Source organism: Mustela erminea, chromosome 2 (genome assembly GCF_009829155.1).
Source record: "Mustela erminea isolate mMusErm1 chromosome 2, mMusErm1.Pri, whole genome shotgun sequence".
NCBI classification, from domain to species: domain Eukaryota; kingdom Metazoa; phylum Chordata; class Mammalia; order Carnivora; family Mustelidae; genus Mustela; species Mustela erminea.
Window position 1 is genome coordinate 870,194 of NC_045615.1, and position 288,358 is coordinate 1,158,551.

Genomic DNA, 288,358 nt, shown 5'->3' on the forward strand with positions numbered 1-288,358 from the left:
TTGCTATTCATCCTTGTTGTTGCTAGTTTCAGTGGTTTATTCTTTTTTACCCTCATTATAAGGATTGTATTGTGTGGATGTACCACAATTTGTTCAATCTTCCATCTCTCCATAAACATTTCAGTACTGGATAAGTTGGGGTTGTTAGTAGCAAATCGGCTATAAACGTGTGTGCAATTCCTTTTTTAGTGAGCATATATTTTCTTTTATCTTGCATAAATATCTAGAGGTAGAATTGCTGGATCCGTAGTGTATGGAAAGTGTAGGTTTAACTTTAAAGAAACTGTCAGCCAGTTTTCCATAGTGGTTGTGCTTTTGTACAACAAAAGCAAGGATGAGAGAGCTCTATTCAAGCCATACTAGGGTGTGTGTGTAACAGTATCTTGTTGAAGTTTTAGTTTGCATTAATCTAATGGCTAACAAAATTGAATCTTTTTATGTGCTCTGGGGCCATTACATATCTTCATTTGTGGAGTGGGATTATTTGAATGTATATCTATAGATATTATGGATATCTATAGATATATACATATCTATACATATCTGTATACACACATACACATATCTTCATTTCTGGGTGGGATTATTTGAATATATATACTCAAATCTTTTAATTTGGGCATATGGTGTGATTTGAGGGTTAATATTTAATTTTTTTGCATGGCAGATATGGAGTTTTTCCAGCATAATTTGTGAAAGACTATCCATTCTTCATTGAATACATTGGCACCTTTATTGAAAATCAGTTTACTGGGCGCCTGGGTGGCTCTGTGGCTTAAACTGCTGCCTTCGGCTCCGGTCATGATCTCAGGGTCCTGGGATCGAGTCCGCATTGGGCTCTCTGCTCAGCAGAGAGCCTACTCCCTCCTCTCTCTCTCTCTGTCTGCCTCTCTGCCTACTTGTGATCTCTTTCTGTCAAATAAATAAATAAAATATTTAAAAAAAAATCAGTTTACCACAAGTGTGCAACTATTTCTGGACCCTGTTCTATTCTATTCACCTAGAAGTCAATTTTACACCAAAACCACATTGTCTTGATTACTACCATTTATTGTAAATCTTGAAATAAGTTTAAACCTTCCAATGTATTTCTCTTTTTCAAATTATTTTACTGTTCCAAGTTCTTTGGAACTTGTTAATTTCTACCAAAAAAACTTCTCAGCTTTTAACTGAGGTTGCATTGATATATGGCTTAGTTTAAGGGAGAAATAACATCTTCACAATACTGAGTCTCCCAAATCATGAATATAGTATACTTAAGTCATCTTTAATTTCTCTCAGCAATGGTCTTTAGTTCTCAGTGTATGTATTTTGTTCAACTTATGCCTGTGTATGCCATAGTCTTGAAGCTATTATTAAAACTTTTTCTCTAATTGTTCATTGCTTACATACAGAAAAATGGTTGATTTTTGAACACTGATCTTATATATGGCATCCTTCCTGAATTCATTTAGCAGTTCAAGTAACAGTATTTTGCAGAGTCCTCTATGTCATAGTATATGACTTTAACTCTGAATTGGGTGAAGTTAGAGCCAGCAGAGTCTGCTGATGAATCATATGTGAAAGCAGATGTTAGGACTTTAATTTTTGAACATGTTAAAGCTAGATATTTAAGGCTGTTAGATAAAAAAAATCTGAAGATCAGAGAGAGGTCTGAGAAACATATCCATTTGGAATTACTAGCTAATCAGTGATAGAGAAACTGTGGAATTGATTCAGATTATCAACATTTTGAGCCGACGAAGAATCAGCACACCAGTCTGAACAGAAGCAGTCACAGAGGTATGAGGAAAACCAAGAGGATGGTATCATGGAAGCCAAGAGAAGAAAGTGTTCTAATTAGAGTGGTCTACTGTGTCAAATAGTGCTTGAAGATCAAATGGATTAAGACCGAGATTGACCCTTGTAGTAAGAGGTCCCTGGTTACCCTGACAAGCAGTTTTGGTGGAACGCAGGGAGCAAGATACTGATTAGAGCGTGTTGAGAGGAGAAATTGGAGGCAATGCCCATAAAGAACTCTTCCACAGAATTCTGCTCAAAAGAAGGAAATGAAGTGAAATTTGGAGGTAAGTGCAGTCAGAGAGGGAGAGAGAGAGAGAGAGAGAGAGAGAGAATGTGTTTGTGCTTTTTGCTTGTTTTGTTTTTCAATGGGAGAAAAAGTGGCATATCTAGGTGCTACTTCAAATGATCTAGTAATGTCCAGTATGACGAAGGGGAGAGGGGAGAGCTTCTGGAGCAACAGTTTTTAGTTTAGAGGGGCTGGGCTCTGGTACACAGGGAAGGAAAGGCCTCAGCTAGAAGCACAGATGGCTCCTCTGCAGTGACAGGAAAGAAAGCAGAGTGGGTATATGCAGGTGAGTGTATAGTTGTATGGTAGGAACTCATGGAAATTCTTTTCTTACTGCTTTAATTTTCTCACTGAATTAAGTTAGGTTGGTTAATTGAGTTAATTGTTGTAAAACATTTAGAATAGTGTCTGGCATGTAGTCAGTGCTATGTAATTCTTTGTTAAATAGATGTCTTTTCCTGGTTTCCCAGAATCCAATCATAGAATTAATGATGATTGAATACAGACTTTCATCTTCTTTGTTTGAGTTCACAGGCATTGAGCTAGAACCAGCATCTAAGGTTGGGTTATTGCTTTGTGCTACTTAGGAGGAGCTGTGATCTTTTTAGGTAACTGCTACATGTGGGTCCCTGTAGCTTCAACCCTGTTTATTCAAAGAATGATGAGAGTCCTTTCTTTTTTCTAGATAATGAATGTTTCTTGAAGCATTAACCTATTGATTTTGGCTAAATAAATGAACAGAATTATTAGTATTATAAATAAATAATAAAAGCTTATATATATAGCATATATATACACATACACAATGTCCTATAGTCTATATCCTATATATATATATATATATATGCTCTCTCTATATGTGCATATGTGTGTGTGTGTGTGTGTGTATTCTACATTTACTATGTAAAGAGTATTGTGTTAAGTGCTCAATATTTGTTACTTTATGTTGTATATGCAATAAACTTATGTGCAAGATTGTATCATATACATTTTGCATATGTGGAAACTAAGCTCAGTGAGCACCAAATCACTCAATAAGATTCCATTTCAGGTTTTCTTACTTGAGTTGTCATGATCTTCTGTGACACCTGCTCCTACTTCTTCTGTTGTAAGTACGTTATCATTGAGAAACGGACAAGAGCATGGGGCTGTATATCACACAACACCGGCTCTTGTTCCAGCTCAACCAATAACTGGCTGATTGAACTTGGAAAGTTACTCACCTCTTTGGGGATTTTTCATCTGTATTCTATGAACCCAGATGATCTCTACCATTCTTTCCAACTCTAACATTCTGAGATTATTTCTATAATTGTCATCTTTCATTACCCATATCTTTTGAGAATCTAGGTCAGGGCTTCCCTAGGTGAGAAGGTGATTACAGATTTAATCAGTGCAGAGCTGGAGGCAGCTGTGGATGAGATGAAGCTACCTCCTATTGCTTTCCTCTCTGAGGCTTTCCAGTGAGTTACCAGCAGGATTAAACAGCTGAAGCTGCTCCAGTCTCAGCTCCAGGAAGAGACATGAGAAAACCCTGCTAGGTCCAAGCTGTAGGCTCCCCTGACTCCCAGAACACTTGTCCCAGGGCCTGATGGGCTAGTTTTAGTGCCTGGTATTTATTTTATTTGCAGAAACTTGGCCAGGAGCCTGGGCATGTGGGGTGAGTGATTAGACATGGGGCCCTCATGCATCTAACTTTAAAAAATCTCAATTACATCAGAAAGAGGGTTCAGAGTAACAGATGGGGTCCTGGGGACGATAGTATAAATAACAAACAAGTGCGCTTGCCATGATGCATCACTGGTCCCAGGGAGCTCAAGGAACTAGCAGCTGGCATACTCTCCAGCTGGAGTGCCCAGAGACAGAAGATCCAGGAGGTGGCAGCACTTGCAAACGGTACAACCAGAGAACCTGTGTGTGCCTTTGGGCCCCTCAGAGAGCTGGCTGGCTTGTGAGCTGAGCTGAGCTGGCGGGTGGTGCAAGGGAGGGGTTTTCTGGCATCTCATAGAGGCTGGCCAGAGAACTGTTTTGTGAAGGTTGGTAGAGTCAAAAAATAAGTGTACATCCAGATTCTTGGAGATGTGGGGACTGTGTGGAGGAGGTGTTGAACAGAGTAGTGAGTCTGATTTGGTACTGTCCCCTGGTGGGAGGGCACTGAGCCAAGGCAAGCATAACTCAGTAACAGAGGATGTATTTTAGTTAGTTAAAAGAGTGTCTGAGAGATCTTTAATTCAACCACCCTATTTGCAGATTAAGAAACTGAGGCCCTGGAGGACAAGGTAACTTTCCTAAGGTCACCTAGCTGGTTGGTGGCAGGCCCAGGAGTGGATATCTTAATGTCCTGTTTCCCAGACCCATTATTGAATTCTGCTACACTTGACTAAGGACAGCTTCCTGTAGTGACCTGCTGTGTTTGTAAACAAGAATATGGCCCCTTGCCTTTGCTGCTTCCACTGTGATTTCATAACTTGACAAGTAGTGTCCGGCAAGTCCCATGTATTCGACAGCTTTATTCACAGTGGACAATGACAGAAAAGCAGAAAGAAGGGGCCACCAGCAAGGAGAGGGAAGCAATCTGTATATGTGCCTGTATGTGTGTGCATGTGAAACATGGAAAGAATAGTTCTCCAGCCAGGGCTATAGGCCAAGGAAGTCCTAAGGACCTATGTGCCCAGGATGCCCAGTGTCATGAGGGGCCGTGGTAAAAAGATATGACTCCTGGCCAAGGCTGGAGTCTCAGCTCTGCCTCTTTTTGATGAGTGACCTAGAGCAAGACATTCAACTTCTCCTAGCCTCTTTCATAAAATGGAGTTAGAATCTAGAAACAACCTAATGGAATATTTACTATGTGAGGAGGTTTTATGTAAGCTGTAAAGAGCAATGCAAATGAAAACATTCTGATTTTAATCTAAAGTGAAGACAAGTTGTGATTGGCTGAACTTAGGGATGGAAAAGCTTGCAAAATTGTTTTCTGCTGGGCCTTAGAGGGAGGGTCTTGGTGGGAAGAGGAGATAAAGAGTAAGAAATAAAAAAGAATAGGTTCTCCTCTCAACGTGGTCTGAGGAGGGGCAAGGAGACCAGCCTGCTGGGAGTGGTAGCAGTCAGAGTTGGATGGGGAGAAAGAAGTTTGCCACAGTTGACACCCAGGCAATGGGTATGAAGGGTATAAGCTTTATTTGCCAAATAGGGAGTCACTTGAATACTTCTGAGTGGACTAATATGACAAGCATAGCATTTTGGAGGATCCATTTGCTGGTAGCTAAAAGGATGGATTTGTTTATTCATTCAAAGTCATTTGCTGGGTGCCTGGCACTATGCTAGATGCTGAGGACACAATAGATAGTAAAACAAGATGAGGTCCCTGATTCATGGTACTTTGAGGCTAGTCAGAGACTGAAGAGACAGGGCCTAGAGGCTGCTGGTGACTGGGAAGGTTTCCAGGGCCCTGAAGAATTGAAAAATGAAGCCTCATTCATACTCGGGAAAAAAAGAGGGTGGCATCTTGTAATGTTCATTTTCCAAAAAGATGGAAATCCTAGCCAAGATTGTTAAAGACACCATGTTTGTTATTAGATCAGACCCACATCTAATTGTGAAGCCTGGAATCTCCATGAAAAAAACCTGTGACAACAGAAAACGGGACAAGGCATACCTCAAATCAGAGTTTGCAGTTGGTTTCATCTGAGTGCTTACCTCTTGATACCCCAAAATACTGGACTTAGATTTTACACCTAGAAGTCACACTTTTGGTGGTCATTCCTTAGCCCTCAATTTCTCTTAATTATTTATTTTGGTTCCTACCAACGCACAGTTTCTGAGCATCTCCTCCATACCAGGTAAGAGCTATTTCTCTCAGCCCCTAGTTAACTGGGTATGGCCAGGTCTGCTATTTATTTAGCAAATATTCAATTTCTTCCTCATTCCCAAATAGCAGGACTCTAGTTTTTAGCTGGACTAGAAAACACAAAGACTGCAGCTCTCCGCTTCCTGGCAGCTAGGCATGTTTATGTGACTAAGTTCTAGCCATAGAGATGGGAATTGAAAAGTTGTGCAGAAAAAAAAAAAAAAAGAAAGAAAAGTTGTGCGGAACTTCTCAAAGGGTTCTTTCCTGCTCTTTCCATCCTGGTGTTCATAACATGGCCCTCCCAAAGCAGCCCAGCCACTAAGGTGAGGCCATAGGTAGGGATGATGAGCAAACAGCTGGAAGAACCTGAGTCCGATGATCACAGAGTATCCATATGAGGCCAGACTACCTACCTCAGCAGTTCTTTTCCTGGAGAAAGACATAAATTTCTGTCCCATTTATAGTGTCATTCTCCAGATCTCTTGTTGCTTTTGAACTTAAACTTATATGGCGGGATACAAGGGATTTTTCCCCTTGTGGCTCAAAATTCATCCTCTGATTCCAGATCAAACATCTCTGGACCTTATCTCGACAGGTTCCTTGGTTCATAACTATTCTTTTTCCTCTTCTGGGTACAAAAAAGCCCGTGAAGTATCTGAGGTATTTTTGCTCTGAATGTCTTTTTGTTGAGTTTAGTGAGGAAGAAACTTAAGCACAAAGAATATGTGACAGTGATTAGCACAGGGCTTGTCGTGTAATAGCTCCTGAATAAATGTTACTTGAGATGTATTTGAAGAATTCTTCCCACATGAATGTGTGCTGATATGTTTCATCTCTTCCCATTGTAACTGTCCCTTTTCTTTTGAATCAATGACTTCTCAGAAAGTTGCACATTTCTTCACAATTTCATCTGGATAGCTTTATGTCTGGGTAAACTTTTAGATATACAACTTCATACACACACACACACACACACACACACAGGTTGTGCGAAGCCTCAACATCCCATCCTAGGATAGCTCTCTTCTAAAACACAGCTCCTCTGTTTTCTCAGTACAAACATGGACCATACATAACAATAATTTGAAAATTATTTCAATTGCTTTGTGTTTAGCCAGATGGATGATCCTTCTGTCACTCACATATGATTTTGTAGAAAGCTTTGCTACCCAAACTGCTGTCTCCTTTCCCAGTAATATGACATGGGGATGCATGCTGGTTCATGGGAGTTCATAGCATTTTAGCTTCATTTTAGTCTTATTTTAGCGTCCTGGTGCCAGGTACATTTTCAGGAAGCCCAGAGGGGAATAGTGGTTTCATAGAATAGAGGGCATTTGGGACACACCTGAAGGCTGGTGGAAGAGCTGTTTGCTAACTACGGGCCACTTAGCACTTATAAATCACACAGCCCAGGGAGCGGTACATTCAGCCCAGGATGAGGCTCCCCACAATTCCAGTGAGTGAGTGAGAATCGGTACTTTCTGTGTGGTATTGACTTTCCACAAAAATATCTCATTTCAGAAATGATATTGAAAAGGAAAATGAGCTCAAGAATTCACTTTAGCCAGAAAAGTCATAGAACTGGAAGGCCTTTAGTCCTCTACATTTTTTAAATCATATAACATATAAAATCTTTTTTTTGTTTGTTTGGTTGGTTGATTTTTTTTGTGTGTGTGAAACTTCAGACTCTAGTGCGAAAATAAAAGCCTTACTTCATTAGCACTCCCTACACCCCTTCCAGAGGAAATTATGATTTGAAAGTTAGTGTATAGGGGGGAGGAGTCAAGATGGCGGAGAAGTAGCATGCTGAGACTACTTCAGCTAGCAGGAGATCAGCTACATAGCTTATCTAAAGATTGCAAACACCTGCAAATCCATCAGCAGATCGAAGAGAAGAACAGCAATTCTGGAAACAGAAAAACAACCACTTTCTGAAAGGTAGGACTGGCGGAGAAGTGAATCCAAAGCGACGGGAAGATAGACCCCAGGGGGAGGGGCCAGCTCCCGGCAAGCAGCAGAGCAACGGAGCACAAAATCAGGACTTTTAAAAGTCTGTTCCACTGAGGGACATTGCTCCAGAGGCTAAACCAGGGCGAAGCCCACACGGGGTCCGCGTGGCCTCAGGTCCCGCAGGGTCACAGAAGGATTGGGGGTGTCTGAGTGTCGCAGAGCTTGCGGGTGTTGGAACGGGAAGACTGGCTGCAGAGACAGGGCTGACAGTAAGATCACAGCTCAGTGTTACCTTGAACCGGTCGCAGGCTCGGTGAGCTCGGAGCACGGCCGGAGGTCAGGCAGGCGGGAGTAACTGGGCGCTGTTCTCTGAGGGCACACAGAGGAGTGGGGCCCCAGGCTCTCAGCTCCTCCAGGCTGGAGAATAGGAGGCTGCCATTTGTATTCCCGTCCTCCAGAACTCTACGGAAAGTGCTCAGGGAACAAAGGCTCCTGAATGCAAATCCGAACGGATTACTCAGCCTGGCCCCTGGTAAGGCGGTGCAATTCCGCCTGGGGCAAAGACACTTGAGAATCACTACACTAGGCCCCTCCCCCAGAAGATCAACAAGAAATCCAGCCAAGACCAAGTTCACCTACCAAGGAGTGTGGTTTCAATACCAAGGAGAGCAGCAGAATTCCAGAGGAGGAGAAGGCAAAGCACAGAACTCATGGCTTTCTCCCCTGTGATTTTTTAGTCTTGCAGTTAATATAATTTTTTTCTTTTTCATTTTTTTTTCACCTTCTGCTAATTTTTTTTAACTTTTACCCTTTCCTTTTTTAACGTTTTTTAACTAGTTTATCTAATATATATATTTTTTCTTTTATATATTTTTCTTTATTCGTTTTCTTTTTTTAAATTCTTTTCTTTTCTTTTTCTTTTCTCTTTTTTTTTCTTTCTTCCCTTTTGAACCTTTTTTTATCCTTTTTCTCCCCCCTGACGATTTGGGATCTCTTCTGATTTGGTTAAAGCATATTTCCCTGGGGTTGTTGCCACCCTTTTAGTATTTTACTTGTCCTTTATATACTCTTATTTGGACAAAATGACAAGACTAAAAAATTCACCACAAAAAAAAGAACAAGAGGCAGTACCAAAGGCTAGGGACCTAATCAATACAGACACTGGTAATATGTCAGATCTAGAGTTCAGAATGACAATTCTCAAGATTCTAGCCGGGCTCGGAAAAGGCATGGAAGATATTAGAGAAACCCTCTCGGGAGATATAAAAGCCCTTTCTGGGGAAATAAAAGAACTAAAATCTAACCAAGTTGAAATCAAAAAAGCTATTAATGAGGTGCAATCAAAAATTAAGGCTCTCACTGCTAGGATAAATGAGGCAGAAGAAAGAATTAGTGATATAGAAGACCAAATGACAGCGAATAAAGAAGCTGAGCAAAAGAGGGACAAACAGCTACTGGACCACAAGGGGAGAATTTGAGAGATAAGTGACACCATAAGACGAAACAACATTAGAATAATTGGGATTCCAGAAGAAGAAGAAAGAGAGAGGGGAGCAGAAGGTATACTGGAGAGAATTACTGGGGAGAATTTCCCCAATATGGCAAAGGGAACAAGCATCAAAATTCAGGAGGTTCAGAGAACACCCCTCAAAATCAATAAGAATAGGCCCACACCCCGTCACCTAATAGTAAAATTTACAAGTCTCAGTGACAAAGAGAAAATCCTGAAAGCAGCCGGGAAAAGAAGTCTGTAACATACAATGGTAAAAATATTAGATTGGCAGCTGACTTATCCACAGAGACCTGGCAGGCCAGAAAGAGCTGGCATGATATTTTCAGAGCACTAAACGAGAAAAACATGCAGCCAAGAATGCTATATCCAGCTAGGCTATCATTGAAAATAAAAGGAGAGATTAAAACCTTCCAGGACAAACAAAAACGGAAAGAATTTGCAAACACCAAACCAGCTCTACAGGAAATATTTAAAGGGGTCCTCTAAGCAAAGAGAGAGCTTACAAGTAGTAGATCAGAAAGGAACAGAGACCATATACAGTAACAGTCACCTTACAGGCAATACAATGGCACTAAATTCATATCTCTCAATACTTACCCTGAATGTTAATGGGCTAAATGCCCCAATCAAAAGACACAGGGTATCAGAATGGATAAAAACACAAAACCCATCTATATGTTGCCTCCAAGAAACTCATTTTAAGCCCGAAGACACCTCCAGATTTAAAGTGAGGGGGTGGAAAAGAATTTACCATGCTAATGGACATCAGAAGAAAGCAGGAGTGGCAATCCTTATATCAGATCAATTAGATTTTAAGCCAAAGACTATTATAAGAGATGAAGAAGGACACTATATCATACTCAAAGGGTCTGTCCAACAAGAAGATCTAACAATTTTAAATATCTATGCCCCCAACGTGGGAGCAGCCAAATATATAAACCAATTAATAACAAAATCAAAGAAACACATCAACAATAAAACAATAATAGTAGGGGACTTTAACACTCCCCTCACTGAAATGGACAGATCATCCAAGCAAAAGATCAGCAAGGAAATAAAGGCCTTAAATGACACACTGGACTAGATGGACATCACAGATATATTCAGAACATTTCATCTTCTCTAGTGCACATGGAACATTCTCCAGAATAGATCACATCCTCGGTTCTAAATCAGGACTCAACCGGTATCAAAAGATTGGAATCATTCCTTGCATATTTTCAGTCCACAATGCTCTAAAGCTAGAACTCAACCACAAGAGGAAGTTTGGAAAGAACCCAAATACATGGAGACTAAACAGCATCCTTCTAAAGAATGAATGTGTCAACCGGGAAATTAAAGAAGAATTGAAAAAAATCATGGAAATAAATGATAATGAAAATACAACGGTTCAAAATTTGTGGGACACAACAAAGGCAGTCCTGAGAGGAAAATATATAGCGGTACAAGCCTTTCTCAAGAAACAAGAAAGGTCTCAGGTACACAACCTAACCCTACACCTAAAGGAGCTGGAGAAAGAACGAGAAAGAAACCCTAAGCCAAGCAGGAGAAGAGAAATCATAAAGATCAAAGCAGAAATCAATGAAATAGAAACCAAAAAAAACAATAGAACAAATCAACAAAACTAGGAGCTGGTTCCTTGAAAGAATTAATAAAATTGATAACCCCCTGGCCAGACTTATCAAAAAGAAAAGAGAAAGGACCCAAATAAATAAAATCATGAATGAAAGAGGAGAGATCACAACTAACACCAAAGAAATACAAACTATTATAAGAACATACTATGAGCAACTCTACGTCAACAAATTTGACAATCTGGAAGAAATGGATGCATTCCTAGAAACATATAAACTACCACAACTGAACCAGGAAGAAATAGAAAGCCTGAACAGACCCATAACCAGTAAGGAGATTGAAACAGTCATTAAAAATCTCCAAACAAACAAAAGCCCAGGGCCAGACGGCTTCCCGGGGGAATTCTACCAAACATTTAAAGAACTAATTCCTATTCTCCTGAAACTGTTCCAAAAAATAGAAATGGAAGGAAAACTTCCAAACTCATTTTATGAGGCCAGTATCACCTTGATCCCAAAACCAGACAAGGATCCCATCAAAAAAGAGAGCTATAGACCAATATCCTTGATGAACACAGATGCAAAAATTCTCAACAAAATACTAGCCAATAGGATTCAACAGTACATTAAAAGGATTATTCACCACGACCAAGTGGGATTTATTCCAGGGCTGCAAGGTTGGTTCAACATCCGCCAATCAGTCAATGTGATACAACACATCAATAAAAGAAAGAACAAGAACCATATGATACTCTCAATAGATGCTGAAAAAGCACTTGACAAAGTACAGCATCTCTTCCTGATCAAAACTCTTCAAAGTGTAGGGATAGAGGGCACATACCTCAATATCATCAAAGCCATCTATGAAAAACCCACCGCAAATATCATTCTCAATGGAGAAAAACTGAAAGCTTTTCTGCTAAGGTCAGGAACATGGCAGGGATGTCTATTATTACCACTGCTATTCAACATAGTACTAGAAGTCCTAGCCTCAGCAATCAGACAACAAAAGGAAATTAAAGGCATCCAAATCAGCAAAGAAGAAGTCTAACTATCACTCTTCGCAGATGATAAGATACTATATGTTGAAAACCCAAAAGACTCCACTCCAAAACTGCTAGAACTTGTTCAGGAATTCAGTAAAGTGTCAGGATATAAAATCAATGCACAGAAATCAGTTGCATTTCTCTACACCAACAACAAGACAGAAGAAAGAGAAATTAAGGAGTCAATCCCATTTACAATTGCACCCAAAACCATAAGATACCTAGGAATAAACCTAACCAAAGAGGCACAGAATCTATACTCAGAAAACTATAATGTACTCATGAAAGAAATTGAGGAAGACACAAAGAAATGGAAAAATGTTCCATGCTCCTGGATTGGAAGAATAAATATTGTGAAAATGTCTATGCTACCTAAAGCAATCTACACATTTAATGCAATTCCTATCAAAGTACCATCCATCTTTTTCAAAGAAATGAAAGAAACAATTCTAAAATTTATATGGAACCAGAAAAGACCTCGAATAGCCAAAGGGATATTGAAAAAGAAAGCCAACGTTGGTGGCAGCACAATTCCGGACTTCAAGCTCTATTACAAAGCTGTCATCATCAAGACAGCATGGTACTGGCACAAAAACAAACACATAGATCAATGGAACAGAATAGAGAGCCCAGAAATAGACCCTCAACTCTACGGTCAACTAATCTTCGACAAAGCAGGAAAGAATGTCCAATGGAAAAAAGACAGCCTCTTCAATAAATGGTGTTGGGAAAATTCTACAGCCTCATGCAGAAAAATGAAATTGGACCATTTCCTTATACCACACACAAAAATAGACTCAAAATGGATGAAGGACCTCAATGTGCGAAAGGAATCCATCAGAATCCTTGAGGAGAACACAGGCAGCAACCTCTTCGACCTCAGCCGCAGCAACATCTTCCTAGGAACATCGCCAAAGGCAAGGGAAGCAAGGGAAAAAATGAACTATTGGGATTTCATCAAGATCAAAAGCTTTTGCACAGCAAAGGAAACAGTTAACAAATTCAAAAGACAACTGACAGAATGGGAGAAGATATTTGCAAATGACATATCAGATAAAGGACTAGTGTCCAAAATCTATAAAGAACTTAGCAAACTCAACACCCAAAGAACAAATAATCCAATCAAGAAATGGGCAGAGGACATGAACAGACATTTCTGCAAAGAAGACATCCAGATGGCCAACAGACACATGAAAAAGTGCTCCATATCACTCGGCATCAGGGAAATACAAATCAAAACCACAATGAGCTATCACCTCACACCAGTCAGAATGGCTAAAATAAACAAGTCAGGAAATGACAGATGCTGGCGAGGATGCGGAGAAAGGGGAACCCTCCTACACTGTTGGTGGGAATGCAAGCTGGTGCAGCCACTCTGGAAAACAGCATGGAGGTTCCTCAAAACGTTGAAAATAGAACTACCCTATGACCCAGCAATTGCACTACTGGGTATTTACCCTAAAGATAGAAACATAGTGATCCAAAGGTCACGTGCACCCAAATGTTTATAGCAGCAATGTCCATAATAGCCCGACTATGGAAAGAACCTAGATGTCCATCAACAGATGAATGGATCAAGAAGATGTGGTATATATACACAATGGAATACTATGCAGCCACCCAAAGAAATGAAATCTTGCCGTTTGCGACAACATGGATGGAACTAGAGCGTATCATGCTTAGTGAAATAAGTCAAGCTGAGAAAGACAACTATCATATGATCTCCCTGATATGAGGAAGTGGTGATGCAACATGGGGGCTTAAGTGGGTAGGAGAAGAATCAATGAAACAAGATGGGATTGGGAGGGAGACAAACCATAAGTGACTCTTAATCTCACAAAACAAACTGAGGGTTGCTGGGGCAGGGGGGTTGGGAGAAGGGGGGTGGGGTTATGGACATTGGGGAGGGTATGTGCTTTGGTGAGTGCTGTGAAGTGTGTAAACCTGGTGATTCAGACCTGTACCCCTGGGGATAAAAATATATGTTTATGAAAGTTAGTGTATATACTGCAGAGATTGTTCTGTGTGTATATATGCATGTTTATGTCCAGGCACCCCAAATGGGGTCCCCCCACTGCATGTGTTGTTCCACACCTTGTTTGTCTCACCTAGTGACATGCCTTTCTGTGGTGCTATAGTCACATTTGCCTTAGTCTTATTAACTGCTGAGTAGTCTCTCATTGTGCAGATACACTGAGGCTCATTGAACAATTCCCATAGTAATGGGAATTTGGATTCTTTCTAGACCAGTGGTTTATGAAATGTGCTTGGAGGGGATTCATCAGAGGAGTTTTGGAGGTCTCCGATGGAAGGGCAGGGAAAGAAACAGCATGTGGGGCCTCCAGTCCCTCCAAAGGGTATTAACCAGAGTAAACTTACAGTTCCACTGCTTGGTTTATTGGGTTTCCCAATATTTTGTTTGATAATAATTCTAGGAATAACTATCCTCTTTAAGTCAATGATGTGGTTGAATGTTCTCATATTATAGTTGTTAAAATGCAGGCTCAGAAAGTTGAAGTGACTTCCCCAGGATCATATAGCCAGGCTATAACCCAGGTCTTTGGGCTGAATTATAGTACCTTTATTGATCTAGCCTGAGACTCATCTTCTTTACCTCCAAGATCTGGACACATCAAATACCCATCAGAAGGAATTATTCAGTTCTGACACTGAACGAGTAGAGGTTTTATTGTGATCAACCCACAATCAGCTAACATACTTATGCCCTGTGTAAAGTCACATGCTTTCGTTAGAGGTGAAGAGTGAACTCCTCATAGAGTGTGGTGTGGCTAAAGACCAAACCTGGCACTTCCATCCAGTTGGAATGGGGGCCCAGCTTGTTTGTAGTGTCTTAATTTCATTTCATTTACCAAGCACTTACTTTATTACAGATGCTGTATTTTCATACATGTCATTTTATTAAAAATCATATATTTCTTATGAGATATGGATTATTCCCACTTTAGAGATTCAGAAACCAAAGTATAGGGAAGCAGGGTGACAAGTCAGAGGTTCAGTGAAAGTTTGTGCCCACAAGCCTCTCCAAGGCCAGTGGAGCAAAGAGCTTCTTCCTTGGCTTGGTCAAAACAGTGCCCAGCAGTGAATGCACAGCTGCATTCTGCTCCAGAGGCTGCTGCCCTGCGGGAAAAGCATCCCTGGCATTGGCACGCAAAAGGAATCCTGTGATACAATGTTGGCACCGACACTGTGTTTTATCACCCTCTACTACTGGCCTCCAGGTCATACCAGCAGCTGTGCCGGGACTGCCAAGAGTTGCCTTTTCCTTCTCTGGCTTCTCTCTTATTTTTTCTTAGAGCCCACTGGGCAGGACTAATATGCAGTAAAACTGATTTGTGCACTTTTCAGCCCTAGCTGAGAACAACAGCCGTGTGCATTAGTTGGGAGGTATTTAATGGATGATTTATAAGATGTTGAAGATAAAACTTGAAAGATACATGGGCAGCACCGAGGTGCAACATTCTTGAGGAACAGAGAACATTAAGTGCTTGATTGGCTGAGATGATTTAGAGGGTAGCCCTAGGCAGCTGTCCAGCCATCCCAACACTGTTCTGGCAGCTTCTCTCCTGACAGCTGCAGCCTGTGATGTGGGTCTGGGGCAGAGATGGTCCGGGCAGCAAATATCAAAGGAAACTTCGGCTTCATCTGAGGACCTTCCTTCCCACAGCCCTCCTGGGGGTGCAGCTCACCTCTTCAGAACAAAGCACAGCATGCTGAAGGCACACTTCTTCCCAGGGAAATGCCTCTAGTAGGTAAACCCCCATCTTGTTCTTTCCTAGTGAAGTTCAGTTCAACAGTTCAGCACAGTTCAAAGACACCCGACTGGGTGCTGCCATCCACTAGGCACAGAGTGAGGTCTGGGAGCATAGAGGTGAACTGCAGAGAATGTACAGCTTTCCCTCTGTTCATATTTTCCCAACAACAATGACAACAAGCCAATGTGGTCTAATAGAACCTATGAATTCAAAGCTATCCAGAAAAATCTGGCTGATTAGACTGGACCCCAAACACAACAAAGAGATCCAGAGTTCATTGGTCTGAACAGTTCTGTTCTCAAATTTACCAGGAATGCACAGTCACTCTTGTTCTCACTTGCTCAAGATCCCATGGGGCCCAGCCGCCTAGTTCCCGCTAGATGAAGCTATCAAATAGGTAAGTGGCCCCATGCCTCTTCCTTCTCAGAAGACCTTTCTGTCTTTCCTGCTGCAGCATCACCCTCCTCTTCCAAACACACACAGTTCGCCAGCCCTCTCTGCGCAGGGTGTTGCCTCAAGGTCCTGGAGCCGCACCATTTCCAGGGCTCTGTGGCTTGCACTCAGACTCTCAAGGACAAAATAGTGCTGAGACCAAAGGAGCAGCTTCCCTGGTGGTAGAATTCCAGTCAGTGATAGCAAGAGGCACTTGGCGGGAAGTGAGAGAGTCTTTCCTGTCTCGTCAAATTTACAAATTTCCTGGGTGTACGGACACCAGTTAGCATCCCAAGCCCCAGCTGTACCTTCTTATTTTCCACAGCTGCCCCTTCCGCACCACTGGGGTGGGCCTGGCTCAGGAGCCATGAGCATTTGCTTTCCGGGTATGCACTCATAGCCTTTGGGGTCTGTGATCCTGGACGCATCCCAAACCTTGATTTTGGAAATCCACTCCGAAAGGGAACACTACTAAACTCACTTCAAGAAGCCTGGCTACTGCACATGGAAATTGGAACGTACCCACAAGACAAAATGGGGAAACAGTTGTTTACTATGGAAAAGTGACGTGACACACTTGTGGGAATGCAGGGGAGAAGGAGAGTAGTGACTCTAGGGCGGTGAGCATGTGCCAAGCCCACAAGGGCACCTCGACCTTCTCACAGCCTCTTTATAGGTGAGGATTTTGAGTCCCAGAGAGCTTAAGGGACTGGATAAGTTCTCCTGGCTAGTTAATGGCAGAGTTCAGACTTATACCCAAGATGTTTGTCATTCAAGCCTCAGCTGGTCAACCAGGCTTTTCTCAATTGCTGGTGTAAGACCCCCTCCTTGCAGAGGAGGGTGCTGACTGTCCCACCTCCTGGGACCACTTTGTGGCCTTCTGGCTTCCTGCACCCACTTCCCACTGTGGTGGCTACTTGTCCATTCCACACAGCTCTGGTTAATGAAAGAAAGATGCAGGTTAATTAACCACAGTCCTGTTTTATGAATGGAAAGAGAGATCCAGTAATAACCTCTTCTTTTTGAATAATGGCCACACTGTGGCCTCTCTGCACCCACTAGCTCAAAGGTCAGAATGCATTACAGACATCATCAGTATCTCTAGCAAACAGTAACTGACCACAGCCAAGGCACTGTGATAGGCTGCAGAAAGAGTAGAAAATCAACCTCTTGAGAGGTTAATTTAATTTGATGTAACTGTAGTATGCTGAGGTCTATGTGTGTAAGGTATTATGAAAGATAAAAAGATTAAGATACAAGCTAAATTGAAATGTTTTCTTGTTTAGAAAAATAAGAAAAATAAGATATACTAATAGAAATATTAAAATAAAGATAATAAATAAGAAGGGATTGAAACACAAAAAAGTCAAACACTGGACCTGTTCTCAGAAAACCTGGATTGAACTCTCAGCACTGCTACTAGCTGTACATTCTTAAGCAAATCACTCAATCTCTCTGAGTGTCACATTTCTGTACTATAGAGATGATAATTCAAAACTCACAGGGTTATTCTGGGAAATAAATGAAAGATAGGATGGGTGTAAAATTAAATATTATATCTAATATGTAGATATAGATAAAAATCTAGATATATAGCTGGAATCAGGGACTGACTATGCGGCTTAATTTGTTTTTTTTTTTTTTTAATAATCTAAAACAACCACCTATTAATTCACAATTCTGTGGATTGGTTATTCAGGCCAGACTCAGGTGTACAGTCTTCTGCTGGTCTTGGCTGATCTCTGCCAGGATCTCGATTTAAGTCTGAACACAGTTAGTTATATTATATTGCTATATTATATTGGCTCAATGTAATTAACTCAACTATTCATTGTATTCAGATGTCAGCAGTTTCTCCACTAATGTTCTTTTTCTATTTCAGGATCCAATTCAGAATACTACATTGCATTTAGCCCTCATGTCTCCTCCTTCTTCTCACCTGATCTGTGACAGTTTCTCATTCTTTCCTTGTTTTCAGAAATGTCAAGGTCATGAAAGAGTTGGTATTTTGTAGAATGACCTTCAAATTTGACAGCGTCTGATGTTTTCTCATGATTAAACTGGGATTATGGATTTGAGGGAAGAATGCCATTGAGGTGAAGTACGCTCCTTATCACCCACAACAGGGGGTACCTGATCAACATGACTTTCACTGGTAACGCAACCTTGATCACCTGCTTAAGGTGGTGACTGCCAAATGTCTTCACTGTAAAGTTACTGTTTGTTTGTTTTTTTTTCTTTTCCATACTTTATTTTTTTTTGGAAGAAAGCCACTAAAGCCAACCCAGAGTAAAGAAGAAAGGAATTAAGCTAGGGCTGATAGAGGATTTTTTTAACTTTTCATTTTGAGATACTTGTAGCTATGCATGCAGTTCTAAGAAATAATACAGAGAGATTCTGTATACTGCTCACATATCTTGCATCCCAACAGGAAAGCTTCGTAACTAGAGATTGACATTGCCTTAATCCACCCATTTTACTCTGATGTCCCCATTTTACATAAACTCATTTGTGTGTCTATGTGTGTGTGTGTGTGTGTTAAGTTAGATGCAGTTTTATGATGTCATTGCATATGTAGATTTGTGTGACTAGCCCCACAGTTGAGACAAAAGGTTTGTCGTGTCAGGGATCCTTCATGTTGCCTTCTTACAGCCCCGGCAGCTTCCTTCCCCACCCTTAGCCTTTGGCAATCACTAATTCATCTCAATTTCTATAATTTTGTCATCTCAAAAATGTTCCCAAAATGGAATCACACAGTGTCTAACATTTTGGAATTGGCTTTTGTGTCATTCAGCATAACTCCCTTGAGAGCCAGCAAAGTTGTTGCCTGTATCGATACTTCATCCCTGCTTATTGCCGAAAAATATTCCGTGGCATGGATGTACCATAGTTTCTTTAACAACTCACACGGTAAAGGGCATTTGGGTTGTTTCTAGTTTTGACTATTATAAGTAAAGCTGCTGTGAACTTTCATGTACATGTTTTTGTGTGAACAAAAATAGTTATTTCTCTGGGATAAATGCCTATGGCAGAGTCTAGGGTATTAGTGGTTTTGCTCCTTTTCTCTTGATGCCTAGTTTGATCTGGATGCCTAGTTTGGGTTGAAGTCTACTCCAACATCCCTAATGTAGAGGCACTGCCCCTCACTGAGGATGGTGAATGAGCATATGAGGCAGCGCTGTGGCCTTTCAAATTGGTCTTCTTCTTATGGTCTCCAATGCTGACTGGGTTTGGCTGCCCAGAAAGGAAGCAGGCACAGTGATTATTCAGGGAAACAAAATCAGGGCTTTCAACAAGCAAGGGTGCCCTCCTGGACTCCTTCTGCTTCTTGACTTGTTTGAAGTGATACCAGGGAAAATCTGTCATCTGGCAAGGTTCAGGGAGGTTGTGGGAACTAGAAGTCAGGCCAGTCGAAGGTGAGTTTTGTGACCTTGGATAACTCACATGACCTCAATGTTCACTAATTTCTCATTTGTATGTGAGGCAGTAAACTGAGAAATTCCCATTCCTCTTCCATTACAGTAGAGATTTAAATGTCAGAGATATCCTAACAGAGATTTTTAGTGCCTATCACCACTGAATGGCTACAATAGAACATTCATAGCTGTTGTAGTGACCCTTAAAATGGGAAGAATGGGAACTCCTCCATAACACAATAATACTTGGATTATGGTTTCACAAGGAGCAAGTCAAAACCCCATTAATTGGAACAATACATATCCCTTATGTGAAACTGGACTATGTTATTGCCATAAAAAAATAGTACTTGCTTTGATGAGGTGATCACTTCTTTGGTAATTAGTGAGAAAATTAGGCATAGCTCTTGCTGATGGGGGGCCTGAGCAGAACTGAGGCACCCAATGCCTTCTTCATGCTTAAGACAAAAGTTCTCCTTTGAGAGCAGAATGAGTCTCCTTAGCCCAAGGCACTAAAAAATTGTTAGAGTCAGGGATGGAGCAAGCAAACATTCCTCATTCTCCTCCAGCTGCAATGGAAGGATCTGAAGCATGGACTGGAGGATGTAGCAGGAATCCAGGAGACTGATGAAACAGCAAAAGAGGTAGGGGACCAAGGAAGTGGAATAATGGGGGGGCAGCCTTGGATCCTTCCACCTGGTGCAATTCTTGGCATCAGTCTGCTCATCATCACTGGCTTTGGTGGGTTTGTGGTATGGGAAAGATGAAGCCATTGCAGGAGGCTTCCTGATGGTCTTACAGGGTCTCTGTGAGAGATTGTGTGCAAGGGGCACTGCCCTTCTTCTCTGACCCAGACAGAGTCCATTTTAGGAGTGAACCCTCTACTTCTCAGCCCCTGCACATGCCCCGTAGCTTAGCCAGGGATACACTGTGAGAGACAGAGGCCCTGCCTTGACAGATTACGTTTAAAAGGAGGGATTACCTCAGTACGGTCCCTGAACCCATCTGGTCACCAGGACAATAATAGCCATTGAAAAATGTCAGATTCTGGTCTCCACCCTGGATGTTCTGAATGAAAATTTTCAGAAAGGACACAGGAATCTATATTTTACTAACTCCCCAAATAATTTTGATGAGCAGCCAGATTTGAGAGTGCTATCTTAGATGACTTTTAATACTGTCCCTAGTGGATAGAGGACAAGGAGAAGCAAAGGCAGAAATGGTCCTTTATTTTTATACCCAGGATCTCCATTCCATGACTTCTAAAGCTTCCTGCACACTCTCGTTCCCATTCTCTCCTTGTCAAGGCAGAGTAGTAAGAAAAATGTCACACAATTTGCAATTCTTTTGAGAGAAGGTGAAACACAACTGGAATATTTCTTCTCAATCTCTTCCATTTCAGACATATTTAGAAATTATTCACCTGACAAAAAGATCAGTTGGAAAAAGCATTGCATGAACACTTTGGATTCCCCGGGAGAGGCAAACAATGACCATTCTCATTCTTTCCCAGCTACATTTTTGGAAGAGCTTTGTCTCTACACCACTTCTACTAACCACCTATCTTCCCCTTCATCTGCTAGAGCCTAATGTCTTCTCCCACCAGCGCCTAGAAACAGCTCAGATAAGGTAGCATTTTGGGGGGCCTATCATGTGCCAGGCATTTAAAGTACATGTTTAGTCCTCACATCAAACCTATGGAATAGGAAATGTGGTATAATTATCTGTATTTGGTAGAGGATGATACTGAGGCACAAAAAGGTTAAGTTAATTTGCCCTAAGTGTCCTAGTTTATAAATGTTAAGAGTCAGGTTTGAGATTCCAATAGTGTGAGTCCATTCCCTGCTTTTCTATCCTATAGCTCAAAGTATACACTTTCCTAAGCAAGATTTGATGGGTGGGGAGAATCTTGGGCCTGTAGGTGAGGGGCAGATGTCAGGAGAGGAGGCTAGGGCTCAGAGGAAAAGGATCTCCCCCTTGTTAATGGATTGGAATGGGTCCAGCATCTCAAGTTCATATCCCTTATCTCAGTCTGGGGAATGGAAGCAAGAGAGAAAGAGCTTGTCCTGACAAGCCATGACTGATTTGGTAGCTCCAGTCTCCACCATTACCTTGGTTAAATCTCTCAGTTAGGGAAAGGGAGGGAGGAAGAAGAAAATCATTCTAGATTTGAGGGATATTTTTGTTAAAGCATGTAGTCAAACGGACCCACCACCAGACAGGCAGATCACATACAGATGATTTAGCTGCAATATTGTCGAGTTCATGGAGTGAGGAATTCTCATTCTCATCTCTGAGATGACTGGAATGAAATAAAGTTGAACAGACTTTGGACAGTGCAGTGCTAGGGAATCTATTTGAGTTCCTATTTAAAGGCACATAACCTTATTTTAAATTAGTTTCCCAGGGTTTGACTAAGATACTCCAAATTATCAAAATATGATTTTCCTTTACTGTAAAAGCCTACTTTGCCTAGAAAGTTTCCAAATATCTCTGTACCACAGACTTCTTTATCTATTAAGAATAGCAAGGCTTTTTGCACAAGCTAAATCTGGAAGTAACAACAATGATGACAACAACAATAATAACAATAATAATATATATATATATATATATATATATATATATATATATATATTTCCTGCCAAGTACTTTTCCATGTTATCTCATTGAAATCTTCACAAAAACTTTGTGGGGCAGGTGTTATGATTATTCCCAGCTAGCATATGAGGTATTGACACTCAGATAGGCTAGGCCACTTGCTTAAAGTCACATAGCTAGTGAGTGGAGATAAATGAGTATGCTTGCAATCTGGCCTATTTATAAATGATGTGGCTATAAGCTTTTCTGCTTCATGGTTGGGTAACCCAAGATACCTTAGCTACAGACTTGAACACTTAAGGGACCTAATCCTCTACTCATTGGTTCTCTTGGGCCAGGTTCCAATGTGGGCTAGAAGGCTTAGTTTCAAAGTGAAGTCATTGGGTGGAGAATGTCTCTGCATAGTGTGTGATCTTGGAGTAGTTCCTATCCAGCTCAAGCATCAGTTTTTCTGTCTGTGATAAGGTGAAGTCTCATATACCAGATGCTGCTATATCTGGGAGGCCCACATCCTAAGCTTGTTTGAGGAATCACATTTGGGTGAAGAACGCGTGGACCAGTGAGGGCATTGGCTAGCACAGTACTTGGGGAAAAGGTGATTGGTGTATTGGGGTTTTGACTCCAAAGCCTGGCCCTGGGCACTCTGGGTCTCCAGAGTGGTTCAGACTCCACATCCCAGCCTCAACATCCACTGTGGGGAGGCAGGGTAAATTCCAGTTCTGTGCTTACCCCCTTTACACTCCTGGTCTGCCTAGAATTCCTTGCCAACCTGGAGTCTTAATCACAGGGAGCAATTACATGAGAGCAGAACAACAAATCGGGATCAATAAGGAGACTCAACTGTCTACTGGAAGAAACAAAATTTATGACTTGGCTGGATTATACTTGCCAGCCAAGAATAGCGGTAATTCCAAACAACCCCACTGACCAGGATCAATCATGGCATTTTATTACTTTGCTAAACCCTGCTTTCTCCCCACCCCCAACCTCCATCTTATTAGAACCCAATCTCCAAGGAAAATATTGCACTTGTTATCAAATTTTAGAAAGAGAATTTATGGCAAAGGCAGATTGATTTAAAGTCCGTCTCTAAAAGGGGAACGGAAGGTGGTGGTAAGGTAAATTTTGCTGCGTCTTTTAGATTGGTTCTTTTGCTTATCTCTCCATTTTATGACATAATCTGTTGTAACATTACCCAGGGTCCTCTGGGCTGAAGCTTCTTGCCTGGCATTAGATAAGGGGGAGATATTGTCTGGGTGTAAAGTTTAAAGCCCATGGCAAGGGCTCATTTTTCTCATTTCAGGCAAGGGAGAAAGGATATAAAATGAAAAGCAAGCAATCAATAAAGAAGAAAGATAGAGATCTTCCCAAAAAGGAAAAAAAGAAATCCTCCCTTCACTGACTGCTCTTCTAACTAAGACTTTAACAGTTGGATAATGAGCTCACCCATCCTCTGGTCAGGGCAGGGACTGGAGAGCAATCCCCCACTGCCAGTATAATCCACTCCCCTTCCACTTGTGTCCTGCATAATAGGAGGCAGCTCCCATTAGGAGCCTTTGGATTTTTTTTTTTTTTTTTTTAATACAACTCAGCCTCCCTCACTCCTGTCAGTCAATCTTTAAAATAAGACCAGGATGGTTAATTAGTTATCCGGCAATAAAGGTGGGGAATTGTCGTGGTTTGTTCAAATCAAGTAATAAATGCTATGATCCTGTCTTGCTTAAGTAGATGTATCTACTCTTGATTGCTCACAAAACTAAAAGAAAAGGTGAAAGTATTCTTTGGTTAATCCTGGAGTTTATGAGAGTCTGGCCTGATTTAATGGTTCTACAGTCATTCTGCTATTAGAAAATCAATATTTTCCTAAAAAAGAGTATGGATCACATAAATACACTCCAGTTATATGAACCTTGGCCACAGAACTTACATACTGCAGAGACCATAATGAGTGGCAAGGAAACAGCCTTCACTAGCAGTGAGGGAGTAGGGCATCCCATAAAGAAGCCCACAGCCCTGTCATTGGAGGAGTACCTCAGAGACTCAGAGAAGCTCTTTTCTGACTGTCCGGGAGCTGGGTGTACTCTGTCATTGGTTTTTAGTTGAGCAGTTTCTCTCTGCCACCCGTTCTGGAACAAGGAAGAAGGGGGCTAGATAGGGACTATGTCTCAGGGCCAGGTGTGATGCTCACAAGAGGGATAAAGGGGAACAAACCCCAAAGGAAAATGCAATACTGTTTCATGGGACGAACACAGGACTCGCAATCAGAAGTCCGAGTTTGAATCCTGTACTACACTTTTGTGTAAGCTCCAGCCAGCCAGTCATACCCATTTAACAGAGGAGGGAAGTGAGGCTCTGAGGGATCTGTCACACTGAGTTGCTTTGGCTTTAAAAGAACATATGTGTTGGAGATTTGCCATTTATTTTGGCTGTTCAGCATCCAATACCCCTTCCTGTGTTTGAGGAATTCCACATTTTTTTCAGTCTTGGTGGAAATCAGAGCCCTCTTTCTGAACTTCATCAGATGTGGTCAAACACACATGCCACGGGTTTGCATCGGGAGAAGTGAGGTAAGAAGCAGGGACAGCAGAGGCTGTGGGGATGCCCTGATTCCAGGCGCAGCATGGTCACAGTGCAACCACTGTCAGTGCCAACAGAGCAGTGGCACGGCCAATGCCAGCTGAGGTGCCTGCAGTTCCATCATGGCAGCCAAGTCCTTACTGGACCATCCTGAGGAGAGAATCTGAATGTCATTTCTGGCTGTGTAGGCTTAGAGCCTATTTCCTCAGGAGTCCTGTGCACACTGTTGTACCACCTTCATCATAAAGTGGGCCTACAGCAATGATAAAGGGCTTCTTACGAAACATTGATACTCCCTGAGGTCTCAGATGTTGGAATTGGCAAAGGCACTGTGGGTGGAAATGCAATGCAACACCCAAAATAAGGATGAACTGTGTTTATCTGCAATCCCTGCCCCCCCTAAGCAAAAGGAATCCACTGAGGTGAACGTATTACCAAGCGGATGTTTGGTCTCCTTGAGGGATAGTGTCATACCTGGGGCTTAGCATCAATCTCTGTTGCTAACAGATCAGATATCCCCAAACCCAGAATCTATCAGGTTTGGTGAGAAGGAGCCCATGCTATTGGGCCCTGTTTATCCTCCGTTGGTGGGCCCATTGTGCAAGCAATGGGGTGGCTGGGGCTCGTGGACTACTGCTGGATGAGTCTTCCTGTCCATCTGCTTATTGAGTGCTTCTCCCAAGGTGAGTGTCCTCTTCTCTACACAACCTGAGCCCCTGCTTATGGGTCCACACACACACTTCTTTCCTAGGCTTCTGTCTCCGACCTTTCACAATGGCTCCTTCCAAACCCCCAAGCAAACATTTCATTTGTTCACCACTGCCTAGAAGCATATGTATGTTCTTAACTCAGCCGCTTTACCCTCCATACAAATATTTACTGTTCAAAGTTTTGCCCACTAGACGGATTTCCACGTACCCTATCTTTCAGGACTATTCCCGAAGGGGGTGTTTTATGGTAACAGTCCCTTTTATGCTGATAGCAAACCAGTGAGCTGACCCTTCCATGAACCTAGCCGGCACATTGTTCTCTCAGTCAGCTGGAGAGGCCACAGGTGTGAGCTGAGACAGAGGTTTGCTGCCTCCATTGTATAATGATTGCTGCTGTGCCCATTCAACCTTACAACTTAGTGGGTCTAAAAATACCCGGCTCATCTTTGGCACTTACAGTAACATAGCCATTGATATTCCATAGTTAAGTGGCTTTAGCAACATACCAAGCACTGCTTTTAAAATGGTGTCACGATTTGCTGTAGATAATCTGGTCTTGCTCCAGAGTGCTAGGGATCTGCACCTCCACTCTGCAGTTTTGGTTGAGGAGTGCCATAAAGCATCCCTGTCTATCATGGATATCTCAAAAAGACATGAGAGCTGATGAATCACACGGACCAAGCATTAGGGCCACTTGTACCACAAGTGTTACAGAGCCTTTTTCGCTCTCAGCACTACTCAGAACTGACAACCTTCTAAGTCGTTGGATAAATGGGTCCCCAGCATTCGCAAGAGTGGTATGTGCTGTCGTCAAAAATCCAAAGGAAACTGCCAAGTCCTGGGTCTTTTTCTACATGGTAGAGAAGCAAGGTATGGTAACAGTACTTTGGAGAGGATAGTTTGACATGTTACAGACCACTATTCCCTAAAATCTTTAGGGTCTCACTGACGTCTTCTATTCTCTCTCTTTTTTTTTTTTTTTTTAAAGCCCAATGAGTATCCTTATGATTTTGCTTTAAATTCTCCATCAGGCAAATTGCTTCTATCTGTTTCATTTAGATCTTTGGCCATAGCCTTATCTTGTTCTTTCATTTAGGATAAATTCCGTGTTCACATTTTGTCTAAGTCTCTGCCTTCTTCTGCTGCTTCTTCATTTCCTGCTCCCTCTATGTAGCCTTTTCTCTTGTTTCAGTTGTGGAATTCATTCTGTCAGTCTTCAGGTCAATTTCTGGGGTATTTAGGATGATTTGATAGTTATCTAGTTGAGTGGTGGGGACAAGACCAACCTAGGGTCCACATACTCTACCTCCGTCTTCCTCCTCACTCTGACCCCTAAAATCAATGGTGATGTAGTAGGTCCCTTACTCTTTGCAGGGTTATCTCCCAATAACTGGCGCACACATATCTTTTCAGGGCATCCAGAGTTCTTGCCACTTCTTGCTCATTAGTTCTGACTAAGAAGATATTCAAGCGCATCTACCTAGATGTCCCTATTCCAGGTCTCAGAATCCTGCTCCTTCTCTGACTTGAGCATAGGAAACTCACCAACCTTGTGATTTCAGCCCTATTTATAATTCCGAGGCATTTGAAAATCAGACTATGGGCCCGATTTTCAGCAGTCTTCCTTCCATCTGTGGAAGATAAGGACTTCCATAGGGTTTTGAATTTTATACAACCATAATGTGTTTTATTTCACCTCATTTATTACCAGGAATAGGATCCTGGTCCTCTGGCCAGCAAGGGATCTAACTTCAGAATCCCTTTCTGAGCACACCCTTCCTAGTACTATTGCTGGTACCAACTGATGTAATATGGGTTTCTCAAGAAGAAAACACTAAGACAAAGACACAAGAGCAAGTATTTTCTTTGAAGGAGAGGCCAGCAACACTGGTAAGTAAATGGGAAGTATACAGTGAAAGGAAGAACACCGGTAAAGATTGTGTTTTCAAGCAAGTTTCCACTGTTTGTGACTGGGACACAATTCTTCTGGGCAATTCTAGAAGCCAGTGTGGAATACGCATCTCAAAGTCATCCTGCCTTAGAGGCGAGGGAGGAGGAATGTGTATCCACCAACTTCTGTGAGTCATTGGTTCGGGCTTGCCCCAATAGCACCAGTACCCTAAAACTTCCAGGTACGTGAGATGCAGCAGTCATAGAGTTTCAGGTGCCAATGTTTGGGATTTGCCCCCAAATGTATGGAAATGATGGGGCTCAGTAAGAATTGCTCCCCTACTGGTTAGCTCTGTCTGTGCAGGGCCGGACTATAGAGGTGAAGGGATGTGGGGATGGGAGTGCCGGGTGGAGAACCTATAGCCAGTAACACTGTGCCCTACTTTGAAGGGCAAATACGTCAAATAGACTATCTGGGGTGGTCATGCACATAGTAGGTGTTCAGTAATGAATACTGATTGTGTGACTTCTGAAGGACATAGGGGATCAGGGGCTGGAGGCATGTAGTAAGACAGACATCACTGGACAACAGGCTTCTGCTGTCCCAGAGCTGGGGCAAAGGAGGGTGCACGTGTAGTAGATTAAGGTAGATTAAGGTAGGTATCTCTGTGGCCAGTTTGTTGCCTCTTCCTTTTCTAGAAGGAAAGGAGCCCATTCTGTCTTTTCTGTCCTATAGCTAGAGGCAAGTAGTAGGTCCAGAGTGGCTTCCCGGTTGGCAAAGTCTGGTTGAATTGTGTGGCCCAGAGGGCCTCATTATCTTCTTCAGTCATTTGCCCAGAGAGCTTGTGGAGTCACTTCCTGGGAAACAAACTTAGGGAATAGGAAGAGAGAAATTGGATGGAGAAAGAATGATCAATTACAAATGGCAAGCCCCAGCCCCAAACATGCAATTACTTTTCAAACAGGCTGTTTACAACCTGTCAAGCACAGCCTTCAGGGAGTAGGAAGTGTGCAGCCTGGGACTGGTCAGGGCTCTAAGAGGTAGGAAAGGGAACATCAGGGCTGGCTCTGAGCTGGGTGAGGTTGAGAGGTAGAGGTACAGGGTAGTGGGCAATTCGGGGAGGATGACAGAATGCAGCCAAGAGCCCCTCTCTGATCCTCCTTCCTTCCCTGATGCCTCCTCTAGATGTCCAGCTTCTTGCTGGTCAGGCCCGGCATGCACCACACCTTGTGAGCCCCACTCCATTCTTACCTTTCTCCTGGTCCCCAGCTCAATTTTCACCACCCCAGGCAAAGCTTCTCTGACTACCTAGTCCACTCTGATTAGATCCCTTTTTGCTACTCACTGTCACAGATTTTTTTTTTTAAGATTTTATTTTTAAGTAATCTCTACACCCAACATGGGGCTGGAACCCACGACCCTGAGGTCAAGAGTTGCAGGGTCTACTGACTGAACCAGCCAGGAGCCCCTTGACAGGGGTTTTTTAATGACTGTTTTCTCACCCCAGTTAAAGTTCACTGACTTCTTATTTTTCATTTATGCCTTTTCTCTTGATCTTAGCCCAGAGAGCAGCACATAGTTAATATCTCTGACTTAATCACCATAAGCCTCAATTTCCTGTTCACATAGTGGGACTCAAAGAAGTCCTTTCTTCTTAGTGTTGCAGGGAGGGCTGTGGCCGCCAATGCTAGTGAAGCACCGTACCTAGTACCCAGTGAGAACCTGACAAAGGTGAGCAGCAGTTGCCTGCACTGACCTATTCATAGTTCTGGAGCTCAGAGAAAACCAGAGTGGTGAGGCTGATTGTTTATTTCTTCCATATTCACCTCAGTGAAGTTAGAGCAGGAAACATGTATATGATTATAAGATGTATTTTAGAATAATTTCTTGCAATCTTTTTGACATGGAACTAGGTAAATTAGCTCTGTATAGTCAAGCTTAGAATTCTTCTCTTACGCACCTCAGAATGGAAGTTGAGAGCTGCTCTCTGTGCCTGATACAGGTATTTTGGTCAGCCTTGTTTTCTAGAGATTGTTCACCAGAGCTGTTTGTGGTCAGTAGAGGGAGCAGAACCTTCAAAGGCCTGTCTGTGTTAGGAGAAGCAGCCAGAGCATTGTAGCCAAGCTGGATTGACCATGCTGGAGATGAGAACATTTGAGGATGCCTGTTAGTGATGGCCTTGACAGATATTGCACCTGCTCCTATTTCAGGTTTGGCTTTGGTTAGTTGGATATAGGACTAGGGCAGCTGTCCCTTCTGATCCCCTCTAGAAAAAAACACTGCAGCACTAAAATCAAATTGGATCTTAGCTGGGACCTGATGCTGCATCTTTTCCGTTTGTCCTCCAGGCTCCTCCACCCTTCTTCTTGCTATGTGTCCAGGGACACTGATCTCTAGGGACAACATTTGAACTCTTCTTTGGCCCTCTGGATTCCACTTGGCTCCCAGCTGGTGGGAGATACCAGCAAGAGACCAGAGAGAAGTTGGGATATTTATTCCTTTGATTCTCTCCTTCCTGGCCTTCAGATTGGGAAAGTGATTTCTCATGTCTCCTAGAGGTTTCTCCAGTTTCCAGTAACTTAGGACCGAGGGATAGGAATGGCTGTTGACCCTGGATATTTCACTGTCCTCTGCTGAATTTCCTTAACCTTGCCCATAAATTTGCAAATAGTCTCTGCATTCAACTTTCCTAAAGCATTCAGCGGTCTCTCTGACATCTAGGTGGTTGAGACCCTAGGGTCTGCTTTGGATTATATGGGTTTACAATGTTAAGACAAAAAACAAAACAAAAAATGCATGCCCAAGGTGGGGTCACTTATGCCAGGCCAAACCACCAAACTGGGATTTAATACCAAACTAATGGCAATTTTAACCTCCCCCGGAAATGTAGTCTTAACTGGTCTGTCAGGAATTTTTTGGTCAGCCCACCAATGAGGTAATCTATCACATGGACTCTCTCCATCCCCCTAAGGAAAATGAGGTAATCCACCTAATGAGATCCCCAGTCTGTTCCCCCTAAAGGAAAGTGATCTTGCCTGGAACAATTCCTTCTTTTCTTTTGCTAATAACATCCCTGCCCCACCCTCCTTCCAATGAAAGCATTCAATTTCCTACAACTCCTAGAGCTCACTTCTACTTCCTAGATGGGATGCCCCTCAGTTCAGGAATCCTTTAACAAAGCCAACTAGATCATGAACTTTACTTAGTTGAATTTCTGTTTCATAACAATGTTCTGATTTAGTATTTAACTAGCTGTAGAATCTTGGAAAAGTTGCTTAACCTCTTGGTGACTTGGTTTTCTATAATATGAAACTAATCAGAGTACTTCCCTAACTGGCTTGTGATGAGGATTAACTAAAACAAGACACATAAATCCCTTCCAAATTTAGTTCTGTACAGTGAGAGAGAAGAGAAGGAAGAAGAGGGAACTCTGTGAAGAAGCAATAACACAAGAAGTGGGAGGAGGGTGTTTGTAGAGGAGAGAGAACACATGGATGTGGCAGGAGGTTGACCCATCTAAGGAAAGGTTTTCAGAGAACAAGAGCAAACAAGAGCTACGAATACAAGAGGATGATGGAGAGTGGGGAGAGTAGAGTAAGCACTCATTTTTGAGGGTGATTATTTGAAGAATGTAGGTAGGACCTTTGGTTAACATAATTCCCCAACATGCTAGAAGGCTGAGATTCAGTCAAAATTCTGGATTTTCTATTCTAGATTGAAAGTTCTTGTCCTCCATTACTCAGTTTTTCTTAAATTTTGGTCTTGTTGGAGTTCTTGGTGAAGGTTCTATCATTATAATACATAATTCCAATATTATAATATCTTTTATGTTGTTATTGGATGTCTTTGATGAGCCATCTCACCCCCCTGACTAATCTTTTTTTGTCATTTTTTAAAAATTAATAAACTTTATTAAGTTTCAAGTTCACAGCAAAATTGAGTGTGAAGCACAGAGAATTTTCCCTATATCCCCTGTCCCCTGACACACACACACACAACCTCCCTCACTACGGAAATTCTGCACCACAGTGCTACATTTATAACAATCAATGAACCTACACTGTCACATCATTATCACCCAAAGTCCATACTTTATATTGGGGTTCACTTTTGATGTTGTACATTCCATGGGTTTGGAAAAATTCACACTGACATATATATATCCCCCATGACAGTAGCGCATCTAAAAGTTTCACTGATCAAAAAGTCATCTGTGCCTGATCAAAACTCTTCAAAGTGTAGGGATAGAGGGCACATACCTCAATATCATCAAAGCCATCTATGAAAAATCCACCGCAAATATCATTCTCAATGGAGAAAAACTGAAAGCTTTTCCGCTAAGGTCAGGAACACGGCAGGGATGTCCATTATCACCACTGCTATTCAACATAGTACTAGAGGTCCTAGCCTCAGCAATCAGAAAACAAAAGGATATTAACGGCATCCAAATCGGCAAAGAAGAAGTCAAATTATCACTCTTCGCAGATGATATGATACTATATGTGGAAAACCCAAAAGACTCCACTCCAAAACTGCTAGAACTTATACAGGAATTCAGTAAAGTGTCAGGATATAAAATCAATGCACAGAAATCAGTTGCATTTCTCTACACCAACAGCAAGACAGAAGAAAGAGAAATTAAGGAGTCAATCCCATTTACAATTGCACCCAAAACCATAAGATACCTAGGAATAAACCTAACCAAAGAGGCACAGAATCTATACTCAGAAAACTATAAAGTACTCATGAAAGAAATTGAGGAAGACACAAAGAAATGGAAAAATGTTCCATGCTCCTGGATTGGAAGAATAAATATTGTGAAAATGTCTATGCTACCTAAAGCAATCTACACATTTAATGCAATTCCTATCAAAGTACCATCCATCTTTTTCAAAGAAATGGAACAAATAATGCTAAAATTTATATGGAACCAGAAAAGACCTCGAATAGCCAAAGGGATATTGAAAAAGAAAGCCAACGTTGGTGGCAGCACAATTCCGGACTTCAAGCTCTATTACAAAGCTGTCATCATCAAGACAGCATGGTACTGGCACAAAAACAGACACATAGATCAATGGAACAGAATAGAGAGCCCAGCAATAGACCCTCAACTCTACAGTCAACTAATCTTCAACAAAGCAGGAAAGAATGTCCAATGGAAAAAAGACAGCCTCTTCAATAAATGGTGTTGGGAAAATTCTACAGCCTCATGCAGAAAAATGAAATTGGACCATTTCCTTACACCACACACAAAAATAGACTCAAAATGGATGAAGGACCTCAATGTGCGAAAGGAATCCATCAAAATCCTTGAGGAGAACACAGGCAGCAACCTCTTCGACCTCAGCCGCAGCAACATCTTCCTAGGAACAACGCAAAAGGCAAGGGAAGCAAGGGAAAAAATGAACTATTGGGATTTCATCAAGATCAAAAGCTTTTGCGCAGCAAAGGAAACAGTTAACAAAATCAAAAGACAACTGACAGAATGGGAGAAGATATTTGCAAACGGCATATCAGATAAAGGACTAGTGTCCAGAATCTATAAAGAACTTAGCAAACTCAACACCCAAAGCACAGATAATCCAATCAAGAAATGGGCAGAGGACATGAACAGACATTTCTGCAAAGAAGACATCCAGATGGCCAACAGACACATGAAAAAGTGCTCCATATCACTCGGCATCAGGGAAATACAAATCAAAACCACAATGAGATATCACCTCACACCAGTCAGAATGTCTAAAATCAACAAGTCAGGAAATGACAGATGCTGGCGAGGATGCGGAGAAAGGGGAACCCTCCTACACTGTTGGTGGGAATGCAAGCTGGTGCAGCCACTCTGGAAAACAGGATGGAGGTTCCTCAAAATGTTGAAAATAGAACTGCCCTATGACCCAGCAATTGCACTATTGGGTATTTACCCTAAGGATACAAACGTAGTGATCCAAAGGGGCACATGCACCCGAATGTTTATAGCAGCAATGTCCACAATAGCCAAACTATGGAAAGAACCCAGATGTCCATCAACAGATGAATGGATCAAGAAGATGTGGTATATATACACAATGGAATACTATGCAGCCATCAAAAGAAATGAAATCTTGCCATTTGCGACAACATGGATGGAACTAGAGCGTATCATGCTTAGCGAAATAAGTCAAGCGGAGAAAGACAACTATCATATGATCTCCCTGATATGAGGAAGTGGTGATGCAACATGGGGGCTTAAGTGGGTAGGAGAAGAATAAATGAAACAAGATGGGATTGGGAGGGAGACAAACCATAAGTGACTCTTAATCTCACAAAACAAACTGAGGGTTGCTGGGGGGAGGGGGTTTGGGAGAAGAGGGTGGGATTATGGACATTGGGGAGGGTATGTGCTTTGGTGAGTGCTGTGAAGTGTGTAAACCTGGTGATTCACAGACCTGTACCCCTGGGGATAAAAATATATGTTTATAAAAAATAAAAAATTAATTAAAAAAAAAATAAATAACAAAATTAAAAAAAAAAAAAGATCAGTGCTCTCCTTTTGATTTCCCCCACCCTCCCAAGCTCCTGGTAACCATTGATCTTTTTACTGTCTCCATAGTTCGGCCTTTTCCAGAATGTTGTATTATGGGAATTATACAGTATATAGAATTTTCAGATTGACTTGTTTCAGTTAATAATACATTTTTTTATTTTTCTCTAATCCTTTTTATGGTTTGATAGTTTGTTTCTTCTTATTGCTGAATAATACTTCATTGCCTGGATGTACCACAGTTTATTTATGTGTTCACCTCCTGAAGGACAACTTGATTGCTTCCAGGTTTTGACAATTATGAATAAAGCTGCTACGAACATTTGTTTGTGCAGGTTTTTTGTGTAAACATTAGTTTTCAACTCACTTGGGTAAATACTAAGGAGCTTGATTGCTGGATTGTATGGTAAGAGCATGTTTTGTTTTGTAAGAAACCACCACACCGACTTCCAAAGTAGCTGCACCAGCAATAATGAGAATCCTTGTTACTCGACATTCTTGCCAGTATTTGGTGTCCGTGTTCTGGATTTTAGCCATTCTGAGAGGTATGTTGTGGTTTCTCATTGTTGTTTTAATTTGCAACTCCCTAAGGACATATGATGTTGAGCACCTTTTCATCTGTTTATATGCCATCTGAATGTCTTTAGTGAGATGTTTGTTCAACTTTTTGCTCATTTTTAAATTGGGTTTATCATTTCCTTACTGTTGAGTTTTAAGAGTTCTTTGTATGTTTTGAGTAATTGTCCTTTTTCAGATTTGTGTTTTGCAGTCTCCCAGTGTATGGCTTATCTTCTCATTTTATTGGCATTGTCTTTCACAGCACAGAAGTTATTAGGTTTAATGAAGTCCTTTGGCTCATCTTTTGGTTTTGCCAATTGTTGTGTCAAAAGGTTGCATGGATAGGTGGGCTGACAAGAGCCCGTCTGAGCTGCAGGGCTTACCTCTTACTTTCTGTTCTTGGGCTTCTCTGTCTACACCTTGGAGGATGCAGTGGGATCCTGTTCAGCTGTACTGATTCATGTGTAATCTGGAAGAGCAAAGGAGTCACACAAGCTCAGGGACAATCCTTTACCAATGGGGTCAGGAGCCAGGGCTTGAATATTTCCCTCTCCATCTCTTTGGCATACAATTCTGAAGCACAGTGTACCCGAGTCTTCAGAGATCCCAGTGCATCGAGTCCCAGTTGTTCACAATTATTGAGTCTGCTCAATAGTGCACAATGGAATTGATCTTTTTTCTCCTTTCCCTTTTTAATCTACCCATTCCTTCCATCATATTCCCTAAGATCACTTCTAAAAATAAACTACTTGCTGGCAGGCTTTTGTCACAAGCTCTGTTTTTCAAGGAGAATCTAAGCTAAGACATTATTTTATTTAATTTTATGTTATTAAGTTCCTTTTCTGGTTGCACTGTGTGCTGCTTTAATGAACATGGTTTATGTCCTCTTAATAATACACAAATAGCTAGAAGTGAGTCCTTCATAAATAAGACCACAATTTCAACAATGAATCTCATTAGCTATCTTCTTCAGTGAGTTATGCCTTCTAGCAAGTTGGGCATATATTGAAGCAGGATAGCCTAGTGGAAAGAGCAATAATGTGAGGGTCAGGGGTGTTGGATCCTTATCTAACCCTCCCACCATCTAATTACATGATTAAACATACTTGTTTTAATAGTCTCGTTGAGAAATAACTTATTTGCCATAAAGTTCATCTATTTAAAGTATACAATTCAGTATTTTTAAATATATTTATAGAGTTGTACAGTCATCACCATAATCCAATTTCAGAATATCATCGTCAGCCCCCAAATAAACCTTGTGCCCTTTAGCAGTCACTCCTTATCATTTCCCCTCTCTTCCAGCCTTAGGCAGCCACTAATCCACTATTTCTATAGATTTGCCTATTATGGACATTTCATATAAATGGGATCATGCAATCCGTGGTCTTTTGTGACTAAAATCTTTCACTTAGCAGTATGTTTTTGATGTTCATCTATGTTGTGGTATTAGTGTGTGATTTAAAAAACAAAACAAAACAAAACAAAATAAACAAACATGAAAACCACAGGGACCTCTTCTGTCCTGCTTCCTCCTCTGTGTGTCAGAAGAGAAGGTCTCCAAGGTCCTCTCCAGCCCTCAGAATCCCGAGGGAAGTAGTGCAAGTCACCGAAAACCTAGAGAAAAGATGGCTCCAATGTTTATCTTACGATTTCAGCTTGGAGTTGAAAGAAGCCGCTAGAGGAGCAGCATTTTCTATTGCTGAGCTCCTATTCGACAGTTGGTGCCCTTCTGTGTGCAGAAACCAATTACCTATGAGGAGTAATTGAAATCATTAATAGCCACAAACAAATGTGTCTATTCTGCAAGTAATTTGCAGTAACATTTAGTAATTGATAGTAATTTTTAGTAATTAAACACTGAGTAATTCATTTGCCAAGACATGCAGCCATTTTATGGGGTTCCTCAGTGTTCCCACAGCAAATCTTAATTACTTAACCCAAGCACCAGGAATACTTCTGTCATTTCTAGAAAATATAGAGAGTGTGCTATTTTCGGTAAGCCCCAGTAGAGAGAATGCCAAAGAGAGCAGTATTTTCCTGGGCAGTAGTAATGAAAAGACTGGAGCTACCTTTTGGGCCGATAACAAGGCTGCTGAGTCAAGTCCTTTAGACATGATTTTTGTCTATGCTGCACAGAAAATCAAAGTGAAATCTGGTTTATAACAACTTATTTCTGACTCCTCCTGTTCATATCTTGGCTCAGCCTCTCCCAGGTTTGTTCAGGCTATGACAAACCCATGCATGGGTCAGTGATGGCAGAAAGCAATCACAAGGAGCCATTTTTATTTTCAAGATACCATCTGAAGTTTTGAGCTTGATAGCCACTGTTACCTGCAACCGGGCTTCAGTATGCCTCTCCTAGTGATTTATGATTTGAGGAGGGCAGTGTTAGTCGCTTACTCAGCATCTAGTCCTCCTTCCTCCTTTCTTGGCAACACTGCAGTTTTACTCAGGTATCTACCCCTTCTCCATGCAGCCTATGTGACTAGGGGATGCTGGGCTTTGGGGCTTATCCAAGCCACTCATAGTAATCCTACTACCTGCTCTTGCTAGACTGGCAAAGGAGACCAGGTTATTTGTCTAGCAACGATCATGTAACCCCAGGTGGTCCAATGAGAGTATGGGAAAGGGCTTTCATTCAAGGGGTAGGGGAGATTTTTTTTTTTTCCTCATCTGTATGTTTTGTTAGATGTGAACAAGGTAGCATATTGTCTCAGATGTTGCTGGCAGCTGTCCTGACACCACATGGGAAACTAGCCTGAGAACGAAGTCTGCATGGAGATGGGCAGAGCCAAGAGAAATGACAGAAACTGAACCCGAGTCCTACTGTGTCTGGAGTCCTGCTTCTGGACTTCCAGTTACTTGAGAGGGTACATTTTTCTTTAGCTTAATCCAGTTCAAGCTTGTTTTTTGTTGCTTGAAGCCACAAACTTCCTAATTCATTTGCTACCAGTCCCCATCTTCCATAGCAATCTGATTGTCCCACTCCCAAAACAAGTCTCCACACCTTGGCTTACACATAATTGTCACAGTTTAGAATGTCCCGTGGCACTTCTCTCAAATTCTGCACAAACAAAATGAATGCTCATGGTCAGCTCCCGATCCACTTCCTCACTGAAGCCTTCACTGGCCACCCCAGCCCTGTATGAAATGCTACCTCATGTTGCCTGAGCACCATTACTGGTGTTTCTCACGAAGTGGTTCATGTGCACATCTTCTAAACTAGTTCCTACACAACAGAGTGTGAGTGAGCATGCCACTAAGCTGACAATCTGAAGAAGAAAATGAGCTAGATGCTTATAAAAACTAACATCAAGAGTCTTATAGAGGTTTAAAGGAGATGTTTGGTAAATACTGTAGACATTCAGAAGTGGGGAAGATGATTTGAGGCAAGGTTGGCTGGGGAAGTTATGGAACTTTCCTGAAGAAATAGAGCCAAAATGGGTCCTTTAAATATGTGCAGGCTTCTGATAAAAGTTATATGTAAAATTATTCCTTTATTCATTCTGTTGTCTTTTCTTCAGCTTTACTGAGATATAATTGACATATAACGTTGTATAACTTCAAGGTACCCAAAGCATTGATTTGATACATATGCACTGCTACATGATAATTAACCATTTCTTTGTTTGTGGTGAGAACATTTAAGGTCTACTATTTTAGCAATTTTTGAGTATATTGTACAGTATTATCATCTATAATTGCAGGGCTGTGCAGTAGATCCCCAGAGCTTACTCATCTTCTAACTGGAATTTTGTACTCTTTGACTACCATCTTCCCATTTCTCCTCCAGCCCCTGGTACTGCTCTACTCTATTTCTATGAGTTTGGCTTTGTTAGATTCCACGTATAAGTGATATCACACAGTATTTGACTTGCTCTGTCTGACTTATTCCACCCAATACAATGTCCTCAAGAACCACTCATGTGTTACATATGGTTTTGTTCCTTTGCATGACCAAATATTATTCCATTGTGTATACACACATCTTTTTCCACTTTTCCATTGATGGACACTCAGGTTGTTTCTACATTTTGACTACTGGTAATAATGCTGCCTGTTATTATTTATTGATAATCTATTCTATATCAAGGATTGTGCCAGTTTTGTTTTGTTTTTTCCCCCACTCATGTATCTCATCTTATTTAACATCCACAGACCATGCATTGTTTATTTCCTTTTTACAGCTGGGGATACCTGTGCTCAGGGACATATGTGATTTTTTCCAAGAGTGAAGATAGGCTTCAAATCCAGATCTAACCCCAGGTCTGAAGCCCTTTCTATACCTCACAGCTACCACCCAACTCACCCTAGTTGTTCCCCCTTTACGTTAAAGAAGGTATAATCACATGTTTGCTATAAAGGGCCAGATAGTAAATACAATTGATCCTTTAACAACACAGGTTTGAAGTGTCTGGGTCGACTTATATGTTGGTTTTTTTTTTTTTTTGACAAATACAGTATAGGACTATAAATGTATTTTCCTTATGATTTTCTTTTTTTTTTTTTTTAAGATTTTATGTATTTATTTAACAGCCAGAGATCACAAGTAGGCAGAGAGAGAGGAGGACGCAGGCTTCCCGCTGAGCAGAGAGCCCGATGTAGGGCTCAATCCCAGGACACTGGGATCGTGACCTGAGCCGAAGGCAGAGGTTTTAACCCAGTGAGCCACCCAGGCACCCCTTCCTTAAGATTTTCTTAATAACATTTCCTTTTCTCTAGCTTACTTGATTGTAAGACTACAGTGCGTAATACATACAACATACAAAGTGTTAGTCCACTATGTAAATGGTAAGGCTTCTGGTCAAAAGTAAGCTCTTAATAGTTAAATTTTAGGGAAATAAAAAGTTATACACATTTAAAAAAAAAAAGATTTTACTTGTTTATTTGACTGAGAGAGACATAGGAAGACAGGGAACACACGCACGAGGAGTGGGAGGAGAAGCAAGCTTCCTGCAGAGCAGGGGGCCCGATGTGGGGCTAGATCTCAGGACCCCGGGATCATGACCTGAGCTTAATTACTGACTGAGCCACCCAGGAGCCCCAACTTTTTTTTTTTTTAAAGATAGAACTGGGCAGGGGCAGAATGAGAAGGAGAGAAAGAATCTTAAACTCCACGTAGAGCTCAATGGGGGACTCAATTTTAAACCCTGATTATGATCTGAGCCGGTATCAAGAGTCAGATGCTTGACTGACTGACCAACCCAGATGCTCCAAAAGTTATACACATTGACTTCCCTGGGGGTAGCTCTAACCTCATGTTGTTCAAGGGTCTACTTTGTTTTAGGCTTCTTGGTCTACACAGTCTCTGTTGCAACTATCCCACTCCGCTGCCATAGCACAGAGGCAGCTGTAAATAATGTCTTAGTAATATGGGCTTCAATAAACACTCGTTTGTGGCACTGAAATTTAAATTTTGTGTAACTTTCACATCATGAAATATCATTTCTTCTTTTTATTCCATGACCCTCTCTTCCCAATTATTGTAATATGTAAAAACAAGCTGTAGGCTGGTTTTGGTCTATGGGCTGTAATTGGCTGTTTTTTTTTTTTTTTTTTTTTTTTTTCTGTCCATGATTTTAAAACTATGTGGAAGGGGGCAGGGAAGTTGAAGAACAATCTACTCCTCACAAGCCCCCTCTCCTCCATGCCTCTACCTCCTCACCTCCTAGAGCCTACAGTAACAGTGAACACTGCCTCCTCCCTACCTAGCAGCCCTGGCCATGACCTCCCAATAGCTGTGCTCCACTGCCTGGCTCCAGCCTGTTTATCAGCGTAAGACATTCTTTTAATTTAGCAATCTACAGAGGTCTCAGATGAAAAGGCTTCCCCTGCCCTCTTTCTCAAGCCTGACATAATTAGCTACATCTCAGCCCCACCTTCTATTCTCTCCTTTAATGAGCAGTGCCATTCTTGAATCATTTTAAAGGAGCAAGCAGCCCCTTGGTATCAATTAAAAGAGATACACTTTCCAATGCATAAACTGTAACAAGCTGTGAACAGGTACAAAGAAAAATCTAGAGCACTGCTAACAGAGCAGAGCACTTTGTGAGGATTGTCTCTCACTCCTTTGGAGGAAAAAAGAAAACAGGGCCAGCATGCAAGGTAGTATGTTACACCTGGTGAAAGAGGCTGCAGTCTAGAATCTTCAAGCCAGAGACTCAGGAATGGGCCAGTGAGCAAAGCGCGCCAAACTGTTTGAGCCCAGTCTTCTCGTGCTATTGGATGGAGAAGCTGTGTGCAGCCCCAGTGAACTGAGTCTGGAGGAGATGATTTAAGACAAGTGTTTCAGCTCCGTGTGAAGTTACATCTCTCATTTTCCTCCTCTGAAGTGAACAATCAAACAAGCCTTTTTCAGGCAGGGGGTGATAGGGAGGTGGTGGGTGGAGTCGTGAATCTCTGGGTTCTCCAGGAAAGCCCATCTGATCATCGCACATTATCAAGCGCTCTGGGAGCACTATTGCTTGTTAGCTTCCATGCGTGCCTTGCAGAGACTTCGTGCTGGGGAGACTGGTGCGTGTGCCAGGACCAAAATGGGGAGAAGGGGTTAGAAGTGGAAGGAATGTGCTCTTGATCTACTCAAACGACACACGCAGCAGAGCCAGGCATGGATCAGGATCATACCCGTTCAGAGTTTCCCTGGCAAAACTAAGGTGCTGGCAACATTAACTTTTGAGTCCTCCAGCCGCACCCTGGAAGTCTTATGTCCTCGTGTTGTCATCATCATTTTCTGAGGCAGTGGGTACAGTCACTTACGTGTTAGTGTCGATGCCTTTTAGTACCAGGAGTCTGTGTTTCTTTTACTCCTGGAAATAAGTTCCCTATCAGAAAGTACTTGGCAAAATTACTGTGAAGGCTCGAAGTGCCCTTTTCCTATCACCTAAATTCTTATGTGGGCAATAGCCTCATCCAGGGATTGGACTGGTCCTGATGCTTAAATATCGCAATTCAAAGTTGCCCTCCCAGAAGGGATTGCAAGGAATGCAGAGACGGTTTTCTTTCCCCTCTAAAGTACAGGACAGAGAAGGAGAAGCTGCCCTGAGCCCAAGCTCTCAAGTGATGCGCCTCCCCCTCTAGATCAGGAAGGACTGTTCATCTACAGTGGCTAAAGTGATTTTCAATTAGTAAAAGGCTTTCTTACATGTTATTTTATTGTTGATCCCCTGCCCAGCCAGCAACCCTGAGAGGTTGGAAGAATCAGGATAATAATAGTTTCCATTTATTGTATATATCATTTCTTATGATTATTACGATGAAACTTCACCTTCACAAAAAAAACGGGCTGATAAAACTTGGTTAAAAATAAATAATAATAATGGTTGCTGTGTGCCTGCCCCTGTTCTGGATGCTATGTTTCCTGATGCCTTTGTCTCACATGAGGAAATAGAGGGGTTGAATAACCTAGACCAGGTATCCCACAGGCAGGAGGTGACAGCATTGGACATGGTGGAACAGGGTAGGTGACATTAAAATTGTTCCCAGATGTCACATGTGTAAACAGGTAATCCCAAAGTTCACCAGGGGACAGATACCTCAGTGGTAGAGTCACCTTGTGGTGGCTAGATCACTTGAACCATCTCAGAACCATCTTAGAACTCTTCCTCCTGGACCAGATTCTTGGTATAGCTCATAACTGGTTTCTCCAGAAAACCTACTATCACCATAATTTTTGTACGGGCCCATTCCTCAGACAGGGTATGGTGGAAGCCAGGAGGTAGCTACATATTGATCTTATCACTGGTAATTAATGACAAGCACAAATTAACAACCACATGCACAAACTGATTTCTAGAAGTACAATAATGTACCTGTCATGCCATGTATTTATGTGTTTAATTATCAGTTTCATTATGAATTTTAATGAACTTCCAATGGTTCAAGATATTCATATCCCACTAGGTATGTCTTCTTTCTCATTCATGGATGGATTTTATTCTCTAGAGTCCTAGACTTGACTTTCATACATAAAGAATGCTAGAGTTTCTAAATTCTATTATTATTTCTTATTTATTCTCACATAGACAGGTAAGGTCCATTGGGAAAGAGATGAATTCTTCCTTCAAGATCTTTGTCTACATCCACCAGAGAGAAAGAGGCAGAGAAGTGGTATCCACAGTCCCAAGTCTCTGCCCCATTGCTACGTTAAGTCAGTGGGATACCTGAGGGGAGTCACTTGACTCCTCTGGGCCTCGGTGTTCCCATCTGTAAAGTGATGGGCAGAGAGGGAATGGAGAAAAGGAGTTTTAATGTCTGAAACAGACTCCCCTGACTCAGATTCCTGAGGGCTCTTTCTAGAAGCAAGAACGTGAGAAGAGGGATTGGGGCCCCATTTCCTCACCTGTCCCTGCCTTAAACGCAGACTCTGCCTGGGCTGGGTGTGCCAGGGCTCATTCTGTTGTGGGTTCGGCTCTTAATAGACAACAGTGCTAGGGCTCCCGCCGGGATTACTGCGGCACTATTCACTGGCAATTTGGAGCCTGGGCCACCGGGAAATTGCAGACAATTTGGATGAAAATGGTTGGAAAATTGCAGTGCTTAGGCCTCTCCCACCAGCCCCTTCATTTTTTTTTTTTTTCTTACTTTCTTTTTTATTTCTTCCATCCTACTACCTCCCCTCCCCTGCCCACCACAAAATTACTCTAGAAGAAGAGAAACAACAGGCTAGACTGGCTAGATTTTTCCTTAGTCTATGATGTATTTTATAAACAAGCATGTAAATTGATAGAGAATTTAACCACCCTCTGACAAAATGGCTAAAAGACTAGAAAGGGAAAAGAGGCTCTACATGAAAACCGGGATTAACTACAGTGCTGGGGAGTGTTTGTCTTGGTTAATTGGATTTCTGATCAGATGTAGCTAGGCCAGGAAGCCTCTCTCCTGTTTCAAATTGTGCCAGAATAAGTCCACTCACCTATCTTAGCAGTTAATTACTCGAAAAATGTCAGACTCTGCCTCATTCAAAAAGAATTGGAAGAAGCCACCTTGTTAAATAGAAAATAAATGATATCTTTTTATTGATAACTAAGATTCATGGTCATGGTGCTGAAAATATTTATCATCTCTCAGTACAATAGATGGAAATGTATAAAGTGTGGGGGATAAATTGTGCAGACTGTCAGGGTTGCGACAAGCATCAAATGTTCTAATCAAGCTGCCCACTTAACATTTGTCTGTCTTCTATATGTCCACTTGATTTCTAGCCCTTTCTTAAGTTCCTCCACCTAAGGCAGCCCATTCCCTTTTTAGGCACATCTAGTTATCCTAATTCCCCCCATTATATTGAGTCAAAATTTGTTTCCCTATATTCACTCAATCACTGTTTCTAATTCTATCCCTTAGATCAATACAGAACAAGCTGCTTTTCGTTTCCACATGTCAGCACTTCACGTATTTGAAGAAAGTTTCCTTCTCTCTCCTACAGAGATGACGTAGTGGAGTTGGTAAGAACTCAGCCTCAGGGACCAGAGTCCCAAACCACCCCCTACATTAACTCTATGTGTGTGACCTTGAGGGAACTTAGAAAAGAACTTCACCTCAACTTTCCCATATGAGAGATGGGAATTGTAATGATAGGTCCCAGTGAAAGTTTTCTAGGAGGATTAATGAGGACAATATAAATGAAGTTCTTAGTAGGCACCTCACTCCAAAGTAAGTATTGTGGAAATATCTTCTGTGACCATGGCATTGTTTAAGACCTTTTTGCCCTGTGGTCTCACTCTTCTGAACAGACACCAGTTCATTTCCATTATTTTGGAATGTAATGTTCATTCATCAAGTTTTTAATGAGCAGTTACTATACAATAGACCGTGGATATGTAGGTGAAACAAGCACCTACTGTCATAGAGATTATAGTCTCTTAAGAGTGGTACCTATAAGCAAATAATTCTTTAGCATGGTTACTATATGTGCAACAAAGCGGGATTATGGGATGCCATAAGAGCAAATTGTGAGGGTACTTAATTGAGGATAGAAAAGCCAGACATGAAGTTGAGACTGGAAGAATAGGTCAAAATGAATCACCTGAAGTGAAGATGATTAGAGCCAGAGGAAGACTCTCTGAGTTTAGAAGCTGGAAAGTCTGAGGAAATGAAAAAAGCAGCGTTCCCAGAAAATAATGACTTGGGGAGAGGGCTGTGGGATGAGATTGGAGCTGCAGTCAAGGGGTCTAGATCATGTAGGAGTTTGTAGATTGTAGTAAGGATGTTGTTTTTGAAAGGTTTTAAGTAAAAAGAGCAAGGGTTATATATATATACACACATATTATGTATATTATACCTATCTATCTTATGAGAGAGTGAGAGATTATGATTTTGGGGGGGGGTGGGTAGATATAGAAGACAAGAAAGGGGACTTCACTACAAGTCCAGGTGAAAAATCCTAATAAAGATGGAGTATAATTATGGCAGCAGAGATGGAGAAATTCAGTACTTTTAAAAGAAATTTAGAAAGAAGAAACATTGGATTTGGTCATAGACTAGATGTGAAACATGAGGGTCTCATCTGAAGGATGCCGTGATGTCATCATGACAAAGGAAGGATTGGAAAGTGAAGCTTCATTGAGATGGGACCCACCAGAGCAGGATCCGGAGTTTGAGGTGCTCAGGTTAGGCAGTGTTTGGGTAGAGCATTCCAAGTTAGTTTTGGATGTATGGTTCTCAGGCTCTGGAGTTTGGAGATACAAAGCTAGTATATAGGGGGCAATGGGTCACAGGGGGTATGGACTTGCCTAGGGAGAAAGTGTAGAAAGAGGAGGAAATGGGATGTGGAGAGCCCACGGATGCCAAAAGGTAAATGTTGGGTTAAAGGATTAGGAGGCTGGAATGGGGTTAAGAGGAAGAAAAGAAAGAGAAAGAAAATCAGGAGTACTTTCCGTAATGCCAGAGAAGCCAGGAGATAAGAGTGTTTCAAGATGCAGGGAAGGAATGGTCAACAGGGCTGTTCAAAGACTCCAAGAGGACAAATGACAGGAAAACTGAAAGATGTCCAGTGGGTTTAGTGGTATGGAGGTTGCCGATGACTTTACTGAGAGCCTTTTTGGTGATGGGCTGAGAGCAGAAGCTAGACTGGAGTGAACTGAAACACCTTTGGAAAGTGAGGAAGTGGAGGCACAATCATAAACAAAATTTTTGGAGGTATTTGGCTGTGAAAAGAAATAGAACTATACACCCAGCTAGAAGATGGTATAAGATCTAGAGTTTAGGGGGGCGCCTGGGGGGCTCAGTGGGTTAAAGCCTCTGCCTTCAGCTGAGGTCATGATCTCAGGGTCCAGGGATCGAGTCCCGCATCGGGCTCTCTGCTCAGCGGGGAGCCTGCTTCCCTCTCTCTCTCTCTTCCCACCTCTCTGTCTACTTATGATCTCTGTCAAATAAATAAATAAAATCTTTTAAAAAAAGATCTAGAGTTTAAAGAAATTGTTATTACTACTATTAACGGGAAAGATTAGAGCATGTTGAAAGCCGAAAGCCGATAAGATTGATCTGAGAGGGTGGAGAGGTTAAAGACCTGGGGAGAGGCAGAGTAACTGATGACATGGACACTGCTTAAGGAGCTGGTGGCCAGGATCCTGAACACTGGGCCTCTCCTAGGAGCGAGGGACCACAAAACGACTGTCAGTTTGGGAGTGGGAAATGGAGGGGGGGGTCCCACTTGGATGTCCTGGGTGGTCCAGTGAAGTTGGAATCTAGATTCTCTGTGCAGGTGAGGGGTGGACAGAGGGTGGAGGGTGGCATGGCGTGGAGTGGGGCTGTCCCTCCTCTGTCCTACTTCCCGATATGGTATTGGTCACAGAGGCAGGATTTCACCACTGTGTCCTGACTATGCTCAATTTATACACCCCCTGCCAAGCCAAACTTCATCATCTTGAACATAGAATTGGAATCTCTGATTCAAAGTGTGTGTGTGTGTGTATTTCTTTGAACTGAATCTTCTCCTGAAGGAAGCGTTTTGCTCTGGCAGCAGGAGGTGGGGGTGGGGGAGACAACAGAACAGTACACTAGCAGGCCTGTGACAGATTTAATGCAACTACTCACAGTACCCTCTTTCATTCCTGGAAGTACCCTGGTTTGTGTTGTAAGTAATAAGGTCACTCAGCCTTTTAGAGATATTGTCAGAGGGTAGCATTTTGTTCCCTGAGCCCTCAGGTTAATTGGGTCTCAGGGAATCACACTTTGATGATATTCTAAGAGCCTTGACCTTCTTCACCCTCCACCCCCAAAGGCTGAGCCCTTGGTCAGAGCAGATAGGCAGCTACAGCTCTACTGTTCCCCTACCCTAACTCTGACTACCAAAGCACACAGACAGGACATACCCACAAAGGAGTGAAAGTGCAAACATTTGAGTTTGCCACAAACTGATTAATGTGGTGGGGGAGGTAGTGAGGAAAGCAGGCCATTCGCTCTCTCCCAGAGTTAGCTCCTGGGGCTGTAGTGGCCCCAGCAACTCTTTGGAAAGCGTTTTCCAATGATAATTAATGTGCTCTTGGTATCCTTACCTTATTGATCTCTCTCCCTCCTCCCTCCCTCCCTCTCTCTCTCTCTCTCTCTTTTTTTTTTTTTTTTTTTTTGGATACCACATATCCGAGAGCACTTTGGTACAATAAAACAGCCACGAGCACAGTCTATCGATCTATAAAAGCTTCTTGAAACAGAGAGGGGGTTTTTTGGCCGGGTTCAGAGAAACCTCAGCAGCCAGAGTTATTTCATCCTGCCTGAGATACACCCAGGGGTTTTACTCGAGGGGAGGAGCAGATGCCTCTCTTGATCTTTCATTTCAGGGCCCGTTTCAGAAGATGATGTCCCTGGCTGTGTGAGTACCTGGGGTGGAGTAGGGAGGGGAGGGTTGTGTTGGGAACAGAAATTATGTGAAATTGGAAAATGGTTTTTTTTCCTACCTGGATTAAAAAAGAGAAGAAAGAAAGGCAGGCAAAATGTACAAAAATCAAGTAACAAAGCATGAATGAGTTAAATCTGAAAAGAGGCAGTGAGCCCTGAACCCCGGGAGCCATCAGGCCCCAGTGAAAGGCTGAGCTAGGTAACCCAGGAGAACAGAACGCTACTCAGCTGTGGTGCTACATCTAAATGAGGCTCTGGGTGGATTTCAGTTGAGCAAACATCTCTTGTGTGTGAGTAACAAAGCCTCAGAAATAGCTTGAGGCCATATTTTACCTCCTGCAAAGCAATAGCCAGGCATTGGAAGCCCCTTTCAAGTACAACATTTCTTCTCTTCAGGTAAGGGGTGGTGGTGAAGGGTGGTGAAGGTGGTGAGAGGGGGGTCTTCTCAGAGGGCCTTTCAAAGCCCTGGAGGTTTCCTCACCGTTTGTGGGCTTCCGAAGAACAAAGAGCCAGAGTATGTAGTCAACAGAGCGCTCAGGGGCAACAGCCTAAGGCCCTCTGAAGCCACAGTTAGTAATGCAGGACAGAACAGGAGGCTTTCTTGTGACAGCTGGGAAGGGCCTGTGGACAGAGAGGGAGGCCACCTCCTTCCTGAAAGGTCTGCTGCAGCCCAGCTTTCTCCAAAAGCCACATTTTGAGAAAAACAGGGTTGAGGTGAGGAAAATGTCCAGGTGACAGAACAGAAGTCACCCAAATCGGATATAAGCTACACTCAAGGACCAACTGAAGGGAACCTCTGTGAAGAACTGGGGTGGCTGCGAGGTGCCTCGGTCTTGGAGGGATTTCCTAGCAGCGGAGTGGCTGGCACAGGCAGGCTCGAGTCCAGCGCCAGCCTTCCTGCTGGGCACATTGAAAAGTCTCTTTCAACCTCTCTGATCCTCTAAGTCTCATCTGCCCACTGGGACTTGCCATCCCTGCTTTCCCTGCTTGACAGAAATGCTAAAACAGAGCTAAGAGGGCTGAATGGGTGGGAAGTACTGTTCATGAAAGGGAAGTGGTCTGAACCCTAGACTGCTGGTGTGGAGGGGCCTCAAGGAGCCTTTGCTGATCTCTTGCCCCAGGTTCCCCAGCTAGAGGCAGAACTGGGATTCCAGATCAGGTTTTCCTCCACTCAGCTAGAGCTTATCTTTTTAATGTGGTCACGAACCTCTTCACAGGAGGGCTGTGATCACAGGCTTGTTGTTTTTTTTGTGGTTTTAATTCTCATTTCGAATCTTTCAGAGCACACCGACCTCGACCTCACTGCTCCGCATGCAGTCAGGACTTGAAAACTTGTGGCTTTGGTCAGCATTAGAGCTCAGAAGGGCTAGTATGTTTGTATAGCAATTTTTCCGCTTTGGAATTTAAAGAATCCCTCCTAGCCATACCCTGGTCCCTGGTTTTATAGTTAGAGATCCTCATCCCTGGTGAGACAGCCTGGTGAGACAGGCTACCTGCTTTCCTTCCATCTGAAACAAAGGCTCTATTAGGGTTCTGGGGGAGGACAAAAGGAATTCAAGGAAGTAGGCAGCTACTGGTGGTTTGTTAATGAGCAGCTCTGTCTAACGGCTGGTTCTCCAGGCCACAGGGGATGTTGGCTAGGGATGCTGACCAGATCGGCTTGGGGAGGTACGTGGACTTAACCTCCAGTGGCACCTGGCTGCAGTAGCTCCTGCTCTGCCTTCTTCTGTAAACAAAATGATGATAATGTGAATCAGGGAAAGAGGAAACACCTGAACGGACTCAGAGTGGCGCTTTCCAGTACCTGGAATGGAGCAACGGACTTCGTTTAACACCAGCCATTAGTTCATATTCTGTGACTGTCTACCTCTGAAAACGGGGTCTGCAACCCCCTAAGTTAGAGGTCTGACTAGAAGCATGCCCGTGCCTGGACAGAGGCCTCCGGAGAGGAGCAACTCCCTGCCTAGGGACTGAGGAGGAGGGCTTTCCTGTCCCTGGGAGCCCCAGGCTGCCCTATAGGACTCCTGCAGTTTCTATGGGGATAGAGGTTTCCTGTGCTTTCCTTGCTCCCATCCTGGACTCGGCTAAAAACAGCAACATCCCAGGGTTCCTTCAGGGAGATGCACACTGGATGGATGTATTAATAAAGCGTGGGTTGGAGCAGGGCCAGAGGGGGCGGTCAGCTGTGGGCTGAGCCAGGCTCCTGTGTTCCAAAGAGCAGAGTGTGAGGAAGGGGGTCACAAGGGTGTTGCCGGCATGTGTGCCTGTCCCTGAATGTGCACGAGCATGCTTGGCTATGTGCGTGCGTGTGTGTGTGTGCATGTGTGTGTGTGTTTCGACACAGGAAGGGCAAAGGACTTCAAAAAAGAGCGGGGCAGTGAAGCAAGTAAGGGGTCAGACAGCAGCACCAACAGAGAGCTGCAGTCTACCCAGAGCCTGGAGCAAATGGGTGTTTCCAGGTGGGAACAGCAGAGCTGTGACCCAGTCATCCAGGAAACACCTCTGTGGCATTCACAAACCTGCAGTTTCTGTGCTCCAGTATCACAGAATAAAAACCCAGCAGACCTGTCCCTCTGTGCCATACTGACAGCTGCGCTGTGCTGGCCTCCCTCCCCTCCTGTCCAGACCCTGCATTCTCTTCCTGCGGCTACTTCCCAATGGAGGCGAAGAGCATCCTGTCCAGGCTGGATGGCAGGGATGACAGCAGCCCCTCAAGGGGTACGACCCTGCCTCAGGCATTTCCATCCCCAACCAGTTTGCTTCTCCCAGCTTTAATGTTGATGTTCTTAACCTCTCTATCAGCAAAGCTGGGAAAAGGTGAGGAACACGGACTCTCCTGGGCTTGGAATCCAGCTCAGCCATTTCAAGCCAGGCTTCCCTGAACCATGGCTTCCACATCTGTAAAATGGGATGATGCTAATAATAGAGTTATTATGAGGATGAAATCAGATCATGCTCCAGGGGTGTGTCTTGTTAGGCCTTTGTGAAGACTAAATAAGCCTACTGTATATGGAACGTTCTAGAACATTCAAAGTGATCGACGTGGGATCTGAACAAACGTTTACTGCACCTTAATCCCAGCTCAGCCTTGACCGCCTCTACTCAGGCACTCCAGCTCCAGGATCCTAAGGTCCCTCAGACCTCAGGCTCTTGCGTCCATTGCTTGACCCCTTCTCTCATCTGCCAGTGTGGTTCCTGCCTCAAGGGCCAGGCCCTGCCACTCACACTGAATCCAGACCAAGGGGCCACATTAAAAACCTTTGAGGGGGAAAGTCAGCTGTTTATCAAATTAGCGGAATTCTCTGAGCCTGGCTAACACAGGAGGCATCAGATGCTAATTAATGAACAGCCAACACAGCCCCACTGCCGATTTGCATAAATATGCATTGTCAAACTGTTAGGTAAACAAAAGCAGGATAAAGTGCTAGGGAACCAGATTCATTACGCCTGCACTCCAAGTGAGCCTTTGCAATAGGGATTACAGCCTCTGCAATTTTTCATTTTTGAGGATTTTCTTTTCCCCCACACCCTCCCCACCCCATTCTCTAGTTAGAGTTCAGCTTTCTTACCATAATCAGCTGCCAAACCCAACACAATGCAAACCAAGGCAGGGCTGGTTCTCACAGGAGCTAGAAGTGTCTTCTCTACCACTAACACCATCTGGGTCCCTGGGCTCTGTTTAAAGAGAAAGGAAGAGAGATTGGGAGGGAGAAACTAACACGAGGTTGTCCCCCCCCACCCCAGCCAACCCCATCTCAAATGAAGATATAAGCATTGGGTCTATCTATAAAACTCGCCTGATGGATGGTTTTAATCCTTTCTAATTACAGCTAATTGGAGCTGTCAATCGTTTAAAACCCTGAAACTGATGCAGGGAGGCCAGGCGATTCAAACTTACCCAACTGTACAGAGGATAATTAGATGCACTGAAGTTAATAAGCTTCAGGAGGGAAGCTCTCACGTTTCCTGCACATAAGGGAACCTCAGAAGATGGAGAGGAGCCACTGCCGGCCTTTTCCGGGGAGGAAGAGAGATCTGGCAGCCTGGATGCTTCACACTGAAAGCCTGCTCCTTGGTCCCGGAGACTCAGCAGTGACAGCACCTCCAGTGTCTATCAATTCATTTCAGCAAATATTTATCGAGTGTCTCCACTGTGCTGGGCACTGTGGGAGGCTCCAGGGAGGTACAGAGACAAAGTTCTGGCCCTGGAGGGATTCAGTCTATGTTGGGCAGACCAACAAAACTGAAGATCCACCTGAGGCTCAGAGGAGCATAACAACTCAGGGAACTCACTTTTTGCAATCCCTGGAGTCTCTCTCGGTTAATTTTCTGGTCAGAGGGTACAGCTGAATTGGCTCTAGCTTCTGGCCAGATTCTTCATCACTTCAGAAGCTGTTTTCTGGTTTATTCTGTCTCCTGGCTCCAACAAGAAGTCTCACAGGTCTGTGCCCACATCCTTCCGGCATTGACTCATCTGGCCTCTATAAAGGACTATACTACCCTCCTCACCAAATCTCAGTGGAGGAGGACTGCGAGAGAAGTCTCCGCAGGGTTTCGGGGGAGAAAGTGTGGGTCCTTGGAGAGGTGGGCAGCTTCCACATGGACCAGTTGGCAGACTCCGGGTTGCCCGAGTAATGTGTCTTAAGCTCTCTTTTGGGGGTTCTTACACCTACAAATATTGACTAGCCTATCAAGCTGCAGGCAGATGGAAGCTCCACTCCATAGCAGGTCAGAGGGGCGAATGTCTACTAGGTAATTTACATCTGTTTTTACCCTTCCTTCTCAGAAACCCATGTGAGTTTGTTAGGGATGTGCCTGCTTTCCGGAAGAGTACTATTGTAAATGTCTGAATCAGGATTCACATTCAGTTTGGCCTAAATCCAGAGGCTACCATCTTGCTTTGTTTAAGATGAAACCCCCTACCCTGACTGCAATAATAGTAATAGTAACATGGACTGCAACTGGCATTGATTGAGATCTTACTCTTCTCCACTTAACTTCAGAGAGACTGTAGGGAGCTTTCTGCTCAGTGGTGTCCCTTGGGGGAAGGCCTGGGTATCCTCTGTGGAAATGACATGGATATGAAGTCCTCTTTCCACAGGACCCAGAAGCAGTGACCACGCGGTTCCACCAGCCAGACAGGAAATCTGCAGACATGAGGCCAAACTCCACAGAAATGCCCACAACCTACCTGTGCACTCACCTAGTCGGTGGTAAGAAGCCCACTGTCTGGCATCAGGGTGAAGTTCAGGCTGGCACAGGATTTGGCTTTGAAGAGTTTAAAGTATATGGTACCTTACGAAAAGTGGCTGAAATATGGGTATCTCTGGGACTCTCCAAAGCCACAATGGCCAGCTCATGTACAGCAGCTTCAGGAGGTCCAAGCACACCCTCTTCCCCAGGGAGCACTCTACACTGGAAGAGAAATGGTTCTCTAGGACAATTCAGGTTGGCCCCCAGTTGGGCAGTTTTGCCCCCCACCAAAGTGACTTTTAGAAGGAAAAAGCGGTGTAATGAAAGAGGAGGGGGAGAACATTAAGGAATTTTTCAGAATTTATCTGGTGCCTGGCCCACTAGTCAGTCACCTGTGCAAAAACACCCAGGAAGCCACAAAAAAGGATGTGGATAAAAGTAAGAAAAAAACGAGAACTTTGAGTAAGAGAGAATAAATTTTCTAATGTATGTGCATGCACACAAGAAACTAGTATCTACACTTGAGCATTGAAGAAATGGAGTCCTAGAGAAGAGGGAAATTGCAGCACAGTCTTGCTGAGGACTGACAAGCAGAGGTGGGACAGGCACATTTAAAGTATTTAAGACTAGGAAAAATACAGAGAAGGAATACTGAGTCACCATAGCCCTTTGGAAATGTAGGACTAACTAACAAGGGACATGGTACTCAAAATTGGAAAGTGGAGTAAGTGAACCTATTCACACCGAGTTCAGTCTCTTTGGAGAGGGCAAAACAGAGAAAGAACAAAAACGATCAGGTGTCAACAGGAAGGCATGCTGGACAGAGAGGCTGCATGGGTCTAGGAGTCTGTTTTCCTCCCAACACCAGCGCTGTGGCTTTAGAGTAATATCACCTGTCAGAGCCATAGTTATCTCATTTGGATGGCATTATGTGGGGTGTCTGCCTTGTCCATTCACATTTTTCCCCTTTTGGAAACTGGCTGTGAGCACCTCCAAGTATGGGCATGGATATCCCTATATGAGAAGAACCTCAAGGTGGCAGACCCCAAGTTGGTTCAAGATCTGAACTCACACACGGAGGGGCACTCCTGGAGGTGTCCAGCCTCTCCAGTCTACATGCAGAGTCTGGTGGGACCTAACAAACCTTTAGGGAAGAGGACCTTTGGGCTAAACTTTGGTTTCCCTGTTGTTCCCCAGACCAGAGCCACAGGGTCTCTAGTCTTCCCCCAGATCCCTCTCTGGAGAGCTTGAACTGACAGCAGCAACAGAGCTCTCCCTAAAGCTGGCCCCCAAGAGCTGAGCTCCTCCAGTCTGGAAAGATGATATAGCCACTGGAAGTTGTCACTCAGAAGCAGATACCAGAGATCAAAGAGAAGACCCAAGGAGAGGCTCGGGGACCTGTTAGATTCCACTTGTTTCAAAGACAGTGAGGCTGAGGGCTAGGCAGTATGGAGGCCTGAAGTCTTCAAAGGCTGCTGTGATGTTAAGAGCATTGGCCACAGCACACTTCACCTGTGGTTGCTGAATACTGTGACACAGTGGTAGCACTTGTGGGGTTAAGGCAGCAGGGCTAGGTCTCCCCTAACCCAACGAAGGTGGTTGAGAAAGTGTCATCCTGAAACAGAAACAGGAGTGTGTGTGAGCATGTTAAGAATGTTAATTCCCAGAGTTCCTGTGGAGCTGCAAATCCATCCTGTCTCTTCAATGGCAAAGAAGTCTGCTTTCCCCAGTGACTCGTACTCCTCCCTCTCTTTTCCTCCTTCCTGCAGTGTTTATAGTCGGAACTTCAAGGCCCAGACTTGATCACATGCTCTCTTGTTTTTCTCACTTTTTTTTTTTCTCATGCCAGCAAGGTCTCCCTCTGCCAACCAGACAATTAGTTCCCAGAGGGTAGATTCCATGACTGGTGATAACATAGCACTTGACTAGATAGCTGTTTGCATTTTTCAAGTCTCTTTCCTATCCATTTGAATCACTTTCCAGTAATTCAACCATGCAGGATAAGGGTGTCTGTACCCATACAACAGACGTGGACACTGACACAGGGAGAAGGGGAATAACTTGATGGGACTCACCCTACTATTCGGAACCAGTAACAAGATCCCGTGTTGGACTTCTGCTACACACTGCCTCCCATTAGGTTGCATGTAGATGTCCTTGCACCATGCCCTAAAAACAGGATAGGCTCAAGAAAAACTTGATAATTTACCTTTTAAAATAGTTCTTTATATCTTAAAACTTCCAAACCTCAGCGTGGCTGATTAAAGGTAGCTACATTTTTTTTTAATTTTTTTTCCCCCCATCAATAGATTGGATCTAATTCCCATCCCCTTGAAGCTGGACTAGACTTAGTGGTTTGCTGTAACCAACAGAACATGCTGGACTTGAGACATTGCAAAGGTCATGCAGTTTCCACCTTGTTTGCCAGGAAACTTATTCTTGGAGTCCAGAGCCACCCTGAAAAAAGTGATTACTTCAAGGCTATCTTGCCAGAGAGGCCAAGGTGGGCACTCCACTTAGGTGGGTAGTCCCAGCTGAACCAAGCTCCCAGCCATCCCTGCAAAGATCTAAGACATGTAAGAGAAGCCCTGTTGAGCCTTGCAGATTAGCCCATCACCAACTGAATGCCAATAAGTGGCCTTCATCTCTGGGCACAGGACACAAGGATAACCCAAATGAACCAGACTTGAGCTCCCAAACTGCTAAGTTTTGGGTAGTTTGTTGCACAGAAGTAGAAAAGAGGAGCATCCAGAGAATTCCCTGGTCTCCCCTGGGGCCCCTTCAAGAACACACATCAACATGTAAAGAGTAGCTAGGCTTATGAAGGCTCACATCCTGCTCAGCTCCATATGAGGTCTTCCAGCATCCATATATTAGGTCCTCCAGCATGATTTTAGCCTCCTTACCTCTTACTGATATTGGGTGAAATTGTGTGGATTTTCTGAGTTTCCCAGAAAACTGATTTCTAGTTAGGAACATGCTCAAAACATGAATTGTATGATTGGCTGTGGGAGCGTTCCCCTAAAATCATACATTTTTGAACTCCTCCTTGTTCTCAACAATGGGTCCAGTCCTACGTATCATTCAAAAGCCAACGTAGATGCTTTCTTTGTGATAGAATATTTCTGTTGCTCCCACTCCAAAGACAGTTCTCCTTTTCTAGGCTCCCAGAGCAGTATGTCTGTATTTTTATGATGCTGATTACATTCTGCCTTTTCTATGGTTCTATTTAAGCCTAAGTGTCCTATGCTGCTCAAGGTCCTTAAGTTAGTTGACCTTTACTTATTGATCTTAATTGCTTACAGACCCTTGCTTACTGCCTGTTGTGGAAGAAATACTACACGCTTACATACATTTATCTTTCTGGCATACAGGGAGATTCTGTGCTGTGTGATTAGAAGAGGTCCACAAGATTGAGTTTTTGCCAATGGGATGTGAACAGTAGTGATGTATGCCACATGTATGCTGAGGTCAGCACTCAGAGCCTCTCCGTGATCTCTGTCTCTGCCACAGGGAGTTCGGAGGCTGTGTGTCCCCAAAGGCTTAACTACACAACTATCATGTATACATGAGATACATCTGGGGAGAAATTGTGATGTTTGGGAGTTCCATCTGAATCTAAATCTAGTCTTTGCTTGTGTCATACATTTGCTGGAAACCTCCCTTTTCATGAATGATTTGGGTTCAGAGACAAGAGCATGACAACTGCTTTCAAGATGAAATAAAAAGTACGATTCAGAGTTCAGAATGCCCTACCAAGAGGCTTTCATCTGGAGGCTGTCCTGCTGACTGCCCCTTGTGAGAAGGGTGCATGTGAGCTGTGCCAGTAGCCAGAGCTAAGTGTGTCTAGCAAGGGCTATAGCACATAGTTTATAGTAGCAATTACTCAGCCAGATTTTTAAGTAGCCATGATACCTTCAGTTACAGGCAAAGTTGGGGAGGTCAACATAATAAGTGTTTGCATTTTCAGGGCCCTGGGAATCCATAAAAATCACTGGAGTATATTATTTCACTCCTACTCCACCTTCTTAGCCTCTTATCTGATTTAAAACATTCTCAGCACAGGGTGTAAAATTAAACACACATCACCAGCTCATACTAGCACAACAGAGTAAAAGGGGAAAAGAAACCTTTTAAGATATCATTGTGAAAGGCAGAGCCCACCACTCTTTCCCATGGATAGAATTCACAGTTCTAGCTATAGACTTTTTTTTTAAGTATATAATTTTTTTTAAATGCTAAAATAATCTCAAATGTACAGAATGTTTGCAAATATAATTAAAATAAATTATTTGAATGAACTATGTAGGAGTAAGTTGCTGACTTTGAACCCCATTACCTAAAATCCTTATTAAGGACATTATTCTAAATAATTATCAAAATCAGGAAACTGACATTGGTACATGGTTACCATTTCTCCTAGATTTATTGACATATTATTAACATATAAAACTGTGTAACTTTTGGGGCACCTGGGTGGCTCAGTCGTTACACATCTGCCTTTGTCTCAGGTCATGGTCCCAGGGTCCTGGGATGGAGCCCTGCATCAGCTCCCTACTCTGCAGGAAGCTTTCTTCTCTTTCTCCCACTCCCCCTGCTTGTGTTTCCTCTCTCACTGTCTCTTTCTCTGTCAAAAAACTAAACAAAATTTTTTTTAAAAACCTGCATAACTTTAAGGTGTACAATGTAATGTTTTAATACACATATACATATTGTGAAATGATTAACACAATGTCAGCTAACACCTCAATCACCTCACACAATTATCATTTGTTGTTGTTGGTGGTGAGAACATTTAAGATCTACTCTCTTAGTAAGTGTCAAGCATGCAATAGAGCATTGTTAACTGTAGTCACCATGCTGTTCATTAGGCCCCCCAGAACTCATTCTTCTTGTCAGTGGAGCATGATTACCATTTAATCCTCAGATGCCATCAAGTTTCTGACTCGGCCCAGTTACAGCCTTCCCAGCAAGAGGATCCAGTCTAGAATCATGTGTATTGCACGTACACATGTCCCTTTAGTCTCTTCTTATCTAGAACAGTTCTTGATCTTTCCTTGACTTTCCTGCCCTTTACTCTTTCTACGTTTATAGTCCAGTTGTCTTGTAGAATGTCCTTCGATTTGGGTTTGTCTTATGTTTCCTCAAGATTAGATTCAAGAGTATCATGGAAATGAAGCTACCATCTTCTTATCAGATCCTATCACGTGGCATGTGATTTCTATTCATCCCGTTTTTGGTAAAGTTCCTTTGACCACTTGATTCAGACTGTGTCTGCCAGACAACTTCGCTGTAAATTTACACTTTCTCTCTTTAAAGTTAGTAAATATACTGTGAGTAGTTACTTTAAAAATCTGCAAATGTTCTATTTCTCATCAAACATTCACTTTATTCATGTATTCCATGTATGTATGTATGTATCTATCTATCTATCTATCTATCTTCTGTTTCATTCAGTGGGTTATAATCGCTGCTTTCATTAATCATTCTGATGTTCAGATTGTCCCAGTTTGGGCTGGTGAGAACTCCTTCAAACTGGTTTGTGTGTGCTTGTGACATGTCATCATTGTCCTTTGAGTATCCCCTTGCTTTATTTTTCAGTATTCCAACTCATCTTGTATATTCTCACTCTAATCCTGGAATCAGCTATTTTTTCTGGAGAATTTTGGTTCCTTTTAGTGAAAAATGGTATCTGGAAGTCAAGAAATGGGTATTAGAGGTGCGCACTGATTTGGGGGTGTCATTGCTTCTAGGGTTTCTTTGTGGGCAGGGCTAGGAATACACGTACAAACTCAGTATCTAAAAACTGCATGTTCACATTGATATTTCTAATTCCAAACCAACATCACGGGGTTCATTCTAATGGTTTTTTCCATACTGTAACTCCCATCTTTCTCCAGCAAGGAAACTGGATTCTATCATCCATAATATATCTCCTACTTGTTTATTTGCCTATATATGACCAGTCTCTCGTTATTGCTATCATCTTCTTCCTCACCATGAGTGCCCATCTCACCCAGTGTTGGCTCCAATATCTTGTGCTGGGTCATGCCCCTTTTGGCCTACTCGGGTTCAGATTGCCTTGTCTCAACATAAACACCCTCCTTAATCTACCTGGAGTTCAAAATCCCATACCGGCTGCCCCTCATGTGGACTCCTCCTCACTCTGCTTGGGCTCTGACCATATGCTGAGCTGTACCGTGCTGGAACACCATCCTTACCTATACAGGCTGAGTCCTCACTCCAGCCACCGGACACAGAGCTCCACATCACTCTGCTTGAATCTAACACCTCCACAGAGTCATCCCGTGTTTGGCCATTCTCCCCATCTTGCTTATGCTCAGAAACTTCACACTGGGGAGCCTTTCCCACCTTCTTTGGTCTTGCTTTAGGACAAGTGTTTGAGATGGACAAGAGTAACTGAAGCTGCAGTCTGAGGACGAGGGTGAACTCATGCACTTCTGCTCTCCCTCTCTTGACGGATGTGGTGATAAGGAAGTTGAAACACTGTCACCATCAGAATGCTCTGGATGGAACACATGTGTTCCCCAATGAGTAGACCTTATTTTTATTGCTTTTCAGGTGACAAAATGTGCCCGAGAAGATTTATCTGGCTTTTTAAAATTAATTAATTAATTTATTTATTTATTTATTTATTTATTTATTTTCAGCATGGCAGTATTCATTGTTTCTGCACCACACCCAGTGCTCCATGCAATCCGTGCCCTCTATAATACCCACCACCTGGTTCCCCCAACCTCCCACCCCCCAGCCCTTCAAACCACTCAGATTGTTTTTCAGAGTCCATAGTCTCTCATGGTTCACCTCCCCTTCCAAATTCCCCCAACTCCCTTCTCCTCTCTAACTCCCCTTGTCTTCTGTGCTATTTGTTATGCTTCACAAATAAGTGAAACCATATGATAATTGAATCTCTCTGCTTGACTTATTTCACTCAGCATAATCTTTTCCAGTCCCGTCCATGTTGCTACAAAAGTTGGATATTCATCCTTTCTGGTGGAAGCATAACACTCCATAGTGTATATGGACCACATCTTCCTTATCCATTCGTCCGTTGAAGGGCATCTTGGTTCTTTCCACAGTTTGGCGACCGTGGCCATTGCTGCTATAAACATTGGGGTACAGATGGCCCTTCTTTTCACTCCATCTGTATCTTTGGGGTAAATACCCAGTTATCTGGCTTTCCCACACTCACCAAGGGGGTAGACCCAGGATTCGGACAAGTCTACCTCCTTGTCTCTGGTGATGAAAGGGACTATAACACATCTCATGGACCAGTCAGCCAGAAGTGCTTTAATAAATGTCTGTTAAGGGAATGCTCCGGTAGTATTGAGGTCTCTGTGAAGAAAACATGAAGTGTAAAGTTGGAGTTGGGTGCTTTTATGAGTTCAGAAAACTTTTAACTCAAGCCCCCCTTAGGGAATTTTCCCTACTTTTCTTCCTGGGATGTAAAGACAGGCATTTATTTTAGAAGAAGCTGTTCATACTGCAAAGAGGAGAATTATTTCTTGAACACCTTCGTGAGAATAATGTTTTATCCAGAATAAGGAAGTAATATTTATTGGACTTTTACTATGTAACTGATCCATTCTAGTGCTTTGCTCCTATCAAGTTAAGTTGGGAGCTGTTATTCTCTATCTAGGGATCTAGGACACAGAGAGTTTAGGTAGTGTCTGAGGTTATAGAACTGGGGAGAATCAGAAGTAGTATTTTTTTTTAAGATTTTATTTATTTATTTGACAGAGAGAGATCACAAGTAGAGAGAGAGGCAGGCAGAGAGAGAGAGGGAAGCAGGCTCCCTGCTGAGCAGAGAGCCCGATGCGGGCCTCGATCCCAGGACCCTGAGATCATGACCTGAGCCGAAGGCAGCGGCTTAACCCACTGAGCCACCCAGGCGCCCTCAGAAGTAGTATTTTAATCCGTGCTGATTGGTTCTTGGGCCCAGTCCTTGATCATTAAGTTCCGTTAACTTACAGATTTTGCAGCAACTGGTTCTACTATTTAGCAAAATGTATTTTTTCATAAAGCTGTTAGGACAATTAAGTCTGTAGCTATAAAACACTTTTTGAAACAGAAAAGTTATACAATTTTATGTTCATATTATTATTTATTGAGTTTTTATATTAAGAGCTCCCCCACTTTAGGTGTTTTTGATAAAGACATTAGAGCATGAATTTCAAATTTTAAGCCAGAAATAAATGGATCTAGATATTCATGAGTACTATGTACCAAGCATAATAATCAGAAACATGTCTTTTAAAAGCTAATAATCCAAAAAAGGGAGATGAACAAATGAAGTAGCCATTCAAATGCCCAGTAATAATTACTGAGTTTAAGAGGGTGCTGCAAGGAGGCAAAAGGAAGGGAACATAAAGATGCTCAAGTGGGGGCACCTGCGTGGCTCAGTGGGTTAAAGCCTCTGCCTTCGGCTCAGGTCATGAACCCAGGGTTCATTCAGCCCCGCATTGGGCTCTCTGCTCAGTGGGGAGACTGCTTCCTCCTCTCTCTCTGCCTACCTCTCTGTCTACTTGTGATCGCTCTGTCAAATAAATAAATAAAAAATCTTAAAAAAAAAAAGATGCTTAAGTGGAAGACTATGAAGTCAGCGTCTTGGCAGCATATCAATTTCACCTTACGTGGTTCAACTGAGTGAACTTTCTGGAAGGGACTTTTTAGTCTCTTTAGAGTTTAGTCCCTTTAGAATTGTGGGCAGGGTATTTCCTGATGTTGAGATGTTGAGGGACCCAGACTCCACCAAATCATGGGAACCACTTGAAACTCTAAGCCAAAAAGATCAAGAAAGTACACATGAGCCCATGGAGCTGGAAATATAGCAAGGAGTGCAACCCTCCAAAGCTGTAGGTATCAGGGATTAGATGCTAAAGCAGGTGTTGGAGAGTAAGGAAGAAATACTCAGATCTCTTACTTCTACTTTCTAATCTCCTATTGGTATCTCTCATCAGCAAAACCCAAAAGTCAGCAAAACCATGAAAGTCAACTGTCAAAGGAACCTATGTAATGTGCTCTCCAGGGGTCCGCTAACCAGGCACAGAGCAGGGTAGAGGTCAGGAAATGGATCTGGGATGCAAACAAGTGGAGATAGCTATCTATCTATCTATCATCTATCTATCTATCTATCTATCTATCTATCTATCTATCTCATGGAGGGCTTCCTGGAAGAAGTGATTCTTTAATTAGATTTGAAGTATAAAGAAGAGTTTTCTAGGCAAAGATGGAAGGGGAAGGAAGAGAAGACATGCCCTGTAGAGAGTTTCCTCTGTTTAAGAGCATGACTCAGTAAGTAAACTGCAATATCTTCAAAATGAATGGAATGTGAAGGAAGTGTGAGAAAAACAAAGTGCTAGATGACAAAGGGGAATTCTTAGATTAGTAACATCTATAGCTTTCACTCCAGTCATGTCATATCTGCTCCTCACTATCCTTATTTCTCTGCTTTTAAACTATATCAGATTGTATTTCTAAGAGAAAATAAAATGATCTTGTTCCTTGAAAGGATCTCAAAAGTATCAACTCCTGGATCAGGCTGGCAACTTCACTAAGCCATCCAGAGCAAGTGGCATCTATTTCATAAATGAAAGAGCCTTCCCTGAGTCACTTGGCAGAGGCTGACTAATGGGCACAGTTGTGGAATCTGTGTAGTCACTGACCTTTAAGCTCTCTGCCTGTATGAGACTTATGCAAAGCCTGGAGGATCAGTGGTGCCACAGTATGGAGCCTGGACTGTCATGGGCTCTAGGTGTGGCTCAGAAGAAATGACCCCGTTGTTTAACCTGTGCCAAGGGCACATGTGGTTTTTTGGCTTGGCAGCTCTTTGTGGATCCCAGCACAAGAATCCCAGGCTTCCCTCTTCCACTTGGGGGCTCACACTGTGGCCTGTCTATCTGTGTAGGATGAAGCCCTGGGGAGCGGGGCCAGAAAACAGAACCAGGAAGGTCCTGTAGGCTTAAATGTCATAAAATGCATTCCTGGTCCAGTTTGCTGACCTTTCCCCCAGTGGCTACTAAAAAGTTAATCCTTGAAATTGAATTGCCTGAAAGGACAATGAATAAAAACTAGGAGCGACACATCATTAAGTCCCTGGGGAGAAAATAAAACAGCAGCCCTGCCTCAAAAGTAATCTTAAAGGTCAGATATTCTGAATATGTTAACTTTGTCCCTGATGATTAGAATTACAAAATTTTCCCCTAAGGGACCAAAAAAAAAAAAAAAAAAAATTCTTAAGGGGTAAAAAAAGAATAGGATTTTTTTTTTTTTAAATAAAGACACAAAGAATATTATCCAAGGCTTAGAGAGGGAAAAAAAAAAAAAAGGATGGAAGAAAAGATGAAAAATGGAAAATTGGTATAAGGTAACCTAAAGGAGAGAGAACTAGGACCAGAGCATTTAGACAAGCAGGCAAGTAGGCAGAGGAAGTACAGAAAGACAAGAGTCATGCTTATCAGTGGAGGGAGGGCCCAGAACTAACCACGTGTAGGGCAGGCATAGTGGCTTGGCCAGAGTAGGATGCAAGGGGCCTTTGCTGGCCCAGGTCATTGTCCAAAAGTTTCTAAAACAACTGGAGTACTTCCCTGCTTCAGCTATGATATCAAAAATCTCTGTTAAAATGGAAATTCCATTGACAGTTATAAATAGTTTAATATGAAGTAATGTATCAAAGGCCTTTTAGTTCCCTTTTTGTAACCTGAAGGACATTTTGTAAAGAGGAGACCAGGTGTCAGAAGGGATGCAGGGATGGGACGTTATTTGAACATGATTGAAGACTGGAAACCATAGTGGAGTGGGGCCTTGGACCTCTAGATACAGAAATTCCAAGAATAGATTTTACCTACTTCCTCATTTATCTAAGATCAGAATAGGCTATCACTCATTATATATTTAGTTCATTTATTTATTATAGGTCCACCATGAACTGCATAGTAGACTTGCACGTGCTGTGGTGGTCAAGGCAGGGTATAATCCCTACATGGGCCACAGAGAAAGCTCAGAAAATTCTAAGAAGGGCAGAGAACAAATTAGAGCCCGTGCATTAACTATCACTCATTGGTGCACCCAAGAAGAAACTGGGCAGTGTCCTGGCCACAGGTGCAACGTCCATTGGCACAGTCCTTACTGGCCATAAACAGTGAGTCTAATAGTGGTTTAGGACAAGACCAAGTATGTTGGGTGGAATAGTGTCTCCCCAAAATCCATGTCCACTGGGAACCATAGAATATGACATTAACTGAAAAGAGGGTTTTTTGCAGACATAATTAGTTAGAATGAGATAGTGTTCCATTAGGATGAGCTCTGAATTTGATGATTGATATCTGTAAGAGAAAGGAAGGAGAGAGGCTCAGATACAGAGACACAGGGGAGACCCAAGGAAGAAGGCCATGTGATGATGGAGGCAGTGATGAGAAGGAAACAGCTAGAAACCAAGGAATGCTGAGGATTACTTGCAACCACCAGAAGCCAAGAGAGAGGCAAGGGACTGTTTCTCCCAGAGTTTCTGAAAAGAACCAACCAACACTGCTGACATTGTGATCTTGGACTTCCAGCCTTCAGAACTATGACAGAATAAATGTCTGTTGTTCTTAAAACTGCCAGTCCTCTGTTATGCAAATAAGTCATCAGGGCTGCCCTTCTTTCCCCAAGATCCTTCTACGCCAGCCAGGAGACACAGAGAGAGTGCCGGACCCCACATAAGAGCTCAAGGCCCACAGACCATCTGAGATCTCAGAGGGTTCATGGCAAGTGTGGGGTAGATGCACTGGCTGCCACAGCATTCTTCAGCAATGGAGCAGCTGCTTGGGATGGTCCTGCCTGTCTGTGGCTTGCTTCAGCCACTCTCAAGGGTATCAGGCTCTCAAAATCAATTGATTTCACTAGATATCCATTATTCTCCTTCTTTGCAAAAGTCCCTCTCCCCCTCTTTAAAAAAAGTCTCTCTTTCCACCGTCAGATATTTTGTGTGTTGGTGAGAAACATGGCTATAAATTAGCTAATGGCCTAGAACTTTCCCTAGACTGGGGTTAGTTTCAGATTTCTTTAGAGGACAGATTTGAGAGAGCAAGTAGTTGAGTTTCATTTCATCAGCCACAAAGAAAAAATCATGCGAATATGCATCTATCATTTGCCTAAGGTAATGTAAACTACGTAATAGGTGCCCCTCCCCCTTAACAAACAAACAAAAATCTCAGAACTCCTAAGTATACGCTGCTATAGAGGTAGAGATGGCCACTGAGATGCCAGATCTGGTCACCAGGTGGAGGACGGAAGTTGAACACCTGGTGGAGGCTGCGTTACATTTTCTTTAGAAGATTCTAAGAACATGAGCTTCTCTGCATGCGAGTCTGTCAACCAATGCTGTGGCAGTGAGCTCTCTGAAAGGCACCGGCATAGCAGATATGAAACATTTAAGCACCCAAAGGGCACTGGAAAACCTTATTCAAACTTAAGTGACTTTGAATGTGATACCCTGATTATCTACTAGAGGGAATTATAAGAAGTAAATGGTAAGGCATATAGAGGAGTTTGGAATAAGGAATTATTCGAAAGCTCCATTAAGCCTGAGAGGGCTTATTAGAGATGCTTCCCAATGCTTGGATTCAAAGATACATTTAACTAGGCTTCTTTGGCTCTTCTTTCTGAGCCTTTACTTGAGCCCTAGAGGTGGGGTGTATTTCACAGCAGGATAGAGTTGTATTTGCTAATTCTTGAGGATTAGTACAAAGAGTATTAATGAGATCTCAATCAGGGCCTGCTGTGGTTATGCGGGCCCGATTTGGATTTTATTGCTTTTTACAATATTTCCTAAGAATCAGGATTCTATCCAGCTTGAAAAAAATATATATGTTCAGTGTCTACTCTAGGGCTGGCAACAGGCTTAATATGTTACCATGAAGACAAGGCTTGGAGAGGTAGAAGTTAAATGCAGAAATTTCTACTCAAACGGCACTGCCCTCAGACCTGGGTAAGAAGGGCTATTGCCTGACACCTGTACCCCAGGGACCTCACACTTTGGAAGACATTCCTTGAATTTTCTAAGCCCCTCTCTGATGCCTGGGATGAATAGGATCCATTAGTACAGTTGAAGCAGAGAATCCAGAGCCCAGAGAGGGGTCTCACAAGGTTCTGGATTTCTGTTTCTATGCTTTGTAGCACTCTCAAATCCTTCACACCCTCCCCCAACATTAGCACATGTGTGCACACGCACATGCACAGAGAGACACATATATAAGGTCCCTTTTTTTTGTTTAATTGAATTTAAAATTTATTTTATTTTTTCAGTGTTCCAAGATTCATTGTTTATGCACCACACCCAGTGCTCCATGCAATATGTGCCCTGCCCTCCTTAATACCCATGACCAGGCTGATGTAACTCCCCCTCCAAAACCCTCAGTTTGTTTCTGAGTCCACAGTCTCTTGTGATTTGTCTTCCCCTCTGATTTCCCCCAATTCACTTTTCCTTTCCTTCTCCTAATGTCCTCCATGTTATTCCTTATGCTCCACAGGTAAGTGAAACCCTTTGATAATTGACTCTCTCTGCTTGACTTATCTCACTCAGCATAATCTCCGCCAGTTCCATTCATGTTGATAGAAAAGTTGGGTATTCATCCTGATAAGGCCCCTTTTACTATGTGTGTGTGTGTGTGTGTGTGTGTGTGTGTGTGTGCATGCGCACACACACACACACACACACACTCACACACACACACATATATATACTGGGTCTCAGTTTCAAGAGGAAAGTCTACTGTGCACATTGCTCCTACCAGTTGGTGTGGTACTTCTTTCACAGAACCAGAATAGAGTGGGATGCCAGATGGTGCTGATCTTGGGTGGCCCTCATTTATTTATTTTCAAATGCAAGATGAGTTCAGTGCTATGGGCTACCAAGAGTCCACCGCCAACTCTTCATTGAGCCATGTGTATGAGTCCATTCATGTTCTGCCCAAGGTACACCTCCAGTCTATAAGACCAAAGTGTAGTGGGATATGACGGCAATGAAGAATTGCCTACATTTCTCTTCAGCCTGAGTTAGAAGCACGACTAGAGATACTCTTATATTTTCGTATCTTATGACAATGTGTCCAGACCTACAGGAAAGTAAGAGAACGGCTGCTTGGCTGCTTGATCTGACATGTGATACATAGAAGCATAAGGTAACTCAGCTTTGGGCCAGTCGGGAAATTTAACCTTGGGGAGCCCTGAGGGCAAGGACCAAGGCCACCAGAATAGTGTCAAGTGCCAAGGAAAGCAGTGTGGTCTTTGGGAAAGCAAGGTTTTTGGAAAGCAGGATAGTACCCTCGGCTTGGGAGAGCTTAAGTCCTTTGTAGATCTCACAAGCAGAAATTGAAAAAAATGTGTACTAAATGTGGGGCAAAGAAATACTGGGACTGGGGTAACTGGGTCATTTTCTAGGCTTAATCTCTTTGACAAAATCATGGCTGGATTAGACATAAGGATGACTTTGGCTAAAGTGCAGTCTTGGGGAGGTTCTCCTGGAGTAGAGTGTGGAAAAGTTTGGAGGCTATTTCAGTTATCAGAATAGAGAATTGTGGCTGGAAGGAGCACTGTCTGTGGTTCTTTTTTAGCACAAGTTGTAGCCAAGAAGGGAAGGCTTTAGACACATGGTACAGTAAGCAAAACACCTTACTTGGTTGTAATTATGGAATGAACTGATGTATAAAGAAATGGTTTGTGATCTGTAAGTATCTATAAGTATTGTGATCTATTGTGAACTGATGTATAAAGAAATGGTTTGTGATCTATAAGTATTTCCTCCACATGCAAGCTGTTGTCCTTAGTACTTCTCTACAACTCTCTTCCTCCTTTTAAGCACTTGTTTCAGGGGCGTCTGGGTGGCTCAGTCATTTAAGCATTTAGCCAAAGGCTAGATAATGATCTCTGGGTCCTGGGATTGAGCCCTACATCAGGCTTTCTGCTCAGCAGGGAGTCTGCTTCTCTCTCCCTCTCCTTCTGCCTCTCCCCACTGTTCATTCTCTTTCACTGTCTCAAATAAATAAATAAATAAATCTTAAAAAAAATAAATAAAAGCACTTGTTTCAGCTGTGGGATCTCTGGAGCCTCTCCCCAGAGCTCGCTCTATCTTCAGCACGGGTGTGTACCTGTCCCGTTTCAGTTAGACAGATCAGTGGAGTTGTTGGCCCTGAGCAATAGCTCAGATGTGAGTCCTTTGATTTCTTCTTTCCTTTAATGTTTTCAAAGATCAGGAAGATTTCCTTCCCCTTGTGAATGCAGCTTAGCTGCTAGCAAAGAACACAGAAGCAAGTAGAAACCAGAGCCAATTAGAGCCCAGGCTGACCTGAAGACCAGAGTCCACACGGTGAACTGGGGAATCTCCATGTTGGAGATCATGGAGTACTTAGAGGGCTGCTCAGGACATTTCTGGGAAATATAAACTGAGGTGAGTGGCCTCTTGGGAGAAGTCAGAAGCTACCCATCAGTATCTGATGCCTCTGGACCACCATTCCCAGGTTCCCCGACCTTGTGTCAGCCCTTGGACACCATTTACTAACAAACCCCCAAACCTTCCCTGAGTGCCAGCAGAGAAGACTTCTCACCAGAGCTTACGGAGCACTTCGGGCTGGGTGAAATGTCAGCCTTGGCACCCTGGAGTGAGAAAGATATTAATTAGCTAGTAGCTTGGAGGAAAGTCCTCCTGCTCTTTGAAAGGCTGTTTGTTATTCCCTCCCACATGTGAGACATATGTGATTCTATAGACCAAAGGTTTAGTATCAAGTCTAGATTCTGGACTCCTTTCAGTGCATGTTTTCTAAAGAGCTAGGATCTCCACAAGCTTCCTTTAGTCTTTGGCACCTGACAAAACTTTGCTGTGTTGAACCTGAACTTGGACTTGAGATAAGAGTTCTTTAACTTATGCATCCATAGATAAAATTTATTATTATTTTTCCAAATAATAATATATTGTTGGAGTTGTATAATAATAATAATAATAATATAAATTATTCTGCACTTCCTACATTTCATATCCTTTGAAAACACCTGTGTCTTCTACCAACTCTTAACTGAAAATTTCATATAATAAAGAAAAAAACTCGCATGCCACATATAAGCTGAATCAAGGTATTATATCTACACAAAACATACAATAGAGACAGGGGCCAGTTAGATACATGTACATTGATGGCATGACTTGAATAAATATTTATTCTCCTTCATTTTCAATCCATGTGCAAAGTAGAAGCACTCCTTTGCCCTCTCCCCTCTCAGCAGGTATATACAGTTGGGCCAAGTCCCATCTGGAGGACCTAGTGTAGAGTCTGACACTCATGTCCTTCCTGTCCTCTTGCATGGACTCCAGTATAGGCTTCTGGGGCGGTCTGTGTCAGTAACAGCAGTCAGGAGAGCTGTGGAGGTCAAGGAGAGTGCAGTGCTGTGGGGAAGGAAGAGCAGCACAGGTGTTGGAGAGAGGAAGCCTGTGGCAGGCTTACTGATGTATCCACTCATCTCCTGCCAAGCTTTCCTAATGCAAAGTAGGCCAGGGGAAAAGGAGCAGGGGCCATAAAAGTTGCTGCTTGTTGGTCAGTACAAATTATTGGAAACACGTGATTTCTCCATCCCTTCAAATTGCATTCCGTCTGAAAAATTGCTATTGCTTTCTCCACTGCTGTTTTATCTAAGTGTCTCTTCAATTCATTTCTTTTTGACTGAAAAGAAGAAAAAGTCTTTAAGAAAGTTCAATAACGTCATACATTTCTATCTATAGCAAAAACAATATATGAAAAGTCTTTCAAATTGTGCTTATAAAATATTTTCTGCTTTGTTACTTATACATTCCACTTTGCGGTCCCAGAAATATGTCATCAACAATTGTTTCCTGAGGTTGGGTATTTTCTACTCTATTAGAGAAAATTCTATGCATGTTTTCATTACATACATAAGGTCCATTGTCCTATATTAGGACAAAATGCATATGCTTTTTTTTTTTTTTTTTTTGAAAACAGAGAACATCACTCTAATACACTGTAGGTGGTGGTGGAAACGGTACAAACCCTCTTGTAAAACAATTTAACTGAAGGTTATCCAGAGCCTTAAAATGTTAATTGGTACTGTTTAAACTAACAATTTCACTTATTATCATTTATGCCAAAGAAATTTTTTTAAAGATTTATTTATTTGAGGGGCGCCTGGGTGGCTCAGTGGGTTAAAGCCTCTGCCTTCAGCTCAGGTCATGATCCCAGGTTACTGGGATCGAGCCCCACATTGGGCTCTCTGCTCAGCGGGGAGCCTGCTTCCTCCTCTGTCTCTGCCTGCCTCTCTGCCTGCTTGGGATCTCTGTCTGTCAAATAAATAAATAAAAATCTTTAAAAAAAAAAGATTTATTTATTTGAAAATGAGTAAGAGAGAGAGCATGAGCAGGGGGAAGAGAAGAAGCAGACTCCTTACAGAGCAGCAAGCCTGGCGTGGGGCTCGATCTCAGGACCCTGGGATTGTGACCTGAGTCAAAGGCAGTCACTTAACTGACTGAGCCACCCAGGTGTCCCCAAAGAAATATTTTAAAACATCAAAGATATATTCAAAGATGTTCAATAAGTGTTACTTACATGCATTTTAAAACTGTAAACGACCTATATGCTCAACAAGTGAAGAATGTTTCTATACACTGGTAAGTCATTTAACAGACTGTTATGTAGAAACTAAAATGGTATTTATAAAGAGTTAGTAAAGTAAAATGTGAAAAACTGATGACATAGTTTAAATAAGAACAACAAGATGTACAATACATATCTAGTATTCATACGACTATGTACAAATTTGTATATTTTAAAAAAGAAGTGAAGGGACCCTCCAACTTGTTTAATGGTTACTAGGTTTGAATGCTCATACAATGGATGGTTTCTACATTTTTTATTCTATTTTTTATGTTTTCTTTTCCCAAGGTTTTTCAGTGAACATGGCTACTTTCTCTTGGAAATAGACGAACAACAACAAAAAAATGCATAGTATCCATGTAACATGGTGATAAATTCCTATAAGCGCATAGTAAGCACAGAGTTTTGGTCACACATTCATATAGGGAAAGGGTGTGGAAGGACGGAAAGAGCATTGGCTTCCAACTAAGGAAATGGGTTCAAATCCTGGCTCTATAACCAATGCTGTGACATTGGACAAGTCATTTGTCACTTCTTGTCTGCCATGTTCTATCTATAAAATGAAGGGGTTTCTCTAGGAGTTTCTATGGTTACCAGGAATACTCTAACTTTTTGTGATATGGGATCTAAACATGTAGAGGTTTGAGACCATAGCTACAGTAGAATTTAATTGGATGAATCTTTTGCAAATTCAGTAATTTGGGTACTACTACTAGATGTTAAGAATGCCATGCTTAAATAAAAAAATAAAGAAGAAGAAGAAGAAGAAGACAGAATGCCATGCTTTACATCTTAATCTTACATTGTTATCTGGTGACAAATTTCTCATAGCAATTAGAATATCACTGTTGTAACATCCAAAGAGGAAGAAAAGAAAGCTGCAAAGATTTCAGTCTGAGACATGCCGACAATTGAACTTAGCTCTCAAACTGGATATTAGATACCAAACACACATTAGATACCAGTATTTTACAGATAAGGAAATAAACCCAGAGAGGCAAAGTCACATAGATAGGGAGGAACCAAGACAGGTCCCCAAACTTGGTCCCATGTCTCTCAGCCCAGTGTGTTCTCTCCTGTGGTTATGGTTGTTGACAACAAATCAGATTAAATTCAATTAATGACTATTGAAAATATAAACAATTAGAAATAACCATGCTACTTTACATGTGCATAGAGCTTTAAAGTTTCCAAAGTGCCCAGAACAAAACTAGTTATCTTGGGTATGAATTTTTTTTTAATACAACAATACTTGTATCACATTTTTCGTTCTGCAAAGACTATTAAATATTCCCCAATTCTGTTATTTAAATGATATTTTCCACACTCAACCTTGAAATTTATTCATTTAACAAATATTTCTTGGGCACAGCTCTTAGGGCTGGTGTACCAGCCTGGCCCACATACTCATGGAGCTTATGTCCCTTAGTTCCCTGCCAACTGAAGGTGCTCCTGGACTTTATTTATTTGGGGAGATCAAAGCTATATGCATGGAGTAACAGGAGTATAATAAGAAAGGATCCAATATCATAGGCTGAGTGCCATTTATAACTTCAAATTCTGTATGATTTCAAATTGGGCTAAGTCAGAATAGGCTAAAACAATCCAGACTGAAGTTAAACTTGGGATGAGAGAAGCAGAGAACCTATGCGAACACATGGGAACCAGGGCTGAAATTCTAATGAGGGCAGGAGAAAGGGAAAGGGACATTAGTATGTATTAAACACCGACTATTCTCATGAATCTTATTGTGCACTTGTTTTCTAGAATTAGGTACAATTATCCTCATTTTACAGACAAGGAAGCCAAAACTTGGCAGGAGTATATGGATGTTAGAAAAATAAAAAAAGAAAGAAAGTGTAAAAAACAAAAACAAAAAACAACCTTGGCACATCTTCTCCTTCTCTAATAGGCCAGTTTGGATTTCATCATTAGACCACCGGGTAAATGTTGAGTCTCTCTAAGCAATGGGCCGTGTGAACCATGGCCTCGAGGGAGGGTAGGGGCGAGATCCCAAAAAAGGACCTGCTTTCAGTGTCATTATGCTAGACTCCATCAGTCTCTCAATCCTACAAGCACCACACTCTCACTCTTCCACCCTACTTCAAAAATATATGTTTTATGTTGTCTTTAATAGAGGACTCATGTCTTATTGATCCCAGTCCGCATGCTGGCCCTGAAGCATGCAGACTCAAATGAGAGAGAGAAAAAATCAATTTGGATCCCAGGGAGCAGAGCTGTTTCCAAGTTTACTGGATTATCTTTTTTTTTTTTCTCCTCCCTCTTTTAAACTGTGGAAGGACTGCCCTGTGTCCTAAATTTGGACAAGGACCATGGAGCCAAAGCAGCACTTCCTGTGGTCAGCAGCTATGTTATTCAACAAGGAGATCAAGTGTGACTCCTGTCCTGGATCAGATGGCCTAGGGAGTTCACAGTTAGCTGTATTGAATGCAGGCATGTCACAGCCAGAAGACAGTCACTGATGCTGATGAGCCATCTTGTGTGTAAACTATCTTGCTTTGACAAACACCACAGTTCACATCCATGTATTTTCTGCTATAATCAATTCAAGAAGAATCCCTTGAGCCTTTAGTGTTTAGCACTGCACACAATACATACCTGTGAATTAAAAGATAAAGACCCTAGCTTTCAAGGAGTGTCGTATGAAATAATTAGAACTTTCTGTAAGACTGCAGTACATTTTCCTGTGTAACAGAAGGAGCTATCATTGTGAAATATTTTATTTTATACATAGTGCAGGCTATTCTATTCTAATCTATTCTATTCTGAAAAATAATGGTGTATAATATACTAAATTGATTTTTTAAACCACTGATTGTTTATGAACTGCAGCTTTAAAAACATTTAAAATGGTAACTTATAAGTGCATTGGTCTTTTCTCCCTAGTTGTCCGTGTAGAAAATGTAACATGTGTTTTGAGTCCTGCTTTAGAAATTAGCACATTTTACTTCCTTTTTCTTTATACTATTTCCCCATTTTTATTGTACTTTTATATGTTATTCTTACTACTGTTAAATATATATTTCTGCATTTTATATATTCTGTTAAATTACCTTTGATCGATAAATATAATTTTAACAAACCCAATTTTGTAATATGTATGTATGTATACACACACACACACATATCACATATATATGTATGTGTGTATGCATGCAGAAGACCAGAAAGCTATATGTTAAAAAATTTATATTCTTTCATAGTATTTGTATTTTAGGAGGTTTTAACTCCTCTTTGTGCTTTTCTATAGTTATTATTATTATTTTTTTTTTTTGCTCTGGGAAGTGCTCACATGTGTTTATTTCACAAGGGAGGAACGGGCAGGGTGCAATCACCAAGAAGATGCCACCAAAGGAGACACAGTGAACCCCAACTGGGCGACTACAGGATTTGGTTCTGGGCTGGGCTTGGCCTCTGGGGACAGGATGAGGGACAGAGGGGGAACTGGCAAAAGGGACAGCCTTCCATCTGGGGCTCCACATGGGGCAAGGCTGGGGGTGTCCTCCAGGCCAGAGAGGTGTGGCTGACCCCCGCCCCAACCTGGATTCCAGCAGCCTCGTCCCGATCCAGGTGAGCCCCGAAGCGACACGCCCACGGCCAGGCACGGACACCCGCTCTGCATACACTGCATATTTTTTTAAACAAAGCATCAGTGATCATTCTAATCAGTAATAAAGTCATAAAGTAAAAAAGAACTTAACATTAGGAAAATTCACTGATATTATTGTTGATTTATACAATCTTTACTATTTTTGCAATCACAACTGTGTTTTGCTTAGTGATATATTCCATATCTTTAATGGAGAAAGTTCTTTCATCCTTTCATCCTCTTTTCATCCTCTCCACACAGCGCTCATTCCTGTGAACAGAAGGCTGTGTCCTTTCTCATCTCCATTCAAAAAGGGACCAAATATCATCCGAAGTTTGAGCAGTGTACACTCAGGCAATCAGGTACTACTGCTGTTCCTGATCTTGAATCTTTGGAATCACCCACCAGCAACAGAAACTATGATCATTAGATTTAGGACATCTAGGACACCCTTGTATCAAGTAGACGGTTTCTGGGGCAAACAAGTAACATTTGAAAATCAAGCAGTCTCATGCTTTTGTTTGTTTCCTTGGGAAAAATACCATGGAAATCAAATCCTATTAAGACACATATTTCTCCCAGGGCTGATGCTCCAAAATAAAACTTAAACCATAAAAAAAATTCTTTCATATTCAGAAATCAGATTGTATCCTCATTTTTCTTGGTTTTAATGATTTAAACTTTAAGTTTTTATATTTCTTTTTTTTTGTTGTTCATATGAACTATATTTTTGTCTATGTTGTGTACATCCAATCTCCAACAGCAGAGTCAGGGGTTTCCTAGGAAAGCCTATGACAATGACCAAAGCAGTATTCCCTAAGGGCGAGCCCTTAGGCTATCTCCGTAGCCATGGTGCTTAGTCTAGACCTATGGACTCATAGTTTCTGGGTGTGTGGCCCAGGAATCTGTATCTTTTACAAGTCTTTCCTTTCCATTAGCACCTCCTATGACTAATATGTATCTTAGACATCAAAACCCAGCCTCCTAAAGGGAAAAGAAACAAAAACAAATCATTGATTTATACATGATAAAACTCCCACTGAGGGTTGCTGGGGGGAGGGGGGTTGGGAGAAGGGGGGTGGGGTTATGGACATTGGGGAGGGTATGTGCTTTGGTGAGTGCTGTGAAGTGTGTAAACCTGGCGATTCACAGACCTGTACCCCTGGGGATAAAAATATATGTTTATTAAAAAGAAAAAACAAACAAAAAAACCCTGAGCTACTCAAGCTTCCCTATATTAATTGATTTTCAAATGTGAAACCAATCTTTGCATTCCTGGGATAAAACCCAGTTGGTCATAATGTATTATTCCTTTTATATATTGTTGGATTTGATTTGTTAAATTCTATTTAGAATTTTTCATCTATGTTAATGAGTGATTTTGGTTTATAGTCTCTTCTAATGCCTTTTCCTAGTTTTGCTATAAGGGAATGACTGGGCTTCAAAAATGAGTTGGGAAATACTCCTATTCTCTTTTCAATTTTCTGGAAGAGTTTATGTAGAATTGGTATTATTTTTTTCTTAAATCTTTGACAGAATTCTCCAATAAAGCCATCTAGGCCTGGAATTTTCTTTCTGAAAAAAAAAAAAAAAACCCAAAAAAACAAAAAACAAAAAAAACTACCACTGAAACCCCAGTATGGCCAGTGGCTAATTCTATACCTTTGAAGTAAACTTCATCATCACTTTATTTTTTATTTTTTTTTTAAAGATTTTATTTATTTATTGACAGAGAGAAATCACAAGTAGATGGAGAGGCAGGCAGAGAGAGAGAGAGAGAGGGAAGCAGGCTCCCTGCTGAGCAGAGAGCCCGATGCGGGACTCGATCCCAGGACCCCCAGATCATGACCTGAGCCGAAGGCAGCGGCTTAACCCACTGAGCCACCCAGGCGCCCCTCATCATCACTTTAAATGATAATTTTCTCAGGGCTTCTGTGTGGCTCCATCGGTTTAAGTGTCTGCCTTCAGCTCAAGTCATGATCCTGTGGTTCTGGGATTGAGTCCTGAATTGGGTCTCTGCTCTGTGGGGAGCTTGGTTCTCCCTCTCCCTCTGCCTCTCTCTCTCTGTCTCTTTCTGTCTCTCATGAAAAAAAAAAAAATCTTTAAAAACATGATAATTTTCTTAAGTATGAAATGATGGATTTAGGTTAAACAATATGTTAGATTCTTTCAGTCTAATCTTTCAGTTAGATTCTTCGGTTCTATTTGGCTCTCAGTTTACTGTTTTCTAAAATAAAATAATGTACTTGTACTACGTATGTAATAAGCATATGAGTTTATGAAGGTCAAATGAGTTAATGGTTTGTTAAAGCACTATATTATTATTACTGTTGCTCTTGCTATGGTTGCATTATTTGAAAAATCCATTTGCTCTTTATCCCTTAGAGTGAATAAAACAAACTGCGTATTCATTGCAATTTTGGCCTAGTCATTTCTCCCCTCAGCAATCTAGATGCTCTCTCAAAGTATAAAGCAGGGGTTCCTGGGTGGCTCAGTCATTAAGCATCTGCCTTTGGCTTAGGTCATGATCCTAAGGTCCTAGGATCGAGCCCCACATGGGGCTTCCTGCTCAGCAGGGAAACCTGCTTCTCCCCCTCCCACTCCCACTGCTTATGCTCTCTCTCTCGCTGTGTCTCTCTCTGTCAAAGTATAAAGTAATTTTTCCTCCTGCCTTACTGGGGCAGAGACTAGGCAGGTGTCCAATTAAGTGTTCGTTAGGCACACATCTAAACCATCTCTCCTTTGCTATCAGGTATGATTATGTTACTGAATCCCAGTTAATGGAATGTGAAAAAATATGCTTGGCCTTTAAAATATTTTCCTTGTGATCCTCCATGCTTTCTCTTATCCTTTGCCACATGAATGTCCCAAATGCCCTTAGACTACCCTGACCCCAGTTGCTTCTAGCCTTGGATTTCATTTTCAGTGCACAAGCAAGAAATGTCTATTGTCTCAAATAACTGAAATCTTAGGATTTATCTATACATAAGCCAGATTTTACCTTAATAAACATATTTTCCTCATCAGGCACAGGGAATATTTGTTTTTATTTGTATAATAAAAGAACTTTTTCCTTGCCTAGAAGGTGACAAGATGACAATGTTTCTCAGGAATATGGATAAAATATGTCTGCTTTTTAATTTCTAAGGGTTGTCATTGGTATGAAGCTATCTGTTTCAGCTCAAATGTCACCTCCTTAGGGTTCCTTGGCCTTTCTACTGAAAATATTCTATACACACACCCCCCAGCCCGGTAACTTAATTTCATTATTTCAGGTAATCTTTTTTAATGAAAGTGATTAGTTTTGAGAATCTATTGTCTTTTCTACTGGTTTGTTTATTATCTGCCTCTTCCATGAAAATGAAGGTTCCACAATGGCAGGATTCTTCTGTCTTGTCTCAGACATATTCTCAGAGCCTAGGACACATGTTGATACAGAGTCAGCATTCAGTTGTTTTAACAAGTCTTTCCGTCTAGGTCAATAAATGTCTGCCATGTTGAGCTCCACAGATGACTTCTTAGTTATTCCATATCAGTAATGTTGTCCTGGAGTTGTAATCTAAGTCCATATGTTTTCAGCTCATTTCATAATTTTTCCTGTGCATTTGAGAAGTCCTTTGAGTTAGGAAGCTGAACTGGGACTAACGTAGGATGGAAAAGATAAAAGGAAAAGGAGGATACAGAGGACCCCTGAGAGACACTAGTAAAAGGATCCTGAGGTGAGAGTGTGACTTCACGGAGAGTGAGAAGGCATGTTTGTGCATGCATGTACATACACGCATGTGTCTAAGAGATATGAACATAATATTCAGGGCTTACTCCCTAACTGGATGTTTCTCAATTAATTGTTATAAAGCATTGCAAATGCCTTTCCCCCATGACTAAATGCTTTTAGTCATATATTTATACTCCCTTTATTATAACAGAAAACTAGCATCTAACTGAGGTTCTAAGTTTGGTGCTAAAATCCTCATTTTCCTCCCAATTTCCGGAAGAGCACTTGCCTTTACAGTTGGATAAAACCGAATCTTTAGACTTTCTTCACCTGTTTTCCTCAGTTAGTGTTTTTTTGTAGCCTATTCAATGGGGAAAATGTGGTGTGTTGGGACACTTGGTTCTAAATTCTCTAGGATTTTATATGTGACTAAGCAAATTCCTTAACTCCTGTGGATCTGCTTCCTACGTATGCTAAGAGCTGTGGTTTCTGCCACTTCTCATCATTTTTGTAGAGGTTTCTCATTGCATAGGTGCTGCTATGCAAACTTATGTTTAAAGCTCCAGTCCCCCCACCCACCCACCTACCTCTGGAATGGATGAGCTGTCCATGGTGCTGAAGGTTGATGGGGTGATTCTCCTTCTTTGGATGTTTTCTGTAGCAATGTAGGCTTTGGAAGGAGGCCTGCTGGGGCAGGTTGTTCTCCTGCCAGCAGCACAGTTGTGGTTCTGTACTCCTACCTGTGATGTAGAAAACTCACTGCTTGTCCTGTTTACCAGCAGATAGATGAGCTAGTTTGAAATAAGAGGGTTAAGATCCAGACTTGTTGGAAACATTGTTAAATTCTGTTTCTGTTCCGGGATACCTTAGTACCAGAGTCCCTAAAACTAGGCTTTTGAGCTCTAATAAAACAATATAAAAGCTGACTTATTTTCAAAAAAAAGAAAAAAAATAGCTCCACAGCATGTTCACATAACTTTACCCTCAGTCCCAACCAGATGAACTACTAAGAATTCTAACCCTAAGATCAGGCTCCATTTACATAGTAAGATCAATCTGTGACTTGTAGTTGAAGAAAATTTCAGGAATGTTCTAATCTTTTGCACATATGGGAGTTCAAGATCTCATCAAAAGACTTTTCCTTGTTGGCCTGACACTGACCTATGGAGGAGGAAGTAACATAGTGGAAGAGAGTGAGGCAGAATAGAGGTCAGCACAAGGTTTAGAATTTGTTTATAGTCTTCCTTTAATCAAAAACTCTAATAATAATGAGCTACATATGTGAACTTTATAACATCCATCTGGCCATTTTGCAGGTTGAAGCCTTGGAGTGTGTGTGTGTGCACGTGTGTGTGTGTGTGTGCATACCCAAGATTTCGAAGTATGAAAGAAATAGCTAGGTTAATAGTATAAATTGGGAAATGATGTTTTCAGTATCTGTGATATACTTAACCCAGACCTAAATCAAAATTAAAGTGTGAATTTTTAGATATGCTAATTTTTATGCTGAAAGGAATGAATTTAACTGGCCTTCTGTGAATAGGGTAAGTTTGGGGGCAGGGGCAATTGTGTCCTAGAAGCATTGATTGAATGAAATAGGAATCAAGTAAATGAAGCAGTCTAAGTAATCAAACCAGACATTAGGATGATTTTCTGTAGCCTAGAGTGTTCCTCGATCTGTTAAGAATGCATTAACTGCCCAGCAGTATCAAATGGAAGAGAATTGCAAGTAGGAAGCCTCTTTTGTGGACTATGGATGAAGAAGATAATGTCTTACTTTATTCCGCATTTTTTCAGAAGACACAACAACAGAAGACTGGGAAGTGCTTCCTTAGCCAGATTAGGACTACAGTAAAAGGCACCATTATCAAGTATAGTTTCATCCATTCTTATATATTTTACAGTTTACATATAGCTGATCCACATGGCAATCCTGGGAGACTGCAGCCTTTATTGTACACATAAGAAAACAGGCTTATGAAGGTTCAGTGACCTGCCCAAAGTCATAAAGTTAGTAGATATGAATCTAGAACGGAGACAAAGATTATTTTACTTCAAAATTAGTGCTCCTTTCATTACATTTTAGTCATACTATTAACTAATGTAAAAATTTACTTTATCTATCTAAATTTTCCTTTGAACTTCCTTTAATGGCAAGGACAAATATTTAGCAAATTTGTGAATTATTAACTCCACACTGATGGAGAAAGAGTAATTTCAGAGGTTTTAGATTCCTTCTGTACCTCTCATTTCAACCCCAACATTTAATCCAGTTATAATAGTTAATGCCTTTTTGAGTATTGACTATATGCCAAACACTGTGGAAAGTGCTCAGTAAGCATTATACTATTTAATCCTTAACAATAATTCAGTGTAGTGGGTATAACTAGTATCCCCTTTTGGGAACAAGGAAACTGACTTAGATAAGTTCAGTGACTTGACAAGAAGTCACTAGTAAAAATAATAGCAATGTGTGCTGAATAACTCCAACATGGCAGGCATGGCTCAAAGTGTATTGCAAGTCCAAGGTCACTTAATACAGTTTACTCCCAAAATAGAGTATTTAGGTTTGGGCAGAGTGTCCTGGTTTCCTCCTGTTGTTTCAGCATAATTATAAACAGAGCCTCTTTTTACTCTAACAAATGACCTTGTTTGAAGGATAAAAGTGTTTGATCACCCTGCCTAGAAGGCAGGTGCTCTTACTATTTCCCTCTTACAGATGAATGAAATGAGGTAGAGAGAAGCTAAGTAACTTACCCTAAGCCATCTAACTGAAAAGTTGCCAAGCCAGGACTCAAACCCAGGAGGCTTAATTGATCTTCTTTGTAGCCCTCATGTTCTTAGCAATCTTTTTTACTTGCCTTCCATTTACCACCACTTTTGTAGAGCAGCCAAGACCTATCCTAAAATGTTTTTAGATTCTTCTCCCAGAGAGTAGTCCCTATCCTGATGTCAGACTACCTTTATCTTCCAAGCAAATAGACACTTTAAACCTCATTCCTTCAGAACCCTCCTAGGGAACCAGAGATAATTCAAGGAGAAAAAAGAAACACTCATTGGGGCACCTGGGTGGCTCAGTGGGTTAAGCCTCTGCCTCTGGCTCAGGTCGTGATCTCAGGGTCCTGGGATCGAGCCCTGCATTGGGCTCTCCGCTCAGTGGAAAGCCTGCTTCCCCCTCTCTCTCTGCCTTTCTCTCTGCCTGCTTGTGATCTCTCTCTCTGTTAAATGAATACATAAAAAATATATATAAAAGAAGCACTCATAAAATATATTTTAATATATTACTTCCCTTAATCTAAGATCCTTAAAACTTCTCTGTGAGTTATATATCATAATTTCTATTACCCCAATGAGAAAACAGAGGTTTAGAGAGGTTAAATAACTAGCCCAAGCTTCCATAGTCAGGGAACCAGAACTTGACTCATTTCTGCCTCATTCCAAACTCCAAGCAGTTTCATTGGGAACCCTGTCTTTAACCATAAAGCAATTTCCAAAGTACTTCCACAGCTCCTAGACTGTATTTTTTCTACCTTAATAGTAAAATTCTATCCAATTTGATGTTCATGTCGTCTTTGTCAGGTTTAGAGTTTCACATACATGCTTTTAAGCTGGGGAACCCCAGTGGCTTTACCCTGTTATAATTTCAGGCATCATGACAGCCTCAATAGGGTTGAAAGTCCTTCTGGGGTGCCTGGGTAGCTCAGTCATTAAGTGTCTGCCTTCAGCTTGGTTCATGGTCCTGGAGTTCTGGGATCGAGTCCCACATCAGGCTCCCTGCTCCACTGGAAGCCTGCTTCTCCCTCTCCCACTCCCCCTGCTTGTGTTCCCTCTCTCACTGTCTCTCACTGTCAAAAACAAACAAACAAACAAACAAATAAATAAAATATTAAAAGAAAAAAAAGAAAGCCCTTCTGAATGTGATGGGATGCACTCCCTGAGATAATTGTGAAGAGCCTGAAAATAGTCTTATACACAGGTACTGTGCCAGGGAGGGGTTCCCTCACCTCCATCATCTCCCCAAGTTTCAATTCAGACCATCTCTGCTGCTCACAGTGACCTGAGATGCAGGCCCTCGGCACTGGGTATGATGCCACACAGACCAAGGGCTGTCCTGATTAACAGGGGATGGTGTGTCTCCCATTTCATACTTCATTAAGGAAAGATGAAGCAGGCCAAGCTTGCAAATGATGACAATAATGAGGTTCCGGTTATCTACCCTGACTTTCTCTCCCCTGCTCCCCACCTGCTGTTTCTCTGAGGGCCTTGCCATGTTGGACATGCTTCAGCCACTATGAGAGGGCTGCTCTGTGGAGGCAGGGCTGGGGTAAAGCCATTTTCCTTGCAAACCCAGGGGACTGGCTGTGTGACTATTCTGATTCTTCCTAGGGGAGGTAAGGCTCAAAGTCCCTCTCTCTGTGTTTCTTAATGAGGAAGCCATGCTGAGGGAGTGATCTGTATGTGGATTGCTGAAGCATAAAAGATACGAAGTGGGTGGTTTGAGAGGAAAATGAAAGGGTTTTTTTGTGCTCTGGCAGCTAATGAAATCAGAAAGAGAAATGGAACTCACCCAATGTTGAGAGAATGGGAAAAAAATACTCAGATTAATTTTTTTATAAAATGAGAGCAGCTCACTGAAATGTCAAAATATCTTTTCATTTAGGTTAAACAAAGGGAAGGGATAATGTGGTTTCAGTCACATTTGTTGGCCAAAAATCTTGAAGCTGTGTTCATCCTATCTATAATTTTTACAGCAATTTTGCTGTTCAAATTGACTATGAAAACTCACATCTGTGTAAGATGTTAACATGGATTACAACTGGATGTAGAAATATGCTTATGGAGTAGAGCATGAACCTGGTATGTACAGAGCTATGTCCATGATACATATGTTCTATAGTCATAACAGTACGGCATGCCAGTAATCGAACACAGCTTGCTTCTCATGGCAAGGATAAACACTTAGCAAATGTGTGAATTATCTCTGTGTCTCAACTCCATGCAGGCTGAGAAAGAGAAATTTCAGAAATTGGGCCACAGATTCCACACCTGGAAAGTTCATGAGCTTCCAGCAATGAAACAATTTATGACAGATTTTCATCTGAAGGTGTGAATTGAAGCTGTTTCTATTTATCCCCTCATCCTGGCCTTGTTTGGCTTTGACCAAGATAAAATTTCCTTAGTTCACTCATTTGCTGTATTCCTCTTTGGCTTGCTTCTTCTTGAACTTTTGACCTCTATCAGTTCTTCTTGCTGTTCCCTGTGGAACTTTGTTTCATAATAAAATTAAAATATAAAAAAAATATATTTATAATCTCCCCTAAAATAAAATTAGACATTGTCCCTGATAATACCACTGTGCTTGCAGGCTTTCAGGTAGAACCTGTTCCCCCTTTGGAGACCTTGGTCCCAAAGTCCCCACCACTGGGAAGGTTTACTGCTTACACTTGCTTCCCTTCTTCAGGGATGCATGTTTTCAGCCACAATTTGCCCCACTTCTTCTCACCATTCCATCAAACTTCAGGCTTAATTCTTCACATTATTCAAGGGAGATGATAGTTGTCCAAGACTAGTACTCTCCACACTATTTGCTTTCAGTTTTGAATGATGACAGTACTTGTGTTGGTAATTTCCTGGCCTCAATTCAGTGAGTGACCTCCCAACTGCCCTGCCACAATGCCCTCCCGTGACCACAGGTTGATGATAAGTCCTACCTTTGCAATGTGAAAATATCCCACTCTCCACCCATAGCTTGCTTTCTTTTGCTTCATTCCAGGTTTCAGTTTGGTTGGTTTCATCTCATTATGTGGACCCCGCTTCTGTGAGCCCCTAACTTTCTCTGAAGGTTCTCTAAAAATTCAGACACCTGAAGCCAGTCCATCAAAGATCTCTGACCTCTTCCCTAATTTCCAAATCCTCCTCTTTTTCATCTCATTTGATCTCTTATTTGTACCTCTAGCTGGCACTTTCTATAATGAAACCATCTTCTCGTTTGGCTTTTGTGTTGTATCTACATATTCATCTTCTCCCTCTTCCTGTCAGCTGGCTTAAGTATCTCCTCTTCTCACTGTGTGCAAAGGGCTTCTTTCTGAGTCATTTGCTGGTTTCCCTTGCTTCTTAATCTGTATATTTCCTGAGGATTTTCATCACAACTTTCTTCTGAAGGAGTTTTCTCTTGAGCACTCCCAATAACCTATTGCCTGGACCAAAAAACCCACATAAAAAATGTTTAATACTGAACTACTTCTGTTCCAGTGTACACATTTTCTGATGAAAGGTCATAGTTATTCAAGCCCAGCCTCTGAGCATGATCCTTGTTTTCACATTTCATCCCTTCCAACCAAAGAATGAGTCATTAAGTTGTATCAACTCCAGCTCTTCAAGTTTTCTCACATTTTTCCTGTCCATTCATCTGCACTGATACTACTATAGCTTCAACCTTAACCATCATTTTCCTGGATATTGTAGCAGACTTCCAACTGGTTTGAAACTGCCCTTTCTACTACCACCAGTGTCAGTTTCTTGAAGCAAAGATTCATTTATAAATTTTCTCTGACCTAAGTCTTTCAATTCCTTTCTTTCCCAGCACTGCAAAGTCAAACTTCAGAACGTTTATTCATTGCACTAAACATTCCAGGGATGCCAAACCACCTGTTCTTACCAAAACATGTAATGGACACACATCTTTGTACATGAAGCTCTCTTTCATCCTGGAATATTTTTCCTCCTTTTCTATATATATATATATATATGTCATTCAAGACCTAATTCAAGTATTACCTCAATCTTCAGCTCATCTCTTTAACATCATCTAAAACTTCTCCTCTTGATATCCATCCCTACTCATAGTAGAATTCTGTATCTCCCTTCAAGTATGTCATGTTCTTTACTTTTGTTACTCCCTTCACTCTTACTATCTTTTTCACCTGCCTAATATCCTACCCAAGATTCACATCTCAGCTTTAGATGGCATTTCCTTTAAGAAATAGGTGGCTCTGATCCCCAAAGTAAGTTAAATCTCCTTGTTTTACAGCTCCATTGTAGCCATGTTTGTATTTTCTGCCCTCGGTAGACATCTGTAAAACTATGTGTATAGTACTTTTCTCATCAAAAAGCTGATTGTTTGCAGCTTTATACACTTCATGTCTTGATTAGAAATGTTTGTGTTAGAATGTGCTGAACTTGACATATTGTTTCGAAATGCAAGCTTTGTGAAATTCGATTTATGAAATCCAAACACAATTTCAGTCTATTACGGGCTTGTAACCAAGAAATAACTTGCTAGTTAAATAAACCATTAGCTTTGGAAATCAAAGCATAAACAGATGAATTTTCTATGTGTGCTTTCCTGCTGTGGCTATTAGCCCAGGAATTAGCCAGGAAATTATGCACTGTAATGAATGAATTGATAGAACTTCAAGTGGAAGAAACTCCTAAGGCCAGTGAAGCACTCTGTCATTGAAAGGGTATGAGGTGTAACTAAGCTGCTTTGCATGGTGAAAGCTGGCTGCTGGTGCTAACTCACTCCTCTCTGCACCCATCTAGTTGATTTTCTTTTGAGTTTATACCAAGGGATTGTTGGACAGTGTCAGTGTTATGTCTTGGATATAGGCAATTAGTGTGTGTGTGTGTGTGTGTGTGTGTGTGTGTGTATTTTGTAGAGATTTAGAAAATAATAACATTGACAAAAGTTGGCCAACATTTTCTTATCACCATGTACTGGCAATTTTAATCAATGTCAGTGATAAAATCCTCCTCCCTCCAATGATTCTTTTGTTGGCCTACATTTTAAATAATTATTGCAATTACTATTGAGCTATAATAATACATATATAAACTTAAAATTAGCATATTTTTATTACTTTCCTTTAAACAAACATTGCATCTTATGTGGAAGTTAATTTGTAGAACTCCCACTTGTACAGTTGGCCCTGATACATGTGGACTGAGTATAGCTGTTTATTTCCAGAATGAATATATAACAGTTCCAAATCATTCAAACTTATTCCCAGGACACAGTCGATGGTAGTACATAGTTATGTCTTTGAACAGTTGATAAGAAATAAACATTAATAGTATTGTGCTTACAAAGATGAAGAAACATAACTTGAGCCACTTTAATCCTATCATTCCATATGACCCCTTTGAATTTTTGTGGTTATAACTTAAAATAGTAAAAAGAATGAGATCTGAAGAGATTCAATATATTTTTTTTTTGGTGGGTCCAAATTTTAATTCATACATGAAATATATTTATTTCGTTGCATTATAATTACTGAAAATAGCTTTTTTATGTAGAGGAACAAGGTGTTAAAACAATCTGCTTTAGGTGGCAAGTGTATCATATTTGCCACTCTCTCCTAAACCATCCCCTCCTTCTTCTTTCCCAGGAATTATGATAGGCCTTGCATGCATGTGATCTCACCTTTCCTTGAGGCCTTCATTACTTAGAGTGGGTGGGGCCAAGCCAAGGAGCCTGGTTGAATAACTGTGACCTTAAGACTGCCTATACTGGGTGCCTAGGTGGCTCAGTGGGTTAAAGCCTCTGCTCAGTCATGATCTCATGGTCTTGGGATCAAGTACTGCTTGATCGGGCTCTCTGCTCAGCAGGGAGTCTGCTTCCTCCTCTCTCTCTCTCTGCCTGCCTCTCTTCCTACTTGTGATCTGTCAAATAAATAAATAAATAAATATCTTAAAAAAAAAAAAAGTAAACTTACTTAAAACAAACAGAAAAAAAGACTGCCTATACTATGATTCTACATTCCATCCTGTCTATTTTCTCATTATTTCCCAACCTTACACCTCTGTTTATATATTTGGGCTGGTCCCTTCTATTTTTCTCCTCTGTGCCTTGTTCCTTCTCGTATATCCCCTTGCTCATACTCTTCTGTCTTCCTGGAATATCCTCTAACCTCCTTATACTGTTCCCAAATCACAAATCCTTCATGAAGCCCTTTCTGACTATTTCATACCCCCCAAATATTTCTCAACTCTCCAAACTCCCATAGTATTTGTGGTGTTTACATTGCTTTTGCTTTTGCTGACTGACAGGGATTTATATTTTATTTTTACTATATTTTTATTATTAATTGTTATATTATATAAATATATATTTATTATATATTATATAATATATTAATATATATTAAATATAAACATGTATTATATAATACATATATAGTATATAATATATTATATATGTATATCATATAAATATATAAAATATTAATTATTATTTTTATTAAATGCATACAATATAAAAGGTAGTGTTCTGGCCACTTTGAAGTGTACATTAACTATGCTTAATGACTTTAAGTGTCATTGTGACATTAAGTGTTCAAATTTTTCTGCAACCATCATCAGGGTTCTTCTCCAGAACCCTTTTCATCTTGCAAAACTATGACCCTGTACCTATTAAATAATAATTCCCCTTTGCTCCTAGTCCATGACAACCATCATTTTGTTTTCTGTAACTATGAATTGGACTACTACCTTCTTCATATAAGTGGTATCATACAATATTTTTCTTTCTTTCTTTCTTTTTTTTTTTTTGATTGGCTTATTTCACTTAATGTAAAGTCCTCAAGTTTCAACCATGTTGCATGTAGCATATGACAGGGCTTTCTTCCTTGTTAACACCAAATAATATTCCATTGTATGTATACACCATGATTTGTTGAGTGTGTACTTGGGTTGCTTCCACCTTTTATCAACTGTGAATTGTGCTGCTATGAATATAAATGTGCAAATATCTTTAAGATATATATATATATATATCTTTGCACATTTATGTTCATAGCAGCACAATTATATATATATATATAGCATAGCAGCACAATTTTATTTATATATATATATATATATATATATATATATATATATATATATATATTCTCCTATTCTGTGGGTTGCCTTTACTATGTTTATAGCATTCTTTAATACACAGCTTTTAATTTTGATATAGTCCATTTTTTTAATTTGCCACCTATCTTTCAGTGACATAGCCAAGAACTCTTGCCAGAGCCAATGTCATGAAGTTTTTTTCCTATGTTTTTTTTCTAAGAGTTTTATAGTTTTAGCTCTTATTCTTTGGTCCATTCTGAGTTGATTTTTGTATGTGATATGAGGCAAGGGTGTAATTTCATTCTTTCACAGGTAGAGACCCAGTTTTTCCTGCTTCATGTGTTGAGAAGATCATCCTTTACCCATTGAATGGTTTGGGCAGCCTTTTGGAGTGTCATTTGACCATATATGTGAGGGTTTATTCTGGGCTCTTTATTTTATTCTGTGAGTTCAGATATGTGTTTTTATGCCAGCACCACACTGTTTTTATTACTGTAGCTTCATAGTACATTTTAAAATCAGGAACTGAGAGGCCTCCAACTTTGTTCTTTTTCAAGATTATTTTACCTATTTGGGGGTCTCTTAAGACTCTACATGAATTTTTGCATGAGTTTTTCTATTTCTGCTAAAAACATCATTAGGATTGTGACAGGAATTACATTGAGTCTACAGATTGCTTTGGGTAGTATTAAAATCTTAACAATATTAAGTATTTCAATCCATAAGCATGGAATATCTTTTCACCTGTTGGTATCTTCTTAATTTCTTTCAGCAATTCTTTGTAGTTTTCAGTGTGCAAATCTTTTGCCTCCTTTGTAAAACATATATTAAGTATATTATTCTCTTTAATGCTATAGTAAATGAAATTGTTTTTCTTAATTTCCTTTTAATAATTCATTGTTAGTGTAAAGAAATGCAAAATTGACTTTTTGTGCTAGCTTTCTATACTGCAAATTTACTGAATGTATTGATCAATTCTAGGTTTTTTTGTTGCTGTTTTATTTTATTTTTTGTCTATATTTTATGTGAATTTTAGGATTTTCTGCATCTAAGCTCATATCTGTGAACAGAGGTAATTTTACTTCTTTCCAATTTTAATTCATTTTCTTGTTAATTTATCTTGCTAGAACTTCTAGTACTATGTTGAATGCACGTAGTGTAAGTAGGCATCCTCACCTTGTTTCTTAGAGGAAAACTTTTGGTCTTTCCCATTGAATATGATGGTAGCTGTGGAGACTGTTAGCTTCTAGTAGAGAGATCTTCAAAGGCCCACATCTACAACTGACATTTATTGAGCACCTTCTAAATTCCCCAAAATAGATAGGCCCTTTTCTTATGTTGCTCATTTAGACTTCATAAAAACTTTATGAGGGAGTTTTCCCACTTAATAAATGTGGAAATTAAAATACATAGAAATCAAGTAACTAGCCAAGTTTATAAAATTAGTAAATGACTGGTATAGTATTTGGATTCCATTTTATCTCACTTGAAAGTCCACATTCTTTTCACTTTATCAGTCGCTCTTTGAAAGAGGGACCAGATCTCCCTGGACTTATATTTCTTTTTCACTTCTGCAATGTCAAGCACAGCTAGGCCCTCCAAATGCTCAATATCTTGTGGATGGATCCATTGCCAACATAAAAATCCATTTCTAAGTGCCCTGAGAGCTTTCCTTGTCCTTGTTGAAATGGGAAGCTGGATTTCTCAGGCAGCTGAATACACTTTTAACTTGCCAAACACAATGCTTGAAGTGGGCTACAATCTGTCACTGGGCCACTAAGCCTGCTTCCAAAGTCATTCGCTCTACATCCACAGCTCTCTCTGTCCCAGCAGCTTCAGTCTCTTACTTTGGGCTCCTACTGCCTGACTCATAGCAACAGCAGTGTTTCTGCTGCTTTTTTCTTCTTGTTTGTGCCTGGAGTCACCCCAGCCCCAACGCCAGGGGCACATTACTCTAGAGGTACTTGCTGAGGGAACCTGCTGAGAACCCTTTCCTTTCCTTTTTTTTTTTTTTAAATTAATTAATTTATTTTCAGCATAACAGTTTTCATTATTTTTTCACCACACCCAGTGCTCCATGCAATCTGTGCCCTCTATAATACCCACCACCTGGTACCACAACCTCCCACCCCCCGCCACTTCAAACCCCTCAGATTGTTTTTCAGAATCCATAGTCTCTCATGGTTCACCTCCCCTTCCAATTTCCCCCCAGCATATTCTCCTCTCTAACTCCCCTTTTCCTCCATGCCATTTGTTATGCTCCATAAATAAGTGAAACCATATGATAATTGACTCTCTCTGCTTGATTTATTTCACTCAGCATAATCTCTTCCAGTCCCATCCATGTTGCTACAAAAGTTGGGTATTCATCCTTTCTGATGGAGGCATAATACTCCATAGTGTATTTGGACCACATCTTCCTTATCCATTTGTCCATTGAAGGACATCTTGGTTCTTTCCATAGTTTGGCGACCGTGGCCATTGCTGCTATAAACATTGGGGTACAGATGGCCCTTCTTTTCACTCCATCTGTATCTTTGGGGTAAATACCCAGAAGTGCAATTGCAGGGTCATAGGGAAGTTCTATGTTTAATTTCTTGAGGAATCTCCACACTGTTCTCCAAAGAGGCTGCACCAACTTGCATTCCCACCAATAGTGGAAGAGGGTTCCCCTTTCTCCACATCCCCTCCAACACATGTTGTTTCCTGTCTTGCTAATTTTGGCCATTCTAACTGGTATAAGGTGATATCTCAATGTGGTTTTAATTTGAATCTCCATGAGGGCTAGTGATGATGAACATTTTTTCATGTGTCTGATAGCCATTTGTATGTCTTCATTGGAGAAGTGTCTGTTCATATCTTCTGCCCATTTTTTGATATGATTGCCTCTTACTGCCTAGAGCAATCTATACTTTTAATGCCATTCTGATCAAAATTCCACTGGTATTCTTCAAAGAGCTGGAGCAAATAATCCAAAAATTTGTATGGAATCAGAAGAGACCCTGAATCGCTAAGGAAATGTTGAAAAACAAAAATAAAACTGGGGGCATCACGTTACCTGATTTCAAGCTTTATTACAAAGCTGTGATCACCAAGACAGCATGGTACTGGCATTAAAAACAGACACACAGACCAATGGAACAGAGTAGAGAGCCCAGATATGGACCCTCAACTATATGGTCAATTAATCTTCGACAAAACAGGAAAAAATATACAGTGGAAAAAAGACAGTCTCTTCAATAAATGGTGCTGGGAAAAATGGACAACTATATGTAGAAGAATGAAACTAGACCATTCTCTTACACCATACACAAAGATAAACTCAAAATGGATAAAAGACCTCAACGTGAGACAGGAATCCATCAGAATCCTAGAGGAGAACATAGGCAGTAACCTCTTCGATATTAGCCACAGCAACTTCTTTCAAGATATGTCTCCAAAGGCAAAGGAAACAAAAGCGAAAATAAACTTTTGGGACTTCATCAAAATCAAAAGCTTCTGCACAGCAAAGGAAACAGTCAAAAAAACAAAGAGGCAACCCACGGAATGGGAGAAGATATTTGCAAATGACAGTACAGACAAAAGGTTGATATCCAGGATCTATAATGAACTCCTGAAACCCTTTCCTTTCCTAAGACTACCTTTCTTTTTGGCCAGAATGGAGAAAAACAATCCATGGCAAGGAAAACCAAAGGAAACCCATCCTTTCCTTTGTCAAAAGGAAGGGTTAAAAACAACTTTTCTGGCTAGATCCCAGTTTCCAGAACTGACATCTTCTGAATATTCACAGCTTTGGCCAGAGATGGTGTAGATAAGAGACAACCCTGCCCTTGGGACATACCTTTGGTTTTGAACTTTGCAAAGGGGCAGAGTAAGGCCACCAAGGGAAAAACAAACAAACAAAACGTGACTCTAATTTTTTAGGATAACCACATATCCACATTTTCTGGGACGTCTTGATTACAAACAATTCTGTTCATGTGCCATGAGACTGAATGGCTGTTATGTGCTGGACTATTTATTTTGATTCTTGTTTTCAGGAAAGATGGTCACTATAATAGGAAAAATAAATTCAAAAGTCAAAATGCCTTAAGACTGCATCTCTTATTACAGTCTTCTGTGAGGATACATCCTAGTGTATGCTTGCAAGTGATGTGTGTGTGTGTGTGTGTGTGTGTGTGTGTGTGTGTGTGTGTTCTATGACTATATCTCCAGATGTTGATTAAAATTTAAGTCCATAGGGAGCAATAATCTTTAACCTCTACCAGCTTCCCTTAAATCCACACATACGTTGAGTTAGATTGTTTGGGCAGCTCTTAGATCACCTGAAGGATCCAGGATGAGCACATGGGCTAGAGGATAGAAATTCTTGTGAGATTCCCTGCCTGCATATGGAAAGGAGACAGGGAGAGAAAGGGGCATATTTTCACTTCCATCTGGGAAAAGCCAAACTCTCTCTGAGAGTCTGGAGAGATGGTTTTGGCTTTGGAAAGTCTAGTTCTGACACTTTACACCTGAGCTTCCTATTCTTGACTTGTTCCTTTTGCTCCCTGTAGTGTAGGGGACAGGATTCTGAGGGAGTCTGGCATTGGACAGTATGTAACCATGGATATGTCAAGCAAGATGGAAAAGCTTGGGCTCTACATTGCAGAAGAAAGAGCCAGGATTTCAGAGTTATTGCAGTCCAGAATTAGCCACTTAATATTTGTGTGACCTTGATCAAGTTACTTAGTTTTCTGATACTCAGGATTCTCATTTGTAAAATGAAATTAGTTCTTCTCAGAGTCCTGTGATAATTAGGAAGAACATATGTAAAGCGGTTGGCACATTGTACAAACTCAAGTAATGGCAGTTAGTAGTATTATGGGAGCTGATGTTCTCAATAATCCTGTTTAGATGAGAAATACTGGAGCTCAGAGAAATGAAATAACTTACCAATGTCATGTTGCTAGTTGATGAAAGGCCCAGGACTGGAACCTAGTGATTCTTTCTCTAAATCACTTCACCTTCTAAGATTTTCAACAGTGGGAGATATTAGAACCAAAATACAATCTTGCTTCTCTTGAGGATGCTATAGTTTAATGAAAGATAGATATATGAAAAAAAAAAACCACAAGGAGATTTAAATAAGAAATGGAGAAATAAATGTTTGCATGTATATTTGCTCAAATACTTAGAGGGGGTCTGTGTAGTTAGCTACACAATTGAATAGTAGTGTAATATTTGGCTCCTGCTTGTAGGTAAGTATAATAGCTTATTTTTCCATTTCAATTTTCTTTGAATTTACAAAGCCTATATTTGTAGAAGTCCTTTGCTTCACTCTGTATGTATGTTCACTTTTTAAAAAATTTTTTAAATAAAGTATTTGCCCAGTGGATTCTCAAGACAGTCTATGAGGAATGTAACTGGGTTCCCCAGACACACACACTGTTCCTACAAAAGGGAGGACCTGATTCCCTTGTCCTCGAGGTGACTAGGACTGTCCCACAAATGGTAAGTAAGCAGAAAGACAGGGCAAACATCCCTTCTGTTTATCATGTACTCTGTAGCACAATGTAGAAATTGTAGGTGTTTAATAAATATTGCCCAAACAAATTATATGTAAATCATACTCTCTTATACCCCTGGTTCACAGGACTTCTCTACTGTAGCAAAAGATGCCAGCACACAAAATGTTTGTCATTTGGTTTATGTGAGGCATAAAAACTTCCCATCAGGGGATAGTGATACGGAAAAGCTCTTCTCTCCAGCCTGGGTAGTCTCATCAGAACTGCTGTAAACTCCTTTGAATTCTCCTAGCTTCAAAGATCTCCTAGTCACCAGCAACATGACTTTACAGGATCCAGATAAAGACCAGCCTTCCTCACGGACCTCCTCTGACTACCCAGGCACTCTTGCTGCCCTTTCTAGAACAATTTGTACTTTAGCATACAGCTATGTGTGCGCTCTGTGCTTATATATGTATCTTGTAACGTGCTTGCTCTCCTCCTTGTGGTAAGTGCTTCCACCACAACAAGGCCTGTTAGTACCTTGAAAGCAGGGACTATTCTCCTTCTTTGCATGGGTCCCCTGCAGGCCCTCATGCAGGTACACTTGGCTTGTTTGGTGCTCCACGAACAATTGCTTCAAAAGACTTTTAGTTGTTGGAGGATATGGCTACTAATCTTAAAGTACTCATGTTGTACATGACCTTGTTGCCATTTACGCTTCTCCTTCAAGGAAGCTCGGAGCCAATGCACATTGTCTCTAGCAACTGAAGTCTTCATTTTGAGCAAAGTGCTCCTGTGTCCTTTTTATTCTTCCACATTATTTTCATTTCACATACTTTTTTTTCATGTGTAGGCTTATGTGAAGAGGTTATACATGACTACGTATGAAATGTAAAATGATCCGTTTGAAAGTGCCCGTGGTTAAAGATGACCTACCCAACTTAGGCTGGTCATTTTGCTCTGAAATAAGGGAAATGAGGCTAAATATAAATCAAACAGAAAATATCTAGAATGGTGCAAGTTCAGGTAACATGGTGCTCGAATTGGGCCTCTTGGCATCTTTGCAGTTTCCCACACAATATAACACTCTGCATCTAGAACTGGAGTTACTGGTGCTTAGAGTCTAAAAGAAATCAGAACTAAAGTTTGGGATTATTCTTTTCCTCCACTTTCTGAATCAGTCTTTTAACCCCTTGAAAGCTGTCCCCAGGTTGAGGGATTAAGGCTACCCACAAAGCTGCTCATATCTGCTTTCCCTGAGTTCACACACAAGAGAGAGAGGAAAAAAAAAACAAACAAACAAACGTTTTAGTAGAGGGAATAAGCTTCAAGGTTTGGTTTCCCAATCCTCTCCCAATTTCAGGAGCCCAGGCAGAGGAAGAAGCAAAGAGGTATTTGAAAAAAAGAAAAAAGAAAGAAAGAAAGAAAAAAAAACTTCAAAAGGAGGAATGATTTCACAACAATACAATCTCAAAATATCAGAACTGCCGTTCTCATTTTATAGATGAATAAAACTGAGACCCAGGGAGGTGAGTGACTAACATAATCTCATTGGTCATCAAGGCTGATAATAACCTCTTTGGAAGACTGAGGAACCTCTGGTAGCTCTATAGCTTCTCCCACCTTAGGACTCACATTCTGAACAGAACCTCAGCCTCTTCCACATGGCCCCTGCTCTGCAGGCTGGCTGTCCACTGAAGATCTAGACAAAGCTCCACCACCTCACTAAGGATACTGTTACTGAGTTCTCCCTTCTTATCCAATGGAAGGCAAAATTTCTCCAGATGTGATCTGTTCACCACCAGAATAGGAATCCTTGCGTAACTTCCGACACCTACTCAGACTTACTGACTCAATTTCTGGGGATGGTTCTGGGGATTTACATTTTAATAAGCCCTTAAGATGCCTAGGAGATGTCCAGGCACATTCTTGTCTCAGAACTGCAAGTCTTCAAGTCAGGGGGAATGTAGAGGCGGAAGCCACATGCTCTCCATGTCCCCTCCATCAGAGGCAGCCCAGCTGACCTCTCACCAGTGGGCCTGACTTTATGTCACAGCTGGGGAAGGACTGTCCCTGTCCAAGGACTTCCCCTGAAATCAAAAGTATTAGGTAAAGCAAACCTTTTACGTAGCCATATGTGTTGAGAAACACATTTCTTCATCTCTGATTAAAAATCTCTGTAAGCTAACCTAAAACTTTTCCTCTTTCCCTCAGTTCTGCTCTGCCCTTCTTCCTCCCCAACCTCACAACCCCCTTTTACACATTTCTAATTTTATAGCACTTTGAGCCCTTATTTATCTTCCTCTTAATTTCAACCCAGAAGGCCAGGGGCTTAAACATTTTCTGCCATAGATGATACAAAAGAGTGATAATAACAAAAGTGTGGTGATGCCCCAACATTGACTTCAGTGAAGACTTGCAGTTAAGTTTCAGTACTGTCCAGGCACACTTATTTTCACTTGCTCAAATAACTTCAGATTATGAAATCAAATGCTTCCTTCTTTTTAAAAACCAGTTGTCTCTCTCACTAATGGGGATATATGATCAGTTCAATAACCCAGCATTGCATTCATACCTGTGCAAGTCCCATGCCTGCCTACATAGGTTGATCTGTTAGTGGCAGCTTATATGGGAGAGAACAAGGATGAATGGGACTATAGCAGAGAGAAAAGTGGAGAGTAGAAGAGGGAGAGGAGCCTCGGTTTCTCTTCTGAGGAAGTTAATTGAATGATGTATGAGAGGAAAAATTCTTGTCAGGGGGGAGATGCTGCACAGTGAGTTTGAGAGCCAGAGAGTCCCAGTTTCCCTTGGGCATTGCCTGGTGAGTGGTAGAAGGGTTTGTTTTGTTATGATCAACTGAGAAAAAGACCAGTGAAGTACAGGCAGCAGGGGAAGGATTACTAAGGGATGGTACTGAAGCTGTTTTGTTTTTAGCCACCAATGTAATTATCTCTCTAATAGCAACCTTGATAAGCCAGTCTAGATAAGGAGATAGTGTACAAGGTCTGTTTATCTGGTGGGTTGAAGAACTTCAGGATGCATAGGCAAGTATATACATATGCATATACACATATATAAACACACATATATACCACACTTACACACATTTGCACAAAAAAACACAGTCACACTCAGTCACACAAACATAAAGATACACATACATAGATACAAACACACACATAAACAACTGTACCTACAGATGCATGTGCCTATATGCAATCATGCTGACACATAGCCATTTGTACCAGTCTTATACACAGATGGGCCCAGATTGACTTACACACACGAGTCAGAATACAATAGAAAATGTGCCTATGGCATGATGGCCGTGAGAATCATTGGAAATCACATTGAGCTAAGGATGAGGATCTAGGTAACGTGAGGGCAGTGGCCAAGTCTCCTGGTCGTCAGAGCACCCAAGTGCTGGGTAAACAGTAGGTACACGATATGGTCCCACTAATTGATGGACTCTATGGCTTAACTTACTGACTTCTGCCATGGTTTGATTATGACAACCATGGGAAAATTGTCTCCCCTCCAAACCTTTGGTATAAATGCTTGGAGTGTATTGGAGCTTGTTGTTGGCTGAAATTATGTGTTTATGGAGCCCCCTCACTTATCCCTTGACTCTCCACTCCCAGAACCCCACCTCAGAGTCAAGTGGAAAATTTTATTTCTTTTCAAAAGCAAAAGATCCCCAGGGCTCTCTGTGGCTACCGGATATCTTAGACAGGCCTTCCAGAAAAGGGTCCTTTTCTCCTTCATAGCAGGAAGGAAGCTTGAAGTGTCAAAATAAGAGCCATGCAATGCTGACTGACATATCTATGGCTTATCAACAATGTGCACGTCATCATTATCTTTAAAGATGACTTTTAAAAACAATGCCTAGTCAATGCTTGTTTGTTTGGCCAGGGTGAAGCAAAGTAGAACAGCATATTTGCTCTCTGAGTCACTGGAGAAAGGCGGCACCTGCACCCCATGCCTTCGGAGATAGCATCTCCACTTACGCAGCAAGAGGTCTGAGTCCCAGATGAAGGAGCTTAGAAACAGTTCCCTTTCCCTGTGGAGTTCTTGATTACAATGAACTCCACCTTCATTTCCTATGCACTTGTATTGATTCTGGCATATATACTACTTACTGTTTTGAACAGGAGGGAGAAGAGATTGGGATGCTAATTTTGAACTTTTAATTCCATCCTTTTCTCCTCCACAAACTTTCTTTGCTTTACTTTTTTCCTCTCACTTTTATTTATTTTTTTGAAGATTTTATTTATTCATTTGACAGAAATGACAGAGAGAGAGAGAGACAGAGAGCGAGAGAGACAGTAAGAGCAGGAACATGAGCAGGGGGAGTGGGAGAGGGAGAAGCAGGCTTCCCACAGAACAGGGAGCCCCATATGGGGTTCAATCCCAGGATTCTGGAATCATGACCAGGGCAGATGCTTAACGACTGTGCCAGCCAGGCACCCCTTCTTTCCTCCCTCATTCGTTTTCCATTCTCTTTCTTCCTCTTCTACTGAATCCCAAACAGCAGTAGGATGGCCACTGCCGCCTTTTCAGCCACACATTGAAAACTTCGAAGTCCAAGGATTATGGATTCTCTTTGCATGGATCCCTGTCTTCAGCATGAACCACTTTTATCGCATTTTCTGAAGAGTAGGCATGAGGTTGTGGCATCAGGAAGTCTAAGCTTTTAGTTCCAGGGGTGGCTGTACTGATAGTTTTAAGGGAATTAATTTCTCGTCCTTGACCTCCATAGTCTCCAGGTACCAGCTTAGATCCTCTTTGCTTTTTCCTCACTGCCCACTACATAAAAAACCTTTCCTACTTTACAAAACCAATGTATTCATCCTTCCCAAACTTCGATCTGGGACATCGTTCTAAGGGGTGAACGCTTCCAGGAAGACAAACCTCCTTTCATAAGTGAGACTCATGGGACAGCTTCCTCTTCTTTCTGATTTTATACATTTTCTTATTAGGGATGAAGCATAGTGATCAAAATAGATGTGTTAGCCCCTTTGGGGAGGGCACAGACAATGGGAATGATGACAGTTCTGTTTAATAGCCTCACCTCTCCTAAGCCCTGACTTTTGTCAAAGAATGCTTTGCTGTTGTGGGAGAATATGGTGAGAGCGAAGTACTGAGAGAATTGGTAAGAAATATTGAATGCTAAAAATGTCTCCTTTTTCACAAATTTAATCACAAGCAATTATGTTCAGCTATTCTCAATACTCATACTTGGGAAGTGTCATTATCTGCAAAGAAAGGCTCCTTGGAACAGCTGAAACAGTAAGGTTAGTGACACAGATTCTATTAAATATAATGGGAATGTTTTCAAGGGCTACCAAATGATAAATCCTGTGGAAAAGACTTCACCTGGTTCCTTTTAAATTCATTGTATGTTATTCAGTAAGCTAGATAAGACCTATTTTATCAAATTGTATCATGAAATATTTATTCCACTTAGTTCTCAGTTTATTTTTTTCTTATGAAATCTTAATATTTTCTAACTCTGATTAATAAAAAAATAAAAGGATATTCTAGCTGCAACACCAATTTGTTGTTACAGGTATATACCTTTCTCTTTTATTAGATATATGGGAAAAATCTTGTTCTTGATGTCTCACAAAATTAATGGCATTATTTTTGAAGTTATATGCATAATTCTTATTTAATGATTTTTAAAAACTGAAAGGCAAATTTGATTCACGCATGTACAGACATTTACCAAAGGACTACCAGGAGTTTTATACTTCTCGCTTCATAAGTAACACATTCTTTTTTTTTCCCCCCTACAAATCACACTACATCATTTCAAATTAAGTACTAAGAAACAGTGTATAGATTTATTATTGTTCTTATAAATTATAGAAATAGGGGTGCCTGGGTATCATAGTCAGTTAAGTGCAGCCTCTTGATTCCGGCTGAGGTCATGATCTCAGGGTCATGAGATCGAGTCCCCACCCATCAGGTTCCATGCTGGACGTGGACCCTACCTAAGATTCTCTTTCTTCCTCTCTCTCCCTCCCCATCTCTCCCCCATCACCCACTCATGTGCACGCATACACACCCACACTCACTCTCTCAAAAAAAAAAAAACACCCCACAGGATTAGACTATATTATCTTGCTACCAGTTTAATCTTGATTTGACTGTTTTTAGTAAGCAATCTGTTTTAAAAATTCTGTAATATATTACTCAGTGATTTTTAATAATATTTCTAAAATGTGTATTAATTTACTCATTTGAATTGAAAAATGAAGTCAGACATTTTATGACAGAAAGTGAGTCTGATTAGGCTGCTGGTTTGACAGTGATGACTGGTATTTCTAGAAGCTGAGTATGCTAAATCTAAACTTAAAGGATGTGATGAGATAAAAGCAGTTTATGGAAGGATCTTGTATTGTCAAAGATGTATTGAAATTAGCAATATTTTCAATTTTCCCAGCTGTATGAGTATAGCATGCTAAACAACATGTCTGTAAGTGGGGGGAAAAGTAATGGGTATAATCAATAGTCATTTAATAAAACTGGCAGTATTTGGGTGATTATTCTCAGATACTGAGAAAGTAAATGGTCTTAATCATTAAAAAATAAACAAATTAATGAAAATTTACACACACACACACACACACACACACACACACACCCTTTTCAGTCCAGGTGGTTTCCAATTTTTGCTTTGAGCAAAAGTGAAGAAGAACCTAATCAAACTGTCAGTAAATACTGTCAGCAAGTGTGTCAGTAAACCGATCACAAAAAATAATTTAAAATAGATCACCAACTGATTTTTAGCCTATAGGAAGAATTAAAAAACAAACAAACAAACAATGGAACATTCAACCTTGCTGTAACAATTTCACTTCTTTCAAGTGAGTAAATCTTAGTGCTAACATTTGTGAAAATGTAAGACACACATAAAAAATGAAAAAACTTGGGTAGAAATCTTTTAGGTGGCCTATGAGCAATAATGTTTCAACATGACTGGCCTGAAAGGTCTCTCCCATATCTGATAACCTATGACGGAGCCTCCACATCTACATGCCTCTTACACCTCTCTTGGACTCCCCCTCCTCCCATTCAGGAAACCCCAGGCTGCCCAAGGCCTCTCCTGCCTCACTGCCATGGCTCACCTAGCCTGCCTGCCTCAGTGTGAACCATGCTCCATTCCATTATGCTGCTGACCCATCCTGCCTCATCCAAACCTCTTCTCTCAGCAGAGCCTCTTCACATCATTATCTAGTCATTTTTATGTCAAGAAAACAAGGCTGTGTAAGTTATGCCTTGTCAGACCTTCCACCTTCATTACAAGGTTTGGGAGGGAGCCTCCAACACCACTCCCTCTTGCACTCAAACAGGGTAGGTGAACTTTGTCTGCCTTGAGCCCACCCAGGCTAACCTCATGATTCCTGCTTTTGTGTGTCACTGCAAAAAGCCCAATGCCATTTTTCTCTGTCTGCATTTTAACTGTCTCTTTCCCAATCTCCAACCCTGCCCCCTACTCATGAACACAGTCTACTAACTCATGATCCACTAGCCACAAAACACTCTCTTTCCTAAGCCTTTTATCTAAATTCTCTCTTTACTTTCTTGTCCTGACAACAATGTGACCCCTTCCTGAGGAACTCTCTCAATGGTGGCTGTTTATTTATCCTCATCCTTCGTGCCATTGAGCACGAGATGAGTTATAAGTGCCTCATCCTTCTCATTGTCACTTCTAGTCTGTTTTCTCTTGTCTTCCATTTATTTATTTATTTATTTATTTATTTATTAAATTACAGATCTGTGAATCATCAGTCTTACACAATCCACAGCACTCCCCATTGCACATACCCAACGTCCATCAACCAGCCACACTATACCTCTCTCTCCCCTCCTCAGCCCTCAGTTTGTTTCCTGAGATTAAGAGTCTCTTATAATTTCCCTCCCTCTCTGGTTTCATCTTGTTTCATTTTTCTCTCCCTTCCCCTATGATCCTCTGTCTTGTTTCTCAAATTTCTCATATCAGTGAGATCATACGATAAATGACCTATTTTCATTTAGCATAATACCCTCTAGTTCCATCCACATTGTTGCAAATGCCAAGATTTTGGTTTTTTGATGACTGCATAACATTCCATTGTATATAGATACAAGATCTTCTTTATCCATTCATCTGTTGATGGACGTCTAGGCTCTTTCCATAGTTTGCCTATTTTTCACAATGCTGCTATAAACATTCAGGTGCACGTTCCCCGTCATGCAATTGCTGAGTCATAGTGTAGCTCTATTTTCAACTATTTGAGGAACCTCCATACTGTTTTCCCAAGTGGCTACACCAGCTTGCATTCCCACCAACAATGTAGAAGGGTTCCACTTTCTCCACATCCTCACCAACACCTGTTGTTTCTGACTGGTTAATTTTAGCTGTTCTGACTGCTATAAGGTGGTATCTCAGTGGTTTTGATTTGTATTTCCCTGATGCTAGGTTATGCTGAGCACTTTTTCATGTGTCTATTGGTCATTTGGGTGTCTTTGCAGAAATGTCTGTTCATGTCTTCTGCCCATTTCTTGATTGGAGTATTTGTCCTTTGAGTGTTGAGTTTGATAAGTACTTTATAGATTTTGGATACTAGCCCTTGATCTGATATGTCATTTGCGAATATCTTCTCCCATTCTGTTGCTTGTCTTTAGGTTTTTTTGACTGTTTCCTTTGCTGTGCAAAAGCTTATTATATTGATGAAGTCCCAATAGTTCATTTTTACCTTTGCTTCCCTTGCCTTTGGCAATGTTTCTAGGAAGTAGATGCTGCAGTTGAGGTCGAAGAGGTTCCCTTGTCTTTCTTTTAAACATGTGGCATTGAATCTTCTGTCTTCAGAGTTCACCAGTCACTGTTCTTCTTTCTGCAGTTAACTGTACCTCTCTCCAACTCTGTCCTTGGCTTAATACTGGTTGATTTCCATTTACACATATATAATCCCCTTAACTCTTGACCTTGGCTTCCTTTCTTCGAATGAATGTATCCTCCCTTGAATTTTACTGCTTGATCTTATGACCATACCCTACCCTGTTCTTCCTAACGCAGTCTGCTTTCTGAGATCATCTTTTATTTTTCCAGCTCATTCCCTCTAGTACTCTGACTTCATCAAACTCTTGATACTACCTAATATACTTGGCTTAAAGTAAATTATTATAATCCTTATAACCATCTCTGCATATACTCTCACTTCTTTGCCCCTCATTTTAATACTGTTTTAGAACTAAGACCCTAAACAAATTCTTCACTACCTCTATACTTAAACCCATGCAGCCAACCTGAAATAAAGAAAAACATAAAAGCATGCAGATACTCTTACTGTCAGTTGCTGGTTACAAACCATTAGTTAAACCACAATGTTCCCTGACATTCATACTATCTTTCACATACTTATCTCCCTCTGAAAATCATCAATCACTTGTTCCTTTATCAATATTCTCAACTGACAACATTGCTTCTTACTTCATTGATAAAACTGAAGCAATCAGAGGGGAATGTCCATATGCTTCTACCACCATATCTACACACATATCAACATCTACACCTACAAACTCTGCCTTCCTAAGTATTTAATGAGATGAACTGTCCATGTTCCTCTCTAAGGTCCCTTGTGTTACAGACTTTCCCTGCCCCTCACTTACTGAAAGATATCATTCCAGTAATTCTCTCTTCTGTCTCTACGTCATTCATATTTCCCTCTCTGATGAGTTATTAACCTATCACCATAACATGATTCACTACTTTTCCCATCTTAAAAAATAATTTGATCCATAGCTGCTCTCATTTTTCTGTTCCACCTTGCATCAAATTCCTAAACATATTTGTCTCTACCCACTACCTCCTGTTTGTGTCCTCTTGTTTTGTCTTATCCCATGCCAAATAAGATTTTGCCATCAGCTACTCTGACAGGACCATTCATGTTTGTTTAAAGTCAAAATGACTTCAATGTTGCTAAATTCATAATCAATGACTAAATCTGATAATGTTTGGAATAAGTACTTCACAATTATTCATTTCTTACTCCTAGAAGCACTTTTGTCTCTTGGCTTCCTAAACATCACATACTTGGTTTTACTCCTGATTTACTGGTCACATTTCAATCTCTCATTCTATTTCCTCCTCTTCTCCCTTATCTCTTATTATTGGAGTGACTCCAGGTTCAATTCTTGGACCTTGATTCTTTTCTGTTACACTCATCTTGATCTCATCCTGTCTCATGGCTTTATATCCCATCCGTGTGCTAATGGCTTCCAGCTCTGGCACAGGCTACACTCCTGACTCCATACAACTGCCTATTCAACAGTGGTGCCTAATAGAAACAGCAAACTTAACATGTCCAAATGATCTTGTGTTCACGCATTTCTTCACCAAAACCCATAACGATTTCATTCTTCGATTTGGATAGGCTAAAATCCTGGATGCCATCCTTGATTCCTGTCTCTCACACTGCATGTTACATAACATGAAATCATGTTAGCTTTTCTTTTAAAATAAACCCTCATTGGGCTCTTTTCACCAACACTTCTGCTACTACTCTGATCTTTGTAAGATTTTTGTAAGAAACACCTAATAGCCCTGTCCTCACATTGTCACCTACCCTCATAGTCTGTTCTCAATACGGCAGCCAGAATGAGCTATTCCTGTACTCAAAGGCTCAAAACACTCCAATGACTCCCCAGCTCACTCCAAGCAAGAGCCTATGTACTTACAATGGCCTACAAAGGCTAACAATCTGACGCCCATTACCTCTCAGGCCTCATCTCCTATGACCCTCCTCTCATTCTGCTATAGCCCCAGTGGCCTTTTCATTGTTTCTCAAATACTTCAGGCTGTTGGACATTTGTACTGGCTCTTTCCTCTGCCTAGAGTTCTCCTCCTCTGGGTAGCTGTAAGACACATTTTCCTTCTTTGTCTTTTGTTGTTGTTGTTCAAGTATTATTCCCTCATTAAGATGTACTCTGACTGTAAACTTTAAAATTGCACTCCCCTCTATTTTTTGTCTCTCCCTAGAACATGTGCTCAATGACAGAAGGTTTGTTGTCTGTTTTTGTTCACTGCTGTGACCTCTGCCTAGAAGATTGCCTAGAAATAAGAAGTGTTCAGTGAATACAGTTGATCCACAGAATATATGGATCCTGAATTTGCATATTCTCCTACTTGCTAAATGTATTTGTAACTCCCAAACCCATGCTCACTACGCATTTGTGATTATTCACAGACATGCACCGAGCAATAAGAAATTTGAGTCACCTGATGCACATGTTCTCAGCTGAGGTTAAACAAGGCAACGCTCTGCCCTCTTGTTTCAACTGTCACACTGTAAATAAATTTTCTTTCTGTGGTCTATTTAGTGCCATATTTTCCACATTTTTGTGTCTTTTGTTGGTGATTTTACTGTTAAAAATGGAATTGTCCCTTATTTCCTGGCACTGGATGTTTCTCTGAAGAAGTCTGAAGGCAGCCTGGATTTTCTTCCTTCATTTAAGGAAATTCAGCATTAAAAATATCTTGGAATAATTTTTGTCTGCATTTTTTGGGTTGTCTATTTCAGGAACACTTTTTATCCATATGTTGTATCATTTGACTGCCCTTGTTATTTATCACTTTATCTGATCATTTTATTTCCCCCTTTCCTTTCCTTTATACTCACTCAAAAAGGACTTTTATTTCAAGGCTTTAATTAAAGTTTCAGCCACATCTATTTTGTGTCTGGCTGCTCTCGTGACAACTTTCCTAATGATACTGCTTCAAGTGTTCAGTTCCCTTACTTTGTCTCACTCTTTTAATCTCATTCTATTCTTTTGACATTTTGTTTTTAACCCCCTTTAAAAAAAAACAAAAAACAAAACAAAACAAAACAAAAAAACCAAACAGAATTCATGTTATCAAGTTATTCCATAGCCTAAAGCACTTGACTTGCAAGGATTATTCTATTTCCTTGGGTTAAGTTTTCTGTCACTTGAGTTATTTTTCTGTCCTTTATAGCTGTGCTTTCTTTCTTGGTGTTCCTGTGATAAGTTTCTACAGCGACTATGTACGCTCACTTTGTACCCCTCACTGGTGCCAGGTATGGGAAACTCAGACTGCCACAGTGAGGTGAGGACAAATTCTTTGTAGCATCTTTCCCATCTTATTGAGACATTTTTGGTTTCCCTTCTGAACCAGATTTGAGATATATGTTCATACTACTTTTCAGTGCCTTGACGGTTCAGAGTCAATTAAAAAGCTCAGCCGGAGCTGTATGAAATTTGTTGGATAAACTCCATTTATTTGATTCTGGACTTTCTTCTAAGATTAAAAAAAAAATACCCTATGTTGGAAATCACCATGGTGATCAAGCGGTAGGGAAATACCCTTGTGTTCTAGATCATTCTCCTAATTTAGATTGGAATTCTGAGAAAGTGGCAAATCCAAATAGTTTTCCCTTCCTGAGATTATATGATGGTTAGGGTTAACTTTTCCTGGTTTCCTCATGTACACCAGGCAACTAATGATGTCATAGGATTTTATGAGTCTCAAATAGAATATTGCATATACTGGTTGATCATCATGCTACAGTAAATACACTTAGGTGTGATTATTTTTTTGCAGTAATTGATGAAGATTCCCTTCCTGAGAGCAATTTCTTTACCTTTGTCTTAGACTGACTATTCACACTTCAATTCTGCTCCTTTCCAAATGGGATTGCCTTCTTGAGATTTTGTTAACTTACTACGTTAGTCTCTTATCACCTGTGGTGGGAGGATGTTGGGAGAAAAGGACTTGCGATGAACTACACTCAAGTATTCTATTGATTTCCTTAGGAACCAGTTTTAAAAGTTTGTGACATGAAGCTGCTGATAGCAAGAATTTTATTTGTTTTTGATGTTAGTTTTGCAGGAGATAGGGTGGGATATTATTTATCTTTTTCCATTCATCATGTCTACTTAGAAGTTCAAACATGATTAGAGGCAGAGAGGCAGGCACCCTGTGCAGGGGCCAGAGTGAGGCAAGAAGAGGCAGACATACACAAAAGGAGGTGGTGAAGGACAAGGGTTGGTTAGCAGTGAAGGAAATAATGAGTGATGCACCATAATAGGGGGAAGCTAGACTTTTACAGATGGTCAGAAGAATTTGGAACCCAGAAGGAAAAACTGAGATTAATGGTGGCATTAAGACTAAGGTCTGTGTTGTCGATCTTCTACAATGAGCTCCTTAGGACTTCACCTGTTGGCATTCTATCATTCCTTAAGTGAAACAGTAGGCTTCTGCAGCCATGTGGCCCAAAAGTTCTGACTGGGGTGAACATGCACCTCTTGTTCTTTAGTAAAACAGAGACCACCTGGAAGGGAGAGAGATGCACAAAGCACCAAAGTTCTGCCTGCTCCCCACCCCCCCGCGATTCCAGTTTTGCTAGGTATAGCTGAGTTTACCTGGTCCATGTTTTACCTGCCTCTGGAATTTGAGGGGACAAACAGCTCTAGAAGCCACTTCTAATGATATACTTATAACTCAGGGCTTCAACTCTAGTTTGGGCATCAGAGAGAAGGACAATTAATTCATGACTTCATAAGGACCATGAGTTCGTTCACTAAGTCTAGTTAATATTGCTCCTAAATTGTCTTGTCCCAGGGACCCAAAGTCATTGACTGACTCTCCATATGTATCCAGAGCCAGCGCCGAAGGCTGGTACAACAGATTTTCCTTAATTAAGTGAAGAAAAGGTAGATCAGTCTGACAGTACTCCCGAAGTTGGAGAATATCCCTTGAGTCCCCTCCTTCCCTCCCACCGCTCACCCTCTCTAATTTAGCACCAACTTCTTTCCAAGAAGCTTGAATCTGCCAGTAGAGTGAGGAATCATCCAGCAGGCGGGTTATTTTAAATCTTTAATAGACATATTACCTTACATTATGGCTTCATCATCCGCCCCTCAGTGTGAGCACAAAGAGAACATCCATCACAATTAGTGTAACATCCCAAACACATAAAAAAGATGAAAATGTGCAGCTGAGTTTGGTGTAAGGGAGCCCAGGCTCTCTGAGTAGCTTTCTGTTAGACCATGGGCACACAGCCAGGCCTGGATGCAGCTCTCCCAGGGGCTAAGAAGGGATTAATAAGGGTATGCTCTGAGCCCAGAGTATTGCTTCTGTTCTTCAGAAAGGCAGAACCTTCCAGTGCTGAGCTGAAACTGGAGCTGTCATTTGCAAAGCTCTGCTCTGACTTCTGTTCCTGGCCAAGCAGAGGCCACTGGCCAAAACTAGGGATCCCAGATCCAGGGCAATTAGAAAAGGGCATCTAATTTACTAAGTCCTTACTTTAGCAGGCTTTCACTTCTATTTGCTCATGGAAGCCCTATGACCACTACGTGAGGTAGATATTAAATATTATTTTTTTTTACAGAGAAGAAAACTGAGGTTCAGAAATTTCTATGACTTAGCTCAGTCTGTTTCCAAAGGTTATTTCCTGAAATTGTGGTCTCTGGACAGGATAAGTGTATATGGAACTGAAGCTGGGAGAGGCTATGCTGCTCCAAGTTTGGAGGTAAAAGTGGTGCATTACCCAGTTGTGAGAAGGAGGTGTCCCTTCCCCTCTACCCCCCACTGCCCTTCACCTACATGTAATCTTTCATAATGCTCAGCAAACCACTGCTTGCATTTTTTTTATTATTTGCATGCATGTATGTATATAGATAACTATTTATCTCTCTTTTGGGCTAAAGCAGAGTTGAGTTACTCTACAGCTCAGTTCTCAGCACTGCCTGCATCCTTCAGCACACGTCTCTCTCCTACTTGTTCCTCCCGTTCAGTCCCTGACCCTCACTTCCATTCCCTCACCTGCATAGACACCTAACTCTGTTGGACTTTTAACAGTTTGTTTATGTGTATATGCTTTTGGTTTACATAATAGTATTTTGTTATTGACCTCATTTTGCTTCTTATTTCGTCCATTAACATTAGGCTTTTAGATATAACCACATTTGCTCTGGGGACATCTAGCTCACTAGATTTTAACTCCTGAGTGCACAATGTTACGCACTCACACATTTATTTATTCCCATTCCTGGAGACAGACCCTCTAGTTTACCTTCAACTCCTGAACACTGCACACAGTACAGTTCAACAAACGTCAACAGCCTTGTCTTCTTCAGGTCTGCACCAAACTTCATCTGTCCATTCTTCATTCTTTGACTTCCTACATTCACTTCACTTTAAGTCCCTATCATCCCTTGTCTGGATTATTATGAAGGTCTCCCTGCTTCTCACTTCTTCTGGCGCTAAATTCAACATGCCCTCCAAGGCCCAACTTGCCCTTCTCTCAACTCCATCATCACACATTTTCTCTTCCAGCCATTTGCTGCAGAAGCCACAGACCAAGATGAGAGATGATTATTGTTGTAAATTCCAGGAGTGTTCTACCTGGTTAGGTTTTGTCGTCTCCACTGGAAAGAAGAGGAATTGTAATCTATTCAACTCATCACAGAGCGTGTGTTATACATATGTAGTGTGTTCAAATGGCTTTACACACACAGTAGTCTAGTTTTGTGGGTCATAGGTACCCTCTTTCTATGTGTCGGGAAAGGAATTCCTCCTGGGGAGTATGCCTCAGCAGCAGAGAGTTGGAGTCTTTTCATTGCCAGATGGGCAGGGTTATGGAGAGTTAGTTTGTGAGAGTGGATGAAGAAGTAATAAACCTCAGTTAATGCCTGGTGACCTATTTGTCTATGCATATGTATTTAAGCCTGTGCCTAAGTATATGCACGTGCATGTAGGTGGAGGCAAAAAAATGGGAAGATGAAGGCAAGTTCCATGCCATATTTCTTTCTGCAAGTTTTATAAAGGCAAGCCTTTTCCAAGTAGGACACAAAACAGGTCCCTTGTCTCCTTTCCTGAAGCATCCTGAGGTGGCAGAAGCAGCTGAAAGGATCAGGAAGTTGTCCTGCCATCGAAGTGGGCAAAGTAAAACAAACAAAATATTGAGCAGTAGGACTGGAGTTTGTAAGGCAGGATACTGCCCTTCTTGGGCTGTCACTTTATTTATGTTTACCCCTGACTATGATATATTTTATTTGCTAGTCATTTTCCTGAATCTCAGATTATTTTTTTTTCATTCACTAAGATTAGTTGAGAGCATTCATCCCCTCTTCCTAAATGGGTTACTTTGGAAGTTCCTTATTTATTCTTGATCCCATTTTTTGGGTCTCTCTTTAGCAATAGATGTTAACGTCTTAGCAACCCACTAACAACTACATGTTCTATTCTCTTTGGAGGTAAGGGTGGCCCAAGGGTTTACACAGTCACCAAGAAATGAGTGGAAGTGGCTTGTGGCTCTAGACAGAAGGTTTGCTTGCATGCCCACCCTCCTTTTATGCTTCTCTTTTCATCGACTAGAATGTGTAGCTGTTGATGGGAGCTTAAGTAGCCTTTTAGACTGTATTTAGAAGCCTTAGGTTGAGACTGAGCCATGAGATGGAAGGGTCTCTCTGTCACCAGCCCTGTAGATCTGCCCTATCAGTCCTGGTATGCTTATGCTAGGCGTGCTGGTAAAGGAGAAATAACTTCGGTTTCATTTAACTTCCTACATTTTAGTCTTTGTTGGAGTAGCTAAATCTGTATTGTCCCCAAGCTGGGGATAAGTTACATAGCTACCAAATATTGTAGGTGCCAAATCCATGATTTCTAAATAGCTATGGCTGGTGAGTGACATTGGAGCTGTCAGGAAAATGCAACAGGGTTGGGGATTGTTTAAATAATGCTTAGAAATTGTCATTGTGTGTTATAATTTTATTAATTGATATATGAGTTTATAGGCACATTTTCAAATTGTCATAAACCATCGGCATAAATATCCAAAATAGTTATTTTTGCTCTACAGTTATGGGGTCTGCAAAAGACAAAGTGTTATCAGATTCCTTTCTGAGAGGTGTTAAATCTGCAGCAACTTGATGGAACGGCAAGAGCTCAAGGCATTAGTACAATTTTGTTTTCCTCTAGTTGAGCAACCCTTGGAAGTAAAATAAAAGAATTTGTAGTATCTCTTTCTGATACAAACTTCTATGATTTTATGATTTGGAGTCTATGTGCCAAAACCAGGACGGAGATCTCCATTAGCCACTTATTAACTAAATTTGCATAAGTTGTTAACTCCCTGACCTTTAGCATTTTTCTTTTAAATGTAAATGAAAACCTTGGCCAAGACAATTTCATAAAGAAACTATAAGAACCAAGCAGAATAACAGCCCTGAAAGTGCTCATACAACACACAAAAGGACATGATGATTTGTATTCCTTTTGGTTTTTGATTTTTCTTTTCATTCCTATTAATGGGACGATGGGCCTTACTCTTACACTAGTGCATGTTCCCAGAGCCCATATCTGTGCCAGTTGGTCTATGGTACATATTTAGCCCTCTTTTTCTATTCACCACAGAAGAGTTTTTGCTATTGTGATCTATTGTCATTGTGATACTGAATCTACTGTGATTCTATGATACTGAATTAAGGGAGTAGGAGGGGGAGACTTAGTCTGAAGAGGAGAGTGAGAAGGGGTTGGATATAAGAGAGAGGCTAAGCAGACCCATGTTAAAGAGGAGAGAGAGGGAGGGGAGGACAGGGAGCCTGGGTGGGGGGTTTAGGGAGAGTGCCAGGAATCACACTGTGTGTGAAGGCTGCAGAGTAGCTGTGGGATGTGACAAAATTGGAAGTAGTCAAAGGGGCTTTGCAAAGAGTTGCTGTGGCTTATAAGTTAGATCTGCTTTCACATTCTTCAAGAGACATAAATAATGCTGTGATTCCTGTTTAGTTATTGTCTGATGGTGGGTTTGCCTCTTTAAAGTTGAGTCCCTACAGAGACTGTGTAATATAGCAGGTCATTTATCATATCATGATGGGCTGAAAACTTCAGTTTTCTCAAAATGTTCAGTATTTATTTTCAATATAGGTAAATATATAGTGTTATATTAGTTTCAGGTATACAATATAGTGATTCAACAATTCCATACATCACCCAGTGCTCTTAATCCCCTAACCTATCCCCCACCCATCTCCCCTGGTAACCCTCTGTTCTCTAGAATATGTTTTCTAGTTTATCTCTTTCTTTTCTTCCTTCTTTGTTTTATTGCTTAAATTACACATATAAGGGAGATCATATGGTAATTGTTTTCCTCTGACTGACTTATTTTGCTTAGCATTATACTCCCTAGCTCCACCTACTTTTGCAAATGGCAAGATTTCATTCTTTTTTTCAATGACTATATATAGAAGAAGTATGTGTGTGTGTGTGTGTGTGTGTGTATTTATATATATATTTCTTTTTTTATTCACCTATTGATGGACACTTGTACTGCTTCCAAAATTTGGCTATTGTAAATAATGTTGCCATAAACATAGCTGTGCCTGTATCCTTTTGAATTATGTTTTTATATTTTTGGAGAAGTGTGATTAGTGGATCATAAGGTAGCTCTGTTTTAAAACTTTGTGGGAACCTCCATATACTGTTTGTGTATGCACCAGTTTGCTGCAGTGTATGTTTTGTTTTGTGTATTCACCAGTGGCTGCCCTGGTTTGCCTTGCCACCAAAAATGCAAGAGGGCTCCTTTTTCTCCATGTCCCCTGTGTTTCTTGTGGTTTTGATTTAAGCCATTTGGAGAGAAATGAGGTGATATCTCTGCTAGGTCTGTGGTCAAAGGAATGAGACTGATACAAAGCGAAGGTCAAGCAAAGCTTTATTTTGTGCCAAGCATCAAGAATCAAAAACCGACTGTTTGGGGCCACCTCTTGCAGACTAAATTTTATGGAGCAAAGACCATGTGGTTGAGCCTGGCCACACCCAGGTGGCCAATGAGATTGTAACACACAGAGAAAGCTGCACAGTCATGCTAGGTCACACATGGGTGGCCAATTGAATTACAATTCACCCCATAGTAGCTATTTGAACTAGCCTATCACCTTGGTCAGAATTGGCACCCAAAAGACGGGGCCCACACTCCTTGGTAGCTAGGGAGGTAGTATGCACGCCCCACTGATTGGATGTCTCCACCTGACCTGATTCATCCCTGCATTCAGGCTGTTATCTCCATCTGACCTGACCTGCCCTTGTATTTGGGCTCTGTTATCAAGGACTGGTCAACCATATTTTACTGGTTTCCTGGACTTGCTTTTAAGTAAGTCCCCTGGTGGTGGAGTGGGGCAGGGTCAGTTTAAGTTTTACTGCATAAACAACAAAATGACTGTTCAACCGAGGTGGTAGTGCTCTGGCTAAATAGGCCCTTACATCTCATCGTGGTTCTGATTTGCATTTCTCTGATGATGAGTGGTGTTGAACATCTTTTCATGTGTCTGTTGGCCATCTGTCTTTCTTATTTGGAGAAATATCTATTCATGTCTTCTGCTCATTTCTAATTGGATTAACTAGTTTTTTGGGGTCATTGAGTTGTCTCAGTTCTTTATAGATTTTGGATACTAACCCTTATCAAGTATGTCATTTACAAATACTTCTCATATTCAGTAGGTTGTCTTTTAGTTTTGTTGGTTGTTTTCTTTGCAGTGCAGAACCTCGTTATTTTGATGTAGTCCCAGTAGTGTATTTTTGTTTTTATTTCCCTTGCCTTAAGAGACATGTCTAGAAAAATGTTGCTATGGCTGATGTCAGAGACATTACTATCTGTGCTCTCCTCTAGGATTTTTATAATTTCACATTTCACATCGAGATCCTTCATCCATTTTGAATTTATTTTTGTGTATTGTATAAAAAAGTAGTCTGGTTTGATTCTTTTTCACGTAGCTGTCCAGTTTTCCCAACACTATTTGTTGAGAAGACTATCTTTCCATTGCATATTCTTGCCTCTTTTATTGCAGATTAATTGACTATTCAATTATGGGTTTATTTCTGGACTCTTTGTTCTATCCATTGATCTGTCCCTACTTTTGTCCCAGTACCATATTGTTTTGATTACTATAGTTTTATAATACTACTTGAAGTCTGAAATTGTGATACCTGCAGCTTTGTTCTTTCTCAGGATTGCTTTGGCTGTTCGGGATCTTTTGTGGTTTCACACAAATTTTAGGATTGTTTGTTCTGCTTCTGTGAAAAATGCTGTTCATGTTTTGGTATGACTTGCATTAAATTTATAGATTGCTTTGGTTAGTATAAATATTTTAACAGTATTTGTTCTTCTAATCCATGAGCATAGAATGTCTTTTCAGTTCTTTGTGTTGTTTTCAATTTCTTTCATCTATGTTTTATAGTTTTCAGACTATTGGTCTTTCACCTCCTTGATTAAGTTTATTCCCAGGTACTTTATTCTTTCTGGTGTAGTTGTAAATGGGGTTGTTTTCTTAATTTCCCTTTCTGCTACTTCATTATTAGTGTATAGGAATCCAAGGATTTCTCTATTTGATTTTGTATCCTGTGACCTTACTGAATTCATTTATCAGATCTAGGAGTTTTTTGATGGAGTCTTTAGGGTTTTCTATTATATAGTATGTCATCTGAAAACAGTGAAAGATAATTCTTCTTTACCAATTTCAATGCTTTTTGTTTCTTTTATTTGTCTGATTTCTATGGCTAGGACTTCTAGTACTATGTTAGGTAAAAGTGATGAGGATGGACATCCTTTTTTTTTTGTTCCTGAATTTAGATGATGTTAAGTGAGGGTTTTTCATATATGGCTCTTATTATGTTGAATTTTGCTCCCTGTGGACCAACTTTGATGAGGGCTTCCATTATAAATGGATATTATACTTTGTAAAATAATTTTTCTGCACCTATTGAAATGATCACATGGTTTTTATCTTTTCTCTTATTAATGCAATGTGTTTCACTGATTGATTTACAAATATTAAATCACCTTGCATCCCAGGAATAAATCTCATGTCATTGTGGGAGATTTTTTTTTAAATTTATTGTTGAATTTGGTTTGTTAATATTTTGTTGCAGAGTTTTGCATCTATGTTCATCAGAGATATTGCTCTGCAGTTCTCTCTCTGTCTTTTTTATTTATTTTTTATTTTTTTGTAGTGTCTTTATATCGTTTTGGTATCAGGGTAATGTTGGGCTTCATACAATGAATTTAGAAGCTTTCCTTCTTCTTCTATTTTTTTTTGAATAGTTTGGAAGAATAGATATTAACTCTTCTTTAAATGATTAGTAGAATTCAACTGTAGAAACATCTGGTCTTGGATATTTCTGTTGGGAAATTTGTTTTGCTTCATTTTGTTTTTTTCTGATTCAGTGTCATTGTAGGTAATCAATTTGTTCAAATTTTCTATTTCTTCTTAATTCAGTTTTGGGAGGTTATATGTTTCTGGGAATTTATCCATTTCTTCTAGGTTGTCCAATTTGTTGGTATATAATATTTCATGATATTTTCTTACAATCCTTTTTATTTTTGTGGTGTTGGTTGTTGTTTCTCCTCTCTCATTTTTTATTTTATTTTAGGAACTCATTCCTGGTGTTGTTGATGTGCTATTTATTTGTTTGTTTGTTTGTTTATGTTTCTGTTTTGTTTATTTTTCTCTAATCTTTATTATTTCCTTCCTTCTAGTGGTTTTTGTTTTGTTTGTCCTTTTTTCCTGGCTTCTTTAGATGTAAGGTTACCTTATTTGAGATTTTTCTTACTTCTTTTTTTTTTAAGATTTTATTTATTTTATTATTTATTTGACAGAGAGATAGAGAGAGATCACAAATAGGTAGAGAGGCAGGCAGAAAGAGGGGGAGGCAGGCTCCCAGCCAAGCAGAGAGCCCAATGTGGGGCTTGATCTGAGGACCCTAAGATCATGACCTGAGCCAAAGGCAGAGGCTTAACCCACTGAGCAACTCAGGTACCCCTAGATTTTTCCTACTGCTTGAGGTAAGTTTGTATTGCTATAAAATTCCCATGCAAAACAGCTTTTGTTGCATTCTAAAGATTTTGGACACTTACATTTAAATTTTTATTTGTCTTCATGTATTTTTTGGTTTCCTCTTTGATTTCTTGATTGATCCCATAACTGCTTAGTAACATATTTTTAACCTCCATGTATTTGTATTCTTTCCAGATATTACCTTGTGCTTGATTTGTAGTTTCATAGCTTTGTGATAGGAAAAGATACATGATATATCATCAATCTTTTTGAATTTGTTGAAACTTGTTTCATGGCCTAATATGTGATCTATTCTGGAGAATATTACATCTGCAGTTGAAAGGAATGTATATTCTGCTATTTTAGCATTGTGAAAATATCTGTTAGATCCATCTAGTCCAATGTGTCATTCAAAGCCACTGTTTCTTTTTTTTTTAATTATTTTTTTAATTTTTTATTTTTTATTAACATATAATGTATTATTAGCCCCAGGCGTATAGGTCTGTGAATCATCAGGCTTACACACTTCACAGCACTCACCATAGCACATACCCTCCCCAGGGTCCATAACCCAACCACCCTCTCCCTCCCCTCTTTTCCCCAGCAACCCTCAATTTGTTTTGTGAGATTAAGGGTCTCTTACGGTTTGTCTTCCTCCCGATCCTATCTTGTTTCATTTTTTCCTTCCCTACCCCCCAAACTCCCCATGTTGCCTCTCACATTTCTCATATCAGGGAGAGCACATGATAATTGTCTTTCTCTGATTGACTTATTTCACTCAGCATAATAGCCTTTAGTTCCATCCACATCGTTACAAATGGCAAGATTTCATTTCTTTTGACTGCATAGTATTCCATTGTATATATATACCACATCTTCTTAATCTATTCATCCATTCATCTGTTGATGAACATCTAGGTTCTTTCCATAGTTTGGCTATTGTGGACATTGCTGCTCTAAACATTCAGGTGTATGTGTCCCTTCAGATCACTACATTCATATCTTTAGGGTAAATACCCAGTAGTGTGATTGCTAGGTCATAGGGTAGTTCTATTTTCAACTTTTTGAGGAACTTCCATGCTGTTTTCCAGAGTGTCAATGCCATTGTTTCTTATTGATCTTCTGTTCAGATGAGCTGTCCATTGATGTACATAGCATGTTAAAGGTCCCCTTCTATTATTGTATTACTTTTGTTTACTTCTTTTATGTTTATTACTAGCTTCTTAATGTATTTGGGTGCTTCCATGTTGGGTGCATAAATATTTGTAATTGTTGTATCATCCTGTTGGATTATTCCCTCTATGATTATCTAGTGTCTGCCTTTGTTTTAAAGTCTGTTTTGTCTTATATAATGGATGTCTTCTGACATCTATTTGTATGATAAATGTTTCTCCATCCCCTCATTTTCAATTCACAAGTGTCTTTAGGTCTAAAATGAGTCTCCTATAGGCAGCAGATAGAAGGTTCTTGTTTTTTCATACATTCTCTCATCTTATGTCTTTTTATTGGAGTATTTAGTCCATTTTAATTCAGAGTAATTATTGACAGGTATGTGCTTATTACCATTTTGTTACCTTTTTTATGATTGTTTCTCTGATTTTTTTTTTCTGTTACTTTCTTCTCTTGCTCTCTTCTCTCATTAAAAGTTGGCTATCTTTAGTAATACACTTGGATTCCTTTCTCTTTTTTTTTGCATATCTGTTACTAGTGTTTGATTTGTGATATAACATCTTATGCATATAGCAGTCTTTATGAAGTTGATGGTCACTTATGTTTTGAACCCATTCTTTACTTCTTTCCCCACCAATGCTTTAGTTATACGGTGTCATACTTCACATCCTTTTATTTTGGGAGTTCTTTAACTGATTTTTATAGATATGCTTAATTTTGCTGTTTTTGTGTTTCCTACTTTTCTTGCTCTTACTTATAGTCTTTACTTTCCACTCAGATTCCTCTTTAACATTTCCTGGTATAAGGCTGGTTTAGTGGTCATAAATTCCTTTAACTTTTGTTTGTCTGGAAAACTCTTTATACTTCCTTCTAATTCTGAATAGCCTTGGTGGATAGAGTATTTTTAGTTGTAGGTTTTTGCTCTTTTAGCACTTTAAATATATCAGGCCACTCTCTTCTGGACTGTAAAGTTTCTGCTGAAAAATCAGCTGATATCCTTATAGGGTTTCCCCTTGTATGTAACTGTCTTCTTTTCTCTTGCTGCTTTTAAAATTCTCTTTTTATCACTACTTTTGTCATTAATTACTATGTGTCCTGGTAATTATGGACCTCCTTGGGTTAATTTTTAGGGGATTTGCTGTGCCTCCTAAATCTAGATTTCTATTTCTATTTCCTTCTCCAGATTTGGAGAATTTAAATTTAAATGATAGTTTAGCTATCATTACTTCATTTTTAAAATTATGTTCAGCTAGTCAACATATACCAGATCATTCGTTTTTGATGTAGTGTTCAGTGAGTCATTAGTTGCATATAACACCCAGTGCTCATAACAATGTGTGCCCTCCTTAATACCCATGACCTGGCTACCCCAATTCCCCATCCCTCTCCCTCAAAATCTTCAGTTTGTTTCCCAGAGTCCAGAGTTTCTCATGATTTTTCTCCCTCTCTGATTTCTTCCTCTTCCATTTTCTCTTCCTTCCACTATGGTCCTTTGTGCTAATTCTTATGTTCCACATATGTGTGAAACCATATGATAATTACCTTTCTCTGGCTTGACTTATTTCACTTAGCACAATTCCCTTCAGTTCCATCCATACCAGTGCAAATGGTGGGTAGTCATCCCTTCTGAGGGCTGAGTAATATTCCATTATATATGAATTACATCTTCTTTATCCATTCATCTTTTGAAGGGAACCTCAGTAACTTCCACAGTTTGGCTATTGTGGACATTGCTGCTATGAACATTGGGGTTAATATGTCCCTTCTTTTCACTAAATCTATATATTTGGGGTAAGTACCTAGTAGAGCAATTGCTGGTTCATAAGGTAGTTCTATTTTTAACATCTTGAGGGACTTCCATACTGTTTTCCAGAGTAGTTGTACCAGCTTACATCCCTACCAATAGTGTAAGAGGGTTCCACTTTCTCCACATCCTCAACAACCTTTGTTGTTTCCTGACTTGTTAATTTTTGCCATTCTAACTGGTGTAAGGTGGTATCTCATTGTGGTTTTCATTTGTATTTCCCTGATGGCTAGTGAACATTTTTTAACATGTCTGTTAGCCATTTGTATGTTTTCTTTGGAGAAAGGTCTGTTCATGTCTTCTGCTCATTTTTTGATTGGATTATTTGTTTTTGGGGGTGTTAAGTTTGAGAAGTTATTTATAGATCTTGGATATGAGCCCTTTATCTGTAATGTCATTTGCAATATCTTCTCCCATTCCATGTGTTACCCTTTAGTTTTATTGACTATTTTACTTTGTGTAGAAGCTTTTTATTTTGATGAAATCCCAAAAGTTCATTTTTGCTTTTGTTTCCCTTGCTTTTGCAGACATGTCTTGCAAGAAGTTGCTGTGGCCAATGTTGAAAATGTTACTGCCCATGTTCCCCTCTAGAATTTTGATAGATTCCCATCTTACATGGAGGTATTCATTCATTTTGAGTTTATTTTTGTGCATGGTGTAAGAGAATGATCCAGTTTCATTCTTCCTCATGCAGCTTTCCAATTTTCCCAGCACAATTTATTGAAGAGACTGTCTTTTTTCATTTTATATTTTTTCTGATTTGTCAAAGACTAGTTGGCATTAGAGTTGAGGGTGCATTTCTGTAGTCTCTATCCTGTTCTATTTATTTATGTGTCTGTTTTTGTATCAATACCATGCTGTCTTGATGATCACAGCTTTGTAATATAGCTTGAAGTCCAAAAATGTCATGAGCCCAGCTTTGTTTTTCTTTTCAACATTCCCCTGGTGATTTTTTTTTCCCTTGTTCCCTACAAATTTTAGGATTGTTTATTCCAGCTCTGTGAAAAATGCCAATGGTACTTTGATAAGAATGGCATTGAAAGTATAGATTGCTTTGGGTAGCATAGACATTTTAACAATGTTTATTTTTCCAATCCATGAGCATGGAATGTTTTTCCATCTCTTTGTTTCTTCCTCAATTTCTTTCATAAGTGTTCTGTAGTTTCTAGAGTATAGATCATTCACCTCTTTGGTTACATTTATTCCTAGGTATCTTATGGTTTTTTGTTTGTTTGTTTGTTTTGGTGCTATTGTAAATGGAATTGATTCCTCGATTTCTTTTTCTTCAGTTATATTATTTGTGTATAGAAATGCAACTGATTTCTGTGCATTGATTTTGTATCCTTCCATGTTGCTGAATTGCTTTATGAGTTCTAGTAATTTGGAGGTGGAGTATTTTGGGTTTTCCATGTATAGTATCATGTCATCTGTGTAGAGAAAGAGTTTGACTTCTTCTTTGTCCATCTGAAGGTCTTTTATATCTTTTTGTTGCCTGATTGCCAAGACTTCTAGTACTATGTTGAACAATAATGATGAGAGTGGGAATCCTTGTCATGTTCCTGACCTTAAGTGGAAAGTTCCCAGCTTTCCCTCATTGAGAATGATATTCACTATGGGCTTTTAATAGATGGCTTTTATGATATTGAGTTATGTTCCTTCTATCTCTACAGTCTGAAGAGTTTTAATCAAGAAAGAATGCTGTATTTTGTCAAATGCTTTTTTTTTAATATATCAATTGAGAGGATCATATGGTTCTTGTCTTTTCTTTCATTAATGTCCTCTATCACATTGATTGACTTGTAAATGTTGAACCACCCTTACATCTCAAGAATAAATTCCACCATATAAATTACAATTCTTATAATGTATTGTTGGATCCTATTTTCTAGGATCTTGTTTAATATTTTTCCATCCATGTTTATCAGGGAAATTGTCCTGTAATTCTCCTTTTTGGTGGGGTCTTTGCCTGGTTTTCAGATTAGGGTAATGCTGGCCTCATAGAATGAGTTTAGAAGTTTTCCTTCTATTTCTGTTTTTTGAAACAGCTTCAGTAGAATAGGTATTATTTCTTCTTTAAATGTTTGGTAAAATTTCCCTGGGAAGTCATCTGGCCCTGGACTCTTATTTTTTGGGATGTTTTTGATTACTGCTTCAATTTTGTTACTGGTTATTGGCCTATTCAGACTGTCTCTTTCTTCATGTTTCAATCTTGGTAGTTTATAAGTTTCCAGGAAGGCACCCATTTCTTCCAGTTTGCTTAATTTGTTGATATACAGTTACTGGTAATAATTTCTAATAATTGTTTCTATTTTTTTGGTGTTAGTCATAATGTCTTCCCTTTCATTCATGATTTTATTGATTTGAGTCCTTTCTCTTTTCTTTTGGATAAGTCTAGCAGGAGGTTTATTGATCGTATTAATTCTTTCAAGGAACCAGCTTCTGGTTTCATTGATCTGTTCTGCTGTTTTTGTTTGTTTGTTTGTTTGTTTCCTGGTTTCTATTTCATTGATTTCTGCTCTAGTCTTTATTATTTTTCTTCTGCTTGTTTTAGGCTTTTTTTTCTGTTCTTTCTCCAGGTCCTTTAGGTGTAAGGTTAGTTTGTGTATTTAGGATTTTTCTAAGATTTTGAGAGAGGCTTGAATGACTATCTATTTCCCCCTTAGGACTGCCTTTGCAGTATCCCATAGGTTTTTGGACCACTGTGTTTTCATTTTCATTAGTTTCCATGAATTGTTTAAATTCTTTTTTAATTTCCTGGTTGACCCAATCATTCTTTAGCAGGATGCTTTTTAACTTCCATGTGTTTGAAATCCTTCAATTTTTTTCTTGTGACTGAATTCCAGTTTCAAAGCCCTGTGGTCTGATAACATGCAGGGAATGATCTCAGTCTTTTGGTATCAGTTGAGACCTGATTTGTGACCTAATATGTGGTCTATTCTGGAGAAAGTTTCATGTGCACTTGAGAATAATGAGTAGTCCGTTTTTTTTTTGTTTGTTTGTTTGTTTGTTTGTTTTTTATGATGGAATACAACTGTATACAACTACAAAGTCCATCTGGTCCAATGTGTCATTCAAAGCTCTCATTTCTTTGTTGATTTTCTGCTTAGATGATCTGTCCACGCTGTAAGTGGAGTGTTGGGGTCTCCTACTATTCATGTATTGTTATTAATATGTTTTTTATTTTGGTTATTAATTGGTTTATATAATTGGCTGCTCCCATGTTGGGGGAATGGGTATTTACAATTGTTAGATCTTCTTGTTGGATAGACCCTTTAAGTATGATATAGTGTCCCTCTACACCTCTTATTATGGCCTTTGATTTAAAATCTAATTTGTTGGATATGAGGATTGCTACCCAAGCTTTCTTTTGAGGTCCATCAGTATGGTAGATGGTTCTCCATCCCCTCACTTTCAATCTGAAGGTGACTTTAGATTCAAAATGAGTCTCTTGTAGACAACATATGGATGGGTCCTGCTTTTTTATCCAATCTGCAACCCTGTTTCTTTTGATGGGAGCAGTTAACCCCTTTACATTTAGAGTGACTGTTGAAAGATATGAATTTAGTGCCATTGTACTGCCTGTAAAGCCCCTATTTCTGTAGATTTTCTCTTTCTTTCTGGTCTATGTGACTCTTAGGGTGTCTCTTTTTTAATAGAATACCCCTTACTATTTCTTGCACGGCTGGGTTGGTGGTTGGATTTTTTTTAAAGTTTCTGCCTGTCCTGAAAGCTCTTTGTCTCTTCATCTATTCTGAATGCCAGCCTTGCTGGACAAAGTATTCTTGGCTACATGCCCTTTTCATTTAGTACCCTGTATATGTCTCTCCAGCCCTTTCTGACTCGCCAGGTTTCTGTGGACAGGTCTAATGTAATGATGTTCCTCCCTCCATATGTAAGGACTCTCTTCTGGCTGTTCTCAGGATTGTTTCCTTGGGTGTAAAATTTGCAAGCTTCACTATTATATGTTAGGGTGTTGATCTATTTTTATTAATTTTGGGAGGGGCCCTCTGTCTCTTGGAGTTGAATGCTTGTTTCCTTCCCCAGATTAGGGAAGTTCTCAGCTATGATTTGCTCAAATACATTTTTTAGCCTTCTCTTTCTCTCCAGTCCTTCAGGGATCCCAATAATTCTGACACTGGAATGTTTCACAGCATCATTAATCTCTGCAATCTTTTTCTCATGTGCTACTAGGAGCCTTTGTTTTCCTCCATTTCCTTCTTTTCCATCAGCTTGTCTTCTAGATCACTACTTCTTTCTGCCTCATTTACCCTGGCTAATAGAGTATCCAATTTAGACTGCATCTCATTCATAGAATTTTTTTAGTTTGGCCTGACTGAATCTTATTTCTGACCTTAGAGTTTCTATATTGTTGCTAATGCCTTTTTCAAACCTTGCTATTGACTTCATGATTGCTATACTGAAGTCTATCTCTGACATCTTGCTTATATTCATATCTGTCAGTTCTGTGGCAGATGACATTGTCTCTGTTTCTTTTCTTTTCTAAGTGTTTTTCCTCCTGGTCATTCTGTCGTTCTGGATGGTTGAGTGAATGAGGAAACACCAACTGTGATCCAAGAAAATGCAGCCTAGGAAAATCCGTAATGTTCAGAAGCCCTTACTGAACAAACAAAGTTAAAATGAAACACAAGAAGAAAATTTATAAAATTTAAAAAAATTAAAAAAAAAATTAAAGGAGGTGAGGGGAAGGGAAGGGGGCTATAACCTCTCAGTGTGAACAAAGCAGGGTGTTTCCATTGTTTCTGGGTGTATTCTGTTTGTTAGAGGAGACTCCTTCCCAAAATTATGAGGAAACTAAAACTTATATATATATAAAGGTAAAATTGAACAGTGAAAAAAGGACTACAATAATGTATATATCTATAAAAAATATAGACATGAGAAAATATAAGTTAAAAAGCTACTATAAAATAAGTTGATATAATAAACATCTAATTGAGATGAGAAAAAAGTAAAAGTAATAGATAAAAAACACAAGAGAAAGAATAAAAAGAAAAAGAATTTTATCTAAAAAATAAACAAACCAGTGAGTCCACATCTGGAGTTCAATATACTATTTTCCCCTGCCATTGGGATTTTACAGTCATATGGGGTCCATAGGATTGTCATCCTCTTGTTCTTCCAACCTGTCTTCTGGGGGAAGGGCCTGCTGCACTCTTTCTCAAGCAACCCAGCTTGGGCAGAGTTGCCCTGCCCCCTGTCAGGGGGATGGGCTCTGTGGAAACAGAGGTTTTATTTTGTTTTTGTTCTCTGGCAGCTTTCTATGTGTCTTCCAAAGGTCAGAGCAAAAATGATCATAACCAAACCTCTGTCCCAGAACAGAGAAATTGCAGTCTGCTCTCTTCACTGAACCCTCTAAGACAAACAGTCTCCATTTCTTTATGTGCTGCTGATAACCACAGCCTCCCATGGTACACAGCCACAATGACTCTCTCAGAGGTCATCCCAGGGGCCCAGGAGTGTCCTTGCCCTTTATGCATCTAAAATGTCAAGCACCCCAGGCTTGCATGCACACCCACAGGTCCTGGATCCTATGTGGGCACTGCTCTAGAGCCCTGTCCTGGCTGATACCACTCTGTGAGTTTTTGCCTGGTCCCTGGAAAAGGCTCCTGATTTTTTTCAGGATGCCCAGGAGAGGAACAAGTCTCAACCAGCCTGGCTTGCAGTTTATGGCAAGCTGACCTGAGACACCGTTCTTGGGCTCGCTGACCATAACCTATTTCCTGACTCCACTGCTCAGCTACTCTGCAGGTCCAGGAAGCCTCTCTGGCTCCAGAGCTTCTCATATCCTGATACCACAGTGTTCCACCTAGAATTCTGGTTTTTCATTTCCAGAACCCCTTTGAAAGAGGGATGTCTCTCCCTAGAACAGATTTCTAAGGATTCTGCTTTTGTGCTTTGGTGTTGTATTACTTTCCAGGAGCAACTTATGGAGGCTCCCTCCTCCTTATTATTATTATTTTTTTAAGATTTTATTTATTTGACAGAGACACAGCAAGAGAGGGAACACAAGCAGGTGAGTGGGAGAGGGAGAAGCAGGTGCCCTGATGAGCAGGGAGCCTGATGTGGGGCTCAATCCCAGAACCCTGGGATCATGACCTCAGCCAAAGTCAGATGCTTAAGGACTGAGCCATCCAGGGGCCCTCCCGCTCCCTTCTGTTTATCTTCTGATATCTCACCACAGATTCATGACTCTGACCTTCCTACCTTGCAAAAAGCAGTGCTTTTCTCATTGTAGAGATACAGATATATATTCTTACATTTCAGACTGGTTTTGTGGGTGTTCAGAATGGTTTGGTAGATATCCAGTTAAATTCAAGGAACCAGTTGGAACAGGGTCCACTACTCCTCCACCATCTTGCCTCCTCCCCAGCTCTATTTCTTTAAATAAATTTTTTGCTTTCCTTTTTTTTTTAATCTCTTCTCCTTCTGAGATCCCTATAATACAAATGTTATTACGCTTGATGGTATTGTTGAGTTTCCTAAGTCTATTTCATTTTTCTAAAAATTATTCTTAGTTTTTTCTCTGTCTTATTCAGCTTGATTGTTTTCTATTACTCTGTCCTCCAGGTCACTGATCTGTTCTTCTGCTTTCTCTAGTCTAATATCTATCTAGTGTTGTTTTAATTTGTTATTGAGTTCTTCATCTCTGATTGTTTCTTTTTTTAATGATTTCTGTTTCTTTGTTAAGTATTTCACTGATGTCCACCACTCTTTTCTCAATTCCAATGAATATCTTTATGACCACTGCTTTAAATTCTATATCAGGCATATTACTTTTCATCATTTCACTTAGGTCTCTTGCTGTGATTTTGTCCTATTCTTTCATTTGGGATATATTCCTCAGTTTCCTCATTTTGCCCAAGTCTCTGTGTCTGTCTCTATGTGTTAAGAAAGTCAGTTATGTCTTCTGTTCTTGAAAGTAGTGGTCTTATGAAGAAGAGGTCCTGCAATGTTCCGTGTTCACCAGAACCTGGAGCTTCAGGTGTGTCTCTTATGTATGTTGTGTGTGCCCTCTTATTATGGCTAAACCACTTTTGCCTTCAGTCCAGTCATTTGTGATGACTCTCTTTGCCTGCTGTGGCCAGGGTTTGGTTCCTGTATTGTTAGTAAGCTAGTCTGAGTGCCTTGGGATTGAGTTGATCAGACCAGGCACTTGTCAGAGATGCTGTAGCGTCAAACTGCAGACACTTTCCCTGTGCTGTCCTCTGAGAAGCTTTCATTGGTGGGTGGGTTCTACTGTCAGACCAGATGTCTTCCCTGAGCCCCCTGCTGGAACTGCAGTTGGGGTAGTATGTGTGGTTATTTTCTCTTCTCCACAAGGGAGAAGTTACTTTGGAATAATGCTGGTTCCTGTCAGGCTACTTACACATTACCAGACTTGTGGAACCTCTTTGGATAGACTTATGACAAAGACATATTGGTGGGGGGCAGGGCCACAGGAAAATGTGGGTGAGGAGTGCACAATGTTAGCAAGGTTTGTGCAGCTCGTCTGTGGGAGGAGACAAGGAGCAGAAGTCTGATTGGAAGGGGTATTTTTGCAGGAGAACGTGGGGTTGGAGCACAGTGTTAGTATGTTAGGTAGCAAGTGTTGGTACCACACAGGTTCCTGTGGGTGTCAGTGTGTCTATGCTGGGAGGCAGGGAGGGAAATGGTTCCCACCAGCATTTTAGTTCCTGGAGATGTCACCCAAGGATCCCTACCTCTCTAGCCCATACTCTGAGATTAGTAAATAAATCTCCTTCCTGTGTGCCTTAGGTGTTTTTCAAACTGCTCTTTCTGTGCTGTATCGTCACAGGGCTATTTGATGTGTTGTCTCTTCAAGGGTGAGAACTCAGTTTCTTATTGCTCTCTGATTCTCCTAGAGCTGAGCCCACTGATTTCTTAATGTTTCAGGTATTAAGCCCTGCTGATAATAAGAACTCACAAAATTATGCCCCTTTGGTTTTCAAAGCCAAATAAGATGGGGATTTCCCATGCCCATAATGCCCAGTGTGGAGTCTGTTCTTCTCCCCTCTCTGCACCCCCACAGCATCCTTTCTTCTCACAGTCTCACAGGCCGCCTCTTTAGTGTCCAACCACATCTCTGCTCTTCCTACCCTCTTTGATGTGACATTTCTTTAGTGGAGAGTCTGTTTTTCAAGTCTTTGAGTCATTTTCTGGGTTATTTACATTGATCTGTGTGTTAGCTAGTGTATCCATGGGACTAGGTAATCTTAGAGTCCTCCTTCTCCTCCATCTTCCCTGGAAGTCTATTCAGTTTTGTTTTGTTTTGTTTTGGATATCTGTAATTAGTAGAATATTCTGTGGACCACCTCCAAAGGGAAGATGTGTGGTGTTTGGGGATGGACAGTCAGGAGGGCAGTGGCTTTGGTCCTTCTTGTTTGGGTCCCTGTGCTGGCTGGATGTCACACAAAAGAACCAGCCACCTGTGCTCTGGGTCTGGGCCAGTTTGCAGGGCTCCGCTAAAGGGCTGTTGTCAATCATTAGTATTTCCCAGGCTGCACATTGAGCAGAATGGCTGGGGCTGTGTAAACTAAATGCTACCTGAATGTTATAACTATGAGAATCAGAGAGGCTTGTAAACAAGGGGTACAGGAGGTGGTAGTTTTGTGGAGTGGTGACTCAGAGTCTAGTCTTTGTTCTGCGGCTGTGTTGTGGTGAAAGTGTATAGGTGATGTCCAGTAACATCAGTGATAGGAAAGCTGGTGGGTGAAGGATGAGGACATTCCAATGTAGTCAAGTTACACTGGATTCCTATCAGTTGTCAGAACAAGAAGCCAGTTCTTGAGTTGATACTCTGGTCTATATACCAGGGGTGGCCATTTCTAAAGTTTCTGGGCAGGGTTGGGGGGATTTCTATCCTAAGAAAACCTGGCTTCTATAGGCTGAGCACACTCCCTATCATCCTGTTTTCCTCCAGCCATCTTCTATTCCCAAGTTTTGATGGCGACAACGACAGAAGCTAATTGAAGCAACTCTCTGAAATGATGTATGTAACTGCAGAATTTTTCAAGGAGGGATAGGCGGTAGATCTGAGATGGCCTAGAGTGGTTTTTTACTACCTCCTTGCAGCATTTCACCTTGCCATCCTCCTCTATACCCTTCCATGCCAGATGTTAGTAGCACTGAAAGACCTCCCGAGGTGTTCCTCAGTCTAGTGTGCACTTTGTTTAGGGCATATAACAAATGTATGTTCTGACAGTATAGCATAATGGTTAGAAATAAGGATTTTGGAACCAACCTGCTTGACTTGAAATTCCAGCTCTGAAATTTACTAGCTGTGTGATATTGAAGAAGTTACTTAATCTGTCTGGGCCTATACACTTGAGCCAATGAGAGTGTTAAACTCCTAGAGTTTGTTGTGAAGATTAAGTGAGTTAATAATTTGTAGAAATAGAAGAGGCCTGGTATATAGGTGGGTTTAAGAAAGGATCACTGGTATAGCTAAGTGCAGAACAATGCTTCTCAAAATATGGTCGGAGGACCATGCACATCGGAGTCATAGTAAGGCCAGGAATAGGGAGGGGAGCCTGTTAAGTAGGAAGATGCATTTGGGCGCTGCTCAGACAGGGGAGCCAAGTGTCAACAAGCACTGTAGGTGATTCTTAAGGAAAGATCAAGAGTCACTGTTGTAGGCAGAATTCTACGGATACTTCCCCACACAAGGGCTGCTGCACCATGGTTATCAAACACTAATCGAGGTGTTGCTGAGAAAAGATTTTGCAGACAAAATTTAAGCCCCTAGTCGGGTGACCTTAAGATATGGAAATGATCCTGGAGGGCCTGATCTATCACAGGATTCCTCTAAAAAAGACAGAGAGGGTTAATTTGCCAGAGGCATTATCCAAAGCATTGCTAATTTAAAATATAGAGGGTCACGTGAGAAGGAACAGAGGTAGCCTTAAGAAAGACAAAGGCTTCTCTTAGGACCCCCGGTGCCCATACCACGGAAGGAACTGAGTTCCATCACTCAACTGAATGAGGTTGGAAACAGTTTCTTCCCCCAGAGTTTGGAAAAAAAACCAAACAAACCCTAAGCCCGCTGACATCTTGACGTCATTCTTGTTGAGACCATGAGCAGAGGACCCAGTTGAGCCTTCCAGGACTTCTGACCACAGAACTGTGAGGTAATAAGTGGGCGCTATTTTAAGCTGCTAGTATGAGTCAAATTGTAACACAGCATTAGATGGTAACTGAAAAGACCACAGGTGGAGTGGGAAGGGCACTGGCCTTGGAATAGCTTATTAGATGTGTATCCTCTGGCAGTTACCGAAATGCTTTTTGTTCATCTATAAAGTAGGCACAATAAATAATACTTCAAAATCTGTGCTGAGAATTAAGTGAAATGAAATACGCAAAAAGGCTTTTGCAGCACAAAACACCTTTCACAATATAGAAATTTCTGAATTTTTCATTTCCAAACATATTCTCTCCTTTGGAGCTTATTCAAAGCACCAACAAAACAAGCTTTTTGTAAACCAAGTGTGCCCCCAACAATGCTTTCTGATTCTGAGGCTGAATTGATTATTGTCCCAATTTTGATAAGTACTCCTTTAATACTGCCTGGGGCCATGGGCCTTGGGCCATTTCTGCCTAGAGACTGTTGGTCCCTGAGAAGTTGTTGTTGCGCCTTCTGGAAGGGTTTAACTTCATTTTGGGAGCATTCTCTCCATATCCCAGAGCTTAAGCAAACACTCCTGAAGCAGATGCTCCTTGCGTCTCTGGTGGGTGTGAGTGAGCCATATGGAAAGCTGCTTTTTTTCCCCTCCTTTTTTTTTTCTTCTCTTTTCTTTTCATTATTTCTTTCTTCCCTTTTTTTTAAGTTATTGTCATGCTACTGTTGTAGGATTGCAAGTTTCTTATCTCACTGAGTCAAAGAATGAAACTTGTGGACACAAAAGTGAAATGAAAGTTTAAGTGAAGGTGAGAACAGAAAGAAAAGAAAAAGCCCTCTAGAGTGAGAAGGATCCCAAATGGATTGCCATTGAGGGCTTTTAATGGCAGTCTTTTATTGAGAACTGACTGGGAAGCTTATGGCCTTGAGATTCTTGTACCTTTTGGGTTTTTTTTCCCCTTATCTCTTGTTCAACTCTGTCTCAGTATCTCCATCTGCCAGGAATAATTTCAGAGTCCGGTCAGGAGAGTCAGGGGCCTACTATCTCTCTGGCCTATACCTTAACCCCTTTCCTATTCATGGGATAAGACCTATAGGCAGAAAGAGTTACACTGGGATTGTGAGCAATGACTGTGTACTTTTTTATTAGTGGGGGTTAGGAATGGCACAAGCCTCCTAGGAACCTGCGAGCAAGGCTTTCAGGAACTTAGGGACCAGTTGCGGCCAAGATACGATTACTTTTAAACATAAAGGTACTGAGTCAGCCATGAGTTCCATGAGATCACACTGTGCATGTTTCAGTTGTCTGTCAGTGGACTAAGAGCTGTAAGGAGATTTTAAGTTACTTATCTTTTGCCTTTGTTTCCCATATCACTACTGCCACTAGCAACTTCACATCTTCCTTTAAGGGATATGAGATTCTCGTTTGATAAACCTCTTGGGTAGGAGGATACCCTAGGAACATGTGAGAGCCACAGTGGGGTCTCCCTGAGAAAATTAGTGAATTATTGATTAGTGGTGTTTTAAAGTACAGCCCAAAGCTGATGGGATTATGTAAGAGAAATAATTTTAGATGTACCTGTCCAAAGGTGGCATGACATGGTAGCCAACAGGAAAAGAATTTTAGGGGGAGAATCTGCAAGAGGCAAGGCTGGGAGGCCCAGGACTGCGCATTACCTTGTTGTGTTAATCACATGGATTGTGATTTGCAGCTTTTCCAGAAATGATTGATGAGAAATTTCATTAGAGTTCTATGTTGAGTGCCATGTAAAACCTCCTTCTTCTATCCATGTGAAATCTAAGTGAAATATGCATGACTTTCTAATGCAGTGCTTTGAGGGGTATAGTCAAGTACTATACATAGACTCAAGTTGGATATAATTAAAGAACCAAAGCTCAGCATGGTGAAGCTAGAAATCTGGTGCAATTCTTGAGTGCCTACTATGGGGCAGGTGCAGTGTTGGGAAATAGGTGCATAATACATGTATATATGTATCTAGGAGTATGTACACAGATATGCACATACTACATGCAAAAATTTGAATTATCACAATCATCTTGCAGAATATCATTATTCCTAGTTAGCAGGAGAAAAAGCTCAGAGCTATTAAGTGCTGTGTCAGCACAAGATGAGGGGCTGGGATTGCACACCAGTACATGTACTTTCCATTGTACCACACTGTCTGCTTTAAGGATGAAATGAAGTATGAGAAAAAAGACTTGTAATTTTCTTATTTCATCTATAACTTACATAAATTCTGATGCTAAGGAACATGAGAGGAGTCAAGACTCAGGGAGCTCAGGCCAACTCTCCTAGTATTGTTAATCCAAAAAGGGCTTGAGGTGAAAGAGTGAGGCTCACTTGCTGAGTGACATTGTCAGGGTAGTTTGAGGAAAACATTCCACTTTCTCTCCTTAATACTGTCTAACAGAGGGAAACAAATATCTTCACCTTTCTGCCCTTTAATAGAGAAATCTGTGCCCAGAATTTTCAAATAGCAACTCAAGAAACAAATAACCTTTGTCCCACTAATTTATCATTTTTGTAACTCAATAATAGGTCTCTTCCAGCTGGGCCACTGTATTATAATGAAGCATGTCAGAGAGATCTTGAAGCTTAATGAATACAAAGAAATTAAACTCCCAAACCTGCTGATTTGAACAATCACCACTGCCCTCCCCATCCCCCCTTTTTGGTATATTTCTGAGCCATTAAAGAAACTAATTACTTTCTCTTCCATTTGCCCACTAACCGAGGTCAGACTTGAATGTGTAAGCAATGAATGCCTCACTCCCTTGACTTTACATCAACACAGGCAGAAATTACCTCTTGTGGTGAAGAGGCTTTCTCTCCCACCTTTCTTGCTAAAGGCATATAGTATTTTATAGAAACATTAGGTGAGGACCTGCCTTTATAATAATCATATGACTTAGAGCAAAAAATAATACATGCCTGAGAATGAAAGAGAAAAGAAGTATTGGGTGCTTGTACTGAGCTTCCTCTGCTGACAGAGCCATTTGCCAACTGGAGGGAAATGATGGCAAGGGGGAGAAAGAGATTAGTGGTGACCTATCAAGGACATGTTGGTGGGAGGGAGGAGGAAGCCAGCTTTCTAGATACCTTCAGGTAACGAAAAGCATCTCTTGTGTGGGTGACAGAACTCAGTGTCAGGATTGATAGAAACACCACATCACTGGTGGCAGGATATGGAGAGGTCAGTTGACCAGGCAAAGAGTGCCTGAGGAAGTAGGGGGTTCAGAGCAGGGGCTCCACTTTCAGGCAGAACTAGAACACTTCTTGTTACTTGTGGGGAGACCTGGGGTAGGTTACTAGACATCTTTGTCTTTCCATCTATAAAGTGGGCATGGTCACTCAGTAGGCTTTTTTAGACCAATGCCTAGCAAACTGTAGATTGTCAACAAATCGTAGGTAGATTTATTATTAAGGTAAATTCCAGGTATAGATGGAAAGCTTGAATTCCAGAGTAATATTAGAGAATGCCTCCAATGCAGACCCTCCTACTGAAGAGAAGTGAATCAGATTCATCAAGTCAGATGATCAGAGTCCCTGAGGCCAGGGGCTCTAACTCTAACTCTCCTTTACCCAAGTTTTTATGGCTTGGGGATGTTGAGACCAGGCCAGGGCGGAACCCTGGGAAGATTGCCATGGGTTACAAGGGCACTGACCTGGGGTCCAGGAGTTATAACACCACCTTTTCTTCCAGAAAAGTATAGGAGTTTGAGAAAGTCATTTCTTCATCTATAAATCTAGGGCAAAGGGGACTGCACTAGCTACCTCCTTAATCTCTTCCAGTTGTAACACTGAGACTTGCAGGTGTGGAAGACAAGGTTCCTAAAAGACGTATCTCATTCCTTCCCGCTGAGGGTCACCATCCTATCCCATCTGGGTCTCCTCTGATCCCAGCACACTCACTGGGTATTAAGGCTCTTTTCTGGACTCAATATTTCTTGCTTCCCACCTCCAAATGTCCATTCAGACTGTCCGTGATGTTCATAGTGGACTGCTCTAGGGAAAGAGGGAGGTCAGATGCTTCCAGTCAATTTTTAATCATAGATAGCAGGTGTTGAAGACCTGGATGTATGAATGCTTTTCATCTTAACCAACCTGCTGCTAGCTCCCAGTAGCTCTCTCACATAACCTGAATGATCTATACATCTGTCATCTGCCACAGTAAGCTAGAGGCTGAGCTGCAGAATTTCCAGTTGCCCCACTTCTTCTCAAACACATTCTCATTCTTTTTTGCAATAATAAACTTTTTTTGCTGAAAAGAGCCTTATCCCATTCCTACACTACCTCTCACACAGCCCACCACCTTTTCCCTCTTCATAATACAGAGTTCCCCTGTATCTCCTAATACAGTGAGTGGAATCAGACTCTGCCCCCTCTACCTGGCCTTCTGGAGGAGGACTGTGGTTTCCTTTAATAAAACTTGCACTGACGGATTTGGTCAAGAGTCAAGGACTAGTAAACTTTAATGGTCTCTGTGGGAAAATTGCCTCTGATTTCCCTTTCCTCCTCCTGAACTTCAGAGCACAGTATTCATACTACTACCTTCCACAGCTGAGGTCCATCAAATCCAAATGGGGTCTCACAGAGATCCCAGGTTCCTGGAAAAGATTTCTAAATTTATTTAATGCATCATAGTATCCTTCTGTAGCTAGCATTAACTCCAATATTCTGAGAAATAGGTCTATGTCTTTAGGCAAAGAACATGTCACTGATCTTCCTTTCTTCATTTATGTTCTTGAAATGAGGATAACTGGCTAAGGTTCTAGGCTAAGAGAAGGGTCTGGTTCTTAAGGAAATAATCTTACCAGTTGTGCTCCTCTCCAAACCCCATTTGGTCAGGGGACCTTCAAGGCAGAGTGGGAAGAGGATATCTATTAACCCTCAAATGTAGAGCTAGACACTTTACACCACTATCAGAAAACAGTTTTCTTAGGGTCAGCCAGGTAATACAAATAAACTGGCCTTCAGTACAGGTGAGACAATAAAGAAAGATGGAGTCTGAGGAGATCTGGAGAAAATAAGCCATATATACAGAAGGTAGTTACTCCTTAGCTTTAACTGGTCAATCTTTCGGGGGAAACACAGATAAAAGTTTACCAGATCTTTCAATATTTCAAGAGAATACAGAAATAAAGATTTTTAAAATTTGGGATATTTTATAATGGGCAAATAATTAAAAAAATAGGAAACATTATATCATATTCTACAGAATATGTTAAATATTAACATAAAATATAGCTGCCAACCAGATATGATCCAAACTTTTCTAGTTTTCAATCTTTGTTTTATAAGCTTGATCTCATTATTTTCAACAACCCTGGAAGGTGGATTTTATTATGTTGTTTTACAGTGGTAGAAACTGAAAATCAGGAATGTCAAGGAATTTTCATGGATTCATACTTCTAGGAAGTGGTAGAGCAAGGGCTCAGAAATATGCCTGCCTGTCTCCTCTTCCAGGGAGGAGTCCCTCTGAAGTCTGCCAGCTGCCCCCTGCTGCTGTGCTTGGTTGTACAGGCAGGCAGGCATGAATGTTTCCTCTCCCTTCCTTCTTCACATACTTCATGGCTTTCTAGGACTTCATGAATCTTCTTATGAATTTGCCAGATTTGACCCCCAACTACTTGAGAACTCCAAAAACATCTGCAGAAAAATGTACTTGTTTCTGAGTCCTTGTGTTGCTCTGGCTCATTCAAATGTGGTTTTTTTAAGTCTCAAATGATGTTATTTTTTTCCCTTTTTACCTTCTTTTTTGGAAACAAGATATCATTCCCTGGATTGTATATAAAGGAAATAAAATCAAATTTACAGGCATTCCTAGTCAAAAAATACATACAGAATTGAACTACTTTTTCTTGGTTACCAAGTAAGTTTGGAGCTTGAAGGGGGTTGAAGAATTGGCATTTTCTTTAGAGCCTATATGATACTGTGAAATGGGAATCATTGGCTTCTTTTTGCAGATGAGAAAATTGAGTTCAGAACATTTAAGTTACATGCCCAAGGTTTCACAATGCCCAAGTCATACAATGTCGAAGCAATAGAGCCAGAATTTAGATTGCTGGACTCTAAAACCAACAGTCTTTGCTCTGCACCAAGCAACTTCTGAATTTTACAGTAAGTTTGTCTGTGTTAGCAATGTTAACAGAATATCTGAGGAATTCTACTTTTGAATAGTGTTATTTCTTGGGCCAGAAAAAAGAAAATAAAATATGTTCTGGATTTAACAATATAATAAGGGGTTTATATATATAGTACCAAAAACAGGAGGAAGCTAATCCCAACCTAACCCTTCTTGAAATTAATGCTATTTATTATTTTCTCAAAAAATTGTCAATGATATATGGAATTATCACAAAATAACATGTACTATTTTACAAAAGTCGATGAGTCTGCAATTGTATAATTGCATATAACCCTCTGTGCTCTTGTTGTCTATATTTTATAACTATATATGCTATAAACCCCATGATTGCTATTGTTTTTGTTTAAAAAGTCAATAATAGTCTTTTATTTATGTCATCTAGGGTGTATTTATATGTCAGCTTAGAACTTTACCCATTGAATATACCCTTTGTATTTATATACATGAAATGTATATAATGAATAAACATATATTTGTTTCTAAAATACATTTAGGGGGACATGGGTTAAGCCTCTGCCTTCATCTCAGGTCGTGATCTCAGGGTCCTGGATTGAGCCCTGTATCCGGCTCTCTGCTCAGTGAGGATCTGCTTCCCCCTCTCTTTCTCTCTCTCTCTCTACCTATTTGTGATCTTTGTCAAATAAATAAATAAATAAAATCTTTAAAAAATACATTTAGATTTGCATATATAATTATATTTAATATGTAATATATAATTTATATTTTATATATAATACATATATAATATAAAATATGTGTATATATGTTAATATGCAGATGTATAATGTATTTACATATACATATACAATTATATATTTATATAGAAGTATATGAAAACTGAAAGACATATTTATTGGATAGAATTCTAAGTTGACATTTTTTTTCTTTAAGCACTTTATGCCATTCCACTGCCTCTTGTTTACAGTATTTCTAGAGAAAAGTTAGTCATCTTTTCATCATTGTTCCCCAGGATGCATTGTGTCTTTTTTTTTTTTTTTTGGTCTGCTTTTAGATCTGCTTTTAATCTTTTATTTTAGGCTGTTTGATTACTGTGTACCTAAGTGTGGTTTCTTTGTGATTACCCTGCCTGGGATTTATTGGCCTTCTGAGATCTGTGAGTTGATGTCTTTCAACAGTTTATTGCTCATCGTTCCTGGTATTTCTGCTGCCCCACACTCTTCCTTCTTTCTTCTGGGACTACTTGTAAGTTGAAACATTTGCTATTATACAACAGGTCTAGGATGTTCTTTTCTATTTTTTATTCACTCATCTTTGTTTTTGTGCTTTAGTTTAGACTGTTGATGTATCTTTAGGTTTATTAGCCCTCTCCTTTTCTGTGTTCCGTACTCTGCTAATTCACTTAATAAAGTCCTTATTTGTGATACTCTATTTTTCATTTCTAGCATTTATATTTGTTTCTTTTTTTGTATCTTTCACGTCTCTGACCCTTGCCATGCTTCACACATGTGTTTACCTTTCCACTATATCCTTTAACATTTTTCCATAATTATTTTAGATTCAGATCACTCCAACATCTAGGCCATCTCTGGCACTGCTTCTATTGACTATTTCCTGTCTTGACTTTGGATCACATTTTCTTGCCTTTTTGTGTCTTATAACACACAAAAGAGCTCTAACAACTGAAGCCAACAGTGTTTGGCTGTTTCACGGTTGTTTTTCTCTTTTGCCATAGGAGGAGGGCTAAGTCAACCTGATGTGGATTAGCCTGGGCCCAAAAAGGTCTAGACTTTGTCACCCCTTTAGTTTCACTCAGTTCCCTACCAGAGAATACCTGAAGAACAGGATGGATGTTTTCTTTTCATTAAGAACTAAGATCTCACAGCTGATGAGATTCTAGAAATTTGCTCTGATTCATCACTGAGTCACCAGCTTTCAGATACATGGGAGACTTCTCCCTGTTTTATAGCTGAATGGAAAGTTTTGAGTCATTAATGACTTTTGTCTGCCATCAAGTCCTACTTGCTGCTCTCTGTGCTTTGGGAGTTTGCATTCAGCTCAGTGGTCCAGGCTTTGAAGGTTTTGGGAAAGGTGAATGCCTTAGGAGCTCTCTTTTCTTGGTTTGCTCAAGTTTGTGTCTTCAGTCCTCTGATAGTGTTTAGAATATTTATTTATTTATTATTTTTTAGGTGGAAGTAAAGATCCCATAACTTTTTTCATCTATATCATAAGCAGGATTATTTTGTTTTCTTTTGTTATTGCTATTGGTGTTGCTGGTGGTGGTGGCGATGATGGCAGTGGTGTGTGTGTGTGTGTGTTATCTATGAAAGCAGGATTTATGTCTTATTAGCTTGGCCTATGCAGTATCTATACCCATGACATATATTTTTCTATTATTGTCCCAGGTAATTTTATCCTTGTAGGTCATGCATCTGGTCACAACTCTCATGACCCTACTGTTTTGCAAATAGCTTTTGATGTTCCTTCATGTACCTCCCACCTCCTTGTTACACGTTTTCAATTTTGTCAGCTAAATTAGGTATAGCTAAAAAGGAGTGATCTTTTCTTTCACTCCCCCTTATGTGCACACACACATACACACATACACATACATGCACATTCTTGAGGAAGATAGAACAATTAATCTACTTTTGGAATATGGCTTGAGTCAGTGTTTTGGTGGCATTCCCACTGACATGTAAAATTAGCTCCTGTAGCATGTCAACAAAGTGTCTCATCATAGACCAGATTTCTTAACACATTTGGAAAGAGTCAAGAAAAAAAAAAATTCAGAACCTAAAACAAAACAAAACAAAACAAAACCCAAAAAACAAAAACAAAAACAAAACAAAACAAAAAAACAGGGAAAAACAGACTTTTAACTCTTTTCTTGAAAATATCTGAAGGCCTGGAGCACCTAACCCAGTATTGCACCCAGTCTTTATCACAGGGCATATAGCTAGTAAAAGGAAAGTCAGAGATGAATGCCAATAGGCCTTTTGGAAGGACTCAGAGCCAAGAAGTTCAGCTGTGAGAAGAGAGGAGGTAAACATGTAGTTCCATGGCAAGTGTCTGGAAACAAATGAAGGATGGTGGGGGAGAGGTCTACAGTGACTTCCTGGCTCAGACCTGATGGCTCTGATTATTTCATATTGGAAGGCACTACTTTCCATAAAACATTAACGCTTCACTATTCAATTCAGATAATTTAATTTCAACTTGATGCAATTTAATTCAATCCAACTGATATATTAAGTATATATTAGGTAACTACTATATGTCTAATGCTGTGTTAGTCACTGTGATGATTACAGAAAAAGGAATGTCCAAAATGGTTCTGTTCTCAAGGAGATTATGAGTATAATTCTATTGTCAAAAATGAGGGCTACTCATTATTCAATTAAAATTAGAGAACAAAATAGGAGAACTGGACTGAAAGTCAGATTAGGGTTTAAATTCCAGATCAGAACTTTCCTGATCAGGTCATTTAATTTTTCTGTACCTTACTTTCTTCCTCTGAAAAATGAGGGCTTGTAATAGATCAGTGGTTCTCAAACTTATTGTATTTAATATTCCCTTTTATAACAAATAATTTGTAATGCCTCACTTACCAAATTGAAATGAAATTTGCAGATATTATAACATACTTATATACATAATAAAATCAGTATAATGACCTAACTATAATATAAATGAGAAGTAAAAAGCGAGTATTTTTAAATAAATAATATCTACTTCAAAATGTAAATTTTTAGAGACACCTACAATAGATGATGCAATGAAATAGTCACATAATTGCACCTGCTTATAATGAATATATTTGGGTTCAAGAAAAGTGAGTCAGAAGTTGTTCTGTGCAAGACGTACATTAAATGAAAGGGCAGAGGTATAAACACATATATTCTAGGACTAGGTAACTAGTAACAGACCAGACTTACTTGTGCATGAAATGAGAGAGAGAGAGAGAGAGAGAAATAGCTTTAACTGAAGCAGGGGCAACATACCAATTCAAATTACAGGCTGTTGAGGTAGAGAAATGAGGAAGCATGTTATTTCTCAAAAATGAGCTTATCTTTATTTATAAATGTAGTATCAGAATAATGCCTGATGTTGTGACATGGGGTAGGATAGTGACAAGGCATCATGGAAAGCTTATCTCTTGTGTGAAATCTCGCCACATGTCAAGGCATGTATTCAGCCTCTGGGTGTCCAGTGGGACACTCAAGGTTTACGTAGGAGATGAGGCAGTTCTCTGCTATTCAGGACTGTCTCCAGCATTGCTGAATTCTTCAGATCCCTGTTCTCTTTCCACCACATGCTACCACAGCTTTGTAATTATGAGAACCCAAAACACTCTCATAAAATTTCAAAATACCTCCCAATGAAGAGGTCCTTAATATGTTTCAAGTTCCACAAGGCACTATTTTTTAATAATTCAGAGCAAAATAAGTAGAATAGATTATAAACTTAATGGCAAGTTGTTTGGGAAGATCCGTGCAAAAAGACCACTTCGATAGAAGAAGTAGACCTTGAATTGGTCTGGAAGGATGGCTAGAATTTGGCCAGCAAGTGTGGCTTATTCACGCACTTCATTGTGTTGATAAACAGAATAATCAAGATTGCAGAGAAGGCCCTTATAGCATGGAGGTGTTGGTAGTTTGACAATTCCTGAGCCTGCTCCTCATGTAACTCCAGTACTTGTGTGGATCTTACATGATGCCTACATGTTCATTACACCAGATCACAAACTGAAAGAAGCTCAATGCCCTTTAAAGGAAATATGCTGCATTCATTAACATTCCAGAGTTTTAGACTTTTCATAATTCAAATTGAGTTTAAAATGGCAATGATTCTGAATTACAGAGGTTTTAGCTTAGCCAAAGAGAGATTTTCAAAAGCAGCCACATGGGACCAGGTGCAGGGAAGGGGTTTCAACAGGTTTAGAGAGTTGTCCGGGAGATTCTGGGTGCCTCGGCCCTCACTGATTTGTCAAGTGTCCATGAGAGTGTCCATCCTGCAAATACAAAGCCCTCCTCCAACTACCTGGCACTTCACTGAGTTCCTATGGATGGTGCTAAGGTCTAGGCTTTAAGGGAAGCTTGGGAACCTTTTTGTTACAGGGAAGTTTGATAGCTCTTAAGTTTGAGGAAATATGTCATCCCACCCAAGTGCATTAATAGCTGAAGGACAACAAAAGCAAGCACATCTGAGACACAGCTCTTGGTCGGCACTTCAGAGGACCAGCTGTGGGCAGCAGGTACCATGGAAAAGCAATAGATAGCTTGCAAAAGGAACTTTGCTGCCGAGGCAGTGAGGCCCGTCAGGGAGAAGCCTCTTGGGGTATGATGGACTTCATAACCTTGTGCCCTCTTCCAAGTCATTACAGGTAGGGATGGCTCAGAACCCTTCTCTCCTGGCAGTGTGACAGATCAGGATCGCAGCCATGTCAGGGGAATCTGGCTCATAGGTATCTTTCCCCAGGTGACTCTTTAACCCACTTATTACTGTGGAATTTCTGGAGGGAAGGACATATAAGTGTAGCGAACATTAAAAAGGGCAGGCCCTGGAGGTCATAGTGGGGCAGGACAAGAAAGAGCTTTGCTTTCAGAGTCAAACCTGATTGCTGGCTGGGCCTGGTCACTCGGCATCTGTGTAGCTGCTCAGGCTCCACAGGACAGGCCTCTGCCCACCGCGGCAGCCTTCACACTCTCCATGCTCTCTGGACCCTGCCATGGTCCTTTCCCCTGGCTCTTCAAAAGCCCCTTACTCCTTTGAATCAATCACTTCACAAATCGGAAGGTTTCCAGTCTTTCCCTCAGGTCGGGCCATGGCATTTCTCTGGCTAACTTTTTCTTTTTCTTGTTTTTTTTACAATTTTATTTATTAGAGATAGAGAGACAGTGAGAGGGGAAACACAAGCAGAGGGAGAGAGAGGCAGACGCTTAACAACTGAGCCATCCAGGGGCCCCTCTCTGGCTAACTTCTACTCTAGAAGTACATGGCACACCCCAGAGTGTAACTGATGAAAGCTCAGTGAAGGGACCTGGGGCAAGGGTGTGGGCAGGCTTAGGGGAAACAACAAGCCATGGCAAGACACCAGGAACTGGCAAAGAGGTCAATGTTTGTTTCCCAGGCCTAAAGTGTCAGTAGGAAGAACAAGTACAGGCACTTAGTGAGAGCTGGGCTATGGACTGGTGTTCCCAGAAAGTAGCACCCACTTCCAGAGCAGCTACTGGACACCAGAGAATGAATATAGAAAAACCACGTCCTTCCCAGACAGCGTGGCAACCAGAAATCACAGGAAGGAGACCATGGCCTCACTTCTACCTCTCAAATCTCATACAAGTCGAGGTTACTGGCAAAACTGAATTGATAGCCAGAGTCATAGCTGCAAGGGATTCTGGAAAATATAGTTGGATGAGAACACCCATGTAGGTCCTGCCACACCTCTGGGTCTTTACTAATGTCTCCATCTGTCTAACCCATTTCTAGCTATGATAGTTCTCATCCTCACCTGATCTGGATCTCTGCTCGTGCTTCCTTCCCCAGGATGCCCCTCCCTCCTTCATAGGAGGTGGTCCCCATCATTCTCCATTTTTCTATCTTGCTCTAGGGACTTCATAGGTGAAGTCTACCCGAAATTAAAGCCTATTCATTTACTCTTTTCTCTCTATGGCAGTATATAACCCATGTGAACAGTTGCCATTTTTCCTTTTCTCAATCCCCCTGTGTTCCCTGCCTGTTTTTCAGTAGAATTTGTTGAAAGGATGTTGAATGAATAATCAGGAGTAGAGGTTTTGGGCCAGATATTAAAGGACCATTATGACACACACTGGGAGTTAGGGGTGTAGTTTTAATAGAGGTGATGTTGGAAGGGACTCGGGCAGAGAATGCTTATGATGCTACCTGTGATTTCAAGGTAGTTACTCTGGCAGCAGCCAGAGAGTGAAGCAAAGTAGATAGCTGGTCAGTAGGGCAAGAGTTGCTAGCCAGTTGGGTCGGCCCTCTTGGTTGCAAACACTCTGCTGTGCCCATAGCAGGTGTGTAAGTGGTGTGGGGAAATTCGCAAACTTTTTAAGTATAAAATGCCTAATCCCTGTACCCTCAGGAGTCAGAGATCTATTTGGGGAAATTAGAGTAGCATGCATGAAATATGTGGAACATACTGAGAAGTACAGATCAACACAGCAGGAGTACACAGGTCCCCAGAATACCCTCAAGAAAGGAAAAGCTGGCTTGGAGGATCCTCGATCCAGAGGACTTCCTGGAAGTTATAGGATGAATGATGCACCAGTAGAAAATCCAGGCTAGCTAGGAATGCAAGAGAAATGCCTAGGAACTAGTTGGAAAAGGACTGACTAGAGACTGCCTGGCACTGGGAGGAATCAAATACATTCTTTTTCAAACTCATTGAATAAACACCTGAATAATCCAAATTCAGTGGAAATTTCTGAGTGCTCTTGTCCTCCCCTTTAAAGCATACTACTTTGGGACAACATCTTCCTGCCTGGAATGCTCTCTGTCCTTGACTTCGGTCTTCCTTTCTGACTCTTCTTCCTTTTCCAGTAGGGATTATATCCTTTGCCATGTTTTTTCTCCCTCCTCAGAGCATCATTACTCTTGATGACTCGACTTGGCCTTTCTTGTTCTTCCACTCACCTCGACATCCAATCATCACCAGATCTTGTCAGTTCTACCTCCTAAACTTATTTTAAGTTCTCCTTTTTATATTTTTATGACAATGTCCCTATAAAATTCACTGTCTTCTATAGACTTCCATAGACTGGTCTATAACTCTATCCACCCATCATTGCACCCTGCAATGCCTCTTGTCTCCTCCAATCCACACAACAATGGTCCTTCTAAATAATAATCATGAACTTATTATTTTCTACCCAAAGCCATTCAATTACTTCCCTTGGTTCCTATGATCAAACAGAAATTCATTAATGCTGATTAAAATGCCCTAGATGCTGTGGCTCCAGCTTATCTCAAATCACCTCCATCTCTGTCTAACTCCCACCAATTTACTCTAAGAAACCATGATCTATCATGCCTCAGGGCATTTGCACAGGCCACTCCCTGGACTGGAACATAATCTGCCCGCATCTTTCCTCTTACTAACTCCTACTCATTACTTGGCTATCATTTCCATCAGAATTTCTTTCTGACCTCTCTCGCCTAGGTTAGTTTCTGCTCCCACATGATTCTACCACAGTTATCATTGTATTATTATCAATTTAATGGTAGTAGTTATCATTGTACTACTATTACCTATTTTACTTTTTATGTGTCTCCCCATAGACTGGTATTGGATCTTGCTTTCTACATATTATATCCCCAGTGAGTGCCAAATACATAGTAAGTGCTCACCATAGTTTTATTGAGTGAATGTATATATAAAAAATTTCCACCTACCTAATTATTTCCACCTATGTTAAGTGCCACTACCCATACAAAACCCCGTACTGGGTGTATCTTACTAACTTCTCAATCTCTATCTTTCTTTTACACAGCTGCTTGTTCTGTTACAACCCCTCTGGTGGAAGCCTTTGGCAACTTGCCATCCTAGGCCTTCCATGAGATGACTGTTCATTCCTAGGTCCCATGTTCTAGCCCCATGGATCTACTAACTATTCCCCATCTTTTCTCCCCTTTAGTGGTTTTCATCATGTTGCCTCTACTTGGAAAAAAAGTGTCTATTTAGTCTCTGAACTCCCTTCACCCTCTTCTTTAGATTGAAATTGATTACTCTTCCCACTAAACACTACCTGATTTATATAATAGAAAGAGCAGATATTACGTCTCGCACAAGCTACTTCATTTGGGGCATTTTCATATTCTTGCTGATAAATGAGACTAATGATAGCTATATCATCATAATAGTTTTTGCTTGTCCAGTTCTTGCATGTGCTATGTGCTGGGTAGCCTTCTAAGCACTCTATCTATATTAATTCATTTAATCATTAAACCTGACCCCTTTTACAGATAGAATGGAGGCAGAGAGAAATTAAGTAGCTTCCCCAGTGTTACAGAGCCGGGGGCAGCAGAGCTGAGATTCAACCTGGTAGCCTGGTTCCAGGTCTGTGCCCTCAGTCATACTGCCTAATGGAAGGGAAGAGTGAGGTAGGGTGTGAAGATGCTTAACAGAATGCAGCTCCCGCAGACACTGAGTGGGATTCTATGGGCCCTGAAGTCAGGTGGATTTGAGACTGATTTGGCTATTTAGGAGCTGGCTGACTTTGTTTTTTGTTTTGTTTTGTTTTTTTAAAGATTTTATTTATTTATTTGACAGAGAGATCACAAGTAGGCAGAGAGGCAGGCAGAGAGAGAAAGGGGGGGAAGCAGGCTCCCTGCTGAGCAGGGAGCCCAGTGCGGAGCTCGATCCCAGGACACTGAGATCATGACCTGAGGCAAAGGCAGAGGCTTTAACCCACTGAGTCACCCAGGCACCCCAGAGCTGGCTGACTTTGAATAGGTTATTTATCTAAGTCTTAGTTACCTAATCTAAAAACCAGAATATTGTCAGTATTTATCCCACAGGATTATTCTGCAGATTAAAACACACACACACATACATACACATATATGCACAACATAGAATATTCTTTTTTTAATTTTTAAAACATTTTTTATAAACATAAAATGTATTTTTATCCCCAGGGGTACAGGTCAGTGAATTGCCAGGTTTACACACTTCACAGGACTCACCATAGCACATACCCTCCCCAATGTCCATAATCCCACCCCCCTCTCCCAAGCACCCTCCCCCCAGCAACCCTCAATTTGTTTTGTGAGATTAAGAGTCACTTATGGTTTGTCTCCCTCCAATTCCATCTTGTTTCATTTATTCTTCTCCTATCCCCTTAACCCCCCCATGTTGCATCTCCACTTCCTCATATAAGGGAAATAATATGATAGTTGTCTTTCTTCGATTGACTTATTTCGCTAAGCATGATTCCCTCTGGTTCCATCCACATCGTCGCAAATGGCAAGATTTCATTTCTTTTGATGGCTGCATAGTATTCCATTGTGTATATATACCACTTCTTCTTGATCCATTCATCTGTTGATGGACATCTAGGTTCTTTCCATAGTTTGGCTATTGTAGACATTGCTGCTGTAAACATTCGGGTGCATGTGCCCCTTCAGATCACTACGTTTATATCTTTAGGGTAAATACCCAGTAGTGCAATTGCTGGGTCATAGGGTAGTTCTATTTTCAACACTTTGAGGAACATCCATGCTGTTTTCCAGAGTGGTTGCACCAGGTTGCATTCCCACAAACAGTGTAGGAGGGTTCCCCTTTCTCCACATCCTCGCCAGCATCTGTCATTTCCTGACTTGTTAATTTTAGCCATTCTGACTGGTGTGAGGTGATATCTCATTGTGGTTTTGATTTGTATTTCCCTAATGTTGAGTAATGTGGAACACTTTTTCATGTGTCTGTTGGCCATCTGGATGTCCTCTTTGCAGAAATGTCTGTTCATGTCTTCTACCCATTTCTTGATTGGATTATTTGTTCTTTGGGTGTTGAGTTTGCTAAGGTCTTTATAGATTTTGAACACTAGCCCTATCTGATATGTCGTTTGCAAATATCTTCTCCCATTCTGTCAGTTGTCTTTTGGTTTTGTTAACTGTTTCCTTTGCTGTGCAAAAGCTTTTGATCTTGATGAAATCCCAATAGTTCATTTTTGCCCTTACTTCCCTTGCCTTTGGCGATGTTCCTAGGAAGATGTTGCTGTGGCTGAGGTTGAAGAGGTTGCTGCCTGTGTTCTCCTCAAGGATTTTGATGGATTCCTTTCACACATTGAGGTCCTTCATCCATTTTGAGTCTATTTTTGTGTGTGGTGTAAGGAAATGGTCCAATTTCATTTTTCTGCATGTGGCTGTCCAATTTTCCCAGCACCATTTATTGAAGAGGCTGTCTTTTTTCCATTGGACATTCTTTCCTGCTTTGTCAAAGATTAGTTGACCATAGAATTGAGGGTCTATTTCTGGGCTCTCTATTCTGTTCCATTGATCTATGTGTCTGTTTTTGTGTCAGTACCATGCAGTCTTGATGATGACAGCTTTGTAGTAGAGCTTGAAGTCCGGAATTGTGATGCCACCAACTTTGGCTTTCTTTTTCAATATTCCTTTGGCTATTCGAGGTCTTTTCTGGTTCCATATAATTTTAGGATTATTTGTTCCATTTCTTTGAAAAAAGGATGGTATTCTGATACGAATTGCATTAAATGTGTAGATTGCTTTAGGTAGCATAGACATTTTCATAATATTTGTTCTTCCAATCCAGGAGCATGGAACATTTTTTCATTTCTTTGTGTCTTCCTCAATTTCTTTCATGAGTACTTTATAGTTTTCTGAGTATAGATTGTTAGCCACTTTGATTAGTTTTATTCCTAGGTATCTTATAGTTTTGGGTGCAATTGTAAATGGGATTGACTCCTTAATTTCTCTTTCTTCTGTCTTGTTGGTGTAGAGAAATGCAACTGATTTCTGTGCATTGATTTTATATCCTGACACTTTACTGAATTCCTGTACAAGTTCTAGCAGTTTTGGAGTGGAGTCTTTTGGGTTTTCCACATATAGTATCATATCATCTGTGAAGAGTGATAGTTTGACTTCTTCTTTGCTGATTTGGATGCCTTTAATTTCCTTTTGTTATCTGATTGCTGAGGCTAGGACCTCTAGTACTATGTTGAATAGCAGTGATGATAATGGACATTCCTGCCGTGTTCCTGACCTTAGTGGAAAAGCTTTCAGTTTTTCTCCATTGAGAATGATATTTGTGGTGGGTTTTTCATAGATGGCTTTGATAATATTGAGGTATGTGCCCTCTATCCCTACACTTTGAAGAGTTTTTATCAGGAAGGGATGCTGTACTTTGTCAAATGCTTTTTCAGCATCTATTGAGCATATCATATGGTTCTTGTTCTTTCTTTTATTGATGTGTTGTATCACATTGATTGATTTGGGAATGTTGAACCAATCTCGCAGCTGTAATAAATCCCACTTGGTCGTGGTGAATAATCCTTTTAATGTACTGTTGAATTTTATTGGCTATTATTTTGGTGAGAATTTTCACATCTGTGTTCATCAAGGATATTGGTCTGTAGTTATCTTTTTTGAAGGGATCCTTGTCTGGTTTTGGGATCAAGGTGATGCTGGCCTCATAAAATGAGTTTGGAAGTTTTCCTTCCATTTCTATTTTTTGGAACAGTTTCAGGAGAATAGGAATTAGTTCTTCTTTAAATGTTTGGTAGAATTCCCCTGAGAAGCCGAATGGCCCTGGGCTTTTGTTTGTTTGGAGATTTTTGATGACTCTTTTGACCTCTTTACTGATTATGGGTCTGTTCTGGTTTTCTATTTCTTCCTGGTTCAGTTGTGGTAGTTTATATGTCTCTAGTAATGCATTCATTTCTTCCAGATTCTCAAATTTGTTGGCGTAGAGTTGCTCATAGTATGTTCTTATAATTGTCTGTATTTCTTTGGTGGTAGTTGTGATCTCTCCTCTTTCATTCATGATTTAATTTATTTGGGCCCTTTCTCTTTTCTTTTTGATAAGTCTGGCCAGGGGTTTATCAATCTTATTAATTCTTTCAAAGAACCAGCTCCTAGTTTTGTTGATTTGTTCTATTGTTATTTTGGTTTCTATTTCATTGATTTCTGCTCTGATCTTTATGATTTCTCTTCTCCTGCTGGGTTTAGGGTTTCTTTCTTGTTCTTTCTCCAGCTCCTTTAGGTAGATGTAGGGTTAGGTTGTGTACCTGAGACATTTCTTGTTTCTTGAGAAAGGCTTATACAACTATATATTTTCCTCTCAGGACTGCCTTTGCTGTGTCCCACAGATTTTGAACCATTGTGTTTTCATTATCATTTGTTTCCATGAATTTTTTCAATTCTTCTTTAATTTCCTGGTTGACGGATGCTGTTTAGTCTCCATGTGTTTGGGTTCTTTCCAAATTTCCTCTTGTGATTGAGTTCTAGCTTCAGAGCATTGTGGTCTGAAAATATGCAGGGAATGATCCCAATCCTTTGATACCTGTTGAGACCTGATTTAGGACTGAGGATGTGATCTATTCTGGAGAATGTTCCATGTGCACTAGAGAAGAATGTGTATTCTGTTGCTTTGGGCTGAAATGTTCTGAATATATCTGTAATTTCCATCTGGTCCAGTGTGTCATTTAAAGCCTTTATTTCCTTGTTGATATTTTGCTTGGATGATCTGTCCATTTCAGCGAGGGAAATGTTAAAGTCCCCTACTATTATTGTATTATTGTTGATGTGTTTCTTTGATTTTGTTATTAATTGGTTTATATAGTTGGCTGCTCCCACGTTGGAGGCATAGATATTTAAAATTGTTAGATCTTCTTGTTGGACAGACCCTTTGAGTATGATATAATCTCCTTCCTCATCCCTTATTATAGTCTTTGGCTTAAAATCTAATTGATCTGATATAGGGATTGCCACTCCTGCTTTCTTCTGATGTCCATTAGCATGGTAAATTCTTTTCCACCCCCTCACTTTAAATCTGGAGGTGTCTTCGGGATTAAAATGAGTTTCTTGGAGGCAACATATAGATGGGTTTTGTGTTTTTATCCATTCTGATACCCTGTGTCTTTTGACAGGGGCATTTAGCCCATTAACATTCAGGGTAACTATTGAGAGATAAGAATTTAGTGCCATTGTATTGCCTGTAAGGTGACTGTTACTGTATATGGTCTCTGTTCCTTTCTGATCTACCACTTGTAGGCTCTCTCTTTGCTTAGAGGACCCCTTTCAAGATTTGTCCTGGGAGCTTTTTATCTCTCCTTCTATTTTCAATGATAGCCTAGGTGGATATAGTATTCTTGGCTGCATGTTTTTCCCGTTTAGTGCTCTGAACATATCATGCCAGCATTTTGTGGCCTGCCAGGTCTCTGTGGATAATTCTGCTGCCAATCTAATATTTTTACCATTGTATGTTACAGACTTCTTTTCCTGGTATGCTTTCAGGATTTTCTCTTTGTCACTAAGACTTGTAAATTTCACTATTAGGTGATGGGCTGTGGACCTATTCTTGTTGATTTTGAGGGGGGTTCTCTGCACCTCCTCGATTTTGATGCTTGTTCCCTTTGCCATATTAGGGTTATTCTCCCCAATAATTCTCTCCAATATACCTTCTGTTCCTCTTTCCCTTTCTTCGTCTTCTGGAATCCCAATTATTATAATGTTGTTTCGTCTTATGGTGTCACTTATCGCTTGAATTCTCCCCTTGTGGTCCAGTAGCTGTTTGTCCCTCTTTTGCTCAACTTCTTCATTCTCTGTCATTTGGTCTTCTAGATAACTAATTTTTTCTTCTGCCTCATTTATCCTAGCAGTCAGAGCCTCCGTTTTTATTGCACCTCATTAATAGCTTTTCTTAATTTCAACTTGGTTAGATTTTAGTTCTTTTATTTCTACAGAAAGGGCTTTTTTATCTCCCATGAGGGCTTCTCTAATATATTCCATGCCTTTTTTGAGCCCAGCTAGAAGCTTGAGACTCATCATTCTGAACTGTAGATCTGACATTACCAATGTCTGTATTGATTAGGTCCCTAGCCTTTGGTACTGCCTCTTGTTCTTCTTTTTTTTTTTTTTTTTTTTTTGTGGTGAATTTTTCCACCTTGTCATTTTGCTCAGATAAGAGTATATGAAGGAGCAAGTAAAATACTAAAAGGGTGGCAAAGACCCCAGATCCCAGAAAAATATGCTTTAACTAAATCAGAAGAGACCCTAAATTGTGGGGGTGAGAAAGGGGATAAAAAGAGGTTCAGAAAAAAAAGAAAAGAAACAATTAAAGAAAGAAAACGAATAAAGAAAAAATATAAAAAAGAAAAAATATATATTAGATAAACTAGTTTAAAAAAAAGTTAAAAAAGAAAAGGGTAAAAGTTAAAAAAAATTAGCAGAAGAAGAAAAAGAAAATTGAAAAAAAGAATTAAATTAACTGCAAGACTAAAGAATCATGGGGAGAAAGCCATGAGTTCCATGTTTTGCTTTCTCCTCCTCTGGAATTCTGCTGCTCTCCTTTGAATTGTACCTGCACTTCTTGGTAGGTGAACTTGGTCCTGGCTGTATTTCTTGTTGATCTTCTGGGGGAGGGGCCTGTTGTAGTGATTCTCAAGTGTCTTTGCCCCAGGTGGAATTGTACCACCCTTACCAGGGGCTGAGCTGAGTAATCCACTCCGGTTTTCTTTCAGGAGCTTTTGTTCCCTGAGTGCTTTCCATAGAGTTCCGGAGGATGGGAATGAAAATGGCGGCCTCCCAGTCTCCGGCCTGGAGGAGCTAAAAGCTGGGGGCCCCACTCCTCAGTGCACCCTCAGAGAATAGTGCCCAATCACTCCCCTCTCCCTGGCCTCCCACCGCGCTCTGAGCTCACCCAGCCTGCAACTGGTTCAAGGTAACCCCGAGCTGAGAGCTCACTCCTCAGTTCTGTCTCTGTAGCCGGCTTTCCCGTTCTAATACCTGCAAGCTCTGCGACATTCAGACACCCCCGATCCTTCTGTGGACCTGTGGTACCTGGAGCCACGCTGACCCCGTGTGGGCTTCACCCTGGTTTAGCCTCTGGAGCGATGTCCCTCAGCAGAACAGACTTTTAAAAGTCCTGATTTAGTGCTCCGTTGCTCCGCTGCTTGCCAGGAGCCAGTCAGCCAGGGTCTATCTTCCCGTCGCTTTGGATTCACTTCTCTGTCAGTCCTACCTTTCAGAAAGTGGTTGATTTTCTGTTTCTAGAATTGCTGTTCTTCTTCTCTTTGCTCTCCCATTGGATTGTAGGTGTTTTCAATGTTTAGATAAGCTATCTAGCTGATCTCCTGCTAGCTGAAGTAGTCTCAGCCTGCTTACTTCTCTGCCATCTTGACTCTCTCCCAACATAGAATATTCTTAGACTAGTATGTGGCACACAGCTATACCTTCATAAATGTGCATTTTTATAATATATCACAATCACCATTATTATTTTATCACATTCTGTTTTGTGTTATAGTTATTTGTGTTTCAATTTTAATCCCTTCTTTAAGATTGTAATCTTTCTGTTCACGGCATATGTCTTAAAATCCTGTACAAGGTTTGTTAAATGAGTGAATAGATCATCATTTCATTGTGATTCATTTAAACAATTATGGAAGGGTTGGAGAATTGAAGAGGGAATAGGGATTTCTGGCCAAGAAAGATTCCCTAAAATGGAAGTAACCATGATGTCAATTCTTCCCTACTCCACCTTTCTTTCTTCCCTTTCTTTCTCCCTTCCTTCCTTCTCTCTCTTTCTTCCCTTCCTCCCTCCTTCCTTCCCTCCCTGTTTCCTCTCTTCCTACCTTCCTCACTTCCTTCCTTCCATCCCTGCTCCACCACCACTCCCACTCAAAGAGTAAAAGGAGAGGGTGCTGGGGCTTTCCTCTTTTCATCCCTTGAAGCAGATGCACAATATACATCACATAACTTGGTCTGAAGGAGTCAGATACTTCCTTCAAATGAAGAAATCCCATTCACGTTTTTAACTCAAAAGTGTCTCTTGATATCTTTGTATGTTTACGTAGCCTAGTGTAATGGGGTATAGAAACAGGAATTTTGGAAAGAATCAGGGCTTTGGCGGACTGTGGTTGTAGCACTGACTTAACATTGATAGAGTGATTCTGGGCAAATCAACTAAACAAAGGGAATCTCATTTCCTCATTTGTAAAATGTTGTAGATCAAATTGAAGTGTACTTGGGAAACTTTGTAAGACCATCCTTGGGTTGTTGCTGTTGATCTTGTGCTAAATGTGGGTTTCCTAAGGGTCTGAATTGTCATTATCTTCTTCCCAATGTACAGACAAGTCATGTCTGAGAAATGTGTTCCTACTAGAGGTGGAGCGAGAGTTTCAGGAAGAGGAGATGTGGGCAGGAATATTAAGGATCAGCTAGCCCAGCAATTCTCAAACTTCTGCTACCTCTCCGATTTTCACCACATCTGTGAAATCTCTGCGCTATTATTGACACAATATTTTCCTTTAATACCACTCACCTTTTTACTTAAACAACTACAGGAAGGAGACCTTATTTCATTGCTATAAACGGAAAAGCAGTACTACTTCCTATAAATGGAAGGCAAAAAAGAAATACAATAAGAACTCAGCAATGCCATTAAATTCTAGGTAAGTTCTGCTGTTTGCCAAGGTTCTGAGCCTGAGGCTTACTTTCTCTCCCTTGAAAAGGTAAATTGGCAGATATTAGAGAGGTGTTAACTGAAAACTTGAACTGAGCCGAGCTGAGACTGGAAGGATTGAAAGATAATTGCAAAAGAGATAAATTTCTCACTCCGAATTAAATGTAGCTTAATGCTGTATTCATGCCCCACCTCAAGTCATTTCCACTACCCACATTTTAGAGAAAAAGTTACCTTAGTCTAGCCTTCTCTTTCTGCCAGTGGGAAAAACTGAGGCCCGGGTGGATCACAACTTTGGATCATATCGCAGAGAAGCTTTCCAGGCCCGAGCTCTGACCCAGCTGTGCTGGTCGCCTGAAGGTCGTATCACCATAGCCACCACTAAGAGGCAGGCGTTCTGCTAGTCACCAGCTCCTTTACCCACTCTGAGGGCATTTGCATTTATTACTTCACTCAGTCTTCACAGCAGCCCTGTGAGATGGACAGGTTTCATTTGACTTTGGCCTTCTCATAGACATGGGAACGGAAGCCTCAGGAGGTCACCTGATATTTTAACGCTGGCAGGTGACAGAATCAGGTCCCGATACTGCCTCCTAGCTACACCTTCTTTCTACTAAATGGCCCAGCCTGTCAATTTAAAAGGCCATCTTGACTTGGTTTCATCTCCTGCTTGGTGACTGAAATGTAGATGACATACACAGATTATATTCTCTGTGAGCAAGGCCTTTCACACAGTTGGAGTTTTCAAGCTCACCTTCTCATTATTCTGTCTGAGGCATTTTGGTAAGGAAAATAAGCTTTCCAAGTAAAATCCCATCTCTTTGGTCTAGCATCAAGTGAGAAGAAGGGGATGACAAATTGCTGGCCAGGAAGTTAGTAGGTCTTGCTATGATCGGGCTGAGTGTACAGGGACTATGCTGCTGGGCCAGGGCTGGGAGAAGGCTAATAAAGCTATGGATTTGCAGTGGATGGACACACTCAGCCACTCGTGGAACTCCCTCCTCCCGCTGCGCACAGAATTTTCAGTAACAACTCTTAATGCCACTCACTTTGTCTAAAATGAATTACACAATTCCAGACTCCTTAATATGTAGGTGAGTTGCTGCAACCTGTGCTCTGTGCTTTCCCCATAAACTACATGATCAAGTCTGAACTACTTAGCCTGGCATTCAAGTGTTTTCATGGGGTAGAGGAGTGATGGCTTCAGGCTGCATGAGCTGCCATCCCCAAACTCATCTGCCTACTCAGACCTTACGTAGCCTTGCTTAGCCTTGAGGAAACTCAAGACCTATTCCCTAAAGCCTGTCAGAGTGCCCAGCCAGCAAGTGACCATTTTATTCTTATATCTATTTCATATTTTTAAAGGAGATTGTATGTCTCTTTGCATTTTAAAATTTTTATCCATTATTTATATATTTAAGTTTTAACATATGGTTACGTGGCATCTTAGAAACCGACTGTAATTTGTTTAGGTCAGGGTGTGTCATGTTCTTTGAGGTCCATGGCTGTCTGCTCTGTATTACATATGAAGTAGATGCTCAATGCAATATTCACATGGCCAGGAAATATCTTCCCAATCAAAGAATAATAATAAAGTGTTAAAAGTCTTAAGGACCAGGCAAAGTTGTTGGAGTCGTGCTTATTTCGCACTCCTAACACTGGCAGCTGCAACCCCTTTTCTCTCTCCAAACCTAAGGGAACATAGTTCCTTTCCGCTGAGCCAGTGGATGGAAGGAGAGTCGCTGCTGGTCTACTCCTAGGTTTTCGTAATTCCCCTTCTCGCTGGTTGTCCCCCTTTCTGTCCCAACCAGAATGGACACAGAGAGCTTCAGCAACCCCTCCTTCATATTTCTCTCCTTTGCCTTTCACCCTGTGTGGTGGGTGGCAGACTCCATTCCCTTGGCCCCCCAGACACTGTAAAGGTTAATTCACTGCCAGGGCTAAGGAGTTAGGGAGTAGACTCCAGTGAACACTAGAGTCCCGGAAGGAAAGAGGTTGTGCTGCCTGGGCGGTAATTGTCTGGGAGGCCCGTTGTCATGGCGACTCTAGAGGCAGGCACAGTGTGGAGAGACAAGGAAGAAATAAACTAGGCAAGGGACTAGGGAAGAGGAGATTGATTTGGGAAAGACAAAGGGAGCCTGGGAAACCAAGCCCACTGTTGCAGGAGGTGGAAGGGGGTGAACCAGAAGCATGGAGAGGTGGAAGGAGGGAAGCAGGAGTTGAACAGGGGAAACTGACAGGGAGAGGGGAGGAGGCCAGGAGAGGAGAGGGGCTGAGCAGTGTGCAGGGCAGGCGCTGGGAGGGGTTAGGAGCCAGCCGGCTCTCAGTGTAATCCTTAATTATCCCCCTGATGTCTTCTATCTCTATCTGCTCTTTGATCTCCTGTGTTGCACATTAAGTATGAGCTACCGAATGCCTGCGTCTCATGTTTAAGAACGCGATGAGGCGCGACTTCAAAGCCAGGAGTGGAACAAGACAGTGGCGGGCCTGGCGTTCCTGCGGCCTGTGTGCTGGCCCAATTAGGTTAAATGGGGCCCTGGAATCCTCCTGATCTAAGCCAGCTTCCACGCTTGTGCCTGCCACCGGCTGCCAGGCTTAATGAGATGAATGGCCCCAGGCCAGTCAGCTGACCCTTCCCCAGGAGCCCCAGGTTCTCAGACGGGATGTTGGGAAACTGGCGTCTGGACTCAGGCCACATGGGATGGGCTCCTGGGGGAGGTCCTAGGCAGTGGGGTCTGGTCCATTCTCCATGTGGCTGGGAGGCATCCATTCAGTGACAGGGCAATAGGAGGGATGGTTGATTTCTGACCTTCGCCTTCATGCCCAAGTTTCAGCTCCTATTGCCCAGGTTCTGGAGCAGGTGCACCCACTGGTCCCTGATGTTGGAGTCAGGGTTTAGTCTGTCAAGAGTAATGATCTAACTTCCTTCCTTGGGCCTCAGTTTCCCCTTCCCTAAATGCAGGGATGAGGTTGGAGACTGACAGTGTTTTCTCCAGTGCTATGATACATGCTTGGATCATCCTGGACACCTTTTGAGGCACTTCTGCCTGGCAGACCCTACAATAACTGAGAGGCCCCCAAATGAAGGCCTTTCTGTCCTGCCTACAGGGCACACAGCCCTTTTTAGGGATCTCATAGTGACTGAGTCACACTTGCCTGAGAGAAGAGGAGACAACCCAGAAATTTATTAAAATTGAATTAGAGGAAATACAATGAGGGTATTTAAATCTTGAAAAAATACATAGAAAGAAGGCCATGATTCACCCAAAGGAATCTTTGAGGACTCACATGTTGAATTTTATATTTAAGAGAAGGTGGAGAGGCTGGTGGCCCTCAAATTGTGCCAAAAAGGGGAACTTTTATTCTGTCTATGGTCTTTTGGGGGTAGAAGGGGGCACATTATTCCGGGGGTTATGAGCAGGGGTTGTAAATTTTAGCTTGTATCTTCAGGCATTTAGACCACCTGAGCTCAGTGGTCATTGATCTGGGCACAGGGAGGCTGGCAGAAGGAGTGTACCTGAAGTGCCTCAGAGCACCTCACAACCAGGATGGACACAGCCCCCCATTGCTGGGCAGAACAGTTCTACTTTCTGGAGCATTTGCAGAACAAATAGCTCGGTTCCATTTCCCACCTGGCTCACTGTCCTCACCCTTGAGACTGTCACTCAAGAACCTTCCGCAGACATCTTCTCAGCCACCATCCCCTTCAGAAGCTGTGTCTAAGCAACAGAGTGAGCCTTCAGCACCAGGCCTGCTGGCAGTGACAGATGTTATTTTATGGAAGATGCTCCAGAAGTGAAATCCACAGCTCCCGAGTGTCACAGGAGATAAAGGAAGGAGGCTGTGCATTGGTGTTAATCTCCTCCTCAGAAGAAAACTGACCAGGGTGAGGGGAAGGCTCGAGCAGAAAGGCACTCTTTTCTTCCCTTGGCCTTTGGGAGGCTTCAGGTCTCAGGCAGCCCTGCCTTGGATTCTGAGCTCATGAATAGATTGATGAAATCCTTTCAGGCCCAATGGACCCCAGGTATTTGTTTGTGAATGTGAGGCCCCGGAAAAAGCAGTGACTTTCCATGTTCTCCTGGAGGCCTCTGACAACCCAAGTGAAGCAAAAACTAGAAGTGGTGGGGCTCTCCCTGACAAGTACACAGAAGGAGCAGCACTTGGAAACTCTTTGTTAGAAGGCTTCTCCACACAGCGTGACAGGGCATTTCAGAGCAGGCTTTGGGCTGGACTCCATGGGCTACATTCTACATCTTCCTGTGTGATCATGGGCTAGTTATATAATGGTCCTCAGTTTCCTCATTTGTGAAGTATGGGCAATAACTGACCTATGTTATAGCCCTGTTGTGAGGATGAGAGGACGGCAATGGTGCCTGGCACTTCATATTCCATCAATGTTATCTGTTATGCCCATCCATGGTTTCCTTTGGTTCTCACATGATGTCTGTGGGCAACAGAAATGGTATAAGCCCCTTTAATAGGAACATAATGAGAGACTTTGCCCAGCTCACAAGTGGTGGAATTCTGTTCATTGTCACTTCTTCCATGATGCCATATATGGTGGAGAAAAGGAATCTTCGGTCTCGATGAATGTGGTGGTCATTGATTTTACTCACAGTTATTTCTAGTTCTCCCTTATTCTGAACATATGCTAGGTTTGTAATACAAGTTAGGACCATGTGACTTATTTGACAAATAACATGTGATCAGAAGAGGGATTTTTTTTTTTTTTTTTTTTTGCCCTGAAAGAAAGACTGAGATCCCTATCTACTACCTTGCTCTCATGAGCCTCTCAATATCTAAGATGAATTACCGAGATTCAGACTGGGAAAACACCATGGGCAGAGATGGGTTTTGAATTGGGCTTTCCTTGCCCTTGTCTTGGGCTGCCCTATTTCAAGAACTTGATCTCCATGTCTAAGAGATTTAGTCAGGGCTGATATTCAGAGGCTCCTCTCTGCGGCATGAGGCCTGGAAGAAGCCTTACAACAAACACCCTCTCATATTGTAGAGGAGGAAAGTGAGATTGGAGACCTGAAGTCAAGTTCCACCCAATTCCTAAAAGGCAGGACTGACTGCAAAAGTCACATGACCTAGGGCAAGATTAAAATGCAGGCCCCCTTACTTCATAAGTATTAGGAATTTTAATTTGGTGGCTGCAGAGTATTAAACCCAGCACAGGGACCTTCAAAGCATTCTGCACAGTTGCCCACCCTGCATCTCCCTGAAGCCGGCTCTGCTGGATGAACTTCTCACTTCATAAGGCAAGGAACAGAAATCCACTTCAGACCTCAGTATACATCCACCCCCTCGAAATGCTTGAGTAAATTACAAAAGGAGTTCCATGAAAAATCGTCCAGGTTACAAAAGGACTCCAAACCTGAGCGTTGCTTTGTGGGCCGTGGCCGGCTTTTTCACACTTTCCTTTGCAGAACAGGAAGATGCTCCCTGTCCTGTTATTGTGATGCAGTTGAGAAGGTAACAATTCAGAGATTAAATTTGGCCATGAATCCTAGAAAGCCAGATACCATTTTTATGTGTGCTGTTTTAAATGTTCTTGGGTCCAGGGAAAAATTCAGAATGCAGGGAAGGGGACACACGTTAAGGGCTTATCAGCCTCTGCACCTGCACTGTTTACGTCCTTGTTTGTTTTCTGACTTCCCTGCTAAAGTGTTAATGCCATGAGGGCAGACCCTTGCCTCGCTTCATCTCTCTTCCCTATGTACAGAACACTGTGGAAAGTAGGTTGTCAATCAGTGCTTGTGGTGTGAATAAATGACGACGGACACCGTGATGAACCGGACAGGCCTGCCACACCGTGGAGCTGTGGAAATCCTTGCCTGTCCATGGGTGCAGAGCTGTGTGTGTGTGTGTGTGTGTGTGTGTGTGTGTGTGTGTGTGCGCGCGCGTGTGTGTCTTACCCCTTCTCCAACCAAACCCGAACGTAAGTCAGGACAAGACATATTTCAGTATAAATGACTGCCTCAGTGTGTCGGGTGACTCTTTCTACAGAGTTTGCTTTTTTACCAAGGATTAAAATGCCTTGCTTGCTTCCATCAATCATCAATCATCAAATATTTACTGAACGCCTAGAATTCACACATTCAAATTAAGTAAACATTTGTCTACTGATTATAGTGGGATTAGGTGCCATGAGGACTTAGGGATAGAAGACTAATTGTGTGATCTCAGACCCCAGCCCACCTCCTCAGGGGTGGGCGCCAGAGTGGGTTTCAGGCCTTGATGCTTTTCTAGCTCCCTGGAGTCACGGAGTCCTCCATCATGCTGTCTGGATGTCTCTTTGCCTTTGGGCAAGGCCAAACTCCTAACAGGGATCCAGAAAGGGACAGGGCAGGATCTGAAGGTGTCGCTCCTGCGCCTCTGAAGACCCAGCTCCTCTCCATCCCTCCCCAGGGTGTCACAGAAAGAAAGGAGCCGGTGGAGTCAACAATGCTCCCAAGTTAACAAACACAGCCTCTTCCTCTTCAATTCTCTCTCTCCGTTTACTGAAATGGTAATTTTAAGTCTCTAATAGCTCCTCAGGGCACTGAGGTGAGGCAAGAAGGGGATGTATTTATGTTCACATCTGCCAGCCTGTCTTCTCTGGTGATGGCGAGGCTGATGGTGCTGCTGATGAAAGCCGCCCCCTCCGCTCCACTGGTGAGGAGGGGAGCAGGCTCTTTGCATCTCCCAGGTGACCAGGTGACCGGCCTGCCTGCTGCTCTCTGCTCTGGGCCAGCCCGCCATGTCCTCCCAGGCTTCAAGACAGCCCTGGTGGTCCATGCATATTCATGCTGAGCAGCAGCACCCTCCTCAGAAAGGCCGACATCCTGGGCATTTATTAATCACTGTCTCCAGCTCTCTCAGGGCCACCAGACAGGAAGCCCCTTTGTAGGAAGGCTGCAACGACCGTTGTCATTGCCAACAATGGGCTTAGCAGAGTGGAAAAGAACAGTACCAGCATTAATGAGGTGCCTGCTTTGGAGGCTGAGCACCGGGGAAGGGCGTCCGAGTCCTCCTCCGCTGGAAGGAGGAGCAGCACTCAGCACAGCAGCACCGAACCGTCACAACAGAGGCAGCAGTACTTGCCACCGGCTCCACTGAGAGCTCTGTTCCCACTTCCAGGGATGCTCTCCTATCAGATGCTTTCAACCTTGGGAGACCGGTATTCATACCCCAGTTTTATAGGTGAAAACTGGCATTTGGGGAAGAGAAGTGATTGATCCAAAGTCATACAGCTATGAAGTGATAGACTCCATTCAAGTCTTCTGACTCCTAATCCTGTGCTCTCTCTGCCTTCAACAGCCATCCCTGCAGGAGGGTTATGATTGGAGGCATTTCCCAAGAGTTTTCCAAGGAGCCTGGCTCTCCTCTCTCTTAGCCATTTCATGCACACCAGTTTGTCTAAGCTGAGTTTCTGGTAGGACTTCCACAGGTTTCCAGCTGAGTAAGAAATCAGGGCTGAGAGAGATAGGAGAGATCTTAAACTCTTAAACTACTTATTTTAACAAATTAGGAAATTTGGGGAGCCTGGGTGGCTTACTCAGTTAAGTGTCTGATTGTTGATTTCAACTCAGGTCATGATCTCAGTGTCATGAGATCAAGGGGATTTTTCTCCTTCCCTCTCTCTCTGCCCCTCCCCCCTCAAAAAATAAAATAATAAAATAAGTTAGGAAATTAAAATGATAGCCAAATCTAAAACCTAGCTCTTCCTCAACCTTGTTCTAGATCTTTCTCCTCCCCTCTATGCCCTGTCTTTTCACCAAGCTCAGACTCCTGTGCCTGGATCTTTCTCCCAGCAATAATCTGCATCCACCCAGAGAAATCTGCTTTATCTCCCCTGGCTCCCAACCTGTTAACTCCATTCAGATCCCCCCAGGTAAGCCCTCTCATCACCTCAAACATGAACAATGTTCAGTTCTACCTTTGCTTCTTTGTGCGGGCTGGCTCCTCATCTTTTTTCTCCAAGTGCAATTTTTCCCTGGCCTCTGAAATTTTTCAGTGCATCTTCATTATGGATGTATATCCAGCTCTCCCCTATCTTTCCTTTTCACAACTTCTACTACATACCTTGTTATACTTAATTACCTCTACAGGTATGTCCTTGGTTAGATCAAGGCAGGGTGTGGTGCTTTACTCAGCTCCTAGGTTTTCTTCATTGTCTGGTTGAGACCAGACACAGAGAGGTTCCTCAGGACATACTTAAGAATTGATAGATGATAATGTTGCCCATTTATAACTCTATCTCCAAAGTCTGTACCCCTGCTTGCTCTCAGAGTAGTACACAGCAATCCTTCTTTCTTGAATGCAAGAAATGTTTAATGAGAAGGCATTATATGCTGGACACCATGGGAGGTACTGAGGGGACAAAGATGAATGAGCATATCTGCCCATTAGGAGACTGTTGTGTATGGGAGGGGACTGAAGTCACAGGCCAGTGAGAATCAAGGAAAGAAAAGAACCTGTGGCTGAAAGGCAAGCCAGCAGGGCCCCTGACAACACTAGAGTGTGCTGCAGTGTGCCCATTAAGCACCTCTGCCCTTCCACTGACCATTTCAGCCATATCCACACCTTCTGCCATTTGTGCTGTGACCCTGAATTTCCAATCCTGCCCCACCTCATCTCCAGACCTGCCAGCCTGTCTTGATTAACATTTTCCTTTCTTCTATTAAATTTTTCCAGCTGGCTCTCCCTTTTACAAGGCTCCATGCATTCCATATAGAATCACTAGTGCCTGGTAACCATTTTTTGTTCTTCCCATTGAAGACAGTGACAAATGAATGATTCTAATGAGGGAACTCCAGGTGCTAGATGCGAGTCATTAAAAGAGTTGTCTGGGACAGGGTTGGGGCTTTCCTCAAGCTTCTCAAGAAATAACATGGAGTTGATAGCAATAGCTGTTTGTATAACTTTCAGTTTCTCTCAGCTCTTCTATAAGAAGTTAATTCTCCACAGTGAACTAATGGATGATATAGGATTACATCCAACTATAAACTGGAACCCCAAACTGTGCTAAGGAAAATAGCTAGAAGACATAGTGGGGCCCCACGCTGAGAGCAGACTGACAAATTCTGACCACCAGACTGGTTTTTCTGTTGGACGAGAAGCTGTGCAGCATAGGAAGGGCACAGTTCCAATAAGCAGAAATATTTCAGGAATCTAATAAAAAGACAAAATGAAAGGAAGGCAAAGAGCCTGCCATCAGTTAAACGTAGGCATATATTAGCATGGGGTAAAGAATGAGGTTAAAAAAAAAAAAAAGAGCTCCTATAGCTAGATTTTATTAAAGGTGCAACAGGGAAGGATCCTTCTAACATAATGAATGGATTTGATGACATCCATAGAGAATGTTGGAAGAAGAGTTGGAAAGATATTGCAATAATCTTGGCAAATGATAGTGACATGAAGATGGAAAGAAGTTGAGGCTTCTAAAAGGTGTTTTGGAAACAGAATTGGCAGGACTTGTTGACTGATTGGATATAGAGGACAAGGAGAGAGAGCTATCAGAGTGAGCCCAGTTTTCTGGTATGAACAACTTAATAGGCATTTTTCCCATTTCTTGAGATGGGATGGACTGGAAAGGAAACTAGTTGAGAGGAATAAGAATTCAGGCTCAGACATGGTGAGCCTAACAAGTCATGTATCAAATAGAGATGTCAAGTAGACAACTAAATATACAAAAATGAAGTTCTAAGGTGGGGTTTGCATTAGAGATATAAATTTGGAAGTTGCTAGCATCTAGAGGGCATTAAAAGCTGGTAGAATAAATGAGATAATTCATTCTCTCTATAGGGAGCAAGAAAAGAGAAGTGGTCACAGCTCCTCAAGTCATAGGAGGTTAGAACTTGGGAAGTCATGGAAGCAAAGGAGGCTGAGATTGAGTAGCCATATGTGAAAGAAAAACCTAGCAGGATGTGACATCCAAATAAGCCAAAAGAAGAGAGCTTTAAGGAGGAGGGTCACCGACTGTGCTAAATATTGCCAGAAAGGCAAGTAAAATGCAGTGAAGAAAGGATCCAGTAGATCTGGCAACATGGAGGACATTGGTGACCTGAATTAAAGAAGATTAAATGAGAGCAATTGCAGAAAATTAATTGGAGTAGGCCGATGTGTGAATGGAAAATAAGCAATTAGAAGTAGCCTGTGAATCTGCTCTTTACAAAAGTTTGGCACTGGAATAAAGGAAAGAATAGAACAGTGCCTGGAGGGGATTGCCTTGAGCAAAAAAGAGAATATAGCACTTTCAATGATGGAAGCTCTGAATTGGGGAAGGCTGATGGAGGAGTCAGGGGTCCAGGTCGGGCAAGGTCAAGGGTGGACAGGCACTTCCCCCAGCACAGCTCCAAAGACTTGGTCTATGTTGCTAGGAGGCTGATCTGCAGTGGTTGAAGAGCTAAGATATTTGTGGGTGCAGCAGAGCAGTGATTTATGGGGAAAATACTGAGGAGTGTCTGGGACCAAATTAGAGCTGTCCCAGTAATACTAGAGAGAAAGGTTTGAAGTTAGACATGTAGTCAAATAGAAAAGTAGATTCAAATGAGAAAACCAATAGCAGGGTGGAGTCTATTGGCGGTTTATTGAGGTAGACAGAAAGAAGTGGCATGTGGTGATGCTGAAACCAGTGGGGTGGAAGTGGGAGGTGCAGTGTTTGGCCTGAAGCTACAAGCCTGTGTTAATTCAAAATTGGGTTTTCCCTGGGGCGCCTGGATGGCTCAGTGGTTTAATGCTTCTGCCTTCGGCTTGGGTCATGATCCCGGGGTCCTGGGATCGAGCCTCGCATCGGGCTCTCTGCTCAGCAGGGAGCCTGTTTCCCTTCCTCTCTCTCTGCCTGCCTCTCTGCCTACTTGTGATCTCTGTCTGTCAAATAAATAAATAAAATCTTTAAAGAAAATAAAAATTGGGTTTCCCCTGATACTGAGCTAGAGGTCAGAAGACCATGTTGGGTCTTTGTACACCTATCTGCTGCTCTCCCTCCTGGAGATAGACAACCATGGACACAGGAGCTCAAGTGAGCACCAGCCCTGGTTATAGATGTCAGTGGTGACATGCTTATTGTATGGGGCCTCACATGTATTGTGAAGGATGTTGGACAGGGTGAACTCCCCAGATATGCCGCCATGTCCTACTGCCTTCCAAACCATGCTGCTCAGGCCTAATTTTCTGTCCAAAGCCTTGGTGTTGAATAATGTGGACTCTGAATCTGATCAGCAGATGGCAATGGAAATTATCTTTTATTGACTGTCAATCACCTGCCACACAATATTCTAAGAGCTTTTTTCCCCAAGTCATTTATTTCTCACACATATTTGATGTAGATGCTATTAGGATTCCTATTTAGAAATGGGGAAACCAAGGCATAGAGAGGCTTGTTAGTGAGCCTGTGGTGACTCAGGAGGTAAGAGGCGGAGAGGGAGTCAGAACATGGCCCCGGGGCAGTCTGGGTTAGAGCCCCTGTCCTTAACCTCTGGGCTATAGTGAAGCAAGCCAGGCCTCCTCACTCCTTCATCATTCCAGGAAAGGCTCGTTCACCAGCTTCTGACCTGCTCCTTTCAAACTGTTCCTTAAACTGACTTACCCCAGAAAGTTGACAAGACACTCGCTGTAGCTGCAACATTTAATTGTTAACAAGACAGGACCTGGACAGGTGGAATTCCGGTCTCAGAATAGTTTGCCCAGTCTCCTTGGGATGAAGTGGGATGCCCCCGGCTGCCAGAGCAGTTCAGGGTCTATACCCACCCCTCCTGGCCTCCTGTTTAAAGATTTGCCAGTCATCCCACAGAAGTCATTGGAAACACAGATGTATTGACCTTAGTTTGAATTATTCTGATAGCCTACAAAATGTAACGCAAATATAAGCCAGGCCCTCCTGATTGAACCTGGCCTAGATAGAGCAAGAGCTCACGATTTCTGGAATTTTTGCACCGACTTCCTTCTTTTTAGATCTTTCATACCAGCCAGGAGCCAGCAAGATGACTTGCCCCAGGGGTTATAATCTGATTTAAAGCACAAAGGAGCCCTGGCTGTGGGGCAGATATGGGGAGGCCACCACATCCTAGTGGAGGATTAAGGTGACAGGTAGCCCTGCAGTTTCTCTGCTGAGCTGGGTCTGAGGACCAGTAAGGAGAGAGCAGAAAAGAGGAAGAGACAGGCAGAAGAGAGCAGACAAACACCCACCCGGAAGGAATGCTTAGACTTAACCCATTACCTTCTCCAGGCCACCCAGACCCAGTGCCCCTTTTACTGACTCTTGGCATGGCCTGTTATACATTAAGCATGGAGTGCCAGCCCACCAGGAAATCTTCCCTTTCTGACATATGTTTATTTATTCTATTTAAAATCAGGTTAATTGGGGGAAACTTAATGTGGTAAAATTCACCCTTTTTTTTGGTGAATTCTCCGTTCTGTGAGTTTGGATATATGCATGCAGTCATGTAACCACGCAGTCAAGATCTGGAACATTCCTGCCGAACTTCGTAACCCACAACCCCTCCAACCCCAGCCCCTGGAGACCACTGATCTGTTCTCTGTCTCTGTCTCTCTGTCTGTATTTTCCAGAATGTTACTTGGATTGAATCAAACAGTACTCAGCTCATTAAGTCCAGTCTTCCACTTGGCACAACACTTCTGCGCTGCATCCGTGCTCCTGCGTGTAACAGTCACTCTCTCACTTTCATTGCCAAGGTGTATCTATTCAGTTATGTGGATGTGCCACAGTTGACTCGTTTGCTGGTTGATGGATACTGGGTTGCTTTCAGTTTGAGGTGTTTATGAATAAAGCCACCGTACCCATTCACACACAGATTTTTGTGTGAGTGTAGGTTTTTATTTCTCTCGGGTGTGTATCTAGGGTTATTTGCTAGATCATACAGTCAACATATGTTTAACTTTATAAAAACTGATGAAATGTTTTCCAAACTGACTGTGCCATTTCCCAATCCCACTGGCAAGATGTAAGGGCCTCGTTCAGACATAGCTCTCAGCGTCTTCAACATTTGGTTGGTATTGTTAGCTTTTGTTTTGTTTTGTTTGTTTGCCCCTTTTTAATTTCAACTATCCTAATAGGTGTATAGCAGTATCTCGCTGAGCTTTCCATTTGCAATTCCCTAATGATTTATGATATTGAGCACCTTTTATGGCGCTCCTTTTTCATCTCTGTAACTTAATTGGTGAAGGGTCTGTTTAAATCTCCTGCCCACTTCTAAAATTCAGTTTTTGTTTATTAAGTTTTGAGAGTTTTTTATATATTCTAAATTCAAGTCTCTTATCAGATATATGTTTTATAATGCCTTCTCTACAGATACTTATTTTAATTCCATTTTTCTTTCTTTTTTCATTCTGGATACCATTCCCACTTCCCACCATTAGCCTGGCAAGGTTCTAAAACACAAAGAACACATTCATCTCCATTTTCAGGGCAGAAAAACTGAGGCACAGATACTTCAAAAAACTTATTGCTCCCAAAACTATAGACAGCTGGAGTCAGGTGTGAGATTGATGACAAAGAAGGAAATCTTGGAATGTTTTGAAGCTATCACTCCACTTAAAGGGCTGCCAACCTAGTATTTAGAATTCCCCAAATAGAGTCCTCAACTTACTTCAAGGAGAGGGAAATAGACATTTGTTAAATACCTATTATGTGCCAGGAAATGATTTAGGTCAGGGGCCAGCAGACCACTGCCTATGGGCCAAATCTGGGATTTTCTTCCTTCCTTCCTTTCTTTCTTTCTTTCTTAAATAACTTGCAAACTAAGGAGATACAGATGAAATTTTGCAATTGATTTGATGATGGAGAAAACTACTCTGAGCCCTAGTTAAGGGAAATGCAACCCTTCCCCAAAAAAGAATTCCATTTTTCTTATTAGTAGACATGTGAAAATTATACTCAAAATTTGCTAAAATAATAGATCTCTTCCACACACTGATAAGTGTGTTAATTAGCTTGATTGTGGTGATCATTTTACAATGTAGACATGTATCAACACATCACTTTGTACACCTTAAATATATACAATTTTTGTTAATCATACCTCAATAAAGCTGGAATATTATCTCAATTATTATTGTTTTAATTATATGTTATTAATTATTTTATATTTTGAATTTTGTCAACAACATATTTGAAGTTTTTTTTTTCTTTTCTTATACACCTATACCATATTCTCAAATTGACCTCTTTGCAGAATCTAAAATATCTGGCCCTTTACAAAAGTTTGCTGCCCACTCATTTAAGTAGTTATAAGTTGTCTTTTCTTTAATCATTACAAATATAGCAACCTATTTTACAGATGAAAAATGTTAGGACATTTGGAAAAGATGAGCTGTTCAAAGTTACTCAGCTAATGACAATGGAACAAGGATGTGTTCTCATTTCAAAACCTGGTGTTCTCTGCAGAAGCAAATTCACAGCAGTGATTTAGTAGGAAATGGGGAAAAAAAAATCCAGGGCCAGATGGTAGAGCGAAGGGAGAACCTGTTCCATGTTCCTGAACCTGCTTTTGGCCAATCCATGAGGAGCCTCTACTTTGAGAGCGGGAACTCATCAGAATGACCTCAAGATCCTGTTGGATTTTCAAATCACCCAGGGAACTCTTCACTCTACTTAACCTGCTGAAGTATAAATACATTTTTAAAAATCTTTTAATAACAATGCTTTATTCTGAAACAAAACATGTTAGGTAAAGCCTCATGAAGCTGTGAAGCATGTGGACATAAAACCAGACTCCCTGAATCCACTTCCCAATAAATGGAGGTACCTCAGTTTATTTATTTTTTAAACAAGTTATACTGGGACTCATTCATAGGTCTTCTATAAAAACTAAATGAGTCAGTATTTGTGACATAATGGCAGAGAGCAAACACTATGTCAGCATATATTAAAAAAAATACACATTCAATTAATCAGAAAAAGCAAATCTCCAGAAAACAGGTCTATTCACTTTCTGGTTGATCAAGGCTTTTCTGTAATAAATGAGTCCTTAAAGACAGGACAAGAAGAAGAGAAACTGATAGCAATGGCATTGCCTCAATTTCCCCAAAGTGATCGCTCTCTGGAGGAGGGTGGACAGAGAAGCAGGAGGGGAATGAATGTACTCCACCACCGTCTCCCCAGGTACACACTCCCCAACTGTCCAGTCCAGAGCAGTGGTCCAGGTCTCCCCAAATTATAATAATTTATAGTATCATCCGAAAAAACACACTCCTTTGGTGACCTCTTACCCTGTGACATCAGGAGAGTATATCCACTTCTACATCTGCCCCCTCCAGTTTCAGAAAGACCACACCCTGTGTGTCCCATGCTGATACCGTAATTAAGATTCTTCACTACCCTCACCCCCCACACACACTCTGAGTGCTCAGCGCTGTAAAGATGTGAGACAGACAGACAATCTCATACAGCAATTTAGATATTTCTATCATGAGCCTTAAACACATTCTTAGTCAGGAATTCCACTTCCAAGAATAGAACTCAAAGGAATACAGACAGCTAGGGTGTGTATAGCAGGGCGTTGGTGGGAGCCACAGAATTTAAAAAAGAACCTAGTCTGATATGCGCGCAGACTTGCCTGGAGTCTGTGCCGGTGTCTGGAGGCCAGGGCAGCTGGGGGTGGGTCTGAGGGCATTTGGTGAGCACTGTTGGTGGACCAGGGCTGGGTGTAAGGCCTCCACGGTGATGATAGAGCCCTACCAGGCTCAACACAGCTGTCCAGCTTCCACAGGGTCAACAGTGCAGATGCAGGATCCAATGTGGCCCAGTTCCTTCACTGTTGACAGCTTCTGCAGGTGACCACTAGGATGGGTCAGCTCTGGGGCTTGGCTGCTTCAGCCTTCCTCTCCCCTTGAGGACCTTCTATATGAGAAATCATTCTAAAAGGTGAATTTCCACATGAATATTAGGGATATCATCTACATCTACAGGATTTTAGCCCTTTAATCTTCTGGGGTTTGATTCTCAGACGCCCTAGGGAGTCTTTAATTTTTTGTCAGAATTCGAGATTATTAATCTTTAATCACTTTAATTTAAACAAATAAATAATTGGGAAGATAAGCTTTTAAGGGGGACTGTTGAAATCAAGTAGGAAACTGCAGTCCCTATGTTAATATTCAGAAGCACCAGGGAAATTGCTAGAATGTTCATGTATTTAATGGAAAAAGGGTTAGGACATTCATTTATTTAACAAACAAGAGAGACTTGCATCAACAAAGATTACCTCATTGAACCTCATGGAATACAGCTAGGTAAGCTCTTACTCATTTTCTAGGCAAGGAAACAAAGGCTAATTGACTTGCCTAAGATGAGGTAGTAGAAGTGGCAGAGCTGGATTTGAATCCAGATCATGCCAGTATGCTTCCCCAACATTGAAGCTAGTCACTGGGTAAACCTGGCCGTTCAGCGTGCTGTTGGTCCTTGGCTGTGCAAATGCACCAAATCACAGATAAGGACATTTAATCTGTTCTGTGATCTATGGAGCCACTTGAGAAATGGAAGAAGAATTACCAAGATGACTCATTCCATGTCAACAGGCGAACTGTAATGGAGTTTTTATTACTATTTTATAATTTATGTATTTGTCAAAAAAAAAAAAAAATCAACAGGAAGAGCAACACAGCAGAGCCCCCTGATGGCTATTTCTTCACAGGGATTTGCTTGTGTGCCAGAAGGTGTGCTTGTGAGCATGGATGTTTGTGCATTGGTCTCACACTCTCACGCAGATACCCACACTCTATAAGATTTTGAGTTGGAGATAGTTTGCATGGAATTAAATATTTTTTAATTTGCATAGTTTGCATGGAATTAAATATATTTAATATTTATATATAATATTATATATAAATATAGATAGATAGATAGATTCCTTAAATATATTTAAGGAATCTAGAGGCTGTATTTGTGGTCTGTGTGTGTGAGAGAGATACAGAGACTAAAGACATTATGTGCATTATTGAGAATGTGCCTACTGAAATCATTGTTCTATAACCCCTGGCACACTAAAACTTCTTTATCCTACCTTTAATTTCTTTTTTTAAAAAATATTTTATTTATTTATTTAACAGAGAGAGAGAGAGAGAGAGAGAGATCACAAATGGGCAGAGAGGCAGGCAGAGAGAGAGGGGGAAGGAGGCTCCCCTCTGAGCAGAGAGCCCGATGTGGGGCTCGATCCCAGGACCCTGAGACCGTGACCTGAGCTGAAGGCAGAGGCTTTAACCCACTGAGCCACCCAGGTGTCCCGCCTTTAATTTCTTTTAACTGGAAAAGGAAATGTACGGTGACCTAGAACTTTCTGTAGTCCTTGGATTCCATTTGTTATAGGGACCTAGTTTTAACATTCTCCCTTAGGAAAGCACTACTTTGACTTAGCCAGGGACCTCCTTGGGATCCATGCACCCTGCCACCAATGCTCCTTCCTTTCCTCTTCTCAAGGGCAAGAAGAACAAGAGATTCTCCCCATGCTTGGTTGTTGATGAAACTCATGAGTATCTCTTAAGGAATCACTCTGAAGTATGTGCCATGCACCTCTGGGAGAACTTGGAGGTTCTCAGAACCATGCGGCTCAAAACTCCTTTACTGACATGATGGGTTCCTAAGTTTTTAAATATAAACTTGGACCTCAGTTTTGCTCCTATCCTAGAGAAAAAGATGGTTTTGCAGCATGGGTTGGCCTCCATAATCCACCCCTTCTCTGGAGGTAGCAAGGTCTTTTCTGAGTTTCTTTGGGCTAAAATTGTGGAAATGAGTCTGGCCAAAATGGCAAAGGTTATTGCCAAACATGAAGCCTCTCATGAGAAACTTTGGGACATAGTCTAGAAGAGTCATTTGGGTTCCTACTTTGCTGTTCTATATTTGAACTGTCTATATTTGAGTTGGACTTAGTAGATCTGAGTTTGTCCCCTGTTATGGAGGGTATATTACATGTAGATTGGAGGCGCAAGGTGGTAATGCCAAAGGATGTACGGCATTGTCTTTGCCCAATATTTTATGGAAGAAAACATGAAAACTTATGTGTCAAAGGTGCATATTGCATGTATAGAGTGGAGGGGAGACTCCAAGTTCAGGGTTCCTTCTAGCACATTGTCCTGCTTTTCCTTCCACTTCATCCACAGGTTTTTGTCTTTATCTCCTTTGAGATGCTTTCTCCTCTTTCTGCTTATTTTCCCTAGGAAATGGCCCTCTCCTGGCCCTGTGGGTTCTGCTCCCAGTTTTCTGGACCATCCAGAAAGGTCACTGCCTCTTAGCCCCAGATTCTAAATAGACATGCCAAGCCCGATGATGCTTTATAATAAGGGCCAAACAAATAAGAGCAGAACCTAGCTCTCTTGCTTTCCCTTCACCAAAAATGCATTAATAAAGTTAATTAGCCCTGACCTGAAAAAAAAATCTGAAAAATAACCTCCTGGCATTAGGATCAAATGCACTGAAGCACAAGCAATAAAAACTCCATTACTGCTCCCCTCTGAGAGACTGTCACTGATCTTTGGGCTTATATCTCCCAGGACTCTCCCTGCCTCCTCTAAACCTCACTATGGGACTGCCAAAACACAGCCAGGTATGAAGGTGAGCTGGACTAGGTCCCAGGTAGGACTACCTATGGTTAAAATATATGACTTCCAGAAGCCTGGGGGAAACACAGGCTTGGTTTGGGCTGTCATCAGTATCCAAAAGGGCCAAATAGAGAATGGTGTAGGAGGCAGGCCATCAGAGATGGCAACTGCTTCTCTGCCAGTCAAGGCTAGTAGTTGACAAATACTCAGGAGCTGGAGAAGCAGGTGCTTGGTATTCCCCCCAGATATAGCAGAAACCTCACCTATGATGTCAAGAGTAATTCTAGATCATATTCCCTGCAGGCCAAAGGTGACTAGTTTATTGGTCCCTCTTGTCAGATTTGGTTCAGAAACTGGGCAAGGATACGTATATAGTTACTGACCCCAAAGCACTGGGGATGTAAGTCACTGACTTTCCTCCCTCCACACACCTTCCCCAAAACTGCCAATGATCTTGTTTTCCCCTTGAATTCCTATTTCATGCTGAACATTGAGAAGCCGAGATACAGGGACACAAATATGAGCAAGACTCAGTGTTTGCCCTCTATTGTTCCTCAGTCTAATGGGATTGTATAAAAAACCCACTGGACTTCTGTCCTTTCTTACTACTTCCCTCTGCCCTTCCTGTTCATGATATAGTGAGATATTTGAGGGAGTTTTCCATGTTGATATTAAGTCTGCCTTATCTCATTCTCTACCTGGATCTTTCCAACCCATGCTCCATTACTGAGGGCAGGACTGGGAAGAGGAATGGGGCCTGCTGGACTAAATACTCTTTCTATATACTGTATGGGGAGCCCATGTCTCTCCCTTTGCTCCTGAGGCCCTGCAATGGCCCATGGTCTCAGACAAGCATGATAGGAGCTGAAGTTCCCACCTTTTGGTAAGAATAGAGGCAGCTACTCTTTTTCAGAGGTTGCCTCAAATTCTAGAGGACACTTTGTTTAGGTGGAAGAGGGATGCTGCGAGTCATGAAGGAACACACACAATTAGAGTATCTCTTGCATGCAGCACTTGAAATACATACATTGGTCCAAAAGTCATTGTAGGAGATATTCAGAAATTATGGGAGTTACAAAGTTAGAAGAAGGAGAAACCCAATTCAAACTTTCCTGGGTGAGAGGAGAGAATGGGAACTTCCTAATAACACAAATAACCCCTTAAGATGTTTTAAATGGAGACATTTGCCTGTGCATTAATGCTCAATCCCATCTACCTGAAGTCTTTAAATAGGAATGCAATTCTGGAATGTTTCAAAAAAGGATACGAGAAAGAAAGCTGCAACCTTGTAGGAAACATACTGCCTCCTCATCTGCTCAAATACCCAAACCTGCATCCATCTAATGTCTCAGGTCTGACCTGCTGTATTTGCAAACAGCCACCTAATGGCTTTCTTTGCTTCTGGTTCATCTCCTGTGTGGCCAGAATTGTTTTCTCAAAACACAGATGGAGCACCTATTTAAGATTTCTTAAATCTTAAAAAAGATTTCTGGCTCGCCAGAAATCAAAGTCCTGCAAAATCTCCGTGCATCTGCTTTCTGCCTTTGACACTTTGAAACCAGACTGACTGTTCCTTGGACATTCCCTTCCCTGTCCTTCCTGAGCTATTCCAAGAGCATGACTATTCTCCAGTTGGCCTGGACAAATAAGAGAAAATTCCAATGTGCCTTGGAATTGTTTGTTGGCATGCCTATCTCTCTTTCCGACTATAGGCTCTTAGAATCTACATATATCAATATTATGATAACACCAAACATTTGCCAAGCAGTCACTATATAACTTTGCATATAACATTTATTTTTTTTTAAAAATGTTTTAATCATGTTAATGTTAGTCACCATTCAGTACATCATTAGTTTTTGATGTAGTGTTCCATGATTCCATAATTTAATGATTCGTTGTTTTCATATAATACCCAGGGCTCCATGCAATCTGTGCCCTCCTTAATACCCATCAACTGCCCCCCCCCACCCCCTACCCTCTAGAACCCTCAGTTTGTTTCCGGGAGTCCATATTCTCTCATGGTTCATCTTCCCCTCTGATTTCTCCCCCTTCATTTTTCTCTTCCTTCTCCTAATATCCTCCATGCTATTCCTTATGTTCCATATATAAGTGAAACCATATGATAATTGTCTTCCTCTGCTTGACTTACTTCACTTAGCATAATCTCCTCCAGTCCAATCCATGCTGATGCAAAAGCTAGGTATTCATCCTTTCTGATGTCTGAGTAGTATTCCATTGTATATATGGACCACATCTTCTTTAACCATTCATCTGTTGAAGAATTCAGCTCCTTCCATAGTTTGGCTATTGTGGCTATTGTTGCCATGAACATTGGGGTGCGTGTGGCCCTTCCTTTCACTATATCTGTATCTTTGGGGTAAATACCTAGTGGTGCAATGGCTAGGTCATAGGGTAGCTCTGTTTTTAGTTTCTTGAGGAAACTCCACACTGTTTTCCAAAGTGGCTGTACCACCTTGCATTCCCACTAATAGTGTAAGAAGTTTCCTTTTTTTCCACAACCTCATTTTAATTCTAAAAGATAGGTAATATTATTAGTTCTTTTTTTAAAAAAAACAGAGAAGAAGCCTGAGGGAGGAGCACATAAGCAGCATGATCAGAGCCAAGGCAGCTTGACTTGACTTCAGGGCCCTGTTCTTAGCCCCTAAGCTACTGCTGGTTTTTGGATCTGCCAATGTGCATAGGAGGTCTCCAGTCACATAACAGGTCTGGTCAATGTTTGCAGACAGAAACAGTAGGTGAATGAGAGAATAAGGGGACAGTCAAGGAGCAAACCACTCTGGAAAGATAGGACTATGGACTGTACTGGGAATGAAGTTTCAGGGGACTGATGTGCCTGATCTGTCTCTCTTTTGACCAACAGGCACAATTTGGAGGAGGTAGCATCTAGCAGGGTAGCACCAGGGGACTGGGGAGACCCTCTCTCCCACCAAAAATGCCTCCCTCCGCTGCTTGATGGTGCCTGAAATTGTACCGTTATTACAGTCTAATTCCTTCAGCTTAGGCTGCTATTCCCCTGTTAAAATGCAAATACTCCTGGGAGAGGCAAGTTATTAAACTTTATTAGTCTTTTATATCCCATGGAGAATTTACTGATCAGTTCCTTCTTTTTAGCAATGACTGAGATAAGGGAGAAAGATGGAGATCATATAAATGTCCCAGGCTCCAGGGAATGAGGTCACCTGGAAGGCAAGTGGTGGAGGAGAAGGAATTTGGGGAGGAATAATGACAAACAAACATTTCCCATGGTGTTCTACTGAGTAGGGCCGTAAGTGGCCAGTAGCATGTGTTTTAAGAGGACTGGCTCTGGAAGGGCTCATAGCCCTTGGCATCAGGACCAAGTTACTGGATCAAGATGGGGTTCTCGGTCACCATAGAAGCAAGCCATCCTGGCCTCTGTCTTGTGCAAAAGAGCAGCATCACAGGCAGCACCATAACCACTGCCAACAGTCTGTGGATTCTCGATCTCTTCCCGTGCAGTATTCTTGGAAGCCCATCCTACCCATTCTAGTCTAATGGGAAAGTCCTGGGTAAACTTCCTCTGTGTGTGTTGCTGCTTATTTGTTGTACTTTTCTGGCTCTTCTGGCCTAGAGGTGATGCCTTAGCATCCTTCTCTATCCTGTACACACACATCTTTGAAACCCTTCCTTATCTTCCACCCACTGCCTGTACTGTGGTTAGAAATAGATTAAGAGAGAGAGTGAGAGATCCTTCTTAAGGACACATCAGGGTTTTGAGAACAATATTATTTTATGTGTTCTCAAAACACTTTGTTCTGCTTTCAGATTTATGGGATGGCCTTTATTACTACAATAAAATATTTAAAACAAAAATAAGAGAGGAAGCCTGAGATTTTTGGCTTCCATTTCTCTGGAGCCAGCCCACACAGAAATACTCCCTAACCTTTGCACACCTCCTCACCTCAGAGACCCCAGCAGCTGTGGTCTGCCACACAGTCCTGATGTTCAAGAATCAGGAAAGGCTGTAGTTGGGGCTGTATCTTTATTCAATATGTAGTGTCTATCCACCTGGTGGAAAATAAGCTTGGATTCTACCACATGGAGTACATTTTTCTGTTGTTCAGTGATTCACCACAGTTCAATGATTCATGTGTCTTAGTTTTGAAATTGAAATAGCACACAATAACATTTTAAAGGGAAAAGAAAGTGCTGCTATACTTAGGAGTTACAGTGAGACAGAAGTCGTGGTCAGGGTTGGATGGTATCTTAGAAGGACAACTTTCCTGGGGAATAGAACTGGGGGACCAGTTCTGACCCTCATACGCTGGGTACCCTTGGAATTCTGGCATTCTTTCCATCATTCACTCAACAACTACTTGCTGAGTGTCTACTATTTATTAAACATCATGCCAGTCTGAAAGGGGAGGCAGGTAGCTTAAATGGCTTCTTCCTGCTATAAGATTCTGCAGAAGAGTTGATTTTAATCAGCACTGAACACCTTGGATGTTCAGTAAGACTAAGAATGATGGACAGGATTTTCCTCTCACTTTTCAGAGATCTAATGAATTTGCCAAATGTGAAGGTCATAAGAACCTAAAGCAGGTGGCAGGTGGTAAATCTTGTCCTTCTCATTTTGCAGCACAGGAGAGCCAGAGGTTCTGGGTTCCTTATAATTCACTGAAAAGAGTCAAATAAATTTTACTTCCTCCCTAGTGGATTTTATTTTCTCACTCTGAAGGCAAATGGTTCTGACATAGGGACCAGTCGTCAGGAAGACAGAGAAAAAAACCCAGGTGGCACGCTTTCAAGTCCATTTCTTCCCCAGCCTTTACTTTCCTCCCCAGCTGCTTTTTCATCAGAAGGCTTTAGAATCTGTACTTGTGCAGGCAGTGTGCTAGGTTTTAGGCCTCTAGCTTTTGTCCTTGGGAAACTTAACAGCCTAAGGAGGGAGTGGTTCTGTTGGAGAATCATAGGTGATATTGGGGTAATATGGGGAGGAGCACATCAAAACTTGAATGGATTCAAGAAGCTTCTTCCTAGAATAGCAATTGAGTTTAATCTCAAGAAGTAAATGAGTTCTGCAGGCAGACAAGATGTGGAGCATGCCATAGGCTGCTGTAGCAACATGGACAAAGGCCCTGAGAGGGGAGCTTGTGATGTGTTTGGAGAGGTAGTTTGGAATGAAGCCATCCATCCCATGGATGACACATGGGATGAAACATGAAGAGGTTGAGAACCCTGGCCAGGGAAACCTCTAGAGCTGCCATTGCAAATGCAACGTTGTGGCATGATCATCTCTCACTTTCCCCCAAATGTTCTGCTGTCACCAAGCAGCTGCCATGTACCAGATCTAGCTCTCATGTGCTCCTGTCAAATCTTAATCCTCTGTCACATTCCTCCATGGAAGTGCCATCTTTTCACTTCAGTTGTTACCTTTCAAGAGGAGAACTCACTAATTGAATAATGATAATAATTTAATGAATAACCTTTCATGTTAACAGAATAAGCATAAAATCAAAGGAAATTATACTGAAAGGTGGACTTTCAGAATTGAGATATTTCTGAGCAGGAGATTCTTTTAAGGAGGGGAGGCTCCTCCCCATCATCCTAAAGGTCCCAAGGGCAGGGTGCCCCCAAATGTGCAGCTGTGACATATTTATTATTTTAAATAAAAGTTACTTAAGAGACAGCCTGTTCAAGAAGGACACTCAGATCCTCCTCATTCCTCTGAAAGCAGGAAATAAATCTCCCTTGTGAAATCTTCCCTCCCTGTACCAGAAGTAAAGAGACAGCCTTATCACCAGAGATAGGAAATTTAGGGCCAAGAAGTCATATCAACAATCTTTGTTACTTTTTACTAATTTACTCCCTCAGCCCAAATTCTGCTTAGAACTCCTTACCAATTAAAGTTCCCAAAGTTAAGTTTTCTTTTATCCTGTCAGTTTCTCATAGATATACTGTTTCTTTGTCTAAAAAATATAAGAACTGCCTGGCTTGATAATTTCTCTGGGTCTCAATTTCCTTATTGGGTCTTTACGCACATGTAATCCAACCTTTTTTTCCTCTCCAGCTAACTTATCTCCTATGGATTTAACTCTTAGTCTACCTGGAAGAACTTAAAGAGTAGAGGCATTTGTTTTTTCCCTTTCCTTCAAGCCCCTGAGTCATACCATATTACCTAAGAGTGTGCATGGAGGAGGCCGTGCTGGCACCCACCCTACCAGCCTGCTTCCTCTAGGACACCAGCAAACCAGAAAACCAGTGCCTGTTCTGATCCACTGTGAGGGAGGCTGATGGTCCTCAAACTGCCATCAGACTGAATCTCCATGCCTTCTGCATTTCTCCTCCATTAGACTACCTAGCTCTCTTTCATATCATTCAACCACTAGGTCTCTGTCTACCAAAAGTTCCCATTACTCACAGCAACCATCAGCTCAAAGAATGACAATGGGAAGGGTCAGGGAAACATATCTGCCATTCAAATGCCTGAGGATTTTTAAAGTAGAATAACAGCCAGGTTTGTGTCAAACTCTCAAAGGACTTAGAGAAAAAGTGTGTTTCAACTCTTCTGAAAAATGTGTAGTATGCCTAGGGAAAATGGTTCAAAGTAAGAAACAAGGTGAACAACCAAAACATAGTAAGTGGACTTGGTGTGGATCTAACTCGAGGTGTTGCACGTGTTGAGCCAGCACTGGAGTAGTCTAGGAAGGTTGCCCTAGAGGAAATGTGCCTTAAACTGTGTTTAAAACAGTGTCAGCTCCTTCTCCACCCATGTTGCTTGAATTCCCGTAAATGCTGGATTGGACCTGCTCTTGCTCTCACTTTCTCATTTCCTCAACTCTAGAGCCTTGGTTGCTGCAAAGGCTTGTCATGGTGTGAGGGGACGTGGGCTTTGGAGTTACCTAGCTTTAGATTACCTCAGGCACATTATGCAATCCTCAGAACTCAGTCTCCTTTTCTAGAAAATGGGAATGACAAAATATTCACCTTATGTACCTCAAGTAAAGATGTCAAAAAGGCAGATGTATTTAGAAACATCATAGAAGACACTGAAAACTCTCATAGGAAGTGTTGGATTTTATCCCTGTCACTCCAACACCCCTACTAGAATGGCCCAAGACTGAGTGATCTTGCAGAGAGGCCTTTGTTCTAAGTCTGGAGATCCATCTACCAAGGCTCTGTCAGAGCCTGTAGGTTCCTCGGAGACTATCTTCTTCTTCTTCTTCTTCTTTTTTTTTTTTTTAAATATTTTATTTATTTATTTGACAGAGAGAGATCACAAGTAGGCAGAGAGGCAGGCAGAGAGAGAGAGGAGGAAGCAGGCTCCCTGCTGAGCAGAGAGCCCGATGCGGGACTCGATCCCAGGACCCTGAGATCATGACCTGAGCCGAAGGCAGCGGCTTAACCCACCGAGCCACCCAGGCGCCCCGGAGACTATCTTCTTATTGCCTTTCTGTGTTCTCACTCTCCACAGCCACCTAGGGCACCCTCAGCAGCTGATGCCAGCCAAAGCCCCATCCCCCACTCTGTCCCTCAAGACACCATGAAAATGGTAGCTTCAATATCCGTGCAACTGGCTCAGTGACAGTTGTGGTTTCCAGTCCCATTTTAAGAGAATAAGCCTTCAGATGTACACCCCCACACTCCAGGCTTTCAAAAACTCAGTTACTGTGAAACACGAAGAGAATCTGTTTTCATCATCCTCACTACATGCAATGAAACTAGCTGAAAAGTTGCTTACCAAGTACATTATCTCTATTATTCATCACCAAAATCCTTTGAGACAAGGATCATTAACCCCAGTTTTATAGGTGAAAAATAGATACCGTGAAAGATTAAGTGACTTTCCTGAGTTCACATTGAGAACAGCAGAGCCTGGGGAGTCACTCTGTGATCTGTAAGTGATACGACCATTTATTGGTTCATTGGTGTGCCTGATTTGTAGTTCTAGGAAGATGCACACTCTTGCCAAACCCACAGGTGAAGAGGTGGGCTATTCTAAACAGAAATGCAGATAAACAAATGGGAAACTGTTTTACTGTCATTGTATGTATAGAATATGTTCAATATTCCTTGCATATTCATCGTACCACTTGGTCACTTTCCATCGGGCCCACCTACAGATGCTTGTTAAAGAAAATGTACCTAAATAAGGTAGAACATAGCCCCCAGACACTGGGCTTTGCTTAATGTTTTAGGGTAAGAGTAGGTGTGAGGAGAGATTCTGCCACTTAAGATTGTACTAAACTGAAATTCCCTTGAAATTGTTTGTTCCAGCAGCTCTTTCAGACTCCTGGCTGCCCTTTGGCTCTGCCTCAAGCTGCCCATTTAAGAAATCACTTTATCATGCCTTGGCGTGATTGTGTTTGCCCAAGGACTGAGCCCAAAGGTCCTTTTAAATTAAAAGGTTTTTTAAAAACCTCTTTAAGCTGCAAAACACTGGGGAGTAGAGTGGGAGAGCCTGGAAGGGGGTTTTAGGCTTCTAGGTGGCAGGCTACTAGTTTTACTCTTTAACTGGAAATGTGGGTCACAGCCAGTGACTGGGATGGTTCTGGCTGATCTCGCAGAGAAGGTCAAAATCGATCATTACTCTGTGAACCGTATTACAAACACAGCATGGGTATAGGCCTATTCTGAGACAGGACACTGGTGATGTTAACTCTTGGAATGCTCAGAATTAACCTCTTATTTCCAGCCTCAACTACATCATGGCACCCCGTAATCAATTCTTCAGTTCAGAAGAAATTTTCCTGGTGTATCATCCTCAAAAAGATGAAAAAGGTTGATATCGCTTCATAATTTCTATCAGTGTGGAGTACAGAGTGAGACAGAATGGCAGACTCTTAGGAAGTCAGACTCTTCTAGGAAGTCAGAAGAGAAACTACTGATTGATTGGATTGTTGGCACCAATTCTTCACCCTTCCTGGGAACCATACTTTTGCCATGGCCTCATGACGACACAACATGCTTCCCTACCCCTTGACTTTAGACTCAGTCATGGGACTTGCTCTGGCAGGAGATGTTAGTAGATGTGAGGATGGCAGGACCTTAAAATGTACGTGGGTATGAGGCCTCCCTTCTTCCATTTCCTTAAGGAAGACATGCCCTACCTAGTGTCAGGAGAAGGGCAAATGACATGTAGAACAGAGCCACTCAGGCCTGCACTTACTGAAAGGAGGCTGCCCCTGTGAATCGTCACTAATATTTTGTGGTCATTTGTCTTGGCATAACTGTGACAATGACTAATATAAGGATATTTTCATATGGTTCTGAAATCCTCAAGTTTCCACAGGTTTCTCCCTGACTTAAGAAGTCTTTATAGACATCTGCTACATATTAGCACAATGCTAGGCCCTGTGGAGACACAGGAAAAGTGGTAGGTACCCCTGCCTTCATAGATACCACTGTCTACATAGGACTGAGAAAAAAACACCACAATTCAACTTGACATCTCATTTATAGTTAAATCATTGTAGTCATAATAGGAAGGACTAAGTCAGCTCCTAGCTGATCATGTCAGGAATTTAGTTCTCTATGCACCCTTTGTGTCTTGCATATGTGTGTGTGTGTGTGTGTGTGTGTGTGTGTGTGTGTGTGCATATATGCTGACTCTAAAAAGTTATATTAAATAATAATGCAACTAGAATTGGCCTTAGATGCTTACACTTCCACGCACATATGTGTACACCATGCAAAATGACTATAAGGAGGGAAAGGTATTTGCTGTTGGTCATGCTTTTTTATTGAAGGTCTTACACACATTTAAAGGTGAGATATCTGAAGCAAAGAGGTGCTAATCATGGTCATGGCCATGACATGGTTGAGGGAGCTAGGGTTGATATGACTCTGAAGGCCATGATTTTTGTTCACTTTCTGGCCACCTCTCCTCTGTCAAGAGGCCATGTGTCATGGTGGTAATGGGCCAGCTTTGGTGACACTTGTGCATGGTGTCCATTACGTTTGTGTCACTTCCTAGCTGTGTGACTTGGAACATGTTTTCCAATTTCTCTTTGTTTCCATTTCACAACTTTAATCTCTGAGAGGCAGCCTAAGGATTAGAGATAACTTGTCTGTTATGGGATGAATTGCATGTTCCCTAATGCCCCCAAAATTAATACATTAAAGTTCTAACTCCTAGTGCCTCAGGATGTGAATATTTAGAGACAGATCCTTTAAAGAGGTGATAAAGTTAAAATAAAGTCAGTAGGGTGGGCCCTACTCCAGAGAATGGTGCTGTGATAAGAAGAGGAGATTTGGACACAGACCACGGAGAGAGGACCATGTGAGGACACAGGGAAAAGATGACCATCTGCAAGCCAAAGATCAAGGATTCAGGAGAAGGTGTCTGCTAACACTTAGATCTCAGACTACCAGTCTCTAGAATTTTGAACAAATAAATTTTTATTGCTTGAACTACTCAGTATGTGTTACTTTGTTTTGGCTATACTAGTAAACTAATACAATGTCTGAAACTCCTGGCATAGAATGTACAGTATCAAGAATGATCTCTGCAAATGCAGCCAATTTACTTCTCTTGTCTTTCCCTCCCCCTGCTTCTCACTATGGCCTTTTTTCTCTTCCTCCTTTCCTTTTTTGTCTCCCATCTTCCCTTCCTTCCATTTTGCCTCCTCCCTATCCTTTGCTTCACCCAAAATACATAGACCTCCAGCTTCTCAGAATGAGGTAGGAGGCAAGGGTGGTATGGAAGCAATCTAACTAGTATTTATGTTCATATAAAAGAGAAAAGGAAAACCCTGGCATTTACCTGGACTGGCCAGAATCACAGAAGAATAATAATCAGATGAGACCCTGAGACACTCATGAGGAAGAACTCCTCTCTAGGAGTATGAAATTTACCTGAACCAAGCATCATAAAAACTGTGATAGGTCATAATTACCTTTTGCTTAGCTAGAAAAACAAATGAACAAAAAAGTAAGTATCTTGGGAGGTGACTCTTCCTACTCCATTCCACAATTTTAGGGCTGGATTCCTGCTTTAGAAAAACCTTTTGGCCTATGGTCCCCATATCTAAATCCATACATGGAAAGATTAAGGTGGGACCGGCAGGTGGCCCAGGAAGCCAGTGGGAGAGCTGTCTGCACCAGTCCTGTAGCTCCTCCCAGGAGTAGTTAGAACAGTCTTTGACAATCCACTTCTCTTCCAGAAAAGACACTCTCTTTGCCCAGAAAAATGAGTGTAATCAGACTGGCTGGCAAAACCGTTTTGAGATTTCTTGGATGAGAGGCTCTGTGTAAACCTAGGGCACTGTTGTTTTCATACCTGGTTGGTGGGCCAGGGGAGAAGGGAAATGAGGAAGCAAAGCAAGAATGGTTCCTTGGCAGCTGGTCCCTGAGCCTCTCAATCATACCTTGACGTTACAAAACTGCTCACAAACAGAACAGTCATAGACATCGGTGGGGAAGCCGAGGATGAAGCAGGCAGTCTTAGGAGAGAAGAATGTAAGCAATAAACAGGAGGCTGGAGGTCAGATAGGAAAACATTCATGTCAAGGAAGAAATATCCAGCTGAGTGTCCCCTGCTTCTCTGGTGCTCCATTTCTTCACCTTTAAAATGAACAGCTGTGGCTGTCGGTCATTTCTGGAACTCAGACTGTCAAATTTCTAGAATTCTCATTAGTCAATAGAGAGGGAGTCCAGGTCAGAAGTCGGGAGAGGGGATGCCAAGATAAGGGTAAGAGTTAAGATGGAGGTGAAGATAAGGGAGCAAATAAGAATAGGAAAGAGGAAGGGAAGAAGGGGAAAGAGAGAGAAAGGTGAGGGAGGGGAGTTGCTCTTCCCAGAATCAGATCCAAGCTGGGGTCAGCAAAGGACAGCTTTCCTCATGAGGTTTTGTTATTTTCCAGATGACTTTTATTTATTATCTTTTTAAAGATTTTATTTATTTATTTGACAGAAAGAGACAGCCAGAGAGGGAATACAAACAGAGGGAGTGGGAGAGGAAGAAGCAGGCTTCCTGTTGAGCAGGGAGCCCTATGAGGGACTCGATTCCAAGACCCCGAGATCATGACCTGAACTGAAGGCAGATGCCCAATGACTGAAGTACCCAGGTGCCCTTTCCAAATGACTTTAAGCAGAAAGTAAGAGCAACCTTCCACATATGATGGTGCTATCACCTCCAATAGTAGGGTGGGAGTTACTTTGAAAAACACATCTAAGGGACTCCTGGGTGGCTCAGTCGGTTCAGGTCATGATCCCAGGGTTCTGAGATTGAGCCCTGTACTTCATTGAGTTCCCTGCTCAGCAGGGAGTCTGCTTCTCCCTCTGCCCTTCTCCCCCTGTTGTGTATGCATGGGCTCTTGCTTGCTCTCTCTTTCAAATAAAGAAGAAAGAAAGAAAGAAAGAAAGAAAGAAAGAAAGAAAGAAAGAAAGAAAGAAAGAAAGAAAGAGAGAAAGAAAGAAAGAAAAGGCAAAGCAAGGCAAGGGAAGGCAAGGGAAGGCAAGGGAAGGGAAGGAAGAAAGACACATCTGAACTTCCTAGGTACCATGCCACCCAAGGTCTGCAGTGGCTGGAAGCTGGCTGTGCCTCTGCGTAGGAGTGGCAAGAGCTCTTGGCCCTGATTCTTTCTTTCATTTTTTCCTGAGTTAGAACAGCTTTGAAATGGGAAGAAGCCTATTGAGGTTTAGGGGCTACCTGGCATAACCTGAAACCTTTTCTGTCTCTAGTTCCTCAAGACAGTACTCTAAATAACTTGCTGCAGGCTTGTATAGGCTGCTGTCTGGAGGAGGCTACCTGTGTCAGCTGCTTAATGTGCGGAATAAAGGAGTCATAAAGTCAAGTGCCTGTAACATTTAATGTGGATGATAAAGGAGGGAAAACACCCCGAGCAGAAGGCAGGCCCGTGTGTCTCATTATGGGTAAATGGCAGGAGCTCCACCTGGCACGGCAGCCAGGGACACCTGCCATGTGGGCACAGGTGCGTGTGTACAAGGAGACACGTGTGTGGGCATTCATGTGTATGCATAGGAGTGTTCACACACCCACACACAGGTGTGCACACATGCCATCATAGGTGACAGCCACCAAAAGAATCACAGCTGTGGCCTTCCTAAGACTAAGCTAATCGATGAAAGGCAGTGCACAATTCTGCCTTAATTCAGGGACTCACAACCTTCTTAGGACCAAAAAGAGCTCAGAAGAATTGTAGAATTTTTTTGCTTTATTGCCCCAGAGCCCACACAAAATTTGAGTATTAACCATCAGCAACCCCAAAACCCCAAATCCTGTTCTTCTGATGGTGATCATTCCAACAACAGTGCTGGGGAAGTTTCTGCCTGGTGTCTGCTGGCTCTGGTGCATGCCTGAACATGCCTGGTCCCTGGTCCCAGCCACCCATTATTGCTCTCACTGGGGAAAGAAACCAGTCTTCTGGAGGCTCCCATTTGCCTTCTCATCAGAGAGTAAGATCTCTATTATCTAACACATCTATTGCTTTTAGGAAATCTGGAACATGCTGTCCTGGGTGAGGACAGAGAACATCACAGCATGACATTCCCTGGTCTTTGGCCTGTGAAAAGCTCAGGTATGCTAGCCTTGTAGTCTGGAAAAGTTTGGACTCCACAGACCTGGGTTCCATCTGTTGGCTACAGACCTTTAACTACTCTTTCAAGGTCCCAACAATCTTCAACAAATACAACTCATGGTGGTTTGTGCTGACATGCCAATGTAGCCAATGTCTTCTTAGTGAGTGTGCAGAATACCTCAGATTCTCTTCATCATCTTTCCTACAGGGTTTTCCAGAAGAAAAAGTCGCTTTAGTAATTAAAGTAAATCTTGTGACCTCCAAGAAATATTAGAAGGATCATTTCTTTGCAGGGAGGACAGCTAGATATTCAGTTTTGCTTTAGGCAGCTGCATTTGACCTTCTTAGAATGTGTCATTGACTATGATGTGACATTACTTTGACCTCAGCTGAGGGTGGGGAGGATAGGGTCAGCACTTTCCTTTGACTAAACAGCATATGTTTGAACTAATTATAACCCAATGCATAACACTTCACAGCACAGTTGCAACTAGGCTGAAACAAGACTTTGCCAAAGGTTGCAGGAAAACAGAAAGGAAATGAAGACAAAAAGCAATACCAATTTAGAGAATTTGGTTTATAAAAGATGGCCCAATGCCCAGTTGTCAGCCCATCTCACGGGAACCCCAGAAAGAAAAAACTGGTGCCATAGAGGATTTTCACCTTTAAGTCTATTGTTTTTCTTTCTCCTACTTCTATTTTGGATGAGGACAGCCAAAGGATATAAACCTCTTAGTTTTGAGAACTGTTTTCTCACATCCCATCTACACATAAGATGCAAGGCCAGAAGGAACTTCCGGGATCATGAAGTAGAGTGATTGGCATGTCAGGATGCTCCTAGGAAGCACCTGAACAACTCATTATAAACAGATTCCTGGACCACCACCCCACTCATTTTGATTCCATATCCTGGAAGGTATGTGTATATCTAGCAAGCCCTTTAAGTAATGAACTGTCTTGACGTTTTAAAGATGAGGAAACAAAAGCCATAAATGGGACTTTTTCGAAGTTATGTAGGTATTTAGCAAGAGAGTTAAATGTCTCTCCCTCTCTTCCAAATTTGTGCCCTAATTAGTAGATCTTGGGAGAACCCAGGGAGAAAAAAGAAGACTGCGGCTTCTCTGTCTGGCTTTCTACTAAAGAACTCATCTGCAGGGTCAGAGAGGGAGGGTTCCAGATGTGAGAGAGATAGTTCGCTAACTCCCTCATTTACAAGAGTTGGGCCCACATCCTAATAACCTTTCCCACTCGAACCCACTGCAATCCCAACTATGCCTCGTTATCTCAGTACTGAGCAGAGGCTCTTGGAACCCAGACTTTCTGGGAGAAGGTAGAATGGACAGATATAATACCAGTATTTAAGAACCTGAATTCTGAACCCAGATCTCGTGGATCCCTCTGACTAGCTAAGTGACTTGGGGCAAATCATTTCCCTTTTCTAAACCCTAACTTTCTCTCAAAATTCTAAGATCCCTTTCCAGGTTTATAACCCCATTAAAAAAACAGGGTACCAAATTTTGAGCAACTTTCTAATACTAACTTTGGGGCAAATGGCTGAAAAATCATGAGAAATATGAAGGTACAGTTTCTTTCCTTGATACTTCATGAAAATCAAATGTCATGTCACCCTTGGAAGTCCCAATTCCCCAATCCCCTTAACTAGCTGCCTGAAAAGTGACAGTTCAGAGCCACTGTAAGAATTACCAAACAACCTATTTCTAACCCAAATGATCGTCTCCTGTTTCATGTGAGTTAATGCAAAGTGTACTCCAGGGGCTTCATACAGGAGAAGTGAGGACAAGGGAAAGCCTAGCCTCTCTCTTGGCCATTAATAGGGCTGTGGCTTGATACAAGCAAATACCCACAGTTTGATTCGATACAAGCAAATACACACCCACTGTCTATTCACTAGGATATGGAGCAAGGGAGGGGGTGCCTCAGACCCCTCTCTATTTTAGTAAAAGCCATCTCAGCTTTCTCCTCTGCTATACATATGTCTTCTTTCTTCAAGCCAGCTAAGCTCATTTGTCACTGGCAATAAACTTCCAAACATAGGTAGTATAAGTGCACAGAAAGGGTTCAGGAGAGCAGGGACCATGAGTGATGCTGTGAAAAGTCATCAGCTGACTTTCGAATTTAGAGACTCACTAGGCATGGTATCACCCTAGAACCATAGGATGTGAAATCTGGTGAGGGCTCAGAAGTCCTCTAGGGATCCCACCGTCCCACTTTCAGAAGATGAATCTGAGGCCCAAACAGGTGAGTCCCTACTCAGTGCCACATCACTAAAACTCATTCTGTTTTCTTCCTGGCATCTGTTCCAATTTCCCTCTTTCTCTCTTTCTAGCCTGCCCCATCTCTCTCCTGTGAACTCATGTAATCTACTCTATAGCACATGTGCTGCCAAGACATTCATTACATGCTGCTTGTTTGTTCCTGTACATCTTATCTTGTTCATCGGACTAGACTCAACAAGCAGGGGGATGCATTTTGTGTATACTCCACATATGAGACTTTATACACAGTAGGTTCTCAGCAAAGACACATTAGCTTGAAGATGGCAGTGATGATCATTGCTTAGCAAATAAGGGAAAATGCTGCAGCAAGCATGAGGAACACTGGGAGAAGTGTGCATCTGTAGTAATCTCTTTAAACAAACTTGGTATGTTCCTCCTCACCATCCTATTCCCACCAGCCACCTTGGATGTCACTCTCTCCCCTCATTCTACTGAATGAGGTGTGGTGGCAGTTGTCACTGTCAAATAGGTCCAAAAGGTTATGTCTGAGAACTCTATGGAACAATGGTTTCCCCAGCTCTAGCACCATTTCTATCTCCTTGGTGTCTTTATACACAGAGACTCAAATTCCTCACTTTGCCTTGGCATTTGTCTAAATTTCCTATTTTGTTTTTCCCTTTTCTCTCTCTCCTAACTCCCCTTCAATGTTCCTCATATTCACACATACACACCCCAACACTTTTCTCTTAAAAAAATCACAGATACAGGTGATGATTCATGGGGGAGGAGGATATAAATTATTTTTTTCCTAAAGGTTGTGGCTATATTTCCTCTGACTTACTCACATACTGGTATGAGGACAGCTCCCAAGCTGTGTTCATCAGGACATTGTGTTTCTTTTCTCAATCTCTAGTTCCTTATGACTGCTAAATCCTACCTATAGTTAAGCATAAAAAAATTCAGTTCTCTTTTCCTTTAAAACAACCCCCACTCCTACTGCCACCCAGGCAGCTCAAAAGGAGATTGTGAAAGTTGGTTCTGGCCCAATGCCCCTCTGAACAGGGATACTTGTTACAAAGCTTATATGCATAAGTGGTCAAAGGCAAAGGCCAGTTGTCACTGAGAGATGTATCTAAGCAACCTTGGTGCTAAGCAACAGATTGGAACTCAAAACGTCCTGGTCCACTCCAGTCAGAGCAGGCTGCTCCGAACTTGGCCTTGACTGGAGGAGAGGCTTGATTTCCATGGAGGAGAAGTTAGCGGAGGAAAAGAGATTAGGAAAAATAGGGACAGGAGAAGGGAAAGAGGAGCAGAAAGGGGAGGAAGATAGTGAAAGATGACAATAAATAGGATTAGTTATAAGTACTAATATTTAAGAATGGCCTGCAGTATTTTCAGAGTAAATGGCCACACTTAAGATTTTTGGAACTTTTTTGACCTGCTATTTTTGCATCTCCCCATCTATATTTTGCATCTCCCAAGTCAAAATATTCCTTCTCAAGAACCTTTCTGACCTGGATCATCCACAGTCCAGAAATTAGTATCACCTCACTTCCTGGCTTCCTCCTATAAAACAAAGTGTACACTCAGGTGTACACTGAGGGAGCAACTTCTGAAGGGAGGTGCCAGGCATAAAGAAGTGGATGGAAGAGTATGGGAAAGAAAATGAAAGAAAGAGGATAGCTCAGGTTAAATAGGGAGGCCAGATTAACAAGTTCAAACCTGCGATAGGGCAGAGACATCAGCCCTTGGACCAATATGAACTCCTCCCTTTCTTTCTACTTTACTGAAAGAGTTTTAGGAAAGATGCCAAGAACTGCCCACAAATTCCTTCTATATAAATGAGACATTGTGGTGCTCGAGTGATCCAGCCAAGCCTGTCTTGGGTCACACAGATCAGGAAAACAGCTTGACAGCCATGTTATAATTAGGCTGGGAATGTTTCCCAGAGGGTAGAATAGCTTGAGGTATTCAGATGCCAAGCAGCACCTGGTATATAAACCTCAATCCCAGTGTCTCTTCCATTCCCTACCTCACCCCACCCACTGCTCCACATGCTTTTCTCATGCACCGTCTGTTCTAAACAAGCCTCTAACTCTCTCGCCACCTCCCTTCCATTGGCTCAGAGCAATTGAAGCATGACTGATATCATATGAGCCACTTATCAAAGGCTCCTCATACACACTAGCAGGACGATTAGTTGCCATTTCAACAAGCGTCTGGAATAGGGTCATTAAGAGCTGTCATTCCCTTTTTCTAAACCAATTTGTCTGTACCCGTTGTTGTAGGCAGTCAGAATCTCTCAGACTCACAGAGAGGTGTCTGAACCCTGAAAACGCTTGGCATATGGCAAGCATGGCATGTGCTTATGAGCTGTGTCTCATTCCTGAATGAGATCTATCATCACCAGCCAACCCCTCTAACTCAGCAATTTACAGATTCCAGGCTTTTGTGGTTTGCCTCATCCCTAGGGTGATTCCCAAGCCCAGCTTTGCCTGGAAAGTACCAGGTGCATTTGGTCTGGGGTTGATGAGATGTCTCTTTTTGTTTGGCTTTTAAAAGCCAGACAAGAAGAACACTGGAAACATCAAGCCCACTGTAGTGCCAGATGAAGGTATTCTGAAACAGCTAGATGTGTGTGTGTGTGTGTGTGTGTGTGTGTATGTGTGTGTGTGATAGAAACTATTAAAGGTTGTTTTTCAGGAATTTTACATCTCACGTACACATATACACATACATTCACATGCTAGCAAAGAACAGATTTTGGGGTGAAAAAACCCTACTGTGTTATGCAAAACTCATGCAAACCATCAGGTAAATTGTTTCTTTTCCTTCATTGAATCCTTATGTTTCAAATACATGGACATTTGTTTTTGGCCACACCATTACTGTACTCCCTTAATATGTTAAAGGAATTCCCCATCTTCTAAGGTAAAACTGATATTATATCATGAATATTCTATTACATCTAGCCAAAAGCTATGATATAATCACTATCCTAGACTACATTTCCAGTTAAGTAGAGATGCAGGTCCTAGTTCCATCAATTACACACACATCCTTAGCAAAATTGGCTCCAAAGAGAAAAAGGCTGGGTAGAATATGTATTTGGTAGAGAGTGGTGATAATAGCAGGAAGAGCAGCAGCCACATTTGTGCCCAAGGGCAACTGTGGCATTTGTAACTCATGTTCAACATCTGCAGTAACCACAGAACAACCCATGACATCTAGGGCCCAGAGGTGGCAGCAGAGATGTCTTCCTCTATTAGTTCTGTGATGTGACTGGGGCTGTGTCCTTGGTTTTGTAGCCATTGATTCTGGTTCTTTGACCCTCCTGGAAATTTCATAAGCTACCCAATTTATTTTTAACAAATTATTCTTCTGTTAAACCAACCAAAGTTGGTTTATGTTGCTTGCAATTAAGAACCATGACTGATGCAAAAATTGACATGAGGAATGATCAAAGACAACAGACTATCAGGGAGATAACCTGAAATTGATTGTCTGGTCCTACTAATTTTGAGGGCAATAAATAACCAAATTCTATTGTTGAATAGAATTATGACAAAGGCCTGCAGTAATGAAATCACTTATCAAATTATCATCTGTGGTCTTTTATAATAATGTTGCCATTGAAGGTAAAAATTTGGGGAATCAAATGGCCAATTACATAGAACAGTATAAATGGTAAGATTAATCACCTTTGGGTGGGAAAGATTTTTCAAGTAGTGGTGCAAAATAAAAGAAAAAAATGAATGGATCAAGCTTGTAAATCTTATATGTAAGTCTTGGACTGAAAGCCAAGAACTTTCTGTGATTGTACTTAAAGACTCTTATTTCTTCCATATTTAAGGTTGAGACAGTCAAAAACCAGGCTCACATTTTGATTCTGTCAGTATCAAGTACTACATCTGTAGTGTTCATAGTTTCATTATACTTCTCATATTTAAGCTAAGACATTTATTGGGAAGGCATGACATTCCAAAACTTGTAGTGGGTTCTATAACAAAATTCAAACTACACTGACCCCAAGCCCTTGTCAGCATCAATTAATAGCCAAACAGCCCACTGTTTCCTTGTCTCATTGCCTTGACTGAAGACCCTGTAATTACCTCACTTGGAAGAGTTACCTTGCACAAGGAAGCTAATTCTTCTAATAGCCCATGGCTACCTTTTCTCCTAATTTCACTGCCAATATCTTGAATCACTTTCGCCCCAAGGAGCCATGGAGTAAGAGTATCCCTAGCAAGCTAGAACTTACAGTAAATAAAAAGTAATGCCACAGCCCAGCACAAATCACAGTTTAGAATATACAGGGTTGATGTGATAGATTGGATATTTTTTTTTCAACAAATATTCATTATACTATCTTTCTCCTTGAGAAGGAGTATAGTCACTGAATCACTACTTTTGGGTTTGGCTATATGCCTTCATTTGGCCATTGGAATGCATCCAGTGGGCTATGCTTGCATGATTTAGCATAGCTCGCTGGTCCCATAATTCACCAAAAGGAGGACATGCCCTGGGTAGCTGCTAGCTCAAGGAAAATGTGGAGACATGAAACCAAACTGAAGCCTAGACCTGAAGGTCAGAGGGTACAGACTGGAACCTAGATCTTAAAGCCTAGACACCAGCTTCACCAGCTGAATTTCAGTTAACCAGTATTTTGGTGTAATATATTATCTAGCATTGTTACAGCCAATAGTTGACTAATATGCATAGTTTTCCCTCTCAGATCCCTAGCTATTTTCTTATTTATCTAGTGTAGAAAAAATGGAAACTCTTGGGTTTTGGAGAATAGTTACAGTAGGTTATTCTAAGCTCAGTTGGGTGGTGACTCCAATGGAATCTGCTGTTCCAGATGTTTTAGTTTTGGAGCAAATCCTCTCAGCTCTGCACATGATATGATTCTATGTATCTAGAAAATGTTTTTATTTCTATTTCCATAAAGCAAAACAGAAATTGTACATTTGTTTTCACATAGCACAAATAATAATATATCCTTATGGTCCTTCCTTAGAATTACAGTAACTCTAGCTCAATATTTTAATCCTCAGATACCTTGATTATCTCATCATCCCACAGAACATTCTCCTGGCCCACTACATGATTATCATGATGTCATGTATCATGATAATAGGACTTAGAGAATTCAAAGCAGTATGTAACCAAAAAAGATATATGCACGCCACAGGGAAGGAAGAAAATTCCTTTTTTTTTTTTTTTTTTTTAATGCAGGGGCCTTCCACCTTGGTCAGGGACATGTGAGATGTCCCTACAAAGTGAACAAGTTGCTGTCTTTGCTTCCAGTATATTTAAGAGAAATGCACAATGCTTGGAAGGTGTCTGGGCTTTAGAGACAGCATACACATTATTTGCTTGTATTTCTTTCATTCATATATTAGTTGACAATCTTAGATCACCCCCAAGGTTATCAGCTTTGAGGTGCTGTGTAAATAGCACTGCTGCTTGGCTATTATGATCCTGTAGATCTAAGAAGATTAAAATGGTTTCAAAGATACATTAAGATGCTTTATAGATCCTGCAGCAAGCTTTGAAAGCAGTCTTAAGTTTGAGACCTAGGATTTTGGAGCAACGCCACAGTTCTTCAACAGAGAACTTCTTTTTTTTTTTGGAAAACAGTTCTTAGCTTGCTAGAGACAGACACTGGACATTAAGTAATATTGACCTGAGCTGCCCATCATAAATTGGGTGTCCATCAAACTATGTATTTCAGTATGCCCACAAGACTCAACATCAAGTAGAGGTGGCAATAGTAGATCTTGATGAAGTTGTTTCTGCATTCATTTGTAATTTTCATATATAGCTCCCTTATATTTCTGTGTTCTGATGCTTGCCGTACTATCACCCTTCTCTAAACCCACACGTTTAGACTTATGGTCATTTAACTGAAGAAGAAAAATTCTAGCCATGTCTTTAAAAAAAATAGTGTACAGTTGGGGTGCCTGGATGGTTCAGTTTGTTGACTGTCCAACTCTAGGTTTTGGCTCAGGTCATGACCTCAGAGCTGTGAGATCAAGCTTTGCATTGACCTCCATGATCAGCATGTGGAGTCTGCTTGAGATTCTCTCTCTCCCTTCTCCCCCTGCCCATTCCCTGTCTAACTGTCTCTCTCAAATAAACAAAAAACCCTGAAAAATTAGTGTCCTGTTGGTATCAGAGCCTTAACTTGGTATTGGCTTTGACAGGCAGTGGAGAAGTGAAATCCTTTGAGTACTTGACTTCACAGCCAGGGGAAAAAGAGGAATGCTATGAAGAGAAAGCAAAGGGCATAGTATCAACAAGTCAAGAATTCCTGGCCTTAACTTGCAATACTAAAAAAATACAGTGAGCCTTTATTGAACACATACTATGTGACTAGTTAGATTTTATAGGCATGGAGATAAAATGTCCTACATTTTCCTCAAAAATACTCATTGTCCTCACACTACAGCTAAAGTTTTAGCTAATGATTCACTCATCACAGATTGCATTGCTAAAAGTAGCATCAAATTTGGTTATGTGTTAAAAGAATGGATTTCTATTTTTTGGAGGGATATATGGTTAGAGTGGTTGTTGCAAGAGGAAAAAAGTTGCTACTCTTTCTGGGAAGAACCTTGACTCTGCAAGCCATGTATCTCATATTAGGTGAGCAGATTTGTCTTAGTTTTGGGATTGGGGCACATAGTTATTATAAATAAAGGAAATAACCAAATCAATTGATTCAAATCAATTAAACAAATATTTGAGATTAAAATTTATTCACATCATCAGTGGACTTAGGATTTTGGCTTGGAGGCAAGAATTAGTGAACATTCTTATTAACAATTAGTGAATGAAACCATGTTGTATATGATTCAGAGAAAAAGAGAATAGTGTAGAATATGATATACCACACATAAATTAAAAAAATATATGTAAACTATCATATATATGTATGTATGCATGCATTTATAAACTCTTTAGAAGGGATTTAAGGTGACTTCATTAATATATTTCAAATGATGAAATAAAATTTAAAATATTCAAATGAAAAAGGTGGGAAAAGGAAAAATCAGAATAGCAAAGATAAGATGTCACAAGTAGTTACTACACATGGTACACATTGTATATTTAGTAAAGAAAGAAATAAGTTTGTCTCCAAGTTATACAGCACCCAATTTAAGATGGATAACAAAGAAAAATTGTTATGTTTTTTAAGGAAAGATCTGAGAATAGGATGGAAGAAGAGCAGCTAATATTTATTCAGCAACTCTCCATTTAATCTGCAAATAAATGCTATGCAAAAAGTGTTGGTTCGTATTTTAGAGAACAGGAAACTTAGGGTCCAAGATGTTTAAGATGTTTATTTTAAAATTTTCTCATCTATTAAGTATAAACCTAAGTCTCTAACTCCAAAGACCATCCTTGTTTCTACTATTGCATGCTACTTCTAAGTCCCATCTGAGAAAGAGCCCAGGTTTAACAAAATTAAGCAAAAATATGTCTGTGTCCCCGCAAGAGTTTCTCCTCCATTTCTCCTGGTGGATCCCTTCTGATAGCAGAGATTAAATATACTTAGAAACCCACTCGGGTTGACTTCACGCTTTAGAGCCATTTCAGCTTCCCTTGCTACCAGGAGAATTAAAGACAGATCTTGCTCCAGTTACTTCTCAACAAATATGCAGCCATCTTGACAGAGGGAAGGGACAAAACTAATGGTAGAACTCCTCATGGTATTTCTACAGAAAGATCAAGGCAAGATAATAATAATAATAATAATAATAATAATAATAATAATAATAATATAGGTACTCAAGAATGAGGATGGTAATTGTATTTTTCTCCTCTAAAGTTATCATGAAAAGAACTTCTTTCCAATTTCCTGATAATCACTGGCCTTCCTGGTAGTGAGTCACCTTAACTTATAATAATTAACTTTATTTAATGCTGTTGGCAGAATGACAATTACAGTAAATCAAGCAATTAACAGCATCCCCTATTACACTCAGAAGAGAAGTAACAAGATGCCAAACAGATCAACTTTCTGCTTTAAGTTTCATTCAACATTTCTGTTTTCAGAATTTGTGACTTTGTACTATGACTATTATCAGAATTTGGTTTGCATAGGTGGAGTTCTGAGATCTTATTAGAGTAGACTTAGGGCTAGCAGGTGAGAGATCAAAGGGACTCAGTCAGGAATTGCTGAACTAGTTCTTCACTCACACAATGGGGAACATGAAGTTACAGGTAGAATAGGAGATGGAGAATAATCTTGACCGATCTTGTTTGTTCTGTTTAAAATTTCAACTCTTTTTTTTTATTTTTATTTTTTTTTAAAGATTTTTTTTATTTATTCATTTGACACAGAGAGATCACAAGTAGGCAGAGAGGCAGGCAGAGAGAGAGAGAGGAGGAAGCAGGCTCCCCGCGGAGCAGAGAACCCGATGCGGGACTCGATCCCAGGACCCTGAGATCATGACCTGAGCCGAAGGCAGCAGCTTAACCCACTGAGCCACCCAGGCGCTCTAAAACTTCAACTCTTAAATCATAGATAACTATGCATGGCAGGAAGTCCTTCCTACCTTTACTGATGCAAATTGCTAATGGAAGCGGTGGTATCCAGAAATTTTTATTGTATTTTTTTTTAAACTGCACAATAACCAGGACCTGCTGGAGGTCTGCAACTGTCCATCTTTATGAAAAATCTCTCGCAATTGGATGCATCATTTTGATGGTCTTCCTCTACATAGGTAAGGTTCCTGGGTCACTTAATGAGGTCCTCAGCTCTCTAGCACTTTGCTTAAATGTCCATCACTTACTTTAGAAATAGCTTGGTATTTTAAAAGAAGACCCTTTCAAATTCCTCCTGATTTATCCAGTACCAGATCTTGCCTTTCCAGCCTTCCTAGCTATTGTTGAATAGGTCTTTATAGCCTTCAACCTTTTGATTTAACTCCTTCTCAGTGAATTTGTAGGTTTTTTCTGATTAGGGAAAAAGAATGAAAATCAGAATTCTCAGCCCACCAGGGAATGAGGTCTGAAATTAATCTTCCTGTTATGGATTCGGACACTAGTGTCTCCAGGATGAACAGTAGGTATTTGCCTGTCTACCAAACCATAGCCTTCACTGGTCCTAGGGATTTGATTTATTGTGTATCAAAGAGAAATGTGGGTGGAGAAAGAGATGGTGTAAAGGGGGATTTCTATCATTTATTAAGGCACTATGAAACACTCTCTGCACACCTTCTCTCATTTAATCATAATAACAAACCTATAATATATTATTGTTCTTGAATTATAGATGAGGAACTGAAGCCTAGAGAGGCTGTATCACATAAACATGATCACACAGTTTGTAAATAGTAGAGCTAGGATCAGAGCTTAGGTTGGTCTGCATCCAAAATCTAAACTCTTCTTATGGCACCACTCTATCACTCAATAAATTTCATTGCAGCCCCTACAGTACCCAAAATGCTCAAGAATTACCTGCCCAGGGGAGGAGTCAAGATGGCAGAGAAGCAGCAGGCTGAGACTACATCAGCTAGCAAGAGATCAGCTAGATAGCTTATCTAAAGATTGCAAACACCTGCAAATCCATCGGCAGATCTAAGAGAAGAAGAACAGCAATTCTGGAAACAGAAAAACAACCACTTTCTGAAAGGTAGGACTGGCGGAGAAGTGAATCCAAAGCGACGGGAAGATAGACCCCTGGGGAAAGGGGCCGGCTCCTGGCAAGCGGCGGAGCAACGGAGCACAAAATCAGGACTTTTAAAAGTCTGTTCCACTGAAGGACATCACTCCAGAGGCTAAACCGGGGCGAAGCCCACGCGGGGTCAGGCTGGCATCAGGTCCCGCAGGGTCACAGAAGGATCGGGGATGTCTGAGTGTCACAGAGCTTGCGGGTATTGGAATGGGAAAACCGGCTACAGAGACAGAGCCGACAGTAAGATCACAGCTCGGTGTTACCTTGGATTGCTCGTGGGCTCGGTGAGCTCAGAGTGCGGCTGGAGGTAAGGCAGACGGGAGTAACTGGGCGCTGTTCTCTGAGGGCGCACTGAGGAGTGGGGCCCCGGGCTCTCGGCTCCTCCGGCCGGAGACCAGGAGGCCGCCATTTGTATTCCCATCCTCCGGAACTCTACAGAAAGCGCTCAGGGAACAAAAGCTTCTGAAAGCAAACCCGAGCGTATTACTCAGGCCGGCCCCTGGTAAGGGCGGTGCAATTCCGCCTGGGGCAAAGACACTTGAGAATTACTACACCAGGCCCCTCCCCCAGAAGGTCAACAAGAAATCCAGCCAAGACCAAGTTCACCTACTAAGGAGTGCAGTTTCAATACCAAGGAGAGCAGCGGAATTCCAGAGGAGAAAGCAAAGCACGGAACTCATGGCTTTCTCCCTGTGATTTTTTTTAGTTTTGCAGTTAATTTAATTTTTTTCTTTTTCACTTTGTTTTCTCTTCTTCTGCTAAATTTTTTTTAACTTTTACTCTTTTCTTTTTTAACATTTTTTAATTAGTTTATCTAATATATATATATATTTCCTTTTTATATTTTCCTTTATTTGTTACCTTTTTTATAATTCTTTTCTTTTATTTTTTTTTCTTTCTTTCTTTTGAACCTCTTTTTATCCTCTTTCTCCCACCTCATGATTTGGGATCTCTTCGGATTTGGTTAAAGCATATTTTCCTGGGGTTGTGCCACCCATTTAGTATTTTACTTGATCCTTCATATACTCTTATTTGGACAAAATGACAAGGCAGAAAAATTGACCACAAAAAAAAAGAAGAAGAGGCAGTACCGAAGGCTAGGGACCTAATCAATAAAGATATTGGTAATATGTCAGATGTAGAGTTCAGAATGACAATTCTCAAGGTTCTAGCCGGGCTCGAAAAAGGCATGGAAGATATTAGGGAAACGCTCTCGGGAGATATACAAGCCCTTTCTGGAGAAATAAAAGAACTAAAATCTAACCAAGTTGAAATTAAAAAAAAGCTATTAATGAGGTGCAATCAAAAATGGAGGCTCTCACTGCTAGGATAAATGAGGCAGAAGAAAGAATTAGTGATATACAAGACCAAATGACAGAGAATAAAGAAGCTAAGCAAAAGAGGGACAAACAGCTACTGGACCACGAGGGGAGAATTCGAGAGATAAGTGACACCATAAGAAGAAACAACATTAGAATAATTGGGATTCCAGAAGAAGAAGAAAGAGAGAGGGGAGCAGAAGGTATACTGGAGAGAATTATTGGGGAGAATTTCCCCAATATGGCAAAGGGAATGAACATCAAAATTCAGGAGGTTCAGAGAATACCCCTCAAAATCAATAAGAATAGGCCCACACCCCGTCACCTAATAGTAAAATATACAAGTCTTAGTGACAAAGAGAAAATCCTGAAAGCAGCCGAGGAAAAGAAGTCTGTAACATACAATGGTAAAAATATTAGACTGGCAGCAGACTTATCCACAGAGACCTGGCAGGCCAGAAGGAGCTGGCTTGATATTTTCAGAGCACTAAATGAGAAAAACATGCAGCCAAGAATACTATATCCAGCTAGGCTATCATGGAAAATAGAAGGAGAGATTAAAAGCTTCCAGGACAAACAAAATCTGAAAGAATTTGCAAACACCAAACCAGCTCTACAGGAAATATTGAAAGGGGTCCTCTAAGCAAAGAGAGAGCCTACAAGTGGTAGATCAGTAAGGAACAGAGACAATATACAGTAACAGTCACATTATAGGCAATACAATGGCACTAAATTCATATCTCTCAATACTTACCCTGAATGTTAATGGGCTAAATGCCCCAATCAAAAGACACAGGGTATCAGAATGGATAAAAACACAAAACCCATCTATATGTTGCCTCCAAGAAACTCATTTTAAGCCCGAAGACACCTCCAGATTTAAAGTGAGGGGGTGGAAAAGAATTTACCATGCTAATGGACATCAGAAGAAAGCAGGAGTGGCAATCCTTATATCAGATCAATTAGATTTTAAGCCAAAGAATATAACAAGAGATGAGGAAGGACACTATATAATACTCAAATGATCTGTCCAACAAGAAGATCTAACAATTTTAAATATCTATGCCCCCAACGTGGGAGCAGCCAACTATATAAACCAATTAATAACAAAATCAAAGAAACACATCAACAATAATACAATAATAGTAGGGGACTTTAATACTCCCCTCACTGAAATGGACAGATCATCCAAGCAAAAGATCAGCAAGGAAATAAAGGCCTTAAACGACACACTGGACCAGATGGACATCACAGATATATTCAGAACATTTCATCCCAAAGCAACAGAATACACATTCTTCTCTAGTACACATGGAACATTCTCCAGAATAGATCACATCCTCGGTCCTAAATCAGGACTCAACCGGTATCAAAAGATTGGGATCATTCCCTGCATATTTTCAGACCACAATGCTCTAAAGCTAGAACTCAAACACAAGAGGAAGTTTGGAAAGAATCCAAATACATGGAGACTAAACAGCATCCTTCTAACGAATGAATGGGTCAACCGGGAAATTAAAGAAGAATTGAAAAAAATCATGGAAATAAATGATAATGAAAATACAATGGTTCAAAATCTGTGGGACACAACAAAGGCAATCCTGAGAGGAAAATATATAGCGGTACAAGCCTTTCTCAAGAAACAAGAAAGGTCTCAGGTACACCACCTAACCCTACACCTAAAGGAGCTGGAGAAAGAACAAGAAAGAAACCCTAAGGCCAGCAGGAGAAGAGAAATCATAAAGATCAGAGCAGAAATCAATGAAATAGAAAACATAAAAACAATAGAACAAATCAACGAAACTAGGAGCTGGTTCTTTGAAAGAATTAATAAAATTGATAACCCCCTGGCCAGACTTATCAGAAAGAAAATAAATAAAATAAATAAAATCATGAATGAAAGAGGAGAGATCACAACTAACACCAAAGAAATACAAACTATTATAAGAACATACTATGAGCAACTCTATACCAACAAATTTGACAATCTGGAAGAAATGGATGCATTCCTAGAAACATACAAACTACCACAACTGAACCAGGAAGAAATAGAAAGCCTGAACAGACCCATAACCAGTAAGGAGATTGAAACAGTCATTAAAAATCTCCAAACAAACAAAAGCCCAGGGCCAGATGGCTTCCCAGGGGAACTCTACCAAACATTTAAAGAAGAACTAATTCCTATTCTCCTGAAACTGTTCCAAAAAATAGAAATGGAAGGAAAACTTCCAAACTCATTTTATGAGGCCAGCATCACCTTGATCCCAAAACCAGACAAGGATCCCATCAAAAAAGAGAGCTATAGACCAATATCCTTGATGAACACAGATGCGAAAATTCTCACCAAAATACTAGCCAATAGATTTCAACAGTACATTAAAAGGATTATTCACCACGACCAAGTGGGATTTATTCCAGGGCTGCAAGGTTGGTTCAACAACCGCAAATCAGTCAATGTGATACAACACATCAATAAAAGAAAGAACAAGAACCATATGATACTCTCAATAGATGCTGAAAAAGCATTTGACAAAGTACAGCATCCCTTCCTGATCAAAACTCTTCAAAGTGTAGGGATAGAGGGCACATACCTCAATATCATCAAAGCCATCTATGAAAAACCCACCGCAAATATCATTCTCAATGGAGAAAAACTGAAAGCTTTTTCACTAAGGTCAGGAACACAGCAGGGATGTCCATTATCACCACTGCTATTCAACATAGTACTAGAAGTCCTAGCCTCAGCAATCAGACAACAAAAGGAAATTAAAAAAAATAAGCAAAGAAGAAGTCAAATTATCACTCTTTGCAGATGTTATGATACTATATGTGGAAAACCCAAAAGTCTTCACTCCAAAACTGCTAGAACTTATACAGGAATTCAGTAAAGTGTCAGGATATAAAATCAATGCACAGAAATCAGTTGCATTTCTCTACACCAACAAGACAGAAGAAAGAGAAATTAAGGAGTCAATCCCATTTACAATTGCACCCAAAACTATAAGATACCTAGGAATAAACCTAACCAAAGAGGCAAAGAATCTATACTCAGAAACTATAAAGTACTCATGAAAGAAATTGAGGAAGACACAAAGAAATTGAAAAATATTCCATGCTCCTGGATTGGAAGAATAAATATTGTGAAAATGTCTATGCTACCTAAAGCAATCTACACATTTAATGCAATTCCTATCAAAGTACCATCCATCTTTTTCAAAGAAATGGAACAAATAAGTCTAAAATTTATATGGAACCAGAAAAGACCTCGAATAGCCAAAGGGATATTGAAAAAGAAAGCCAATGTTGGTGGCATCACAATTCCGGACTTCAAGCTGTACTACAAAGCTGTCATCGTCAAGACAGCATGATACTGGCACAAAAACAGACACATATCAATGGAACAGAATAGAGAGCCCAGAAATAGACCCTCAACTCTATGGTCAACTATTCTTCGACAAAGCAGGAAAGAATGTCCAATGGAAAAAAGACAGCCTCTTCAATAAATGGTGTTGGGAAAATTGGACAGCCACATGCAGAATAATGAAATTGGACAATTTCCTTACACCACACATAAAAATGGACTCAAAATGGATGAAGGACCTCAATATGAGAAAGGAATCCATCAAAATCCTTGAGGAGAACACAGGCAGCAACCTCTTCAACCTCAGCCACAGCAACAACTTCCTAGGAACATTGCCAAAGGCAAGGGAAGCAATGGCAAAAATGAACTATTGGGATTTCATCAAGATCAAAAGGTTTTGCACAGCAAAGGAAACAGTTAACAAAACCAAAAGACAACTGACAGAATGGGAGAAGATGTTTGCAAGCGACATATCAGATAAAGGGCTAGTGTCCCAAATCTATAAAGAACTTAGCCAACTCAACACCCAAAGAACAAATAATCCAATCAAGAAATGGGCAGAGGACATGAACAGACATTCCTGCAAAGAGGACATCCAGATGGCCAATAGACACATGAAAAAGTGCTCCATATCACTCGCATCAGGGAAATACAAATCAAAACCACAATGAGATATCACCTCACATCAGTCAGAATGGCTAAAATCAACAAGTCAGGAAATGACAGATGCTGGCGAGGATGCAGAGAAAGGGGTACCCTCCTCCACTGTTGGTGGGAATGCAAGCTGGTGCAACCACTCTGGAAAACAGCATGGAGGTTCCTCAAAATGTTGAAAATAGAACTACCCTATGACCCAGCAATTGCACTACCGGATATTTACCCTAAAGATACAAACGTAGTAATCCAAAGGGGCACGTGCACCCGCATGTTTATAGCAGCAATGTCCACAATAGCCAAACTAGGGAAAGAACCTACATGTCCATCAACAGATGAATGGATCAAGAAGATGTGGTATATATACACAATGGAATACTATGCAGCCATCAAAAGAAATGAAATCTTGCCATTTGCGACAACATGGATGGAACTAGAGCGTATCATGCTTAGCGAAATAAGTCAAGCGGAGAAAGACAACTATCATATGATCTCCCTGATATGAGGAAGTGGTGATGCAACATGGGGGCTTAAGTGGGTAGAAGAAGAATCAATGAAACAAGATGGGAATTGGAGGGAGACAAACCATAAGTGACTCTTAATCTCACAAAACATACTGAGGGTTGCTGGGGGGAAGGGGGTTGGGAGAAGTGTGGTGGGGTTATGGACATTGGGGAGGGTATGTGCTTTGGTGAGTGCTGTGAAGTGTGTAAACCTGGCGATCCAGAGACCTGTACTCATGGGGATAAAAATATATGTTTATAAAAAAAAAAATTAAAAAAAATAGGAAAAATAAAAAAGAATCCCCAAAGACTTAGTTGGGTCTTTCTCTGTATTTCCATAGCATAGTTAATAAACTATTATTGTGTCAATTAAAAAATAAAAAAATAATAATAAAAAAATAATTACCTGGCCATATTTTATATTATATAAATATTTTATAATATATAATATTTTATATTATATACTGTGGATCTACTCTCTGAATTCCAGAAAACCTCATTCTTGATTGCCTTGGCTTTGTCCATCTTCTTCGGATGGGGCTTCTTGTCTTAGGCAGCAACTGCTTCTCCAGAGCTTAAATCTTATCTTTGGAAAGTTTCATTTTGACCCACTTCTGCCTGGAAATTCTCTCCCTACTTATATGTTAAGACTTAATGCTCTCTCTACTTACAACAGTTCTTCTGGTGTTTCTGCAGCCCAGACCCCAAATTTCACATGGAAACTTTATGTTACTAACCTCTACATCACCTTCTATTTTAATGCATCTCTCTTGTCCTTCTTTCCTTTCCTGGGGTGTATGCTGACTAAACCACCTGCAACAATCACCTTGCTATCCTGCCAAGTCCCCTCCTGCTAAGGTATTTTGTTTTTCTGGGGGAATGAATTCTGTCCTGAACTTCTATCAATACTTCTACCTGGCTATCTGTATCTTCTAAAGGACAAAGTGGCCTCTGAACTAATTCAATGCATGACATTGATTTTGTGACCTTCTCTCTCCTTGACCAGGTATTTATTCCTGGATCTTCTGGTACTTCATGCCAAATACATATTTGGTCATCTCCCTGAACCCAGAAAAGTGAAAGCTACTGGCTCCTGAGCCCCAGTAATTTAGTGATCACCTATTATGTTGGTGAAACATATTTCACCTCTTTTTTTTTAAAGATTTTTATTTATTTATTTGACAGAGATCACAAGTAGGCAGAGAGGCAGGCAGAGAGAGAGAGGAGGAAGCAGGCTCCCTGCTGAGCAGAGAGCCTGATGCGGGACTCGATCCCAGCATCCTGGGATCATGACCTGAGCTGAAGGCAGAGGCTTAACCCACTTAGCCACCCAGGCACCCCCATATTTCGCCTCTTAAATTAAGAAAGTCAAGTCCTTGGATTTCCATCTTGGCTAGATTCTGGGAACTGGATTTTTGCTGTAGATGCCAGCCTTGTCTCTCCTGTGTCTATTAATTTCCTAACTTCAGACAGCATAGCTCATCTACTCTCAGAGGTCTAATACCAGGACTCTCACTAATCCAACTAGAGTTCTCATTCCCACAACAAGTAATGGTTTCAGAAAGATGTAGATGAAATGCTGAGCAGGTGCCCTTGATTTGAAATTTCTGCAGCCTGCACAGAATAACTTAATTGCATCTTAGAGCCTTTCACACTATTCCCAGGATATGGATAACAGGGACTTCTTTATACTGATGGTGTAAAGTGCTACAACCATTTAAGAAAACTATTCAGCATTATATTCTAACTTGAAATTTTGCATACCCATGCCAGGACAATTCTACTTTTAGGCATTGTGTTATTTCTTATGTCTGCTATAACTACAAAATTACCACAAACTTGGTGGTTCAAAACAACAGAAATTTATTCCCCACATTTCAAGAGACCTGAAGTCAGTAATCAGTTATTACATCACCAAAGTCAAGATAATAGTAGGGTTTGTTCACTTTGGAGAATCTAAGGAAGAAGAGGTTCCTTGATTTCCCAGTTTTAGGTGGCTCCTGACATTCCTTGACTTATGGCTGCCTCATTCAATCTCTTTCTTTATGATTATATTGCCTCTTCCTCTTCTGTCTATGTCAAATCGCCCTCTATCCCTCTCTTATGAGGACACTTGTGGTTGATTGAATTTGAGGCCCACCTAGGTAATCCAAGAAAATCTCCCCATTTCAAGATTCTTAACTTAATTACATCTACAGAGACCTTTTTCCCAAAGAAAGTGAACTTTACAGATTCTAAAGATTAGGACCTAATATCTTTGGGAGCCCTTTCTTAAGCCTACAACAGGTATGTATTCAACAGATATGTATGCACATGTATACAGGAGACATGCACAAGAATGTATATACCATATATTAATAAGCCAAGACTTAGAAAACCCAAATATCCATTAGGAGTAGAATAGATAAATAAGGTATATTCATATAATAGAATATCAAGCAGCAATGAAAATGAACATACAGATATATATAATGTTGTGGTTAAATATGACAAACCTCATGTTAAATTAAAAAAACAAGATATAAAAGAATAGTGCTCTCCCCAAATTCATGTCTCCTGGAATCTGTAAATGTCACTGTTTTAAAAATATAGTCTTTGAAGATGCAATTATGTTAAGATGAGTTCATCTGGATTAGCATGAGGCCTAAATCCAAAGACTCCTTGTAAGAAGACTATGTGGACACACACAGAGACAGTGCCACATAAAGATGAAGGAAGACCCATTTTAGCAAAAGGGCTCATTGCCAAAGTCAAACAACTTAAAACTGGCGGAGCTAGGATTTAAGCCAGAGCTCTAAGACTCCAGAGATCATAATTTCCACTGCATGGTCCTATGAGGTGCTTGTGAAGAGAACTCAGTTAAGATCATTAGATGTCCTAGGAACTGAAACAATTTCCTCCCTTGAGTAACTTGACAAAGCCAACATTAAACTGTAAAATGAATGTAAGGAAGGCCAACAAAGTTATAACGACTACTTTGATAACTTCTGAAATACCAGGTGTCTAATTCTTCACCAACAAATTATTTTGGGTGCCTTTCCTTTGCTGTTGCTCTAAGAACATTCTTTGTTTCTCAGGCAACCCGATGTTGTGTATGACACTAAGTAAGAGAAAAATATAAATTGACAAAATAAGGTATGATTATTGTTTTATAACAATGATTATACCATGGGTTATTACTTGTTGTGCCATCATTTGTTTCTAAGAAGGTTAATTGTCCAGGCCAAGTAACAGAGAGGTGAGGATGGGAAAAATCAGGAGGTACATGGCATATGGGAATTTCAAATCAGTGTTCCATTATACTAAGTATAGTACAGTGGAGTGCAAGATACTTTTGGTCAAATTCTGCTTCCTCTTTTGTTAATGGAAACTGTCTTTTCCCACTCCATGGCGTTCCCAACAGCCAAACTGCTATAAAGATCCAGTTGACAACTTGCCCCTATGACATATTTTCAGATAATTTGAATACATAGAATATCACATCACTGAAAAATCGAATTTCTAATTAACCTAAGAAGTAGTATGATATAAAGAAAAAAGCTTGTACTATTATACTGAATTTCTTTTTTGTTTTTGAATTCAGCAGTTAAAAAAATATTAATTCCTTCTCTCTAATTTTCATATGAAAATGTCCTTCCAAACTTTTTCAGCTGCGTGTTCACTTTATTTTCATAGTTTCAAAATTTTAAACATTTAAAGCTAAGAATTTTATTTTGAATGTAATTTGGGCTATATCTTATAAGTTTGATATGAAATGTTTCTTTTGTTATTTTTTGTGCGTAGTCTTTTTAAAAATTTTTATTTTTTAAAAACATATAATATATTTTTATCCCCCAGGGTACAGGTATGTGAATCACCAGGTTTACACACTTCACAGCACTCACCATAACACATACCCTTCCCAATGTCCATAACCCCAACCCCCTTCTCCCAACCCCCCTGCCCCCAGCAACCCTCAGTTTGTTTTGTGAGATTAAGAGTCACTTATGTTTTGTCTCCCTTCCAATCCCATCTTGTTTCATTTATTCTTCTCCTACCCCTTAACCCCCCATGTTGAATCTCCACTTCCTCATATCAGGGAGATCATATGATAGTTGTCTTTCTTCAATTGACTTATTTTGCTGAGCATGATACCCTCTAGTTCCATCCATGTCGTCGCAAATGGCAAGATTTCGTTTCTTTTGATGGCTGCATAGTATTCCATTGTGTATATATAGCACATCTTCTTTATGTATATTCATCTGTTGATGGACATGTAGGTTCTTTCCCTAGTTTGGCTATTGTGGACATTGCTGCTATAAAAATTCACGTACACGTGCCCCTTCAGATCACTACTTTGTATATTTAGGGTAAATACCCAGTAGTGCAATTGCTGGGTCATAGGGCAGTTCTATTTTCAACATTTTGAGGAACCTCCATGCTGTTTTCCAGAGTGGTTGCACCAGGTAGCATCCCCACCAATAGTGTAGGAGGGTTCCCCTTTCTCCGCATCCTCGCCAGCATCTGTCATTTCCTGACTTGTTGATTTTAGCCATTCTGACTGGTGTGAGGTGATATCTCATTGTGGTTTTGATTTATATTTCCCTGATACAAGTGATATGGAGCACTTTTTCATGTGTCTGTTGGCCATCTGGATGTCTTCTTTGCAGGAATGTCTGTTCATGTCCTCTGCCCATTTCTTGATTGGATTATTTGTTCTTTGGGTGTTGAGTTTGCTAAGATCTTTATAGATTTTGGACACTAGCCCTTTATCTGATATGTCATTTGCAAATATCTTCTCCCATTCTGTCAGTTGTCTTTTGGTTTTGTTAACTGTTTCCTTTGCTGTGCAAAACCTTTTGATCTTGATGAAATCCCAATAGTTCATTTTTTCCCTTGCTTCCCTTGCCTTTGGCGTTGTTCCTAGGAAGATGTTGCTGTGGCTGAGGTCGAAGAGGTTGCTGCCTGTGTTCTCCTCAAGGATTTTGATGGATTCCTTTCTCACATTGAGGTCTTTCATCCATTTTGAGTCTATTTTCATGTGTGGTGTAAGGAAATTGTCCAATTTCATTTTTCTGCATGTGGCTGTCCAATTTTCCCAACACCATTTATTGAAGAGGCTGTCTTTTTTCCATTGGACATTCTTTCCTGCTTTGTCAAAGATTAGTTGACCATAGAATTGAGGGTCTATTTCTGGGCTTTCTATTCTGTTCCATTGATCTATGTGTCTGTTTTTGTGCCAGTACCATGCTGTCTTGATGATGACAGCTTTGTAGTAGAGTTTGAAGTCCAGAATTGTGATGCCACCAACTTTGGCTTTCTTTTTCAATATCCCTTTGGCTATTCGAGGTCTTTTCTGGTTCCATATAAATTTTAGACTTATTTGTTCCATTTCTTTGAAAAAGATGGATGGTACTTTGATAGGAATTGCATTAAATGTGTAGATTGCTTTAGGTAGCATAGACATTTTCACAATTTTTATTCTTCCAATCCAGAAGCATGGAACATTTTTCCATTTCTTTGTGTCTTCCTCAATTACTTTCATGAGTACTTTATAGTTTTCTGAGTATAGATTCTTTGCCTCTTTGGTTAGGTTTATTCCTAGGTATCTTATAGTTTGGGGTGCAATTGTAAATGGGATTGACTCCTTAATTTCTCTTTCTTTTGTCTGGTTGTTGGTGTAGAGAAATGCAACTGATTTCTGTGCATTGATTTTATATCCTGACACTTTACTGAATTCCTGTACAAATTCTAGCAGTTTTGGAGTGGAGTCTTTTAGGTTTTCCACATATAGTATCATATCATCTGTGAAGAGTGATAGTTTGACTTCTTCTTTGCCGATTTGGATGCCTTTAATTTCCTTTTGTTGTCTGATTGCTGAGGCTAGGACTTCTAGTACTATGTTGAATAGCAGTGGTGATAATGTATATGCCTGCCATGTTCCTGACCTTACTGGAAAAGCTTTCAGTTTTTCTCCATTGAGAATGGTATTTGCGGTGGGTATTTCATAGGTGGCTTTGATAATATTGAGGTACATGAACTCTATCCCTACACTTTGAAGAGTTTTGATCAGGAAGGGATGCTGTACTTTGTCAAATGCTTTTTCAGCATCTATTGAGAGTATCATATGGTTCTTGTTCTTTTTTTATTGATGTGTTGTATCACATTGATTGATTTGCAGATTGAACCAACCTTGCAGCGGGAATAAATCCCACTTGGTCATGGTGAATAATTCTTTTAATGTACTGTTTAATCCTATTGGCTAGTATTTTGGTGAGAATTTTCGCATCTGTATTCATCAAGGATATTGGTCTGTAGTTCTCTTTTTTGATGGGTTCCTTGTCTGGTTTTGGGATCAAGGTGATGCTGGCCTCATAAAATGAGTTTGGAAGTTTTCCTTCCATTTTTACTTTTTGAAACCGTTTCAGGAGATGGAATTAGTTCCTCTTTAAATTTTTGGTAGAATTCTCCCGGGAAGCCATCTGGCCCTGGGCTTTTGTTTGTTTCGAGATTTTTGATGACTGTTTCAATCTCCTTACTGGTTATGGGTCTGTTCAGGTTTTCTATTTCTTGCTGATTCAGTTGTGGTAGTTTATATGTCTCTAGTAATGCATTCATTTCTTCCAGATTCTCAAATTTGTTGGCGTAGAGTTGCTCATAGTATGTTCTTATAATTGTCTGTATTTCTTTGGTGTTAGTTGTGATCTCTCCTCTTTCATTCATGATTTTATTTATTTGGGTCCTTTCTCTTTTCTTTTTGATAAGTCTGGCCAGGGGTTTATCAATCTTATTTATTCTTTCAAAGAACCAACTCCTAGTTTTGTTGATTTATTCTATTGTTATTTTGGTTTCTGTTTCATTGATTTCTGCACTGATCTTTATGATTTCTCTTCTCCTGCTGGGTTTAGGGTTTCTTTCTTGTTCTTTCTCCAGCTCCTTTAGGTGTAGGGTTAGGTTGTGTACCTGAGACATTTATTATTTCTTGAGAAAGGCTTGTACAGCTATATATTTTCCTCTCAGGACTGCCTTTGCTGTGTCCCACAGATTTTGAACCATTGTGTTTTCATTATCATTTGTTTCCATGAATTTTTTCATTTCTTCTTTAATTTCCCAGTTGACCCATTCATTCTTTAGAAGGATGCTGTTTAGTCTCCATGCATTTGGGTTCTTTCCAAATTTCCTCTTGTGATTGAGTTCTAGCTTCAGAGCATTGTGGTCTGAAAATATGCAGGGAATGATCCCAATCTTTTGATAGCAGTTGAATCCTGATTTTGGACTGAGGATGTGATCTATTCTGGAGAATGTTCCATGTGCACTAGAGAAGAATGTGTATTCTGTTACCTTGGGATGAAATGTTCTGAATATATCTGTGATGTCCATCTGGTCCAGTGTGTCATTTAAGGCCTTTATTTCCTTGTTGATATTTTGCTTGGATGATCTGTCCATTTTAGTGAGGGGAGTGTTAAAGTTCCCTACTATTATTGTATTATTGTTGATGTGTTTCTTTGATTTTGTTATTAATTGGTTTATATATTTGGCTGCTCCCACGTTGGAGGCATAAATATTTAAAATTGTTAGATCTTCTTGTTGGACAGATCATTTGAGTATTATATAGTGTCCTTTCCCATCTCTTATTATATTCTTTGGCTTAAAATCTAATTGATCTGATATAAGGATTGCCACTCCTGCTTTCTTCTGATGTCCATTAGCATGGTAAATTCTTTTCCACTCCCTCACTTTAAATCTGGAGGTATCTTCGGGCTTAAAATGAGTTTCTTGGAGGCAACATATAGATGGGTTTTGTGTTTTTATCCATTCTGATACCCTGTGTCTTTTGACAGGGGCATTTAGCCCATTAGCATTCAGGGTAAGTATTGAGAGATATGAATTTAGTGCCATTGTATTGCCTGTAAGGTGACTGTTACTGTATATTGTCTCTGTTCCTTTCTGATCTACTACTTTCAGGCTCTCACTTTGCTTAGAGGACCCCTTTCAAGATTTCCTGTAGAGCTGGTTTGGTGTTTGCAAATTCTTTCAGATTTTGTTTGTCCTGGAAGCTTTTAATCTCTCCTTCTATTTTCAATGATAGCCTAGCTGGATATAGTATTCTTGGCTGCATGTTTTTCCCGTTTAGTGCTCTGAATATATCATGCCAGCTCTTTCCGGCCTGCCAGGTCTCTGTGGAAAAGTCATCTGCCAATCTAATATTTTTACCATTGTATGTTACAGACTTCTTTTCCCGGGCTGCTTTCAGGATTTTCTCTTTGTCACTAAGACTTGTATATTTTACTATTAGGTGACGGGGTGTGGGCCTATTCTTATTGATTTTGAGGGGGGTTCTCTGCACTTCCTGGATTTTGATGCTCATTCCCTTTGCAATATTGCAGAAATTCTCCCCAATAATTCTCTCCAATATACCTTCTGTTCCCCTCTCTCTTTCTTCTACTTCTGGAATCCCAATTATTCTAATGTTGTTTCGTCTTATGGTGTCACTTATCTTTCAAATTCTGCCCTCGTGGTCCAGTAGCTGTTTGCCCCGCTTTTGCTCAGCTTCTTTATTCTCTGTCATTTTGTCTTCTAATTCGCTAATTCTTTCTTCTGCCTCATTTATCCTAGCAGTGAGAGCCTCCATTTTTGATTGCACCTCATTAATAGCTTTTTTGATTTCAACTTGGTTAGATTTTAGTTCTTTTATTTCTCCAGAAAGGGCTTTTATATCTCCTGAGAGAGTTTCCCTAATATCTTCCATGCCTTATTTGAGCCTGGCTAGAACCTTGAGAATAGTCATTCTGAACTCTAGATCTGACATATTACCAATGTCTGTATTGATTAGGTCCCTAGCCTTCGATACTGCCTCTTGTTCTTTTTTTTGTGGTGAATTTTTCTGCCTTGTCATTTTGTCCAGATAAGAGTATATGAAGGAGCAAGTGAAATACTAAAAGGGTGGCAACAACCCCACGAAAATATGCTTTAACCAAATCTGAAGAGATCCCAAATTATGAGGGGGGAGAAAGGGGATAAAAAGAGGTTCAGAAAGAAAAAAAAAGAAAAGAAAGAATTAAAATAAGAAAACAAATAAAGAAAATGTATAAAAAAGAAATATATATATATATTAGATAAACTAGTTAAAAAACATTAAAAAAGAAAAGGGTTAAAGTTAAAAAAAATTAACAGAAGAAGAGAAAAAAATGAAAAAGAAAATTACATTAACTGTAAGACTAAAGAATCATGGGGAAAAAGCCATGAGTTCCATGCTTTGCTTTCTCTTCCTCTGGAATTCCGCTGCTCTCCTTGGTATTGAAACTGCACTCCTTGGTAGGTGAACTTGGTCCTGGCTGGATTTCCTGTTGATCTTCTGTGGGTAGGGCCTGTTGTAGTGATTCTCAATTATCTTTGCCCCAGGAGGAATTGCACCGCCCTTACCAGGCGTCGGGTTGAGTAATCCTGGGGTTCACTTTCGGGAGCTTTTGTTCCTTGAGCGCTTTCCGTAGAGTTCCGGAGGACAGGAATGAAAATGGCGGCCTCCCTGTCTCTGGCCCAGATGATCCGAGAGCCCAGGGCCCCACTCCTCAGTGTGCCCTCAGAGAATCACGCCCAATTACTCCCGTCTCCGTAGTCCCCGGCCATGCTCCGAGCTCACTGAGCCTCCGACCGGTTCAAGGTAACCCTGAGCTTAGAGCTCACTCCTCGGCTCTGTCTCTGTAGCAGGCTTCCCCGTTCTAATACCTGTAAGCTCTGCGACACTCAGACACCCCCAATCCTTCTGTGACCCTGCGGGACCTGAGGCCATGCTGACCCCGTGAGGGCTTCACCATGGTTTAGCCTCTGGAGTGATGTCCCTCAGTGGAACAGACCTTTAAAAGTCTTGATTTTGTACTCCGTTGCTCTGCCGCTTGCCGGGAGCCAGCCAGCCTGGGTCTATCTTCCAGTCGCTTTGGATTCACTTCTCCGCCAGTCCTACCTTTCAGAAAGTGGTTGATTTTCTGTTTCTAGAATTGCTGTTCTTCTTCTCTTTGATCTCCCGTTGGATTTGTAGGTGTTTGCAATCTTTAGATAAGCTATCTAGCTGATCTCCTGCTAGCTGAAGTAGTCTCAGCCTGCTACTTCTCCGCCATCTTGACTCCTCCCCATGTGTAGTCTTTAATCACATTTTCTTTCCTCTTTGAACAAAGATGTATTAGAAGGTTTTTGTTTGGTTTGATTTTTAGTTTTGAATGGTTATGGATTTTTAAAAACATAAACGTTATTATTTTTTAGAATTACATCATAGTTGCTAAAGAATGTTACCTATCGTAATTATTGACATTTATTGATTTTTTGGTCTATTATATGATAACATTTATTAATGTGTCCTAAGCACTGAAAAAAAAATTGTTTTACATTAATTGGATAAAGAGCTTGAAATCCATTATTCCTACTGAATGCTTTTTGCCTTGAATTTTCTTTGGTATAATGTTAAAACTATGGCTCTTGCTGTCTTTTGAGAAATTTTCCTTTGATATATGTTTATTTCTTTTCTTTAATTATTCTTACTTAATTTTGTCATAGTTTGTCTTATTTAGCTATGTGTTCGTGAAATAACTTACTTTACTATTTTGACCAATCCCCAAGTCTTTGTCTTAATTGAGGATCTTAAGACATTTAAAATATTATTTAATAATTCTGAGTATTGCCATAATTAAAAATTTAGTCTTACTTTTACAATATTATCACATGGAGTTTTTCATGCTGTTTTTCTTTCCTTAAATCTTTCATTTTGTGGATTTTATTTAGCTTATTCTTTATCATGCCCATTATTTCTAGGATTATATAGTGATGACTTGTTTGATGTTTCTCAGAACCATTTTCCAGATCTGTGTATCTTTATCAAGTGAAAAATTAGCTAGCATTGTATTTGTGTACCCCTCAGGCAAGACGTTGGGGAACATTTTTATTTATTTCCCTCTTTCCCTTTCACCTTTGCATGTTTTTTTTATATATATATAATTGTGTTAGTATGTCATAATATAATTTGTTAAAACTACAGCTACTTTATCATTTTCAAATTATTTAATCTTACAACAAATGCTCTCTCTTTCAAGAGACACTTTGTACCAAAATTACAATGTTAAGACTTAATTCTGTCTTTCACTGGTTGCAGGACTCATCATCATCCCTTCTATACTATAGTTTTCCACTCTTAAGCTCTGATTTTCCTTCAGCATAGTAATGTATCTTCAAGTAATTTTTTGCTAGAAGTGTATCTGGTGTTAATAATATCTGGGCACTTGCATATCTACCCAGAAAATTTGAAAAAGTATATAGATATTGTATAACAAATTCCCCCCCTTTAACACTCTATAAAGTTTTTTATTATCTCCTGATTTTTGGTGTTACAGAGGAAAATTCTGAGGCCAGTGTGATCTGATTCTTCTGTAACTGTACAAATTAAAGTCATTTTGTATATAAGAAAAGGAGAATGACTCGGATTAACTGCTATTATGTGGATGTTTTTGTCCCCCAAATGTGTATGGTAGTATCTACTGACCCATGAAGTGTTATTAGGAGGTGCGTAGGTCCTGAGGGTGGAGCTCTCATGAATGGGATCAATTGTGTTAGAAAAGACCCCATAGAGATCCCTTTCCCTTTCCCTTTCCACCATGTGAGGACACAGTGAGAAGGTGCTAGCTATGAACCAGACAGTGGGGCTTCAGCAGAATGTGACCAATCTGGTGACTTGATCTTGGACTCCCAGCATTTAGAACTATGAGAAATAAACTTGTTTTTAAAAGTTACCCAGTCTGTTTCTGGTTTTGTTGTGGCTGTTGTTATAGCAGCCCAAATAGACTACAACACTGACCTAAGAAAACAAGGGATTTATCTAAATGATTATTTTACAGAATTAAAGGAAAAGCTGAAATCCAAGCTCTTGAAGTTCAGAAACCAAGGTAATCATAGGTGCTTCATGGATCTTTCTAGGGTGGTGCTACTTAGCTTGAACACTTTGAACAATTCAGTGTTTCTACCCATGTCTCCGATTCTTGGGAGAGAAAATCAGACTGGCCCCAGTTGAGTCAGCTATCACATATCAAACACCTCTGTTGGGATGCTGAACTCCAAAAGGCAGAGGACCCACCACTGCATGCTGAGAATAAGCCCCACACAGGGGAATCATTTACAGCTGCGTAGTGAGCTTGACCAGTGCCCACTCTAGAAAACTTTTCTTTTTTTTTTTTTTCTGCATGAAATTTTACAGGATTTTTTTCTTCATTCCTGTTGTTGTTTTTAATTCTAAATTGGGCTTAAAAACTCAAATGTTTCTTAGTTCAGAAAGAATTTCTTCTATCATAGTAGGTTCATTGTTTCTTTCTTTCTTTCTTTTTTTCTTTCTTTCTTTCTTTCTTTTAAATTTTATTTATTTGTTTGACAGACAGAGATCACAAGTAGACAGAGAGGCAGGCAGGGAGAGAGAGAGGAGGAATCAGGCTCCCCGCTGAGCAGAAAGCCAGATGCACTGCTCCAGATACCAGGACCCTGGGATCATGATCTGAGCCAAAGGCAGAGGCTTTAACCCACTGAGCCACCACCCAGGCACCCCAGGTTCATTGTTTGTATTTCCTTTGTTCTGATTTCTTCTTCCAAAATCCTAGTTACACAAACTTAACGTTTGTTCTTGCTTTCCAAATCTGTAACCTGTTTCGTGAGCACTTTTACACTGTTTTCTTTTGTATTCTGTGAGAGACTTCTAGTTGACCTCCTTACTAGTGTTTCTTTGCCATCTCAATTTCTGTTTTTAAGGTCTCAAGCAAGAATTTTCAGAATAAATTTCATTTTGGAATGCTTTTACATTTTACAGAAGAGTTGCCAAGATAGTAGAGACAGTTCCCATACACACTCATCATTTTCTCACAAGGTTAATATCTTACATTATCATGGTTCATGTGTTACACTATGAAACCAAGTATTTCAAGTGTCTCCTATTGCTGCTGTAACAAATAGTCACAAATTTATATTATGCCCTTGCAGTTTTGAAGGTCAGAAGTCTAAAATCAAAGTGTTGACAAGTCTGCTTTCCTTGTGGAGACTCTAGGGCAGAATGTGCTTCCTTGGCTTTTCTGGTTTCTAGAGGTCATCTGCTTTTCTTGTCTTGCAGCATCTCTCCCCATCTTCAAAGCTCCACTGTCCAACTCTGCTTCTGTTGTCTCATCTCCTTATCTGTTTGACCTTCTAGCCTGCACTCATCTAATATACTAGCTTCATATGAGCCTCCCAAATGCTAAGGAAAAAATCTATATAGAAAAGATACATTCCAATGAAGATATGAGCTTTATAGTCAGATTTTTTTTATTAAGATTTTATTTTTTTATTTTTTTATATAGCAGAGAGAGAGCACGAGTAAGCAGAGCAGCAGGCAGAGGGAGAGAGAGAAGTAGGCTCTCTGTTGAGTGGGAAGCCTGATGCGGGGCTCAATCCCAGAACCCTGGAATCATGATCTGAGCCAAAGGCCACAAGGGACTTTTTAAAGAGCTCTATGATATATAATTGGTATTCAATAAAGTGCACATATTCAAAGTGTGTAATTGATGTTTTGACCTAGGTATACACTCATGAAAATATCGTCACAGTCAAAATAATAATCATAGTCACCATCCCCTCCTTCATAATACCTCCCTCATATTCCTCCCCAACCCCTAGCATTTGCATTTTCTACAACTTTTTTAAGTGGAGTCATACAATACACACTATTTTTTTCTGACTTCTTTCACTCAATATAATTATTTCACCTAAATGGAATTTGTATTTTAATTATTTTGATTAATTTAGTAATTCATCTATATTACTGTATATGTCAACAGTTCATTCATTTATATCACTAAAATCCAATGATCTTTTTAAAAAGATTTTATTTATTTATTTGAGAGGAAGAGAGATAAAGAGAGAGAGCACAAGTGGGGTTGAGAGGGAGAAGCAGGCTCCCTGCTTAGCAGGAAGCTTCATGTGGGGCTCAGTCCCAGGACCCTGAGATTATGACCCAAGCCAAAGGCAGATGTTTAGCTGACAATTTTTTTTTAATAGATAATACTTTTGGTGTCATCTCTAAGAAATCCTTGACTAAACAAAAATAATGTTTTTCTTGTTTCCGTCTACAAATTTTACAATTTCATATTTTACATTTAGGTCTCAGCCCCCCCCAATTTTCATTTAACTCAAAATAATCTATAATTTGCTTTTGATTAATCGATAGATAATTTAGAAGTATTTAATTTAGTAAGCAAATATTTTACTAATTTTTTATCAGATACACTTTTGGAATTGAGTTTTCAGTTTAATTTTATTGTGGTCAGAAACCCTACTTTGTATGACTTAAATTCTTTCAGATTTACTGAGTCTTTTCTAATAGCCCAGAACATGTCTATTTTGGTAAATGTTGTATATGCACTTAAGAAGAATGTGTACTCTGTTATTGGATATTTTGGGGGAACGTTCTATAAATGTAAATTAGGTCAAGCTGGTTAATAATGTTCAAGTCTGTTATATCCTTAGTAATTTTTTTTTTCTTGTTTGGTCAGTTATTAAGAGAGGGATATGAAGTACATTTGTTCTTGATTTTTCCTTATGTATTTGGAACTCTGTTATTAGGTGCATGAACACTAAGGATTGTTGTGTTCTTCTGACGAATTGATACCTTAAGCAAGCTGAAGTAACTCTCTTCATCCATGCTACTGTTCTTTTCTTTGAAATCTATGTTGTCTGAGAAAATATAGCCACTCTAGTTGTGTGTGTGTGTGTGTATGTGTGTGTGTGTGTGTGTGTGTGTGTGTAGTTTAGCATGCTGTATCTTTTCTATCCTTTACTTTAACCTATTTATGTATGTACATTTCATGTGGGTCTGTTGTAGGCATCACAGTTGGTTTTTGCTTATGCTTTCTTGGTTTTTATTGAATCTGACAATCTTTACATCTTAATTGGGATTTTTAAGATTCAATGTAATATAATTATTGATTTGATTGTGTCAAACTACCACTTTACTATTTGCTTTCTTTTTGTTCTTTCTTTCCTTCCTCCACATTTTCCTGTCTTCCTTTGGGTGAAGTATTTTTTATGATTTCATGTTATCTCCTTCATTGGCTTTTTAGTTATAACTTTTTTTGTTTCATTTTAGTGATGGCTTTAGAATATATATTTTAACTTAATCAAATTTTCAAGTGATAGTATTGCTTCACATATAGTATAAGAACAATGAAATTAAGGGGAAGCCTCTTACACTGTTGGTGGCAATGCAAGTTGGTGCAGCCACTTTGAAAAACAGTGTGGAGATTCCTTAAGAAATTAAAAATAGAGCTGCCCTATCACCCTGCAATTGTCATAGGGTAGGTAAATGCAACTGGGCATTTACCCCAAAGATACAGATATAGTGAAAAGAAGGGCCCAAAGATGCAGATGTAGTGAAAAGAAGGGCCATGTGTACCCCAGTGTTCATAGCAGCAATGGCCACAATCACCAAACTATGGAAAGAACCAAGATGCCCTTCAACAGATGAATGGATAAAGAAGATATGGTCCATATATACAATGGAATGCTGTGCCTCCATCAGAAAAGATGAATACCCAACTTTTTTTATCAACATAGATGGGACTGGAGAAGATTATGCTGAATGAAATAAGTCAAGCAGGGAAAGTTAATTATCTTGGGGTTTCACTTACTTGTGGAACATAAGAAATAGCATGCAGGACATTAGGAGAGCGAAGGGAAAAATTAAAGGGGAGAAATTGGAGGGGGAGATGGACCATGAGGGACTGTGGACTCTGAGAAACAAACTGATGGTTTTACGGGGTGGGGGGGGGCGTTAGGTGAGCCTGGTGGAGGGCATATATTGTATGGAGCACTGGATGTGGTGCATAAACAATTAATCTTGGAACACTGAAAACATAAAATAAAATTTAAAGAAAAAATTGCAAAAAAAAAAAAAAAAGAACCACGAAATAGTATACTTCCATTTCTCCCTTTTAGTCTTTGCACCATTGTTGTCATACATTTTACTGCTACATGTGTTATAACAGCTATAATACATTATTATTATTATCATTTTAAACAGTTGATTATCTTTTAAAAACATTTAAATGAGAAAGAAGCATTTTATAATAGCCACTTAGCTACCATTTCCAATGCTCTTTACCCTTTGTGTAGATGTAGATTTCTACTTCATATCACTTTTCTTCTGCTGAAAGGATTTTCTCTATTTCTTATAATGCAGGTCTGCTATTGATTAATTTTTTCAGCTTTTGTATGTTTGAAAACTATTTTCCTTCACTTTATTTAAGGTATTTTTGTTGGCTATTGACTTCTAGGTTAATAGGTTCTAGGTTAATAGATTCTTTCTTTCTTTCTTTCTCTTTCTCTTTCTCTTTCTCTATACTCTGAAGATTTTGCTTTATTGTCTTCAGGCTTGCATTGTTTCTATTGACAAATCTGCTGTCATTCTTATATTTGTTTTTCTTTATCTCTTTATTTGATTCTATTCTTTAAGATTTTGTCTGTCACCAGTTCTAAGCAATTTGATTCTGCTCTCCCCTAGTGTAGCTTTCTTCATGTTTCTTGTGCTTGCATTTTGTTGTGCTTCTGTTCCTCAAATTCAGAAAAAATTTTAACAATTATTTTACTATATATATATTTTTTCTCTCCACACTTCCCTTCCTAGAACTTCTATAATACTTATTTTAGGATATTTGACTATGTCCTTGTTTTTATTTATTTATTTATTTAATTTTTTTATTTTTTATAAACATATATTTTTATCCCCAGGGGTATAGGTCTGTGAATCACCAGGTTTACACTCTTCACAGCACTCACCAAAGCACATACCCTCCCCAATGTCCATAACCCCACCCCCTTCTCCCAACCCCCCTCCCCCCAGCAACCCTCAGTTTCTTTTGTGAGATTAAGAGTCACTTATGGTTTGTCTCCCTCCCAATTCCATCTTGTTTCATTGATTCTTCTTCTACCCACTTAAGCCCACATGTTGCATCACCACTTCCTCATATCAGGGAGATCATATGATAGTTGTCTTTCTCTGCTTGACTTATTTCGCTAAGCATGATACTCTCTAGTTCCATCCATGTTGTCGCAAATGGCAAGATTTCACGTGCACCCGAATGTTTATAGCAGCAATGTCCACAATAGCCAAACTATGGAAAGAACCTAGATGTCCATCAACAGATGAATGGATCAAGAAGATGTGGTATATATACACAATGGAATACTATGCAGCCATCAAAAGAAATGTCCTTGTTTTTTTAAGTTTTTTTCCCCCTCTGTGTGTTAAATTTAGATAGTTATATCACTATTTATTCAAGTTCATCAATCTTTTCTTCTGCAATGTCTAATCTGACATTAATTTCATCCAGTATATTTTTATTCCAAGGAATTGTAGTTTTCATCTTTAGAATCTACTGGGATTTTATATCTTCCCTGTCTCTACTTAATATGTACAATTTTTCCTCTGGCTTCTTTAATATATGGGATACAGTTATAATAACTGTCTTAATGTTATTGCCTACTAATTATATAATTATAATAATTATATTATAGTATTATATGTTATATAATATTATATTTATTATAATTATATAATCTGTGCTTATCTTAACTGTTTCAACTGACTTTTTCGCTTTTTACATGACTGGTGATATTTAATTGGATGTTGTAATTTTACCTTGCTGAGTACTAGATTTTTTTATTCCTATAAGTATTCTTGTGATTTAACTGTGACAGTTAAGTTACACAGAAACAGTTTATATCTACATATATCTACTTCATATATATATGAGGTAGAGTGTGATTTTGTGATTACAGATAGAAAGACTAGGATCAATGGATAGAAATTACATGAGGTTTGATTTTAGCTTAATACTAATATAACCAATTTATTGAATGGTCAACATTAGCAGGGTACCAACATTTAAAAACACTTTTTTTGTCCTAGTAAATATGTTCAACCATAGTCTGACAAATGCAATGTTTTGTCAAATCTCAATGGTATAGGCTGCATTTTCTTTTACTTCTGTAAAGTCCATGTTAAATTTAAATATCATCATCTCTCTCCTTTTACCCAGCTCAGGTTTGGCCTAGCTGAGGAACTTCAGTGTGATAAGTGTAGATTTTTGTTTTTTGTTTCTTAATTTCTTCTTCCTCCCTCTCCAAATTGTTTGTTATTGTTGTTGACTGGTACAGGGAACAAAATATATTGTAAAAGGTGTTCTTAACTACATGGTCCTTAGGTTGGTCTGTTCTTCTGATACTTTTGGCATCCATGATGTGGTGGTCTCCATGCAGACCATGAGCCTAGATTTATTGGGGTAGCATTAAGATTCACTTTGATCTTCTCAAAGACCATGGATTCAACTGAGAAATGCTTTCAAGTTTCCTGGGTGCAGGAGATTGTACACCCAGCTCCTTCTTCAAAGGGCCCACAGGATTTGCTTACTCCTCTAACCTGAATGTTCTTTCATATGAAACTCCTAAAGGTGCTGAGTTCCCCTTGGAGTAGAATTTTCCCCATCAGTCTCTATTCAGCTTCTTGGGTTAGACTACTCCAGCAAGCCATTTTCCTTCATTCAGGGAATGTATCTAACATGATCTCTGGGTTCGTGTACACTCCAAACTGAAAATTATTTTTTCAAGTTTCCTTTATCAGCCCTGTGGTAGCATCAGGGTGGACTTGCAGTCTTGTCCAACTCAGTAAACATTTAGCTTGAGAATGACACCATGGTGACTATTCCTGCAGGCATCCTAATGACTCTACCAATTCTCTTGGAACTTCCTTACTTAAACTGGTGAGTGGCTGAAAATGAACTCAAGAGCACACAATTTAATTTCACATTAAACTTTTTTCTTAACTTCTGCTTATATAGATAGGGAAAGGGTTCTAGGGAGCAATGTGGCTTCTGTCCCCTCTTTATTAGCACAGGAAATCTTAGCTGGCCCTAATTGCTGAAGGCCCCTTTCAGAACATTCAGAACCTCTTTCTCCCAGCCTGTCACCCTCTCACTCTCTACTCCCCTCTCTTTTCTTTAGCACTGGGCTCTGGTGTGAACACCAGTACAGGGAAACATTGTTTTACATAGGAATAGGATGCACATTGGAAGACTTTTGTAATAGTTAGAGGTGTTGCTAGATAAACTGAACTGTCCTGAAACTCTGTAGTGAACTTCCTGATTATCAATTAAGTGTGTTATAAAGGGAATTCTTATTTGTGAAGAATGTGATAAGGTAGCACCTTCAAAACCTTTTCCCAGTCTAACTTTTCTAGAAATAAACAGATTCTTTTGTGGGGTTTTTTTGTTTGTTGGTTTTTTTGTTTTTGTTTTGGTTTGGTTTGGTTTTTTTTGGGTTTTATTAAGTGGAAGGATATGAAAAAATAATCATTAGAAATGAGTCTTCTCATTCATTTAATGACCCCATAAGAATTCATTGGGCACCCCTTTGGTGCCAGGCACTATGGTAAAATACTGTAATACACTGATGCTGTAAGGGCCTGCCCCTCCCAGAGGAACTTGCTTGCGGACCCTGGATGTAGGGGCGGGGCAGGCTGGGTGGAGACATCCAATCGGTGGGGTGTGCGTATATCCACTAGGGTGAATGAGATCTGATTGGCCACCTGTGTAGAGGCGGGGCTCAACCAACGGCATAAAGGTTGGTGTACGAGGCTGTCAGGGGAGCTGGAGAGCTATGGTGGGAGCAGAAGGAAGAGTCCAGGGGAGCGGAAGAGGCGGCGGAGTGGAGGAGCTGTAACAACTCTTGTAACAGCTGTAACAGCTATAGCTGTAACAGCTATAACCACCGCTGGCGGTCCCTCCCCCGGCAGTCTCCAGCCTCCCTCGGCCCCGAGCCACCTGCAGCTTCCAGCCGCCTGTGGTCCCGCCTCCAGTGGCCCCAGCCGCTGCCTGCAGCCTCCAGCCGCCTGTGGTCCCGCCTCCGGCGGTCCTGAGCAGCCGCCTGCAGCCTTCAGACTGTTATATGTTATATGTTATATGTGTTATATAAAGAATTTTATATTGAGGAAAGACCTCTGCCCTCAAGGTAGTATAATATATTAGAGGCAAAAACTGATGCAGAAAAATAGTTAAGTTAATTTTAGAATTAAAGAAGGCTGTATACTATTATGTGCAAGGTCCCAAAGTCCCATGATTGTCAACTAGATTCAGCATAAAATGAATTTTAGGAGGCTATCAATGGAACCAGAAAAATCAAAGAAGGCACAGTAGAGGATATGTGACCTAAGCATATGAAAAATCTCAGAATCTTCTGCCCTTCATCAGGAAGAGCTTGAGGAACCATAATTTCAAGAGTTCCTGAGTCTTCAGTAGGGACAACCTGTTCTCTAGATAATGAGTTATTGGGGAAAGGTAGCATTTTCCTTCATGTTTGGATAGGACAAGCCAAACAGTTTAAAATAAGAATCTCCAAGACGGTCTGTGGGTGATGTGAACAGCAACTTAACCAACTTTATTATTATTACGTACAGATCATTTTAGGTGAGTGGAAGTGGCTGTTCTATAATAACGTAATGTCTGAATCATTCCAAGGATGGTGAGCCCTGGGTGGTGAGCTTCCAATTTCAAGTAGATGTCCCTACCCAAATATGTAAATATAGTAATATCCTAATCATGTTGACTGACCCGTACTCTTTTCAGCAATGAACAAGGAAGACTAAATGATCTTTTGTCTATGAATAGCAAAAAGTATCTGGATAATTCATTTAAGAATATTTAAAAGTAAGCAAGAATCAAATCTGCATGACTAGTGGTATTAAATGGATCTCCCTCCCCAGGCACACAATTATACATATTCTTCACCTAGTTTTATCTGAGTGGCTGAGAGAGGTACCACTGTCTCCAAAAACTGACTTCCCATACCACTCAGATTCCACAGTGTCTGAAATTCTAACGTTATTGACTCGTCTCTTTTCTCTCTTCCTGAGTTCTTCGATAGGCTATCAGATAATTCATTCTGAACTGCTAGTGTTAAGTCAGACCTGTTTTACCGGTTGTCTTGGGAAAGAAGGCATAGAAGTCATGGTAAAAGCAACATGTGAAAGCCTGAGAAAAACATTAATTCATTTAGAATATACTTATTTGAGAAACAGCATACCATGTCACCCTAAGAATAGGAAAATTCAATAGCTTATGCAGCTCACAAAGACCTCCAAAGTGCACGATTAGTACTTCTTACTTCTGAAAGACAGGGAAGAGGGAACTTGATCCTCCAGAAACCCTTCTTCATCATGCATACTTTCCTGGGCCTTAAGGACACAGAACCAACCACTCCTTTGCTGGGTTCTTTTGCTTATGCCTTCATTTGACACTTTTTTTTCTGAATGTGTAGTCAAGGGGAGCATGTTCATGTCCATTTCCCCCACTAGACTGTAAATATTAAATATTGCAAAGTCTGAGACCAGGGACCATATCATGTCATCTCTATATCTTCTTGTTACAATCATTTATTCAGTTATTCCACCGTGGAGTCTGTTGATCCTTTAGTCTAATATATTTATCCATCCTATGCTAAACCCCAAGAACACAATTTGGCCCTGCCCTCACAGAGATTATGTAAAAGAAAGATACATTTAAAAATAAAACAATAAATATCTGGAGACTGATAAAGCAAAATAGTAAGACTTTTCTTTTTTTTTTTTTCCTATCTAAGGTGATCAGGAAAGCTTTCTTAGATATGTCCTGCAGGTTCTTGACTATGAAACAGAAATTGCACTAGAGCTCTCTATCACACAGGAAGACTCCTGTGTGAAGTATGATGGCTGGCTGTGGCCAAGATAGTGTGGTCAAGAAAAAGTTGGACCTGAGGTCTGGGTATGATCCTTTGTAAAACTTGATCCAGAGGGTCAGCTAAGTGCGAGAGAAGTGATGAAGGCAGTTATGAAAAAGGCAGAAAATGATACTTGGGCTACTAATTAGTAGGGAAAGTGTGGTTTCAAGTAGCCCAGTCACCCTTTATACCTGGAAGACTGGAAGACTGGTTGTCTTCAAGAAATGTTTGCTTAATGGCAACAAGACTGATGAGTGGGTGAGATTTATGCTGAATCCCATTTCGAGAGGGATAATCAAGACCACCAAGCAAGGGGACTGACAGAATAGGTTCTTATAAATACTGAATAAGTGAATGAATTAGTTAATGCATGCATGAATGAATAAAGTTAAGGATAAAGATCAAGACAGAAAACTTGTCCCACAGACTGTGATAAAATGATATGTGAAGAGGGAAATTAAAAACAAAGTTGTACGTCTTGGACAAACTAGTTTCCAAAGATGTATATCTGGCTTCAAGCAAGAAAATTTATAGGGTAAGTAAGTAACTTACTGGGATTCTAGGATTAAATAAGTAACTTAATCCTACAGCCATCAGTGGGTGCAGACAAGTTTCTCATTATATTGCAGCTTCAGACAGAAATAGACTAGGACTGATCCCACAGATGACCATCTGTAGGATATTAGGTGTAAGTAGCCAGGAATGAAGAGCAGACATGAACAGTAACTGACAGTGTACTGTGCCCCAGATAAATGACTGAAGAGTGAAAATTCTATCAATTGACTTTCTGAATATTGATGGATTGATGATGGGTTTCTCACCCCACTGAATTGACCAACTGTCCTGAGATTTTATCAACACAGCCCAAGTCCCCAGGAGAAGAGCCAAGTTGGGATGTTGAAAAAATTGATGATTTGAATAATTTGAGCACCAAAGAAGAGGCCATCAGTATTTCCTTGTGAGGGCTTCATTTTGATAGCTTGGTTTCCAGTATCTAAGTGTTAGAAGAAAATGGCCAAAGAAGTAACTGATCCACTCACAGGCTCCATGCTCAGCATAGAGTCTGCTTGAGATTCTCTTTCTTCCTCTTGCTTTGTGCACCCCCCAACTTGTGCTCTCTCTTTCTCTAAAATAAATAAAATCTTTTTAAAAATTAAAATAGGAATAAAGAAGACCCTTTAGCCTTCCATAGTGTGTGTAGCAAGTTAATACAGGCCCAGTGTACAGAGTCCCTTCTGCTGACCTCTCCTGATTCACTTTCCTTTCTTCTTCACCTGTTCTGTGTCCTGGGACATGGCCTTCATTAGCTTGTCCCTTGTTTCAGAGTGAATTAAATTATGGCGGAAGAGGGAAAGAGGAAGTGTGCTTATTACCCCCAGATCCCTCCATTCTTTTAGGTTGGCTGTGGGCAGCTTCATCCCTTGCCCAGTGGTCTCAGGTCCTTTCAGATACACAGCATTCTCCAGATTCCAGGAACTACTACTTCCCATATTTTTTCAGGCCTAATGTGACTATTAGATCTCTGTGGATTTCTCTGGCTATATACTATCTGTAGAGATTTCCCTAAACCCTGCCTGTAATACCTTTGTGAAGAGTCTTCATACTAAACTCTCTTTGAACTCCTAATGTGCCATTCATGTCCCTCTCAGACCCTGCCTGGTGGCCTGAACAGTAGTTTCAGTCTTTGCATTTTACTGCATTCACCCAGCCACACAGAAACCTGTACTGCTTGGTGTACAGGAGTGAGAATGCAGATGATTTAGTGAAAATCCTTTTCCATCACCTGAAAACCAGCACACACTTTTTTGGACTCGATGGTATAACCTTCATAGTAGAATAACAGTATCTAAAGCTATTATTTCATGTTTTGTAGTCACATGCTTACCAAGCCTGAATTTTCCATAAAATTTGAATAATACCATCTGTTTCACAGACTTTACAGCTCTACAAGGTAGATATTATCCCTATTATATGAATGTGAAAATGGAGGTCAGTAATCATTCAGTTACTGAACAGAGTAAAAAATTCAACCTACTTCTCTTCAGTTCCAAAGCCTGGGGCCTTAGCGCCTTTCTTACCACATTTATGTTTATGTTCTGTCTACTGTTCCAGAAAAGATGAACGACACAAAACAGACTTGTTCCAAAGAATATATTTGCTTTTACTCTCAATAGGATAGTAAGCCTTCAAAGTAAATATTCAAGCATTAGTGAAATGACCATTTCTACATTTCAAGTGCATTCTGATGGTGAACTTTTCATATAAACTGAGTTGACTTCTCGGAGGCAAACCCAGAGCTTATGGTGAGTTTTAAGAAAGGACAACTACCATCTTGACCTTATACATTCAGAAAATTTTGCACCCCTTCCCTGCTTACAAACCAGGAAGACCTGACTAGCTACTTCTTTTTGGGTTTCCATGCACACCTGGCCTTTTCTGCTGATTAATAATTGAAAAGAGATGAATAGCAAATGTCCCCTGTGATAATTACCAAATTCTTATATAGGGAGGAGGGATCCCACTGAGAGTTTTATAAATATGAATTCAACTTCTTGCACCTCTGAAGGATGTGGCTTGACTCCTCTTCAGCCTCTGAATCCCCATTAATCTGGTGGCTTAATAGCACAGGACAGCCAGAGAGTCACAGAGAGCACCAACCGGCAGCAGGGGCTGGGGAAGCCTGAGCCCTGGGCAAAGCCTCCATCATGGTGGCTGGCACTGTGCACTGCTCCAGAGCTCCTCTCTCTAAGAATCTCCCTGCCCCTCTACAAGGGAGGTCTACAGGAAAGGGTTGAACAAGTTCTTTCTGGTTTTGTTGTTGTTGTTGTTGTTTTGGGGGTGGGGTGTGTGTGTGTGTGTGTGTGTGTGTGTGTTGTGTTGTGGTTTGTTTTTTTTTTTTTTTTGTGAGGGTCAACCATCCCTTTTCAAAATGGTGTTTGGACTTGGAGTTTAAGATAAATTACACAGAGCAGCTGACTCCTTAATGTAAATAATTTAGCTTAATAAATAAGTTAAAGTCTACAGTCTCTTCAGTGTCTCTGGCAGCTCATTCATCTTCCGTCTCCTCAGCTCATCAAGCTGTGCCCCGCTGCCAGAACTTCTCTAAGGCTGATGGCCTTTTCCTGTCTTGTCACAACAAACAGCATTTTGTAAGAGAGAGTGTTTCAAGTGCTTCCTCTGCGTCTCTGCAATCACTCAGTGGAGTCATTGAAACAAGCAGCCAATTTGCTCTGTGGCCCCTGCTTGCAGGGACAGGTGGGGCACTGGGCCAGCAGAGGCCGTTCTCTGACTGGGGCAAGTCCTCTGAGCATGGATGGAGGTGGGAGACCAGGAACCAGTAGGCAAGGAGGGACCTATGGAAAAACTGAAGGAAGCCTGAGAACAGATCTGAGAGAATTGTGAATCACTAAGACAACTATAGGTACTCCCTAAACAAGAGGAGAACTATAGGTACTCACTAAAAATAAACTTGGAGAAGTAGAGGAGGATGGGAAAGCCATCCAGCTAAGGCGAGACCAGGATCAAAGCAGTACATCTCCCAGTCTTGCACTGCGGGTTGCAAACTCAAGTTTAGAGGTGGCAACCTGGGGCAATGTCCTGCCTTCTGCAGTGAGAAAGAAGGAAGCTGTCTCTTGGTGAGGCCCTACTCTGTGCAGGCATGGGGTAGGTGCTCGTCCACCCTGGATTTCCACAACAGGGGGAGGTAGCAGGTGGATGGGTTTAATAGTGTTATCCAAGCTTCTTTTGGTTCTAGCATGCTGTAATCCATTTCCTCCAAGCCTCGCGGATAACAGGAGGCCCAAGAGTATACACATGTCCAGTAAAAAATAAAATAAATGTTTCTACTTGAAGAGTCTACAGCAGCTGTGCCATTCATTCCTCCATGAAATAACTATGTGCTTACCTCTGAGAAAGAAAGTGCCTGCTGTCCCCTCAGCTGCCCTCCTAGGACCATGCAAAGGAGGGAGCAGGCAGAGGCCAGTGCTGGGCTGGAATTCACTCCTACACTGAAAAGGGCTGTTCTCAGGAGTGCAAATCCCAGCCCAGCACCACAATCCAATCAAAGTAATTGTCGCCTAAACGGCCCTTACAGAAGAGAGGTGGCAGCTAAGGGGGAAAGAGGGCGGGGTACAGCATCCTTCAAGGAAACCGGATGGCTGGAAAATGCAAGAAACAATTTCTCTAGATGGAAAATGAACGCAATGAATCTGAGTGCGGCAGGAAATCTTATGAGAAAATAAGGCTTTGGGAGGATTTATTGAAAGACATAATTGCAACAAGTATATTGATTTTACATAGATAAGAAAACAAATGTTGGCAGGGATTGAATTTGGTTTATTACATTTATTTCCCCACAGAGTTAATGCATTTAAAGACATGGTTTATTTTTCAAATGGAGAAACATTGTTTTCAGAGACCTTTATTAGGTTCCTGACTGTTCCTCTGACTTCCCTTTCCAAGAAAATTGGTTTGTACGTAGGGTTGGGAGGAGAAAGATTTTGGGGTCCTCCTCCTTCTGGGAGGTTCCCTAACCAGAGGCTGCTGTTTCTTCCCAGGGAGGGAAGATCATAGTCAGTCACCTCCTACTTTGTCCTGCCTCCTGCTGGGAGGGAAGCCACTGGAACTAGGGTACAGAAAGGGAAGTCTAGACACTAGCAGGTTGTGTCTCCTCATACACACCTAGAAGCTCAGACCCCAGGGACTTATAGCCAGGTCATCAGTCAGAAACCTGGAAGCAGAAATCAGGGGTCCTGGTCTCTGCTTTGGCTTCCCTTTTGAAAACCTTGCTCAGATCATGAAGATGCATTGATGCCACAGTGGGTTTGAAGTAGCAATGATAACTACCATTGTTGAGAACCTACACATTCATCAGGTACTGTGCTCATCCTTTCCAGAGCCGCATGAGGAAGGTATAATCCCTATTTTCCAGCTGTGTGGATTGGATCTCACTGCAAAGCCTGTGAGTTTAACTTCCCCTCCCCTCCATGGGAGGACTGAGTTTTGTGCCAGTTCTTATAACAAGGTATCTATTCCTGGTTCCATGCAGTGAAAGGAACAAGGTCCCAGAGTCCCTGTAAGGATGGCCCCTTAAACCTGGATCTGAGAGGAGGCAGGAAAGAAGGAACAGGGGCAGGAAGAATAGAGATGCCTCTCTGCTGGGACTCTGACCCTGGGACCTGAGGACCCCTCTTATTGAGACCAGTGTCTTGGGCTGGCTCACCTAATGGCTACATTGGCTCCATCTTCTTACCACTCTGTCACTGTTCAGCCCAGCCACCCCTGGACCTGAGTTCTACCAGGTTAAGTTAGCACTTAAGGGGCATTTTAGGGTTTGCAAGGTTCTGTTACATTATTTAAACCATGAATTTTCCTTAAATTTCTAAGGTAGAAGTTTTACAGAAGGAGAATCTGAGATTTAAGAAGGTAAAGTGCTTTCCCCAAATGTGCACTGTCAGTTAAAGGAAGGTGCAGGATCAGGTCCCACACCTCCTGCTAGGGCCCAGCACTTAGTGCAAATTGGGACGTATCCCAAACCTCCACATGCTTCTGTTGATTCACATCTGAACTGGAAGCAGCAGCCCCACACTTCTCTGCCATGCAGGGGCACCTATAAAGTATTTCCATTCCTTCTCTGATGGCTTTGGCCATGTAAATTATTCAGAATTAATCCCGTTTGCTCCTAAATCTCCCTGCAGCTTTTCACAAGTAACTAATACTTGTCTTAATCACATCCGAGGCACAGCTTTTATGTGCCACTTGCAACAACACGTTCAATTATGATTGATTGGAATTTAAGTTCTGATTTCTCTTAGAACATAATCAGTCCTGAATGGGAAATTTTTACAGTGACAATTAAAATAATGAAAGTGAACTTTAAATGACATTCAAACAGTGTCACCTGGGAATAACTCCACAGTGCAGGCCTCCCATTGCATTCTGGGAGCTCAGTACTCCACAGGCTTTGTCTTGCACGACTGTTAATGCATTTGGTGTGGTGTGAAGACTGAGATTAACCCCTCACTGGCAGCCCTTTTAAAACCCTCTGCACGTTGACTGCTACTTCATCAGGTGTTTCCCTGGGCTGATTTGTATTTACATCAAAAAGTCATGGTAATTGTGCAAATTGGTAAACAGTCACCGAATAACTTCATCAACGGGAACTCCCTGGTTTGGGAATGCCTTCTAGGAATCAGGCAGAGGAAACAGACTCTTTTTCTAAACAGTAGATCTGGGCCCTTTGAATGCCACTGACCTGAAACACCAGCCCAGTGTGGAGGTCCCCTTCTAAGAGCTGACTTCCCAGACAGGGTCCGATATAAAACAATATACCTAACTAGGAGCCTGGTCTTCTGCAGCATCTGCTCTGCTTACAGTGGACATGTGTGGTGTGACTTTTGCCATTATTCTTATGTGAACTCTCCTGTCTGCAAAATGAAACAAAATTCCATCTAAGGAGGAGATTACGTTCACATCTTAGACTCGGAATGGTTGCTTTTCCCTCCTGACCCAGGACAACTGGACACCTCGGCTCATCAGGTCACCCTGTTGTTGGAGGTTTGTGAAATCTAGTTCCATTGGATTTTATCCCAAACAAATCATACTGACCTCTCCACTGCATCTTAGTCACTCACTGGGCATTCCTACAGGTCTTCTTTTAACTCACAGTCTTGATTTAAGCTGGATGCCTTCATGCCTCTGGCTTTTCTGTATCCCAAACTGCCCATCCTTTTCTGTATCCCACCTGCCCAGCTCAGTGAGTTGTACTGATCATCTCCTTCACACCTTCTATGACAACGTCACGCCAGCCCTGTTCACTCTTCTCCCTTGCTAGTACACTATTGAGATGTCAGCAGTCTTACTGTGTTGGAACCAGAAACTACTTTGGAAATCTTGTTTATTTTTAATAAAATGTCAGTTAGACAGTGATAAAGATGGTTAGTGAGATTAAAAAAAAAACTGGCAGAATAAGTTATGTGGCTTTGTGGAATCCTTGAAAGCATGTTTTGAGTTCATTCTCTTCATTTCACAGCTGAAAAAATTGAAGCTCAGATATTGTTCTATTGCTTTTCAATTATTTTAGCATAGATTATGCTCTCCCAATCAAATGTAGGCAGGGATTATGTTCTACACCTTTCTATCACTGTATCAAACACAGTTCTCAGGAGGCAGGGCCAGTATCAGTCAGGTCTCATCAGGAAATGAGCGGCATTCTTCACAGATTTGAGAGGAATTTAATAAAGGAACATTTACAAAGATCTGGGTATAACTTAAGGAGAAGTATAGTACCTTAGTTCTAGCAGCTTGAAAGAGGTATTTCTACTCTTGTTTCTGAAGGAGCAGAACCTTGGAAAGGCAGCTGTTAGAAGGCCATCTAAAAAAAAGTGGGGCTTTGGTAAAGGGGAGGGAAATCTGCCAATCAGCAGAAACTCAGCAAGAAGGAGTCTGGTCACAAATACGCTGATCTTCATCTTTTCCCACCATCTGATTTCTTGCTGGTGCTTCCCATTGACCAAACCCATGGAAAGTGAAAGGCCAAGGGATAGTGTGGCTAACAGTCCCTTTCTGCCAGAAATTCAGACTTTTCCTGGGTAAAGGATAGTCAGTGTTAATACTGAAACCTCCTAGTCAAATCAGGAGGGCTGGTCACTCTAGCAAGAGAGCAGCCCATAGAGGTCAACCTTCCTGCATGATGGAAATTGTGAAGAGTGAATTTAGTGGAGAAATCAGGAGATATACACTATGGGGGCACATTAAATACTTACAAATTTGAACAAGAACCATGATCTTTTTAATTGATATTTATGAGTCTGTATTTATTTCTTCCTGATGTATAACTTCAAGATCAGGTTAGGAGATGTGATCAATAAATGATATTTACATCATATCTTGATTTCCCTAGTTTTAGCTTGTTTCCACCGACCCATGGATAACTTTCACCCTGCTGACCATTCCAGATACCTTGGAGGACACCGCTGTCCTATATCCTTCAAACCCAGTCACACAATCACACTTCACCAAGTGCTCCATGGTAGGTATGGGCCACATACATGGATAATAGTGTAGGAACACTACTCTCAAGAAGCTAATGGGCTACAGGAGAAGACAAGTTTATGTTAGATGAGTTACCAATATCATCAAACTTCATAGATGCTAAATAAAGAGCATCAATAGTTTTAGTCCTAGTTATGTAGTGAGAGCCTGAAGAAGTCCTTCCAACTTGGCTCCAGTTTTCTCACTTCCAGATGAAGATCTAGAATGAGAGGGTCCTTGACCCCCTCTGGCTCCACAGTGCTATGACTGATAGGCATTCAAGGGATAGAGCGATCTATGTGGATACAAGGGAGTAAGCACAGCTTTCATCGCAGAAGCAAAATTAGACTTGGAATGACTAATACTCATGTTTCTGTAAGTCAGTGATTACCATAGGTCAAGCAGGTAGTAGTATTGACTATTACTATTGACTACTGATTATTAATTCTCATAATAATCATTTGCAGTGGATATTGATTATCCAAATTTCACATGTGATGAAACAATGTGTTTTTCACATTGTGACATAGCCAGTAACTCAGATCTGTCTGATTCCAAAGCCCTTGCTCTTTCCATGAAACTGCAACCCCTCCAAGAAGCTTTAAAAGAGGGGAATGGTTTTAATTCTTATGGAGTAAGAAGATAATAAAAATCTTCACCTTTTCCTAACCCCAAACTTTCAGATATGTATCTCTATATATCTAGCTTTCCATGCACTGCATTGTAAGAAAATGACCATAATTAATTGTTCATCACTCCCCACCCCGTATTTATAGTTTTCTCCATGTGGATTTGTAGTTCCTTCCACAAATAATTGAAATCTATTTCCCTTCCCTTTGAATCTGAACTTTTTTGTGACTTATTTTGACTAATACAATGCAATGCAAGTGAAAATATTCCAGCTCTAGGCTTAGGCCGTAAGAGACCATGGACATTCCTGCTCTCTCCTAGAACTCCTAGAACATGTCAGCCACCATGTGAAGAAGTTAAGGCTAACCTGCTAGAAAAACCACAGGGATCCGAGGCTGGCCAATCCATCCGAGGCTAGCCGGTCCATACGAGGCCATCCTCTATTAGCCGTGCTGCACCCAAGCCAGACTGCAGACTCACGAATGAGCCCAGCTAACACAGAAATAGCTATTTAGGCCTGGCCCAAATTGGTTGTTTGTAAAATCATGCACTAAATAAAAGGCTATTTTTTTAAGATACTTTGAATATAGTAACAACAAACTGATTCACTCCATCGCTACTAAAGCAGTCCTCATTCTATCATTCTAAAGTGAGTGAGACAGATGAACTGGGCTCCTTCCCCTAGACCAGGCGCTGTCTGGGACCGCCAGACCCTAACTTTTATTTATTTATTTATTTATTTATTTATTTATTTATTTATAATTTTAAATTTTTTAGTTGAAGCATAGTTGACATATATATTAGCTTTAGGTTTACAACATAGTGATTCAACAAATATATACATTACAAAATGTTTACCCTAAGTGTAATTACCACCTATCAACTTGCAGTTATTATAATATTTTTTACTATATTTCCTATGCTGTGCTTTTCATCCAGGTGAATTATTTGTTTTATAACTGGAATTTGTAACTCTTAATGCTCTGAACCTATTTTTCTAGTTCCCCACCCTTTTACTCTTTGGCAGCTACAGTTTTTTCTCTGTATTTATGAGTTTGTTTCTCTTTTGTTTATTCCTTTGTTCCTTTGTTTTGTTCTTCTAGATTCCTCATATGAGTGAAATTATATGATATTTGTCTTTTTCTGCCTTATTTCACTCAGCACAATACCATGCTTTTCCATCTATAATGTCACAAGTGGCAAGATGTCATTCTTTGTTATGGCTGAGTAATATTCCATCTTCTTTAGTCACTCATCTGCTAATGAACACTTGGGCTGCTTCCATGTCTTGGCCATTATAAATAATGCCACAATAAACACAGTGTGTATATAGCTTTTCAAATTAGTGTTTTTATTTTTTTCTGGTAAATATCCAGAAGTGGAATCGCTGGGTGATATGCTATTTCTAATTTTACTCTTTTGAGGAGCCTCCATACTCTTTTCCATAGTGACTGCACCAATTTACCTTCCTAGCAACAGTATATTGGGGGTTTCCTTTTCTCCACATCTTTACCAGTGCTTGTTATTTCTTGTCTTTTTGATATTAGCTGTTCTGACAGGTGTGAGGTTATATTTCATTGTGGTTTTGACTTATTATCTCCCTGTAATTAGTGATGTTGTACATCTTGCCATGTGTCTGTTGGCTGGCCATCTGTATGACTTCTTCAAAAAAATGTCTATTCAGGTGCTATGGGCTTTAAAAAAAAATCAGATGATTTATTTTTTGGTGTTGAGTTGTAGGAGTTCTTTATATATTTCAGATGTTAACCCCTAATAAGATAATATCATTTACAAATAACTTCTCCCATTTACCAGGTTGTTTTTTTATTTTGTTGATGGTTTCTTTTCCTGTGCAGAAGCTTTTTATTTGGATACAGTCCCAATACTTTATTTTTGTTTTTTCTTCCCTCGCCCTGGGAGACATATTTAGAGAAATATTGTTAAAGCCAGTTCCGAGAGTTTCTGCTTATGTTGTCTTTTAGGAGTTTTATGGTTTCAGGACTCAAATCCTAACTTGTAAAGGCCACTATCCTCATTCTAGTCTCCCCAAATCCATGGCTGAACCTCAGTTAGGACCAAGTCATGGTACACATATATGTAAAGTCAGTCTTCCTGATCATCAGGATAGAGCTACTTTGCTAGCATAATGGGCTTGACATCAGCCGAAACTGATGACATAGTAGACACTGAAGGAACCAAATATACTAGATTGAAAATTAAACTTGGAAAGACACTAATAGATACCCTCACTGAGGCTGAATCTTTAGCACAAATTTTCTAAGTCTAGTATTTCTTGATATATATATATTTTTCAAGATTTTATTTATTTATTCATGAGAGACAGAGAAAGAGAGGCAGAGGGAGAATCAGGCTCCCCACTGAGCAAGAAACCTGATGTGAGCTCAATCCCAGGACCCGGGATAATGACCTGAGACAAAGGCAGATGCCTAACCAGCTGAGCCAGCCAAGCACTCTATTCTTGATGTTTAGAAATATGATCAGCTCATTAAAATATCTTTTTAAACTTTAAATGTCTTTATTCCTTTCAAAACTAACACAATCAAATCTAGAGTTTCTAAAATCAACAAATCTGCTACATAATAAAAAATTACAATGAAAATAAGTGATGAAAAGGAAATTAAAATCAAGACATGAGCTATTCAATAGAAGCAGATCTCTAATAATCTAAATGTTGGAGTTAGCTTCTAAGGTTTTCAGAAGAACTATGATTACCATATTAGACAAAATAGACATAAAGGTGGACAGAAGGGGTGAAAATATAAAATTATTTGAACAATTACTAGAACCTAGAAGATAGTCCAAATAGACATTATAGCGCTACAAAATATGCTTTCTGAAATAAAGAGCTTATTAGATGAGTTTTATAGCACAATTGGCCACATCAGAAGACAAGATTAGTGAAGTCAAGCACAGCTGATAGAAAATATACAATGAAAAGTACAAAAAGAAAAAAGAAAATGGAGAGTAATGAACTGAGCATTAAAGAGGTATGGGACATAATCAAAACGTCTAACATGTATAATTAAAGTCGAAGAAGAAAAGGAAAAAGAGAAACTTGGAAAGACAACAATTTTAAAAAATTAATGGCAAACAACTTTCCAATGCAGATGAAAGATATCAATTCATATTTTAAAGAAGCTCAGTGAATTAGAAAAATATAAGCAGAAAAAAAATAAGGAAAATCATAATAAGGCACCTCATAGTCAAGCTGTTTTAAATCAAAACCAAAGTTATAAAAACAGTCATATTAGCTTCAGGATTGCTCACCAGAAAATATTCACATGGACACACACACACACACACACACAAACACACACACACTCACACACAAATGATAATCTTTAAAGTGCTAGGAGAAAGAAACCAAGAGTCTATATCCAGTGAAAATATCTTTTAAAAATAAAAGCAAAATGAAGACAATTTAAGACAAACAAAAACTGCAAGAATTAGTCACTGGTTCTATGAGAAAAGTAATGACATATATTCTTCTTAAAAATTTTTATTTAAATTCAATTTAGTTTACATATAATGATACATAATTATATATAGTTTATATAACTTTATAACTATATATAGTGTAATATTAGTTTCACAAGTAAAGTTTAGTGATTCATCAGTTGCATATAACACCCAGTGCTCATTACATCAGGTGCCCTCCTTTATGCTCATCACCCAGTTACCCCATCCTCTTAACCCACTCCGCTCCAGCAACCCTTAGTTTGTTTTCTACAGTCAAGAGTCTCTTAACTCCCTCTCTGTTTTTATCTTATTTAATTTTTCCTTCCCTCCCCCTGTGTTCATCTTTTTGTTTCTTAAATTCCACATATAAGTGAAATTGTATGGTATTTGTCTTTATAGGACTTGTTTGCTTATTTTTTGAAAGATATTTTATTTTTAAAGCAAAAACAATAGAATTATATTCCGCAGTACATAACATGTAGTAGCAAAATATTTAACAAAATCACAAAGTAAAGGATATAGGTATAAAAAGTATACTGTTGCAAATTTCTTACACTATATGTGCTCCATATAATATCAATGCATAGTAAACTGTGAGAAACTAAAAGTACATATTGTATTTCCTGGAGCAATACACACACAAACACATACACACATATGTTACAAATATATATTTATAATTAAATATATATGTAAGCTAAGTTTGAATGGATCAAGTTCTTTCATTAAAATGCACACGTTGGGACACCTCAGTGGCTCAGTCAGTTAAGTGACTACTTTGGATCAGGTAATGATCCCAGTCAGGACCCTGGGATTGAGCCTTGCATCAGGCTCCTTGCCTAGCTTCTCCCTCTCCCTTTGCTGCTCCCCTTGCCTATGCTCTCCTGCTCTCTCTCTCTCTCTCTGTCAAATAAATAAATAAAATCTTAAAAAAAGGTAAAATAAAATGCAGAAGATCTCAGATTGAATTTTTAAATTGCCCAACTACATGATGTTAACAAAAAGATGTACGTTAAATATGAAGATACAGATAGACCACAAACAAAGAAATAGAGATGAAGGGGAGGATAAACTGTGAAAACACTAAACATAGGAAAGTTGATGGAGCAATATTGTCAAAGATATCTTCAAAACAAAGGGCTTTACCAAAGATAAAGAGGGACATTACATAATAGTAATAGAGGTAATTGATCAAGAGACCTAGGGACTCTAAATGTTTATACACCTATTAACAAAACGTCAAAAAACATAAAAAATAAACAAGATAACTAAATGGAAAAATAACCTACAACCTTAGCTGAAGACATTGAACACTCATTTAGAAATTGTCAAAGTAGCAGCACCTGGGTGGCTCAGTTGGTATAGTGTCCAACTCTTGATTTCAACTCAGGTCATGATCTTGGGGTCATGAGATCAAGCTCCATGTCAGGCTCTGCTTGAGCTTCTTCTCTCCCTCTCCCTCTCCCTCAGTCCCTGCCCATGCTCTCCCTCTCTCTTTTTCTTTCTCTAAAAATAATTAAGTAAGTCTTAAAAAAAAAAAAAAAAGACAAAAGAAATTGTTAAGGTAAAAAAAAAAATTAGTAAGGATAGAGGATATTTGAATAACACTATCAACCAACTTGACCTGATATATAGAGCATTACACTCAATAATAGTAGAATGTACAGTCTTTTCACATGCACAGGAATATTTACTAAGGTATACTATGCTGGGGCACAAAACAAGCCTCAATACTCATATACAGTGAGTACATTTTCTGATCAAAACCATTACATTAAAAATCACACAAAAAATTTAGAAAATCTGCAGATATTTGGAAGTTTAGCAATATAATTTAATAAAGCCACAGGGGAAATTAGAAAATATTTTGAACTCCTATGGAAAGGAATCATATGGCGTAATGGACAGAATAATGACCTCTCAAAGATGTCCATGTTCTAATTCCTGACACTTGTAAATATACTGCATTACATGGTAAATAGGACTTTGCAGATATGATTAAGTATCACGAAGTAGGGAGAATATCCTAAATCATATCATAACTACACTGGGGCCTAAATCACATGGGCCCAGTTACATAGGTTCATATAAGTAGGGGGATCAGAAGAGAGAAGAAATGTAAGAAAAGAAGCTAAAATCATAGTTGAGGGAAGATGGTGCACTTTTGGCTTTGAAAATGGATGAAAAGGTTGCAAGTCAAGGAATGTAGGTCAGGAAATCAGGTCAGGAAAAGGCCAGGAAATTAATTCTTCCCTAGAACTTTCAGAATGAGTGGTGGGCTGCCAACACCTTGATTTTAGCCCAGTGAAACTAATTTTGTAATTCTGATGCCCAGAATTGCAACATAACACATCTGCATTGTCTTATGCCAATAAATATGTAGTAATGTGTTACACCAGCAATAGAAAACTAATACACAGAAAATTATAAAATATTTGAACTGAACAATAATCAAAACACAATATATTAATATAGAATGAAATTAAAGTACTGCTAAGAAGCAAATTTATACCTTAAAATATTTATATTAAATATATAAAATATTTATACTGACAAAAGTCTGTAACTACTTATATAAGCTTTCATTTTTTTTTTTTTTAAAGAGGGAGAGAATGGGGGAAGGTGAGAGAGAATCTTAAGCAGGCTCCAGGCCCAGCACGGAGCCCAATATGAGGCTCTTTCTCACAAATCCTGAGATCATGACCCAAGCCAAAATAAAGAGTCAGACACTTAACCAAATGAGCCATGTAGCTGCCCCTATAAGCTTTCATTTTAATAAACCAGAAAAGAAGAGCAAATTAAACCAAAATATGTAAAAAGAAGAAAACTATAAAGATTAAGGTAAGTTATAAAGACTGAAAATGAATGATATAGTAGATGGACAAAACAGAACAAAAAAACAGGAAGCCCAAAAATTAGTTCTGTGAATAAGATTAAGAAATTTTTAAATCTCTAAGAACATATATCTGGAGAGAAAAAAAGAAAAGAGAGAAAACAACAATAAAATAAGGCTTTGAAAAGAGAATATCAGAAGAGAGCCTAGAGATACGCAAATAAGGGAACATTATGTACTACTTACTGTACTCTAAAAAACACTTGATAACAAAGATGAAATGGAGAAGCTTCTTTAAAAACACAGTTTACCAAAACTGACAGGAAAGCAAAAAAAAAAAAAAAAGAAAAAAAAAAGAAAAAAAAGTGACCTGGATAGCCCTATATTTATCAGAAAGTTTGAACTCATAATTTAAAACTTCCCCACAATGAAAACCTCAGACGCAGCTGCCTCTTCTTTGAATTCAATTACATGTTTCACAAAGAAAATATATATTATACAAACAAACTCATTCACAATAGAGGAGGAAACATTCTTAGTTCATTTTATGAGGTCATCATAACCTTAATATAAAACCTGATGAAGGCCTTACAAAAAGGAAAAGTAGATTAAAGTCCAATATCACTCATAGACATAGATGAAAGTGTAGGAGAGAGAATGATTTACCTCTGCCCCTCTTAGATTTTTACCTGGCACTCTGTAACAAAATAACAGATTAATAAGAGAAAAATAAACACCTTATTATTGTGCTAAATGCACATCGTGGGGAGAAACCTAAATGAAAAGTTACTCAAAGCAGCAGCTGAGAACTCTGGGTTATATAGCATCTTCAACAAAAAACATTAACTTATAGAGAAGTTACAGGACAAGGGAAAATAGTTTCCCGCTTCCAAGGGCTCCAAACTATAGGAAGCTAAATAAATAGGAGGGAAAGAATGGAGTACCGTTTGTTTGCAGATTTCTTGGTGTTATCTCTGAGCTGATAAGAGTCTGTCCCAGTAAAAGGAGATTTTATATTTTGCCCTAAAGAGAAAAGGGAGGGCTTTTTCTACATTGCTTGCTTCTTAATTGCCTTCAAATTTTATGAAATTTTTATAGTATACTGAAATTTTTATGAAAATAATTTTTATGTCAACGAGACGTATACTAGGGTGACATATTCTAGTTTTCTTCAAAAGCAAGGTTCTTAACAATTGTTAGCAAATCAAATACAGCAATACATAAAGAGTATTGTGTATCATGATAAAGTGAGGTTTATCCCAAGAAGATAAGGTGTTTTAAGATTGAAAATCAACCAGTATAATCATATTTTTTTTTAAAGATTTTATTTATTCATTTGACACAGAGAGATCACAAGTAGGCAGAGAGGCAGGCAGAGAGAGAGAGAGAGGAGGAAGCAGGCTCCCCGCGGAGCAGAGAACCCAATGCGGGACTCGATCCCAGGACCCTGAGATCATGACCTGAGCCGAAGGCAGCGGCTTAACCCACTGAGCCACCCAGGCACCCATATTTTTAATGAAATAAGGAAGGAGGTTCATAAGATCATTTCATGAGAGCAAAAAAGCATATAAAAGTAAAGCAGTAATTCATGAGAAATAAATAAGTAAAAGGGAACTTCCTTAGTCTGATATGGCAAACCTACAGCTATCATCATTTCTAATGGAGAAATAATAAAAGTGTTCAGGATCAGAATCAGACACAAGGCATGGATGTTCACTCATCACTTTTATTCAACATCATACTAGAGGTTCTACCCAATGTATTGGACAAGAAAAATTAAAAAAAAATGAGAATTGTTAAAAAAAACGATTTATAAATGATAATAACTATGTATATAGGAAATCCAAAATAACATCCAGACAAAACAATATAAAAATAAAAACTACTAGATCTAATGAGTGAATTTAGCAAGATCTGAGAATGCTAGATCAATATATAAATATTAATTGTTTTTATAAATTAGCAACCAGCAATGGAAAAAGAATAAAAATTAAAAGCCATATCACCTATAATAGTATTAAAAACACAGGACTCCTGAAAAAGACTATAACAAAGGAAGTTAAAAACAACAATAACAACAACAACAACAACAAAAACACCTCTATAAGGAAAACAGCAGAATATTGGTGAGATAAATTAAATAAAAGAAATAAATGGGCAGATATACCAAACTCATGAGTTGGAAGATATACCATCACAAAAAAATGTCAATTCTCTCCAAATTGATCTGTAAATTAAATGCAACATTAAGCAAAATTCCAGCAAGTGTATTTTGTAGAAACAATCTTGATAGTAAAATGTAAATAGAAATGCAAAGTGATAGCCAAACATTCATGAAAAAGACTACAGATGGAGAATGAACACTATCTGATTTTAAGGATGACTGATAAGCTATAGTAATCACTAAATGCTAGTGTGTCACAATGCTGACATATGGGTAGGCAAATTAATCAGTAAAACAGAAATAGACCCATGCATGAGAGATCAAGTAAGTCTTAACAAAAGTTAAGACTTTTGTTAATTGCATTTCCCAATGCAATTTAATTGGGAAATAAAAAATAATTAACTGATGCTAGGTCAACTTGATAATTGTAAAATAAAATAAAAAAAATTTGGCCTATGTCTCACATTGTATCAAAAAAACCACAAACAAACAAACAAATAAAAACAATGTGAGATAGATTATGGATTATAGATGTAGCTGCAGAAGTAAGTATATAAAAGTAGTCCCTAGACAAAAAGTATAGGATGCTTTTAAACTTAGTGGTAAATAAAGATTTCTTAGGTCTAATGATAAAAGCTCTAACTACAAGAAAAAAATGAAACAATAAACTAAATTTTATCAAATTAAAATTTTTACCTCATCAAAACAGACAATTTCATTTTAATGATTCATTTTTAAATGAAAAGCCACAGACAAGGTGAAAACATTGTAACATATAAGCATTTTATAATATATAAAAGATCCCTGTAAATAAATTATAAAAAGACAAAAGGATGATAAAAATAGACAAAAGATATGGAAAAACATGAAGAAAAGAACATACCATTAGTCAGTAAATACATGAAAAGATGATCAACATTTTTAATAGGGAAATGAAATTAAAAGCAAAATGAGATTTCACTGTACATTTGCTAACGTGGCTAAAATTAATAGTTTCAAATGATGAGGAAGATGCTGGGCAACACACTGTCTGTGTGGGTGTAAAATGATACTACCACTGTGGAAAATTATTTAGGAATTTATTGTGATTCAACAATTCTACTCCTAATTATTTACCAAAAATAAATAAAAAAAAAAAAAACCCATACATACAACCATACATGGGGTTTGGGGCAAGCTGCCCTCATATGCCACTTTGGCATATTGACTATTTTGAATTAAAGCCACTTGAGAAACAGCCAATGCCAAAAGAAGCTCCAAACCTCCTTTGTTCTCCTAAAAGCAAAAAATAAATTTCCCATGTGAAAGATAACCTCCCTGTATCATGAGGTAGAGACATACTTATCACAAAAGATACGGAATTCAGGGCCAAGACTGCTGTGTAAACAAACCTTGTTACTTCTTCAATTTACAACCCCAAATCCAAACCTCACTAATCTTGGCAGTTCCTCACGAATTTGTTATTTCTCTGTATAAAGGGTATAAAGGCTGCTTGCTTTGATTACTTCTCTGAAACTCATATTTCTGTGAGCTGCTATACATATGAGCTAAATTTATTTTTCTCTTATTAATCTATTTCATGTTCATTTAATTCTTAGGCCAGCCAGAAGAATCTTGAAGGGTAGAGAAAAATTTTTCCCTTTCCAACAACATAAAAAGACTCAGATTAAGAACATTTATTTTAAGTGTTATTCGTAATAACCAAAGTTTGGAAATCACCCAAATGTCCGTAAAAGATGAAGGCATAATTAAATTGTAATATATGAGTATATATCCTACAATAGGATACGACTCAGCAATTAAAAATGGGCTAATAATATATACCATAATATAAATAAATCTTAAAAGCTTCATATTGAATGAAAAAAGTCAGCCACAAACAGTACCTATGCACCATTTATATAAGTCCAGAGCAAACAAGACTAGTCTATGGAAACATAAGTTAAGAGTACTTGTGTCTTCTTGGGGTTGGTAAACAAGGAGATCGGCTAGAAAGAGAAATATGGGATCTTAGGGTGACGGCAATGCTCTGTATCTGGATTAGAGTATTGGTTCAAAATTCATCAAACTGTATATTTAAGATCTGTACACTTTACTGTGTATAATTACACCTTAAAACTTAAAGTGCTAACAAAACAAAACAAAAAACCCACAGATCTTACCCCTGAACTTTCTCTCAGGGTAAAAGACTTCCTAAACTCAATTTATATCTTCCTTCAATCCTTCCCAGAATATCATTAACTAAGAATACTAATGCCAATCCCAAATCAACAATACAGTGATAAAGCCAGGATTTTTGGCTATCCGGGATGGGAGGCCAAGCAGATCTATAGGACTGTGAAGTTACCTCAAGGGTCCAGTGACTTGATATCCTAGATGCATACCCAGGCTGGAGTCTAATGATAGATTGTCGAAGCCATTAATCAGTCTAATTTACCAATTCAGAAGGGATCTCAGGAGTAGATCCACATAGAAAAATCCCATTTAGACTCTCTCTTCAAGCAGAGAAAGGGTGTGTGTTAGCCAAGATTTGACAGTGAAGACATAGGCACTAGGGAAGTTTAAGAACGGGGATCGGGGCTCCAGGCAGGGGGTTGTTGAATGTAGGATCCAAGTAAGGATGAAGCAAGGATGAAAACCACGAGTCAGAAAACTTTGTTGTAGTACAAGAAAGAGCCCAAGTCACAGGGAAATTGCAGTGTTTAAGGCAGATTGGAACCACCACTAACAGTGATTTAACTTATTTGCTATAAAGACTTGGTTAAGTCTGCAAATTAAAAATAACCAGTCACTATGACCCCATTAGGGTTAGGGGAGATGCAGGTCAGCACTGGCACGGCCCCAGACCACTAGGCCATGAGCTCACAAGAGTACTTCTTTCCATGCATCCATGCCTGTATAAAGGTATAAAATCCCTTCACAAGTCTGTAGGTAATGCCCAAACTCTCACTGTTGATTATACAGTGTCGAACACATGTTTCTAAATGAAATACAGATGCACTAGAGCTGGCAGCAGAACAAACCAGCTAGATATCCACTGCATTAGCTTATCACTGTGCCCCCACTTTGCCTACAAGGAATTATAAGGAAACTATGTCCGGAAGGCAGGCCTAATGATGAAGCACCTGAAAGCACCAGACACTTCTCAGGAGGGCACACCAATGAAGATTTGAGGAAGGAGATCCAGGCAGAGAAATTTATTGTTTTTACCCCAGGACTATGGTTTGAAATTCTGTTGAACATAACCTGTGTCACCAACACTGCAAAGTAGGCACTAATTCCCAACTGAGACCAAGTGTGTGAAGATGGTAAAGGGAGGCCCATTTCTGGGGCCTCATAACCCTCCCCACCCCCACCACAAGTACCACTCATATCAAGCACCCCAGGCTTCCTCCTGACCTCTGCATCCACCCTCCCAGCTCTTCAGCTGTCCTTCCTATTTCTGTACCTCAGGGTCCTGGTCTGTAATTAGTAATTCACAGCAAGGTGATAGTGGGTGATAAAAAATTAATGGCAATCCAGAGTGTTAATGGTTATTCAAATCAACTAACCACCAGCAATATACTAGCTAATTTACTTGCAATCCATCAGACTTAAGCCTAAAGGAATAGAGTGGTGGGCATTTCAGGCTGGCTGTGTAGACATTATGCACCAATAGCTCAGTTCCATTGACCAAGCACCGGGCATATGACTGTCTAATACACGACTACTGCCCCATGGTGTGTGCAAGGAGAATGCCTTATACGCCTCAAAAACACTCTCAGTGAAATCCTGATTTGTGGTTACTATTTTCTGGAATTTCAGTGATAACAGCAAATATATATTTGCCAGACACAGGTAAATGCTAGGGATGCTGAGTTGGTGAATAAGGCATTTGCCCTGCCTTCTATCAGCTCACTGTCATACAATTTCTACTTACCCCTGATGTGTGCATCCTCACTTAAATAGAAGTGTGACACTATTTAATCCATGGCACTTAATTATATGCATACATATGTGAGATATAGGATCAGAAGAAATGATCTTCTTGTTACTTACAGTAAGCAAACAGAAATGGCCACATCCCTGCCCTCATACAGGCTGCATATTTGCTAGCAGAGATGGAGGACATTATTATCACGTCCAAATACAAATATATGAACTTGGATAAGAGCTTTGGAGGAGGGACTTGGGTGGCTTAGTTGGTTAAGCATCCACCTTCGGCTCAAGTCATGATCCCAGGGTCCTGGAATAAAGTCCTGCATCGAGCTCCTTGCTCAGTGGGGAGCCTGCTTCTCCCTCTGCCTGCTGCTCCCTGTGCTTGTGATCTCTCTCTCTCTCCCTCTGACAAATAAATAAAATCTTAAAAAAAAAAAAAAAAAAAAGCTTTGGAGGAAAAGTACATATTCCTAAGAGGGAACCTGCTTGAACCAGGTGGTTTGGGAAGAATTCCCTGAGCCAGACATTTGGTTTGAGATGAGCAGGGAGAGGAAATAGAGGGTCAGAGGATGAGGTAGATCTATAGGAAAAGAGTGGAAAAAACCAAGGGCTTGAGATAGGGGAAGCATGGGACGTATGAGGAATCAAAGGGAGACCTGTGTGCCAAGTAGACAGCAAGGGAAACGCAGCTGGAGTGAGTCTGGACAGGCAAGCAGGACCCAATGCTGCTGGGCTACTCTGGGTCATGTGAAGGAATTGTCCTCTAGCCTAGCATGGATAGAAATCTCCTGGAGGGTTTCAAGCAAGGGAGCAACAAGATTGAACACTGTAAGTTTAGGTTAATTATTTCCTTTCTGAGCCTTGAACTTTTGTAAATTAAGAAATATCTTTTGGGCTATTTTTTCATTCTTTTAACTCTAATATTCTATGATTCTGTAGCCCACAGACAAACCCTCCTTTGGTAGTTATTAGCACCAGTCACAGACTCCGTCAGTTCTCCCTCTGAGCATATTTTAAGATTTCATTTTTCCTGGATCCTTACGGTTAGGTGTGGCCAACGTCATGTGCAAAAGAGACCTGTGAAAATTCTAGGTGAAAATGTCCATCAATATGTGATTTCCAAGCTCCAAGCTGGCCACAGTAGCTGGCAATGTTTCAAATACTGGAATACTTGGGTACTATCAGACAATGCTTTCAGACTAACAGCAAGGGACAGGAAAAGTGATTAGCCAACTAACTACATCTTCGTTGTTTGAAGTCACTGAGACTTAAGGGTTGTCTGTGGGCACAGCACTGCCTGATACAACTCCAAATTCACCAAGACACAGCATCGAGGACATTCAAGTCAGTCGTTCGGTGCCCTATACACAGCTGAGTTGCAAGAAGTGTTTTAAAACATCACAACTGCAGAGATGATGTTTTCCAGGTTGTTCACTCTGTGCCTTTGTTTATCCCATCTCTGAAATGGAACTGGCCTCACTCCGGACGTGCAAGAGCTGGAGGCTAATCAGAGGATGACATAGCGCTTGACGTTTGTGCGGAGCTTTCCAGATGCTAAATGACAGAGTGGGGCTGGCACAGGCTCTCGGTCTTGGGAAGAGCACGCATGGAGAGCTGCTGACAATCCCTCCCTCCAACCTTTCTCCACCATGCAGTGAAAAATCTGGGCTTTGGAGGAAACTGTTAGGGCTTTCATGCTGCAGTGATGAGAGCAACTGTAATTAAGTCCTTACAGGTTCCACCTTGTTTCTTCAGCCTCTCAGGAATGAGCTGACATTTCTGCCATCTGAGTCAGGGTAGGAGAAGCAGCAGTAATTTCCCTCTTTATCTTTGCCCTGCTCAACTCTGAGCCATCTTTGATGTGGGCATTGAGCCAGCTCTCATTGTCATCCAGACTGCTACACAACATAGTCACACACACCCTCACACATACCACACTCACACACTAGACACGTGCACACTCTCACACACACCACACTTACACACCAAGCATACCACACACTCCCCCCACCTGTACCCACTCACACTTACCCACCCAGCATACTAATGCCACAGTTCCACACACACACACCATACACACCATACTCATCACACACAATCAGGCCACACTCATACAAATACACTATACTTAAACACCACACTCCTACACCTCACTCACACCTCGAGTGCACACTCGTGCCACATACACACATGTCACAAACTTATACCACACTCATACACACCGCATTTACATTCACAAAAAGCATACCCTCTCACACATACACCCCACACATATTCTCTCTCTCCCCCACACACTCACACACCATACTCTCTCTCACACACTCACATAACCCTCCCCCCCCCATACCTACACACACAACATTAAAATTGCCATCAAAGGGCAGAAAGAGCCCAGAAATCACTCACTTCTGGCCCTTGGGCAGAAGCAGAACCATACTCGGGGTGAGGCGATGAGCCTCCTGCTTTGGCTGAGGGTAAGTATTCTGCTGTTACAAGCTGACGTTTTGAAAGACAGACTCACATGCACACAGCACTGCGTAACACATGAATCTTCCTCTACACCATGTAATGCAGAAGACCTGGGATTTGGATGTGTGAATCCTGAGTCTGAGACTTGCCTCACTAAAACTCTGGTATTAGACAAGTTATTTTAAATTTCTAAGCCTCAGTTTCCTCTTCCAAAATGGTACTGAGGCGAAATGGGGAAAAAAAGTTTTAAGAAATATATTTGCAAGCTCATGAAGCTCTGTGCAATTGCCTTTTCTCTTTATGGATATCACCATTACCATAAAGGCAAACACGTGATCTGCCCCTGGCCTCATCTAGCTCTGTGACCCCTTTTTCTCCTCAGGTCTTCTTCTTCTTCTTCTTCTTTTTCTTCTTCTCCTTCTTCTTCTTCTTCTTTTTTTTAACACTTTATGGTCATGCTGTTGCCCACTTTAGCCTGATTTTCCTTAAGGGAAAATGATCCTGAGCTGCAAACCAGGCCTTCCTGTCCCCAGACTGGTTAAGGGAGTTCCCAGGTTGTCCTTGACTGAGGAAGAGGACACCAGCAAGATCTTGAGAGGAAAAAAGCAAACAAGTGTTTCTTCCTAGCTCCTGGCTCCAAATAGTACCAGGTGACCCTGGGTATGGAATGGCTAGTGCCTGGAGAGGGAGGGTGGAAGGCAGATGACAGGGTTTAGGGAGAAGAACATTGAGACTATCTCCTGGGAAACAGATGTCACCTTCTCCTCCTAGTTATTCTCCATTGTTTACCGATAAATGCCTCATTTTCCCAGCTGAGAGGCTTTCTGCATCCTGGCCCTCCGCTGCCTCCCCTGGGCCCAGCCCGCCACCCGCTCCCAACATTTACTTCCAGGCCACGGCAATCAGATCACATTCTCATGACAATTTTAAGAAGGAAAAGTTGTTAACAGGCCTCAAAAAAGAGAAGGAAAGGGGTCAGCAGTCTCCATGCAAGCCTGAGTAACAGAAGCATTTGCCATATACATACACAACCACTTTTTCACAAGCACCCTTTTAGAGCTCTGCATGGGACATTTTGTGACACTCAGGGTCTGTGGAAATGATGCAGAAGTCCAGTGTTTTGGACTCCCCTGCCCACAAGGGTCCACCCTTCAATTCCAAGATACACCTCCCACTACCCTTGCTGCTGACACCAGTTGTCTGCCTTTATGAGGCAGGGGTTATGAGTTAATGAGTTAATAAGATCAGTTAATAAACTAGTCTCTTCCCTAACCCACAAAATGAAGAGGGTGGGCAAGGTGATGTTCTCCCAAGCAGGACATCATTACCTGGTAGCTCTCAGGGGAACAAGGAGCCCCCGGGAATTTTGTGCAATATTTTTCATGTTTATTTTGCCATTTAAAGTAGGGGAAGTGAGGGTCCATGGCCTCATCAAGTCAATTCCCTGGGAAGTCTGAGCATTTGAGGAAGACCCATACCAGAGGGATGGGATGTGGTATAGGAGGCCGGTCAGTGATTAAGGCAGCTGGAGCACTAATTTAACCCTGACTCGTACCCTAGTAGTTCAGCAACGGAGACTCTAAATAGAGTCTGCTTCAAGGGAGAACCAATAGTCGCTAAGCAAGGATTACAGCTGGGACACAAGGCAGCAGAGACCCAGGAAGACAAGAGAGCTCCTTCTATCCTAGGCATCTGTAATATCAATACCTAGTATCTCCTCAACACTTCGGTGGAGACAATGCTATAGGTATATAATGCCATTCCTTCTTCCTGGGCACTTGGGTAGACTACATTTTCCAGGCTCCTTTGAAGGTAGGTTGGGTGTATTATCTAGTCAACGGGATGTGGGCAAATTAATATGAGGCATTCCTGGGCCTGGCCCTTACACATATATTCTTTATTTTTTAGTGACCACAGTTAAATGTGAAGTGATGTCAAGTAAAAATAAAGCTTTGTTAGATTAGGCCATCAATATATGAATGTATACTTGTCAGTATTGACAGACCTAGACTTTTCTACCTAATGCAAGTCTTCAGCCCTCGGGTATAAGACAGTTTCACTCTCCTTCTAAATCCTACTAACTAGTAAATATGAAGTACCTAATATCCAGCCAGGCTGAGGTCTTGCTGGTCTCATGACTGGTCAGTTTGGACATGACAAGGACTAATGAGTTGCCCACAACTCCTATCTGTGTCTGCCTCAGAATGTGGTTGCATACTTAATTAAACAATATTTAGGAATAAACAAAATTTAGGAATGAGGACATTCTCTCATCTATTTCCATAGCAGAAGAGGAATATGGCACCTCCAAGGGATTGCTCTAGAACACTGATAGAGAGAGCAGATTCTACAGCTAAGTGGCCTGAGTTTATACCCTAGTTTCAACATTTACTAACTGTGTGATCTTGGTGATTGCTTAACTTTACTATTTCTCATTTTCCTTACCTTCACTTCATGATGTTATTGTATGTTAGAGATTTTTGTGTAGCAAACTGCCTCAAAACTCAATAGCTTAAAATGTGTAAGTATTTATTATTGTTCATAAGTCTAGAGGTAGAGCTGGTCTTGTTCATGCATCTGGGGTCAGGAAAGTGGCTATGCTGAGCTTGCATGAGTTTCTCACACATGTTTCGGGATAGCTGATGGCTTGTCTAGTGGCCTCAGCTGGAACAACTAGGTTGGAAGTTTATTCTAGATGGTCTAGGCTTATTTGCACAGCAATGAAAAGGTTCCAAGAGACAGATGTATAGAAGGCTCAGAATTAGCATAGCATCACTTCTACCACACTATTCTGGTCAAAGAAATTAATAAACTCCAAGAAGTGGGAAAATAGAGTCAATATTTTTTTTGGAGAAAAGTCGTATGGCAAAGTGTGAGGATATGAGTTCATTAGCAGGATTCATCAAAGTACTCAATCTCCATAGTCATCGTGAGGATTAAATGTGTTATTGCATGTAAAATGCTTAGGATAATATTTGGTATATAGTATATTCTAAATGTTTAATACACATGCACAAAGGTTATCTCAACTATCTTTTTCTCTGTGAACTCTTCAGTGAGAGAAGTAGTTGAACACTTATTATGCATGTATAATTATCTTATTTGAGGTTCACAACCACCCTGAGACATAGATTTTAAAATTCTTTATTTTATAAGTGATTAAACTAAAGCTTAGATAAGTTGCCCAAACTACCAGTTAGTCAGTGACAGAACCAGGGATCAAGCTGAATTTATGCTCTTAATCATGAAATAAATAGCCTCCACAAGCTTAAAAATAATTTCGCTTCTTACCCACATAGGAAAAGTGCTATCCCAAATTTCAGAGCAACCTAAGATCAGCTGCTACTGCTTTCCTCTCCCACAGCAGGGCATTTCAGTAACTGAGGGCTAAGCCCTCCAACCTTTTTTGTCAGGGACTTGGGTCCGTGGCTGGTTTGGACATGTGCTTAGAGCTCCGTGCATGATCATCAACCTGTGGTATCAATGTCAGCCCGTGTCTCAGCTTTACTTCTTGTCTTCCCTGGCTGCTCACGGTAGGATTGGCTGGGGCCTCCAGCTCAAGGATAGACTCTTTCTAGGATAGTGCAGGAGTACACAACCGATGTTAGCCCAGTCTTCTGTGAGGTGTTGAAAGCAAATCTTGTTGTCTAAACAGATTAGCATGGTTTAAGTAAGACTTTGCCATGTTTGCCTAAGTTGTTTCATTTTTTGCAACATTTCTTCTTACTATTATCTTGGCCCCAAATATACCTCCTGCCTTATTTCTAATTCCTAATGAGAACTGGGGCCCTGAGTCCCCAGCCTTGCCTAAACTCTTGATACTGGATTCTGCTTCCCTTACCCCCAGGATGCATTTCTTCTCAAGGGCTAACTGTAAGGCGATGAGAAAAATACTGAAGCCATGTACAGACCCAGCAGAAACTGGTGTTGTGATCAGCTAGCAAAATCTGCTGCAAGAACAGGAGTTAGGGAAACAACATGAGTTACTGTTATTGCTTTCCTAGACCTAGAACAATGATGCCATCACCTGCTGGGGTTCTGAAATTGCATTGCCAAATTTCTTGCTTGAATTCTCTGGCCTTTGAATGCATCAAAATATTCATCTGCCCCACATCCCATAGGATTCAGCCCCAGATGTTGGGTTAATTTCTCTTGCTTCTCAGCTTGTTTTTGTTCCTCAAAGGTGCAAATTAGTCCCAGACAAAAGACAGCTGAGAACTGAAGTCTACTGAGTTATGACCAAACCCCGGGTCTTTGATAACTTAATTATGGTGTTTGATAGCCTCAGGGGTTATCCTTGTTCCCTCTCTCTCTCTCTCTCTCTCTAATTCTGTGAATCTTCTCACTGGTGATGATAACGATTGAAACCAAAGATAATGGTTTTGTTTTTGTTTTTGTTTTTGTTTTTCCTCTTGCAGAGGAAGAAAAAGAGGAGAATCAAAGAGCAACATGAAGAATTATTGAGGACCCTCCCTCCTAGGTTTGCCTCTTCCTAGGACACTTATGACTATCTGGATATAAGCAGTAAAGGAGAACATACCAGAGTACAGGGGCTTCCTCAGGCAGCATAGGTATGAATTTTGGCATTTCCAAGTATCAGCTGTGTGACTGTGGAAAACCTACTTAAATCTTCCTTTCCTCAAGTTTCTTAGGGATAATAACAGTTCCTACCACAAAGGTAGTTACGAGGATTAAATGAAAACATTTATGGAAAACACTCAGAATACTAGTTGGAATATAATTGAAACTCAATAATTCATTTAGTACATGTCAGATACAGTGCTGGGGATAATACATTATCTCATGTAATCTGAGACTTTAAGATGGGCTCTGAGAAGCCCAGTTTAACCATGAGAAATGTGAGGCACAGAAAGGTTAAATATATTGTTGAAGGTGACACAGACAAAAAATGACAGAGCCAGGATTCAAACCATATAAATGCTTCATTCAAGGAGCATGTGGGACAGCTCCTTCAATTCAGAGGAAGTAGACTGGTAAAGGTTAAATAAAACTGGGAGATAGACCAGAGATATAACACCACTAGCTATTCAGTCTTAGGTACATCATTTTCCCTCTCTGGACCTTGCAGCTGTTGGCTGTGAAATGAAAATGTTCTAGGTCTGAGAGTATATAGAACAACTCTGGCCCTCCTAGCACTCAGCAGGACCTCTCCAGCAGTGTACCTCTTCCTAGAAACAGCCACTAAATGGCCAGTGTGGTACTTGGTTCTCTCCCTCAGCTAGAGGTTCTCTCCCCATGGGCTACAGGGAGAATTTCTGCCCCACAGAAAAGAAGATGTAGCAGCTGGGAGAGCCTGCTCCTTGACTTCCTAAATTTCCTCTCTAGTTCTCCAGCCAAGACAGAAGCATCTCTCATATCAACTCCAGAGTCTGGGAAAAATAAGGAGACACTCCCCTAATGTTTAGGGGATTTGGTTAAAATAAATATTACATGGAAATGCAATGATATGGTACAATACGCCTGCCTAATTAGCAGAAACAGAGCAAAGCAAGGGAGCATTTGCTCTGGAAAAGATTCTTTCATACTCAGATCAGAGTCCCAGGGTCAGCCTGAGCCCTGTTCCTCCATCCTCCTCTGGCAGAAGTCTGTGCGATGCCTTTCTTCTGAACCCAACTTTCGGAAACCTGGGATCTCTATCTTCCTCACAGAAAAGGAATTTATCAAAATGTTCACAGCATCCTGAATTGAGAAATCAGCTGCCCAGAATTCATGATCAATATGTTGTCTCTGGGTGATAAAGAGTTTCCTTGGGATGTTTTCCTCCTGTTCCCTTCATGGTTCAGAGCTCCCAGAGATGGGGGTAGGCTGAGTCGTCAGGGGCTCTGATCCCAAGACTTCATCCTCAGAGCCTCACAGCCCACTAGGATGCACAGTGCCCAGAAAAGCCTATGATACAGCCCCTACTCACCAGTCATTCAGCCCACTTGCAGGGGAGACTGAGGAAATAAGAGATTTAGTCTCTGCATGACTGGGATGTGGGGTGGGCATGCCATCTTGTTTGTCTTAGTTCATTGAAACTGGTATCGAGCACAGATGCTAGTGTAAGTTAGTTCCCTGTTACATTAAAATTCACCCGCCACCCTGATATGAGGAAGTGGTGATGCAGCATGGGGCTGTCTTCTGGCTAGGGGCATAACCTGCCACTCACTCATCTTCTTCATCCCACACCTGCAGGTGTCCCCACTCCACCCTCCCCCATTCCGAGTCAATCTCTGTGCCTGTAATGTCTACATTGATGATTGCCCTGACCCCTGCCCAGGGACCTTTTATCTGGCAACTTCCTGGGGGTATGAAAAGCCCAAGAGTGGGGCTGCTTCCGGTGTTTACTAGCGGCCACCCAACCTCAGTGCCCCAATGTTTGACTGTTGACATATAGATGACAGAAGATCTTTGGTCACTTTATGGTTCTGGACACTTCCCCTACCACTCACCTTCCCATGACTGAGTGCTTATAACTCCTGGACCTGTGGTCAACCAAATGAGCGAGAGAGATGCTAGGAGGGTTGAGGGTAGAAGACAGGGTTGCAAAGCCAGCCATGGAGTGACATCTGGCATGCCATTAACATTCTAGAGAGAATGGGGGCTGCAAGATTGTCCTAGCTGTGCTGTGCATGCATATATGTGTGTGTATGCATGCATGCACATTGGAAGGCGGTTGATTTTCATGGTGCTAGATCCTGAACTACGGGTCAAGTGCTAAAAAAAGAAAGCAAGGATTATTATGTTGGTCAGTTATCTCCTAAAATTCAGTAGTTTACAACAGCCATGTCTTATTTTTCTTTCTACCTCTGTAGTTTTCCTGGGGGTTGGCTGATTGAGGCTAGGTTCTGCTCCATGTGACTGCCATTCTCCTTTAATCAGTTTGCTAGTGAGTGCATGTTCTCACGGTGACAGCAGAGGCACAAGAGATCAAGTAGAAATATGCAAAGTTCACACTGAGGCCATGATGAGGGTGTGGATGCGGGGAGGGGTGAAGAATTAGAGACAACAATTCAATATACCACACTTATACCTATTACATCTGCCCATTTCCCCTGTATCCAAGACAAGAGAGAGAAGACTACTTACCCCTTCTAGATTTTAGCTTTCTCTCCAGGATCCTCCTTTTTGATTAGCCTACAGGAGAGGGCGCGCCAGGAACCTTGGATTAAAGCAACACATGTCCGTGGAGATGTCTGTGCCCTTTGGTCAAGGATGTTCAGTGCCTGGGCTCACAGACTTCCCTAATGCGGTTGGCAGGGCACCTGGAAAATGCACCTGGAAAATGGGCAAGGTGACGGGTGATAGATTCTGGTCCCTGTTTGCCCCATCTAGCAACAGTACTGTAGGCAAGTAATTTTAGTTCATTTAAATCTTTGGTGCTGGGAGTGGAGGATAAGAAAATCTCAGTTTTCTCAATGGTCTCAGCCTCGGGGCTAAGAATTTAGTATTCCACCTCTTCCCTCTCTCTTCCTGTCTTAATTATCAATACCACTTTGCATTGCTTGCACTGGAAATCTCTATAGTCTTCGTGCATTGTGTGTGTGTGTGTGTGTGTATGTGTGTGTGTTGGGAAGTTGATATATGCCCATATTTGGCTATCCAATATCTGAATATATATTCTATGTTTGGGGCATCTCCTGCCATGTGTATTTCACGTTTTTTTCAGCCTTTCTTGAAATGGATTGAAATGGATTGAAATATGGCATAGCTATCAGACCCATAGTTGACTAATCACATGCACCTATCCCAGACTTCCTGGTGTGAGCTGCTGCACAAAGAGCAAGGACAGGAATGGGACTGCTCTGGAAGTGGTCTTTCCAGGAAGTGGCCTGGCAATGGGGCTCATGGTGCATCCAGTGTCCAGTGTGGGAGGGTAACCTGCTGCATCCACTGGGTGATGATGGCAGTACAGGACTGAATTTGTGACTTAGTTGTGGCTGTGGTGTGGCTACTCAATTCTTTTTGTTCCAGGCAATTTTCTGAATATGGTTCTTATCATATTCCTGAAAATCAGTTATATTCCCAATATCCCGTGAATAAATTCATTCCCTGGCTAGTGTCAGTTTCAGCTGCTTGAAACCAAGAACCCCAAGAAATCTGTCTTTTGTTCTGCTGTCTAATCACCCCTTTAAGAATGTAAGACTGCAAAGGAGAGAGTTTGAGGCCTGTACCTCTTAGGAACAGCCTCAGGAGCAGAAATAGTATGGCCAGCTGCCTCTGTTACTTGTTCGCTTGAGCATGAATACTTAACATTTTGGTTGGGAGTGGCTTCTCTGAGTTTCCTGTGCAAAGTAAAACTCTCTAGTTGGATTCTTTTCCAAATGACTGAGGGTTCCCTAAGGAAGAGTCAACTTGCAACTGCTACGTGCCCCTTTTAGTCAAAGAAGCCATTAAAACATCTATGATTGATCTGAAGGGGACGCTTGGGCTGCATCCAGCAATAGTGATCACCTACCCACTGTTACCCTGACATGAGACTGCCCTCTCTGAAGGAACACTGCTTAGGTCACAAATAGTGTTATGAGAGAAGGAGCTTTCCAAAGGCTATATGCCATTATGAGAGTGTGAGTTCATCAAGTCCCTCATCCCTATCTTAGTCCTACCTGGAAAGACTACACCAGTAGAGAGAAGACCTTTGGTCTTGCTCTGGATCCTGGTAAGGGGGGAAGGTAGGGTCTAGAAGAAGTTAGGAAGGACTCAGAGGTTACCCCCAAGCTTTGGTATACCCATATACCCAAGCTTTGGGTATATGCAATGAGCAGCCACTTCCCCAAAGTCTTCCCATCCCTAAAATGAGAAACTCCCCTCTCCATTTCAGAATTCTGCAGCAGGAGGTATTTGCCAGCCCATTTTCCAGTGCAGTGTTTTAAAACAGGGGTGAGATTAGCACTTGGGGTGTGAAAAGTCATTGTGCAGGGCTACCCTCTGCAATGAAAAACATTTAACAACCTTGATCTCAGCCCACTCAATGAAAGTGGCTTGCCAGTTGTTACGTCAACCAAGAACTTCTAAGTCATTTCTACATGCCCCCCCGGGGTGGTACCAAGCCAGTTGAGAGCCAGTGAGTTTAGGAATTAAAGGAACCTTTGGCCAAATGCAAATACTGCATTGAGTGTTCTGAAATTTTGTTAACTATTAATACTAAATCGCAATTGAGACTGTTAGACTCTCTGTACCGGAAAAACAAGATCCTTTGATTTAGTGAGGCATTGAAAAGGTTAGTTTTGATAGGAATGCTTGAGGATAAAACTCTCCAATCAGAACCTACTCAGTTGACAGACTTTAGTGGGGATGAAAGGTGAGAGGACACAGATAAAAGGCCTGACTACCCAAGATCTGTGGGTGCCATGCAGTGAGGTAGAAGTCCCAGATGGGGAGACAGAGGGGAAAGGCAATCTCACACAAGATAGCCCCCTTTCCCATTTTCAACAAACTCCTTGCAAAGCCTCCCTTGGTGACTGATATATATGCAAAGACTACAGAACAACAAACATGTTTTGGCCATCAAAGCCTTATATCTAGAGGCATGTCCAGGAGCTGCCATGGTGGTCAGAACGGTATAGTCAAAACTACGATGACAAAAATCCAGACTAGGCAAGTCTGCGGAGTGATTGTTCAATTTCCCAAATACCTTCAGCAAAACAGGAGGTTCAGTTTGCAAAAGTACTGTCATAGACTCAATGATTGTGTCCCCCACCAATTCATATGTTGAAACTTAATCCCCATTATGATGGTATTTAGAGGTGGGGCCTTTGGAAAATGTTTTGTGTTCAGGTTTTAATTTATAAGGGCAACTAACTGATGAAACCAAAAAGTCAATGCCACTGAAAGAAATGATTAATGTTACTCACAGTTCCCCTAGAAACAAGAGTCAGGCTCACCATGTGGGGCCACAGGCATCCAGAAGCAGAAGCAGGAGCACGGGAAAGGTTTAGACCACTCTCCTTATTGGGTTTTCCATGGGAAGTAACTACCTTAGGGTTAGTTATTTTGAACAATTTTGATGGGCTTTGGGGTATCGGGGCGGTTCCTAGTTACCTGTCTTCTGGCTCTGAGATGAATAAAGCAGAGAAATATTGCCACTTGGGAAGTTCAGGACAAATAAAGAAAGTATGGTTCTGGATTAGTTGTTTGTATATCAAAGGCATGCTCCCAGTTGAGTCCTTTGCTCTCTCTAAAAAATTGATTAGCCCCACTGGGGATAGGGAAGTCTTCCCCAAAAGACAAGAAAGGTTATTTAAGATGTCAAAACATCATAATATATAGAAAATTTTAAAAAAAATTAAAAAATATTAATACAGGAGGTGATAAAGTCACAAGGGCAAAACGTTAATGAATGGGATTAGTGTCCTTATAACAAAGGCCCTAGAGAACTCTCTTGTCCCTTCCGCCACATGATGACACAGAAAGAAGATGCCTTCTGCAAACCAGGGAATGGGCTCTCGCCAGACAGAATCTGCTAGTGTGCTGGACTTCTAAGCTTCCAGAACTGTGAAAACAAAATTTCTTTTGTTTATAAGCCACCTGGTCTATGTGATACTGTTAGAGCAGCCTGAAAAGGCTAAGACCAGTACCCTCTGTGTGCTGGAGCAAATCTAGACCCTCAGCATGCTCAGATGGAGAAGACAAAGCTGATGTCTTCATGTGTCTTACTCTCTAGTGGGCATAGCAGGTATGTCAACAAAGCATTAACTACATTGTGATAAATTTCAGATTACGCATAAATCAGAGAGAAAAAGGGGAAGAGATACTGGGACAGCCTTTATAGAAAAGTTTTGAATGAGAGATACATTTGGAAGTCAAGCAGGGCTGGATAATCCAGGCAAAGAATATGGCATATAAAAAAGCGTAATGCGTAAAATTATGTGTATGTGGAGGGGGAGGGAAGTGGTCCTAGAAGGGAATGAGCCATTTGGAAACTACAGTTGGGTTTTGTTTTTGTGTGTGTGGGTTTTTGTGTTTGTGTTTGTTTGTTTATCATTGTGTTAGTCAGCTCTGGCTGCCATAACAAAATACCAGACTACATGGCTTAAACACCAGAAATTTATTTTCTCATAGTTCTGGAGGCTGGAAGTCAATTTCTGGTGAAGACTTTTCCCTGGCCTTCAGGCAGTTATTCTTTTTTTGTTGTTGTTTTCTTCAGACAGTTACTTCCTAGCTAAGTCCTTACCTAGTCTTTCCTCTGAGTATACATGATGAGAGAGACAGAAAGAGAGAGAGCTCTCTGGTGTCTCCTCTTACAAGGACACTAATCGTTACTAATTCTATCAAGTCAGGGCTCTACCCTTATGACCTCACTTAACCTTAATTATTTCCTTACTTCAAATACAGCCACAAGTGGGGAGTTAGGGTTTCAGCATATGAATTTGGGGTAGAGGACACAAAGTGCAGTCTCTAACAATCATTAATATGTTTGTCTTTATCATTTTGCCCAGACGGGTCTGGCCTTTATCACTTGGTATCTGTTGATATTCTACTTACTCCAGGAAAGCTCCCCTGTAAGGCAGTGAGACAGGGTTTTCCACTCCTTTCTCTCCCCCAGCCTGACACCTCCCTTCCTCATAAAATTCACAATGTCAACAGACGGTGGCCCATGCAGATCAGACAGCCACTTTATGGAAACGATGGAAAGGCTACTGTCATTTTCATTAGGAATGTTGCTACTTGAGTCTGAGTAAGTAGGTAGCTGAGAGATCCATGTGTTTCCATACATGCTCTCCTCACGTCTTAGCCCACCTGTGGTCTAGCATAACAGTGGTGACTGGAAGTCTTGGGATTAATTACTATTTCATTCCTGGTAGTTTTTCCACCAGAAAGTCAGCTGGGTGTGTTGAACTCCATGTTGGCCAAAACTCAAACCACACTCACTCTTGAATTAAGACCCAGAAAGAAGTATTTTGAGTTGTGAGTCCCTGTGGTGTGGAGGGAGGGCCAATAGTGGGATTTGAACTCAATAGTGGGATGTGACTTTGGGCAAATCGCTGGACCACACCCCTCCCTGACCAAGGCTCACTGAGATAATAAAATAGGGAAACTGAAACCTATCTCATTGCTTTGTCTGTAATCAAACATGATGAGGCATGTGAAAGCACTTTGTCAGGTATAAAGCTCAGTCTCAGAGTGTATCATGAAGACCAAGAGGAAGGGGAAGTCGCCCTGGAAATGCCTGGCATCCCAAATGAAGGCAGCCTGTTAGCACAGCCTTGTTTGTGCCATAGGGGAGGCCTCTGGAAGCCCTTCATTCCTAATTACCCTTAGATAATGAATGAATACAATGGTAAATGTTATTAGAATAATTTGCTGTTCATCAAGAACAAGGGACAATTAGAATAATTCCCTATTAGTATTCACCTGTCCCCTAGCCACGATGCTTCCACCACCTTTGGCTCCCAGAGCTCCCGTTACCAGAACAGGAGCCTCCTCTCCAGCACCAGGCTGCATCCAGCAGGGTGATTAGGCAAAGGAAGTTATTGGCTATGTAATTAACTATGTAATTAACTCAGAGTGTTGAATGCAATCAGCGCCTAATCTAATAGAAATGTGTAATTAAATTGTGTCTTTAATCCCTGGGAAAATCTCTGGATTTGGGTGTGGGAATCAACCTGGCAGGGCACCCCCCAGGTCTCCATTATCTTCAATTAGACAATTAATTGACATTCAAGTTACCTTTCTCATTCAAACCTAATTGAATTTTTCCCTACTCCCCATGAGGTAGAATGTGTTTGTAAAGATGCTTTCTCCATTCACTGCCTAGAGAACCCACAGCAAAGCGGTCATCACCTACCTTCCACTACTGCTTACTTAGATATTAGACGCCAGCAAGTGGCCCCTTTAAGAGATTGATTGGCACTTTGCTTTTTCCTTGGTATCTTTGTATCTAAACAGCGGTAACTGTCTGGAGAACAGCTTAATCCATGACTAATGAATTTTCCCTCTTTATTGCCTGCAGTTGGGCAGTTGTCACCAACACCTCCATTTTACCTTCCAGCTCTCCTTTCACTGTCCCTGACGCAGATACGCAGATGCATCCTTCCTAAATTCCCTCTACGCCCCCCGGTGCCCCACCCCAGCACCTCCTGAGCACTGCTCTGTCCTGCACCTACCTCCCTCCTCAGACTGAGCTCCAGGAGAGCTATTAGCAGCTGTGATTTGTCCATTGAGGCTCCAGGATCTACAAAGGTAACACTCACAACAGCGGAATCCTAACAGCCTCCCCAGGCCTGGATTTCCCCTGGGGCACAGAGAGCAAGGAACTGGGAGATGAGATGGAAGTGTGCAGAGAGACATGGAGACCCAGAATAAAACGGACAGAAAGAGGATGGGTAACAGAATGACAACTGGAGAAGAGGAGGGAGAGGAGGGGAAGGAGGGACGGGTGAAATCAGCTGCAGAGAAGGGGAGGTGGAAAGAGAAAAGAGAGGCCTGTAACAAAAGCAAAGGCCCAGAGAGCAAGAGACAAGGGAAGGGAACCAGAGTGAAGAAGATGAGAAAGAGGCCTGCGTTTAATAGAGCTGTCCTCAAGGACACGGAGCCAGCGAGCAAGCAAGCCAGCCATTCCAGATGGATCTTGTGAAGGGCTTGAATATCAAACAGAGGCTCCAACTGAAGCAGAAGCCTCCAATCGCACTGTACACCTGATAGCCTAATCTGAAATGAGAATCTCGGGGGAGGTGTAAGCCATTCTTAAAACACCTTCTTCTTTTTTTCCTTATTTTAAAGCAAAAAAATGAAACTTTCCCCATCGGCTCTGGCTTCGGAAGTTTAACGAAAGTGCATCCATTCAGAGACATCACTTATCTCCAGTGGCAATCAGCTTAAATATGTCCCATTAACAAGCCGCCTGCTACTGTACATCAGTGCGTGTTGTACCAACAGAGTCGAGTGTGGGTAACACACTAGTAATTGCTTGTCTGTTTAAAGAAACTTCAGTTCCTAGAGAGGGGAGAGGGAAAGCGAGAGCCAGGGAGAGAGAGCATGTATGGCAGAGGGAACCTGCACCCTGAACTGCAGGTGAACTCAGATTGGGACGAGGATCCTGGGGAGACCTGGGCCCTGGATCAGGTCTCGGGCCAGTGCTCTGAGGCATGGCTGGAAGGGCGTTTTCTCAGCATTGCCAAGAACTGGCAACTTGAAAGTAGTGTGGAGAGGAGTCTGTTCTCACTCAACTATAGGGTCAGATTGGGTGATATGAGGACAGAGGTCAAGTTATCAGGGACTACTGACCCCAAACATCTCCCCTATTTACCTGTATTGCTGAGAATTCCAAAATTATTTACTGATCTTCTGATCATGCATTGACCTTTTTCTTACTATCATTTAAAAAAATGTTACATTTGCCAAGGATATTTAAGTATGAAATTGTCTGTATGTGTGTCTGATCTTCAGCACAGACACTGTTTCTGCTTTTTTCCTATACTGCCTAACTCAGGGCTGGGGGAGTGGTGAATCCTCAATTCATGTTCGATGAGTGGAATCGTAGACCCACAGAGGTTAAGTGAGGCATAGGGTTCAGGCTCTTCCAGCTTGTCAGAAACAGAGATAAGCTATCTGGGTCCTTTATCTCATTTGATTGCTATTAAAATGCCTTGAGAAAGAGGTTCAAAATGTAAAAGGATTTGCCCAAGGTCACAGCCCTAGTGAGAGGTAGAGTTGTCCTTAAGCCCCCTGCAGACCACGTCCACTGAGCCTGATACCCCATGCACAGGGGCCAGTAGTAGAGACAGAAAATAGAGCTCCTCCGTGCCTTCCGCTTCTCAATCAGTTCTGTGTTACTGGGTGACTTGGACATTTCTGCTGTTGCCTTCTTGCTCTGTAAAATCTGAAGCCATTCCCTGTTTTGGGCTTAAGCCTTGGACTACTGATACTATCAAAAGGAGAGAGAATGAAGTACATGGGGGGGGGGGTGTCCTTACTGTCTGCCCCCTTCTCCCCGGTAATAAAGCCCTTCATTCAGTAGGTGGCATTGTGGTACATGCACTGAGCTTAAAGAATGAGAAAAAAATGCCCCTTCCCTCCATTCTAGTGCTTTCTTTCACTAAAAAGTAGGAGACCTAGGGCAGGTCTTTGAACCCCTGGGTGCTTTCAGCTTCCCTATGTGTGAAACAGAGATGTTAATATCCGCCTTTCCAACACTGCAAGATGATTCTTCTAAGGATCAAATAGTGCAATGCGCATGGTAATGCTTTTGAGTACACAGCTTTTCGTTTTGTATTTCTAGGCATATTCGTATCCATTAGGTTTAAAGACTAAAACTAAGGATGGAATGCCACTATAGGCATAGAGTAAGGACTCCTTGTGTCTTGACAGACTGTTTACAGTTTATCTTTAAGGATAACCGTTCATTTGTTTTAAGGAAAAGACTTGGCTTTCAATAAAAACACTCATGACTTTCAGGACATAAAATGTGCTTTGGATGTCACAAGTTTGTTTGAATTTCACTCCAGGGAGCCCAGCTCAGTAAACACTTTCATGTGTAGGCAGCACCCTTAATCAAGCCAGTGAATCTTAACCTAACCTTCACAATAAAAGTATAAATAGAACCCTGATTAAATAATTGTTATTTTCCTGCTGAGAATCTCAGTTGGGATTCTGTCTTTACTGTAATATGTTATGCAAATGCTATATACAGCCTGTATACGTCTCCTTCGCAGCAAACTGCATCTTTGACTGCACGACACAGGGCTGGAAATCAGAGACTTGGGTTCTAGTCATTGTTCTGCCAGTTACTCACTGTGTGACCTTGAGAAAGTCACTTAATCTTCCAGAGCCTCAAAGACTTTGTTTTGTACAAAGGAGATCAAGGGCTCATACTCATTTATTGGCCCCTCCCCAACCATGGAGTCCATGTTTTCAAAAACATCTACTAATCTGCATTTATTACATGATAATTAATTCATTTCCCCAAGTCTAAAAATCAAAGGCATTTGTAACTGGTAGCCAGAGATTCTGATCTGACTTATATAATTGGGATTAACACACTGAGCTGTGATAATTCCAACTAAAAGCAAAGAAGTGTGACACTTTAGTTTGTCATGTAGCCTCATGATGGATATATGGAGGAAATGCATTAGGCTTTTTGAAATATTAACAATAACTCACCAGTTTTAATCCCTACTTGTACCCAACCTCAAAGTTCGGTGTAAACAGGTGGGGGACTCACTGACATGCCTACTCACTCTGAGTTCCTCTCCGGCTCTCAGAGTCTAGGATGCATTCAATGTGGGAATTTAAGAAGGTGTTGTACCAAGTTTTCGCGTCCAAGAGACCACCAAGGAGCCAACACCGATGCAATCACATGAGGGTTTATTTAATTAACAAGCTTAAGCTTGGGCCCAAGTATACCCACAACAGCGGAGAAGGGACTTGGACCCCAAACCAGATTACAGTCAGAGTTTTTAAAGGCAGAGTAGGGGTGGACTCATCGGTTTGTGAGGACAAAGGGGATTATGGATGATGTAAGTCTCTAAGGAATTTTGGAAGCAAGGTCTCCAGGACCTTGAGGGGCTAACTATTGTTGGGAGAAAGGTTATTTATTACCAGTAATAAAAATCTTCTCTGAGACCCTTTAGATGTATATCAGTGGGTCATATGCTTGGGAATGATTGCTGACACTATCTTGGAGGTTTAGAGATGAAGTTTCCTAAAGTAGACTTACAGGATCCTGGTTGGACCTATTGGAGTAGGAGGTCAGTCAGGCTAGGATTGTCCTTAGCAAAACCTCAAGGTGAGGGCAGTTGAGTCCCCAAGGGAGAGCCACTTTGTCTGTTTCAAGGGCTTGTTGGTAGGTAAGGAATTTCAACAATTTTCTTCTGCCTGTTTCCCACATCAAAGGTATATAGCCAACAAGTTGTCCCCAACTTCATGGAGCTTACATTCTAGTGAAGGGGGAGATGGACAAAAAATAAATATGTAAAACAAAATTATAAGTAAATTATAAGGTATATTAAAAGGTGATAAGTGCTTCAGAAAAAAAAAAAATAAGATGGTGGGGGCAAGGATTGGTAGGGCAAAGATGCAATCGAAGGGTAACATCTGAGCAGAGTCTTGAAGGAAGTGATAAAGCAAGCCATGCATTTAAAAGGGAAAAAGCATTTCAGACTTAGGTAGCATTAGGTGCAAAGGCCCTGAAGTGGAAACATGCTTACCATGCTCCAAGACTTGTAAAGAAGGTTAGAGAGGCTGGAGCAGAGTAAACCAGCTAGGTGGTCAGGAATAAGCCCAGAAAGGTAAGGGGGCAGCTCATATAGGACCTATTGGTCACTGTGAGGACTTTGGCTTTTACTCTGAGTGAGATGGGATCCATGCAAGTTTGGGTGTCTGGCTGTCACGGAGTGATATGATCCGACTAAAGTTTTAAAGGGATCAGCTGTTTATAGTGAATTGAAAATGGACTGTGGAGGGACAAGGGTGAAAACAAGGAGACCAGGTTAGGAGGCCCCTGGTGTGGCAGTCCAGAGATGACAGTGACTTGAATGTAGGTGATAATGCGGGAGGTGATAAGAGGGGCCCATTTCTGAAGGGCCTGAGGACTTGCTGGTGGATTGGATGCGAGGTATGGTAGAAAAAGGGGAAGTCAGCATTTTGGAGTTCATGACATATTGATATATACTCTGTACTCTAATAGGGTTACTGCATTTATATATACAATAATATATTGTAAGCATATAATGTAGAACTTTGTAGAAGATCCCATGACTTATAATTTTACATATATTCCCCTGGATCTCCAGGAATATCACTTAAATAAAATAATGTGTGAGAATATATGAGGCAGTGTGAATTCTGTGGACAAATGATGTGCTATGTTATACCTTACTTTGCAAAAAGTGGTCGGAAAAGCCCATGCAAGTGACAATGCTGAGGGGTTAGCCCTCCACCTCTAGACAGACTGTGCTAGTTTAAGATGGGCGAGGGGGTTCCTGGTTTTCATTCCCCTTAGGATCGTTTTGACTCCACAAATCCTGAATGTGCATGGAAAGTGAAATGACCCTGAATGCCTTCTGCTGAAACAAGGTTTAGGAAAACTAGCCCCCTTTTTTATAAGGGGAAGACATAAATGGTTCTCAGCTCCCTACTGAGCACAGAGAAGAAACAGGCTGAAACTAAAGTGTAGCTCAACCACCATAAAGTCTTCTTGGAACATGGCAGGATGTCAGTCAGTGAAAGATGAGGTCAGACCTCATCTTTACAAAGAGGGATCTACAGAACCCTGTGTCCAAGGACTGCCAGCAGGTGTTATCTGAATAAATTGTATGGTGCGCATACAAGTTTGTGGAAAAACTGGATTGACCAAGATTACTTGGTTTTCCTTACTTTTGAGAGTCTTTAATATGCTAACACTAAGGTTTCTAATAGAATTAGTTTAGTATGAAGAATTTGCTAAATATTTGGGATCAGGGAACCCTGTTCATCCCTTGAGTAACACCTCATTTTGAGAAATGCTGCTCTAGATCCTAAGAATGAAGGATGAAAGAGGACTAGGATGAAAATGTAGTAATAATCATTAAAAGCAGGAACATTTTCTATGCAGAATAGATTGTTTGCTATTCCTGCCTGGAGGTAGATTAATAGATGAGATAGCGTTACTCTGAGACACCAATTTAATGGTTCTTTTCATTTAGATTAAATCCAACTAATTTTTGAGCTCTAACTATATGCCAGACCCAAAGGTCTGGTTTAGATAGAATTTGCATCTCCACAAAGTCCTCAGAGTTCCATGCAGGAGGCAAACAACATAGGAACACTTAATTTGGCATGCAACTTGTAAATGCTATCTTGATTGAATGTATAAAGGAGCTAACAGACACAAGTTTAGAGAAAGAATACAGCAGAGCAGGTGGAAATGTGGTGGATCTTGGAACCAGCGGCCATGGGTTTGAATTTTATCTTGCCTGCTATAGTTTTGTGACTTCTGGGTAGCCGGTATAACTATGCCAAGCCTATAATGTAAATTAAATGTCACTATAATGCAGGGTAGCTTGAGAGGGTTAAAGGACATAAATCTATATGCAAACTGGCCTATAGTAGGTGATTAATAAATGGTGTCTATGTACTTCTATTAATAGCAATAATAAATGAGTAGAGCAATGCCAACAATATTTTGGTCTGGACATTATGGTAAAAATGGTTTTAGAAAACTTATTAAAAGGAATTGACATTAATTACTTCAAGAATAAAATATATGAAGCTAGATAAGAGAAATTCAGAGGACAAAAAAAAGGAGGAGACTCAGGTGGCAGTTACAATGTGACAATGGTGGGTCAGAGTATGAAGACAGATGCGTGCCAAGTCTAGAAGTTGAGACAGGCTGATGTATGCACTGGAGTCCACTGGTGGTTCTTAAAGAAGTGGCACAACCAAGGTACCTGAAGATGCACCAGGACCACCTTCTCTTGCTGAGGAACAGATGGTACCGGTTCCACACGCTTTGATCATTTGAGAGTCGATGGTGTCTTAGTGCTCCATGTATGGTCCACTAAGATTTAAATTGAGAAAGCAGCCCACATTTGGTGACTCTGGGCCCAGATCCATTGCACTTGCCTCCCCAAACCTTAGAATAAGTGCTTTCATATTGTGTTGTCTGGAATTTTAAAGCAGTGAAGTCATTAATTCAGGAGTTCCGCATTAAGTTGCTTCTTGTTTCTTATAATTTTTAAAATACTTTATTCTAGATCAAAACTGCAATAAACACACACACACACACACACACACATGCATACACACACGGGCAAGCACACAAACATATACACTATTCAAATGTTCCGTATGTCAAATGAAAATACACAGGAGTGCACCAACATGTACAGTTGGGCTATTACATTAGCATGGCTTTATGCAGATCTCAGAATAAAGCTTCTTACACTGTCTTTTGCATTTAAATTCTTATAGTTAAATCAGTGATTAGCACAGTTGTAGCTCAATACCATTTGTGCTTTTTAATTTAATTTAATTTTACTCTATTTTATTTTAATTCAGACCTGCATATATTTGTTCAGGTAAAATTGTATGGTCAAGTACCTTACTACTTATTCACTGATAATAGGATTTTCCCGACACTGTACAACCAACAAAAAATATAGAAGTTGCATCCTGAGATGCATATGACTGTACATGTCATCCATAATCCTGGTTTAAAATTTTAGTGTTCATTGAACTTTCACAACACTAGGTTGAATTTATATTAAGTAAATGATAAAAATTTAAGCTCATAAATAAGTATCTGTAACAAAATATCATTCTCTGTTTTGTGTTATGATTCCACGTTAAATTGTCCTTGGGAAGAAAGGAAATTTTTTGCTGAAAAATAAAAGTTAATAAAATTATTTTCCTGACCGTACTTCTTCTCTAGTACCTGTGACTAAAAGTGATACCCTATGAAAACATAGGAAGGGAAATCTGATGATGGCAGAGCCTGTGTGTAACAACATAGACTCCACAAACGGAGTGAGGAGGTCAAAGGGCAGATGACTTCCCCCTGGAATCCCTACACTTTCTCATAATGGTTTGTTCTCAGTATTATTGAAGGATAGAATTTAATGGCTCTTGTTGCACTAAAACTTATGACTCCATATATTACTGGTGACTCTAGCTAGTCAAGGGAAGAGGAAACTGTATCTAGTTCTTTATTTAACACACACACACACACACACACACACACACACACACACAACTGCACATTGAACGGGCTTTTACATGATAACCTCATAAGATGCATTTAAATTCCTGCACAGAGGCAGGCCCAGTTGTCTTAGTGCATGCACCATCATGTCGGAAGTAAATACTATTGCACCAAGCTGTTTACTCCTGGAAAGTGATATTTACAGGTCTCAGTAGGTGAAGCTTTCTTCCAGGCTTTGTGGTGCTTTATGCAGCTGGGATAAATGAGAGCGGATTTCTAGGCTCTAGCCAAATGGTATTTATGACAAAGCTAATACACAATGCAGCAGAGATTTTTCAAGCACAATCTCTATCCCAGAGCAAAGCTGAAAAAACAAAACAAAACAAAACTACAACAAAAAAAAACACCCAGTTACTCTTTCCATTCTATAGATGAGAAAGAGAATTTACTGCACATCTCAGTAATGGCTGCTTGTTTGAAATGGTAGTGAGTGGAAAGAGAAACTTTTTAGTCAGATAAACACACAATCAGTTTTCAGTTCTGCATTCTCTAGTTATTGCTTTTAAACAAGTTATTAACCCCACTGAGCCTTAGTTGCTTTGTCTGCGAAATGGGATTGAAACACAGGTCATTGATAACTGGATAGAAAAGGTCAAATGAGGTAACAACTATTAAGTTCTCTCCACAGAGCCCAGGACAGAGGTAGAACAAGAAGAATACATGCTCTCTCCTGATAACCTCCCTGGCCCATATTTCCAGGCTGAATGTCTGGACAGTGTGCAGAGTTGCTTGTGAGGGATTAACGGATAGGAATTATCATGTAAACTGGTCTGCAATGGGCATGTCATGAATGGGGGCTAATACAATTATACTAATGGAAATAATACATGAACAAAGCAATGTTGATATAACTCTTTACCATCTTGTACAGAACTGGGAAGGTCACAACCATAATGTAAAGTATCTCCTTTTATTCTCTTTTCTTTTTTTTTTTTTACTAGTTAGACAGCTCCTTGCTAAAAGTTACATATGACATATTTGGACAGAACATGGGTGAGTGTCAAACCCCCTCCTCAGAGTGGGCCGCTGTGTCCAAACTTTGTAGAGAAGGTGGGGTCCAAACTGACGCTTGAAGGAGGGGAAGGGTGGGAGGAATGGAAAGAAAGGAGAATGCATTTCAGGTGGAAGACCCAGCAGGTGTGAGTCCTGGAGATGAGAACGAGACAGATATGTGAAGAGGCATGGGGCAGCTTCTGGCTTTTTATTAGAGCACAAGGGTAGTATCCAGCAGCAGAGGACACAGGGCACGTCCCAGCACATGGGGAGGCCCCTAGGGCCAGCTGAGGTGTGGGGCTTTATTTTACAGCAGCAGGGACCCACTGCAGATTCCTGAGCATGGAAGCGTCAAGATGGAGAAGACAGATGAGTGAACAAGTGAAGGGAAAGGATTCTGGATGGACTGGAAGACAAGGAGATTGAAACAAAAGAGACCAGTTAATGAATGAGTAAATTGCATTTCAGAAAAACAGCAGTGAGGGCATGCATCAGGGCATCACAGTTATCTGTAAGAAGGAACAAAAGAAATAGATGCTAGGAGGAAGGCGGTGAGAGTTTCCAACAGCCCAGTGCAGCCTCTGAGGGCCTTGCTTAAATGAGGTGACGTGACTCACTGGACCAGGAGAGAGGCACAGAGGGCAGGGGACTTGGAGGTGTCTGCCATCAGAATTGCGATCCATTGGTATATGCAAATGTTTAATTTCCTCCCTGTCTCCTAAAAAGGGAAGACTTATAATTTGCACAATAGTGTTATTAATATCTAGAGCTTGGGAAAACAAAAGCGATGTTTAAACTTCAGACTTTTAAATCTTCCAATTTGCACTGCTCTCTGCCTTGCTAAATTCACCACACTGGAGCCCGTTTGATGTTCAGCAAGCCTCTCTCCACACTCTCTCCCTCTTGATAAAACATTAAATCAGTGGGTTTCCCACCCCCATCCCTCCCTTTTCTCTCTAAAGATGAGTTTTTCTAGTAACTGAAATTCTGTTTAAATATGTAGAGTTCTGAAGGGAGCGATGGCTGCAGGAGTGATATTTCAAATCGTTAGACTTTGTGTCTTTAGGCTGTAAAGTAGATGCCTATTAAAGTCCATAATTCAAAATACTTCCACCGTGCGGGTGTGGGCAGAGGCAGAGGGCAGGTTAACTGGAGGGGGGGGCGGTTAGATCAGGCTCTACCTGTGACTACAATGGCCACTCCAGTCAAACTTTAAATGAAGCATCAAAGAAGACGTAAGATGCAAATCCGTTTGTCTTTAATTTACCCAAACCATCCCTTTCAGTCCCTAGCCCTGTGCTGGTGCTATTGGGATGTAACTGTGGGTGTTTATGTGCCCAGGGGCTGGGAGTGTGTAGGAGACAGGTACAGATATGAACATGACATGGTAACTAACTACCTTTGGGGGAAGATAGTCTAGTTCAGTGTTTCTCACACTTTTCTCTCCATTGTCAACTCCTACCTCCTATCTGTGAAGTCTTCTGAGACTTTCCCCTCTAAATTCCCCCCACCATGACATTTTAATACCATGGAATACTATATATTATTTTTGTGTGCTATATGTATATTTGTACTTCATCCAATTAAAAAAAAAAAAAAAAGGTAATCTCTCACTCCTCAGCTAATTTTTTCTTCCTTGGGGGACATACTGTCTGTGTTGAGAAGGCATGTTCTAGTTGCAATAGAAACACTTATGTGTCTCCATTACTTGCTGTAGTGGCAGTAACTACAGAGAGAAAAATAAGCTCAGAGAATGGGAAGTGGGTTGAATGGTGGACATAGGAAAGTATGAGTACTTCCTTACCCCAGAACCTGTGTTTTCTCATTTGGTACATTTACCAAATACCCACTTTTTACCAAATTACATTTGCAGATGTAATGAAAGTAAGGATCTAGAGATGAGATCATCCTGGATTATTAGAGTTGGCCTTAAATCCAATGACAAGTGTTCTTATAAGAGAGATGTAGAGGGAGTGCCTGGGGGGCTCAGTTGTTTAAGTATCTGACTCTTGATTTCCTCTCAGATCATGATCTCAGGTTTATGAAACTGAGTCCCACATGGGCTCTGTGCTGGTCATGGAACCTGCTTAAGATTCTTTCCCTCCCTCTCTCTCTGTCCCTCCCCCTGTGCGCTCTCTATCTCTCTCTTTAAAATAATTGAATAAATTTCAAAAAGAGAGAGAGAGAGATGCAGAGGACAGACACAGATACAGAGAAGAGGTCATGTGAAGACAGAAGCAGAGATTGGAGCAAACCTGCCACACACCAAGAAATGCTTGAGGCCACCAGAAAATGGGATCCTCCCCTAGAGCCTCTGGAGGGAGCCTGCACCTGCCAGAGTTCACATTTCAGACTTCCAGTCTCCAGAACTGTAGAGATGAATATAAGAGAGAATGGCCAACTTTGCCTCTGAGAGTATGAGAAAACCTCTAGAGCAGATGCCTTCTGAGCTGGGTCTAATAATTAGGAGGCTAGTGGATGGAGAAAAGGAAGTCTATCTAGTAGAATAATAGCACATGAAAATAGGTAGGGAGCAAAGACGACATGGCTGTGTTCTCCAGGTTCCTTGCTTGAGTTCATATTTCCTACCTCTGCATTTAAAAGACCTGTAGAGCTTAATTGCTGGGCCCTTTTCAGTCTTTGTTCATTCTGTCCTTCTCCTGAAAGGGAGCTCATCTTTTCCCCCAAATATCTTTTACCAGCAAATTGCTTCCAAAGGTCTGTCTTCAGAGCAGAGCAGATCTCTCCTCCTCAATGTGGACTCATATCCATCCACTATCTCACATCCCCATTTACCTTCTCCTTGGTGTTGTCATAGACATCTACACAGTCTACTCTTTATTCCCAGCATGTTCCTCTCAAGGTCCTCTCTTTCCAGTACCACCAACAGTAAGCATACTCCCGTTCAACAGGAATCTTTAGGGCCCTCATGGATCCTTCCATTTCCTCAGTGTCCCCTCCAATCCTTTCACACCAGTTCTCCGCCAAATATGCCTAGCACATTGATCCTCTTACCTCTGTGAAAAAAGTCATAACCTAGTAGCCAAGAGCAGAGCTTCAGAACTGCCTCATTTTAATCCTGACCTCACCTCTATCCTTGCCTTAGTTTCTCACCTGGAAAATGGGGTAAAATAGCACCTTCTTCATGGGGTGACTGTGAGGATTAAATAAATTAATCCACATGAAGGATTTAGGACACTAACAATAAGTGTTAGTTATCTTTACCATCACTGCCAAAGCTTCTGTTCAAGTTCCTGTAATCTCCCACTTACACTGTTATAGGTTGCTTCTACCTGGGCCCCCTGACTGTCTCCACTCTCTCTAAAAATTCTTCACAAAGAAACTCCCATAGTTCTCATGACACCTAGAATGAGCCAACCTCCTGACCATATTCCACAGACTTTGCATGAGGCCTTATCCCCTCAATCTTGTCTCAGCTAATGTCCCTCTCACTTAATCTAGGGCCATGCTATCCACTATAGTAACCACTGGTCATGCATGACCACTGAGTGCTCAAAATGTGTCTAGTTACAATTGAGATTTTATTTTTACTTTTAAATGTGGCTATAAGAAATTACATAAATTATATTGGATTACATAAAGTGTATTTTATTTTACCTGTTTATTTTTATTATTTTTTTAACCTGACTATAGAAATGTCACAGTCATATATGTGGCTCACTTTACCTTGCTATTGAAGAGTGCTGCTTTATGCCCTTTTTCTAGTTCCTGGAATACTCCAAGCCATCCCCAACCTCAATCCTGACACTTGGGGTTTCCTCTGCCTTGAATGACCTCATCCTGCTCTTTAAGTGGCTGGTTCTTCTCATCCTTCAGCTTCAATGTCACTTTCTCATAGAGGCCTCTTCTGACTGCTCACCACTGTTCATTTCCTTCTTAATACTGTTTCTTTCTTCTCTCACTAGAAGAACTTACACTTTTCCTGCTAGAAAGCAATCCCTGTGATCCAGGAACCATTTGTCCTATTCACCAACGTATCCCTGGTAATACACACGAAGGTGCTTGCTCACAGTCCATCTTTAATACACACTAGTGGAGTAAAGGAAGCAACGCAGAAATTGATCCTTAAAGAAGGTGCTGCTTCTAAAGGAAACAGTCAAGAAAACAAAGAGGCAACCCACAGAATGGGAGAAGATATTTGCAAATGCCAGTACAGACAAAAGGTTGATATCCAGGATCTATAAAGAACTCCTCAAACTCAACACACACAAAACAGATAATCATGTCAAAAAATGGGCAGAAGAAATGAACAGACACTTCTCCAATAAAGACATACAAATGGCTATCAGACACATGAAAAAATGTTCATCATCACTAGCCATCAGGGAGATTCAAATTAAAACCACATTGAGATATCACCTTACACCAGTTAGAATGGCCAAAATTAGCAAGACAGGAAACAACATGTGTTGGAGGGGATGTGGAGAAAGGGGAACCCTCTTACACTGTTGGTGGGAATGCAAGTTGGTGCAGCCTCTTTGGAGAACAGTGTGGAGATTCCTCAAGAAATTAAAAATAGAGCTTCCCTATGGCCCTTCAATTGCACTACTGGGTATTTACCCCAAAGATACAGATGTCGTGAAAAGAAGGGCCATCTGTACCCCAACGTTTATAGCACCAATGGCCACGGTCGCCAAACTGTGGAAAGAACCAAGATGCCCTTCAACGGAAGAATGGAAAAGGAAGATGTGGTCCATATACACTATGGAGTATTATGCCTCCATCAGAAAGGATGAATACCCAACTTTTGTAGTAACATGGACAGGACTGGAAGAGATTATGCTGAGTGAAATAAGTCAAGCAGAGATATCAGCCACAGCAACTTCTTTCAAGATATGTCTCCAAAGGCAAAGGAAACAAAAGCAAAGATGAACTTTTGGGACTTCATCAAAATCAAAAGCTTCTGCACAGCAAAGGAAACAGTCAAGAAGACAAAAAGGCAACCCACGGAATGGGAGAATATATTTGCAAATGACAGTACAGACAAAAGTTTAATATCCAGGATCTATAATGAACTCCTCAAACTCAACACACACAAAACAGACAATCATATCAAAAAATGGGCTGAAGATATGGACAGACACTTCTCCAATAAAGACATACAAATGGCTATCAGACACATGAAAAAATGTTCATAATCACTAGCCATCAGGGAGATTCAAATTAAAACTACATTGAGATATCACCTTACACCAGTTAGAATGGCCAAAAGCAGCAAGACAGGAAACAACATGTGTTGGAGAGGATGTGGAGAAAGGGGAACCCTCTTACAATGTTGGTGGGAATACAAGTTGGTGCAGCCTCTTTGGAGAACAGTGTGGAGATTCCTCAAGAAATTAAAAATACAACTTCCCTATGACCCTGCCATTGCACTCCTGGGTATTTACCCCAAAGATACAGATGTCGTGAAAAGAAGGGCCATCTGTACCCCAATGTTTATAGCAGCAATGGCCACAGTCGCCAAACTGTGGAAAGAACCAAGATGCCCTTCAACGGATGAATGGATAAGGAAGATGTGGTCCATATACACAATGGAGTATTATGCCTCCATCAGAAAGGATGAATACCCAACTTTTGTAGTAACATGGACAGGACTGGAAGAGATTATGCTGAGTGAAATAAGTCAAGCAGAGATATCAGCCACAGCAACTTCTTTCAAGATATGTCTCCAAAGGCAAAGGAAACAAAAGCAAAGATGAACTTTTGGGACTTCATCAAAATCAAAAGCTTCTGCACAGCAAAGGAAACAGTCAAGAAGACAAAAAGGCAACCCACGGAATGGGAGAATATATTTGCAAATGACAGTACAGACAAAAGTTTAATATCCAGGATCTATAATGAACTCCTCAAACTCAACACACACAAAACAGACAATCATATCAAAAAATGGGCTGAAGATATGGACAGACACTTCTCCAATAAAGACATACAAATGGCTATCAGACACATGAAAAAATGTTCATAATCACTAGCCATCAGGGAGATTCAAATTAAAACTACATTGAGATATCACCTTACACCAGTTAGAATGGCCAAAAGCAGCAAGACAGGAAACAACATGTGTTGGAGAGGATGTGGAGAAAGGGGAACCCTCTTACAATGTTGGTGGGAATACAAGTTGGTGCAGCCTCTTTGGAGAACAGTGTGGAGATTCCTCAAGAAATTAAAAATACAACTTCCCTATGACCCTGCCATTGCACTCCTGGGTATTTACCCCAAAGATACAGATGTCGTGAAAAGAAGGGCCATCTGTACCCCAATGTTTATAGCAGCAATGGCCACAGTCGCCAAACTGTGGAAAGAACCAAGATGCCCTTCAACGGATGAATGGATAAGGAAGATGTGGTCCATATACACAATGGAGTATTATGCCTCCATCAGAAAGGACGAATACCCAACTTTTGTAGCAACATGGATGGGACTGGTAGAGATTATGCTGAGTCAAATAAGTCAAGCAGAGAGAATCAATTATCATATGGTTTCACTTATTTGTGGAGCATAACAAATAGCATGGAGGACATGGGGAGTTAGAGAGGAGAAGGGAGTTGAGGGAAATTGGAAGGGAAGGTGAACCATGAGACACTATGGACTCTGAAAAACAATCTGAGGGGTTTGAAGTGGCGAGGGGGTGGGAGGTTGGGGGAACCAGGTGGTGGGTATTATAGAGGGCACGGATTGCATGGAGCACTGGGTGTGGTGCAAAAATAATGAATACCGTTATACTGAAAATAAATAAAAAATAAATTAAAAAAAAAAGAAGTTGCTGCTTCTAAGAATAAATCTAAAAATTCTTATCACAAAATAATGTAGCTATGTGTGGTGATGATAACCAGACTCATTGGGTTTCCATTTTGCAATATACACAAATATCAAATCATTACACTGTACATCTGAGACTAATATAATGCTATACTTCAATTACATATCAATAATTTAAAAAGAAGGCATTGCTTGTTATTTATAAGGTTCTCTGAGCTCTGTGGGGACCAAGAGATAGTGAAAGGGGCATTGTAGATGTCTTTTCCACCAGAAATAGAAGTGGGCATGAAGTATATTCTAAACTCCAGAAGGCAGAAAAATGCTGGAATGCCATACAGCAGGAAATGGAATCTAACTATGACTGCTTATGGCTGCAACAGCTCTCCTAAAGGGCCAGGACTTGGGTTAAGGGCAAATTTACTTGTAGTTCAAGTACTCTGCACATCTCTAGGTAAGATTTAAATGATGCTGGAACTGAGCCTCAGCATAATGCAAACCTCCACACAGTGCCTGAGAATATTTAGAACAGCTAATACTTAGCAGGTGTCAGAGACTATGCTAAGCATGTTGTATAGGTTATCTTATTAAATCCTCATAATCATCTATTAAAGTAACTTTTAACACTATATCCATTTTATAATAAAGAAAATCAGACAAGGCAATAATTCATTCTAGGTCACGTTATTAGTGAATCGTGGACCCAGGATTAGGGCCCAGACCCTCTGCAACCAAAGTTTGAGCTCTTTAACACCACAGTGGGAGGCTACAGAGAATAGGCCAGCACACCTGCCTGAGTTCTTCCTGTTTTGCCATTGCCTGGGCAAGGATCAGCTCAGACTCCAATTGTTCTTGCTCAGTCCCACGCCAGAAGTGCTTAACCCTTCAATGTCTCCTGGTCATATTATTTCTATATAGGAATAAGTACCTAGTTAATCTACCCTGCTTTGACTCACTTCCTGTCCTCATCCTGTAATCAATCATCAAGTCAGATCTATTGTTTTTATATACAAAACACTCTGCAACCTGACCCCTCCTCTCCACCTCTTCTCTCACTCCTGGTTCAAGTTCCCATCATCTGCTGCTTGGAGCAGTCCCACAGGCTCACGACTGGCCTCACGTCCAGTCTCTCCTACGGGATCCTTCCTTCAACTACTGGCAGTGATCCGGTCAAAGATGTAAATCTAGTTGTATTGCTCTCTCTATTCCCCAGTCCTTAAACGTTTTTAGTAACTTCCCATCATTCATAAAATAAAGCACAGGTTCCTTAGCTGAGGGTATAATTGCCTTCACAACCTTCCCCCAGCCTCCTGGTGGTAGGCACACTTCTAGGGTGGCCATAGCTCTTATTCATTCCTTTGTAAGCTTGTTCCTGACCTGCTTCTAACCTCACCTGCTTCTAATAAAATATGGCAAAAGTGATGGGATGTTATGTCTGAGATTAGAAAAAGACCTTGACTTTCACCTTGCTGGCACTACCTTGCTTTCTTGCCCTCTCATTTTGCTCACTCTGATGAAGGCAGCTGCCATATTGTGAGCTGCCCTATGGAAAGGCACATGCCAGGGAGCTGAGGGAAGTCTCTGGCCAACAGCTAGTGAGGAGCTGAACTGCCGACAGCCATATGAGTGTGTCTGGAAGTGCATCATCTGAAGTGTATCCTTGAGGTGACTGACTGTAGTGCTCAGGCTGACACCCTCACTGCTGCCATGGAGACAAGGTCCAGAGCCAAGGGCACCAGCCAAGGTACACTGGGATTTCTGACCCAGAGAAGCTGGGTCAGAGAAGCTGTAAGATAATAAACGTTTGTTGCTTCAAGATAAGTTTTAGAATAATTTATTAAGCAGCAATAACTACTAATACACTAGGTTTTAGCTACTTCTACTTAGATGTGCAATATCCTTATTACAGTGAACTTCTGACTAGTCCCTAACACCTTAGGTACTTTCATACCCAGACTTTTATATAAATCATTTTTTTTTTTCTGCTCTTATTACTAATCTTTCTTTTCTGTCTGGTAAACACATGCCTCTTCATCAAAACCCATCTGTGATAGCACAGCTGTTCAATGCCTTTCCCAGTTTCCCAACTAGCCACTCCTCCTCTATACCCCTTGGAGACATCATGGGTGTACTTTGTGTGAGCGCTTAATGTTTTGGTGATTCTACAGGGGTGAAGGGTGCACCTTTCTCTCCACCTTCCCCACCTTCTCCCTTCACACCCACTCTTTCCTTAACTGGATCCAGAATTTTCAAATGGAAGGAACTGTGTTTCCATTCTCTTTATCTTCTCTGACACCTAGCATGGGACCATGCACATATGTTCAATGTATGTTTTTAGCTGAAACAAAATTTAAAAATTGACATTAGATGAAACTATTGGTTCAGTTTCTTCATATGTAAACTAACAATAATAAGAAACAGTTCAACATAGTAACAGTAATAACAAAATAATACGGTGATAACAATAGTAATGGTCTAGTATTACTACTACTACTACTACTACAATAATAATAATAATAATAATAATAATAATAATAAATCCATGAGCCAGGCTCTGCACTAAATGTTTTCACATCCACTCTTTCTAAACGTGAAGGCAGCCTATAAGGTGATTAAATTGTATGTGCTTCACACAGGCTCAGGAAGGGGAAACAATGTATAAAAACCTCAGAACTAAGGGCAAAGCTGGAATTCAGTCCCAGATTTGCTTGATTGCCCAGTTGGTTCTCTTTCTACTGCAATCTTTAACTGAAGCATCTTTGAGAATAAATTGTTGAGGATGATGTGGCAAGCCCCTTGGAATGGGAATGGCAGGCTCCTTCAGATTCTGAGGATGGTTAAACAAGGATCCTCAAAATGCTATGTGGGAGAAGGGGAAAAAAGACAAAGGGACTCCTCCCCGCAAGCGAAACAGTGAAGACTGACTAGAAGAAAGAAGATCAGTAACCACAGGTGGTGGTAAGAACTGTAGTGAAGACAGGTGAAGGCAAATCTGTTCCGAAAATGTTCTCTCAGGACCTGAAGCTGATCAGATCCAGTTAGCTGACTGATACGTGCATATGCAGGTTTAAAACAAAGCTGGAAAGGATTGCACTGGGTTTAGGAAATTTTTATAAGCTTTCAAGTCTGTGGACACCAACACAGAAGTTCTGGATGCAAGGTTAATCTGAGTTTTGCTGAACACATTGGAAAGCATGAAGCACCCCTTATCACATGCAACTAGTGCGTGTCATCAGGGCGAGGCGAGAGAGTCCTGGCGCTCTGTACTTTCAGACATTCGAATGTTTTTCCAGAATTTCTTTTGGGAAAACCTTCGTCTGTTACCTTCTGTCACTTAACTCAACAGCATCTCAACCTGGGAATGGGGGTAGACCAAAACAATTTTCAAGGGAAAGAACTTTTATTGCACCGTATTAGAGCAATTGTGACATTAGTAACAGGTTAATCCATCAGAGCCTTCAATCCAAACTGTCAAATGCAGGAACCAGGGCTTGGCCCAAGGGAAAAGGTGTGTTTTCCCTTCAGGTGGCACGGTACTTTTGCATCTATTTTAAGATGATATTTCAAATTACTAAACAGGATTGAGGGAACCGTTTTTTGCTGTTCCGCTTTAAGGCTTTAAGTCTCTTTTCCTTTTTCAAAATTATCCGGTTTCCCTTATCTCTCTCCCCTTCCCCCTCTAGCTGTGCTATTGAAAGGCAAATTTCCTGGAGGCGTTGGGGAGGCGGGTGTTGAGAATTAGCATATCAAACATACCCAATAAACCGAATGGAAATTAGCAGAATCCTGACTCTGACATCTAGTCGCTGCACTAAATTGAGGTTAATGTGACCCTGTCCTTTCTGTTTTAAACAAAAATAGGGAAATAGAGGAAGTTCTATTCCATGTCCCTCAGGGCCTATCAGCATTCCTTCCCTGTGGTGAAAATAAAAACAACAAAAGAAAAGGAGGGAAAAAAAAAAAAAAAGAAGAAAAAAGATCCCAAACATGTTAGTGGAATATATATGTATATTCCCTGATATATAACTTAATAAAAGTTTATGGACCCAGGATAAGGAAGCCACACTGAACAGATGCACTGGGACTGAAATATGGTCCAATTAAGTCTGTAACAGGGTGAGCTTTACTTTGAACATTCTCCAAGTTGAAATGAAAGCTTCACAGAACAGATAAATCAGGCAACATAAAATAAAAACGCTGATCCGGCGCCGCTCCCAAAAGGAGGGAAGGAGGGGCTTGAGGGCTGAATGCGGAGGGGAGGCCCAAGGGGTGGGGGAAGAGATCTAGTCTGGCTTCCCTATTGGATGCTCCAACAGTCGCCTTCCTTGCGACAGTAAATAAGCAGCAGCTATTTAAGCCTTTCCAATTAATGCCTTCGGAGGCAGCTCTTCATCTATTGAGGGAATGGCAGGGATTGCCTGGTGCAATTAAGCTCTTTGCTGGCAGTGCCTTCGAAAGTGCTTTGCCTTTGGCCATTGAGTCCACTGTGGTTTACGGCCAACGGCCAACCTTCTTGCTGAGGGAGGAGTTTGGTCTGAGAAAGTAGACAGCCCTCCTTCACTGCATCACCCACCCCAGTTTAGCCCAGCTTAGCCAAATCTCTGGAAGCCTAGGTGCCTGACCAGGGGCTTCCAGGACAGTGGATAGAATTCCTTCTGGCCTTTCTCCCTGCTATCTTCACCCCACTCTCTTCATCTCCATCCTCATCCTTTTCATCTATTCTACAAGGTTGGTTTCTCCACAGAAAGTGACCAGTGTGGAATATAAATCCGAGTTTGGGATTGTCAGGTGTGGGTTTGAATCTCTGGTCATGGGCAAATTCCACTCTAAGATTTTCATTGCTGTTGGAATACCTACTTCACAGTGTTGCTGGGTGAAGGTTCAGTGACAGAGCACATGTAAGTGGTATTGCACAGTGGCAGGCACATAGGAGAGTTCAAGCTGTGTTCAGTTTCTTGCATCAACTTCCTTCCCTTATGGGGTGGAAACTAAACTCGCTGTATTTATTGTTGGGGTTCAGCAAACCTGTCTGGATTTTTATATCTTTCATAATGTACAATGGTTTCCTTACTGAACATATTTTTGAGCTTCTGTGAAGCAGTATATCTGACTTTGATGCCTTTGTCTCCATCCATAACTAGGCAACCTTAGGCTACTTTTGAATCCCTTGAAACCCCATTTTGCTCTTCTGGGAAATGGCAATAATAATAGTAGCAATGATCATATTTTCCGCACAGGACTTTTGTGACATTCTGGCATGATCATGCATGGAAGGACCAGGTATATAGGTGCTCAGTTAGAGCTGCTCTGGTTATTTTCTTTCTGCAGGGACACTCAGAGCCTCACACCAGTTTAATCCATTTTCCTAGGTAACAGGGCATCTCATAGAGCAAGAGCTCCCCAGTTGATCTTCGGTTGTTCCCAAATTCCTGCTGTCCTCTGATGGAGATCTGATCTCAAGGGAAGGGTCTGTGTATGCTGCATTTTTCTCTCTTCCAGAGCCTAGCTGATCTGGGCACATCCAAGTATATATCTTTCTTAAACTGAAGAAATCCTCTGTGGGGCACATTTGAGAAGGTCAATATTCCATAGACACTAGGGGAAGCATTTTGTTAAGCAAGTGTTAAGCAAATAGCCTCTGTCTCTGGGCCATCAGGTGCCTCCTCTCCTTTCCCTTTTCCTGACTTCTTTCCTAAGTCAGAAACTCATCCCTTGTTCCCTTCATCTGTCTCTGGACTCAGGGAAAAGATCACTGGTACTTGGTACTCTCTCCCAAGCGTTCTTACATCTTTAGTCTAAACTCCCCTGGGTAGTGAAAGGTTTTGCTCTCTAAAAGCAGAATTCTGCCTCCACTGATATTACCTGACCTCTAAGGAAGATGTTGGGAATTCACGATAATCCATATGGAAGAGGATTGATTTGACCTCAGGACCCTACTGTGGGTGATGGAGCCTGTGATTCCATTCTGCCTTCTGTGACTTTGTGACTAAGCTCCCTGTAGTGGTTAGGTATCAGATGGAAGGTTAAGATTTGGGATGGGAAAAGGTGGCTTTGGGACTAGAGCTGTAGGGTCTCATCAGAGTTCTTCTAAAACTCTTGTTTACAGAATTCTTGCTATTTGGGTGCTGGTACAAATGGATGCAAGTACAGAGTGACAGAATAGACCCAGCTCAGGGCCCTTGGGCTCTTTCTCTCCCCTCCCTGAGACTCTCAGGGAAGCCCCTAGAACTTCCAGAATCTCAGGGGAAAGCCACTGACATCCTATCCAGCTCCGTGGTGATTATGACAGAGTATCTACCTTTGTGCATTAGATGCCCACCCTCATAATGTGATTTGCAGATGAGGCAGGGAAATCCAATCTGGATCCCCAGAGCCTGTCACACAGCCTGAATATCCAGGCTCTAAATGTATTCCTTCGGGTCTTCTAGGCACTTCTTTACTAGTTAACAAGTAAGGTCCCTGGGAGTAGCCTAATCTTACACCTATGTCTGGATGTTCTTTAGAAGGGTTTGTGTACTCAAAGCAAAACAAAACTGGACTCAGGCTGTGAGGAGTAGGGAGAGATTCCACAAGGAAAGAATGGGTAAGATGGAAAGTAAAAGAGACCCCCCTGCCTCCCGCCCCCCCCCCCCCAGTCTATAGCGTTCTTCAGGAACTATCTTATGGAGAAGAGATTGCAAGCAGAAGGGATGAGAATTTCCTAGCATCTACTCTATGCCAATTTATCTCATTTACAACAGTCCTACAAGACAGATATCACCTTTTAATCTAATACAATAGAATGTAAGCCCCATGAGGGGAGAGGATTTACTTTATTTAGTGCTATATTCCCAGCATCTAAAACAGCCTTTCACTGCTTAATAAATATTTGTGGAATGAATAAGAACTATTATAACCCTATTTTACTGATGAATAAACTGAGTTCCAGAAATCATCAGTGATTATTACAGGTCGCATAGTTGGTAGTTGATACAGGCTGTATTAAACTAGGTCTCCCTCACCCTGGAGCTCGTGTTTTTCCACACGCATTTGGTCATGACTCTGCCCCTATACATGCCTACCATGGTAGGACCCCAGGTGCCTACCTTGCAGCTCCAACGCTGCCGCAGTTGAGTTTGGGGTACAAGCTTGGTAAAGCAAAACGGACTCTACACCGAGATCAAGGGGAGCAGCATTCCAATGTCTTGCACAGACCTTGGGGGTTGTCTCCACATGAGCTGGGCCACAGTTTCGCCACCTTCGAAAAGGGATTCACCAGCTGTCTCACAGGGAGGGTATGAGAAGCAGTTGAGCCTAAGTGTGGGAATGCAACTCAAAAAAAGCCATAATGAAATAAACACATGAGCAGGAAAGTTGTTCAACACTAAAGCCTACAGCTTCCCCAGTAAAGAGAAATTTACAGAAAGGGAGAGAAAGGTGAATTGCTATCATCATGTTCTGACTGTGGTAATCGGCCTAGTTATTTGCTGCTCCATTCTGAGCCCCCTACCTCCCCACTTCTCCAAGAAAAGGAGATTATTTTTAATTACAGTTTTACAGTGGATTAATGAATCTCCACAATAAGTTAATGAGCAGGACACGGCACCAGGAGACAAAACGTTTGATTACTTTCAGAGAGTTTCTTAAGCTTCATTATTTCCAGGCCATCCCTGCAGAGTCACTGTGGCCTGAGTGAAGGGAACCAGAAAAATGCCAGAATTTCTGGAACATTACATTTATGATACCTGGGACCCTGTTGCATGAAAGCCTGCTGGGAAGGGTCCTGGCTATTCTCCAAGAGGAGAAATTTTTCTGCTGTAACCTAGTAGCCCAAAGTCCCCTTGATAATTGTCATAGAACAGAAAGGAATGTTCCTGCTTCTCTATGCCCTCCATCACCATTTTTCTTTCGATTCCTATCAACACACTCCTGGATTCTTGCAACAAACTCCTAACAGGTGCTCCAGTACAACTTCCCATAATATCCTTCAGTGGTTCTATGGTCTGAGACATAAGATCCTTGTTCCTTGGTTCATTATGAGCCAAACTTCTTCTCCCTGTCCTGATAAACCACACAGCCTCACTCTTTTTGCCTCTGAGCAATTAAGTGTTGTTTCTTCTAACTGGAGTGTCTTTTCCTTCTTTTTTAGGCCCTTCAAATCAATGAGCTAGGAAGCTTTGCCTGACTCTCTGCAGCAGCTTGGGGTTTCTGCAACAGTTCTGAAGCACCATCCACATATGTATGTCTCTGCCCACTGTTCATGCTCTTACATGTCTGCTTTCCTGGTCAGACTGCCAACTTCCCGAGGGCAGTCACAAGACTTATGTGTTCACCTCTGTATCCCTAGCCTGGCATATCTGTTACAGATATACAGAAGATTATCAGTAAATGTGGGTTTAAATAAATTTAAGAATGGGTTAATGATTAATTAAGTCAATTATTGAGGAAGCTCTCTTGATTTAGAGTGAAGCTCCTTCATTCTCTCGCTCACATGCCATTCCTGGATTTGGGTCTGTTGTATTCTCTAGATAGACTACATTCTGCACAATACTAAACATTCCCAAATTTTCAGTGTCTTGACAGAATAAAAGTTTGTTTCTTAATCTTGTCATGTGCCCAGAGTGGGCTAGTAGGGGTCTACTCCACACAGTAACTCAAGGATCCAGACTGGCAGGAGTGTTACCATGTTGTAGCTACCCAATCTGGAATGGAAAATGAAGAGAGAGACCAGAGAGTTGCACAAGGCTCTTCGTTTTCTCGGCCTGGAAGTGATGAAGACTCACATTTCACTGGCCAGAGGTAGTCACAGGCCCCACCTAACTGGACAGTGGCCACAAAATGCCAGGAGCCAATAAAACATTTCATGAATCCTACCCTCTCTGCTACACTCAACTTAATTAAGTCTCCTCACTTCTCTGGATTCAAAGAACACTATGTCTGACTTTATCACTAAATGGATAAATAAATGGGGAGAGAGACTGCCCCTGACTCTGAGATCCATGTTTTAATTAATTCTAAAACTTGACCAGTGTCCAGATGTTCATGGCTCTTGTAGGTGTGTTTTAATGTCTGTTTTAATGTACTCAGTTTCTGAATCTATCCTCTGGCCTGCCAATCATAACTCATTCCATCTGTAGTTCATCCTCTGGTCCCTAATGGCTTCAAGGCAAGACATTTCTTTACTCCCCGACATCTTCATCTCCCTACTTTCTTCTCTTTAAAATGTTGAGTGACCATCTCTCTTGAAATCAGTCTTCCACAGCATGCTTTCTCTCTCTCTCTTATTTTTACATATATTGACCCTCATGGGAGGAAATTCTATGGTGAGAGTTGAAAGCTCCACATGAAGAACATTTGGAAGAGTACAGATTGTTTTGAGCTAATGCTTCATGTTGCTCTGAGCATATACTGCCACTCCATGCCTATAATATACCCATTCAAACTGGCTGGGATTTTCAAGTACAACTGCCATTGTGGTTAAGGAAGGAAGGGGGGAAAAAAAGGAGAGAAACTGTTTATCTAGTGTTTTATCCCCAGTAGAATAAAATGTGGCACTTACACAGAGTAAGTCTGTAATTCTGTACTGCTAGCATTCTGGTTATTCAAGCAGAGAAAAGAATCAGGACCTTGGAGGCCTTGGAAAGATGCATACCATATGTGGTTCCCAAGATTTGAAGGTTTATTTTTAGAAGAGTGGCATAGTGGGTTGTCATGTCTGTTTGACTCAAGAAAGAATCCCGGAGAAAAAAATGCTGTCTCAATCATAATGGAAGATGTTTGTGTCTATACAGATTTGTTTTGAGTGTAATTAATAAACCAATGCATTTTTATTGGAGTTATAATCTGTTTTCAACATTAGAGAGGCAGAAGCATGTATGATGTGTTTGCTGTGCTCCAGCAGCTTCTGTGTGGATTAAAGCAGAGAGTCCAGCACAGGCTGCTGAGAGGTAATTCAAAATTCACACCGGATGTACCTCTCACTGTTTGTGAACAACTGGGAGGGCCCACTATGAGCTGAGGAGACCAGGGAAGGCTAATGAAAGGGGCAAATCAGAGGGATGACAGAAAAGCAAAAGGCCACACCAAAGCTGAATGCCAACAGGAGGAACGGGATAGTGATTGTGTGGTGCTGGACTTGTACAAAGTGTTAGGTGGTTGTGAAATAATTGGTCAGCTAAGGGAATAGCAAAGGACTGAAGGCAAAGCTCATAGGCCAATTGAATGTAATATCTTCCTTCTCAGAGCCCTAAAAACTCCTGTCTTTAATGAACATGACTTTCTCCTTCACTTGGGTTCTTTGAGTTTGAGACTCATCCTCATTTGTAAAGTTCAAGCACTCTGAGGAACATTCTGTTATCTCTCTTTTCCTCCCATTGGATAAGCATACTCCCTCATATTTAGAAGATATGCAACATATACGTACTCAGTTGAATTGAACTAAATTGAATTAGGTTGAGTTGAGTTCATCTGGGCTGCGGCTAGATTTGAGAGCCTTATGGCTGGCCCGTCTAATGAGGAAAAGTGTTGGTCTGTAATTTTTAACATCATTGGACTTCATTTTGAAAATGATGGGTTGCTAGTGATGCAATGTACGTGAATGTTAGTGTACACCTTACTGAAGTGGGGAGAGTCAGGAGACCTAGAGGCCCAGCATGAACTTCCTGCAATTGCTCAGGAGCCAGCCTGGTGTGGTGCAAAGACTGTATGTTCACATGCTTGCAGGAGCCCAGCAGTTTCCTGAGACATGAGAAGGTAACTGGGCATGTTTTTATGGTCAACATGTGAGCCTAGACTTTACCTACAAAAAAAAAAAAAAAGAAAAACAGCTCTGTCTGTTTTCTGGATGCATGAGGCCCTCTGAATATATCTTGCTGTTCGTCCTAATTTCAATAGAATCATAAATACAAAGATGTATGACTTTCTTAGAAGAGAAATAGTAGTCTGAGTGTCATAGTAAGTGGTAGTTAACTCTCAGTCTCAGTGCCAGGGATACCATGAGGAGTGGTGGGCACTGGGACAGACTGGAGTTTACATTCTGAATAGCAGGCAGCTGCTGTTTAGGCAGAATTGGTTGCTAACAAGTAGGAATACAAGCCTGAGATCACTAGGTCTTCTTTTTGAAAAAAAGTTAAAATACTGGCTCAAATGTATTTGAAACACTGTAGGTGCTAAGGAAGGTACTGGTGCTGATCCCCACTATGAGGCCTCTTTTTGGGTATAAAAAGTTTAATGAGCTTACTCAGGGTCATTGGGTCCCAACTCTCACCCTGAGCAAGCTCATTAACCTCTGTGAGCCCCAAATTTCTAATATAAAAAATGCAGATAATACCTCTCTTCTAGTAGGGTGCTGAGGATTAAATGAGATAATATGTGGAAAAGCTCTTTGCAAACGCTAGGGACTATTAAGAGACAAACAAACAAACAAACACCTACTTTAGTTCTTAAAGTCCAGGGTTAAGGATATAAGAATGCAAGTTTTTAGGTATAGAAATAGGTTAGCAAGAGGGATATGTGGGTTCAATTTAGGGGCAGTTGTGGGGACTGGGGCATTGGTGATAGTGTTCCAGGAAATTACTTGGTCATGGAAAACATCAGAAACCTGGGCATCAAAAGTCTCTTTGGCCTTGGTTCTCTAAGGCATTGCCAGCTGTAATCAGTGGTCCATGTAAAAAAAGGTATCTCTATGAGCAAGTGTATATGATTTTTTGATGAACACAACTCTTCTCAGATGTTTGTTGAGTTCAGAACCCTGGGAAGGAGTAGTGTTCCACATGTCAAGCTGAACTAGTAGAAAACAACAGTGAAACCAAGAGGTAAAGATGATAAACACAGGCAGATCTTAGTCTCGCACCTCTGGAGAGTCCTGACATCTGTCCTATCTTTAAAGCTCAGCTTGCATTTGGTCTCAGCTTGATAAGCTCTCACTGAAAGCCCTTTTTCATGTCCTCAGCTTTCACAGTGCTTGGCTGGCTGAGTCACTGGAAATTATCTGACAAAAAGACAGGAGTCAATGTTGAACAGATTTGGCTGGGATGTCCTTCTCAGTGTTAACCCTCTTCCAACATTTGCATCTAAATAAAGCAATTTATTCTGCAGCTTCACAGAGGGGCCAATCATTCAGGTTAACACAATTAAGGGTTAAACTGTTTGTTTGTTTTTCCAAACCCTGTCTCTATGTGTGCATGGTTATAAGTTTTCCAGGGGAAGCTTTAGCTATACTCAGACATGTTAATGGTGTGTATGGTTAAGCAGGTCCAACCAAAGGAGACAAAATTTCTCAGTGGGAGTGGGGGATTATTATGAGGAGAGGATGGTGACTGTCCTTTCACTGGGGTCCACAGAAACACCATGCCCCATGCCAGGCAGACAGGATGTTAAGACGGTGCAGAAAGAACTCCCTTACTGAAAACCCTATACAACACTGGGACATAAGGTTTTGTACCTGTATACTGAATTATATATGTTGAAGGGTAACAAGGAAGACTGCTTACTCTCAGCCTCACCACTGAACACCACAGTGATGCAATATGCATCATGAAGATTATTTGTGGTTTGTCTGAAATTCAAATTTAACTTGTAATCTTGTATTTTTATGTGCTGAATCTGGCAACTCTACTATGACATTTTTACTGTTTGGGGAACAGAAAGTGCTTCATAGAAACAGTATTTTCAAGAGGCCCCTGGGGACTTTGCTGCTGGGAGTTGGGTAGTAAGGCAAGAAGTTCATGGTGAGGACCAGTGAAATGTACATAGAGAGAGTAATGCCACTAGTCCTACAGGCTTGTGAAGTCCAAGAAACTTAGGTCATACATAGATACATTTTTACAAACAAGTTGAAAAATAGTAGTGACAGCCTTTAAGACAGTTCTCGAATTACTTTGTTTCTATTAAAATATAATTATAAAAGTAAGATTCACCCTTTATAATACAGTCATACAAACATTCATTTCTGTTGTGTCCTGTTGCAGTCATACGGTCATCTTAATATATACAGAAAAAGCAATTGACTGAATTTAACATGCACACATCATAAATCTCTTACTAAGCTAAAATAGAAGAAATCTTCTTTAATATGATAATGAATAGTCTAATACAAATATATAGCAAACATCATACTTAATAGTGAAATATTGAAAATATGAACAAATGATCCCAAATATCACTGCTTCTATTCAACATTATTTCAGAGAATTTTAGCCAGTGCAATAAAATAAATAAAATATATAAAGACTGGAAAAAATGTAATCATTGTACTTCATGGATGATATATAGTAAATTAAAATATCAAAAATAATTTACAGAAACAATATTTGAATTTAAAAAATGATATTAGACCTTATGTAGATTACTGAATTAAGTTATATAAAAATAAATTGTCATAAGACAGCAACAACAGTTTTTCATAAATTAAGAAATATATATGATATGGAAATATTTATAAATCATGCATCCAATAAAGGACTTGTATATAGTTTATATAAAGAACACTTACAACTCAATAGTGAGAAAAACAATCTAATGAAAACTGGGGAATTACAAAAGAAGATATATGAATGGCAAATAAACAGATGAAAAATTGCTCAAAATCTTTGTCACCAGGGAAGTGAAAATTAAAATCAAAATCAGATACCCACTGGAATGGCTGTAGTTCAAAAGTGGTTTGTACCAAGTGTAGGTGAGGATATGAAGCACCTGGAACTCTCATATGCTGCTAGTAAGAATGTTAAATGGAACAAACAGTCTGCAAAACAGTTAG